This window comes from Patagioenas fasciata, chromosome 1 (assembly GCF_037038585.1).
Source record: "Patagioenas fasciata isolate bPatFas1 chromosome 1, bPatFas1.hap1, whole genome shotgun sequence".
NCBI lineage: Eukaryota > Metazoa > Chordata > Aves > Columbiformes > Columbidae > Patagioenas > Patagioenas fasciata.
The window spans coordinates 143,734,135-143,977,927 of record NC_092520.1 but is presented as its reverse complement, the minus strand read 5'-3'; the positions used below and the strand labels follow the sequence as shown (position 1 = coordinate 143,977,927).

The 243,793-nt window shown below is 40.3% G+C and overlaps 5 protein-coding genes across 23 annotated transcripts; 3 read left to right on the top strand and 2 right to left on the bottom strand.

Moving 5' to 3' along the window:
• The first annotated feature begins 967 nt into the window (after positions 1-967).
• On the top strand, positions 968-29,411 carry LOC136104403 (protein mono-ADP-ribosyltransferase PARP12-like). Of its 2 annotated transcripts, XM_065843349.2 has the most exons (12): positions 968-1,356; positions 4,668-4,797; positions 10,199-10,451; positions 11,296-11,397; positions 13,754-13,877; positions 15,594-15,759; positions 17,971-18,091; positions 18,631-18,727; positions 19,469-19,547; positions 25,122-25,252; positions 26,661-26,812; positions 27,433-29,411. In XM_065843349.2, the coding sequence occupies exons 1-12, from the start codon at positions 1,067-1,069 to the stop codon at positions 27,714-27,716; spliced, it is 1,929 nt and encodes a 642-aa protein (XP_065699421.1). In that variant the 5' UTR covers positions 968-1,066; the 3' UTR covers positions 27,717-29,411. The 2 variants fall into 2 exon arrangements, with proteins under 2 accessions (XP_065699421.1, XP_071672915.1); XM_071816814.1 differs by lacking the exons at positions 25,122-25,252; positions 26,661-26,812; positions 27,433-29,411 and adding an exon at positions 23,023-25,105.
• Positions 29,412-31,693: 2,282 nt separating this feature from the next.
• On the bottom strand, positions 31,694-52,424 carry TTC38 (tetratricopeptide repeat domain 38). Its single transcript, XM_065843361.2, has 14 exons — positions 52,331-52,424; positions 49,113-49,190; positions 48,578-48,659; positions 48,030-48,201; positions 46,874-47,047; positions 44,879-44,954; positions 43,252-43,371; positions 40,310-40,369; positions 39,152-39,190; positions 38,297-38,378; positions 36,877-37,042; positions 33,982-34,141; positions 33,617-33,690; positions 31,694-32,928 (listed from the first exon to the last, which is right to left on the bottom strand). Exons 1-14 carry the CDS (start codon positions 52,352-52,354, stop codon positions 32,835-32,837), a joined length of 1,401 nt encoding a protein of 466 aa, XP_065699433.2. The 5' UTR covers positions 52,355-52,424; the 3' UTR covers positions 31,694-32,834.
• Positions 52,425-52,478: 54 nt separating this feature from the next.
• PKDREJ (polycystin family receptor for egg jelly) lies at positions 52,479-60,660 on the top strand. Its single transcript, XM_065829406.2, has one exon. The coding sequence runs from the start codon at positions 52,727-52,729 to the stop codon at positions 60,635-60,637; it is 7,911 nt and encodes a 2,636-aa protein (XP_065685478.2). The 5' UTR covers positions 52,479-52,726; the 3' UTR covers positions 60,638-60,660.
• A 1,360-nt stretch (positions 60,661-62,020) lies between these two features.
• On the top strand, positions 62,021-82,893 carry CDPF1 (cysteine rich DPF motif domain containing 1). 4 transcript variants are annotated; one of them, XM_065829355.2, is made up of 4 exons: positions 62,021-62,221; positions 72,918-73,041; positions 75,222-75,333; positions 81,256-82,893. In XM_065829355.2, exons 2-4 carry the CDS (start codon positions 72,929-72,931, stop codon positions 81,403-81,405), a joined length of 375 nt encoding a protein of 124 aa, XP_065685427.1. In that variant the 5' UTR covers positions 62,021-62,221; positions 72,918-72,928; the 3' UTR covers positions 81,406-82,893. The 4 variants fall into 4 exon arrangements, with proteins under 4 accessions (XP_065685427.1, XP_065685424.1, XP_065685426.1 ...); XM_065829352.2 differs by having other exon boundaries at positions 62,037-62,167; XM_065829354.2 differs by having other exon boundaries at positions 62,045-62,167; positions 72,922-73,041.
• Positions 82,894-85,504: 2,611 nt separating this feature from the next.
• On the bottom strand, positions 85,505-129,786 carry PPARA (peroxisome proliferator activated receptor alpha). Of its 15 annotated transcripts, none has more exons than XM_071816726.1 (12): positions 129,721-129,786; positions 129,013-129,227; positions 126,508-126,634; positions 110,790-110,944; positions 110,091-110,296; positions 109,372-109,473; positions 105,213-105,457; positions 103,189-103,349; positions 101,734-101,872; positions 99,028-99,230; positions 95,538-95,985; positions 85,505-93,138 (listed from the first exon to the last, which is right to left on the bottom strand). In XM_071816726.1, exons 7-12 carry the CDS (start codon positions 105,418-105,420, stop codon positions 92,891-92,893), a joined length of 1,407 nt encoding a protein of 468 aa, XP_071672827.1. In that variant the 5' UTR covers positions 105,421-105,457; positions 109,372-109,473; positions 110,091-110,296; positions 110,790-110,944; positions 126,508-126,634; positions 129,013-129,227; positions 129,721-129,786; the 3' UTR covers positions 85,505-92,890. The 15 variants fall into 15 exon arrangements, with proteins under 15 accessions (XP_071672827.1, XP_071672831.1, XP_071672835.1 ...); XM_071816730.1 differs by having other exon boundaries at positions 109,372-109,469; XM_071816734.1 differs by lacking the exon at positions 110,091-110,296.
• Positions 129,787-243,793: the final 114,007 nt, after the last annotated feature.

Sequence of the window (243,793 nt, the reverse complement as noted above, 5' to 3'; positions counted from 1 at the left end):
AGGGTGTGGCAGAAACAACTTTACAACCTATAAAGTCATAAAACTTTACAACTCACAAGGTTATAAAGCAGATATGTTTATTTCAACGTCAGGCACAAGGGGGATCGTTCCACCATTCATGCACAACTTCTAACAATGTGAGGTGTGTTTAAGGTGTTTAAGTACAGTAAGGTGTTACATATTCATAATGACCCCAGGAACGCCTATACATATTCATAACCTTTCCCGCTTCTTATTAAAATGAGTCTCAGATAATCATTTCCATAGTCTCCTCCTTGACCCCTCCCTGTTACACCTGCGCAGTGCTATCTGGTGGTCTTGAGGAGGGGTCTTTGGATGAAGGCTCCTTCAGCTTTGTCACAGTGAACTTCTTACCTTTGGCTCATTATGTTGAATTGACTGGAACCCAAGCTGCCAAGTCGATCGAAACCAGACTGGTTCTCCCCTTTTGCTGTAAATCTTCGGTATCTCGTCTTCTCAAGTTTACAGCTAGGTGCTGTAAAACTTCTTATCTTGGCATTCGACGAGGTTCTGTTTTTTCTTAACATAATTGGTTACATAAAGCTCTAAACTAGGCACCCTTAAAGTGTTAATTAGTTAGTTCCCTCTATCAGGTGGAGAGACACTGGAACAGGCTGCCCAGGGAATTTGTTGTTGCCCCATCCCTGGAATATTCAAGGCCAGGCTGGATGGGGCTTTGAGCAACCTGGTGTAGTGGAAGGTGTCCCTGCCCATGGCAGGGGGGTTGGAACTAGACGATCCTTAAGGTCCCTTCCAACCCAAACCATCCCATGATCCTGTGATTTGTCTCCTGGGTGGCTTCCAGCCGAGGAAGCCTCCGGGCTTCCCTCGCCGCTTTGGGAACCCGTGGCCGGGCTCGGCTGCAGTTTCGCGCCTCAGCGCTCAGGGCTCCCGCACCCGCAGCCCCGCCCGCCGTCCAGCCCGCCCCGCGCTTTCGGTTTCGATTCCTCCACTGCAGGGCCGGGCGGAGCCGCGGAGTCTCGTCCTCCGTCTCAATCTCGTCCCACCTAGTCCCGCCGCGACCAGCCGAGGCGAAGGGGGCACGATGGCGGACCCGGCAGTGTGCTGCTTCATTACCAAGACCTTGTGCTCCCAGGGCGGGCGGCTGGGGCTGCCGGAGCTCCAGCAGCACGTCGGCCTTTCGGCGCAGCAGCTGGAGGAGACGCTGTCGACGGCGGGTCCCCAGCGGTTCCTGGTGGTGCAGGGCAGAGGTGGCGGCCGGGAGGTCCTGGCCGTGTCGGCCCTGCAAGTCTGCGTCCGCAGGGAGTGCGGAGGCTGCGAGCGGCTGCACCTCTGCAAGCTCCAGCTCATGGGCAAGTGCAACCTGGGGCCCAGGTGAGCGAGGGGCGGCGGGGGGCGCGGCAGGGAAGGACAGGGAGGAAAGGGAAGAGAAGCGAAGGGGGCGCCCCCGGGCTTCTCCCTCGGGGATCCCCCCGGGCTTCTCCCTCGGGGTTCCCCCCGGACTCAGCCGCCGTGGGGACCGGCCCGGGGCGGCTCGGCGGTAGCCTGTGGCCGCTCCCGTCCCTCGGTGAGGCGGCCGGGCTGCTCCGCCGCGGGTGCCGCTCCGGCCCCGGCCCCTTCTGCTGCCGCTCCGTGCGGGAGGAGCGGCCTGGATGCCTCCTCTGGTACAGTCTCGCACCGGGAGTTTCTTGCTGGCGAAGACCTCTCTAATCTCGCAGGTTTGGTAAAAGACCTAAGTGACCGCGGTAGGTTGCAATTTTCTGAAGCCTGGTTTTCTTTGTCAGTGTTACTGGAGTCCTGCGTCCAGCTCTGAAGCCCTCAGTACAGGAAAGTCGTGGACCTGTTGATCTCCAACAGGACCAGAGGAGGCCACCAAGATGATCAGAGGGCTGGAACAGCTCTGCTGTGAGGGCAGGCTGAGAGAGATGGGGTTGTTCAGCCTGGAGAAGAGAAGGTTTCAGGGATACCTTGTTGCGGTCTTTCAGTACTTAAAAGGGGCCTATAAGAAAGATGGGGACAAATTTTAGCAGGATCTGTTATGACAGGAAAAGGGGCAATAGTTTTAAACTGAAGGGGGAGCGATTTGGGCTAAACATGAGGAAATTGTTTACAATGAGGGTGGTGAAACTCTGGCCCAGGTTGCCCAGAGAGGTGGTAAATGCCCCATCCCTGGAGACATTCCAGGCCAGGCTGGACAGGGCTCTGAGCAACCTGATCTAGTTCAAGATGTCCCTGTGCTCATTGCAGGGGGATTGGACTAGATGACCCTTCCAACCCAAAGTATTCTATGATTATGATTTTTTTTTGCATAAGCTTGCCACACCTGTCCCTCAGCCCTCTGGCATCTGGATAAAACATTTTACAAATATTTCTTAAGTAATAAAAAACCAAAAGTGCTAGTACGTTCTCTGGTTTTAATCTAGAAAGTTATGAACACTTAATTTCGTAGTAAGTCACTGCTCTGCTTACAGCTGTTTCTCTGAGAGGTGGTGTTTAATTTCCCCCATACATGAGTCCCATTTTCTGGGCGTACTCTCAGGAAGGGTAGGTCCAGCAGACTCTAAGCACAGGTTGGCAAATTGTCTTACCTAGTTTAAAAAAATAGTGGTAAAGGAAACCAAAACCAAATGCAGAAGTGAAACTCAGAAGCTTTTCAGTGACAATCAGTGGCAGAAGTGAGCTCTGATGGAAGAATTTGCTGTTTAGGCCCCAGGTTGCAGTGCCACAGTGCTGCTGTTGCAGTGTCAGTCATATGCGCATGTGGCACCAGATTTTTCCTCTCCTGCCCCACCGAAACAGCTCATTGTGCGCTTGGATCTGAAGGGGATGGAGAGAAAAGGCCATAACTACCTCAGAATGGTACTAGCAAAGTATTACGATGCTAAGATTTTCTTACTGTTTCTTGCTTTACTTGGCAGTACAATACACTTTCGTGTGATTTGCTGTGAGAAATACTTTCAAGTGTGTGTGGGCATTTGGGCTGGACGACTCTGTGTGAACTAAAATGTGCAATGAGGTGATTCTCCTTTTAATGATAAACCATTCCATCTTCTCAATAGCACTAAGTGTTTAAAGACACCTTTGTGTGTTAATAAAACAAATAATATACCTTTTGTGGGAGGGAAGTTGATTAAAATGAGAGGGCAGAAATACTGCTAAGTGGACGACATGGCACAAGACAGAGGATATTTTTTAACTGAGAAGATAAAATCTAGCCTTGTTTCCAGATCTTTCACCCTTTTTGTTTTAGAATCTCTGTCCAAGTTACTGGTGTCTTCCTACTTAGTGGAATCAGGACTTTAGTACAGTTAAACCTGTTTTTGTGTCGGGGAAGTAACTCCACTGCTTTTTTTCTGCTGTTATTAAACTTATCTCATTAGTTATTGCTGTATTTGTAGGTTGTTTCAACCTTTCACTTAGAAATATGTATTCAAGTGATGTAGATCACCATGTGACTGTCGGTGGAATCTGAAGTCAACTGTGGAGGAATGCTATTGACAGCTCCCACCTTGAATACTCTGTAGCTTTTCTACCCTCATAGCCATGAATCATGTGTCTACAGAATCTAGTATCCTTAGAAGATAATTTCTCAGGACCAAAGATGACACACTTCTGCCCTTCAGACTTCATATTCTTGTTTATTTGCTTACAAAGCAATGTGTCCAGCAGGTAGCAGTGGTCAGGGGCAAAATGTCTACACAAGGGTCTGTACAGAAGGGTTGGATCAGGCACAGCACGAGGTAAAAAAGCTTTCATGAGGAGAGTTTCAGGAGTTAACTATAGGCTAAAAGGGTGAAGAGGAGAGAGATTTGAGTCTGATAGATTAACAGGTATTTTATCAGTTGAGTATGTCTAGTTTTAGGGCTGTATCAAATCATGCTTTTGAAGAACAAGACATAAGGAAGCTTTATTTTACTGCATTGAACTAATGCACAGCTTAACCATGTTTTTCCTCTTATCGACTTGCACCATCTTTTCAAATAGATGCAAAAAGGTTGCAATCTCTCTAATTCAGATTCACTTCAGACATTTCTCTGGGGTTAGTAAATAGCACCAATGTCTTCATTATTGTCATTTAATTGCATCTTTATCCGAAACTCAGAAGTTAATGAACTTTCTTGTTCTTTTTTTTTTTTTTTTTTTTTTTTTAATTTTTTTAAACTTTCCACCTAGGAGAGATAACAGATTGTGCTGTTTTCAGCTTCATTATCTCTTTGTTTTGCACTCTCAGACTCTCGCATCTTCTTTACATACCATCCCTGGGACGACAACCTTTTACATTCACAAAAATATGTTGCAACTTCCACTGTTGTTGATATATTCTTCTAAAATTAGCTTTCATTCCGGCTATTCAGACCATGTGACTTGACTTGTCTCTTAGTGGAGGGGAAGAGAGTGTGGGGTAGACAGAGTCGGCTTCAAATCTGTGTTGCTAGCTTTCTTAAAAGTGGTCTGGCGACATCAATGTTTAAAATGCGGGTAATAACTCTACTGAATTTCACAGAGTTATTTTGCTGTGTGGTCCATTCTCTAGCTAATTACAGAGACCATCTAAATGTTCACAGAGACTTTTGCCAAACTACCTTTCTCTCTGTGGCTTTTCCCAAGTCACACAATATCTGAGGTTCTTCTTTAAATCAATTGGACTGAAGTGAACATTAATATTTCTGTCTGTTTTCTTGCAGATGTAAATACTCACATGACATTGTCAATGGTGAGAACAAAAGAGTTCTAAAGACCCATGGGTTGGCTGGCCTCGATGAGAATGAGCTGCGAGTTCTGCTTCTCCAGAACGACCCTTTCCTCCTCCCTGATGTGAGTTGTACTGATTTCTTAAGAGAAGCTTTTGTTAATTAGGAACAGGAGAGGATGAAGGAGAATGTGGAGTTCTGATCTCGGTTTCAAGCTGTTGAGATGTGTAACAGTAATATTAAGATTAGTCTCAAAGAAGTTTGAATAGGAATGGCTGTGTGTGGAAGCACCAGAAGAAATAACGTAGAGCCAGGGTTGTGAAAGTGCCATGTACTTATAACAAAAAAAAAAATAATAGCAATAAAACTGTTAAACACTGAGGAGTGTGTCGCTTACATAAATACCAGAAGGCTTGCACCTAGGTAAGGTCATGTCATCTATGACTCGTCAGCAAAAGACCTCCCATCTGCCAGCAGGTCTGTGACAACAAGGCCAAAAAGGTAGTCAAACAAGCAAACAAAAAAAAGCAGCTTCACTAGAGATTTACAGACGGAGGTGAAAGATTGCATTAATTGTACACACTTACAGGATAAAAGCCCTGAGCAAGAACTGGTTTGTTGGCTCTTCTCCAAGAGATGATGTAGACCAGGAAGTGAGGGCCCCTTTCCTTTTCTAGCCTGGGTAGGCCTGCACAACTTGGTGCCTGAGGGTATAGGGGATGAAAAAAAAAGTATGAAAAAATGACCAAGTGACTACAGTCACTTTTGTGTAAAATCTGCCCCTTCCAACGTGCACTGAGTGTCTCTACACTAATTTTCTATGAAGTAACCTTTGTCTGGTTTGTATGCAAGTAGTTGATATTGTTAAATTGGGCAGAACAATCAATTCTGATCCTGCATGTGTGTATAAGGGCAATGCTATCCTCAAGGTATGGCAGTTTCAAAGCCAAGAATATCCTGTTCTCGCTACAGCTGTTCCAGGTTAAGAAATCATCAGAGTACTGCCTGTTACCCTTGTCTTTCGGAGGTTATAGTCTCCGCAGATCTGTTGGCATAACAGTTCTATTGTTTTCTTATTCCCTGCTGTGACAGTGCTGGGCTTTGACGAAATAGATTTTTGTGTTGTTGTTGGCTTTAGTGTTTCAAAGTATGTTGTGCTGGCAGATTCAAAGAGCATGGTGATGATGAACAAGGAGGATTAGTAATATCTTTGTCCTGCTCAGTTGCATCTGAAACTTAAGTGTTTCTTGTTTAATTACTCCCAGTAATGAGCAGGTAGTAGCAACCATCATTGATTTATATTATTCTAAGTTTTTATCTATAGATCTGTTCAGCCCTCACTGCCAGTAGGCATCATTAATTACCCGTAATTGAGCACTTTAACTCCTATTATGGAGTAAAATAGCAGAAACAACAGAAAATGGTGATCAATACAGGCCATTAATAAACCTGAGAGCTTGAGAGGGTGGTGTGACAGCTGACTTGGCTGTTCCATGCTTAGAAATGCTGAGTGGTTCTGTGTGTGCTGGCAAATGGCATGTATTATATGAAGCTCTTAAGCAAGAGGAGACTGTAGTTTTCTGTGACCTGAACTGGGTTGCAGGGTAAGAAAAACACAACAGCACCCTAAAATCAGGGTTTTTTATACTTCCCCTCATCTTCTCTCTGGTTCTCCTGGTTTTGTTTAATGGCAAAAGCAAGGGCAGTGTGCATTCCCTACTTAGCTGAGGCTGCAGTTCATTCTGGTTTGGTAGCTTCTTGTGATGTTCCTATGTAAAAATTTTGTCTTGCATACTAACATCATCTTTCAATGCATCTTCCTCTGGATGGTTTACAAAATCACTCTCAACCAGATTTGGTGTCTTTAAATCTCTGGGAGCTTCACTTTGTGACTTAAGTAGCTGGTATCTCCACAACCCTAAAGCAATATTTTGTGTAACGGGTGCTTAATACAAAAGGTTTGTCTTTTTAGTACTCTCTCAGCTTTTACCTGATTCTGTATTTTAGTTCTTTTTTTACTTTCCCCCTACTCTCCTGAGCAGGAAGACGCAAGCACAAAAGCAATTCCTGTGCTCTGGCCCCCCAAAGCAGTGTCTGACAGAAGTCTTGTACTTTTTTGGGTATTTCTTAAACCAGCTTCAGGCTGCATGACAAACTGTGCTCCCTAATTCTGGTTTTCATGAGCAGCATTCCTGGGGGAGATTATTTCTAGAAAGGAGCAGATATTGAAGTTAAGGCAGAAAGATTGGCTGGGTTGGGGAAAGACCTAAGACCTATTAAGGAAGCAGTGATTTTAAGATTTTCTAGAGACATCCAGAGAACTATATTACTCCTTTGAACTAAGAGACTACTGTGTAAGTTTATGTTGCAGCCCTTAGTTCGTGTTTGGTTGTCTGTCTCTGGTTGTTTCCAGCTCAGTAACTTGAACAGTTATCTCCACTTGGAGCGGTGGGAAAACAAATTGCATGTTTAAAGCCTTAGCTTATTTTTATTGTTATGTAGGCACTCAGATGAGGCATATACATTTTAGATGAAGGTAACACTTTGAGTGGTATCAGGCCTTCAAAATACAGCTACATTCTTCAACTGAGGAAGACCATCCCTCGGCAGCAGTGTAAGATCTGAATTCTTTAGTGACTGAAGTTGCAAAGCATTTCTCACAAGACTATTTGGCATTACCTATTCCATATGTTCATGATACATAGATCTTGGATTCCTCTGTAGATGATAAGCTTTTCTGCATTCCCCTCAGACAAAGTTGGGGAGATGAGGGAGAGAAAAATGAAGTGACTTACCCAGAATTCTGGAAAAGGTGAATAATTGCTTTGGATTGGCAGATACTGGTGCTTTTGAACCTCACTAAGAAAGGCACACGATGGTTAAGATAAATAGTTGATTACTACTAAAGGCTGTAAGGAGAAGAAATCTTATGTTTCCCTTCTGATGTTGTGGGACCCAAGGACAATGCAGCCTCAGACAGACCTCTCTGGCAGAGCTATGGCTTGTTCTGCAGAATTCCCATCCATGGGTGAGGTTCAGCACCCTTGCTGTTTTTCACATCTTTCTAGCATTTTCTGGGAAAACAAACACCACCTCTCCTCCCTCCCCCCAAAAAAGAACAACAAACAAACAAACACACACAAAACAACAAACCAAAGCTATTGGTCTTCTGTGCATAGAAACGTGAATGTTGTAGACAGTAAATGAAGGTTCACTGAGAGCATTATGCTCTTATGCATCTCTGTAGGAACAAGCTCTTGCAAACTGAACATACAGGTTGTATTGTTAAAGGCAGTCCATGCTAATGGCACGGTATGTGCTCTCATTATGTGGCTGTCACTAATGATAATGTATGAGCCTCTGCAACCAAGGCCTACAGGTAAACTGCCTAAATTTGCCATCTCCTCATTATAATGTCTGCCATGGTGGCCTACTACGTTAGCTGAAAACAGGTCCAAAATTTATTTTCCCAGTAGAAGAGAGAGACGGAGCTACTGGAAGAGAAGTTTCAGTGAAGCGCCACTAAGGTGATGAAGGGACTGAAGCATCTCTCACATGAGGACAGGCTGAGAGAGCTGGTCTGTTTAGCTTGGAGAAGTGATCTCATCAATGTTTACAAACACCGAAAGGGGAGGGCCTAAAGAGGACAGAGACAGGTAATTTTCAGTGGTGCCCAGAACCAGAGGTGATGAGCACAAACTGAAACACAGAAGGTTCTGTCTGAACATCAGAAAATGCCTTTCTACTGTGAGGGTGGCTGGGCACTGGCACAGGTTGTCCAGAGAGGTTGTAGAGTCTCTGTCCTTGGAAATATTCAACAGCCATCTGGACATGGTCCCGGGCCACCTGATGTACGTGGCCCTGCAGGAGAATCTCTGCTCAGGCACCTGGAGCACCTCCTACCCTTCCTTCTTCTCACCTTGGTGTCTGCAGGGCTGTTTCTCACACTTTGCCCACTGCCGTCCTCACTACCATGCAGCATTTTGCCCATTCCTAAGTATGGTTTCCACCAGCTTGGCTGATGGGATCAGCTGTGTCCTGCAGTGGGTCTGTTGGAGCCGGCTGTGTCCAGCATGGGGCTTTTTCTCTCAGAGGCCACCCCTTCTTCCAGCACCTTGTGTGGACACCTAACAGATTGTGACACCACTTGTGGCATTTTGTTATACAGCTAAGCTTAAATATACAAACAATAGCCATATTTGCAAGGGAGTAAATGGGAAGTTGTGATACAGTTGCTCCAGCAGGGTGCAAGAGAACATGTAGAAGTAAAATCTGCTAGATATTGGGTAAAACTAAAATCCTGCAGAGCAGGTCGGAAGGGTGTGTGATGGAAGCAGAATAATCCAGTACAACAAGCAAAACAAGAACAAGTCCAGATTCCAAAAATAAGATGTCAAAAGCAAATGAGAGCATTCTTTAGGATGTTAGGGGTAGAAAAGCATAAAGCATCCACAATGACAGAGGGAAGATGGGAAAGAAAGAAGAAATCCTTTGGTTTCTACGTCCCTCAGAGGCTGAGAACCATCGAGGACAGTAGCCATCAGTGCTCACTGAAATCACATCAGTTCCGTGGCTTTGTGTGCTCCCACCTAATTTAGAGTAAGCTTGTGAAGGCTGATTGTTCTGTACATGGTACTGACTGATGGTGATGAGGAACGTGCCTTTGGCAATTGGGTATCGTTAAAGAGTATGAATACAGTAAAAAGTTGTTTTGCAGTTGAAACTGACCTGACTTTTCAGTCTTTTAAACACTGCCAAGCCAGCATCTCTAATTCCCTAGTTGATATATAAATATACATATATTCAGTTGCAACACAGCATTGAAACTGTTGCTTGGTGCTGGGGTTGGGAGGGGATCAGTGACAGTTCTGGTGTGATGCTGGGGCTGCCAATCAGCTCTGTGTCCTCCTCAAAGCAGCTTTCTTGTGACCGGCCCCTCTGGTGTGTGATTTGTTCTCTGGGTCCAGTTCACTGCGTATCTCTTACTTGGTGAGCAGAGGAATGAAGAAGTGCATTGCTTTCTCTGTATGTACTCTAATCTCAAAGCTTTCTTCTTATCATTTATAGACATCCAAATCTTCAATGCAGAATAAGCTTTACAAATAGGAAGTTCAAATGCTGTTTCAGGTCCATGAATTAATACTTCATTTGGCACAGTATACATCTTTTTAGGGAGACACTTGTTCTTTGTTATGGCTTTTGTTTTGTTTTTAATAGAATAACTGTAAAACAGTCAGTTATTATGCAGCTGTCTTTCTTAGGAGTGCCAAAAATGAATGCTTGTTGGATTAGCTTTTCTTTTTATTGGAGAAAAAAACCTCTGCTCAACTTCAAAACTGAGTCAGATGAAAATGCTTGCTCTTCTCTATGAGAATTCTGTCCGGATTAAAGAAGTCACAATGAACATGTGCCTTTTAGTCACCATTTTTCTGCTGCTAAAGCTGCATGCCTATAGAACAAAGAACAAAGTTACTGTTTCTAATGTGCTTTTCCATTTCATATTGTATCTATCCTCCCACTTCTAGGTCTGCCAGTTTTACAACAGAAAGAGTGATACCTGCAACCAGCAACAAAACTGCAACAAGCTTCATGTTTGTCGACACTTTCTCCGTGGGGAATGTAGATTTTTTCCATGTAAGAGGTCCCATAACCTCTTGGATACCCATACATTGAGAGTGTTGGCAGCTGGAGGCATTGGTGCGGACATAGCTTCAAACATCCAGACTATATGTAATCACAAGCACATGGAATTCAACAAGGAACTGGAAAAGGGGAGAAGTGAGTTTTAAGAAACACTGGGTTTGAGTAGGATTCTGAGTCTGACAGAGGTAGAAGCTGTTCTTGCCTTACCTCACAGCTAAACCCCATCTTCCTTTCTGTGCTTTCAGCACACAACTACAAACCAAGGGAAAATGTATTAAAAAAACCCTGAAAACAAAATATACTCAAAACTAAATAAAAATGTTAAGTTACAGTTATCCAAATATATCCATTGCAAGACAGAGTTCAATCACAATACCAATGTGATTCCCATTACAGGTTTGTGTAATATGATCACCATCACGACACTGGGTGTCCCCAGTTCCCAAAAGGGAATACATGGGTTGAAAACAGCTCAAGCCCATTGCTCTCTTCAAAATTGTTTTGTTAGTTGTTTAGTTTTTATACTCCTATGTTGGGGTGAGCCCTGTATTCACTCCCCCCATGCTGGTCTGGCAACTCGGAGTGAGACATTTATACCAGCAGTTGATCCACTCAGCTCACAGCCAGTTATCAACAACAAAAGCCACCCTCTGGTCCCCTTTGTGTTGAGACAAAGTCACCTTCTCTGCAACAGCCATGGTTAGTCACACCCTGTGTTGCTCTCTGAGCTTCGTAGGCACATCACCCTTGGCCATCTCCACCGAGACTTCTTCCACTGGAGACATTTGTTGGTCAGTCACAAAGCCCCCGACTCATGTGATGGGCTGTATGGGGTATAATCAGACCCTGAAAGTGCGTGACTTAGCTACTGCAGTCAAGTCCTTGTTATTTCTGGGATAAAATAACAAATGCAATGTCTTTCTCTTAAGAGTTGTATTTTGATAGGGGCAAATAAGGACTGATGCATTCTTTCCTGTAGAGAAAAAAGAAAATCCCACTGCTAAAGCTCCGAAGGACAACAAAGAAGATAAGTGTGATGAGATATGTGTGTTCTATGTCTCAAGATACTGCAAAAATAAAGGTAAGCTTTATAAACAGCAATGTCATCTTTGGAGAGTAGCGTCTGCAGGGTCACCCCATGCTCAGTGGCTTGGACCAATGGTGGCCTATGGAGTGGCAGCAGCAATTGTGCCTCCTCACTCATCTGCTTTGTTTCCAAGTCATTAATAAACAATGACAGAACTACAAACATAATCAGAGGAAAGTGCAGTGGGTACCCTTAAACTCTTTCTCCTCTAGATGATCCATCTAAGGCCTATTTTGGTCCTGTTGATTGGGGCAGGCTTTGGGTATGGTTTCTGTAGCAAAAACCCTTGAAGTGTTAAATGTTACACTTTCTGTAACTATTAGATCAATCTAAGAACTGGCCTTATGCTCTCATCACTGACAACTGGTAACAGTATCTTGTCCTATATTCCTGTTGTATCCTGTGTACATCAGATAATAGCCATATTTTCCCCTTTAAAAAGTGATGGGAGGTGTTAAAATGTCTTAAGAAATCACAGTAGTTGTACGAGCTAAGCTGAAGATAAATCTAGTCTATCATCTATCTAGCAGTGGCAAATAACAGAGATCTGGGGAATAAATATAAGCATAAACAGTTTTATTTGGTGCCTGTCGCTTAACTGCCAAGTTAGGCTCTTCCCTGGTTATGAGGAGGTACCATGAGATTTTTCTTTTGGTGAACTTTTCCTGTTACTTTCTAAAGGACTAACAACTTTTCTGACCACTTGGTCTTGGTGAAAGATCCACTTAAATTAGATCAGACTGTGTTTCCTTTCGCTTAAGATATGGACAATAAGTTTCTATTTGATCTGAGATGTTTGTGTGTCTTTAGCGTTTCTCTAGTGGGTTTGTGGTCTGGTAAAGATGCAGTTCTCCCATCAGAAGCGCTTTTCATAGAGGCAGATAAGTTAGCTTAGGGCTTGATAATACTTCTTTTTCACTGCTGCTTTGAAGACAGACAGTACTCTTTTATGAGTATTCTATGGACCATAGAAATGAAATCTGGCCAAGAGAGACCAAGTGTGTTTTTTGTTGGCAGCTTTTCAAATGAATTTAAGCACAGGACTTTCAAGGTAAGTGCATTCCAGCCCTGTTAACAAAAAGAAGAAAGAAAGGAGTGAATGACACTGTCTTCGTAACTGGGGTTAGTTTCCATGTGTTTTGTGGTCAGATACATCAAGGGTCAGGAATGGTGAAGCTCCTTTAGGCTCTGTCTGTGCAGCAGCTACTCCAGCCTTGTCTCACATTTCTCAGACTCTCTGCTTCTTTAGGACCAGACTTGAGGCTTGAGTTTATGAACTTTTGGACCCACATAATGTGAACTGTGTATCCGTGTGCTAGCTGTGAAGGTCAGGATCAAATGAGCTGTACTGCAACCACCAAATAGCTAAAATCAAACAATGGTTGGAGAGTTTGTGTGCTTTGCCGGGCCACATTTGGCTTAAAAGTTGTCAATAAGAGGTTTGGTCCATACTCACATGTGGAGCGTACACCAGCTTGCCCCAGCAGGAGGCTGGGAGGTTCAGCCTCTGCCTGTGTCCAGCATCATGCACTCATGCAGGGGTGTTAAGCAAGTCTGAACTCAAACTTGCAGATATGTATGCATTGAAACCACAGATGATTAAAAAACAAAACAAAACAAAACCAGAAACACCAAAAAAACCCAACAAACAAAACCAAAGTCTCGCTCTTCCTGTGTGAAGGGCGAGCATTGCTGCAGGTCTTGCATGCGAGGCAGTTAAAAGTTGCTGCTTCCCATTTTCCAAGAAGCGAAGCAGCAATTCTGGCAGTGCCTCGCAGCCCTGTTAGTAGGGCAGTGAGCTACCTGTTCAGGGGTGAGCACGGGATCTCTGTTGGGGAGCGTTCTGTGGAGTATTGCAGTTCTTGATGCTGTTTCATTTCTTGGGCTCGGCCTAAAAAAACATTCAGGCCTTGGTAATCACCCCATAAACTCCAAGGGACTAAGGGAAAGAGAACCAAATATATCAAAGTGCTTATGCAATGTGTAGACTAAGCTTTTTACAGCTGAGAAACATGGTGGTGCAACATACACATATTTCCTACTTGTAGCGCTGTTCTCCCACCTGCCGATGTCCTGTCTCAGCAAAGGGAAGGTTGTGGTTTCTTTGAAATATATTTGGGAGGATGAGAGCTTATGTTGTTTTTCTAGATAAGACTGGAGAAACAGATACCCCTGTTGTTGAAACATATTTCTGTTTTTAGCATTCTGTCTTTATTGCTCATACCGAAACCCGGGAGATAAATCCAGAGTGTAAAAAAATGCTTGTTCCTTTTTTTTCCTTTTTTTTCCCCTTGTCTTGCTCTCTCTGTTATGATTGCAGAGCTCTTGACTATGTCTGATCTCGTTACAGATAGATGCAGACAGGTTCATTACCATCTGCCATATCGATGGCAGGTATATAATGGGATCAACTGGAATGACGTTTCCACGATGGAGGAAGTTGAAAAGGCCTATTGTGACCCAAAAAACAGCTGGTAAAGTGATGCTGGACTGCTTGTTTAGCATACTGTTGGCCCAACACTGGGTTACTTCACCCAGTGTGCAAGGAACCAAATAACAAACAGTCAAGATAACTGTTTATTCCATGTCTGTGCAGAGATGGGTGCTGGGTGGTAACTCCCCAAAGCTGGCAGACCTTAATTAACACGCGGTAAACTTTTCATGCAGTAACTATCAGTACTTTCTACAGTTATCCCTCTACTTAAAGTTACAGCTTTCTCTCTTTTTACTTCCTATTCAGTGGGGAAGGGGCTTTTGTTGGTAGGGAGCTTTCCCTACCCAAGCCCAGGTTTTTTACTGTGTTAATTAGGATAGTTCACCCACAGTTCAAGTGACTCTAACTTTGGGTTTATCAGCGGCCATGTTCTCTTCCTGCTTATCTTGGTGTTTTCTTGCCTAGCTAATTTATGGTGTCATCCCGTTCCTCCTTTCAGATTCGTGTCTTGTTAACTATTCTAAAAAGGTTGATTAATGTCCTCTGTCTTTATTTCTCTTATACTTCCAACACTTTGGTTGACCCCCTGAGGAAAAACTCTTGTTTTATTCCTAAAGATATCTGAATTCCTTAACTTCTGATTACTGAGCTTATCAGAATCTGGGAGGATATACAAATGAGAATTATTCTTTTTAAAAAGAAAAGTAAAAGTGATTGCATGGAAATATTACCCCATTTTTATATTCCAGAAATAACATAACAATATCTTGAGTTTAAAATCATATACGGGGTAAAAAAATGGGTGGAAGTTGATGCTTAGAATATTAGTATTTCAGATAATTAATCATAATTTATTTATAATAATTAAATTGAGTCTTTTAACAGCGTTTCAGAGCTGGTCCTTCTCAATGGCTATTCCTTTCCTAATACATCTAGTATCTGTAACACTAATAGAATATCTGTAGTGTGCCTAGAGAAATTGTATTAGATACCCTTTGTGTAAACAGCCCATCTTTTTTTTTTAAAGAGAATTATTTTCCCATTATCTTCTTTCTGAAAGCCCCACTGTAAGCCACCTGGCTTCATGAGGGACCCAAAGTTTGGCCTCAGTAAAATGGTACTGTCCTTTTGGCCCATGCCTCTTTGGACAGTAGATGATTTTGATTTGCAGTTTGACCAGGCTGCTGGATGGTGCAAATCACAAGCAAGATTCCCAAGAGGAGGCTACTTTCAAACTCTTTCTGCCTGAGACTTGATTTTTTAAGGCTCCCAGGAGCAAGAGCCCAGGCGGCTCCAGTGACGAATGCCATTTACAGAACTCAAAGCTGTGATTGCATCCGCTGTAGCCACAGGAAAAGAACAAAGTTGATACGCTGTAGGTGTTTGCTCTCAAACTCCATCACGTACTTACCAACTTCCATTTTTGTACTGAGAAAAAACTATAAACATGTTTGTTTCTTGCAGAAATACCTTTTGACGCATTGTGCACGTAGCCCCAGACTGTCTGTAAAGCTGGCAGTGCAACATCTGGCTAGCAACAGAGATGGCATTCAGTGTCTCACAGGTTATTGTTCTCTTCTGAAGATTAGAAGCAGTTTTCAGAGGTGCCATACATGCTGTGGGAGATACTCTATTTCAGGGCTAATTACGTTCAGGCAGTCACATTATACTAAAGAAAATTGCCCCAGCTTAAACTGGGGGTTAGAGGATAAAATATATACTGCTAACTGTAATAAACCTGGATTTGTCCTTACAGCATACTAGATAAGAACATTGATTTCCAGACAATGACCTGCAGTTCTTCTAAGCTGCGACGCCTCTCTACCGTGTCATCAGTCGTAAAACCCACATATGTATTGACCACGCAGTGGATTTGGTACTGGAAGAATGACCAGGGCAAGTGGATTGAATACGGACAACAGGTGAGTCCACATCCTGTGCTTTAAATCACTTCTAATGAAATGTGTGGAGCCTCTTCCTCTGACTCCCCTTTACTCAGCAAGGTTAATTAAGTAAATACTTGTGCTTGACTTTTACATGATAAAATGATGACAGGCTTGAGGGGGAGGGAACCTGCTTTATCTCCTAGCAGTGAGGTTCAGTACAAACAATTGCCTTTCTTTGTATCTGGATGATATGTTATAACTAGCTTCCTGACAAAGACCTTTGTTGGCAAATGCGGGATAGCAAAATTCCTTTTTTTCAGCTGGTGTTGATCAGACTGTTTTGATGATACACGCTTGCTTCTCTAGTCAGATTCCCTTTTGGAGCTTTATATGGCTTCTACAGATTTAACATGTATACGCTGTCCTTGCGATATAGTGCTTTTTGAATTATTCAGGAAGCAGTCTTGCCTTTCTCCTAAACATCCTGCTTCCTTGGACATGCAAGGATTGCTATACTCTCTTAGATCAAATGTTACCTTTTTCCTTGGGTGGCCAAATGCTCTGAGAGAGTGATCTATCTGAAAAATGCAGGAAAACAAATAAATAAGGAATTTCTCCTTGCCCCAAAACAGATTAACTTTCCCCACCTGGTTTACAGTATAGCTGCACAAACAGCAGAACACCAAGGTGACGTGGAAAAGTACGCAGGGAAAGATGATGGATAGAGTGGCTTTGGACAATTGTGGGCCTTGATTTCAGACAGCTGAAATGCAAAGTGCCTCCATCAGCATATCCTCATATTTCACATTGTTTTGTACATTAGAGAATTATACTTGTTAACCCTCGTGTCACAGAGCAGATTTAGCATCTGCCGATTATGTCAGTTTGTCACAGGGGAGATTTTAGACCATTTAAAGACCCACCACCAAAGCAGTTTTATTGAAGCAGAGTGTTGCAAAAGTGAGACTTAACCAAGTTCGATTGTAAGGTTCACTCTACTACTTATTGCACAGTGACAATTGAGAGGAGTCCTGGTTCAAGGGGAGATTATCACTGTGCAGCCCATTGCTTAGCAGGGAGAGCTCATAAAAGGTCAATCAGGCTGTCAGATTTATGGAGTAAAGTGATTGGCTGGTAGTCAAATTACATCCACTGGAAAAGGTAAGCATGAGACTCCTTGTACCAACAACTAACTTTGTTTCTTGACAAAGCAGTCTTGGAAGAACCACCAGCTATTCATGTGTTAATCGCATGATCAGTTTTCCAGTTTCAAAGCTCATATGCGTTGGTGCTCACCATGTCAACCTGTTCCTGTGTGAGTTTTCAGAGAGCAGGTGGAAAGTAGAGAAGTTCATGGCCTGGTCATGGCCTAGACCTTTACTTCCTTTGGAACCTGAACCAAACTACCACCTAGGTTGGTCAAGGAGTCAAGTGCATCCATCACACCCAGCTGGCAACAGCCTCTCACAGCTGCTCGCTCAGTCCCCACAGTGGGTTGGGGGAGAGAATCAGAAGGGTAAAAGTGAAAAAACTTGTGCGTTGACATAAAGACAGTTTAATAGGTAAAGCAAAAGCTGCACTCACAAGAAAGGCAAAGCAAGGAATTAATTCACTACTTCCCATGGGCAAGTGAATGTTCAGCCACCTCCAGGAAAGCTGAGCTCCAACAGTTACTTAGGAAAACAAAGGCCATCGCTCTGAATGTCCCCCAGGTTCTTTCTTCCCCCAGTTTTATATGCTGAGCATGATGTCATATGGGATGGAATATCCCTTTGGTAGTTGGGGTCAGCTGTCCCAGCTCTGTCCCCTCCCAACTTCTCATGTACCTCCAGCTCACCCGCTGGTGGGGTGGAGTGAGGAGCAGAAAAGGCCTTGATGCTGTGTAAGCACCGCTCAGCAGTAACGAAAACATCCCTGTGCTACCAACACTGTTCTCAGCACAAATCCAAAGCATAGCCCCACACCACCTACTAAGAAGAAATTGAACTCTATCCCAACTAAACCCACTACAACTTGTTGCAGAAATTTAAATAGGATGCATGCGTCTGTTATTACTAATTATGTATTTGTTTGTATGTCATGAATGTTTGTCAATCACACTTTGGGCCATGATAGTTCTGGGTAGCTTCCTCTTCATCTTACTCTTTGCCTCTTCTTTCCCTCTACCCAGACTAGTTATCCAGGGTTTAGTCCTGACTGTGTTTACTTATTAATCTTCTCTCTTTTTTTTTCTTTCCTTCCACAAAGGGAGAAGGGAGTAGCGTGAACTCACCATCTTCTGCTATTATAGAGAATTTGTATCTAGCTGATCCAAATGCCACCATATCTTTCCAGGCTGGCTTGCATCATTACGAGCTCAATTTTAAAGGTACTCATTTTAAGGTTGTACCTTAAAACTGTGCAGTGCTTTTAACTTTGAAGCTATCTTAGCTTTTAGAAACTATGATTTCTTTTACTAACATTACCTGATTTACTCATTGGAAGGAAAAGTGAGGTAGCAATGACCCAGAAAAAATTCCTTACAAAAGTAACCTTCCCCCTTGCTCCTTGACACTATCCAGATTCACACAGGAGCAGAAATAAAAATATATGTAGTCTTCAGAAAAAGTCATGGTAAAACTTATGTGAGTTAACCCTGCAGATGGTAAAAATGAAAAATCAAGCATCTTGCCGTGCTGTTGAAGCAACGTTTAAAAAGTATGCATGACTTAAAGGAGCAAGCAAGATAGGCACAGGTTAAATAACAGTGTTATGGGAAGAACAAGCAGCTTACATAGGCTTTGTGCAACTATTCCTCAGCAGATAAAATTGACAATGAATATGCCACTTTTCATTAATGATTGTCATTCATTAACGATACCACCTAGTAGACTTATAATGATTTTTTCCTTCTCTTTTCTCCTCAAGAAATGATCCAGACAAACATCTCTTTTAAAACTAAAAGGCGAGTCTGCAGGCGACCAAAGTTTGTGTCTTCTGAAGATGTGCAGAAGATAAAGAAAGGGTAAATGATGCTCTTTAAGTTGTTGTTTTTTCGTATTTCAGAAGTAATTATAAGTCAAAATGGCTGCCAGTGCTGGCAGTAATTGTGCAGGGAACGCAGCTGTTGCTGGAAGAAAACATATCCATTCGACTGAACAGAAGCTGCATCACAAACTACTGCCTTGGTGCATCACCTGGTTTCTGAAACAGATGTCACTCCAGGTACCGCATCTACAGGACTGGTGATGGACAGTTGTTTCTTAAAGAATCAACTGAAAGAGGACTGTGACAATTGAATCATAGAATCATTTTGGTTGGAGGAGACCCTCAAGATCATCAAGTCCAACTGTTAACCTCACACTGTCATCAAACCATGTCCTTAAGTACCTAATCTTTGTGTCTTTTAAATACCTCCTGAGATGGTGACTCCTCCACTTCCCTGGGCAGCCTGTTCCAATGCCTGACAACCCTTTCTGTAAAGAATTTTTTCCTAATATCCAATCTAAACCTCCCCTGGAGCAACTTGAGGCCATTTCCTTTCTTCCTGTTGCTCGTTATTTAGGTGAAGAGACCGACCCCCACCTTGCTACAAATGTCAGCATGCAAAGCCCAGCTCACGGTATAAGGCAGTTTCCCAGTTTCTTTGTGGTTTATTTTGTTTATTTTTAAATATAGGAATTGGCTAAAAGGGATGCTGCCAGTTTGAATGTTCAGAGCAGAACTAGAATTACTAACACCTTATTTTCTGTCTGTCTGCAAACAGCCCGAGGGATTCTTCTATTCAAAATCAAACCTATCCTAGCCACTGGGATCCATCTGCACTGCCTGACGTGGGATACAAGGTATTTTTTTTCCTCTTGTAATTCTGATGGAAAGGCACAATTCAAAGGAGGATGCTGCTTAACTGAGGCAATTGTAAGTGGGTTGTTGCTGAAAGGGCAGGAGTGATTTCTTGCATGGGTTTGCTAAATATCTAGGTGATCTCCCAAGAGTTCCTGAAAGAGGTACCAAATCCCATGAACTTCATCTGCATTTTAGGCATCTATATACATGCAAAACCAAAACTCAACAAATTCAAGATAAAAAGATTCACCATTAAAAATGTACTAATGGCTTACCTTGGTGACTTGGTGGACCAGTTAAGTGAGGGGCTTCTATGAAGTGTGTATTTCTTCACTAGAAGCTGGGCTGAGACCAAACCTTTTCTGTGTAAGCCAGTAAAAAGCCATCCAATAATAATACAGGGTGTTTCAAAAAGACGGACCCAATTTCAAAGCACTATGTTTCACGATGGCAACATGTTACAATTACACAAAAATTTACAAACAAAAGTTTAATGAGTTACCAAGTTTAAGTAACCTTTTAGAAATGCTCTATGTTCCCTCCACATGCTGTACAGACAATATCAAGACAATAGTTGAATTTGTCCCGAATGCCTCTCAAAGTGTCTTCTTCCACTGAGGTCACCACTGCCGTGATTCTGGTTTTGAGGTCATCGAGATTAGTCGCTAATGGTGGCACAAAAACATGGTCTTTGACACGCCCCCACAAGAAAATTTGCAGGGTGTAATGTCTGGGGATCTCGGGGGCCAAGAGTGTAGCACCAAGTCTTGGGGTCCCATGAGACCTATCTAATATTGAGGCAGTGTTTCAAATTTGGTTCACCCTTTTGAAATACCCTGTACAATATTTGGTGGTGGTACATAAAGTCTGGATTGGAGACTTAGGAGAGGAAACCTCTGTGTGCTCTTCCAAGTCACCCAGTGCTGTCACATACATCAGAGATCTGAGCGCAGACCACAGCCCGAAGGAATGGCAGAAATCAAGAGTTACAGCCAATAGTATCTAAAAACATTTGCTGTGATCTCTTCAACAAAATAAAAATAAACAAAGCCCTGCCAGCCCAGACTCTGTGTTCTTTTTATGTCTACCAAGACCAAAAATGTACAGGTATTTTTAAAATCACTAGTTCTAATGGTATTAAGAAATTGTCATTCAGGAAGAGCAGCACAGATAGTGGAAGTACTACAGTGTGCTAGAGAAAAAAAGACTTTTCAGTGTTACACTTGTCCTTTTTTTTGTAGCGGTTTTGACTCTGAGTATGGAATGGTATAAAACACAGAGCATAAGAGGTTTTCCGTGTTGACTGTGTCACAAAATCTTTTATGATGCTGAGCATGTTGTATAGGCACAGATACTTTGATGGCCAGGGAGAGAACAGAAGGAATATTGCCAGAATTCTTTCTGGCTCTTTCCGTTTGACAGAGAGCTCCATTGCTGGCCTCAGTCTTTGTATTTTATTTTCCCTTGTGTTCTTACATTGGCAGTGGCATGAGAACCAGAAATATCATGTCTCTCAGCTTCCGTGGGCTGGTTTCTGTTATTCTGCTTTGTGCTGAATGTTTCATTTTACCCTGACTGACCTCTTGCGTTGTATTATGTGTTCCTCAATGTAATACATGTATCTGGCTATGGGCGTATATAGAAAATTAATCTAAATACAGTTCTGATGAAAATCAGTGGGTAAAATTTAAGTCAACTGCTCTGTACGTTAGTTCCTTTCAAACAGTAGTTTTTCACAATTAACAACCCCCCCGCCCTGATTTTTCAAGATTGTAAAACTGTCAGGTGTCCAGCACCTGCTGAATGAAGTAATAATAATTTTGTGTGGGAATCTGGCAGCCAGACCTTTTCAAGATTTGAGCCTGTGATATTTTGAGCTTTTGTCAAAATAATAAAGGATGTAGGTAAGCAGCTCTTCCCTTGGCTTATCAGCAGCTTAACTTGAATTTTTCAAAAGAATGCCAGGAAGACATGTAGCTCAGTTCCTTTTAGGTCTCTGAGTTGTGTTTACTTAACTGCTTCCCTTACTTACTTTGCAAATGTCGGTCTGAATTTTAGCTGAGTCTATTTGTTGGGATGTTTCTGGAGACACTGAAGTGAGTGTGAGAGGCTTTGGAAGGGGTTGTGGAGAGATCTGTGGTATCGCTAGCTGTACTCGTGGGGATGCGTGAAACAGGAGGATCAACTTGTTTCCCAGAGCTCAGTGCACTTGCCGAGTTGGCACCTCAGAAAACCATCTCCTAACTTGTAAACTGAGCACCTGTCTTAGGGAAGGAAAAGTTAATTCTGTACCCAAAAAGTGAAAAAGCCCACAGTACCTGTTTACACTAAAAATGAAAGCCTGGCTTAGATGCAATATTCCTGTGGAACCCTGAGCTTGGGTTTTTTTACAGTAGGTAATATTGGGAATGGCTGGGATTCTGTGTGCAGGGGGTAACTATCGCAGGATCTGACAGTTGTGATGTGCTGAATTCCCTTCTCTTCAGACAGTGACAAATAATCCTGGCAAAATATGCTGCGCTGGAAGTGATCCATGTCAAAAAGGAACACTGATATGAGATAGGGAGAAAGTCACCTTTGCTTAAAAAGAGCAGTTCTATTATGGTGACATCATTGCCTTAATTTTTGAGTGTTGCAGTGACTAAATCTGTAAGTCACTTAGAATCATAGTTATATAGAAAGTGAAGAGTATGAAATGCATGTTTGAAAGTTGGTGTGAACTACCTCTGTCTTTGTTTAACAGATAAAATGGAATTAGTAGTTGGTAAACCTTTTAAAGGCAAAAAAAGAAAAAAATCAATATTGTCTTGGAACTTCATGGTGGGTTTTAAATGCAATCTTTAATTTATAGCTGAGAAACCTGTGCAGTGAACGTGTGGGTTTATGTCAGAGGATTAGTCTTTGTGAGGCTGTATGTTGCTGAATCCTGACATGCGTGCCAAAGGTTGCTGTGCCGTAGCAGGAAGTGGGAGCTGATGCAATGCGAGGAGTCTGTCCTGTGTACTTCATAGACATCAGTTCTAGTTGGGTCACTGTTGCTATTACAAACCCTGCTGCTTCCAAAACATAAGTTAACCAGAGATGACAGTTTGATACCACAGAGTTACTGTTCTTGTACAGTCCATATGCCAAGGGAAATTATAGTCAGGGCAGCGATTCTTTCTCTGTCTCAGAAACGCCACTCCTTGATAGTGGGTTTATTTATTTATTTTATTATTATTTATTATTATTTAGTAAACGTTTATGCTTTCTAGGATTTTCCTTTTTAGGTCTGAAGATGATGAAAATAGCTGAAGAAGTTGTGTTGTTATGAAGTACCAACCTGCAGTAGCAATGTGGTATTACCCTTTACTAGCAAGGGAGGCATCCTTGGAGGGAAATAAGGCGAATCCCACCAAGTTTTCATGCAGAAAAACTGGCTTTGTTGCTTGGAGGCCATCAAATGATAAAATAATTGAAGTACCTTTCTTACAGGATTAGGCCTTGGACCATGCGACTGACCCTGTGTTTTACCCAGCAAGGTTACGGTTCCTCAGTAAAAGATGCAACCTAGCTGCTAGGGGACAGATTGCCTCAGCTTATCGAATTATACTGCTGCTTAGAGAACTTGGTTAGAAATGGCTTATAAAGAATTTGATTAGCCTAAATAAGTTTACTTAGCTTAAATTCTGCAGCTGCGAACCTTCAAACTCTTTACTTCATTAATTAAGAAAGGCCTCAGAGTCTTCAAGCTAGAAGGGGATTTGCATCCCTGGAGATAATGAAAGGGACGGAAGGGCCTCCAACAGAAGACAAAACAGAAGAATGTTTTGGTTCGCCAAGAAGTTATTTTTCTCCAGCTGTGGGTGCAAAATAACAGCTGAAGGTCAGGACTTTGACAGCCTGCCTGACGAAAATGAAAAGATCCAATGAAGAATGGGAGACCCCAGACTCTGATTTTACAACGGGGCGTTGGGCCTTGGATCATGGGGGTATAATTGTTAAGGCTTTTCCTGCTGAGGTTCCTTTTTCAGGAGACACCAGCTTGAGCTGCTCTGTGCTGTAACTTGTGAATCATTTACTTAAGAAGAATTCCTGGAATCCATGCCTGAGTCTCTGCTATGGGAAACCTAAAGAAAAGAAATTTCCTTAACAATCGCAAAAGCATATTTGTAGTCTAAATAGAATTATTTATTTATAAATAAAAGATGTAGTCCTGAACTATAGCGACATAATTTTCATCTTGTAGGTAATAGTGAGCGACTTGAGATGTGGTGTTGCAGACCATGCAGATAATAAATACTTGCCCATCAAAATTGTTTTACGTGTTGTGTTGTAAAGCAACTTTGGAAAATACTCTTGGATTAAGACATGGAAAATTTCATTTAACCTTGTAAAAGCTTTTTAATAAATTCAAAAAATAATTATTCCTTGTGCAGCTGGCTTTATTCTTAATCCTTAGAAGACTTTCCTATGATAGACCTCTTTGTCAGTAAGTATTTAATGCACAAGCTGGACATGGCGTCCAGAAAAACTCTATTTATGTGCAGCTGTGAAATATAAGTCCTATTTAAGCCTTCTAAAACATGGAGCTTTTGCCTGACAGGTTGATTTCCTGTTACCTCCTAGGTTGACTGCAGCTTTCCTGCTTAAAACACAACTTTGATACGTGGGATGTTGTGCATTTCGCTGTAGGTCATCTTGAGTCCCCACTGGGCTTAGGCAGCAGTAAAGTGGAAAGTGTTACCAAGTGACATCAGTCTGCCAGCATTATGCATTTTCAGTCAAATTTATGGAGGATAAGTGTTTATTTGAGAAGAGTAAAAACACAGATTACTTTGGAGAAAAAATTGAAAATTTATGCAGGACATAAGCAAGCAGAAGAGCTCAAATCATGTTTTGATTATTGTTTACATTAGCTTTTCATTGGGAAAAATGTGCATTTCTCAATGGCTTTTTAAACATGGAAAGTGTGGATAAATAGACTTCATTTCCTTTAGCAAAGAAGGAGTTGTATTTGCTTAAGCAGGTACTTAATGTTAACATTCCTATTAGAATCTTAATTGTTCTCTTATGTTTAGAAAGGTAGCTTTTTTCCTTAAGTATATATTTAAATGCAGCTTTCCAAGTTTTAACTTTGAAAAGTTAGGGAGCTATGATGCTTGTTTCAATAGCTGAAGCTCCCTGAAATGCCTGGTTACAAATGGTGCTGTTATCTAACATCTTTTGTTCTTAATCAGCTTTATATGTAAAAATGGAATTATCAGTGGAGTTTTGTTTTGTTTTTTTAAAATGTCTTTTTCATTGAGATTTAAAGTGTCCGCTCTTACTTGGAGATGATAGATGTTTAATTGATCTTTTTGCTGTCAGCATCCTTCCTGAAGAGAGGTGAGATGCCCTTGTGAAGCAGGAGGGACACACTGATTTACATATTGTTTGTCCTAATTATTGACATACTCACAATCTAAAGCATTAAAATAACCTTCACAAGTATAGTTTGGGGAGCATTCTGAAAGTGTATCTGTTGTAATTGGGCTTCTGCATGTTACGAGCGAAGCCTCATGTCTTCTTTTGCTTTGGTTTATGTTTTATAGGCAGTGGAGATCAGCAAAACGACCTCTGAATACCACAAAATAAAGCATATGTTTCAGCAGACCATGGGAAGCTACAGTGTCATCAAAATACAGAGGATTCAGAATCCATCCCTCTGGAAGGTGTTTCAGTGGTTAGTTATTTGTTTCCTCATCCTTACAGGAAGGGAGTCTCCAAGAGCTGCTGTCCTCTGTCTGTTTCCTGGGAAAGAAAAGACGTGAAATCTCTGCTTTCACCTGGCTGGTATTTCCTTCTTAGAGGCAGTTTCAGGAGTGAAATTAAGTGTCTAGGGCCTTCCAGAGAAAGCCGTGCTCTCCAGGGGAGGTTTCCTTCTTGTGGCTTCTTGGAAGATGCAGGGAGGAGTAGGGAAAGGAGGACATGAATGACACAAAATTGGGATGATGATACCCACAGTGATATGGAATTGCGTGTTGTCTCAGGGATTGATCAGTACCTGCCTGCTGCACACGCGTCCTGTCTGTTACAAATCTTTATCCATGAAAGTCTAGGAAATACTTGCTAAAAAAGAAGAAGGTAAAGGGTGCTTGGCTCTGTCTTTTCCCCGTCAGATTTATTTAAGGCTTTTTCAAGAGTTTGATTACTTTGGCTGAATGAAGTCAGTCTTCACTGAGAAAGAATCCTTCTGCTTTAACGTAATGATCTCTTGAGTTCCAGAGCTCCTTTCTGATTTTCAACATCTGCATCGGCAATACTGAATGGCAGGTCCTTATGCCAAGCTAGAAACCAACAGATTTGAGCTGGTGCTAGTGACAATAAATGACCACATTCGAGTTGTTTTGGTAGCAAATTAAACTGTTACATAGAGTGGTTGTCTAGTTTAAGACAAAAGCACAGGTACTTAAAAGAAGCATTCAAGGACTGTATGAAATGGCAATGGAGAAGAAAAATACTGCTCAAATAAGTACTGCAAAGTGACTGAATCCAGGAAGTTACCAGCTAAAACCTTTTCCTCAAGCAAAACTTAAGACACTTCAAAACACGTAATAGTTCAAACTTTTGCTTTTTATCCTCGTCCAATGAGATAACTAAGCAAACCAGGCAGTTTAACATTGCCAGGCTCTCAATGAAAACATTTCTGTCCATTGCTCTTAACTTTTCATTTATACAGTCTACAAGTGGGAAGAATTCTCCCCTCTCCCTGGCTCTGTTTACTTTGCAGCTGATCACCTCTGAAGAATATTACTGTCCTGTTAGCTTCAACAGCTTCTGAAAACCTGTGGGATGTCCAGATGCTGTGAAATACGGATGGAAAATACTGGCTGAGCCTTCTTTTTGATACTGGTCATGGCTCAGTCTGACTCTGGCCTAAATCGGGAAGCTCTTCAGTGGTGAAAGAGGACTCAGTTTTTTTCCTCCTGGCTCCATGTCCTCAGCTGCACTGATCTCGCTGTGGGGCAGGAGCTCAGCCCGCAAGGCAGCTGATATTTACATGTACATTATAGTCTTTTTTTTGATTTTTTAACCTCTTTCTCCCTTTTTTCCCATGGCTCATACTCTCCTCATCTGCGTTTTTCTGTTAGGCAAAAGGAGCAGATGAAAAGGGAGAATGGAGGGAAGGAAGTAGATGAGAAGCTCCTTTTCCACGGAACCAAGAGCTCCCATATGGATGCCATCTGCTTTCACAACTTTGACTGGAGAATTTGTGGAACCAATGGAACTAACTATGGAAAGGGTACGTAGGAAGCAACTCTGTTTGATGTCTACGTAAGACTCCTGTGATACTAGAGCAGTCGAAGTTTTGAAGTCTTCAATTTTAGAGAGTGAAAAAAGAGGTAGGAATTGGTATTATGATCTTCCCTCTGGAGAGGACAAGGACTTGCTTGGCGTGGTGGGAAGCCTTTTCACAAGGTTTGAAGAGAATTAAAGTAGGGATTTGAAAAAGCCTCTGTTGCTGTAGGTGGGATCTTCTGAAGGCTCCAGGTCATAATCTGAATTTGCCAGAGAAATGGCCTCTAGTCTTCATGGCAGAGAGCAAGAAGGGTGTGTGTTCCCTCAGTATGATTGTGGAAGGTCCTCAGGTTTTCCTGTCTGTCCCTCTCAACATACACACATACCTTGTTCTTATATGTTTTGGGAGTTTCTTTTAAATTATTCAAAAAATAGCAAATTCTGAACGGAAATTCTGTGGTGGAATCCTTTCCCTTGTGAAAATTTCTATGGTGTTATGTAAATTGAGAAAGAAGAGACCTGAAAGTTGGGTCAAATACCTCCTAAAAAAAACAAGGCAATCCTCAGTTTTTGCTGTCACTTTATATATATTCCTTATAACCATGTTTTCATATCATTTTCTAGGAAGTTACTTTGCTAGAGATGCTTCCTACTCACATGCGTACTGTCTGCCTGGGTTGAAAACAAACATCATGTTCGTGGCTCGTGTGTTGGTTGGAGATTTTGTTAAAGGCAACGCAACCTACGTTCGTCCCCCGGCAAAGTCGAGCAACGGGCTTCGGTTTTACGACAGCTGTGTGGACGATGAGTTTAATCCCTCCATTTTCGTTGTCTTTGAAAAATACCAGATTTACCCAGAGTATTTAATAGAGTATAAGGAGGAACAAAAAAACTGTGTTGTGTCTTAGAGAATCAGAGCTGTTTGTATCATTCATCTTATTTTCTGTACTGTGAGTCTTGTCATACTTCATGACTTCCTTCTTTTTAAAACAATCCCTTGGAATGTTAATCCAAATAATTTCTGTATTGAGGAGGGCTGGAAACACAAATGTTACATTTGTTCAGACTAATTGCCTTGTTTTCTCCTCTTCCTCTCTTAAATGAAGCATAGACACTTGGATAACCATAGCAGAAAAATCAGAATCGTGGGACGGGAAATTGAATGTTATGATTTCTGTGGGCAAATAATTGTAAAAGCATTTTCTTAGGAACAGAGTATAGACGTTTTATCTTTGCAAACAGTTAAGAGCAAAATTAGCAGTACAGTAGGTTTTAAGCAAACTCTCAGTTTTTTAGTAGTCAAATAATCTTTTCAGTGTAGAATATGGCTGTTCTTGATCCTCTTGTTTATTACAATTTGAAACTAATCAGTGTACGTAAGAATGGTTTAGTTTTCAAAGTCCTGCTTGCTAATGCTGATAATAATTTCAAGTTTAAAATGGTAAAAACAAACAAAAAAAAAGCCTATTATAAATCCATGTCATAAGTTCTCAAGTGGAGAAGTTTCAGCTGTAAGACAGCAGCTGCCGTTGTGATCAGAAAATTGTCGGATCAGATTATTTTTGCAGATCTGTGGTAATGTGCTCTGTGACCTACGCAAAAATAGAGCTCAAGCGGAACTGTGGAAGTCACAGCTTATGAATAAGCAGGTAGTAAAATTTGATGGTTTGCCTGCAACTAATGGCCATAAGTATATAAAGGCTGTGTCACAATGAACCAGGCTTTCAAGTGAACGCGGCCACGTGCTTTCGCAATGTGAACATTTGCTTTGCAAATGCTATAGGACAGGAGAAACATCTTCAGAAGCGTTGATATTTTCTGTCCCATTTGTGTACGTCAGTTTTCGTATTTGCAGAAATATGACATGACTGGAAAAGGCCAGTTTGTTCTTTCGAGGCCAGTAGTAGAACTGCTGTCCTAAGGTGTTTCGTATACGTGTTTTGTTGCCCACATTTCGTTGGGCAACTCTCTGAGAACTCACTGACAAGTGTAGTTCCTCTTTGTGTTTATAGGTCGCTGTGGCTGATCCTGGATACTGCTGCCCTGGGTCTGCTTTTCGATACGCTTGCTTTGTCTTTGTCAGTGATGGACAACTCTACTAATGGTGGTTAATCCCATTTTATTAAATTACATGCTTTTTATTGTCCCAAAAAGAAAATATAGCAACTCCATGAGTTTTTAGTGAATTTTAATACCGAGTTTGTTAGTTAGTCGAGCGGAAGACCTTCTGTACAGAGATATCTTATTTAGGCAGTCTCCTGTTAAGAGGGAAACTGTTGCTGAGGTCTAAGGAGCAGTAATTTTTGCTTTCGGATAAGATTTATAGTAATACAAACAGCAGACCGGTTGTTTCCATCTCCGATACAAATCTGTCAACCACGTGTATTACTCAAAGTTTGCAAGTTACCAAGAGGAAGGGGAAATATATAAACCAAGTAAAACTTTTAAATTACTGCCTTAGAACTAAATGAAAATGTACATCACTAATGCCTTAAAGGGGAAGACTTGACCACTTTTTCAGATCTCTCTCACTTTCGTTTGCCTGTAGAGTTCCTGAATCATTGAGTTTTGCCATGGTTGCAAATAAACTGGGTTTCCACTCATTTTTGCTTGTTAGTGTGTAGTTTGTCTTCATACGTAAACTTATGGCACTAGTAAAAAGACTTGCTGAACAAGCCATTTCATCCATGTGCTCACTGTCTTCCTTTCCCCAGTGTTTCTAAACCAGGGAACTGCGCAGATGTAGTTTTGCATTTTAGTGTTGATGCTTAGCTAAGTGCAAAGGATAAACTACAGTCTGATCCATGGGGAATATTTCTATAAATGAACTTCCTCAGATACCCTTAAGTACTGTGGTAGTTTGGTTGGTTTCCATGGAATTAAACAGCTGCCCCGAGCAGTTGTTGAAGTCCTAAAAAAGGGGGAAAGAATAAGGCGAAGTAATAGCGAAACTACTGTTTTCAATATGTAGTAGTCAGGTATTGGCCTATTCTAAGTATGTGTTTAAAAAAAAAAAGAATACCTAGATGAGCAACTTTGAAAGAATCTTTTTGGATGAGGAAAAAACATACCCTGAGTGCAGGAGGATGGAGCATAAAGCAAAAATGGTTCTCCCTCCTCAGAGAATCATAGAATGTCCTGAGTTGGAAGGGGACCCACTGTGGTTCCAGTGGCTGCTGCAACAAGCCAGCCTGAAGGTAAGACCAAACCAAACTGTTTTCATGATAACCGACAGAATTTTTCAAGTAATTTTATTTCATTCCTGGTGTCTGAGTAGAATTATTATTGCCTTTTTTTTTTTTTTTCAATCCTAGCAATACCTATTGAGACTGCCACTAGTGGGCCCTATTTTTGTCTGAAATACCCTATGTGTGATAATAGCGCTTGGTCACTGCAGATTCTTTTCTTGGATTTCTGGATTGGTCAAATGGAGGTGATGGACCACCCTGGCTTATTTGCCTCATTCACTGCCTCATAATTTGATTAATGGCTTTCTGGGAGTACAGTAGATGCTTGTTCAGAAAGGCTAAAAATGCATTTGCTAAGGGCATGTTCTGTGTTTAATCCAGTAACTTCAACTTCTTTTAGGCACAGCATTATATTCTTGAGCACAGATACTGCTGCTCATGCCTTCTGGAAGCCTTTGTTTCCTTCATGTCTTTACACTGAGGGAATAACTACTTCTCATGTTTCAAGACATAGGAAGAATTTAGAGAATAGCACCATAGAATGTGTTATGAGCAGCACCACTGTAATTTTTTTATTAAAAAAAGGCAAGTTTGCATTTTACCTCTGAATATAATTTTTCCCAGCCTACCCCTGTGAGCTGGGTGCCAACCAGAAAGTTTGCTTACAGTGAAGCACAGACCAGATGCAACCCTGGCAGCTCTGTCAGTTGTGTCTCCTCCCTCCACCCCACCCAAACCCCTTCAGGTATTAAGATGGTGAGTGTTGTGAGGCATCTGTGAAATTGAATGATGCAAGCACATAGTTTCCCAGCCCCTGCAAGGCTCTGGAACTTTGTTTTGCTTCAAGTCTCTGCAAAACTAGATGCTATGCTGGTGTCAGCTCTGAAGCAGCACAGGCTGTGACTGTACAGCCCTCTGGCACAGCTGCTGTTTGGGTTCTTAGATCTCAAGGCAGCTGCAAGTGGGAGTCTGGAGGAAAAATGCAATACCATTTTCCAGCAAAAAGCCTTGGATCAAGGCTGTTCACCAAGGCCAAGTGATGTCGCAGCCTGTGAGACTACGTGGTGGCTGCACACACGTAGGCACAATATCTTCTCAAAAGGTCTTGGTCAGTAGCAGTGCAAAGAAGTTACTGTTTGCTGAGGGTCCTGCAGCTGACTGAAGCCTCTATTTTGTATCCGCAAAGATCTATATGTAGGCCTTTATCAGGAAAACATGGGTTGAAAACTTGTTTTAAAAAAAAAGTACTTCATCCTGGGTTAATAAATCTAGCCTTCACTTGCCTGCTAACTTTATCAGGTATGGTAAAGGCAGAACAAAAGCAAGAATGGGGCTGTGTTTGTATTTACAAAACCTGTGCACAACTAGTATCTATTTTGTAAGATATATAAAGTTTGTATCAACTGCTTTTCAGTTGCTCTGCTCAGATATACAAAAGTGAACTTTTAGGAGTATCTGTGGTCCTTGCTCCAGTTCTGCATGTTCTTCCTTTCTGCTTGTTCTTCCTTTCCTCTTGTTCTTCTGACTCAGACACCTGCTTGTCAATTATTTTCCATAATAATAATAATTGAAAACAATTCAGCATAGGGTGGTGAAGCAAGACAGAATGGTTACAGGATGCACACTCCTACAGGTTCCTGAAATTAAGCTGAATAACCCATCCATACATGCAAAAAAGTCATATGCACACTCTCAACTGAGCAAATCTTCAAATTTATCGATGTAAAGCAGACAAAATTCTAAATCATATTATATCAAAAGTACTACAAATGTCAACCTTACATTTGTTTAGCAATGGGTCACATAAGCTACATAACCATAAACAGCCAGCAGATTTCTCAGGCTTTTGTTCCCTCATAAGATTTATTATTTTGCTTGAGGAAAAAGGTATTTGTCCAGCCATTGCCTGAAATGCATTGATTAAAAACAACAGCAGATACCTAGTATAACTTTAGCACAGAGTAAGCCAATCACAGCCATGTGGCTAGACAGATGAAGCAGTGATGAACCTGAAGAACAGGCAACTCTAGCTGTCTGCAGGCTTCAAAAGGCAGCAAGCAAGGACTGAAATGCCCTTACCTCATTTCACAAATTATCACTGATTCAAAAATGAAATATTTTTTCCTCAAGTGAGCGCTGGGGTAAGAAAAGTGTCAGAAAGGAACCTCCACAGGAACTCCCAGGGCAGCACACAGCCAGCTATGCATGACTGAAGTCCAGGCACAGTTACTGTACTATAATCAGGCCCAGAGGGAACTTTCAGGAAAATACACCAGAAAAGGAGTCTCCCAGAATGCTTCAGAAAGCTGTGCAGTATCAGCAGGTTATCTTCTTCTTTCCTTGTGGCATCATTTAAGATATGCAGCTGCTGCATTTCAGGAGGTTGTATTTTTTTTCAAGGAAATCATTGTCAGATCTCTGATTCATAGGGTACCCTTACCTACCATGACCAGATTCTCTTCAGTGGTGCCCAACAATAGGATAAGAGGCAACAGGCACAGACTGAAGCACAGGAGGTTCCATCTGAATATGAGGAGAAACTTCTTTACTCTGAGGGTGCCAGAGCACTGGAACAGGCTGCCCAGAGAGGTTGTGGAGTCTCCTTCTCTGGAGACATTCAAAACCCACCTGGACACATTCCTGTGTGATCTGCTCTGGGTGAACCTGCTTTAGCAGGTGGGTTGGACTAGGTGATCTCCAGAGGTCCCTTCTAACCCCAATCAGTCTGCGATTCTGTGAATCTCTAGCATGGCTTACAGCACATGACCCTCCACTCCCCAGACCCAGATTTTGATTGGTGACCTTATTGCTATTTCAGCTGAAGCACTCAGGGAAGACTTATGCCACTGAATGGACAGCTGCTGCCTTCCTAATGAGCCGCTCTGTCATTGGTGAATTTGGTCTCATCTCGTCACGTTCTCTTAGGAGGCACCTGAGAAAGGAGGAGAGGAAGGAGAAAACAGGAGGAAGGCCATAAGTACAACATCAGTTTTCCCCTAAGATCACCAGCAGTATCCTTGTAAGAGGAGGAAAACGGTACCTACAGACATGTTCATGTCTGCAGGCTTCCCTTATTTGGCCTTGGCAGTAAGTTTAGGCAGAACAGCGCTCTTTTGAGAGACTGAAAATGAGCACCCAGAGTGCACAGAAGAATAATTCTGGTATTTTATCTAATTTTTATATATTTCAAAGACACTTCAGGAAGGGAACAGGCAAGGCTTCATACTGTCCTGAGGATCCATTCTTTTAAGTGCACAGGAAGACCTAGTCAATACATTTCAATGGAACTCAATATGGGTAAATAATCAACAACTATAATTTCTACCAAACAAGGCTCTTGTGATCTGTACTAAGGCAAGCTCACATATCAGGCTCTGTAAATGTTTTTTCCCCAATATAGCAGATGTCATCATTAGGACAAATTTGATTTTCAGCAGTCCATTAAGTACACCGATCAACAGGCAGGAGGCCAAATTTCAGGACAGAACCATTTGCAAATCAACTGCCCTTGAACACAAATGCATAATTTTAGCCTTAATTTAGTGGACTGAGTATGCTTGCTACTTCTTTCTTTAGTAAAAGTACTACTACTGCAAATACTTATCTGGAAAAATGCTCACCTTGCAAGGTTTCGTTTGGCTTGTGATTTAGAATTTAAAGCAGCATGAATCAACAGTTGGCTGAAAACATCTCTCTGGAAAAAGAAGTCAGCAAGAACAGAAAGTAATAAGTAACTTATAAATTACTGCTGGTCACAATGTCTTGTTTAGCAAATTATTAAACCCACCGAGGAAGAAAATATCGCAACATGAAAAATTAAATGGCTAAGGCTGCTAATACGTGTTTGCAAACAGGATTCAGTCACAAGCACAGTTCAGCTTTTCACTTTCTAAGAATGAAGTGTGGTTAATAATCCAAGTGCCTAATGGAGGCCGCTGAAAGAGAATTAAGTCCCACCAATAAGTCTTTTATTGATCTCCTTTACCTGAGCATTACTGCCTCCTATTTGGATCAATTGATAACGGATTGGGTACAGCAGGTCCACAGCTTTATCACAGTTTCCATTTTCAAACTCCACAAGAGCTTGGCAGAGTGGTAACCCCAACTTAGGAGCCATAGAAAGCTCATGGTCTTCACCAGGTTCTCTGTAGAACGAGAAAGTGGTTAACTCCCATAAATGAAATTATAAACGTGCATATTTCACTGCCTGCAGACAGGATTTTTTTTTTTCTATACATAAGCCTGATGTTTCAGGTACTTTGAGATAGTATCTTTTTATGTGCTTACATTACTTTCACCTTTTTGTTACGCATCAGTCAGTTTTCATTCTGAATAGATGTACAAAAGGTACAAGCCCAACCCCTCCTGCCTTTGCAATAAACAGTTTTAGCTGGAAGAAGTGAGATAAAGGTGCAAGATTCTCTTCTGATGATCTCACCACAACATCCTAATGCCAGTTCTTAAACTGTCCTCATCTCTGCCAAAACTAGGAATCAGTCCCTAGCAAACAGCTCCAAATAATCAGGCAAAATCTTGCAAAACAGCTCGCCAGACAGCACAGTGCTTCACTCTCTTTGTAATATCAACTGTATTCCCAATGACAGCTCTCAAAGTCTGCTGTCTTATCTTAACCATCACAGACTGGTTTTAGGCCCACAAACAAGGGGTTTTAGTTAGCTCCTAAGTTCCTTTTTTTTAATTCTTGCTTTTTCAGTACTTGTATCCTAACCCATTGAAGAGTGGAAGAGGAATACAGCATGCCAATACGCCAACAGAAGAATACATTCTAGCAGACATCCTTGCCAATATTAAAAAATAATTAAAAATACAAGTAAATGGGCTGTAGCTCTTTGGTCTGTAGGCAATACCTGCATGGGACAACGTGGAATTGTGTTTTCCCTCTGCTACAGAAGCAGCTGACAGCAATCAGGTCTTGGATGTAGTGCCATTTCTGTGCCGAAAAGCTGGTTGGCAATACCAGGGGAGGAGGCCTTTCTAGGCCACGCAATATAAATTATTCCTGATCATATAGTGTGCAGTTCAATGCTATAAATGCCATCAGTTCTTTAGAATGCATTTTTCTGTAAATTTTCCAGTTAAATCTTTAATATTGAGGAACCTGAGTCACTGGCTTCTGTTCTGAATGCTTGCAACACAGTTTGGAGTCACAGTCCAGACTGAACCAAACAAAGAGCATGCTCTGCACTCTCCTTCTTGAGTCAGTATTGCAAAATTCCCATTTCTTCCACTAGACCAATGTTGATTTTTCAGTATGCAGCGGTGCCCTATGCGTTTACCATTCCTTAAACAAAATATGGCATCCTGGAAAGTTAGCAGGGCACATCTGTTGTGCCCTTCTAAGTAAGTAGTTTGAGATAGTTAATAATGAAAATGATTAAACAATTCTTTATTTCAACATTTGTTCCAGTTCTCTGACAAAACGCACAGAGATGGAAGACTCATTTGAAGTATTTCCAGCTGATCTGAAGTATTGATTTGTGAAGAACAACACAACCCCTGCATTAACTAACATTTCCATCCAGGAAAATAAGCACGTGACAACCACCAGAGAGCGCCACAGAATATTTTAAAAAAAGTTCTTGTCAACTTTAAATTGCAAAGACTGAGGAAAAATATTAATGATAAGCCAAGAATGACTGTTGTTTGTGCTAAAGTTTTATGACTGCTTTTTTAACACGTGCAAAAGGTATCTTAGGTATCACTTAGCTATTACATATTTGTGATATACGCAAATGAATCCATTAATCCAATCATTAATATAATCCATTCATCTCACTGCTTTTTCAAATAATAAAATTAAGCTTTATAATACTTCAAACTACAGCTAGAAAAGTACAGTCGTATTACTACAAAAGGCAAAAGGAAGCACTGGGTGAAAGGAAAAGCAGCATGTGTTTTTTAAAGCTTCCCTGAAGTGGTGTGCATGTGCTGCTTTCTATACTTTATACGTACTTACATACATTTATATATAAGATATTCAGCATTTCCTACTTTAGTCAAATCAGACTTGATTTAGGTTTGATGTGACAGTTTTTTGGTTTTGTAAGTATTCTTAAAAATTACATTTATTTTTTATTATCTTTGATTAATGGGTATTATTGTCAGGAACAAATAGTGACAGCTTCAGGTTCTCCTTTTTTAAGGCAAGGGAAGCAATCAATGCTGAAACAGAGGAAAAACTCGGGGGGGGCGGGGCGGGGAGGCAGAAATTGCATTTAAAGCATCTATATATCAATTCCACCAAAAAATAAAGGCAATTTGCAGTTATTTAATAGATAAGGGAACACGAAAAAATATTTAGATTAAATACTTAAACATTCAAGTCTTTCAAATAATAATAGGTAACATTTTGCCTTCAAATTAAATTACTTTAGTAGCACTTGAAATCCAGTTTCCTGTAAAACTGCTTCACAATACATCAAACAGTATCTATTAGAATCTATCATAGATCTAATGCTTTATTATTAAAGAACCATTTAAACCAGAGCAAAAAAGAACCACTACAGATAGCTGACAGGTATTGTAGAATGCCCTTACTAATATACAGGTAAAATACTTGATTCATTTTATGTAACACAGGTCAGTGTGAACCCATTGAAAGCAAATACACAGCAACTGTTCAGTCAGTGTCCGTGACCTCAAACATAAGAGATTTCTGCTTAACAAGATTAGAAACTCCTCTAGACATTAACTCAATGAATAAATAATTATAGGGATCTCCTAACTGGAGATTGGCCTGCTTAAACCAGACACATCCCAGAGCAGAGTACATTGTAGTACTTCAGCAAGCCAGAGACATTATCACCCTGAAGTTCAGAGGACAAAATATTTATTGAATCCAACACTTTAACTTGCTTACTTGGCAAGTTCCTGAAGAGTTGTCAAAAGCTCATCAGTAGTTTTGTGGTCTTTGGCTCCAAGTGAGGACATCAAGATGTGTACATCATTGAACAGAAGAATGTGATCTTTGGTGTGCTGCTTTGTAAGCCTGAGAACACTGTTCCACCTGTCTCCAAGCTTTACACCTAAGAGTAAAAAATATTTTTTTCAATATACCTGGAGCACAAGTCTTTGAGGAGCAGTTGAGGGAACTGGGGCTGTTTAGCCTGGAGAAAAGGAGGCTGAGGGGAGACCTTACCGCTGTCTACAACTACTGAAAGGAGGTTGTAGCGTGGAGGGTGTTGGTGTCTTCTCCCAAGTAGCAAGTGATAGGACAAGAGGAAGTGGTCTCAAGTTGCTCCAGGGGAGGTTTAGATTGGATATTAGGAAAAAATTCTTTACAGAAAGGGTTGTCAGGCATTGGAACAGGCTGCCCAGGGAAGTGGTGGAGTGTTTAAAAGATGAGTAGATGAGGTTCTTAGGGACATGGTTTAGTGCCAGAGTTCGGTTAATGGTTGGACTTGATGATCCTGAGGGTCTCTTCCAACTGAAACTATTCTATTCTATTCACTTTCAGTCACACAGCATAAACAGCATTCCTGCTGAACTCAAGAAAACTGTCCCTGAATTGGCAAACTTTACAAAGCGATGCTCAGCTGCAGCCTTCTGTATTTGGGCAAAGAGTTATTGACTGTCAGTAATTTATCATCAATATTCCGGATTGCATTATGTGAGGTTCTGGCTTTATTATGAGATTGCTCATGTCTTCTTGGAGATGATGTTCATAATGAACCGTCTGTAGCAATCAAATTATACAAAGTGATAACATGGATTTCATAAACAAACCAAATGTATCATTAGTGTTTTAGCAGAATACTGTGAAAATAATGTTCATCTGTTGGCGTGTCCCCCTCCATGAACTCCAGTGATAAGCACTAGCTTCAAAAAGTTAAGGAGAGTACAGAAAAGCCAGAGGCTAATATACATGTACTAGCTATTTAAATAGAAAGTTAACTATCTAACTTGTAATTTACTTCAAGGAAGCTCTACAGCTTTTTAGAGGCTCATGTACTTGATTGTTCAGCCTCAAATCTCCAGGTATAAAATAAGTCAATTTGTCAAAAAATAAATACGTGACTCACGATAGCCTAAGCTGAACGAAATACCATACCAGCATGCAAAAAACAAAAGCTCTTGGGAAGAATAAAGGGTATGAACATTATTATGAATTTCCTATTGAGGCTTTTCTCAAGAGCAGAATTTTCTTCTGTAGCACTGACCAAGCTTGCTCTGTAAGTATATTTAAATATTTCTCCAACATGCAATGCAGGGGAAGTGGGGAGGGACAAAGAAAACTGTTCCCCTTAATTTAAAAAAAGAATGCCAGGTGTATATCCTACCTTCCAGATGAAGCCTATACAGCATCGAAGAGTTATCGACTATATCCAGCATGCTTCCACTTGACAGACACCGGGGAGCAATCTGCAATCACAGGTATTCAAAAGCTGCCCAACTGATCTGCTAGTGGGAACTTAAACTTATTTTCACATAAATTAATTTTATCTTTTTATTCATTAAAAAATACCTCATTTGCAATAGCCCTTATTGCATCGTTCCTGAATACAGAAATTTGCAATGACAAACACTTGTATTGCTTAATTTGTGTTGGTTTTCCTGTTATGAAGTTAAACTCAGTAAGGATGGAGAGTCACCAAGGCATTTTATTTTTTCCAAAATAGTGCCATAAATAATACTTCACTTTGCCAAAGTTAGTACGTAGAAGCCTGCCCAGCAGCTTTCTTAATGCCTACGTTATTTTTGTAAGCCTTACAAATATATGTTATTCTATCTGATTTGATATTGTTTATTTACAAAGATTGTTTTGAAATCCAGACAGTAAAGAACTGCAATGAATTAACTAGGAATGACAAGACATGCTTCTGTTGACTTAGCTCCCAACACGAAAAGTCAGTTATTTGTAAAGGTAACTTGACATTATAGGAAAATTATTTTACATCCTTTTAAAAAGCATGAGTAAGAAACATGGACTTGAACCATGTAACACATGAGACTTCTGGGCTTTTTACCCCAAATTGTTGAGAAACAGTTTCCCTAAAAAACTGTAACAACAGACATAAATAAAATATATATATTTATGGCACACTGTGATAGGTTTCAATCTCATACAAAAAGAAGAAAGCACATCTCATGGCCTTAAGAACGTTCTTGGTAAAGAAAAAAAGGCCCATACTCACATGATTGTCATAAATTGTCAAAGCGGCCTCATAGTCACCCTGTAAAAGCAAACAAGGACTGCATGATCAACACTCATTTACAGTAACCGAAAGTGATTGGTAATAACCAAAGACGTACATAAAATTTACAGATGTCATGATATTATTACTTCACAACTGCCTCATGACTTGATCAAAACAAAGCAAGTCAAAGAAACCTTGGGGTATCGAAAGAAAAAATGGAGTTTAAGATAAACCAGGATTCACTAGGTAAATAATCAGCATGTTTAGGTTTCATTTAATAACAGGTACCAGCACTGATATAAGTTACACACGAAGGAGAAAGACAAGGTATTACCTCTCATTCTAATGTTCCTTTCAGGGATTTTTGCAAAAATTAGTGCATCCCATGATGTATGCAAAAGGGTAGGAAGAAAAATAATTTTAAGCAGGCTACAAAGAAGTTGAATAGCTGGAAGGTGGCACAATAAATAAGCTATCAAGAATTACACTACTTCTATGTTAATAATACTGACCACAAGCAAGTTACCCTGTTTCCTGACCGAAGTACACTGCCTTCTCAAGGATATCACATTTGCCTCCCTGTTTAACTGAACCCTGCGAGTGCTAAACAGTATTAAAGCCAAGGAAATTCCACATGGCAATCTGACAGGTTGGGTAAAATTGCAACCATTTTTAAAGGGTTTCAATAATAACAATTAGGAATGTTAATAATGAATAACATTGGCAACAAAAGTTAGAGGTTACTGCCCCTTTCTTATAGTCAGCAAATTTTCAGGCCATCAAATTAGTATTGAATTCAAAAAGAGTGTTGTTTATTTTTTGTCTGAAAATTAGAGATCCAAGTTCATCTTCCTATCAAATAACTATGCCAAGTTTAATTAGTGAGACTACTCAATCTTCAAAGTTTCAATAATCTCCCAGCAATTTTTCAACACTCTAACAAAGATCCTGGAACTTTGACCAATGTAATTAAAACTTCTCAAAAGAACTGTAATAAAGGGCTAGCTCGTAAAAATGGCATTGTGCTATTTTATAAAAACATCCCTTTCAATAGCTGAAAAAAAACCCCTACAAATGTTAGGTCTCCTTTTTAAAATAGCATTAGATGAATGACCTATCTGGACCATAAAACACCTATATGAAGGTATCCCATACCTTTTCAATGAAGTATAAAGCCCAGTGCCAGTAATTGTGGCAAGCAAGCATATCACTGTCCTGGAAAAAAAAAAAAAAAAAGAGAAAGAAAATGTTATTTGCAAAATAACTTCCCATTTAAATGTATCTACTCAGATTTCTGTTTTGTTCTTCAGCAAAACTGAGTATTTCATGAAACAGAAGAGACAAGAAATTTAAATCAGCTGGCCAGGATAACTTTGATACATCTGTCCTTGCAGCTATTCATAGAGAACCTCAAAAACAGGGTTTCCCCCACATCATTTTCCAGAGAAGAATTTCACTTGGATGCCTCAGAATTCATTCCTTTGCAGCACTTTGTTTTTCTTAGGAAACAACTCCACATCTATAACAAGAATAAGATTTGTCGCATCTAAAATGTAGGTGTCTTGTCCAAAGTAACCTGGATAGGTGGTAGAGAGAGATGCCCACCTTGTGAGCACCAGTCATCCCACCCATCCAGACACCCATCTTGGACAGGGAAGAATCACTTCTTAAACATCTGTTTTACTACAGACTACAGAAGCTGCACCAGATACTAAACACATTGTAAGTTCACCAGATGAGATGAATATTGGCTGGACTGTGCCAGCTTTGCACTGTCCTTTTCAGCTGCCACCAGAACTTCAAATACTGTTCCCTAGCCTGCTCTTCAAGGCAATGTCGTTGCAGTCCATTTTTGTGAGTGCACTGTGAATAGACAAGCAGGAATATAATTCCACAATCCTGTGGTGGAAATTATAATAGCAGAAAGGTTCGTCTCTTTCCTCCCCTTCTCTCTGAGTGCTGTAGTTAAACTTAATGTTCTCAAAAATGGAAAAGAGCATCATCATTTTCGTGGTGGCAACTGAAACACCCACTTTCAGGAAGCACAAAGGTTCCCAGTGAATGACGGAGCTTTATGGTGCTAAGGTAAACATTCCGGTAATCTTTCCTTGTTTAGTATTAAACCAAACCTGAGCACAAACCTGATAATATCAAGTTTGATATCATACTACCATTCCAAAAGTCATACAAACAAGAACATGGGATTAAATGAGATTAAATTGTAGGTAACTAAGAAAGAAATAAAAGCGGGCCATGGAATCTCACCACAACATCTCAAGAGGAAAACCATTGCCATTTAGTAATAAATGGCACTGCAGAGGGGTTCCCCTCTGGTAAGGTAATTTGCTCCTTTTGATTTTATGCTGAAATATACATAAAAACAAATGGCATCTGGTGTTTTTTGGAGTAGAGAACAAACAAAGAACTTTAAAGAAAACCTGTACAAAATCTTTGCCTCTTTCATTGGGAAGGAGGAAGATGAATTAAAGGCAACAGAAGGAGCCTGAATACTGTGGCAGTACTGATAGATGATCCTTGTCATTAAAGGAAAATAAATAAAAATTTCAAATCACCAAACCAAATACAAGCAACTTTGTTAAAGCCCATATAAAGACTTGCTTTTTTCATGTGCTTACAGTTTAATGTTCAGTATTCATGATGTTTAAGATGAAAAATACTGCACAAAAGAAGTGATTATACACATTATCATTATGACAATGCCAGCTGTTACAATCTTAACTATACTGGGTCAGGCACGAAGGTACATTAGACAATTCTGCTTACTGATCGTGTACTTTTTTTTTTGTTTTTGTTAAAGAGTATAAATGACAGAGGCATGCACTATTTTAAGAAACAGTGTTCAAAATCAAATCAGAAGTCACTGATTAGGGTTTGTTAAGGTGTTACTCAAACGGTCAGTCCCCTACATCACTGTTTCATTAAAACTAATATATTAAAGGACAAAATGCTTTCAGAATCTTGAGCAAGGGTTTTCTGCCTGCACTTCTAAGCTCAGTATCTGAATGCTTAACTTTAAAAAAACCAAAACAAACCAACAAACAAAACAAAACAAAAAAAAAAAACAAGTGCAAAATAAATGGTCCTTCTAGTCTCATTATTCCACCCTGCTCCTTGGGTGAGCCGGAATGGTCAGCTCAGATGACTCTAAAATAGACTCTTGCTGGCTCAACAAATTCAAACCTCAGAGCCTTATGGTCTGAATATAACATACTTAATCATTGTGAAAACACATGCTGTCCAACACAAATAAAATTAAGCTTCACTTACAGCAGAGGACCACATGACAGACAAATTAACCTGATCAGTACTCTGAGAGATACTCAAATATGCTGGATATATAAAGTAACTTTGGTATATTACAAAAGAGACAAAAGCATCATTTCTCTTCACAGTTGACTTTTAAAAATCCTTCCCCATCCAGAAGCAAACAAATATTTTATGATTTGATTTGATTGTGTCATTTCACACCTCATCTTAGATCCTTGTGAAGAGATTTAGCCAGGTTCCTCAGCTGACTCTCAGGGCTCATCTCAGTTTAAGCAAAAAGCTTGTGAAAACATCAACGGTCACTTTACTTTTATAAACCACAATAAATCACAATTTTCACATCTGACGTTTCGCTTGTCCACAGCGGCCATGTCTTCAAGAGCTGTGAAATATCTAGTCAGGTCCGCCAGGAAAAAGAAACTACATGTGCATGTACAAACCACACACTTGCTGAAAAGCAGTATTTGTTACAACATTCCTAGCTAAAGTAAGGCAGCGTGCGAGGACAGACTGTGTGAACCCTGGCCTACTGACATGTTTGCTATTTTTGTAATCTCAGCAGTCATAGTAATGACGACTTAAAGTGGTCCACAGTACATGTCCCTAATAATATGTCATTTTTTCCTGCCACTTGCTTCAAAAGTAGCATGGATAGTGACAGCACATGTTTATTTCCTAATATGTAAACTCTGTATTGCTTGTATCTACAGATAGGAAGGAACTGCACGCATAGGAATCAAGAACTTGGCTGAAATAGATAAGGACGACCTAGAAGGAGTTTTTTTCAGAGATGCTACAAGAATGTTTACCTTCCAGTTGTTTTCTGTTTCCTTCATAAAATCTAAGCCTTTCTTCACCTCTGCTTTCATTTCATTTATGTGAGCTATGGTGTGAACAGACCATGCATCTGTCTGATTTATAGCCAAAGCCTAAGAGTGAAAAAAAGAAAAAACATGATTAAGCTTACAAACTTGCAAATAACAACAGAATCAGAATCATTTCAGTTGTAAGAGACCCTCAGGATGATCAAGTCCAGTCATATCCAAACCTAACTCTAACAGTAAACCATGTCCCTAAGAAACTCGTCTAAACGCCTTTTAAACAACTCCAGGGATGGTGATTCCACCACTTCCCTGGGCAGCCTGTTCCAATGCCTGACAACCCTTTCCGGGAAGATTTTTTTCCAATCTAAACCTCCACGAAGCAACTTGAGGCCATTTCCTCCTGTGCTATCACTTGCTACTTGGGAGAAGAGACCAACCCCCTCCATGCTACAACCTCCTTTCAGGTAGTTGTAGACAGCGATAAGGTCTCCCCTCAGCCTCCTTTTCTCCAGACTAAATACTTATCACTGCTGACAAAGCAGCAAGAGACTTTTTACTTGCTGCATGTTAAGTACATCCCTGTACCATTCCAATTAACTACAGCCAGGAAGTTTAATTTGGACAGAAAAGCAATAAAATGTTTGTTGGCTGACTTCTACTGCATAGAGACGAACACCTGCAAAGCACTTTAAAATGCAGGTTTTGGTGAAGATTATCAAATGACATTTTATTTCACAGACATGCATCAATATCAGCCATGAAAGAATTGCATCCACAGGCACAATATATTCCATGACGTGCTGCCTTGCAGGTAATAATTTCTCCTTCAAGAACTTGGTCAGCTCTGAGTATTCAGCAAATTCCTCTTCTTTGCTCCAACAAGTCCCACTAGGTTTTAGGCATTTTGCAAGGTTAGTCATTAACCTAGTAAATATTAAATGTTACCAGTTAGTCTTTATTGTCACTTTCAGCAACTTGATGTAACAGAAGTTGGGGAAAAACACCTATGAGAGATTAAATGTATCTGAGACTCCTAGAGGACAGGGATAACCTTAAGGACTGGAGAAATTCAGGTATAATTACTATCTTCATCAAAAGGAAATAGGTCAGCTAATATTGATCCCCAGGAACATTGTTTGGTTAATTGTTCAATAATCCAGGAACAAGGGTTTGGGGAAAAAAGGGAGGAGGAACCCAAACAGGATGGATTGTCAAGAGCAGATTACATCAAACTGATCCAACATTCTTTAATAGGAGTAAACAGCCAATTATACATAGGGGAAACAGAAGATGGGATAATATATGGATTTTATAGGGGTGTTCTGACACCATCTGACAAGGCATGCCCATAAGCTAGTGAAGGGAATACAGTCTAGATGAAACTGCCATGGTACGGCATAGATGTGGGAATCTTTCTAAGGAATACTTAGCAATACTCTGTTATGAAACTCTGTGAGCGTTTTCATGCCGAACTTCGTCTCTTTCCTACTTATACCAACAACTGGGATGACGGAGAGAGTCAGTTCATGGCATTCGCACAAACCACCACCCAGAGATGGTGACCATGTTTAAGAATTCTAAAACCTTTTAGCACCTATAGCAGGCAGTTTACCTCATGGGCAAGCTTCTCAGCACGATCGAAAAGGTTTGTTTCCATGAGTCCAAACGAGTAGATGCCCTTCACATAGCTAAGCAAAAGAGGAAAAACCAGCACATCATCCATTTAAGACTAGATTTAATCTAGGACTGAAAAACATAACTAAAAATCAGTCCTTACAATGCAAGTTACAAAGAAGGTTCAAGCTTGCAGAATACAGAATAACTAGCTAGTTCTCAGAGGAAATGAGAGGCCCAGAGACACCAGCATGGGAAACAGAAAAAAGGTGCATATCACCAGGGTTTTGAGAACTGATATTTACATCTTTGAATAAGCTGGAATTAAGAGTTGCACAGAACAATCCGCTGATCCGCATAACAGCTGCAAGATGCAGAAACAGAAGGCTGGAAGCAAGACAGTGCTGTCACCAAATATACCTGAGTGTCTCAAAGGCAACAGACAAGTGCAGCCTTCTGCACTTTATCCAGTGCCCACAAAACTACAGGAGAGTACTTTCATGTGAAGTGCCCCTTTAAAACTGGCTGTAAAGCATCCCCATTACACCATAAAGGCCCAATGTAAAGGAAAATTAGGGATGTTATATGTTCTTACACACTACTTGATGCAGTCGTTTCAAGAAAAAATTAACTCCTATTGTATTTGCAGATGTGTAGATTGCAAAATACCACAGAACACATTTCTGCTTTTCAAAATATCTGCTGGGGTTTGGTTTTAAATTCCTAAGGCAAATGAGCTACTAAAATCTGTGGGGTATGTTCCAACTGATGTATTTCATACATCAAGATTAATGCAATTGGTTTGGTTTTTTGCCAGGGTACCAATTCACATGTAACTCTACCTGTCGGTAAGTCTGAGGAGAAGGGGTACTTGCGAGGTTTTTATAATTCAATAAATGCTCGGCATGAGTGTTTCCTGTGGCTTTACAATTAAGTGGACAACAACCTGCACTTTTGTAGCATTGTGGCTAGAGAAGTTTATAAGAAAGCAATCAGAACTGCTAAGTTGTCCTACTTCCCCAACAAATGAAACCAGCATATTGTAGTTAAAAAGAACTAAGGGGTTTAGATTTTTCTGAGTTGAGGTAACACAGCTCGAAAAATGAGACTCCTGACACTGCCCTCTGTGCCACGAGATTGTGGGGTCGCTCAGTTAGCATCACTATTATGTTAACATTCAGTCTGTGTTTCCCACACTGATTGTGAAAGGAAAAAAGGAGACAAGATCGTGCTGAATGTGGAGGTACAATGTATTGGTGTACAGCAGCATGCATAGAATGTTCAGAAAGTTATGGTTGCCTGTGGATCATCTATTCATCTATCTCTAAATGTTCAATGTATGTCTTGACTTATAATTTAATGTTAATTTTTACATAAAGTTAAAAGCTTTCAAATAATTTAACAGGTCTTCAAAAGACTTTTTTAAAATTTCCCAAGTTAGTTTTTATTAACTTGTCAATAGACACTTTGGGAAATCAGAACTTTCAGGACTGAACTAAAAAAAAATTTAAAATTCTACCTTCCTGTCAGTCTTTGGGATATAACAGCTGGTGCAGCAAAGTTTTATTTCAGAATGACACTTTGGTAGACCAAGTTACAACTCCTTCCTTCCTTCTACTGATGTGCTCTATCACCCAGAACATGAGCTTCAAGTTAAAAACTGGACCCATAAAAGCCCAAAGGAGCTTTGCCACTGTACTCAATGAGGACATGATTTTATCCTGTGTGTTACCTGCCATATGCTATAATTGACAGCAAATTTACTAACTGAGCACCAGCTCACTTAAGAAAAAAAACCCTCAACAACAGTGTCAACAGGGATATGAAAGAGATGTTCTAGCTGTGGTCAAGTTTGATTCATTTCTAAGCCCTTGATTTTGTCCACGTTTGTTTCCAACAGATCCTGTTATAATTCAGATGTGTCTGAACTTAAAAACCGCAAAGTACGTGCACACCAGATAAAGAGCGATTTTCAAACTGAAGCATGACCCACCTGCTTAGAGGAATATCAGGCGTCCAGAAAGGATAAACCCGGGCAACAGAATCTCGCATCTGTGTCTGATATCCCAGGTAGAAGAAAGTGTCATGGGAAAACTTGAGGGCTAGCAGGTCAGTTGGGTGGCTCTGCAGAATCTGTTCCCACAGATCACAAGCTTTTGGAAGCTGCCTAGAAAGAAAAAATTACTTGGATTGCTGAGAGAAGGCACACACACCTGCTTCTGCTGCTAGTTCTAAACATGCTATTCTGAAAAGAGACAATTCAACATCAAATTACTTTTTTTTTTCCTTTGAAGGAATTTCTTAGTCTTTTTAAAAGTAATAATGGCATTATCTTCACTGAGCACCATCTGGGAAATCTTTTGAAAGAAATGTCCTTGGGTTACAACAAGTCACTGTAATACACAAGGAAAATCAAACAAGCTTAAACCAGAAAGATTTTCCTACAGGGTTGAAGAGTTTTTACAGAGACCTACCATAATTAATCTAACTTCACATGCACAAAGACACCCTCTCTCTCCTCTAGTGGGAATTAAACACATAGTAACACGGCATCAGCAGCTTCCTCTTCACCTTCGCTAAGAATTACCTGAGGTAAATCCGTGCTCACCTGTTCATTTGACAAACAAATAGTGAAAGTGAAGCATTAGCCCATACTTCCTGCAGTGCACATAAATTGATCATATGAATGGAACAGCAAGCCTCCAATAGCACTTCCAACATCCTGCTGTCTCCTTGTTTTACAGGGGAAATAGTTTTTGACACAGGGAGACAACAGAGAGAAGAGAAGTCTGTTTGTAGCTTTGCTTCTGTGGATCCAAGTCTGTGTTATATCGGACATTACTGTAGTTATATATTTAATTTCCTAATTCTAAACCATATATTCCACTGATGGATCTATGACAGGTCTAAAACACAGAGTGCTTAATGATTTGAAGTGGTGGCAAGAAAGCATTTCCTCTCCTACACTGCTGCTCACTAGCTAGTCATGGTGCCTACAGTTTGGAGAGAAATTCAGGAAAAACCACTGACATCTCACCCTGATCCTTTGCTACATGTCACCTCCTGTCAGGCAACACTAATATCGTCTCTTCCACTTGTGGTGGCTAAAATTCTCCACGGTCTTGTAAATGGGATGACAGCGGACTTACCCACTGGCAAACATGTTCAGCGCTGATACATGAAGCTTCTCCCGCTCAGTCAGTGGCTGTGATTTTGAAAGCATCATCATAGTTCTCATTGCGCTGTCCAGCTCTTTGTTGAGCCGCACTGAACTTCCAGTGCCAATCAGCTCCAAGCCATTAGCAATGACATGTCCCATTGCTACAAAAAATAGCACATTACAACTTGAGCTGTACAGCATTGCAGGTAATTTGTCTCTACATAAACAAGAGGGGGAGCTGTTTGTTTGTTTGTTTTAAACCAGACTGACTTGTACTCACAGGGGTCTGGGAAGTCTTATAAGTCTAAAGTTTTTGTAGGCTTTTCATGATAGCTATTTACAAAGACTTGGAAAACAAAACAAAACAAAAAACAACAAACAGAACACACAAAACCTTCCCAGCCTACTCTAGACTCTGAAGAACTGTTAGAGAATTCTATAATCCACCACTTCCCACTTGCCTAAACAAGCTAAGTTAAACACGAAGACACCATGTAACATCCAGCACTTCCCATACTAATTAAAGGTTACACTTACTAAAATTTGGATCAGCAGCTTTTAACTTTGAGAGACATCCTTCAATACCTCCAAGGCTCTCATTATTGGTCCAGGTTGCATACTGTAAGAGAGACAGAGAGTCAAGGAAACCCTGATAATACTGGGCTTCTTTTCATTCTCCTAGGCTTTACAGTTCAAAAGGAAGCAAGGCAAATGATTAAAAGATAAACTTTGCATTCAGATAGGGTTAGTGCAGTAGGAAAACAGAAAAACTGCTTTCTTTAAGGCAGTTTGGCCACCAGCAGAACTAATAACTGTGGTTTTCAATGTGGTGTTTGGCAATTGGCTGATTCTTCGGTGTCAATTAGGATGAGCACACTGGCTGAGGTTTTCCCCACAGCTGCAGCATCTGGCATAGCCCTCTGCTTCAAGAGCTTTCAGCTGCCTGCTTATGGCTGAACTCCTGACTGTGAGGCTGTCCCAGCTGATAAGAAATTTAAATATCAACCGCAGCAGAGATTGCTTCATGCATGAGTCACTTCAAATCACATTTTTTTACACTCTATGGACATACCTGGGTCAGCACAGCATCAAATAGTTTACAGGCTTCATTGCTAGTTGTCGACAGGACAAGTCCAGCATCCTGCCAGGCCTGCACAAAAAATACAAACCCACTCATTTTACACACACATTTTCCAGACTATGCCAACAGATTTTCAAATTCACGGTGCTCTGATATTTTCATTAACTATGTTAACAAAAAATTATAAAGTGTAATAGAAGATTTTGATGGCTTACACATCTCATAATGAGAGACCCGTTTTTAATTCATTACAGCTCAACTTTTGCCTAGAATCTGCTGCAGACATACCTCATGTGAAGTAAGACATAGTAAAATAAAGCCTTTTTTTTTTTTTTAATAAGTGAAATCAACACCTTAAGTAACTTGCACGCCCAACAGCCTGGCAGAACAAATCCACCAAGCTGCTGGAGTTAAGCCAACAAAGAATCTGGACTGCAGGCTTGTAGGCAAGCCTTAGAAAAAGGAAGAACAAGAGCATTTGATAAAGCTAAAATGCAAAACAGAATCAGGCTGCCATAGTTTCTTAACAAGCTATGTAATGCTGACTGATGTGCTACTGCCTAGCTGCTGGAGAATGTAAAAAAATGTGCAGTTTACTCAGTAGTGGAATTAAACTCCAGCAGCTACAGCACCCTGTTTCGTGGTTGTCTCCATGACTGCTCTCTTAAGTAACTCAGGCAACAAAATGAAAAATCCAATGCCTGTTTCATAATGCTTTACTTACTCATGTGGGTGTCTACAGCAAACAGGCATGTAATCTCTAGTTGCTTGCAGGCCTTTTCCCCCAAACAGGATGGCCACAGAACCACAAAGCCTGCACCTCATAAGCTGGGGACCTTCCCTTGGCAATCTATTCAGATACCTTTGATAAAGTTTAGGTTTGTTTCTACTAATCACTTTCCATTCAGCATTGTATACTGCACCCATCATTGCCTCTAAGACTGTAAGCTTCTCAAGCACAGACTTGCATTCAGCACATCATATACATTCCTGTTTAAGCTCACGCATATTTGAGGAGCTGCCCCACTCACTTCAGCATCACCTTATTCCAGTACACAGAACATATGGGATAGACATGAAAAAAAAAAAAAGACCTGGGGCAAACCATTTCAGACTCCTCCTAATGGGGGATTAGTCCTTGTAGATGCTGCAAGAGTTCAGCTCATCTCATTTTACACTTTAATGTATAGCCTGGTTCTAATGACCCAACTGTCAAATTTTTAAATAACCTGGCAAAGACATCTTTTTTAATATATCCTAAATCTTTCCCACTGTGATTGGATTAAAAGCTTACATTCCAGCAGCTCAAGCACTTGAGTGTTCAAATTACAAGCCTGAAAGGCTAGACCTGAATATAAAACTACAAACTTTCTTTGCAATCTATGCTATATCCAGTGCAAAGAGAAAATTCAAGAGGGTAGCAAGGTTAGGCTTGCTACTTACAGGTTACCTTTCAAGGTGCCCTTCAAAATAGGCCAGGAACCACTTCTATTACCAGACATCAAAACCAGGCTCCATTTGAAGCAGCTCTCTTTGCCACTGTCCTTTTTGCACAACAAACGTAGAAAACATCAGCCCATTTTGAGAAGATTTGTTAATGCTAAGATTCATAGGAATGAAAACATCGGTGCATAAGCATCAGAAAAAACCAGCAGAACTAGGATTAGTCAAAAAAGGCCTGCATCCATCACTAAGGACTCTGCTGCTCTAGGTGAAGGACATGCAATTTCTATCCACTCTAACAAGCCTCTACTCTGCTAAGGCTACAGCCCATGTAATTCACTCCTCACGGGAAGACCCCTGGCAACATCAGGATGATAGCAAGGCTGCAGCACATCACCCATGCCACTACTCTTCCCGTTAGTGCATCAGGACAATGGGCTGCAGGGAAGAACCACCCCATAACAGCTGCTGACTCCTAAGGGACACAAAAGATCTGCTCCAAACAGATTCTGTTGTTGTAAACCAAGAATCAAAGGGTCTCTGGGAGCACAGAACAGCCAGCAAGCACCCCTTGCCCTCTGGGTCATACACAACTGGTCCTGCCCAGACTGTTTGGGACACTCATGTCCTGGTGCTTGTCTGTGCTCAGGTATCAGACTGTGACTGAAAAAATCCACGCGAGTAGGTAAAAATCAGCCTGGAGAGTCTGCAAAAGAATTATAACCTCCCCTTCCCATAGAGGCTGCCTTTGAGTTCTGTTACAGTAATTTCGCACAACCTTGCTCTCTAACTCTAGAAGAAGCTATTCTCTATGATGCCTCTTGGAGAACACCATGGCCTTGGCTCTTCTAACTGCTTCTGGATGACACCAAAGCCTTGTCCCTTCTCCTGCTTTAAGATGAGAGTTTAGTCATGGAATCTGGTGACTTAACTATTTATATTTTTGTTCCTCCTAGAATCCCAGCTGGCTCTGAGGAATCTCTGCTCTTAGCTGTTAGCACATGCTCTATTACTCAAGAGGCAGCTCTCCAGAGCTCTGGCACTCCTAAACCTATGACACACTCAGAAGTTCTTTAAGACTTCATTTTTAACCTCTCTCCACTTAATTAAACAAAAAACAAGAAAATGAGTGACAGTGAGAGTTAACTTTATCAGGAAGAAAAAGCACACAAAATACTTATCAGTAGCTAACTTCTGCAGACAGAATTTGAACCCTTGGACTTAAAGCTGGTTTAGAGTTTAGGCCTGGCCCACAGAAAGGGCAGGTGAGCACCTGTGGGGCCATCCTGTGCTGTGAGCAACACCCAGAGAAGTTCAGACATTAGTTTGCTTGGCAGGGAAGGGTTCAGCAACTCGACCCCATTTTCAGATTCCAACAGCAGCCTCACCCCACCTGAAACCCACCTTCAGTGTAAGGTCACTGGGGGACTAAGGGAGACGAGCTCCCACACAGGCCTCACCACCTCAGGGTTGGCTTTCCGTGCCCAGCGGTCACTGTCCGCCTCGGCCGGCTCGGCTCGGCTCAGCTCAGCTTCCCTCCCGCCACAGACCCACCGCCCGCCAAAGCCCCGCTCCCAGCCCGGTTCTGGAGCGGGCCCGGGACCCCCGAGGGGAGGACACCGGCGCCCCCGCCGCCGACAGGAACAAGGGCCCCGGACAGAGCGGCCGCAGCCCCCCGCGCCCTCGGTGGCTGCGGCAGGGCCAGGCTGGCAGGCGGGAGAGCCTCGCCGTCCCGCTCCGCCCCACACCTTCCTTCCCTCCCTCACCTTGCAATCCCTCAGCGGCACCATGATCCCCTCGCACCACGTCCACTGCCACCAACCGACAGCCCCGCGCCTGCCGTCCCCTCAGGAGGAGGAGCCGGGGCGGGGCCAGCGGGGGGCGGGGCCGGCTGGACCCGGCGGCAGCGGTTCGTTCCCAACGGCTCGTTGCCGTGTCGCCGGAGGTGTTTCGCGTAGCTTATTGGCCCCGAAATACTCGGTTCTCGTGGCATCGGATATATCCGTGCAGGATCTGCTGTTCCTAAGGCAAATTCCTTTCTCACCAGCAGGCTCTGGTCTCCCTGGAGCCCTTCTGCAGCAGTTGGGGTCTCCCATCTGTCACCCTCGGCCAGGTCGTGCTGCAGCGGCTCCGCTCCCTCCTGTCCTTTGCCTCACGCCACCATGAAAGTGCTCCTTCTTCTCCTCATTCAGCTACTCGGCTGCTGCCTCCGAAGCTTTTGGACCTCCTCTCCCCGTCTCCAGCCAGCACCGCTGCTGGTCACCTGCTGGGGCCCTCATGGGCAAGTCTCCCAACGGCAGGACAACGAGCACCGGGTCTCATGCCTGTGGGACAGCACTGTGATCCTGCGCTACCAGCCCACCCCAGGAGCAAGGCGAGAGGCGGTAAGGAAAAAGGGGTGGCCACCACCCCCGCCACGCTGCTTCTGGTACCTGAACTCGGCCTGGGTGAAGAACACCTCACACTGGTCAGGCCAAGTCACGCTGCAGATGAGTGCTCCTCCACCTGTTTCCTCCAGCCTCCTTACAGTGCAGTGCTCATCTGCTTGGTGTGCTGTGCCCCAGTGCCTTCACCGCAACGTGAGTATTGAGGTGTCTGAGCAGGACATGCGGCTGTTCGTGCTTTGGCCAGGGACAAGCCTGATCCACGTGTGGCAGCCAGTAGAGCTGGGCTGGTGTGCACGCCTCAGGAGTGCCAGCTGGCAGTATCGCTTCAGCAGCCGGAGAGGCAGTCCCTCTACCCTTCTCCTTCCCAGCAGTGAGCACCAAGACACACCACCACCTGCTGTCTACCCAACAGCCGAGCTGCAACAGACCTGTGCCACCTACTACAACTACCGCTTGACTGTGCGCTACAGGCATCACGGGCTTCACATTGCTTCAGTCAGCATCGAGCAGATACCTCAGATAAGCCTCAGACTGTCTCTCAAGGTAGAGCCTGACTTGCTGCATGTCCTCAGTGTCAGCTCCAAGCTCCTTAGTGTTCCTCAACAGCCCCTCAGCCTCTCCTGGAAGCTTCAGCCCCTTACCCCAAGGACACTGGCCTACAGACTGGTGGACACACAGGCTATAGGAGGTTGGCTCCATTCCTACAGTTCTTTTACTCTGCAGAGCAACTTCTGTGCTGTTCCCACACCTCAGAGCCCACGTGAGATGGTGGTGGCCAGCATTTATTTTCATGTTGATGGAAAGAAGTTTGAGGAATTGATGGGAGAACTATATCTATTCAATGGTACCTTGAGCCTAACGGCAGGCAGAGGAACTTCCACCTATGTCAACCTTCACCCAGGGAAGACCAACAGGAGCACTTATGTTTTGAGGTACAACCATGGAACATTTCACACAACCAAAAAAACCAGCAGCCCTATTTCCACAGATGGCCCTAACACACGCACTGTGTTCTACCAACACAAGGAGCTCTTGTACCTGTTCTCCATAGAGTTTGTGGCCTTCCAGTGGTATAAGTTCAATATGTACCTCTATTTGAATCAGAACAGGGCTTTGTTGAGGTCTCTGACAGAAAGAGACCATGAAGTCCACATTTTCAGCAGCAACCATCCTTTTCTGCAGAGATTTACTTACTTAGTGTGGTTTATCCCTGCACAACACCCGATGCTTCAGTGTGAGTGGACCTTCCATCTGCAGCTTTTTGGAACACAAAAAGATCGCCTTCTCCAGAACAGCACGTACACATACAGTGATCACGTAAGAAATGCTACACGTTTTGTCCGTCGCTCTGCTTTACCCTTTGATCCAGAGAAATACACAGGGTTTGTGGCAAAAGTGGATTGTAGCAGAAGTGCACTTACACCAGCTCTTTTAAGAGTCAGAGTCAACAACTACGCTGCAAAAACCATAGAAGCACCAGTGGCTTGCCTGCAAGCACCCTGTTACATACAAGATGCACGCATTCGGAGACCTGTTTTTCACAGCAATGTCTTGCACCAGAAAAGGGGGACACCTCTTAATCTCTATGCCAGGGTGGTAATAGACTGCATAGTTCCTGTACAAGTCAGGCCCAGTTGGCGAATCTATCGTGTTAATGACACAGAAACTATGCCAAACTGGTCAAACCCAATGAACTTTTCTTCACTGCATAGTATACATATGGTAGCCATAACTATTCCGAGTTATACTTTAGACTATGGGTTGTATCTCTTTCATTTCACTGTTGTGATGAACCCGTTGCAGACTGACATATTTGTCAACAGCACAGATAAAATTTATGTTCAGATTGAGAGTGGCGATCTAGTGGCAAATATTGCAGGAGGCACATTCCGCACAGTGGGTTTTTCTGATAATTGGACTCTTGATGGCTCCGCATCCTATGATCCTGATTCTCAAGAACAACTAAAGGGAATCACATTTACTTGGTACTGCACTAAAGAGCTGTCAGACTATAAAACCATGACAATCAGCCCAGGAAAGAAATGCCATCCGAACCAGAGAAATTTGAGATGGTTAACATCCTCAGGTCCAGTTCAAGCAATGCGACCAGAATCCCTCCCAGGAAATACCATATACTACTTTCGTCTAGTGATTCAAAAGGATAAAAGGACGAGTTACGCTGACCAAACTGTAGTTGTGCAGCCCAGCTCCACGCTCTCTGTGCATGTGACATGCCTTGAAAACTGTGGTAGCATTCTAATTCCAACAGAGAGATTTAGCTTGTCTGGAAAATGCGAAAACTGTAGAACAGACAGACAGCCAACCTACTACTGGTCCCTTTTTTCAGAAAACTCTACAGAAATTAACTTTGACTGGTCTTCCAGAACCTCAACAGGGAGGTTTGGGCCTTACCTGTCTATACATGCTCTGACTTTTACAAAGACTAAACTTCAATCCTACATACTTGTGTTGAAAATAACTACCTGGGATGGTAAGAGCTCAGTCCACAGCCACGCATTTAAGGTAAATCCTCCTCCTAGAACTGGCAAATGTATCATCAACCCACACAAAGGTACAGCTTTTCTGACAAGATTTGTTGTTCAATGCAGGGGGTTTTTTGACAGCCATTCGCCTCTGACATATAAAGTGATTGTAGCTTCCGATGTATCCAAAACTACCAAAATAACTTCTGTGGAGGAAAATACATTTGGTACAATTCTCTACTTTGGTTATCAGCCTAAAACTCCTCCATCTTTTCTCCCAGTTGGAGTGCCCTCTCAGAAATACACCTTGACACTTTACGTTCAAGTCCACAATTCCATTGGGGCATTTACCCAAGTGAGTTTATCTGTCCGTGTAGAGAACCCAATTAACAGTCGACCGCTACCTGTTGTGTTTCATGAACTGCTGGCCTCAGTGAGTGGCTTAAGTGCACCCATGACATCTTATCTCCAGACTGGAGATTATTTTAGTATTGGTTATTTGTCTTATCTGGCAGCCTCAGTCTTAAACTATATTAAAGCCACACCAACTCTCCAGGTCTCCAAGGTTCAGTTTCGGGAAAGCCTGATTAAAGCAGCCCTTAATATTTCACTTGACAATGAAATGGAAATCAACCAAGTAGTTGCTTCGCTTTCTCAAGTGACAGAAGAAGCTGATGAAATTAACATTAGATCACAAGACCTTGCCATTAAGAAACTGGTAGAAGTTACGGGAGTGCTGAAGACACAAAGGAATAAGACCCATTGGTCTGAAGATGCAGAAATTCAGACCAGTGGAATAGCAAGATGCTTGTCCAACATCCTGAAAGCTGCTCTTCTGCATCGCAAGAATGTCAATGTAAATGGAGTTAAACAAGTCATCTCCATCCTGGAAAATCTAACAGAGATAGTCTTCCAGGGCAAGGTCCCTGGAGAAACAGAAACGCTAATAGAAACAAAACACTGGAATATCACTTTGACAAAAGAAGAAACCTGGAACATTGCAAATGCTTCCTTTGCCAGAAACACCTGCAGGAATTGCTTTCATCCATTACTGAAAAAGGGGAATTATTCAGGATCAACCCAAGATGTCATGTCCACTGCTGTTTTTGAGTTTGAGGAGAACCCCTTCCCTTGGTTAGGTTACACATCAGAAATCACAACAATGGTCTTGGGGTTCAAAATGGCAGAGACCAAGGCTAATGGGGAACTACTAACGTTCATGCCTGAAGGAGCAGAAATTACTGTTGCTAGGAAAGATCAGGAATCTTCAACTTTTCAATTAGCAATGGGACCTGATAAAACACATTCTTACACAACTGGAGGATTTACTCTCGAAGTCAACAAGAATACCAAGACCGTGTACATGCAGATCTTGACAAAATTAAAAGTTACTTTCAAGGCGCTAGTATTTACAGGCACCAACATCACTCATGCTCACCCCATAGCCTCATTTGATGCTTTTCACAACAAGTCAACAGTTGCAAGCGAAAATGAGACATATAGTGCTGACTGTGAGATTAAGACTCCCTATATTATCTGTCTCCCAGAGTCACTGGTGACAGCCACAGCTCAAGGAAACGGTACAGACACTCAGAACTTCTCCATTGTCTTGCAGATACCCTATGTCGTGAGGTATCAAACCCAGAGACTGGTGAGCATACATGTATTTAGTGATCAGTGCTTATTTCTGGATGGGTTTCGAAGTCTGTGGAGAGAAGACACGTGCAAGCTTGGTTCCTTGACTGACTTTCACAGAGTACAGTGTATCTGCAATCTAAAGCGCAAAGGCAGAAGCCAGCTAGTCCACACTGAGTTAGATGAACCCATGTACGACGTAAGGTTCCTGGCAGCCAAAGTAATAGTTACTCCCAACACAGTAGATCTGGGGAAAACCCTGATAGCAGACATACCTAAAAACCCAGTGACCCTCTTAACAGTGCTCTTTATTTTTCTGGTCTACATTATTTTGTCCCTCTGGGCCATGAGAAAAGACAGGACTGACAGGGACAGTAAAGACAAGATTATAGTCCTGCCAGACAATGATCCCTTTGATAAAGTGGCCTTTTTGGTCACTTTATACACAGGCAGTCGCTGGGGAGCTGGAACCAGAGCAGATGTCTTTCTTCAGCTCATTGGCAAGAATGGTACAAGTGATGTCCATCGTTTACGGCACCCACAGTTTCTGTGTTTCCAACAAGGAAGCACTGACTGCTTTCTGTTAACTACCAAGAAAGAGTTGGGAGACCTTTGTTCACTCAGGGTCTGGCACAATAACAAGGGCCCAAACCCAGGCTGGTTCTTAAGCAGAGCCAAAGTTGAGAATGTGTCAACCAGGAAGACCTGGTTCTTTTTGTGCAGGAAATGGCTTTCTCTTGACAAGAGCGATCACGTAATAGAAAGAACATTTTCTGTCACAAACCCCAAGACACCTCTGTCCAGAATCGACTATTTTTGCATTAATTTTGCCAACAGCCTGGCAGAGGGCCATCTGTGGTACTCGGTTTTTGCTTATGTTCTCAGTGGCACTTTCACCAGGCTCCAAAGGTTGTCGTCTTGTTTAGCAATATTATTATTAAACTTGCTTGTTAACATTATGTTCTTTAATGCTGACAAGGATGAAGAATCTCCAGTACACTTGAGGTATCTGAGATCAATAACAGTAGGAATTCAATGTGCTTTGCTTACCGTACCTGTGGAAATGATGATAATTGCCTTATTTAAGAATTCTCCTCGTTCTCTGGCTCAGACAGACCCAAAGGCAACTTCACCCCTCCTGTCTGGGAATCTTAGGAACTGGAAGGAACGTTTGCAAAAATTGTACCTTTCAGAAACTTCAGCACAATCAAGGAATATGAGTCCCTTGGAGAACCTTCCTTGTCCCACCATCTCAAAGAATCCGCCAGGTTCCGGGGAGACAAGAAGCAAGGGAGGTCCCCAAAACTGCACAGTTTCTGAAAGAGATGCAAGTGTTATTGGAACAGAGGAGCAGAAGATAACTGCGAATTCCCCCGCAATGGATAAGGCCTGCCAGAAAAGGCCATCATCAAATTCCACTGTTAGTGATTACACAGAAGAAGGGGGGAACTTTCAGAAGGAAAGAAACCCATTAAGCATGCTCCTTCACAAGACTCAGCACATAGTTTTTTGTTGGTGGTGTGTCTATCTCTCGTGGGCACTAATTATAGCTGTAACTGGGGTGTCATCATTTTTCATTGTGTTATATGGTTTGTCTTATGGCTATCAGACTTCAATGGAGTGGCTTTTAGCATCTCTAATCTCCTTTATTGAGAATGTGTTTTTCATTTCAATTATAAAAATCAGTTTTTTCTCAGCTTTGAGTACAATTCGCCCCAAAACCTGTGAAAACATCACATGGTTAACTCAGGAAAAGTATCTTGAGATTAAGTTGGCTAGACACCTTATGAGTGCTGATGAGATGAGACAAATGCACTTGAAACTTGATAAAGTCAGAGCCTCCAAGCATTATAAGCCTTTACAAGCTGATGAAATTGCAAACATGCTGAAAAAGGCAAAAATTAAAATCAAGGCATTTATTTTCACAAAAGATTTCATCAATCACCTTCTCTTTTTAACACTGCTATTAATTTTTGCCTATCCTATTGACAACACCAACTGTTTCCACTACACCCAATTCATCCGTAGCCAATTCTCTCCACAACTCTCCACTGTAGATAAGCTAGAACAGATCTACGTGTGGGTGAAAGACTCGTTCTTGCCTTTGATCCACAATGACATTCAGCCAACCTTTCTTCCCGAGAGCTGGTCCAAAATCATTGGTTTGCCCAGGATGAGGCAAGTGCGGGCTAAAGGTACTAAGAAAAAATGTTTCCATCCTCACAGCTTTGTAAATAACTTCGTGATCAGTAAAAGCCACTGTCTTCACAAATATGGTTGGGACATCCCAGACAAAAGTAACTATGCTGGCACTTGGACAAAGGTTACCAACCAGACTTTTTCCAAGAATGCCAGCGGTTACGATGGGTTCATTTATCAGGAGAGCAAGACTATATGGACGTATTATTCCTATGGACATTTGCACACATATGGACCAACAGGATACACATTTTACTTTTTTCCTGAAGAAGGAAGAGCTAATTCAACGACCAGGCTGGATGCCCTACAACAGAGCAACTGGCTTGATGAAAAGACATGGGCTGTGATTGTTGAACTAACTACATTTAACCCAGATGTAGATCTCTTTTGCACCATCTCAGTCATATTTGAAATGTCTCATTTGGGGATCATAAAACCAAGTTTGTCAGTACACTCTTTTGCGATCCCCATTTATCATCAGCTAACTGTAGGTCCAAAGTTTGTGTTTGCAATTTTGCTTACCTTTCTGATCGTTTACGTTGCAGATGAGCTTTACACGATAGGCCGAGAAAAAAAACATTATATTAAAACCATTTCCAATGTAATCAACTTTGGCTTAAAATCAGCATTCTTGCTCTTTATTTTATTAAAGATCATAAAGTTTAAGGCGGGAGCAGATGTCGTCAGGTTTTACTTAGCTCATCCATATGATTTCGCTCATTTCCATTCAATTTCTCTTTTAGATCAGATTTTAAGGATTACTATGGGCTTTTTAACGTTTTTTGCCGTTTTGAGAACGCTAAAATATTCTCGGGTCTTTTACGACGTGCGCCTGGCAGAAAGATCAATCTTGGCAGCCCTTCCTGGAATCTCCTCAATGGCCCTCGTGGTGGCAGTGTTCTTCTTTATATTTATGGCTTTTGGCTACCTTGTGTTTGGGCAGCATGAAAGGAATTACAGTAACATGATTCACTCAGCTCAGACTGTAGTCTCTTACTGTGTTTCAGCATTCCAAGAGACCTCATTTTCATCCAACAGGTTGCTGGGGGCTTTCTTCCTAGCCACTTTCATGTTGGTGATGATCTGTCTCTTGATCAATCTCTTCCAAGCTCTTATTATATCTGCCTATGGAGATATGAAACAACCTGTATATGAAGAACCATCTCATGAAGCACAAGCGGTTACTTTTATATTGCAAAAGCTCAGAAAGATACTTTATCTTTTGATCTGTAAAACATCCAAATCCCGTGAACCCGATTTTTTTCACAGTGTACTACTCTATGGGCAGCCTCGCAGAAAACATCAGCGACATTTAGGGCTCAAGAACAGAGAAATAAATGGGAAAAAAATGGTTTATCTTGTAATTTAAGCGCAGAAAGATTTTGTATTCAAGACTGTCTTTACTCTTTAATACTTGCATTTCAAATAAATGTTCATAAATAAACTATTTACTTTTAAGATTCAACTAGTGATTGTGCTCAGATTTTCTCCAGACTATTTTGCATCAATTTCTGTGGTACTTGGCTGTCTTGGTGTGGTGGGTTGACCCTGGCTGGCAAGTAAGCCACCGCCTGACTGCTCGTTCACTCCCCTCCCAGCAGCATGGGGAGATAATTGAAAGGCAAAAGCGAGAAAAAAGTTTGTGGGGTGAGATAAGGACAGTTTAACAAGTGAAGGGGAAGAAAACCCAAACCCACCAGTGACACAAAAGCAGTCACACACCACCTGTAGACGGATGCCCAGCCAGACTCTGAGTAAAAGTTACTTTTCGAAAAAAAACTTTCCTTGCTCCATTTATTTCGCCGAGCATGACCTTGTGTCTCATGGTGTTACTAACCACGTCAACCAGAGCCGTCACATGTGGGAACTGGTGCCCTTTTCGCAGAGGTGACGTACAAGGAGTTTGCTCAAGGAGTCTGAGCTGGACTCTTGCCTCTCACCAAGCACAGGCTAACCCAAGAGCAAAAATGGCCTGAGATCTTAGAATGCTGATAAATCCCTACTACTCAGAGTGTAAGGAACAAAAGAAATACAGGATGAGTTATCAGGGTGTGACCTGGTAATTAATAGTAAACCTTCGCAACACTGCATTGCATTTATATGCAGAAGACTTTGTTACAGTGTCATGTTGGAAGTGCTTCACCCTGAACTTTAAAATCCCATTTTATAGCTGGGGAGTATGGGGGTGGGGTAGACTTTTGTACCATAACACCGTACCTGCTCACTGGTCACTCTGTGACCTCCTGTTTAGGGCAGACTGTCCAAGGCAACTGGGAAGACTAATCAGCTCGGCTGAAACCCCCGTTTCTTATTCATAAAGCTGGGGGCATCCTCCAGGCAGTTTGCTTTGAATACAGACCACAGAATACATATATATATATGCATATATATATATATGTATGTGTGTATCTATCTCTTTTTTGTTGTGTGTTTTTTTTTTTTTTTACATTCTGCATGCGTTTCACGGCACAATGAGGGTGCCGGTAGCACCAGTGCTGCTGAGCCGGTGCCGCCCATCGGCCCTCAGTCACTCTTCGCTGCACCGGACACGACCTGCCGTTTCCAAACCCAAACCCCCTTCCTCCTCCTTGGACTCCTGGGGGGCTTTCGCGATCGGCCCTGTCCCGCACCGCGATACGTGCCCGTGGGGACCGGCAACCGACAGCCGCCCGAAGCAGCCACAGCACCTCCCGTCCCCAGGAAGGGGCCGAGGCGCTCAAGGGAGGCGGTGCGCGGAGCCCCACGCAGGCGCACAGCGCCACCTGCCCCCGGCGCCCTGCGGCGCTGGGCCTTTCAGCAGGAGCCGTGCTGGGCCCTGACGTCTCAGCGGCGGCGCGGGAAGCAGGAAGCGGCCTGGTGGCTCCGCCGCCTGTCGCCGCGGGTGGCGGCGCCGGTCCCGGTGGGTGCCGCGGAGTTCGGGTGGGGAGAAACGGCGGTCTTGGCTCCGCGACTGGTGAGAGGCCTGGAGCACAAGTCTGATGAGGAGCAGCCGAGGGAACTGGGGCTGTTCAGCCTGGAGAAAAGGAGGTTGAGGGGAGACCTTACCGCTGTCTGCTACTACCTGAAAGGAGGTTGTAGCATGGAGGGGGTTGGTCTCTTTTCCCAAGTAGCAAGGGATAGGACAAGAGGAAATGGCCTTAAGTTGCACCAGGGGACGTTTAGGAAAAAATGCTTCACGGAAGGGGTTGTCAGGCATTGGAACAGGCTGCCCACGAAAGTGGTGGAGTCACCATCCCTGGAGGTGTTTAAAAGGTGTGTAAATTAAGTTCTTAGGGACATGGTTTAGTGCTAGACTTAGGTTATGGTTGGACTCAATGATCCTGAGGGACTTTACCAACCAAAATGATTCTATGCTGTGGCTGAACCCAGGCTGCGGCCTTGCTACTCCGCGGGGGAAGAGGCTGGGGAACCAGGCACTTTTGGGAGCCAGGCCCCAGCATAGAGGCTGCGCAGGAAACCCGAGTTGTCGTTAATACTATTATAAAAATAAAATTAATCAGTCTTGAACCTCTTTTCAGCAGGCTGTGTGTCTGGAGTCTGAAAAAGATTTTTTTTCTTTTCTTCTTACAAGCCAGGATCCCCCTCTGGAAGCATGGTGGCCACAACCCTTGCTGTAGAGGAGGCCTTGCGGCAGAGGTGGGAGAGCCGTGTCCAAACCCCCGCTTTGCCCAGACCATGGAAGGTTTCAGATCCTCAGTTGCCACCTCCAGAATGCCCAAGTCACTAGAGCATAAGTTACACTGAGAGGTGGTACCTTCCCTTTCAAACTGCAGGAGCAAATGTGAGGAGAGTCTAAGTCAAGAGATCCTGACCCACCAAAAAGCAGCCTGGTGACTGATGTGGCTGTTTAACAGGGGAGACACTGATTCTGGATACAGATCCAAAGCTTGATTTCTAATATAGATAGATAGATAGATAGATAATTTTTTTTTTTTTTACACAGTTTTTATATAAAGCATATTCTTTGCTTAGTAGAATGTAGTGGCCACAGATTGCTTTTCATGAGGAACTTTGGGAGTTGGAGCTACAGGATGAGGCAGTCTTTAAGGGAACTGTGGAGAGGCTTCCAGTGAAGCTCAGAGCTGTGTGAGGGCACTGGTTTTGGACATACACAAAGAAGGAGCTTTAAGGAGCCTGGGGAACTAAGAGGAAATCCTAATTTCCTGTGATATGTAGGCATTTCCAGTATGAGGTTGCACCTAAGCAAGGTGGTTTGGGATCATAGCTTTGGACTTATAGGACCATAGAACTGTTGAAACAATCAGGTACTTAACTTGCTTGAAAAATGAAGGGGAGGTAGGAAGTTTGCAAGATGAATGAGAGATGGGGAACCACAGTTTCTTTCTATATCTGCCCTGAGAACGCCGATAAATATATCTCAGGGATGCTAGAAATGGTCTCTCTGCTTAAGGAGGGAGCTTAATCATGTGTCTGTCCTTCACACATATTCCAGACTTGCTCGCTGACCTGTTACTTGTCTCTAAGACACTGGGGCTAGTAGGAGAATCTTAATAAACACTGTAAAATGCAGCCAGTTGTGCCTTGGGCATGATGGACTTAATAATCTTTTGAGCTGGCTTCCATCTCTAGGCATCTATGAGTCAAAGAATTTGATATATGTACTAGTAGTTATACCAATACTTGGGGGTTTGTATGTCAGTTGAAGTGTTTTTTTCAGTTAGAACTTTTCCCCTTCTGTGATAATACTGATATACCTCCTTGGAAGGAACAGTAGAAGTACACAAGTGCAAAGATATCTTATGCTGATTTATTCCCCATAATTGGTATAGTCATAAGTTGCATTGATATTAGCCCTTTTTTGTCAGTATAATTAATTCTACACAAAAATGTTACACTACTTTAACTATATCCTTACCATTAAAATGGTATGTTTTATATAGACAAAATCTAAGACCTTCATGCTCCAGGAGTCCCTGTCAGAAATGTTGTTTTCTTTGTGCCTTAATTTATGATGTAAAGGGAGAAGTTTGCCAGGCAAAGTAGTGGTTATAATGAGAGCATTGCTTCATATTTTGCCTCACTTTATGTTTCGCCTCAAATGGAGTCAAGATATACATCTACAAATACAACAAAGTTACATCAAGAACAGTGGGGGATCCCTGAAAGTATTATTCCTCACAGATGCAGGTTGCTTGGATGTGTTCTGACCAAAGAGGGGTTTTATTTGAGATAATGGTAGGAAAAGATTTGGATTCTGCTGTTAGCCTCTCTTGGAATGGGGTTTTGCTCCCCAGGCTTGTTGACATGCTACACTTTCTAGCCTGTACGTTGCCTTTGCACTGGCCTATTGGCTAAAGCAGTGCTTTTACTGGCACAAAAATCAATAAAACACAGAATCACAGCATATTAAGGATTGGAAGTGACCTCAAAAGACCATCTAGTCCAATCCTTGATCAAATCAAACAAGCTGTGAAGAGTTAGTTATCTATGCGATTGCAATGGTTTGCGGGTTTTTTTGCTCTAGGCCAGGATGAAGCAAGAGACAATGAGTGTTTTTTTAAGTTCCTATTCTCAGTGCCTGCTGAGAGCATTTTTCACCTGCTCTTTCTGATTTCGTTTTTTTACTGGCCAGTTAACACATGAACCATGCTGCTTTTAACTGCATATCATAATTTCCACTAAGTCTTCTTCCCCACCTGTTTGTTTATTTTGTTATAACTTTCCTAACACCGAGTAAAGTTACTACGAATTCCCCGCACTTAGAGGTATGCATATGTGCAAAAATGAAACATACATTTAAATATTTAACAATCACAGCATTCTTAAGCCTTATCTATCTATGGCTATAGCCAGTACTTTTAAAAACTTAACATCAACATGGCATATAAATTTTCTATCATGACCATAAATTCTGCTGCTTAATTAGCTCCATTCTGCAGTACACTTTCCTCTTGGACCTCAGTGAAATCTTAGTCAGCCTGATCTATGCATGCTGAACAGACAAGAGATCTGAAGCCAAAGGACAGTTACCTAAATATCTATGACACATTGAGGATGCTGCTAATTCTCACTGGATTTTGAGCTTCTTGGACAAAAAGCCAGAACTGCAAAGATGTTGCATGTCTACCCTCCTAGCATATGACCCAGTAGGAGCAGTCCAATCTGGTTATAGTGATGTCTGAGATAACACTATCCAGGATTAAATTTGCCACATGTGAAAAACCCACCTTCCTCCAGTTTTACCTGTGATGAACAGAGCAGTAAAGTTGTCCAAAAGAGCTTGTGGAAGGAAAGAGCATAAGTGCACATGCTGTGGAGAACAGCCTGTGCAGACTATAAGCATGCACAAAAGAAGTGGCCTGGCTGTCTATGGTAAAATATGTCTTCAGCTGTCTAAGAACAAGAATAATTTCTCTGTGTCCTATAGAAAATTTTGGAAGTGGTTCTTGTATATGTGCTTTGATACCTATTTGATGAGAATATCAGGTATTGAAAGAAGTAGATGCAGCCTTAGTAGCTGCCTGACTTTTAGGCAAAGTAATCCAAGCACTAGCTGGGAAGCAAAGTCTTCCTGAGAGGAGCAACCAGGCTAACCCAAAACCATGCTAGAAATTCATGGTGTTTGTGCCTGGCTGAATTAACATTATTTTGTATTGCTACATGGCTACTAACCAGGAATTTACCCTATGCGTAAGTCAGGAGGTCTTGAAGCCACTAGCACCTGACTGAAGAACTAATTCCCACTGTAAACTGTAATAAAAGGGGCAAGACCAAAATGAACTTCGTGTGAACGTGTGAAACACGGCACCTATTTGTAAACCCTTGTGATGAAACTCAAAGCAAGTGCCCTGGAAAAGAAAGCTTGCTCAGGGTTGAGTGACAGTGGGTATCTTTACCCCATACCACCCCTCCCACCCCCAGTAGTTTTGTGCTTTGTTTTCTTAATGAAGGTTTTTCTTTAGCTTGTTACACAGTCCTCAACTTGAGCTCAGTCCTAACAGAGAGCCTCAGTCACATTTTACTGGAAAGAATTATCTTCCCCAAGTATATTAACGCTGAACATCTTGCTAGTTACAGGGGAAAGTGGACTCTGGCTGTCACAGCAAGCACATTGTAACATGTGACCCCACGTAGTGGGAGCTGAGTGTTTCCTTACAGTACCAACTTTTCTTTCTGTTGGGAGATAAATCACTGAAACGATATTTATTTCTTTCAGGATTCCGTCAGGTTGCAGTGTCTTATTTCCTGCAACAACTGTGTTAGCCTCTCCTTGTGTATTTCCACAAAATCTTGGTGTTCCTATTTTTAGGCTCTGTTGGAAAGTGTTGCACTAAGTTTAGGTTGTGCTTAACCAAGCTGATACTTTCAATGGTACATATGTGGCCTTCCATAACTTTTCTTAAAGGACAACTTAAAAGGAATCATCATCACATATATTAATAGAGCTTAACCGCCTTATTCTTCCCCACTATGGATATTAATTTAAAGCTATGATAGGGAGCTACAGTTTGGAAGGAAGACAAAATCAGTTCAGGGCAGGGGGTAACCCTGTGGCCATAGCATGTTTATTTATTGTGGCTATACTGGAAGGGAAAATTAATTAAATCAGACCTCAGGTCTGTTTTCTCTGCTTTGGGAAGGAATAACTGTAATCCCAACCTCATGTTCACTTCAGTGTTTGGATCTCCTGTGTTATCTCCAGTAAGTCCCTATAACTGTGCTGTAAGAAAAGCAAAAAGCTCATTTTGGCTTCCTTTAATTTGTAGGCCATTTTATGCATAGAATGTTAGAAGGGCATCATGGATGATGATGTGATAAGCTTTTTACTCTGCTTAGGAAAGCCTGCTGAAGGAGAAGAAAGAGGAATGAGGGGCATTGAAGAGAAAACCAGATAAGACCATAGATTAGTTCTGGGGGGAATGTAAGGAAAGGAAGAGTTAATGATACTGTAATTCTCCCTCCTTTGTCAGGATTGTTTGTTCTGTTACATGGCAGAGATCCACCATTCACTGTGCCTCTGTAACCAGACATGAAGATGGCCTCTACCGGGCATGCTTGGGCAGCTTACTTCTATTTTATTCTATCATTCACTCTTACTGTGTGGTGCACTTCGCTGAGTTTTACAAGCAAGTCACTCTAAACAGCTGAGGTGCTGAAACGAGAATTCCCCGCAGCTGGTGGCAGTGATACTGCCAGTCACCAAGGCTGTAAAGGTCCGGTGTGTCCACCAGAGGACACTGGTATGTACCAGTTACTCAGGGCCTTGCTGCAGCATTCCTGTGTGAAGCTGTTAAATTATCACCTAATCTAAGATTCGTCTGTATTAAATGCTGTCTAATTCAGAGCTGGCTACCTGCCATGTTCAAGTAAGGAGTACTCGGGCTAGATTTTTTTAAGAGTTTGTTTCTCGGCTTCATTAAATAATGCATATTATCAATAGATGCCTTTCTGAGAATCATCTTGTTTTCATACAGTTCTCTTACCTAAGGAAGAGATTTGATTTGCTTGTCTGTGCTACTCCTCTCTTCTGACACACTCAGTTCAAACATTCCCTACAACTGTTGAGAAAACATGCTCGCTTTCAGGCCTCTGACCACCTAGGCTGTTTATCCTGCTGCCACGGGGAATCCACATAAGCTGTGGTTAAAAAGCAGGGCTTTGGGCCTGCTGTATGACCCTTACCTAGAGGAACGCCTGTGTGCTGCGATCATCTCGGGTCCTTCAGAGCAGAGAAAGTGTAGTGATACCAGCACAGAATCCCTGGCCTGAAGGGAGAAGTTGCTGCAACAAGTCAAGGTTTAAATCAATCAAATGATCTCTGAGAGAGGTAACACGGGTAAAAGTTCCAAATGGCCACGCTTGGTGGCATTTCATCCCTGGGCTAATTTGTCACAACCCAGTGTAAGTCACCTCAAAGGAAGCCAGCAGGTGACCTAAACGTGCCTTCAGGGCAATAACATGAAGGAGCCAGAGGGAAAGAGTTGTTCACCTGGGGATTAACTTGCAAGTAAGAAGGTTGTGCTGTTTCATCTGTTACCTGAGCAATTAGGCAACAGATCATTTTTCTGAAGGAGATGAGTGCATTCCTGGTGCTGAAGGAATAAATCTATATCACATCAAACACTGCGAAATAACTTGGCATTTTGCAGGCTGTGAACTCTGTAGCTCCCACCCTTCTATTAGAGAGCACTCCTTCCCATAAGGAATGAAGCTGTGAATATTTCAATAGGTCATTGTCATCACCAGTGGATACTGCAGGAAAATCTTGGCAGGTAAAAGAAACAAGGGTTTAATTGGAGAGGATTAAAGGTGTGTCAGTGTTGGTTTTATCTGACAGCCTTTCAAATCAAAGTCTACGTCTGTTAATAGGCAGTTTGTTTCCTTTATAGTTTCTCTAGTTTATCAGTGACTCAGGAATACATGAGTCTCCTGTGGAGTATTAAGAGGGGCTTAACCTATGCATTGTAAAGACTTGTGCTAATGAGGTTTGAAGCAAAGAAAATCAGATTACTTATCTGTGCTGCTACTTTGCCACTGACCCTGACAATTTAATGGTGATTTATTATTTCTGGCATGCCTTCCAGGCCTGTTAGCAGAATGCTCTGAGTAGAACTGCCCTGAAGTTTTTAGAAGTCCCTAGAGAACTGCACTGAGAGCCATTTCCCCCACATCCATATCATGTATCAGTCACAGACAGCATGGAGAAACACTCTTACAGCACTATCTTACCCGTGCCTTTCTTTTACTGCAATTATTTCCGTAGTACGGCATTCAAATCTGTGTGCTTTGCCTTTCGCCATGACACGTGGGCCAGCCTCACACATGTCCTGCAGCATTCTGGGCTTGACTTGGCAATTTTCTGCTGAGCATGTTCGTTCAGTGTTTGCTTTGTAATCAAGCATGTGTGGGTAGCCGTGTTCTTTTCAGAAGGGCTATGCATGTGCTTAAAGTGAGTTTAAGTACCTTGCGGCTTCCAGCCAAAATGGCAGATGCTTGGGCAGAATTCAGGTCTAAACAAGCTGTTCTAAAAGACTTCTTCAGTATATACCTGCCAACCTGATACATGAAATGTTACTGGGATGTAGTGCTGCTTCAGAAATTTTATAGGAAAAGAGAAAAAGCTGGTGGTAAGACTGGTGATGATTTGAGTCATTTGAAGTCACAAATTTTCTTGTCATTATTATGAAGGGATTAGTGCCCTAGACCTTTATCTCCTCAAGAGATCCTTCATCCTGTTGTTGGTATGCTAGAGAAACAAGTTCTCACTTACGCTTTATAGGTCTGCTTGAAGGGGCAGCGGACACCTTGTCATAGTTATCACATCAGGCATCTTGCCCAGATGGTGTACAGGGCCAAAGGAATGAGCTAACTTTGTGATAAACCAATGTCTGCCCCAGCTGTGGTTTTATCCCAGAATTGTGTCTGTGCATTTGCTATCTGACATACAGATACAGCTCTTTCAATTGCATATGAGCTTTTTGGAAGTACTAGAAGCTTGTGAGAGGGCATCTTAGGACTTGTCTGCTTGGTGGTTTAGACTAAAGGTGTGGAGCACATGCATGAGCTAAAAGCTTATTACATTTGCCATTAAATTCCTTTCTTCAGAAGGAAAATGGCTTGATGTTGTTATATAGCAAACTTTACAATGGGAGCATTCACTCTGAAATCTGTACATTCATTAACTTCACAGCTTGAGTTAGTGACCTTAACCTTCCCCAGTCCTGCTGTGTAGACAGGCTCTCAGGACAAATGATGTTCCCAGTGAAATTAAACTTGGTACAGCTGCTACCAGTGACTTGTAAGCTGGGAGTAAAATGGAAAGCCTCATAAATTCATGTGTGCCTTGCATGCAGGATCATATGCTTTTCAACTGGCATAGCCAAAAATCTGTTTGTACATAGTTATCATTCCTTCCCAGTAGTAGTCACTGAACAGATTCTGTTCTACATGCCAGTGGTCTATAAGAGAGCAGGTGTTTCTATATCTAACGTACTTCAGCTCTGAACACAGGACTGTTATTTTAACTTGGAATCAGGACACATTCATTCCAAAGTCTATGATCCTCACTACCATAAATACTCTTTTTTTGTTGTTGTTCTTAGCATTTTGCATTATTTTAAAGAAAGTATTACCATGATAGTCACGTAACTTTCCATACTCTGCCTCTATGGGGTTAATTATTTCTCCTTTTTAAAAATAATATTTTTCACAAAAATTGTATACAATGTCCTGGACTGCATCTTGTTCAGACGACTAGGTGTCTTGGTATTGCTACTGACTACCTGCAGAAAAGGTACATTTATGTTTGCGTGACTTGTCTGGTAATCCTAAAATGCAGGGTTCAAAAAGCAGGCTTCTTAGTTGAGTTCGTGTATAGTTTGAAGAATCCCAGTTTTAATACACATGGAGAAATAGGTAGCATGGACATGTCTTATATCTAACTGAAAATCTGAAAGCACTTCAGTTAAGGAAATTCTCTTAAGCATCCCTGTGAGGTGTGGAAAATGCATGATATTCAAGGGTTACATCACTTTTGAAAAAATGCAGTTGCCTAAGGTATTCAGGAATTGGATTTATTGAACCACTATCCAGCCCCATTCCCAGCTGGTGCTGAAGGAGTGATGGGGTAAGAGAGATTATTCCCAAAATTAAGTTTCAGGATTTAACAGGCTAGGGCTTTCTGAACTGTCTGTTATGAATCCTCTGTAACCTCTGAGGATCTTGGGGCTCCCCGTTCTTATGGAACATTAGCTGACAAGTAGTCCCAGCTCTGCTTAACCTTGCCCCTAATTCACCTTACTGGCATATGTCTCCAAGGATTCAGTTTCACCACACAGGGTGAGCAGAAATAGCAGCTTACTGTCACTGAAAGAGGGAAATACAGGTCCCTCATCTCAGCTCACCCTTTCTCCAGGCTGTGCGCTTTTGCCTCTTGCTTCATAGTCCTGTTAGCAGTTGTTGGATTCCTCTGCAAGCCAATTTAGTTCAGATTTTCTCTAGCCCTAGCCTGTAGCCTGCAAGGCCATTCGCTGGTCACTCAGGCTGGAGTGTATAAGGTGTGCTTCTGGAGCACATCTTTCAGTTTAATTTCATCTGAAACTGTTTGGTTTGTGTGCTTTAAGACTGCTCCGCGATTCAAACCAAGTGTGGTAAGCAGGCAGTTTGTTCCCAAAGAAAACCCCTGAGCTGAGCTACAACATAAAAAGAGACAGGGCCTTAGTGAACGGAATCAGGTCTGCAGGGGAAGGGTACGGCTGCAGAGCCGGAAGAGTGGGGGTGACCTGTGGTCCCTCAGCAGACTGGATGTCTCCTCAGCTGTTGGCACAGGCAACTGAACTGCTGAGATGTTCCTGAGATGTTGCCCACATCTGAGTTCCTAGGGCTCACCTGCCTAACAGCTTGATTCCAGTTCTACCTCACTTTAAAAAGCTGACAGGTTTGCAGCAGAAAACTGCATGCCATGAAACGGATGTGGGCTTTTACCTAGAAGCCTGAGTTTTCTTGCTACCTGTGATGTGAATGTGTCTGTTCAAGAAAAAGGTGCAGGTGAATGAAGACATCTGATTTGCAAACAAGCGATCACATTTCGTTCACGGATTGGTGCAGTTTTGGGGCGTGCACATGGTTAGCTGTGTTTGATCTGATTGTGCATACATACCAAAATCAGTTCTAAAAGCTACTTGCCACACCATGGCTTTTGAGAAACTCAGGGTGTGACTCCTGGCTAGAGTGATACCAGTGAAAGATAAGCTCCCAAATGTAAATCAATGGCCGAGATTTTAACCAAGTCATCCTGTAAGCACCAAAGCTGATGAAGCGCCACTTCCTACGTTTTGTATCTCATGACTGATAACTACACCTTTGCAATGGGGGTCTGAAGTCTTTCGGCCAGATGGATAATATCCTATGTGCAGATTCTCTGATCTATAGAAATATATGGGTATCCTCCATGAGTTAAAAACAGTCTCTCTCTTCTGCCTACTTTCATAAAAGATACAGGACCTAAACTTTTTTGAGAGTACCTCCTCCTCTGTCCTGCATGATTTGAATGGGCCCACACTCTATCTAGGCACAGGGTGATGACATCAGCCTCATTTCCATAGGAAGCCAGATAAGAGCAAGGAGCCAGGGCTTAGCTCCCAATACTCTGCTAAACGTGAACCAGAAGCAAAGAAAAAGACACAGTAAATCATTGCAACACCCACCTTTCTGGTACCTGCCTCCTGAGCAGGGTCCCAAGCCCTTTCGCTGTTCCATTTGAAGTCTGTGGAAGGAGCCAGGCATTGCAGAACCGGGTTGGGATTCCACACAGCAGACAGGGAGTCATTTCCTGGGAAGCACTTGACTTCCCAGGAAGCGTAGGCCTTGATTGAGCAAAGGGTTTTCCAGTGACAGCCATATACTTTGTGACCTAAATTATTTTATGGATCAAGTTCTCAATAGGTGAACTTTTATATCTAGGTTCCTACGCTGCAATTTCTAAACTTATCTAAGGAATTTGGAAATTTAACTGGGACACTGGGAAACCACCTTGGTTTGGGAGAAAAGATTTCCTAATCAAAGTTTGCAATAGTTAATTTTCCATTGGATTTCAAGTTGCATAGCCAGACATCACACATCAGTTTAATCTTGCAGGTGTGTTCCCAGTACTGCATTTTGGAGCTAAAAGATTTTTGTGTTTCTTGTAGGTAGCTTAAAGATGGATGCACCCAAAGCAGCTCAGCCTACAGGAGGCTTCACATGTCAGCTGTGTGACTTGACAGCTCCATACACGTACTACGGGCAGAAGCCACCCAACACACGCTCTATTGTGTAAGTACAGTCTCTCATTTTACAGACTTCATTAATGCTACAAGCATTAGAAGCCTTGTACTTCTGTGGAACAATGTGCGTTGCATGAACGCAATAACGTTGTGCCATATTGCCCATGAATATGAGCCTTGGTACTTAAAGCGACCTTTTTCTGAAGGGAAGAAATGTCAAAAATTGTCAGAATTGATACCAAAGATGAAAATCAGCTTTCCTGTCCTGCTTCAATACCTTGCAAAGATTGGCATGTAAACTTATTTCCTAACCCAAATAGCCAGCCTACTATTTACCTATACCACAATTTTTTTTCTAGAATATTGTTGACTCTCAGCCTAGCATTTCTGGAAGTAGCCCTTTCCTCACAGCTGTGTCAGCTGGGCAACATGTAAACACAGCATGAATTGAATACATATGGTAAAAACATGACATGGAGTTTTGAACAGCAATGCTTTTTTGCATGAATTAGACAATTCTTTGGCAGATTGGATGACGTTAAAGTGTGTGGAAATTTAGTACATACTTATATTTTGGGAGACTGAAGTCTTTTTCATCGCTGCCAAGTAGGGATATTTTGACCAGAAACTATGCAGTTACAACTTTGTCTGCAGACATGAAACTCCCCATACAATGAAGCACTTAGCTGTAAATGTACAAGCAGCTCTGTTGAGGCCATCCCAGTCAATGAACCCATCAGGCAAACGTGGTCAGGAAATTGCCGGAACTGAAAGTCAAGCATGTACTCAGCATTTCACCCCACTACTCAGTTTCTTATAAAATGGAAACAGATGTTGATTACCACCAGCTTCCTTGGTCAGCTGTGTTTTTATCATCCCAAATCCCATGGTGCTACTGGTGTTCCCTCTTCTACTCAGCAGAGCAATGGCACACTTTTGATCAGGTCTGTTTGTAAGGAGTCCGAATCAAAGCTGAACATGAATCTTTACGTTAACTGAGATCAATGTTAACATCTCAGCATTATTTGGATTGCTGAGGTTCAAAGAGCAAAAGAATAAGCTGAAGCTTAGAACTTCTGTACATGCATGTAAAAAATAGCTTTACACATTATCTTAATTGGCTTGCTTACTTACTATTCATGTGTCCTAAATGCAGTGCTGTAGGAAACATATGCCAGGTATAAAAGTTTGTACAATGGCCAGGTCTCTGCACTGTTGATGACAACATTGATTGTGAATCTTGCAAGGGGAGCTTTGCAGAGGTTATCCAGTCTTTGTACACTAGGAGACTTGTTGACAAGGTGATCTGCTGTGTTAAGGTGCCTGATCTTTCCTAACAGTGGAAGGCTTGAGCCAGACCATTTGTTTGAGTAGAGGGGAAAGGGAAAAAAGAATACATTCACAGGCACAGACATATGTGTGTGTATTTAGACAAGGAGGATGCAGTATGAGTTAACAGAATATTTTAAAAATATTTATTGTACTCCATATTGCTAAAGAATCGAAGTTTCATTTAAGTCCAAGAATAAACCAGCCCTGTGCAGACAGACACCCAACTGACTTCTGTAATATTTTGCCTGGAGCTACCAAGAAGAATAAGAACTTAGTCTTTCCCAAGCAGGTTGCCAAATTATTAATAAATGCACTTCCTTAACACTCCGAAGCAAACAGTGCAGTCTCTGACGTCAAGTAAGCGTGTTTCAGGTCATTGTAATGTTCTGTGCCAGCAGCTCTTGCTTGCAAGAGGTGAGAACTTGACAGCAGTGATGTAACTAAGAACAGTACAACTTTTTTGGTTTATACTCACATGAGCACATCTTTGGAAGAGAACTTCTAATTAAAGGCTGTGCAGTTGAAATAACTTGAGAAGGTATGGAAATAAGTATGGTAGCAAGTACAGTAAGGAGTGCCTATCATAAAAATGCAAGATAAAAAATACTTTTAGGTAGAGCACTGAGAAAAACCTAATAAGAGAATGTTGAGATGATCACCAGTTACCCTAATTTTGGAAGACAGGTAGAAAGTGCAGTATAGGACTGAAGGAAGTCTCGGTGCTGATTTTTGAAGGGGAAGGAAACTGCATAGCTGCTGCATTGCCTCATATACACCACCAGGCTGAGAAAATGGAGTAGAACGGGTTGAGACTTTTTCAGCTTCCACAGTTTCTCCATTTCACCTCTCCCCTACTGTGAAATCTACCATTGAAAGTCTAAAATTACTCTCTTACAGGCTTTTGGAAGAATGCTATGTCATGAAGGATCCTTTCACTCCCGACAAGGACAAATTCCTCATCCTTGGGTCTCATTGCAGTTTGTGTAACAGATCAGTGTGCGTTGGTACAGTAAGTAACAAACTTCTTCTATAATTTCGTTTTTTTCCACTCCTGGTGACCTATTAGAGAAAGACCGAACAGCAAGAAACTGAACAGTGTGTTTTTAAGGCAAGATGCATATTCTTGTTGATTCCCACAGATAAAGCTTTTTGTATTAAATGAAAATGATCACCAACTTTAAGGCTTGTATTAACAGGTGAGCATAGTCCACAAACACAAGTGCTCTTTTGCACTTTCTCAGCACAAGAAAATCCAAACAAGAATCACTTCAAGACCCTTAAGATTCAGTAGGTCGTACTATACCAACAGAAGATTTTTTTTTTTGCCATAAGGAGAATGTAAATGTCCATGGATTGTTAGGTTTGCATCCACAGCACAGGGCTGCCATCCTGTTTGTAAAAGCTAAATGTAGAATGTGGGCAGGGAGGGGAGTTGTGCAATGCTATGATCACTCTCTGCAGAAGAATGAATTTGAGTAGCAGCTGGTAGGCAACCTTAAAGCTATGAAATCTGAGTGCGGTCCAGAAAGGTGGTATAAAATTACAGTTGTCTTAATTCCTTCTCCTCAGTGCAGAACTGGTCTCTTTGTTTCCTGTGAGTTCAAAGCAAAAATGAAACCTGGTTATTATCAGTGTCTGGAGGCTGTACTGTGCTTCTCTGAGGCAGTGCAGGGAATTGGGAAAAATTGGGTTCCACTCCTTTCCCTCGGCAAGCCGGTTTTGTGGTTGAAACAGACTTGGGACTCATGCGGTAGTCAGGGCTCACGCGTGACTCAGCTCGTGAGGAGATATCACCTGATTGTTTACAGGGACAACAGCACGTGTTTGTTCTACCAGACACTGTTGCCCTAATAGCAGCCAGATCCCAGCCTTCTCTCTCAAAGTGGTCATTTGCTCTCCTAGAGTGACATGCTTAAATCCAGGGTGCAGCTTATAGCATATGTGAGAGCACACCTTGATCATAAGTGTCATCTTTAGCAGTTTCCAAATTCAACGTTTTCACGTTGCCAGTGGTCTGGGGCCAGCTCCAGTGACATGATCCTTACTGAAAGCAGCTAGTGGCAGGAGTTTTAAAACAAACAGACCTGTTAAAGACACAGTGAAGATGTAGAGGTTTTTTTCATGTTTGGTGGCTAGTTATAGTTCTGGTGGGACAAAGAAACACCTGTGGCCTCCTCAGAGCATCAGGTGAGATAATCTGGGCAACTGAGACAGTTTATATGCTAATGCCAGACAGTTGCTATGTGGGGACTTGAGGAAATTCTCTTGAGCAAAACAAAGGGTCAAATTGCACTGACAAAATTTAGAAGGTTGGACAGACTTGGCCAAAAGGAAATTGGCACACTTGGACAAGTTTAGCTGCTATTCTGACTTGCAAGGAGTTAACACCAAGGATGGATTTGGTCCACTGTCCTAAGAGGAGCATGTGATAACACCTGTCACCTGATTAGGTTTGTTTCCTGTTTCTGAAGTCTTTTCTGTCATTTGAATAATCAAGAAGTTTGGGTTGGAAGGGACCTTCAAAGGTCATCTAGTCCAAACTCCTGCAATGAGCAGGGGCATCTTCAGCTAGATCAGGTTGCTCAGAGCCCCGTCCAATGAATGAAAATCACTGAAAAGTCACACTAGAGATTGCAACTGAGATTTCTTTTCCTTTCTGAACTACCTGAGGACTACACGGGAGTCAGGTGAAGTCCCAGTGCTCAGTGGTTGTGTCTTTGATAGCTGGGCTCAAATTTCCTGAGCCAAGTAGCTCAAAGCAGTTGTGTGGAGGCAAAGCTCACATGTGAGAAAGATCTTCCTAGTGACGATGTCCCTGTCTTGGCTGGTAGGTGACTCACTCCTGTGCACAGCCACAGGAAGAGCCAAGTGGAACTCGTCAGATAGCTTGGGCTCCTGAGCTTGATCCCTGCCCTGACACGTCAGGTTTATCCCTCCTTTTTAACAGCAGAGGACTAGCAAATCAGACACATTTTGGGCAAATTTAGCTATTTTCATGCCCAAATGAAGTGCCTTCCATTTATGAAGGATTCAATGGATATTTCCAAGTCTGGCAGTTATGTCTGTCAGAAATACAGTTTCAGCGTCTCAGTATCTTTCCACATGGTGTGGGTTCCTGAATGAAGGAGGGGCTTTTTCTTTTAAAAGATTTAATAATTGTTTCGGTTAATCTAGGGCATAACAATGTAAGAGGCTATTAGCAGTGAGCTAATAGAAGCCTCTTCTAATCTTTTTGACATTCCTGCCTATTTTGGCTATTGTGGAAACATGTCAATCGTTTACTTGTTGTTATCTGAGTCTTTGAGATTCCCCTGATGGTATCACTCAAAGCAAAACCTTGATTGTAAATAATTGAGAATAAATTTCTTACCAAACTGGCCAGGCCAGATAATGAATCACACATCTGACTATGGTTTCAAAATGCATTTAGCAATACTGCTTAGGTAACAGTTCTGCAAAAATTATAATTAGCGCTTTAAACACCCACACCACAAAGCTGGTAAACACATACTAGTCCTCTTTCATGTAGGGAAAATTGAAAGTTCAGAGAAGTAAAAACTTACCCAACTCAGCAGAGAGAGCTGGAGTTAGGATAATATCTCTGTGGATTGGTTTTGGTTCCTGCTTGTGCTTGACCCAGGTAGATCAACTCAGCGCTATGCTGGGTGTTTCCATAATGTTGTAACATAAGAATTGAAGCTGAAGAAAATCATGCTTGCTTGAGCTTCTTTGGCAAAGAAGCTGGACCAATTTGATGGAAAGTTTTCAGTGACAGGTTACTTTCATTTTTATGTTAATTCAGAATAGTACTAGACTAACCTGTGGCAAAATTAAGACTTCTCTAACCTTAGATTTGGTAAAAGGATTGGATTTATTTTGCTAGCTTTTGTATCTAAGAAGGCTTAGATACTGATCAGATTTTAGGCTTTTCATGAGACAACTCATGCTAGCTGAAGTGTCTTTCCTTACAGTTGGAAAAAAAAGTCCAGACATAGCAACTGTTCCATATAGTGCTCAAAAACTCACTTCTTCAGATATTCTCCTAAGAAGTCTCACTCAATTTACTCCAGTCACCCTACTGAACCAGTATATTGTTAAGTGCCATTTTTTCTGGTCTAACCAGAAATAATTCTAATGATTATCTGTAACATCTTACAACATGTCAAAACCCCACAAAAAGGAAGGTAATCAAAATGCTTTTAAAAGTCCTTAGGAAGGCTGAGTGCCATTTTTCATGTTTCCCTTTCAGAAGAGGGCGGAGACAATGATACAATCTGAACCGTACTAGTAATTTAAAACAGTTATTTCTTTTTTATTGCAACACTTACTTAACATAGGTAAAGAAAAGAGGTGGCTATTGAAGCAGAAGGGAGCAAAGAGAGCGAGTTTCGTCCCTTGTTGCTCACCACAGCAGAAGCTGACTAAACACTGACCTTGGGCATGACTGTAGGTATTAAGTGATACTTTCCACTCAACTTCAGTCATGCGGGGTCAATCCTGGACACGGTTAGGCAGAACCTTTCCTTTACATAGAGTTTCCTTTGCAAGTGTGGTAAATACACTGTCCCTGTATATATTACTTTCAGACATGACCCATGTGAAAACAAATAAACTCTGGCAGTATGCTTTGGGAGCTGAGTTTTGCCTTAATTGGACTGTTAAGTTTGAAATGAAAATATCCCCCTCCTGCCTTGGTCATGGAAGTGGTAAAACATATTAAAGAATTATCCGACACAGAACTCTATCAGGATAATGATCAAAGAAAGGCTGTACATGAGTACTATACATAGTAAGTGTAATTTGGAAGGCTTTAGAACAACTGCTAGGCTGAATAATCCCACGACTGGGAGAGGTGGACTAAGGGTGTGTGGACGCTGCGCCCAGATGTGCAATGATTCATATTCATGATTTGCGTAGGTCTCATCGGCAGAAATCAGAAAAAGTTGGCAACTCAGAATGCAAGTTGAGTGCCTGCGTGTCCGTGAGGAGCTGCCTCTTGAACTTCGGGGCTCCCCAGCTGCAGGACAGGGGTGAAGTCTCTCCCCTCTTCTGCCATCACTGTGCAGCCATGAGCTTCACCTGGAGGCGGGGGGAGCTGCTGCTGTTTTGCAACACAAACAAGAACAGCAGGGCCAACTTAAACTCTAATCTTCCCATTTTTAATTGGCAGCTTAAAGTATTAAGGATACCAAGAGACAAAAAACAATGGGCTCTGGAGGTTGTGCAACTGAAATCCAGTTTCAGGGCTTTCCAGACACCAAGGCCTCACACTGATGCGTAACGTGAACGGGCCTGGCAGTCAGTGCAGAGAAGGACAATAGATGGAGAGAAGTTGTTCCTCGGCCTTGAAAGTTGCACAGAGGCAGGCTGTTTGTGATTTTGATGTAATTTTGATGTAATCATCATCTGCTGAATCTGCTGCTGAAGTCCAGGTAGTGACATGGGAAACAAAAGCAAGAGCAGAAACAGAAATATCCAAGCCCTCAGGGAGACGCCGGCCGCAAATGGCTATGGCAAGAGGAAAACTTTTCTATTTAGGTAAAACGCATGGAATCCATTACTGCCCAAAAAGACGTCCTGAACCATCTGAACTGATGTCTTTATTCATGCTTAAATCCCCAAGAATAATCCATCGGCAACACCAGCTCCAGCTTACCCATTAAATCCTGTTTGGAATTTAGTGATCAGCACATCAGGAGAACCATGGACTTCAGTCTCGCTACAGGGCAAAGTAATAACACATTAACAAGCTTCTCTTTCAATTGTCCAAACTCTGTACTGCAAGTAGATTAAAATATTCCCTCAGTTTTGCTTCTTCCTAGTCAATAACTAACATCTGGTTAGAGCTACCTGGGTGAAAAAGAAATCCTGAGTCTGTAACACTTGCTAACCAAATCAAATGTGAAGGAAACAAGGGCAAGGAAAATACTTTCTTTGTGCGCAACAGTTTTTATACTTTGCCATCAGGAATTCAGATAAGACACATTGGCTCAATTTTAGTACCATGGATGGTTTTTTCGTTTTCAATTTATTCAGGGTAAAGGTGGTTGATGGGTGAAATCTCAGTTGAATTGTCTCAGCTGAATTAAGTTCATTTAGCTGTTCTGGTTATTGGAGACCTCTATATTATTGATATATTTATACTTTTTAGTATTGTTCTAAGGGTAATATGAGCACACCTATTAATGGAAAGAAGAGTAGTTTTGGGGGGAGTTGTGGAAAAAGGTGCAGCTAAAGTCTGAGAGAGCCTACAGCCCTTGCCTACGTTCTTTGTGTTTGTGTTGGCCTTCAGGCCATTTTTGTGGACATTGGTGAGGAGGAGCTTTCTGAAACTTCAAGTCTCGTGTGCCAGTGCAGGAAGTCGGCAGTTCCTTCCAGGAAGGAGAAATCTTTGTAAGCCAAATGGAGATTTAGCTTTCAAGGAAAACTTTGCTGTTTAGGTAAAACCTGTGGAATCCATTACACCCAGAAAGATGTCCTGATCCATCTATACTGATGCCTTTATTCATGTTTAACCCTCCAAGAGTAATCCATCAGCAACACCAGCTCCAGCCTACCAATTAAATCCTGTTTGGAATTTAGTGATCGTACCAGGAGAACCATGAATGATGCTTGAAGGACAAGCAGGCTGTAAGGACATGCACGACTGTTCTCTGTAGCAGTGAGCTGGTGAAGGTCACTTCTTTAAAAGGAGCAACACGATAGTTGATTTGGTTAGCGGTTGTTACACACCCAGTTTTTATTTTTCACACAGTTAGCTCTAACCAGATGTTAAAATTATTCATTAGGGAGAAGCAAAATTGCTGGAATATTTCAACCTAGAAGAATAATTTAATTTAGAGGTATTGTAAATATAAATGTGGTTTAGTGAGACTAGAACTTCAGCAGTTCCATTTTGTATATCCTGCTAATAATGTTATTTTCTTTGCAGGAATGTAGTCTGTTCTACTCCAAAAGGTTCTGTCTCCCCTGCGTGAATGAAAACATAAAGGCCTTTCCTTTGGAAATACAAGAAGATATTGATAAAAGGAAGCCCCAGCAAAAATCCTTCCGCTGTAAAAAAACAGATACAAGAACATAAATACTGTAGGACCAAGAGAGGCATTTCTTTGGCTGCCGTTTCTCCTCTCTCCTTTTGTAGACTATCGTGTTGCTCCCCTTAAAGGAGTGACCTTCATCAGCTCACTACTACAGGACACTGGAACACGTTTCCTCACAAACGCTTGGCTTCAGACGTCAGCACGCAGCGGCTGCGGTGCCAGCAGCACGGCCTGGAGGTGTTGAAGAGACAGAAAGAAAGGCAGACGAGCCTGTTGTCACCACATAAATGCATGTAGTGAAAAACTAAACAGTGTAAAGCATAGGAACCAGTCCAAATGTTCCCATTTGTTATTTTAGTGTTTTGTGTTGTTCTTGATACTCCTACAGTGTTATCTGGCTTAATTCAGTATGCATCCAAGAAAGTCAGTATACACAAATTGTTAACCTGGCAGTGCTGTCCTGCTAAGATTTTTTTAAGTCTAAAATAAAAATGTGATGAAAAAATGTCACAGGTACCCGAAGAAAATCTAGATTCTTTAACATTATAATCTCAACACTATCACAGCATTTAGGCTTCTGAAAGTAGATGCTCTTAGAATAGAATACTAATATAATTAAAAAAAAAAAAGATACTGCAAGTGCCTTGTAAGTAACTTTCCACTCAATCTTCCAGTCCATGTCAATACAGCAACAGGAGATGTTAAGGACCCTTAGTATGTCTAGTTTATGCTTTACAAGTAGAGAAGACTTCCTTTTCACTTTCACATAAGATAATCTGGAAATAAAAAAGTTGAGTTAATAAGATCAATTATTTCCTGAACTGGGCAATTAAACTACAGCTAGAATAGGGATTTCACAAACATAGTTTACGTCAAAAAAAGGGTAAAAATTGTTAGGGAAATAGCCGTGTATTTAGCTCAAAAAATAGCTTCACAATTATCTGTGTTGACTTTGTCTTAATTACAAGGAAGACTTAGGTGGCATTTATATAAAACCACTTAGTCACACACCTTAAGGATATGTCTAGAATACTCCCTAATCACTAAATCACGTTATTTACTCAAGCTTTTCTTGGTCATTGGTTCAGAACCTGTTAATGCTTTGGTTACTATTTCCCCATTTTCTCAGTTCTTCCATCCATGTCATTAGTCGTACATCACCATCTAAACTTGATCATTTTAGTAGAATAAATGAGCCATGCATCTTTTGAAATAAATCAACATGATTTCAACTAGTTATTTTAAGTTCTTTAGGACTTTCTAACATCCTAAAAGTATTGTTTAATGTTTTTGCTGAACTTAGTATATTGGTGTCTTCTGTTGGGGGCTGGAATTTCTTGCAGTTACTAGAGGAGCAATAATGGAGCTGTTAGTACCCCTGTCAAGCTCTAGGTGCTTTAAGATGTAAACTAAATATACATCTTTAATTGCTGGGGAGAAAAAAAAAAAGAATGTTGGAAGTCAAAATTTTGGATTGTTCTTTGCAGTAAAAAGAGACTACACTTTCAAATAAATTGATACTAATCTTATTTAGAATGGCTGGTATTCAATTTCAGTTTCATGTATTTCAGTTTCTCTGTATTCCTCCTAGGTTACTTGTCCTGGCTGGCACTCCCTGTGGGCTTCCTTTTGGGGTCTGGGTTTCTCCAGGAGCTCCTTGTTCATCCACACAGGCCTCCTGGTGTTTGTGCCTGACTTTGTTGGGATGTGTCACTCCTGAGCTTGGAGGAAGTGATACATATTTTATACCAGCAAATATCTTTCTATCTTTTTATTTCACAATGTTTGCAACAGGTTGTATCTTAGGTCTTAGCTTGAAAGTAGGTTTTCAAAGCCTGGCTAGTGCAGTTCCGTCTAAATGAGAATGTGCCTTTGGTTTGTATGACACTCACAGAATCACAGAATGGTTGGGGTTGGAGGGGACCTCTGGAGATCACCTAGTCCAACCCACCTGCTAAAGCAGGTTCACCCAGAGCAGATCGCACAGGAATGGGTCCAGGTGGGTTTTGAATGTCTCCAGAGAAGGAGACTCCACAGCCTCTCTGGGCAGCCTGTTCCAGGGCTCTGGCACCCTCAGAGTAAAGAAGTTTCTCCTCATATTCAGATGGAACCTCTTGTGCTTCAGTCTGTGCCTGTTGCCCCTCATCCTATCATTGGGCACCACTGAACGGAGTCTGGTCCCATCCTCTTGACACCCACCCTCGAGATATTTATAAACATTGATGAGATCCCCTCTCAGCCTTCTCTTCTCCAGGCTGAGCAGACCCTGCTCTCTCAGTCTCTCCTCATAAGGAAGACGCTCAGACCTGTCTTGGGACTGGGAGATGCACCCAGTAATGTGTTGGAAAGGATCAAGTGTCTGAGCTGTTTTCCCTTCTGTTCAACCTCCTCTGCGCCCTTTAAGAAAAATGCAGTTCACCCATTTAGTCATAATTGTTACCTTTGTCATCATGATATGACAGAAGAATCATTTAAAGCCCTCAGAAATGACCCTGCCTTTAAGTACTTGTTAAGTAAGTTGAACTTGAGGGGAAGTAGACTCAGTATTAAGAGGGAGCAGAATCTGTAACTACAGGATTTTTAATTTGGCCCAGTACAGCCATTTACTTGAGTACAACAGAAAAAGCCAAGTTAAGGATATCCGTGCTTCACGGTTACCTGGTTACACATACCTTCTAGCTGAAGCAAAGCATACATCCAGCAAGTCCCACAAAGTGGTTCAGTAGCCCAGGGTCATCAGATGAGTGCTGTCATCTCTGCTTTAGGGAGAGAGGGCTGATCTACCTGCCATTTGGTATCTGTTGGAATGCCAAAGGATTATTATCCGTGTCTAGCTGTTAAAACTTAGGTATTCCACATTCTCATATTCCCATCAAACATGGGCATTGTGGTCTCTGTATCATCATGTTTGGGTATATGTGTGATTTTGTCATTATGCCCAAACTTACCAGCCATGAGCACCTGCTCTTCAAGATAGACAGAGCCTATGCAGTTTGCTTTCATCAGCTTCTCCAAGTAATTTCTGCTGCTCAAAATCTGGCCTTCAATGCTCCTGAGCACAGCTGACAAAAAAAACCCATGGTTCTTTACCCTCCGCTATAATTTTTACTTCAGCACTCTTTTACCAGCTTAATAAATCCCTGGATCCTTGAAGGAAAACAATAATCTGTGACTTATCATCCTGACTGATTTAATTGGAGCAATGCTCATCAAATTAGTGTGCTACAGCTCACATAGAAGCACATTCAGTGCTGGTTGAATTCAGCAAATGTCTCAAGCTGCTCATAGAGTCAATGAGAGTGGATGGATGAAGCAGGACAGCAGGTCACCACAGAAATGGATTAAATATACATATATATATATATATATATACACACACACACATATATATATATATAGTATGTGCAATATAGATACATATGTTACATACACATTCCTAATCTAAAAGACGTGTCTAACAGTTGATCTATAAGCATTAGCACTTAAAAGATGCTTTAGATGTCATTCTGCCTTTAAAAGATCCTTGCAATACACAGATCTTATTATGTAGCACACATACCTCATACAACTTGTTAACAGGTATTTGATAATAACACCCAAAAATCTGGGCACCGATCCCACCAAGGTTGCTCATCCACTCTTGTCCACTACTGAAAATAAGTATGATTACTCCCTGGCATAAAGTTAAGCAGCCCAGTGTTTTCTGAAGCAGGGCCTTGTATCCCAAAGTAAGGCAGATCAGGTTAAGGCAAAAATAATTCAAGTTCTTAATAGTGGTAGAGCGGCACCAAACACACGTTCCTGCCGCTGGTACTATCGCAGAAGGCGCAACAGGCGTCACTGTTCCCAGGTGCACCACCACCCTGCGCTCCCCACGTCCCCATTCTGCAAACATTTACACAAGCTATCAATCAGCCGAGACCCTAAGTGGTTGTACAAGAGCGCAGAACAGAACGACTTTCGCGTACATAAAAGTTACTCGTGTGTGCACGGTTATTGAATGAGGGACTCGGTTCAGACTTGGCAGCTGCTTTTCTGCTTTGACAAACATACAAGAGGCAGCCAGCAGAGGGAAACAAGTACGTTTGTCTCAAAACATTACAGTGAATTACTTTCCTGGAAATGAAACATCAGCACAAGTTGTTAAATTCACATTTAAAAATACTTTATTTTTTTTTTTTAATCATTAAGGCAAAACCATATTTCAAATTAACCGTGTTTACATTCAGTCTTAAAGGATGACTTTGTTTTTTTTTTTAAAGCACATAGGTTCCTACCAGTCTCTATACAAACACTATGAATTCAACCTCTTATTTTTAAAGGAGACAGAAAAAAATCAGAATGTAAAAAAAAAAAAGAAGAAAAATGTTTAGTTCAAGTTTTTTCATCCTAGATCAGTAGGCTGGTGACATTTGAGAATGCATCATTATATTTAGCTATACATAATTTTTACATTCACAAGTGCAAGAGAGTTTGTCTTTCCAATAAATCCCTGCGAGACCAGGGCTTCCATTCTTTCTTGAAAATGTCATTTCATTGTTCTGACAGAAAGAAACTTGGGAACTTGGCTTGAACTAGTGGTATTTTACTGGGAAACAAGAATTCCATGAGCATTAGGTTTGACTACTCCCTGCAAGAAATGTCTATTCTTTCTAAGTTCCGTGTTCACTATAAGAAAACGTACCAAAACCTCCTAAAAACATAGGTGACTGGAAACAATGATTTTTTTTCTTTAGTATTTATATCTTGATTTAATTAAACACTTCTTAGCTCTAGTGATTAGGGTTTGGCAATGTTAACAAAAATGTGCTTTTTCGTGTCATATCAGATAACAGACAATTTAAGGCATGATAAAGGGTTTTAACATCACGATGTAATTAAACTGTTGTGTTACATTCCTGAAGAAAATTCAGAGCCATTGTTCGCAAAAGCTGTGAAATAGCAGGAGCAATACGAAATGCAGCTCGCCTGAGAAGCTGATGGAACAGACTTTGTCAAACAGTTAAAGAGGGCTGTTCTTGTTAAAATCCATCCTATTAAAACTTTGATTAGTGTTGTTATTACTACAGAAGTGACTAAAGCCATCAATGTTCTTCCACTTCTGAACCCAGAGGGAAGTGTTTGTGGCTACTGAGGTGGAGCTGGGGCAGGGTCCGTGTCCCAGGAGAAGGGAACGGATGATTTGATCAGGAGCAGATTTCTCCCACTGCAGCACCAAGACCACGGGCAGCAGAAGAGCAGCAGCCGCTCAGGAACCCTCTGGGTACCCACACGGCACCACCAGCAACCCCGTTACTAACAGGAGGGCGAAGGTGCCCTCGTTCTCCGTGGGGCAGCCAAATGCAGCTGGAGGGTCTGAAGGTGGCCAGAGGTAACCAAGCGCGCAGTGGCGCGGCACTCTGCAGGGTTATCTGCGCGTCAATCATGCACCAGGAGATTTGCAACCACCTCAGTTCCTCTTGCCCATGACAAACAGCTTTTGCGTCATTACACCGCACTCCCACACAGCAGGAGTAGGACGCGGTACCTGCGCGCTGCCGGTATTTCGGTTAGTTACTATTTTCCAATGCCGCCAATTGTATTTTTCTTTCAAGTGTAAAGAATGCCGTGAAAACTTCTTGCATTGATCAGAAGGCTGGTGACTTTTACACAATAAGGAATTACCGTACCTGCATATCCAACCTGAGAAAAATATACCAAAATATTTAAAACCAACTTTAAGTACCTCATGCCTGATCTTGCAGTCCTTACTTAAGGCCCAGCCTGCAACCAGACTGATCTCTTTTGTGCGTGCAGCCCATCCCCTGGGCAGAGGCAACTCATGTGAAATTGAGGTCCTTGTAACAGGAATTCTGTTTTGAAACAGCCTTGCAGTGGAATCTGACAACACGGACTAACACAATAAAGGAAAACAAACAAACAACCACGGAAAAAAAACAGCTTCAGAAGCCAAAAAACACTTAAGAAACCTGTAGGCACGTCTGAGAAAGTAAAAGAGGAAACAGCTCTGCCCTAGGATGGGTTTGGTTAACAATGAATTTGTATCACGTTGACAGTGTAAAGTGACACATCTGTTAGTACTTGGTACAGCTGTGGTTTTTGCTAGTTTTTTCATTGCTGCCTATGAAATGGAGAAAAGGAGTAGCTGTAGGTTACCACAAAAATGTCCAGTAGAAATTCTACAAATGACACAAACATCTTAGTAGATAATATACCTGTATGGCAACACTGATTGCGTGAAAATTTCAAATTGCAGCAATTTGGGGAAATAGAATTCAATCTATTACAAATGAAATGCAGTCAGTATAAATCATTGCTGGAACACTTGCAATATACTGTGCTTGTACTAGATGCTATGTTTTGACTACAGCAAAACATGAGGTATGCCTTAAAAAGGTCACTGTTCCTATATGGGGAATCATTAGCAGGAATGCTGTAGGCACAGATTGTCACACGTGAATCCCAGGACACAAAATCCCTATGGACAGATCCTGAATTCATCTCCACTGAAAAAGGGAAAACTACAAAAAAGCCAATAGTGGCGTTTCAATGCTTTGTTTTGCACTGCTAAAGTACACATTTAAAAATACATCTATAAAAACTGCAGATCAACTTCAGTGCAAGTAGCAGGAAATAATCCTGAATACACACTTATTTCTCATAAGCCACAAATCAATTCCTCAGAAAATACCAGTAATGGAATAATAACAGAGTCTGGATCTTTTTAGCTTCCTTTTCAGACTTTTAAGGAAAATGAACTACTGTGCTGTAAAGCAAAGATGAACTTAGTTCTATAAAGTATCTTTCACGTTGGCGAACTTCAGTTAAAACATTAAAAACATATTAACTCAATTTTGGGAATACAGCTCTTCCTCACCTACGCTTAATTCTATTAAAATGAAATAAAAGGAAGTCTATGCTCTGTGTGAAAATATATTTTAAGATTTGGTTACAGTTGCCAATACGACACACTGGTAAGTTGCAGAATTTGTGATGCTTCTTCACAAATGATACAGTAATAAACACCAGACAGGAATAAATAGCAGTTTGACTTTGACTTCAGGCCCATCATCCACACTCATACAATTAAATCTTTCCTCACTGTACAAAAGGGTTCACAAGATAAAGTATGAAACAAATATTTAAATTAAATAATTTACATATTTTTCTTAAAGCACCTCTAATATAATTTAGTCAAAGTTTATATCTTGCAATAATATTCTCGTATTTTACAAATTGAAACATGACAAAATGGTATCATATTAAATTAAAAAAAATCCCACAATACACAACAATATCAATAACCTTCGATCAAACCCACGTATAATTTAAATCTCTAGTAAAAGAAGGATAATAAAGCTGATTAAACCTAGATTTAAAAAATCATATGCAACTGCTTATCAAGAAAGCACTCAAGATATAAGCAAGCATCAGATACTATACTGCACCTCACATTTCAACACTTATTAAAGGATTAGGGTTCTCAGGGAAGGACCATTATTTGTAAGACCTTATGCTTAAGCAATATCAGAACAGCTGCAAATGCCTCTGTTAAATGTAGTTGCAGAGTTTCAGCTCAGTCACAGACACAGGGTGGGCAGCTACAGCGCAACCTTCAACTGCGCTGGCTGAGAGAGCGCGCAAGTCGCCCGGGGTTTCCATCAGAAATAAGGAGGAAATTGAAATTTAACAGCACGTGACCCAGCTCTCGTGACGAATAAATCTCCCAGGCTTCAGCAGTTTGAATAAACAAACAAATGTTTAGATGCTTATTATAAGCTCTTTGATTGGCAAACTTGTGCTGACCCTCTCATGAGAACGGACTTAGTGCAACTGCTGGTATTTCCTAAATCTGCGCGGGCCAGACATAATGCAAGAATATGCTCTTTGGCAACACTTCAGCTTTCTAGCGGCTGGCTAGAACCAAAGCACAAAGGCACAGGGAAATGGCAATTAAAACAAAAATTCAATGCAAAGAAAGATTAGGATTCTGTGGTCTGTTAATTTGTATTTAAAATAAAAGTGGGATTCTGACATTTAAAAAGGTACAATGTAACAGGTGATTTTTAAATGGTATTCGAATGCTGTTACACTGAAGACAGTATAAGCTCATAGAAAATATTTAAGAAAGACACAAAAATGAACATCAGATTTCCCTAACAATTCACACAAAACCTTCCTTTGTTTTTTCTCTCTTCCCCTTTGTCAAAGTACCGAGGGCATCGCAATAAATAAATAAAGACACCCCACACAACCCTCAAAAATGAGTAAGCTGTGGGTTTGTTGAACACCCAGGTTGTCCCATTGTTTCTCTACCTATCTGTTGTCTCTTGTCTTAAGGTGTTTGTGGGTACCTGGTTGCTAACGGGAGTTCTTCAGTGCTATGATAATAATTTATGTTGATAAGAATCAAATCAAAACTCTACCTAACAAGCCAGTAAATCTTTAATAAATTATTAATCCTAAAACCTGATCACTTTATTTCCCTCCATTGAATGGGTATTTTAAAATATTAGATGATCTGTACAAGGTGGACGTGCCGAAGGCTCCTCAGTAATGTATCTCAAACTAGTTCAGATTCCAAACTTCAAAAAGCCAAATGCAAATTGAGTCATTTTGATATCTGATTGGCAAAAGCCTGCTGCAGTCACCTACTGAAGTAGCAAATGTACTTCGTTAAATATGTCATGCAGAAATTAAGAACTTCTTTTGCCCCTTAACGCTTGGGAAGTGACTTGAATGCCGTACTGTTCTTGGAAGAGACTGTGGGTGTGTGCACGATGCAGCCGTGTGTGCACTGGAATCGATCCTGAATTTCAGGCTACGTTGACTTCTTGTTCATATTTCTATAATTCACAGATGTGCTCTTTCATTTTTGTTTTTAATAAAAGGTCTGCAGCTTAATTTAAAACAGAAATCAAACTTAAGGGAACCAGTCAAAAAATGCTTGCTGGTTTTCAAATAACAAAACAAAATGGATCTGGAATAGGAAAAGTGCAAATTACGCACCTTCCTAATGCTGATAATAGGAACCTGTTACAAACAGCTGCTAACACAGCTAAACATCCTGCCTTCCACAGAATGATGCTGGTTTCAATTCTTGATAGTTTCACTTGCAATTTAAGTATTTATTATTAAATCTTCCATGTTTTTCAAAAGTTTAGTGGTGTGTTTTAGCCACTTTCGAGAATATGAGCAGGGAAAACAGGTTTTATCCACACTGACTGCGTCTGATTTTCCTGAGAAACTTCAGTACACCCAAACTATGCAACACAACTTTGAAATTTGCCCTTTACAAAAAACTGAATCTTAGGGGGGAAAAAGATTCAGCTTATACTTTGTTTTTTAGAAGATGAACTTAAACCAGTTGGCTATTAGAGCTTCAGTATGGCATCACAGAGTGGCTGATATTTTGTCAGTTTTTTGAGTCAGCAATATTGCACATCAATTCTTTCAGTGGTCAATGTCTTATGCCTAAAGCCCACAGGTTGTTAGTGAGACATCACTGACTGGAAGAATAAAGCAGCATCATTCCTAAAATCTTGTTATTTCTGAGGGCACACTACGTACTGCCGTAAGACACAAAAGACAACCCATTTCTCATCTGCTATTTCTTGCTAAAACCAACTATCTCCTCTTCATGAAGCCTTAGAAGCAGCTGAACCGTAAGGCCTTATTCCAACTGGCCCCAGGGAAGGGGTGAAATTTTTGGGCACTTGTGTTTTTTGTTTCCATCCTGCCCCAGATGGACACCAAATTTGAGGCCTACGTTTCAATGTTTTGCACTGAGTATATCTGACACTAAAACCTCTGCTAATGACCGTCTCCTGGATAAACACCAAATCGCTTTTAAATGCGTCATTTATCCAGTGTCTATCCATGTCAGCGGGCCTGGAAATAAACAAACGATGTAACTAAAGTAAGAACCATAGTGTGATGGTCTCACTCTATCGATTTTACTTAATTCATGCAGTGAAGGTTTAAGATTCTGAAGGCTTCAAACGTGCTACAATAAAACAAGGACAAAGTGTCCTCCTGTGCTACTGAAAACTATTGTGAAAATGCTAAGACTGGCTCCTGAGATCTGTGTTATTAAACAAACAGTAAAACAAGGAAATAATAATGTGAAATTACCATATTAAAAAAAAATAAATAGCACAGTGTCTTGCATTGCAACCAGCACTTTTGTGTAGTACTCTCTGACAAAAAATCCTGTAAAATGGCAGAATCAAGCAGATTCCTTATGGCTTATTTTGCATCAGCAGTAAGTACTGTTGTAAAATCTAAGTTTTCTCTCAGGGACATGACAAACTTGCTCTCAGCTGTGCTCTCTCTTTCATAATATACAATTGACACCTACAACCACTGTTCTTGGCAATATTGTCACCTTATCCACAATGGCTGTATGGACAAGGACAAAATTTCGTGAAATAATCTAGATAATACTTCTATCAACAATGTGTTAGAAGGAATAAAAAGAAATAAGTCCGAGTGGATAACTGGAAAAAAATGAAACAGCGTACTCATCAGAAGAGTAAACAGGTCCAAACAACTCTGTACCATCAAGATACTTTTCAAGAAAGAAGGTGCCTTTCCTATACAATCATTCCTTCAGAGTAAGCTGAAGCTGGGCTAGGATCAGATTTTGCAGCCTCTCCAAGACTGAACAATTCAAAATAGTATTTTTAAGTCAAAACTGCATTTTGAGCTACTACAGGTTCTCCAAAATTCACATAGTATTATATGTTTTTCCTCAGGGACATTTTCATATTTACTTAAGACACTTTTGGAAAACAGGTTCCATCGCTTTATCACATTTACTCTTAAAGAACCACCTGAATAAAGCATCTCTGCTGTATTTTAGAGAATTCTCCAGATTTTATTTTATCTCCTTTCATAAAATTCCTGTCTTTTCAACGTGCTAATCCTGAGGTATACAAATGTAATACTATATGAAGTTGTACTGCATTTCATGGAATTAAAGCAGCAGTGGATAAAAGGCCTTTCAAATGTTTCGTACTAATGTCTGTACAGGAATATCCAACCATTTGATACACTTAGACTGACTGCTGTAAGAAAAAGTGTCAGTTGGTTCTCAGTAATCACCATTAGCCAAAAGTGCATAATCTTTATGATTGTGTATATACCTGGAGAGAATTTGCTGTATTTGTTAAATTAATTCTAAAAGGACTAAGCCAAGAGGAAATACAATTTTGTTCATTTCTGTTACTTAACATTCTGATTTATTATACAAATACGTATTCCTTACCAATCTTCAAATTCCAAAATAGAAGAACCATTGTAAGACACTTTATGAGCACTGTTATCAGGATTTTTCTGCAGAACTCTTTCCATAGAAGAAGATCCCAAACCAAAAGAAGTGTAACACTCCAGCTACCCATATTTTAGATTTTTCACGCTCTGGACTGAGTGAACAGCAGATAACTGCGCAAGTAGTTTTGCTCCCATCTGTTATTAGTATTGCTCTTGTCTTTAAATATTGTGGAAAAAAAAATATTAAAAATCTTAATACATATCCCTGTAGATTTCCTGTAGTAAAGGGTGTAAATGTGCATCAGATTCAGTCTTCTTAATTATCTGCACAAGCTGAGCGTGCTCTGTGACGAGTTGTCGGAGGTCAGCCATTTTTTGGAGAAGTTTCGGGAAGAGGAAGATGTCGTCAGGATGGTTGGTTTGCAAGTGAAGTTTCAGTACATGCACGATGCTCTCCTGCATTTTTTCAATGTGTCCTACATTTACGAGACCGGGACGATCTGTTCTCAGAACAAACAAAAGAATCCATGTCAGAATTTTGTGATTATTCTTTAAAGTAGGCTACTTTACAGATTCTATATTGCAGGCTACAGTGTATATTTACACTACACGCTGAAGGCAATGAGCCTTAAAACAAATACTTTTTTAAAATAAAACAATAAACAAAAAACTTTAGTCAACTTTTTTTTTATGTCCACAGTTATTTGAGGAGTGATTTCATACCGCTAAATAGAACCCGTGCTACAAAAGGAAAAAACCCAGCCCACCCTCTCACCCTCCAAACCAGCAGAAGTATCCAGCCTAGGAATCCAGTTCTATATTCTGTGTGTCCTGATAGCAGAATTGAAACAGTAAGGATGGAGAAAAAAAGCACATGGCTATTTCCAGAGGGTTCTTGAATTTTGGTAGCAATACAGCAAGATATAAATAACAGGCTTACTCTTGGTTCCCATATGTATATTGCCAGAGCACAAGTTATTGACAAGACATACAGAAGCATCTATTAAAGATGTTTCACACTTTCTAGTATGTGATCTCATTTTCATTTACTTACAGTCACTCTCCAGATTAAATTTCTCTATCAGAAGTCTGGGACAAGAGATTAAATATGTTTTTTGAAAGCCTAAGCTAATTCCAGGGAGTAGAATAAAGAAGAAAACAAAACAAAACAAAAACAACCAAACCGAAACACAAACCCAACACCCACATTTTGCCTGCAAAGAACTCTCTTGACTTTTGAAAACATCAAAATACCCATGTGCAAAAGTAATTCAAGACTTGTTGGGAACTTGCTGTCTAAACTGGCACACAAAGCTTTTGAAAGTCTATAGATTGTATCTTTCTGCTTGTAATTGCTGAGGATGCAACTGGGGCAGTGAAACATTCTATGAGTTTAGCAGAAAGCCAAAAAGGAAGGTGGGAGCAGTTGTTGGAACATTCTTGATCTTTTATTTCCCTTTCTCAAAATGCTTGTGGATTGTTTTGAATTTAACCTTAAGAAAAGAAGAAAGGATTACATTTGTGTTCCTTCACTCACAAAGAGCTCAAACAAACAGGCATTAAAAAACAAAACAAAACAAAACAAAACAAAAACACAAACAAAACAACAAAAAGACCAAGAAAATATCCTTAGGTACTATGAAATAATTCCTTAGGTACTACGAAAAAAATTTTAAAATAACATCATGTCCTGGTCTTGTTAATAAACAAGTTTCTCTTTTAGTGAATTTGCCTGTCAGCTAAAGCCTTCATATTAGCTGCATTTCCCTGGAGAACCAGATACATGTTTTGGTAAACCTAGCAATGGAATGCAAACTTATTGATAAGCACGGATGGACATCTTGGGAGAGGGGCTAGGAGAAACAGGCGGCCAAGAAACTGACCAACTGTGTATAACATTCCATTACGTGAATACTTCATATAAAAGTGGGAGATCATGAGGATCTCATGCCTTTTCCTTAAGGTCGACATTAGGAGAGGATCTTGCGAGTTGTCCCTGTGAACTGAGGCCTAGTGAGAGACTGAATCCAGCTCCGGTTGGCTGCAGAGTGCAATCCAGGACTTCGGGTGCCGGTTCTGCAGTTGCTGAGACTTTCAAGATTGGTTTTGTATATTTTGTGTTATTTTCTCTATTCTTATTAGTAGCATTAGTAAAACATTTTTAACTTTTCCAACTCTCTTATCTCTGCCCTTCTTTCCCTCCCAATCGCCTGTCCTGAGTGGGAAGTGGGGAGAGGGAGAGGCTAAAGGGGGAAGAGGGTGAGTAGAGGAGGTTAACAATACATCTGCCAGGGTTTGATTGTCACCCCGCAATCAAAACCCTCGACACATCAGCTGATTTTTTAAATTATCTAAGTAAGCTGTTGTTTGTTTGTTTGTTTTTAAACAGCCTGTGATATTAAAATCAGACTACAGGAAGTGCATCAGAGCTGCGCATTTGTGCATGATGCAATCAGCAAGTGTCAAAGATGAGTAAAGCTATAATCAGCTCCTGCCTCCATTCTCATTACATAATATTGTTCCACTCATCTGGCAGATACAAATAGTGTTTCCAACCCAACCCTAAACATTAAAAAAAATCCTCCTCCAAAGGAGGACAAATAAATAAACACCAACACTCTTCACATCCCACTTTTAAAAACAGAGAGTAACTACACCTCTCTAAGTGAGGCTGAACAGAAATTCCAAGCGCGTGTACAATTCTGCAAAGCAAAATACAGGATCAAGAGTGTTAACAGTTACACAGCATCTTCCAAGAAACACACTAAAAGGGAAAATGACATTGCTACTGGTAGAATTGAATCTTCAAGAAATATGTAAGCTTTTCCATTAAAATTATTAATTCACATGAAGAAATGTTAACATTTACTAGCCTAAAGAACAAATATGTAGTGCTTACCTCCGCAGCAAATGATGGCAGCAACAAAAAGGGATATATCGCTATCATCCAGTTCCAGTGCATTGAATTTCATTGCAAAATCAAATTTTGGCTCCATTATATCACAGAATGGCTTTCTCAGGCTTTTCAGGAACTCCCGGGTGATAAAGCCGTTTCCATAGGCTACCAGCATCCCGTCCTTGTTCATCACAGATGCTAACATGGCAAATATGGCTTCATAAACTCCGTATTTTAACAATGTCACTTGATCGTTCAAGTCAAGACTGGAGAAGCCAGGGATAGATTTGGCAAATTCAGTGACTTCTGTGACGGTCTCTACAGATGTACACTGGCAACAGTGGAAGATTCGAACTTCTGCTTCCTTGTTCTGAATTCCATTTGCTACCAGTTTTGCCACCAGTGTCTTCTCTGCCATACACAAGGTATCCATATCATGTATAACAAATGGCTACAGAGAAAAAAACATTGATTCAGTTACAAAGCAATGGTTATTAATCATCAGTTTCCTAAAGAACAGGAATTTTTATAAACTTTAACTTTCATGCTAATCAGTCTTCTACTATAAATAAACCTCAAGATCTTTCATATTTCTCCGTAGAGAGGTACCATGTATTACAGAAGTACAAACTGCAATATCTAAGTTTGCTCTGCAAACGACAATGCAAATAGTAAAAGGTAAGCACGTATGACGTATCTTTAATCTAGTTTTATGTAGTAGTTATAGTGAAGATCCAGAAGTACTGTGCTTAGTATGTACATATGCATCTCAGAGCAAGTCCCAGAAGGTTCACAAAAGACGTGTATTACCTTCTCCAGAAGTCCAGGTAATTCTGCCTACACTCCTATCGATTCCTAAACTAACTACACTCGATGCACATCATGATGCTTTCCTGAAGTATCCTAGGGGGAATACAGACAGTCATTTAAATATAGGACAGCATATTTGCACAAGAATGTGATCCCTGTACTACTCTTGTGTTTTACTATCAGATTTATACAGACCATGTCCCAGCTGAGCTCATCTTTCTGGCTACAGTTAGCACCAAGTCATCTCTTAACCCAGAAACCCACTAGAATGTCAGGCAACACAAAATTTGTCTTGATCACGGTCTTTTCCATGATGCGCTTAATATAAAAAGGTATGTGCATTACAAACTGATGAGCCAGTCTCTTAAAACATCATAATAAAAAAAGTATTCAGACTTTCTTAAGAACAATCGGAACTCAAAAATATTTTGATACATAGCTGAAGAGCAGCAATCACAACAGAGGAGCTATCACTACAACAACAAAACTCAATGCTTCCCAGCCTACCAAAGTCATACCAGTTGACCTTGAACACAAATCTAATTTCATAAACACTAAGCAAAGCACGTTCCCTGTGCTGTTTCACTTGTCTCAGTTTAAATATCATGAAGAACACCTGGTGTTTTGTTAGAGGCTCATAGAATACACTTATTTCACTTAGAAAACTGCCAAACATGCCAGTTTCCCACAGTTGTCCACTTTTTAAATGTTTGTAGCAAGTACATATTCCATCTCACTTCGGTACTTAAGAGCTATACAGAACAGAACTTTCTATGTGCATGTGGATGTAAGTGGAAAGTGGCAAATCAACAAGTCCACCACATTTCTAAGCCCTTTAAATGATGTAGGCTATCCCATAAATCTTTTTTGGAATTTATCATCATTTCACCATGCAGAAAACAGGTATGGCCAAGGACCATTTAAACTTAAAAATGATACCTTGAGTGGTGCCAAGAATTAGGATTTACTGAAATCAGCCATTAATGCATTGTTGAGAAACAGGGGGATTACTAACAACAAGCCCCTCTTCTTTTTTTTTTTGTGTGTGTGTGTTAAAAAGTCAAGAGAAAATTAAAATGTCTGTTTTCCCAAGAGATGATGAAATAGCTTAAAAAACCCTTTCCTCTTCCCTGCATATTGAAGAATGAGGAAGCAGCCTGATTATAATACACTAGGTCTGCTCATCATTAATTTCTGCTTGTAAATTCACCAAGACACGTGCAAGCCACTATTAGCTACTCAATCGGAAGCCTTTGTTGCATAAATGCAAACACAAAACTGAGGATGCAGTGATCTAGAATCCCTGCATGTATGATACATACACATCTGATTCTGACGTGGCAACAAGCTTGAGAAGGACTTTATGCAAGTACCTACTTGGTAAGGTGTTGAAACATGGTATTTACTGTAGGCATATGTCAGCTTGTAGCCTCAAAAAAGTTTAAGCCTGTGCTTAATTTTAAGCATCTCTTTAATCCAGTGAAAAAGACTTGGATTATGCATATGTCTTTCTTTTAATGTAGAAGCCTGTACGCTTGGCTAAACTAGACTATAATATTCCAAATTCTACAATTTAGAAAACAGCTTGCTTACAATTTTTATAAAGCTTATCCCCATGGTTTCATGGGTTTTATTACAGCATATGTAAAGCCTCTTTCTTGCAAATTTTGACTAATATTAAGTATCTTATTTTACCAACAATTTTATCTTCTATGTATAATTAACATAAATCACAATGGAATTTAAAAAAATATGCGTGAAGTGAAACAAGTCCATCCTTACAATGGTTATACTGTCTCACATGCTACAAAACAAAAAGCAGTTGACATCCTTAGATAGCCCAAACTCTTCATTGTGTAATGATGATTTTCTTACCATACTCAATCATTTTTAGATAAATTAGGCCCAATTATCAAAACACTATGGCTCAGAGTTAAACCTCAAAGATGTGTACCTAGTAAATATTACACAATACACATTAATGACCAAAGTACCATAAGTAAAAATTCTTAGAGAACATTCATTATTTGGTATGAGACCTTGGCTAAATTATCCTGAAAGCAAAAGAACCTCTACAGCATACATGTCTTCACAACCCCACTTGCTTCTCCTTTTCAAAGTAACCATACAGTAAAGACCAGGAAGGCTGGGTGAGGAAATGGCCACAACTGTAAACAAAGAATTACAAACTCAAGTTTCCTTTCCCCTCCTGCCATTAATATTGTTGTGACTAAAACAAAAGTCATACAGAGCTCCTGTACACCCTAAACTATAACAGTGTTTATCCCGGCATTTGTGGCAGAAAAACATGTTATTTTTTTTTCCACTTTCATAATAGGAAATTAATTTTGAACCATTTACCCCACCCATAGCAAGAGGTATTCACATTCAGTCGTCACTGTTTTTTTGACTACTAACTGATTTTCTTTCCCTTGTGTCTATACCATAATTTAAGGTTAGGAGCTTCCATTTACAAGTTAATCACCTGATTTACCTAAAGATTCCTATTACTCTGATAGTGGCTAAAAGCAATCATATTTACGACAGGTATTATTTTTGCATGTTTCACATCTGTACGAGCACGGTTTAGTTTCTCAAAGATTTGCTTAAGAGTTTAAGAAATTATTATAATCACATTATGTACTTGCCAGCTTTACTATAAAGTTACAGTAAAAGTACTTACTGGATTGTTATTAGTTTTCCCTGCAAGGATGATTCTGGCTTTAACCTTGTTCATATTGAAGTTTTTCAGGTAAGCAACATGAATTCTTTTAGCAAGGGATTTAAGATCTGCCATTTCTGAATCTTCTACATAATTTTCACCTGTTAGAATTTCTGCTTTCAACTTGGCCTTCTCAGACCTTGGCATTCGTCCAAAACGTATTGCTGATGGGAAGACACAATTATAAAACAAATGTTAAGTTATACAAAAACCTGTGCCTTTTAGCATTGCTGATTAGAGCAGTAAGACCTCCTATCTAGAAAAATTGAGGTAGAGGTAGTATCTTTATTATGATAAATTCACAAGTGAAAAAACACTCATCCTTTCCAACATGGACTAATTATCAAGTCAATACGCTAAACTGAAGGCAACAGACTTTTCAAAACACAAACTGGTATCTGCAATGAGCTAGAACACATGCCTTGTTCCTTCTACATTACTTAAGTAGTTGTATTTTGCTCTCTCCTTGTTATGCTCTACAACTCCCAACGCAAAACTCAAAGTTCATCTTGGGCATTCTAAAAATCTGTGCAAACTCATGTCAGGAGCTTGGCAAAGAGCACACACGGCAGCTGGAGAGCTGCCTGGGGAGTCACCTGCAGGGAGTGCTGCAGTAGAGTTGGGCCCAAACCCCACTGCTGATCTCTGAACCTGCTGGGACAATTCAGGTCTTCATGCCCTGGATGTTCAGTTCAACACATCTGTACTATCTAGTGAGAACAAAACAGACCAGCGACCTGGATTTATGCTTAAAGGCTACAGTCAACCCAGCACTTAATACTTATCTTTTTCAATAGATTAGCCCTTCAGGACTGGAAAGGATGAGAACAGAGCTTGAGTATCCTATCTAGTAATTAGGATATTGTCTGGAAAGGCAGGAGATGTGAGTTTGAAACACCACTGGGTCTGGAGGTCTCCCGGTCTTGGACAAGTGGCCTTGCCATTTAGCAATAACACAGGCATGTCCACAGCTTTCTTCAGTTTCAGTTTAAAATAAAATAGCTCCATTTCAAAAGGGGCCTTACCCTGCTGATAGCCTGCAAGGTTTTGAGGGTGCTACAGTTGGTTGCTCTTACCGCATTTCAGCATCTAACAAGTGAGAGGACAACCTTACTGCTTAGACTGAGCAATTCAGAGCATGTGCAGAATTAGCCCTTCAACATGCCCAAGGAATTTTCTCGTGACATAAGGAGGTGTCTCATGACATAAGGAGGTGTCTCTAGGTGTAATCTGAAATACAGTTTTGAATGTCAATGGAAGCCCAACATGGAAGGCCTGTTTGGAGCCTCATCATGGGTCTTTGGAAAAGCGGAAGAATATGGAAGAATATCTGCTCTGAACTGAAACTTAGAGTTTTAAGATCATGTCAGTACGTCTAGTTCTAGCTCTTTTCCTGAGAAGTATCACCTGCAAGTTAGCAGTCATGTCCTCCCTTCATTGCCTCCTGTGTGTTTGCTGCAGTAAAACTGCTACTACTCCCTTCAGCTGGAGCACAAGTGCCCACAGCTTCTTAGCAGTACCAAACACCTTCAACTGACCGCTAATTTCTGCCAACCAGCACAGCTCCCTGCTCAAATCCTGCCCCTGACATGCTACTTTGTTGGCTGGCACACTCTTCCCAAGTCTGCTATTGGGAAGGTTACCAGCAGTCGTGCAGAGGCTATCAACCCTCTGCCAATGAACCTTAACCTCAGTCAAAGCTCACCACAAGAGAGCCTGACTTCCCCAGAACCAGAAAGGCAACTCTCCTAATGTCTCTTGCCAGGACTCCAGACTGCACTGCCACAAGCAGCTTCCCCAACCACGTCCCCACCCCAGCTATCTTGACTGCATAGTTTCCTTAAGAAGTTCGTCTCCTAACCCACAGGTTTTCACCTACTCCCAAGTTCACTTGGACACTATCAGACCTATGTAGGGAAAGCAAACTACTGTAACCTGGCCAACCAAAATGTGCTTTTCATGGCTTGACCTCTCCCTCTTTACCAAAGTTGCTTAGCAAGCTAATACTGTGCATAAAACTGGCTCGTGGGTTGAAATGGGCCCACAAACCACAGGCTTACTAGCCTTATCTTAAATCATTAACACAAACAACAATATAATTTTTAAACTGGATATCTAACCTCTGAATTTTTACCATTCCACTTAGCAAGCAACCTAGCAGATTCCTGCTCCACAGTCAGCATAGATCTTCACCCTCCCCCCACACTCCATGAACCATCTGCCCAAGAGCTGTTGCGCTGTAATCTGAAGAATAATGAAGTCTAGTTTCCTACAGACTTCTATCCTACGTCATTCCCTTCTACAATGAGCGAGTTGTTCTCCTCCCACTCCTCTACAATGCCCTTGATCAGAATTCTTCCCGTATTGAAGTTTGTTTCAGTGAGACTAACGGTGCCAAAGTTCTGGGTGAAATAAAGCAACTAAATGAACATTCATATGGACAAACAGACATCCAGCACAATTGTGTAAAGCTCATAAAAGTACATTTGGCAGTTGTGTATCAATTACATTAACTACTCATTAGGGAAACTGGCATCCCCCATCACAATCTACACTGTAAAAAAAATCTGAAGTTCAACTCATAAGAAAAAAAGCTGTCCAAGCACCTGCTTCCAGAAGCAGATCCTGGGCAGGAACAAGCAAATTATTAACAGGACTCTTACCTACCATTATGTGACATTCCAACTGAAAGGCACTTTTGAAAACGACAGTATTGGCACTTATTACGATTTTTTTTCTGAATTTTGCAGTTGCGATCACATTTGACATAGATGAGTTTTAATCGAATTGTTCTTCTAAAAAAACCCTATAAAAAGTTTGAAAAAAACAATATGTAATGTTAAAGAATGTTGAGTACTAAACTTCAATCATAGAGGTGGGGTTTTTTCTTTTATTTCTTTTTTCTTTTACTTTTTATAGATGTCACTAAGAAAACAATGTGCAAAGGAGTAGCTCTCAGTCCTCTTTCTTGGGAGAGGACCAAGAGCTCAGAGTACCCGAGCAGGTTTGCTCTCAAGGATTAATCAAAACAGTCACATATTGTTTTTGTAGGCATTCTCTCAGCATCCTCTGTAGAAACAAACTTTCATCTTTCACACATGTAAGTCACACAAACACGAAGATTTAACACCTTTTCTTCATCCAGCAAATGTGAAGGCTATTACAACACAGCACAGTTTATAGAAAAAGCCAAAGACACAAGAATAAGCATTACAGAAGAGCCTGTAACTCAATAGATCTTTCTGTGATGTCTTGATACTACAATGTAATGCTAGTCTCATGTTATGAAATCATAGGGTTAGCGAAGGTTTTTAAAGACACCGCAACATTTTGCTCCATATGACATAATAACATATCATTGAGACTGTGGGACACACCTGACTGTGAACTGACTCTCCATCTCTAAAAGAGATTCTAGCATTTTTCTGTAAGATTCATATTTGAATTAGCATCTTCTGACATGAAGTATGAGAGAAAAATGTACACATATGCAATTATTTTTCTCACCTTAGACTATAATTTAGAAAAAAAAAAAAGTAAAACTAAAACATTAGAAGGAAAAATAAAAGAATCTATAATTTCTGGGCTATATCATCCCAAAAATTATACATTAATGATAAAATTAATTTGCCCCAGAGACATGCACTGGCCCCAAAACTATAAGAGGTATAATTCTAAGTGATTCAGGCAGAATGTGGTGGAGATGAGAAATTCAGGATTTGTTACTGTTATAATGGAAATGTAGCAAACACAAATGCTTCTCACAGCCGTGCTCCCAACACAAATAAAACACTAGTGGAGCAAGTAGGCTTTGACTTCTAGTCATAGTTTAGTGTTTTTAAGTTGTTTTAGTGTTTAAATATAGCCAGAAAAGCAAAATTAAAATGATCATTATGAATTGCCCCTGCTTGATGAAGGTCTGGTATGGAGTTACGGTATCCACTCCTGGTATCTGAACAATTTATTTCAGCAAAAAAGATCACAGATCTGTTTATTATTTAAACAATTGTAATGGCTAGAATTATATTAATTAACCATTAATGTAATAAATGTTTATCTCCATATAACCCTGTAAATAAAGCAACATGATGTAGGTTCTTAAAAAGAAAATTATGACTGTACCTTACAACCTTCACAAGCATGTACTCCGTAATGGTAGCCTGAGGCTTTATCCCCACAAATTCTACATTCAATGTTTAATGCTCCACTGGGTGATTCATCTATGCTACCTGGAGCTGTGGCAAAATTAATGGATGAAGGACTGGATGCTGGTGAAAGGGTGTCTAAAAGAAAAAGGAACACTTCATAAATACTATACTATCATAGTTTTAAATGATGATCTAAACTGAGGCCTAAAAAGCAATTACACAGCTTCTCTTTCTAAAGAAGAGGTTTTCTCTAAGTGAAAGCATACTACTTCACATCAGTGGGAAGGTAGAACAGGTATTACAAGGAAGGCAACACGAATGTCTCCTTCTAACATAGTCTGCTTCTAAAATAACTCAGCAACAGAAGCCTTGCTCAGATATTTTACCTGTTGAGTATAACGGGAAAAACATCTCTGAACTGTTGTACAATGAAATAAGCTCTCCAGACATTTTACTACTAAATGATCGTGTTACAAAACTAACACATTCCAACCTTAATTACTTCAATTAATATTTCCACCTTGTTTGAGGAAAATATTTTCTGAGGCCAGAATTTCTTTTATCTTTCATCTTGGAACTTGCACCACAAGACTTTAGCAAATTAACGGGTGTGTTACTTTAACAGAAAGATTAAGAAACACTCATGAATGTAGGTCAGCAAGTATTATGTTGGAAAAAACCTTGGCACAGACCTCGGAGTCTTCATTGCCAGCACTGCCAAGCCCACAGGCAGAGTCACCAAGAACACCCTAAAATTCAGGATCTTTTTCAAAACATGATTTTAATTCCTTTTTACTTGCCTTATGGAATTTGAGCCTTAGAAGTTTACATTTTCCATCTTCTCTAACAGCAAACCTAGAACTTTTTATAATGAATGCTGAATACTCAAATTAGAAGGTGACAGTAGAAGCTGATCTAAATTATTGTAGGGCTTGTACACTCATATACACAAATAATTAAAAAAACCTCACGTCTCAGAAGGACTGTGTTACAAACCCAGCACATACTACCTTCTCCTGTGGAAGGCATCTCTCTATTGTGACGGTCTGCAAGCAAAAGGCACCCAAATCATATTTCTACAAGCAGTCCTTTGGGCAATAGTGCCAAGAGGCAGCTCTCCCTTCAAACCTCACAGTATTCATTTCAACCCCTTCAGCACAGAGGCACACCTCAGTTCTATCAGTGCAATTTTTGGAAGGTAAGATAGTGATCACAGTCTGGGAATCGATTTGAAGTAAGAAACCTCCAAAACAAAACATAAGCCAAGCAGAAAGCTAATCATAAACTGCTTAAAATGGCTCTACTGCTAAAAGATTTGTAAAACCATAGTTTCAAAAGGAATACCTTACTGACGCTATTGCAGTGTGCTGTACCACTTCAATGATTTTCATTTTGATCTCTCAAACAAAGTATCTTAAAAAGCTTGTTTGACTAAAGACTTTGTATTGTCTTAGCACTCTCAGACTGTTACCTGAACCGGGGTAGTGGTCATTAGCTGAGCAACGTTACTCTTGCGTCAAGGGGGAGAAAACAGGATCTTCAAAACATCAGAGCACTAAAATATACTGGAATTCTATGTGAGCTTTTAAGGTTTAGATTATGAATTTTTGGCAAACGTTTCATGATACTTTTCAAATGTACATGATTTGAAGAAGTTTTTTTAAAATGGCGAATTCCTCCGGTGCAATATTGTGATTTCTTATATGACTACAACACATAATAACTTCTTTGCTAGTAATCTGGATTTTTAAAAGTTATTTTGAAAAAGGTGTTGATATTAATGATCATTTAAAACAGAAATTTTATGTTACAGTAATTTTTCAGTGACATTTGTCTAATAAATGAACTTTACCCTTAAATATTTTAAGACCATGCTATAATCAGCTTATATATTTCTAGTATCACTTAGTCGTAAACAACAATTATTGCATTTAAAAAAAAAATCTACCACTATGTATTTATAAAATAAAGTTTTATGGTAAACCAAAACTCTCTTACCTGTTACAACTGATCCATCAGATCCTGGACCATTTCCCAGTGACTGGAACTCTGTTAAACTTAAAGCTCCAGAGCTATCATCACCTAGAGACTGTGAAAGGTCTTGAATGTTCTCCATATCTCGCAGAAACTCCCCAGGTAATGGGCTGCCTATATCATCCTCCTCCAAGGGAGTAAGGGGATAGAGCTGGTTTTCAGTGTCCATCATTTTGATCAGGTAGAACAGTCACTTTGACTTCTTTGCACTGGTGAAAGAATAATAAAAAAATGCAAACCCTGTACTTACAACATTAGAATACTTGTTTAAAATATTTGAATCAGTTACAGCACGCTTGATACATGAATTCTAATCCAATAGTGAAAAGTTATCCAACATTCTGTTGCTGCAGAAGCTTCATTCAACATGAATCATCGACAGGACAGGGAAAAAGAATCCACAAAATACTTCAACATGAATTACAGTTATGACAAGATTAATCTGTAGATAGTTGTTTTCTCAGCTTGGCTGATAGAAGTTACATATTGTGTTTCTATAGCAGGCATTAGGTAGCACCAAAATTTGTAGAAAAATAACAAGTATTAATATGCATATACATTACGTTTGAGCAGTCTTTTCTCACCTTATCTAACAGGTTTAGATATGCTGATTTGGTTCTCTGTTCTCATCTCTCTTAAATTTGATCGACAGGTCTTATGACACTGCAGAGAACAAAATCCTGCCTTATACACAAGACCTATGGGGAGAGGCTGAGGGAGCTGGGGTTGTTCAGTCTGGAGAAGAGGAGGCTTAGAGGTGACCTCATCACTCTCTATAACTACCTGAAGGGAAGTTATAGCCAGGTGGGGATTGGTCTCTTCTCCCAGGCAGTCAGCAATAGGACAAGGGGGCATGGGCTTAAACTCTGCCAGGGGAAATTTAGGGTGGATATTAGAAAGAAATTATTTACAGAGAGAGTGGTCAGGCATTGGAATGGCTGCCCGGGGAGGTGGTGGACTCACCATCCCTGGAGGTTTTTAAACTGAGATTGGACATGGCATTTAGTGCCATGATCTAGTAAATGGACTGGAGTTGGACCAAGGGTTGGACTTGATGATCTCTGAGGTCTTTTCCAATCCAGTCGATTCTGTGATTCTGTGATACTAGAATCTTCAAAGAATTGGGCCAAACTAATACTATTTGACCTACTTCAGTCAAAGAACACCTTCAGCAAGAGTACTCTAGCATATACAGTCCAATATATCTGTAATTCCTAGAGTTAGTTTTATCTCCTACAGTGAAATAAGCTTTTAAAGTTGCTTTCAAAACTAGCCACCAGTGTCACCTACTACTACATGAAAAAAATCTATCCTTGTCTTCGATAATCTGTGACAGATTCATTGTATGAAAATCAGGCATTTATTTTGAAGAAAAAATTTATTTCTTTGGCTATTTAACTGACCAAAAGGGTACAGTTAAAAAGTAATACAAAGTACTGACTAGTACTTTACATACTAATAACAAAAGACAGTCATCATGTGTATTCAGTTATATAAAAAAATCCTTCAAAATATTTTGAAGTAAGATGTCTACAATCAAGCCTTTTATCCCCAGGCTATCTTCAGTTATATTTCCATATGTTTACAAGATATTAGACAGATGTAACTGAGGGCAGAATGACCTAATCTAAAGAAGACTAAAAGTTATGCTTGTAACATCCTGCAACATGCACAGTTTTTAAATGATTTATTTTTCAGGTGCACTTATTAGTGCACATTGCTACTGCTTTCTGCTATTTCACAGAGAGTCAATGGTGTATATATATCACTCCTTCAGTGTTTGCCAATATGTGAATTACACAGCTATAAGGCAAAACAAACCATTAAAAAAAAAAATCTGTATTGCATAAGGCGTTCTATTCCAGAATTTGCATCCTTCCAGATAATCAATGTCATTTAAAGTGTATACATTAGACTTAGCAAAACTTTCTTTGGATTCTGAGTACCCAATTTTTAATTATGATACTAAAAGACTGTAGTGGTACATTCAATGTACCCATTATTAGTTTTTAGCTAAGTGAATAGACATAAAAATATTAACCTCTCAGGTACCACGGGAGGTTGAAATTGTAGTGTAATCATAAACTCTGATGATTAAAAAAATATATATCTTACCATGTACCTGGAAGGACAGAACTAAAGGAGTAGCAGACGCAAACACATAGCAAAATGCAGAGCTTCTACTCTGTTCAGACAGTGAAATGCAGTTCTTTAAGAAAGTAAACACTGAAGATTTCACCATCTGTCCAGCATAACTGAGTAGAGAAAGTTTTCAGAAGGTTCATTGTATTTTGACTATTAAAACTAAGCCAAATACAATAGACAGGCCAAAGACTGAAAGGACTCACAAATTATAAGAATCAGATCTCTGAATATCTGATTTTATTAACCAAACAAGACAGAATTCCACTATTCTTTGAGGAGGAAAAATCCCAGATGCTGACACTATTACTAACTTGCCACTGCATAGTATAATACAAGAACCCTTAGTGAAGATCTATTTGCCCAATTTATTTGAAACAGGATAGTTACTAAATAGAAAAAGGAAAATACGGTCTATCACTTGGTGTAGCAAATAAGAACACCTAGAAGATTAAGAATGAGAATTTATCCATGATTTCTAACACCAGTTACAGACAACAGATACGTTACTGTTGATTTTACTTGGATGTGTCACATTGTTACTCTATCGCTATGCACAGCTTGGCTGTATTTAAAAATAACAGTCAAATTAAGTTTTCCAGTTCAATTACACTAAATACTCATTAGGACATTGTGCCAGCACTGTAATAGAATATTTATAAGCAATACAAGAATTCTCATGCACATCTCAACTTCTTTCTGAAGGGATCAGTTGAAAGGCTTTTCTTTTAAGACCATTCAAACAATACTGGCTGTGATGCCTAATTATTTTACAACCTAACAGAACATCATATTGGAAAACTGAAACAAAATAACTTCTCTCACATAGAGGACTGAAGTGTAAGTGCTATCAGTTTGAGTTCTGAGAGAATTTCTATTTGCTGAAACTATTTAGTAAAATAAATTCCAATTGTCACTTTCTTTTAAAGCTCAACAGCTGTCCTCTCTCCAAATAACCTTCATTTCTCTTATGAATCCTACCAGCTTGTAACCTGCCAAAATATTAAGAAATGTCTACTTTTGATACTCATAAGCCTGTCAGAAGACACAATAAAGAAATTTAAATTATTGTAACACACATGACCACAGTTACTGAAGAAAAAAAATTTCTGAAATTATATGAATGTGGACTCTAAATAAAAGACTACTTATAAATCAAATAGTTAGCCTAATGCTTTAGGAATATATATGGTCACACACCAAAGGAAAACAGCACAGGTTATTGTAGATTATCTGACAAAGATTTTATCACCAAAACATCTGTGTTTATTCAGAGCAACACTTCCAATCTCGTGCAGACTCAAGATGCAGAGTAATTTTGCAGATGCAGAGTGCATTTACAAAACATTACTTTCACACAGTAAGAAAAAGAACCAGCCGCAAACATTTCTGGTTAACATCTTCTGTTATTCTCTGCCAATACTTTCAGTCTTGAATATCTGTACAATTTCTCTGCTGAGGTGACACAAACCAGCTCAGTAACACCTGGAACCCACCACTGTTTGTTGTCAGTTATCTAACAGAGTCCAAAAGATTACATTATGCACCTGATGTAACTGTAAGATCATATCCTCCAGCTGAGAAATGAGGAATCACTTCTATGCATTTTATTCGTGAAAACAAAATTAAATTGCTATCTCTGTGACACGGCTATTTTGTGGTGAGGGAAGAGAGTAAAGAAACCTTGAGGCAAGTTGTTTTTTGTAATGACAGACGAGAATAATAACAACTGTTCTCTGGCAATCCAAAGGAGACTACCAAATTTGTCCCCCCAAGGAGCCATCAATAAAAAAGGAATAAAGGAATGGCAGAGCATATGATCAGCACTACTCCTCCAGCGTGCTTTTCATGAAGTCCTCCAAAGCTGAAACAGTTGTTTACAGCACAGAAACATTATATTCCACTGCAGATACGTGGCAAGAGTGCTCTGCCTCAGGATCGCTGGGGAGGTTCCAGGAGGCACTGGGCTCCTTGTACCCACCGTTCCTTCCAGTTCCCTGCTGAATCACATACATCTCTCCAAGTATCACTTCTTCGTCCAGCACAAGGATTTTTAAAAGATTAAGTGAACACCGAAGTCTACCTTGAAACAAAATAGGCAATATTTGACAGGAAAACAAGGGAAAGGCTTGGTAGCTGAACTCTGAACATGGCAACATCTCTTTCAGCTGCACGTCTGGTATGGCCTAAAGTGCACCACGCTTTTCTACATTTACAGTAAATGTTTAAAATTCAGCAGTCTTTTTAGCTAAATTTAGATAAGAACAACCTAACAGCTAGTGAAACATAAATGAAGTGCTTATTGTTTTAACTGTTAAATTACATACCCTTTTGTACTTTCAAACACTACTAGTAAATTACAGCTGCTTAATCATTACAGCTCTTGTCAATAATTAACTAGCTACCTTAGCAAGCATAGCCATTACATAACCATTTCTGAACACGGTCATAATATACTAATATTGTCATTACTGAAAACGTTACAATTATTTTTTTTTCCCATAAGCACAGCAAACCTTTAAATAAAATGTCTAGTATTCATGCAATAAACCATTTGCCTTCTGTCTTTGTATTTTGTGCATGTTTCAACATGCGTATGTTTTCAGGTTTCACTTAAGATACATTGATCCTTCCTTGTATGAAGAAAGCTTCTAAAATAAAAAAGGTAATGAGTATGAAGTTCATTTAAGTCGTACTCACAGAGAGTATTTTGCTGTATAAAAAAAAGCTGTACAAGTTGAACCAGTAGAAGTGGTAGCTGCAGTGTGCTGATTCCACTCAAGCATCTCTATAACTCAACCTTTCTTCTTAATCTTAAGACTTTAGAAAAATTCTGTGCCTCAAAGACATTGGTAGAGCATTTTCTCAGTTTCCCATACAATACTTTAGTCTCCATAGCCCCTTTCCTACACCCACATACAAACACAAAAACAAGAGAGCATGACATGAAAAACAAGAACACAATTTCATGGAATTATGGTTCAAAGGATAAACAGATTTTACTGGTGCTCTCACCGCCTGTTGTCTCTGAAATACGTCTATTTTCAGAAGTCTTCCTCCTTTCCCACCACCACACTGCAAATACCCAATGAGTAACTTACCTATAAACTTGAAAGAGGTCTTAGAGAAATCATGGTCAGATTATCAAAGAAAAACACCTGATCGTGCAGCAACCAGTTATTTGCGTCATTTTCCGAAAGGGATGGTGGGAGGCTAAACCCCTGGCCCTTCCACATTTACTACTTGCAACACTAGGGATAATCCCTGTAAGGAAGCAGGTCTCTCAGATGCAAAGGTCTCTGAGAAGCAGTAACAAAGTCTGGATTTACTGCATAAACAAATTGATCGTGTAAAGGGCTTGCTTGCAAATATCAAGGTTAAAGTTGAAAGAACTATTACCTTTAGGTCACTTGGAGAATGTCAGGGCTGAACACAGCACATTTAAAACTAGTGCCTGCAGTAGATACTTTTAGGAAACTTCGTTGAATAGGAGGAGCCTAAAACATGTAAGTTATGGGATATTTCCAACATCCAATTCAACACATCAAAAACATCTGAAAATAAAAATAACTAAAAATAAAATCTGGCACGTAAAATATGAAGTCCAGTCTCCTATCTGGAAAAGGATGCATGTTTTCTCCTCTATCCTGTGACATTTGATTCAGTTTTCACACTTTGTAATCTTACATACTAGGAATACTTTAAAATTGACAAAGGATTAAGAACCTAAGACAAGGAGAATTTACTACACACTAGATGAAAAATTTTCACAAGCCACATCTTTGTTAGGACTGCCAGTTGCATCCCCTGAAAAAAAAAACCAAAACAAAACGAGAACAAAAAGAACTTTGCATTTTTTCTCTCTACACAGTTATATTCGAAGATATCATAAACAACTCATAAGCGTCCTTGCCTTTAAAACAAATCAAAATTCACATACCATAATTTTGAAAAATTATAACAAAATTACAAAGTTAAGCTCTTAAAAGTTACATAATGAAAAATTCCATGCAACCTCGATTATGCTACCTTATTTTTTATGCACTATGGTAGAATGTATATGTATACTGTGTAATATTCTTTCCCAAAATCACTCCCCTTATAATTGTGCAGTGCATTGAACAGAAGTGGAATTATACAGCTTGTAAGGCAACCTTGTATATATTAGTCTGCAGCAGGGAAAAAACTGTTACTTTATTGGTTAATTAAAAAGGAAGAACATACTTTGCCTAAAAAAAAGGGAGAAAAGATGATCCTCTTTCTCTGGTCCATAAGTACTTGCAGAACTAGAGGAAAACTAGAGAATTTCTTGAAGGAAGAATATAGGCCACAGAGGCAAGACTACTGGCTTTAGAAAGTGAGGACCACAATGAGTTTTACCTTCCTCCTCTGAACACATTTCTCTAATTGCATCAGAAGATGAAGAGGTAACACACTCTAATTTCATATGGGAAGAGTTGGTAAAGCTTTGAAACACTGCAAATATTTTGCTGATTGATATCAAAAGTGGTAAAAACAATATGGGAAATTTTTTTTGTTTTATTTTACTCAGCCAAACCCAAGCAGAACTTACTGAGCCAGGCAGCAGCATTTCTGTCCTGCTGGATTTTAAAAGACATGATCCAAAAAGAGAGACGAAAGGCCAGATTTTCTTATAGAAAATTAACCATTTTTATCAAATTTTCCAAACAAGTAAGTAGCCAACACCGTAAGAAAGTACTTTTAGAGACAGGACTACAACAGATGAATTAATACGCTGCACAAGTAATTCAGCAAGAAGAAGAGGCACACATGAACAGTGCTGACTAATGACAGGTCAGAGGTGAACAGTATCACATGAACAACTGTCTTTGTACATTGCACTGAGGAGTATTCTTCAATCAGATGTAATTTGGTAGACTGTCAGGAGTATAAACTATTCTTCTGTGTTGCAGCACCAGCTCCTATTAGCCCAGTATGAGTAAAAATGCAATGATGAGGTCAACGTGGCTTACGTAGGCAAAGTGTTAAGATTTTAAAATTAAGTTTATTTTGTAGCATATGCAGAACAGATGTTTTTCAGGAAGGTATAATGATGTTGCCAGAAACTCTCGTATCGTACAATATATATTCAGTCAATCTAACCTTGGTGCTAGAGAAGGTCATGCAGCAGATCATCCTCAGCAACATCACATGGCACACACAAGAAAACCAAGTGATCAGGTCCAGTCAACATGGGTTTATGAAAGGCAGGTCCTGTTTGACCAACCTGATCTCCTTCTACAGCAAGGTGATTCACCTAGTGTATGAGGGAAAGGCTGTGGATGTTGTGTACTTTGACTTCAGTAAGGCCTTTCACACTGTATCCCACAGCATTCTCCTGGAGAAGCTGGCAGCTTGTGGCCTGGGTGGGTGTACTCCATGATGGATAAAGAACTGTCTGGATGGCCGGGCCCAAAGAGTTGTGGTGAACGGAACCAAATCCAGTTGGTGGCCAGTCACAAGTGGTGTTCCCTAGAGCTCAGTATTGGGACCAGTTCTGTTTAATCTCTTTATCAATTATTTGGATGAGGGCATTGAGTGCACACTTAGTTTCCAGATGACACCAAATCCGGTGGAGTGTTGATCTGCTGGAGGGTAGCAAGGCCATACAGAGGGATCTGGACCAGTTGGATCGATGGGCTGAGGCCAGTTGTATGAGGTTTAACAAGGCCAAGTGCTGAGTCCTGCACTTGGCTCATAACAACCTCAAACAACACTACAGGCTCAGGTAAGAGTGGCTGGAAACCTGCCTGGCGGAAAAGGATCTGGGGATGTTGACTGACAGCCGGCTGAATACAAGCCAGCAGTGTGGCCAGGTGGTCAAAAAGGCCAACAGCATCCTGGTGTGTCTCAGTGTGGCCAGCAGGACTAGAGAAGTGATCTTGTGACTGCACTCAGCACTGGTGAGGCCCCACCTTGAATCCTGTGTTCAATTTTGGGCCCTTCATCATAAGAAGGAACTTGAGGTGCTGCAGAGAGTTCAGAGAAGGAAAACGAAGCTGGTGAGAGGCCTGGAGCACAAGTCTGATGAGGAGCAGCTGAGGGAACTGGCGCTGTTTAGCCTGGAGAAAAGGAGGCTGAGGGGAGAACTTCTCACTGTCTACAACAACCTGAAAGGAGACTGTAGCATGGAGGGGGTTGGTTTCTTCTCCAAAGTAGCAAGTGACAGGACAAGAGGAAATGGCCTCAAGTTGCACCAGTGGAGGTTCAGATTGGATATTTGGAAAAAATTCTTCCTGGAAAGGGTTGTCAGGCATTGGAACAGGCTGCCCAGGGAAGTGGTGGAGGCACCATCCGTGGAGGTGTTTAAAAGACACACAGACAAGGTTCTTAGGGACATGGTTTAGTGCTAGAGTTAGGTTATGGTTGGACTCAATGATCCTGAGGGCGTCTTTCAACCGAAATGATTCTATGATTCTATGTATTTGGCATGAAGGCTGCTACTATCATAAAGAAAATCTCAGTTCTCAGGATGTCACTGTTTTGTTAGTTGTTCAGTTATTTTTACTTTGAAAAAATAACGAAATTACTTAATAGAATTATAAAATGTACCTTATAAGCCAGTACTTCAAATCCACATTTTTGCTGGAGCAAACCACTTTTAAAAGTATGAACATATGTAAGGTGATACTAACACAAGCAACACCTGTCATGGGGCAAGAAAAGTACCACCCACAGTAAAACGTAACATCAGAATACTAATTTGTACAGAAAACAAACAAGGGTTGTCAAAGAGCAGGTAGCCATCCTAAATATGAAAGATTCCCTACAAAACATTCAAGTGCAAAGCAGCTATAATGCAGAATCTGTATTAATAGAAATTTAAAGCTCTAGGAGCATCTGTTTAACATTTATGTCTCTCCCAAGCAAAAATCTAAAACCTCCATCTATGTGATTATAAAAATACTCAGAGACAAGACATACAATGTCATCTTGGATTGCTAGACAAAATGCTACTGCATCTCCTTACAAAAGACAACCTTGAATTGCTTGTAATTGCAGTATACACAAAGACACAGTTAAAAATTTAGCATTTGCACCTACAAATTTAGCATCACAACCTACAAAGACCAAAAAGCCCCAAATACTTATTGAAATGCTTGACACTGCTCACTACAAAAATTTGGGCAACAGCAACAGACATAAAAAGACAGGAAAAAAAACCAACTAATAAGCCAAGAAAGGTGGGGAAAGCACAGACTGGAAAAAATACAGAGAACAATGACATAATCACTAACAGCTGCTATTCAGCTACTTCGTAGTTACTCAGTCAACATCAATCCCTGTTGGCATCTCCCTGTAGCTTCTTTCCAAGATTTAGTGGCCCAGGGTAGAAGCTACTTCATGGGTCCTGGCTCTCTCACGTACAGTCTCATTGCCCACGATGTATTAAAGAAAAATAAGTTTCTGAACAGGGTCACTCATCCCCTTTTATATGCAACATTTCTGCTTTAAAATTCTTCAGCTATTTTCTATACCTTCATGATTATAGACACACAACTTCCTCCAATGTTTTCTTTCAACTATGTAACACAGTCATTATGCTCTAAATAGCTCTAAAAATTGTTTGTTTTGCCAGGATTGCTGTCTAAGAAGTAACTAATAACAGGACAGCAACAAAACTATTCAGGAGGTAATTAGATGGTTTATCTCAAATATCATATCATCTCACCTTCACACAACAGACACAATTACTAACAGAGGAAAAAAAAATTACAAAGCAGAAACTAATTTTCAGCAAACAGATATAAGAGGGGTATTCATCTCACCTAATGTCAAGCACTTCACTTACATGTTTGGGTCGAGCAGAACTCCGAGGACTTTCCAGAGCCAGAACTGATCTTTGAGGCCACGATTACAAATTAACGTGTCTATGCAGCCTGAATCCCCTCTGAAGAATCCAACAATTGTATCAACAGGCCAGACTTGTAAACCAGGCGCTTGCATTGCCTGAAGTAAAACAGCCTCTTCGGTCTCAGATAACAGCTGAAAACTGCTCTACAGATCAGTCAGTGTCTCTATTAGATTAAGCAGTATCATTTTCTGACAGAGCCACGGAACTGTCATATAGGCTGAGAAGATCATGCACATCATCCTTCCAGGAGTAAAACTCCCACAGAAATCCAGGAAATGGAAGATACAGATATTTACTACGAGTTGAAACAACATGCTCCAGTAAATAAATACTTAAAATAAAATAGAAATTCCAATTCTGAAAAGTCAAGCTGAGAGTAAAATGTAGCTCAAAGACTTCAGCTGCTTGTAAAGAATAAAACAACATCCTAGCATAAAATGGCTTTCTAATGGGAAATTCTAAATTCAACAAGCCTCTCAAGAACTTAGTAACTAGGAATTCAGTTGAGAACACTTTACATTTACATATATAACTTTTATACCGGCTTTATATTAGGCCAGAGAATATATTTCATCGTACTTGATCCACAACATTAGACTAGTCAACCTCTAGCAGACAGAGCTCAAATTAAGATGTAAATACCACAGTTCCAGGTTATCAGTACAGAGATCTGAAGCCCGTCTTTAAATTAGCCACTGCTAATGCCTTGAACAACAGGAGCCAGATTTGACTTCATCAGCAGTGGGACATAAAGGTTTTGCAACCTTTGCCTTTAGGCTCCAGAGACAAGACTTGCAGGTCTATCACCTCAAGTTTCTATCAATATTTGTTGTTGTTGATGTTGTTTTTTCTCCTCTAAACGTGATTTTTCATATCCAAAAAGAGAACACTTGGCTGGTTTCTGTAATTGGGAATAGGAAGACCTGACTTTTCTTTGTAGTGAAAGCTGAACTGAAACTAAAATCCAAAGTATCTATACATCAAAGTACAGCTTTCAAATCTCTCTTTTAAATCTGTGTCTACTGAATCCTTTAAATTCTTATAAGAGTTGACTAGTCAGGACTTCTGTATCAGTCAATAGTGTATACTAGTTAACAAACTTTATAGTGTTATATTTGGGTTACTGGTAACCTATAACTTTTTACTTTGTTTTACTAATTTTTTTTCAATAAGTGTTTTTGGTGGGGTCTTTGTTAGTTTTTTTGGTTGGTTGGCTGGTGGGTTTTTTTTTGTTTGTGGTCGGTTTTTTTGGGTGGTGGGGTGTCTGTGGTTGTTTGGATTTGGGGGGGTTGTTTGTTTCTGTTTGTTGATTTTGGTTTTTTGTGCGTGTTTGTTGTTTTAACTACATTACAATCCAGGCTTAAGACTTAAAGTCAAAAGAGACTCAGAGTCAAAGACTTAAGTGGAAAACTTTGTGTTTAAGTTTTTAGTCTTGCTTAAACTTCTATTGTCAAGACGCCTAGAAATCCTGATAAACTGGCAATAGGTAATTTTTTTTCTTCCTCTATTTATCCTGCCTCTGTTTCCACTTTTACAGTAAATAAAGAGCTCTGACACATGGTTGAGAATTGACTACAAGCTTAATCTAAGAATAAACATTCCGTTATTAACATGACATTTAAAGAAAATATAGCCTGGACAACAGTATGAGGGAAGTTTACTCAATTTATTACATTAGTTATTAATGCATGTAAAGCAAATATTCAAAATGGAGTTAATAGTACCCAGTATTTTTGTCACATGGCCATTGAAGAAAGTATATTTTAATAACAGATTCAAAAGAACAATAAGGGTTTTTTTCCTGTAAAAAACTAAGCCATGGCAACATCTTAGTAACCACTGTTATAGAGTACCCTGTGTTCTCCAATATGTGCTCTCTTTCAAGTTCATATACAGTTCCACAAGTACTACCTACAGCTCCACACAGTTTCTAATAAAAACCCCACTTCACTGTTTTATACACCTTTACGCTTGCAACACACTCTTCATTTTTCTTTTCCTCTCTCCAGAGAATCTCCAGGTTTTGCTCTTTATCCAATGTGTTTCAAGGTCAATATCTCTCAAGTCGCTCTTATAGTCCACTCAAATTATTCCATACTTGAGTAAGATTCAAATGATTACACGTTAATCATAGCAACTTGTGCTTCAAACTTCTACAGATTCTAAGTAATTCATGATGACATGTTGTAGGTGATGAGGCTAAATTAATACATAAAATAATACGCTCCGTGTGTTTACTGAACACATACTTGTGAAGACCACAACCACTGAGAAATAAAGATTTGATGCATCATTTAAGAGGCTCTTTTCTTTACATGCACATTAAAAGCTGGGATTTGATTTACGATTGACATTCGAACCAATCCAAGGTCACATTCGGACAAACATGACATTTATGTATTTGCTATTTGATCCAAGATCCAAGGTCACGTTCACACAAATGTGTCATCTGAGTATTTGCAATATTTTTTTTACCATGTTAATGAACTCAAAGCTCTTTCCTCACGTGTCCCAAAACTCCTTACCCATTTTTTTGTAAGTAATCTGTTTTTGTTAAGATTTACAATACTGTATGAATGTCTTACAAGCTAATTACACAAGCAAAGATTTTGAATTGATTAACAGTTAGAAATACCTTACTTCAGAAATTAGTGCTCAGATTGAGGCTAAATCTGGTTGTGTGGTATGCCCAGAATTAAGAGAGTTTGAAAGAAAAGGAGCAGACCAAAAATCACACAAAAACTATGTCTGCATGCACAGATTAGATGTCCTAAACCATCATCCTTTCTTCTTCTTTTCTCCCTAAAAGTAATATGGAGAAAGAACTTTGGGTGACGTCAAAGTTGATTCTGATGTGTACGGCATTTACAAACAGCCTGCACATCTGTCCTAACATGCTGCTCACTGGAAGCTACATCCTCGAGACTCAATTGGAATGTTGCAATTGTTTCCTTACGCATGTGATCACGGCTTCTCAGATCATCCAAAGTAGCTTCTCAACAATTTTCTAACTATACCCCTATATTCTACAGAGACTTTATTTGTTGAAGGACAAAGGTATCTGAGGGCAAAGGCAAACACAAATTGCATTTTAGTGTGGTGACTAAACTATTCTCTCCAATATAATCAATTTCTGAAGTAAATAAAATGTAAGCCCTTGCTAAGTCTCCTGTAGAGTATGTTTTCACCACATATGGTAAAAATAAACTTCAGAGGTTAACAAACTAAGGACATCTGTGCAACTAAAATTGTCAATTAAAATTATAACCTAATACATACAAAGGCAGTGCCAGGCAAAATTTTTGGCCATTTTCGATTAAACATATTACATAAACCTCTGTAACTCAGAAGTTTTACTTGCTCACGTGCTTGATACAAAAACAAACAAGCAAAACCCCAACTTCCACAACATACATCATGACTGTTCCATCCAGAAAGACATCATAACTTTCACAAGCAAAGCTGTATAGTAATTCTTACTAACAAATGTGAAATTTCAGACATACTATCTTTATGAAAAGAAATAAAACACAATTACCACTAACTTACAGAGTCAAGCAAAGACTTAGATGCATTTTCTAAAACTCTGGTAGTATTTCAGCAATCTTTAGGGCTCATGTGTACGTGTGGATACCTTAAAATGTGTTCTTATAAACTAGAATAGAAGAATCTCTTTTGTTTTATATCTACAGACCTTTATGTGTGATAGCAATTGGTATATACTGTTGCTAATTCCTTATTGGCAGGACTGGTAGTAACATACTCTTTAGAACTTAGAATCCCTGCTGTGTCATAAATAAAAGTACCTGCCTTAAGTTTAAATTTACCATACAATTTTAGGACAAGAAATAATTAACCAGTCATTTGTTCTGTGAGCATATTTATTATTCCTGTATGATTTCAACCTTGCTTACACAGGAATGTTCCTGTGACATAAAAACTTCAACTGAATACAACCTAATTCAAAGCCACATATTCTATATAATAATATGTTATTATTCTGCTACATGATCTAATATCTCATGCATACCAAGTAGTTTTGAGTTTGTTGACTAGCAGTGGAATTTTTGAAGTAGTATATAAGTTTGTGAGTTTAAACAACATGATTAAAGCTTGAGACCGTCAAGCTGTGACAGCACACAAATTTGAAAGATAGAATTCCTATCGGTTTTTACTGTTACCAGCATTAAAACACTGAGAAAGGGGCAACTTTGGGGAGAAAGCAATAAAAAAGCTTTCATTTCTATTGATCTGCTCCCAAAGACATGAAATATTCATGCTGTTGTCACCCCACATTGTCCTACGGTGTCTCCCTGCTCTTTCCCCTTCTCACTACACTTCCAGTTCCCCCTCCCCACACGACATCCCTGAACTACTAACTATGCAAACAGCAAACATGCTGGAGCTGGTTGAGAGCTCCATGTTGCAACTGGCTCAGCTCATGCTCCTGTGCTGATTGGCAACTGACAGGCCAAACAGACCAGATAATTGTTGAATTCATATTGCACCATTTCCTCAGTAGGGTCAATAACATGTTTTCCTTTCTTCTTTCCAGTTACCAACTTTGGTAAAAATCACGGAACTTTAATGCCTTTGCAACTAATACTCCTCTGTCAAATTTGACAAGGCTTGCAGGTTCAAAGTTATTGGGTGAGAGGAGAAGACAGGAGACCATAGTCAATACACCTGACTTCCTGAGGTAACTAGACTAAAAGAGATGGGAAAACAATCCTGAAAACAGTTTTCAGTATAGCAGGTTTGGAGCATAACTCTCTTCAAAGATAGATCTGAACTTCTGCTCCCCACTTCTTGTTTTTCAGTTTGTTTTCAGTTTTTTATTTACTTCTTTTTCATTTTACTAAGGTTTGTAGAACACACAAACAGTACAATGGCTGCCTGAAGTTATGCCAGCAGTTGGAGTATTCTACAATTTTCCAGAGTCACTCACTTTGATTCCTAATCACGTACTTTATTAAGAAAAAGATAATTGTCTGTCCTTGAAATAGTGGTTAAATATTCACTTTAGCTGAGGATCTCCAACCTGTGGGTAAAAACTCTAGTTCTTACAGATATCTTAATGTCAACATTCTTCCTGAATAAACAGCTATTGTTTTGGAACAATACTTTTAATCTAAAAAGACAGAGAAGGAAAAACAAAAACAAAAACAAAAGAGATCTTAAACTAAAATTACTTGAGGCTAAATGTTGAAAGATGGTTTGGGCTTTCTGGAATATTGGTTTAAGATTGTGAAAAGCTTCACTTGAATCTTACCTGCCCTTCAACCACAACCTAAGCCTTGCAATCCCCTTGTTCAGAATACCTGGTCAGATACAACTTCTCCACCTGGCAAACTCTCAAATTTTGTCTCTCCAACCTCATTATACAGGTCCTGCTGAGAAGAATCAAAATAAAACCCACACAATTTTGCATCTCTATCTGTTACTACCCTAGGCCTCCTGCTTACAACCAGCATACCTTTAAAAGGAACATGAAGACTCTAAATTTCTTTTTTTCATTTACAGCTTTAACTTCCACACCAAAGCCTGGTCTCCTTGTTTCTGCTTGGGACAAAAGTCCAGTTACTTTGGCATCTGACGTTGCAACTTTTGCTTCAAAAATCAACAAAAATATCTTTCTGCCTCAAGTATACAATCTTCTCAGTCTCCAGCACTCTCCCCATCCCCAAATCTCAGGTTTCAGTTTCAGCTTTACCCTGGCACATCCAGCTTCAATACTCTTTCAGCTGTCTCACCCTTCTCTTTCACAACCCAAGTCAGCCCACCCTCAAATCACCTCCTTCATCCCCTCGGATCCTCTAGTCTTCTTTCTCCACTCCTCTAGTATCTGCACAGTTGCACTTTTCTTACCATCTGCAACCCCTTGCATCATTCATCACCAAACATAACAGACCATGATTATTCACTATTTGAAAAGCTACAGTGGAATTTACATCTGTTTCTGGAAGAGATTCAAGAAGCCTGAATTCGCCTCCTTAGCAGAGAACACCACCACTGTGTATTTTCAGTGGTTTTATTTCACTGATAAACTTTATTCCCTTGCCCAGACATAATAACAAGACATATTTCAGAAACTAAATTCACCTTAACAGAAGGATTTATATCCTGTAAAAGAGAATGGCACTCAGACAAGATATTGGAGATTTAGGCCCCTTCTGCTTGCAAGTGTCTTGTTGAAAATTAACTGAGTAATCCCAATGGGCTAGCTTTCAGACTCTTCTACCAGTAAACAAAATCAAAATGTCTTCTATAAACAGCACCTGGAGTTGTGTAGTTTACTTATTCTTCAATGTACAACAATTTTACTCATTCATTCAAAGGATTTTTACAGGCTCTTCTTGCTCAGCTACTACATTTAAATACATAAATAGACAAATAGATAAATAAATAAATAAAAACACGCTAAAAATAAACTAAGTTTGATTTAATGGCATACAGCAACTCCGAGTACCCCGAGTGGAATGTGAGACAGAATTCTTTTACTTTTTGTTGTTGTTTTTTTGTTCAGAAAAAGGCCTTCAGTTTTGTTCTGGTAATTTAGAAATTCCTACCTTAAAAAGCTTTTCTTTGCAATAAATGTGTCACACAAAGCCAAAGTTTACATTGAATTAGCACTGTTCTACAAGAGCCTTGGCAACAGGTATGAATGCAATGAATGTACATTTTTTGGCAAATGTACATCAAGTACTTGTACTTCCAAGCTACTGACACACCAGATAGAGGATATACTTGGGACACATGACTTCACAGTTCTAAATCAGGTCACTTGCTACAGTATGGAGATAAAAAGCCTCACACTCCTGATCAAAAAATATCAAAATATAAGCAACTATTTTCCTGACATCTAAGCCTTCTGCTCATCCTTCATATGACGTGAAGTGTTCATTTACTGGTTTAACGGCCCTGTATTAACAACAGTACCACCGCTGGTGCCTGCCTGACTCCCACCCCCTTTCTCCTCACCACTTTTTTAACTAAGGAAGCACCTGAATTACATGAAGGTAGAAGAAAATTAACAGTCCAATGAAAGAGACAGGATAAGAAAACCCGTTTAAAAGCCATATATGTATGTTCATATACCAGTTTTAATTAACTTTGTAAGGCATTTTAGCCGACTGAATCAGACTTCAAAAAAACAGGTATAGGGACACAGCACTCGCAAGCCCCTGCAGAGCCAGACTGAAGTTGATGGTTGCAAAATAAAGTTATGTTAAGGGCACAGTTAGACAAGCCAGCTTAAGTAACGTAATAGCTCCCTGAGATCAAAAGGATCTCCCTTCCCTCACTCCCTGACATTGTCAGCCCTGCACCTTCCCTCTCCCTTCTTCCTTTCCAGCCACAGAGCTCCATCTCGCCACTGCTGGCTCTTGCACTTGCTTGACCCCCTGGCACATCTATAATAGTAAATATAACACGGCAGAGCAGAGGCTCACGCCATGCTGTTAGTGTCCTCCCTGACATCACGTTGGCCCGTATCACCTTGGCGTTCTCCCAGACAAATGCCCAGGTTAAGGGGACAGCAAATGCAGAGCAACAAACTGCTCAGCACTGTCAGTCTGGGTGTGACCACCCCCTTTTGGGAGGAAGACTGTTTGGTGCCTGCAATCTTGTCACTTTGTTTCGGGTCGAGAGAACAGTCCCTGGCATATTTTATTCTCTAGTGTGTAGACACCGCATGAGCAAACCAGTTCAGCTCATTAAGCTAGTAGAAACATAACACAGGGAAAACACAAATAGCTAGAGAGAGCTGAACAGACTCACTAAGGGGAAGCAAAAAGGTAGGATAGAAACACATGGATGGTAGCAAAGAAGCACAAAGAGGGAGCCTGACTGATCTTTAACAACAGTTGCTAGATCACATCAGGCCATGCTGTGTAACCCCACCTCTCACTTTAAGCCTCATATTTGCAGGGCTATCAGAAACAACACAATGCAGGGACATCTTACTCTTCTTTTGTTGTGGTTTTACTCATATGTGTGAGGTCATCCATATATATACAAACACACGCAGGGATACACATGCATGCCAAGTAGAAGAGAAATAAAATGAATGATAGCTGCAAACCGAACAATTCTATATTCTTAAAGGATAATCACTATTACAGTTCCATAGGAGTTATTACAGGATTTACAGTCTTAGGAAAATTTAACTCCTTGTAAATTTGGTTAGAATTATGGCAGCTCAGTATGCTGAGAATAAGGTGTCCAAGACATACATTCAAGTTGAACATTTGACAGCTGTTTGAAAATACTGGCCTACTTATGTAGTTACATCTCTATGGAAGCACAGTACACAAAACGTACAGCTGCTGCTTTTTTCCAAAAGCAGTATCCTGTGCTGCTTGTCTCTTAGTTACTTATATACTAAAGCTGCTACCTGATGTACTTCTGTTCAGACTGGCCTGCTTAACTGCACAGAACTGTTTTTTGTCCTGAGGTGCATAAGAATAAATAATTTTTTATATATTTGTCCATATATCTATATATATAAAAGAACTTCAGAGGTAAAAAACAGTTCCAATTTCTTAGGTACTCTTCTCTGTGGCCAGTTATGTGGAATATGAATAAATACATTAGACCATTTTTAAATTTCACATATATTCAACATAACAACATAAGTCTACCTTATGCTCATAGAGCAAAATCTCCAAACACAAACTAGTCAAAAATGACCACAGACAGAACAGCTTCCTGTTTATATAGCTCTCTCTTATAGTGAAACTGCATCCATACAGCATCTTACACGCATAAAACCCCCCACCCCAAGCCCCCTTGCAATGCAGCACACTTGTTCCAAACCAAGTATTTACCTACAGGCTAAGAAAAAACATTTAAAAACCCACACTTAACCATTTTCAACTTTGATGAGTAAACTTAAGTGTCCAATACTCTGTGCATACCTGCATTGGCTAGTTCTAAAAATTATTCTTACTCTTATGACCTTCATCAAGAGTGTAGTTCTAGCCTCCATTAGAAACATAAATTTTATGCTACTGATGCATAGTTCTTGTATCTTCCCCTGAAAATTGCCAAACAACCTAACAATATTCACTATGACTTGCTGGCTGCAACTGATTCTATTTATTTTATTTATTTTTTTATTTTATTTTAACATCAGCACAGGTGAATTCATTGACCATTGTAACAGAGCATTCATCAGCCCTGTTGTAAAGAATGCCATCAAGCACTGCCTGCTAATAAACCCAGGAGTCTCCAAAGCAGCCTCTTAACACAATACCCACCTTCTCCCTTCCCCACCCCTCAAATCCAAATGGTTCTATATTATATTTTTTCAGCCTTACTACTCCAGGGAACATTTTCCATACATGCTGAATAAAGATGCGAGAAGGTTGTTTTGTTTAACATGAGCCTGCAGCATGACTCTAATGCCATGCACTTTTTAACATTCTTGCTGAAGCAGTAACACTAACAGGAGGCTAAGAAATGTCAACAGTAATTCAAGTCTTCACTTTCAAGTAGATTTTGCAAATAGACAAAAGTTCTTCTTCCCATCTGAACACTCACAGTCTGTTTTAAATTCAGTGTTTTCTTCTGTGAATTGTTACATCAGCCATTTCCAGTAAATAATTATTTAAAAACAAAACAAAACAGGCATGTAGCACTCTTATTTGCACAACAAAAAATGACTGGCAATAGAAGCCTATGTGCAGATCACAGAACTTACTCAGACGGCAAAACTGTGCTGTATGCATGGATACATATAATACAACCAGACAGTACGCCCTGCCTTCAAACCTTAATCACAGGCTGTAGAATAGTTTGAAATGATGCATTTTTTGGTTAAATTTAAAAAACATTAGGACAGATTGTGGTGTTATTTTTCCACACAAAATACATCACATTCTGAACTACTCACAACAACAAACGCTCTCAGCTCCAGGATATTATACAGTCATAGATGAGTAAGAAGTTACTCAACCAGCAGTTAATTTGCACACCAAACAGCAGCTCTGGTTTCTTTCTACATACTTATCAACAAACTGAAAATAGACTAAAGAAATACTAAAATATTGGATCACCTCGTTTTCACTTGTATTTCAGCTGCCTGGAAAAATGCCAAAGAACCTTACAACTTCAGCAGCTGCTAAACACTCTGAGCTCCTCAAGGCAGATGCATTTTTTAACGTGTTTCTTCTACTATTTGGAAACATTAAGTGAATAATCTCTTAGTTTACAACTTTTTTCAAAACCACGATAGTATGTCAGCATTTCTAAAAAGGGATGAGTAATTTGCCAAATGCTTGCAATTCTACCTCACACTGTTAGTGTTTCCATAAGCATGAGAAAACATGAACTTAAAACAATAAATGTAGATGAATATAGCAGCACACAACAAACTGTTTGGCAGTTCTCTTTCAATCTGCAAAGTAAAAACCCCTTTCTACAAGTTATGCCTACAGCATTTTAAAACACAGAAACCAAGGACAAAAAAAAAAAAACAAAAAACAACTTAAACCTGAATCAGAATTAGAATACCAATGAATTGTATTTTACAACTTGGATCAATCTGTGCACATGAAACCCTTCACTGGACACAGAGATTATACTCCCTAGATACTTAAAAGACACATGCAATGCACTTATAAATAAATATTGTTTCATAAGCAGAAACTATTAGAACTGGTATGAGGAAGTGGAATCAGATTTGGCAACATCTCAACTCCATATGTAATCTGGTCACACAACAATCTGCTCATACCAATTTAATGTTTTTAAAGCATGTCAAATATCACATTTTTTAAGACTGAGAGATTTTAATTTTATTTTGAGGATAGTGATGATCTAGAGCCTAACCTTACCAGATAAGTACTTTTTCATTCAGTGAATATTCAGTATTCTACTTCATAAAAATGTGTTCAATATCTAATTTTATAGACCTGGTCTTGTGAAATGCTGAGCTCTCTACTTCTAAAATATTAAGAATTCAGAATTCTACTGGATAATGCCTTTATATAACTTTTACACAGAAGTCTAATACAGCAGTTGATATCAGAACATAGGGAAATTTTACTTACCCTGTTCTTCTGATTGCGCTACTACTTTCCATTTATCAACTGATTATTTGCACTACTTGCTCTGATTTCTTTCCTTGTCAGTTAATTATACATTAACACTCTACAGAAATTCCACCTCAAATGTTTTTTATTCTCCAGTTGCTAAAAAACAATGCCAAGATAGCTCCCAGTCCACATATGTACTCACCACTTCATGCAGCATCTTGAAAAGTTGAAACAGAAGTTGTTTTCCAGAATCTGTTCCCTTTCCATTTCATGTCCATACTGGTGATAACGAATGGCTCTTCATCAACAAAAGACTGCCAACATTCTTTCTTTATATATATTAAAAAAAAAAAAAAAAAGTCAACAAAATTTTCCAAAGCTTACTATTTTAATTTTACATATTGATATAATGTAATATAATTTCTCTATGCTTCTTCAGAAAAACAAACAAACTTGGGCTAAAATTCATTTTTAAATGACTGAGGCTTTTAATAAAATACGTAGTTTTACAGCAGGACGGTACTGACATCTAGCTAACTAGGGTATATGACTGGTATATCCCAGTATCTTTCTGATGAATGAACTCAAAAGCACTGGACTGAGACTAGTGCAGTGAAAGCCTTGTGCCATTTTAATTATAAAGCAATCATAAAGCAAAATACTTTTACTTGGAAGGAGCATCCTCACAAATGTCCAAGTCTTTATGTGGACATACTGCTAGAGGAGTTATGGTTTCCAAGGTACTCACACACATCCCACAAGTTGCCTTTGCAATTGGCCTTTTAAGTAACATTTACTCCCCTAAGGTAGAGATTTTACTATTATAGACAAAGCCTATTAATAAAATAAAATTCCTATGCAGCTATAAAATTAAATAATAGTTTCACAAAATCAGTTCCCCTGTGCACTCAAATAAAAAGCAAATTAAAGATTCAGGTAGATATTTCAAAAGCAATCAGATTAAATTAAAAATGTTAAAATTCAAAAGTGCTGGAAGAAAATATGTTTGTACTCATAATAAATGCGAATACAACTTCATTTATTTTCCAAGACAAGTATGGTTTTCTTCTTTTTCCCCTTGTGACAAATATGCCATGTGCAAGAGAAACAGAACTCAGAATTCAAATCTCAGCAGGTAAGCTAAAGCAAAGAGAAAAGAAGTGCCATTTGCAATTTTGAAGTAAATCTGTTTCTAAAACATACTAAGAAAAATTACATTGTCTTCCCTGACCACTTTGGGTCAACAGTGAGCACTATAATCTATTTCCTAGAACAAGATTAATATCCTAGGCTGCATATCGCTCTCCTGTAGCACATTATCTTCTCTAATATTTTTATAACACTCACCACATAAAATATTAGAAGCATACTGATACAAAATCACAACTAAAATGCAACCCTTTCTCCATGGTTTAAAATTCATAATACTCTTTAAGAGAAATACGGAATTGAAGGGTATGAATAGAAAACTAATACATTAAAGACCTACTGAAAAGCAAGTAGAAAAACCGCAACGTTTTCAGGGTGTAGGGGTTATACTAGGTAGCCAAAACTCTCCATGCCACCTGATTGCAGAGGATGAGAGTGAACATAAGGCATCAGCAGATTGATAAGAACTTTTTTTTTGGACTATGCCAAGCGTTCCTTCCAAACATGGGGAAGGAAAGAGAGTGTGCTGGCTACACCATTCTACAAACCTCTGATAAGGTCTGCGCACATTCTCATCCTTCTGAAACACTACATTGCGCTACTTAAAATCCAAAAAAGTTGCCAATGAACGTAACTAAGAGCCAATAGCAGCTTACTAGATCATGCCAAATAACAAAGGTTATGATACTGGTTTAGCTTTGAGTAGACTTGTGACCACATCACATGAACCACAACTGCCGTCAGTTTCAGCATGAGACCAGGTAGACTCAATATTAAGTCAGTGATTCCTAAAGATTTCTAAAGGAAACAATTTTTAAAGCTTATCAGTTTTGCTACCTGCAAAGATCACGCAATTTTCAACCCAGTAACCAGTGTTAGATGCTGATAAGAAAGTCTGTGCATGTTCTACAATACAAGTACAGTTTGATTAAAACTTTCCTTCCCAACAAAACCTATGTAACATCTTTATTTGTGCGCTCTATTAAGACATCCAATGTCACCAAAGTGCCAATCATCATTACTCCAGATAATCTTGTCTGAGGAGTCCTGTACTCCTTCTATCAAAGCTTAGGAACTTGTATCAGTGAGGTTGTGCTAAGCTTAATATGAATACAAAGCAATAACTTTTAGCACTCCCTTCTATTACTTTTTGAATGTTCTCTTTTTCACTGCCATTCAGAAAGCAAGTGGACAGCCTCACAGTGACAATCAAGAACATGTTTTTCTCACAAAAGCAAATATGGGGGGGAGCTCCAAGTGACCCACACTCCTCACTCCAAGAATATGGGACTCTCCTCTGACCAATCAGCTGGTAAAAGCACAGCCTGCCTGACCAAGCCAAGCCAATAAAAGTAACCTTCAAGCATGTATTTTCCACTTAGTGCCCAAATTCATTTCTCAAACCACGTTAAGGACAATTCAAATGTGCTGCATTTAAGAGATATGACAGTTGCAAACCAGCACCTTCTGTGACAGCACATTGTCTTCTCATCTATTGCCCAGCCCCCCAGCACCCTGAAGCCTCCCCACAAAGTTTCAGAGACCGCTCTTTACCTACCTCCAAAAGTCAGGGCCGGCTCTCGCTTGTCCTTTAGCCCCTCTGACCCCGGGCAGCCGCCCCCCGCGTTCCCTGCCCGGCGTGCAGCTGGCACGAAGCGGCAGGAGCAGCTACAGCATCTCCCCGGGCCGGCTAACTCCTTTTCCTCGCCTTTGCCACCGCCGGAGTTCCGCAGAGGGCTTCAAAACGCGCCGACGCGGCAGATATAGAAACAACTAAACCAGACAGAAAAAAAAAAAAACAGAGAGGGAGGAGAAGAGTAAGGACAGCTCGTTAGCGAAACCGCCACCGTGTCAGCGAGGCGGGGGCGTCACCCAGCCGGACTCCTGCCGCCTCCGCCCCCTCCCCGTGTCCCCCTCGGTCGCCGGAACCCCCGCCGGGACACGGGCAGCCGCTGCACGGCGGGGGGCTCCGGAGGGGGGCTCCCTGAGGCAGTACCGTGCATGGCTGCCGGGCCGCGGGCAGCCGCAGCGGGCCAGGCAGGGTCGGGTCAGGTCGGGCAGTCACCGCCGCGTCCCCGGCCGCGAGCCGCTGCCGCGGGGCAACCCAACGCCTGCCAAGCGCCGCTGCCGGCATGCGAGCACCCCCTCGCCGCCAGGCTGGGGCTGGAGCAGGGGCAGCGGCCGGCCGGCCGGCGCTGTCAGCCCGGCGGGCCGGGGTCGGTGCGGATGGGGCAGGGGGGAGGAAGAAGGAGGAGGGCAGCAATACCCCAGTCCTGCGCCTGACTGACTCTGGGCGGCGGGGTGACAGGTACCGGAAGTGAGGTCATGGCACACACCTCCCGCAACAGCCCCGCACGATTGGCTGGGAGGAGGAGAGACAGCCCCACCCTCCAACCCCGCCCCTCGCCTCCGCCGTCCGTCCGCGCGCTTCCGCAGCTGCCCGGCGCCGTGCGCGCAGGGAGGTCGGCGTCGGTGGCGGGAGAGGGGGCGAGCTCGGGGCCCCCGTACTACCCGTCAGCGGCGAACGCGGCCCCGCTGGGCGGAGGGGCGGCCCGACTGCTGGGGGACGAAGGCTGCGCTCGCCTCACGGGCCGTGCCCCGGCCCTGAGGGGTGTGCGGAGGGGCCCGAGTGCGGCCGGCTGAGGGAATGTCGCGCGCGTTCAAAAGAGTTACCGCGGGTCACGTCTACAGAGCAAAGCCCGAAATCCTTGAATAAAATCCGGCAAACCCCTGAACGAGGCTTTGTAACGGGCTTTGGCCCCCTGAAGCTCTTAAATCTGGGAAAGGTAACCAGAGGCGTAAATACAGAGGTTTTAAAAGGGGGTCAGCGCCTCCTCATCCCCCGCTCCCCTATTTCTACTCTTTGGCTGCTTCATGTATATTACATTTATCGACGATCCTCATGATTGTGGTCATCACTGTACAAGAAATATCACTAGGGGTTTGTTTTTTGGTTGTTTTGTTTGAGGTATTTTTGGTTGGTTGTTGTGGGTTTTTTTTTAAACATATAATTGCATTTTCACTTTCATGTTGTCCTTAGGGGGAAAGAAAAGGAAAAAGAAAAGGAAAAAAAAAAAGACCAAACCACTTTGTTACTGACTAGAGTAGTCAATAATGTGGGTGCCAAGAAAAGAAACGACCATGACCTATTTCAAAGGTACCAAGGTACCAGGTACCAAGGACAAACACCTGTGCAGCTGCTACTAATTTTTTCTCAATGGAAACAGTTTGTGACAGCTCAAAAAATGGAAACACAAGCCCAGAAGGGAGGGAAAGAGAGCACTGCCCTGGAGGTTTGGCCCATGCTGTGGTGAGCACCGTATTTAATTCAAAACATTTCTTATAAATTTGGGTTAAGCACCTGGACAGCAGAGCGCTCCATACAGGAGCAACAGTAATGGTAGAGACTGAAAAACCACCAGAAATCATGCCTCAAGATGAACCAATAAAAGGCAATATTAACAGCAGAAAACAAGCTAGCAAAAACCCTCACGTTTACAGTAAGTTAAGGCTTTTTCAGGCTATTTTAAGCTGCTTCTGGTCACAGCCCAACTTCTTAGTTGGTAGTGCTGCTCCAAAGTCTGTCCCAAGCTGGGCCAACACCCAGTGTCACAAGAATCAATTCATTTATAAAGCTGATTTTCATTTTTAACACCTACACATTTCCTCACAGCCTGTGGGTAACAGAGCTCGGCTGATAACAAGGATAAGGGACTATTTCCATAAAAGATGATATCTGAGCAGATGAGCTCGTCCGTCCGTCCTTCCTTCCTTCCTTCCTTCTTTCCTTCCTTCCTTTTTCCTTCTCTTCCCTCCCCTTTCCTTCTCTTCCCTTTCCTCTTTCCTTTTCCTCTTTCTTGTCTTTTCTTCTTTCTTTTTTCTTCCCCCCTTGAAATACACACAAACAGAACAAGGTTACGTGCAGTTACAAATATGTATTTGTTTTCTTTGAGGGTGTGATCAGCTCTTAAAACTGTTTCCCCTCTTGCTTGTCAAGCAAGCTGTGGAGAATCAGAACACTTGTATTTGAGTTTCCATATTGAACTTTCCGGCTGGATTTAGGAGGTCTGTTTGCGTGTGTACTTGTACTGCTGGTCCCTGAGGTGACACTGTACAAGCACTGCAGGACAGGTCTCACAAGTAAGATCTTGGTATGGTTGCAGGTTTTTGCCTTGGGAATACATACACATTTTGAGGGATTCACCATATCAGGGCTTTGCTGTTGCCAGGGAGAGGCATGCCAGGCTGTCCAGGCTTCGTCCTGGCTGTTGAGCTCAGCTCGCTTTACTGAGAGGCAAATAGACATTTCATGCATCTTGTCCTGGCTCACACACTAACGCTGTCCCAAAGGCAGTAAAACCACAAAATATTTATTGGAATTTAAAATGGGTTGTGGGCTGTTTCCTGTTTATGAGCTGTGGGTTCCCCATCCTACACTCACTAATAACCAACCTCGTAGCAACCTCTGTCTACAGTGCGGTCAGCGAAGTGGACTGTGTTTTCCCAAACATGGAGAAAAGCTCTCTTAATCCCTGTCTTGGAAGTGTTTTCTTCTAAAGAAGTTGCATATATTTTGTCCATAAAACCGGCTGGTGTTGCAGAAAACAGTGAGGGAGTAGAATGTATCCCACATCTAAAATATTTACCCAGGAGATCGTACTGATTCCTTTTGTACCCAAAGTGCTTTTTAAGTGTGTATTACTGACTGGATTGTTTAAATTTGCATCACAGTTCAAATCTTAGTAATAAACTAAATATCATAAACATCCATTAGCTATTTATATGTGCAAGGTTTCAGAAATCAGAAATCATTTACTAGGCTTTTAGGTGAAATAAACTTTAATTAGTGTTATATTCTATTAGTATGCAATAACCATATTACTATTGCCTAACAGCTTGGCAGTTGTGAAACAAGCAGCCAGACGTGTGCAGTCCTTGATTTTCCGTCTTTCCAGTAGCCAGCTGGCTTTGTCAGGGGTCTCCACGGTCATGCGCAGTATTTCTGTCACAAAACGTTTTCATTCACAAAACAAAAATGCCTTTCCGCTTATTTAAAGGCCAGATACAGAGTCTCTCATAACAACTCCATGGAAGAAGATGAGCAGATCCAAGTCAGCACAGGCTCATTCAGAAGTCTGGGAAATGGACTAGACTAGCAAAAATTGGCAGTGCCTTTGCCACCTCCTCCAGCTATGGGTAAAACGCAGGAAGTGGGCTGACCCTGTGCTCAAATATTTGCTGTGGTTTCTCTTGCTGATCTGATGGCAGAGATTTTAACAGACAATGTGCCTCGTTTTTACTGGGTCATCATGAAAGACTTTCCTGACAAAGTTGATGTAATAAGTAAAATAGAGCCTTTCCATTTCGGTATTTATTTGAACAGGACTGCAGAGACCAAGCATTGCAGGCAGCATTTTATAAGCTGAAATAGCATATGCATGGTTCTGTTGCTCTTTGCATGACTACTGAAGTTTTACTGAACTAACATGTACTAAATGAAAATTATTTTAATATCATTGAATTACTCTTCTTAAAAGAATAGAAGTGGCAGGACCATCACAAGACAACAAGTTTCATAAACAGAGGTCACTAACAGAATAAAGAGAACTATTCGAGTGTGATTTAAGCCTTTTTGTGTGTAATTTTGTGCATGCTGAATCCTGCCCATCTGTGCCTGGCCAAAGTAAGTTGAAGCCAAATATCCCATGTGATAATGAACAGGAAATTATTACATATGATTTATTTAAGTTAATACATGGGTTACGTGCATGCATGGTGTGCAAATTATCGTTAAAAGACCAGTTCTCTCTCACCCTATCAACCGCCTTTGAAAAATGACAACAACCAAGCAAGGTGAAACAGCAGAGACCTGTCAGATTTATGTCTTGACCTTTCATGATGAAGCTTTGTCCCAGCACAGCAGAAACATCTGTGTTACTTCACGTTGTTGGTGGTTTTACTGCAGGTTGGTTTTAAATGCACATCTCACTGCTGGATTAGAACAAAGCTCTAAGACTAAAGGTGATGAATTTTGAGATAAATCATATAAGGCTCATCTACTTCATTTTAATATGACAGGCTTTGAACGGAAACAGGATGCAATTTACAGGTTTACACAAGTCTAATATACCACAAAACTGTTTAGACATTGGATACATATATATACTTTTTTTTTTTTTTTAAATCCAAGATGATATTATATTTCCCAGCAAAAGAAGTGATTAGGTTATCACTTACATTCAGTTTATTCAGTTTTCGTTAGAGAGGTTTACCATGCCATCCCATCGATTTAAGGTATGGACCCAGCCCTTCAGATAATTTCTATCCATATTTGAAAGTTACTTTGCTCATTGCTCTTTACTAGTGAAATAAGTCATTACTTATCAGAATGTCAAGATCAAACATTCCAGATGTCCATATGCCTCTTCCTGCCTCAAAAAGACTAAGAACAGTTTCATGTAAAATGGTGGTGCTTTAAACTGATCCACTAACCCTTCTTAGCCCAAAATATTTAGAATTTCTGTAATAACCGATATTATTTTTTGTGCTGGTGCTGTCATCATCACTATAGATAGCTATATTATTGGAAGCAATGTTGAGAATTGATGGAGCAACATTTTTTTAATGTGACACTTCTCTTCCCCCCCTCATTAGTGTCAGTCTGTTTCGTTTCTCCATTTTAATAAAGTTATTCTTTAAAGAAAAACTTTTAGCAGTGAGCAAGCACCTTCCCTTAATGCAGGATGCAGACATTAAGGGTGAACTGACAGAGAGGGGGAAAACAGCCCCCTCCCCATTTTTTCTGAGGGGAAGCCAACACTTGAGCCTTCTGCAGGATGCGAAAGAACCACAGGGGAAATTATCAACTTGAAAACAATTTATGGGGAAAAGTAATTACTCTTCAAACTCAACTGTGCTGTTCTTTTCCAAATCCCCCCCTACCTTCTCACCTGAATAATTTCTTCCTCCAGTGTAAGAATCCTTTTCTAGAAATTTCTTTTTGTACTGGACACAGTATTATCGGACTCAGCAGGATTTAGCAGATTTACTTACGGTTTTATTGTCTCTGAGAACTGCTAAAAAATCAGTTACACTTAGTATAATAAAATTATACTATTTTAGAAAAGATATCATTGCTCAGTATCTTGAACGAGGGAGAAGTTTTGTTATTCTGCTACTGGGATTTTTTTTCTCATTCCTTGGATGCCCATGGTACTTGCCATGATATGTGACAGTTTTATCTGTCTCACTGAGATTCTTGGGTGACATCTTTAAAATCTCTGCCTGTCACTGCCATCATAGCTGTGATTTGTATCTTATTCATTAGCTGCCTCTTGTACCATCTTTTCTGGCCTCCATTCTTCCCCCTCTCCAGCTAAAACTATCTTTTACTGTCCCTCTCATGTCTCTTTACTATTTGCATCAATTCTATGTCACTGAAGTCTGCTTCCAGTTCCCAACCCTTCTTTCCTCTAATACCCTGTGCTTTCTCTACTGTCCTTTATTAACCATGCAAAAAATCTGCCTTTCCCTGAATAGCCTGTATACTAGCACAACATATTTGAACACAGAAGCAAGAGGGTAGGGTGAATCATGTTTCTTAATACAATTATCTGCAACTTCTGCTTGGTTTTCTTCTAAATTTGTCTTCTATACCTCTGCAGCATGTATATATTCCCTTGCATGCTTAGACTAGCTTACACTGTAGCTGATAAATTCCCCCAGTATACTTCAATCAATACTTATTTATTCTTGTCTGGCTTTAGTTGTAGCCTTAATCTAAGGTTCAGTAGTTTGTACACGTTTGCTCATGTTTTATGCGGGTTTCAAGAAGGAATTGCCATGTAAGTGTCAACTTCCTGTGATCTCATATCTTTGTAAATAATTCAGTCCAAGTGCAGAAATTAAAACTGATGTTGGAACTTAGGTTTGCCTCCATACTAAGTATGTACCCTTCAGAGCAGTTCTTCATGCACCAAATGTGTAAGCACGTTTACTTAGCAAGCAGCTGCAGTGATTTTAAAAGTTGTGTTATTGCCAGAGCACCCAAGGAGAGTCAGTGTGTGAATCATGTGCACATAGTTTTGTTTTGGTGCAGAGTCCCGTGGCTTTTGAAGGTGAGTTTAAAGCTAAGCTCTTGAGTTTTTTTTGTTGTTTTTGGTTGGCTGGTTGTTTTTGTTTGCTGGTTTGTTTGGGTTTTTTTTGGGGGGGAGGGGGCAATTAAAAGGAAAGTAGAGGTTGGGTGCTGCTTTCAGAGCCATGGCATATGGTGGTAAACAGGTAGGATAGGCACCACACAGAATACTTTGTATTCACTCCAGTGCATTTTCCTGAGCTCATCTAATCACAGCCTTGCAGCCCCCCAAGACCCTTAATGCAAGGATTTTTTTTTTTTCTTTCTGTTCTCTTATACTACCACAAATGCAGTTTTAGAAAGCCTCTAGTATTCCCCCCCCCCACTTGGAGAAATGCCAAGTATTTGTCTCGTACTATCAAGTAAAAATTTTGAGTTTGGGTTCTAGGGTGTGTAAATCCGAGACTTACTCAATGCAATTAGCTGAGTAACTATTCAGCCTAAATTGTTTTCCTACCCCGTTTCCAGGCCATGACTAACACTCACTGTGCTACACCCAGTCTTTTCCAGCGTTCACAACTGATATATGTAGCATATGCTAGAACTGCCTTTTATAAGGAACAATCATATGTTTCATTTCTGGGCTCTTTGCTCAACCACTGTGTATCTACAAGTCAGATTTTTAAACAAAGGCAGCACATATAAACTTGGGCTGATGCTTTTCAGGTACCAGTTTTTCCTTCGCATTTTGATCATCCATATTCTCATTCAAGTACATCTCCCCATTCTTTACACTGGTCAGCTTAGTTGTGTGAAAATGAACTGTTCATAACTAAGTCCTAGCTAGATTTTTTTAAAGCAAGACTGAACTTCTAGAATTGTTTAAAGTGTTTGATAAAACAATTCGCAAACAAGACATTAAATCACACAGAAAGTAAACAGAAGAAGGAGGTCAGATGAGACTTGAAAACACATGCAGATTTACTGGCTCATCTCAGGCCAGTACCAGAAAGGCCACAGTTTTCTGATCACGTGGCCTCAGAAACACCCCAACACCCATTACCACCTTTTTTTTGTTCTCGTGCGATACTGCACCACCCCTCAGTTTTCCCAATTCCAACGCTTTGCAGAGCTGTGCTGTGAAGCAGATCAGGAGACCTGTTCAGCTGAAAGCTAATTAAAGAGAGCAGCAGGAAATAAAAATGATTTCCTGATCTAATTCCTGGCACACCCCTCATGTCCTGGAGAGGTGGCGTGCTGCAATGGAGGAGCGCTGGCTGAATTCCTTCCATCTGCGTTACCTCTGAAATCAGCCTGGCATCCAACCACAGCTGAGCCTGACCAAAGAAACGACTGTAGCAAGTGACCTGAGGGATAACGAAAGAGAGTAAAGGGCTAATTTTAGTTAGAAGATAGCTACGGGGTATCCTGGAAAAGAAGGTGATTTCAACAGAATCATGAGGAGCTAAGCCAGAAGATGTCTTTAGGACTGAAGTGCTGGCAAGTCCCAGTTGTTTGGACATGAGGAATGTAAGCAGCGGCAGGAGCCGTAACACGGAAAGCCTTCTGAGGTTGGAGAACTGAGAAAGGATGTCATTTCAGCAACAGGAAAGCATCAACTACTAACAGTGTCTCTATCCAAACTGTAAAGAACAATTTTCAATAACAAGAAGTTACGGAGCTGTGTTTAGCTGGAAGATCTGTGTGGGAGAGGGGTGGATACCTTTGGACTTTGTTAATAATTAAGTGAAGGAGCGTGTTAAAGCCTATGGAATGGATAGCATGCTACTAAAAATACCGTGACTCACTGAAGTTGGAGGTTAGCAAATAGGCAGTGGTAAACAAAATTGCATGTGACAGATCCCTGTGCAGCTAGTCTTCTGTCTCTTTAGTGAAACTGTGCCTGAAATGCTTCATGTGCTTCTGGAAACCTCATGGAAATCATTTGATACTGAAGCTGCAAGAAATAAAACTTGTTGCATTCAGAGCTGGATGCAAATCCAGATTGCTTTCCAAAGCTTTCACACAGTCTTGCCAGAGGAAAGGAAAAAAAAGAAAAGGAAAAAGAAAAGGAAAAAGAAACCTTCTTTTCTCAGCTCATTTCACTCCAAATGCAGTGAGAGACAGAATAAAGATCTGGATATATGGTTTTAAAAAGGCAACAGCAAGGACTTCTGTAAGCAGCAGGCATTCATTTGAAGTCTGCTTTTCTGTCACCAGATATTTATTTAGTTTTTAACTGGGTTATTTTAAAGGGTGTCCCCCATATTTTAAAATTATTATCAGTTTTGCATCTTTTAAATCCCTTCCTTTCTCACTTTTTACCTCCTGTTCATGGCATGAGGTAGCATTCAGCCAGCTGCTACATTTGGCCCGAGAAACTGGCAGACAAAATTCATAATGTTTAAAAGTAAAGCAGCAAATCCTCAAAAGCTGCCTCCTCTCCTGCCAGCTGCCTATCTCTCTGGGTTTGCATACACTTGTTGCATGGGTTACCTGGTTTGACAGCCATAGCTGGAGGTCCCAAAGCTTCCCAGGCCACTGGCAAATGCTGCTGACAGGACAGGTGGATCACTGATGCCATTCCGCAAGAGGCTAAGTACAAGAAGCATTGTACAAGAATAATTAGAGCTATATCACAGAGTTTTGCATCCATTTTGAGTCACACTGTTTCCAGTTTCTTTGATTACCTAATTCATCTGTGTGCAACTCTGCAAATATTTGCTGAAAGAAAACAAAATATTTGCTGTTTATCCTGGGGCTCAGCATTACAAATGTTTGTTTAATATCCAGACTAGGTTTTTCTGATGTATCAGATAGTTCAGTATACCTCCAATTTATTTCCATTTAATCTGGACAGAAAAAAATATATTATCTGTATACCTATCCTGTATGTCTCATCTGGAAATGTTTACCTTCTGGGAGATTACTTGTTGAAGCTATGTAAAAGATAACATGCCCTGTCACTCTCCCACATGTCAGCAGGTTTGTCATCACACACACACTACCTGTGCTACTAAAAAATGGGCTGAAAGCAAGGCACTGTTATGTTATTATAGGGTAAACGAGGCTGGATTAACCAAGGGTGTGAGTGTGCTGACATCACCTAATTATGTGGTAGTAGAATTACAAGTGCTGTCTCTCCACTTCAGATTTTACAGTTAGATTAACTATTACATATGACTGTGCTCTAAGAGGAGTGCTTTGGTGTAAGTAAAAACAAACCCAAGGCTCCCTTTTTTTGAGCTAGTAAAGCTCTAATTACAATACAAATTAAAAATGTATCTTTTTTTTTTTTTTCTCATAGAGTATAATGTCATAGTTTAATTTTAGGACTGGAAACTGAGTCAGGAAGAAATTCTCCAAACGAGGTGTTGCAGAGGCTACAGAACTGTATTTTGTGTTGTTCTGGCAGCAGACCAGTCTTCTGGGATAATATCAATGTAGCCTCTTAGTGAGTCAAGATTTGACTCACTAACCTGCCGAAAAGACTGCATAGTTTTCTGTGGGTTGGTGAGTTGAGTCTGTTGGGAGCCACCAAACACCAGAGCAGGCCCAAGGGTGAGATGAGGACCTCAGAAGAGGGCAGGAGGAAGTGAGACCTTCCCCCTTGCAGCTGTGAGGTGTTACATCAGTGCCGCTGTTTGTTAAACCGCACCTGGGAAGAAGGTGGTAAAGGCCACTCGCTTTGGATATTTAGAAGTAGATCAAGGAGTGGTTGGAATCACTGTTGGGTCGTTTGTTTTCCCATAGCACCAATATTAGTTTTATTCCTCTTTTCTTCCTCCGTATCTTCAAACCCCTTGACTGAGGCAATGTCCCTTTTAGCAAGCAACCCTGCTGTCCTTTGCTGTTGTCTTTATATCAGTCCTTAAAGGCCGATTTCTTTTGCAAACCTTTTTTTTAAAAATTAATATTATTATTTAGTCAAGTTGATGGCTATCGACATAATTATACTAGAATTCTTGCTCTTTTTTTACCTGAGTATTCAGTTCTTTGGGGCAAAATCTTATAATTTCACTTAATTTTGTGGAGTGCTCTTTGCCTGTGCATAGCTAAACATCCTAAGACAGTTTAACAGTTTTCATTTGCTCTTAGAGAAAAGACAAAGACTCGAATCAGTCATTATCCCACTATTGATCCCATGAACTATATACAGCAAAATATGTATTAAGTAAATGATGGTGAACTACACATTTTAAAAAAATCAAGTGTAATACTGGAATCAAAATGTACTTAATCCAAACCCAATTAATCTCTGATTTAAAATAAAATATTAATAAAATACTTTAGAAGAAAAACATAACTCTGAAGAGCCCTGTTGGAACAACTAACCCTTTTTTCATTAGTTTTCCTGTTTCTAGTTTTTACATTATTATTTTCACTACAGAAACTTTACAGCTGGTATATATATTACTGCAATGATGCTTTGATTTAGAAACACACCTACAGATGTTAAATTAATCTAGTCAGATTAGAGACCTAGCAACACTGTTTTCTTCTGGAAGGTATTCACATTTAATTTGTCCCCATGGTTCGCAAAAGTCAGTCTGTCTCTGGATAATTTATGCGTGATTTAATATTTTTCTCAGATTTCCACTCATGCCCATTGATTTGGAAAGTGTGTATTGTACTGCCGGAGAATGTACTTTGAAATCGGTTTTGGATTTGGTTGCTAATCTGGTGGCCCTGCCTTTCTCATCTGTAAACAATATTAAACGGTGTCCAATGGGTCTGAGTCCAGCAAGGCTGTTCACTAAACAGTCTCCAGGTAGAGTTACTTCATTGTGAAGGGACAAACCCTACATTAAAAGAGAAGTTTGATAATACAAATGTATTAAAATCTATACTGAATGTTTCTTGCTGCAATCTCCCTGCAGCTTTCTGAGCCTGGATAGCTGAACTGGATACTGTTCTGGTGAGAAACAGCAGGCTGTACACAGAGCAGCCTGTACCTGACACAAGGTTTCTGATAAGCTCCTGGATACCAAAAAGATTATTGAGCAAATACGTTTGATACAGTAGTCTATTATTTTATATTGCTTTTCCATTCCTGATCACAAGTCATCATAGGGATCATAAAAATGAGGTAATTCAATTCTGAGGCTTTGTTGCTCCAGCAGAATTAACACTTACTTAAAAAAAAAAAATTCATGTGCCTTAGGGAAAAAAAAAAAACAACAAAACACTTTTATTTGCTGGATTAATTGCTTGGAGCAATGTGCTAAATACACTGAGCTGTTCTTTTTGTGGAACGCGAGGATCAAGCCTTCGTTCTTGGCAGCCATGTCCTTCATGCCGTGCATACTGTAACCCACCATTGTTATTTTTTATTCATCACAGGAAATGTGAGTGCTTTACAGCAAATAAAGGGATAGCTCCTCCTGGAGGAGTTTATGCTACAGCAGGAGATAACACCAGGAAGAGCAGGGGAACACAGAGGTCACAATAAAGGCCATGATGAAAGCCTGACATGACACCTATGTTTTGCTAATGCCGCTTTGGACTTAGCATGCTTCATCGGTTTTTATGGGTGGTATTCAGGCTCAGGAGTGGGAAGCTGATATGCAAAGAGGAAAAATAATGCACTGCTAAGATGTACCAGATGCAGAGACATCATGGAGGAAAGAAACAGAGACCTTGAGACTGTACTTTGTTGGCAGTGAAGGACTCTGAGCGGAGCCTGCAGTCAGGGTGGCTATTGACACCTCTGTCCCTTAGTCTCTACTAGTACCATTGAACCTGTCTGGCCCATACCCTGTGAGCACATGGGCATTATGGGCATTATGGTTTCTGTGAAATGAAAGTGTTGTGGTTATTTTTTCCAGATTCACCAGTGTAGAAGAGAGACAAAACCAGGAAGTTATTTTAAACAATCCTATCAAACAGCAAAATTAAATTCTCCTCTTCCTCTCATATCATTACCAAAAAGTATCAGTGATTGACATGGCAAAACTGCAGCCTATAAGACAGTTGATGGGAGGTCAGTTCTCATGCAGACCGCAAAACAAAGACAAAAGCATAATGCCTGTCTCAGGGGTAACATATAAGGATGCATATATTTCTTGTATATATTTACCTTTTACTGACATGCCTCAAAAATACTGTGCCAGAACCTATAGTGACGTGAAGGCAGAAGGAGACAACACATTGCTTTATACTAATCTTTCTAGCATTAAATGGATTTTAAAAGCATTGCTTTTCAGAAAAAAAGGAACCAAACCAAAATCAAACCAACCAAACAACAACACTAAAAACTCTGCCAACTACAACAACGAACCTATCTGCAGTGGCTTGGCTTTAGGAAGTGCAACCGTCTAGTGTTAACAAAGTTATTCTTCCTATTTGCCAGCATGCACAGAATGCTTGCATTGCTCACACTCAGAAGTCTGTAGTCATCATCATAAAATGATTTGTAAGAATTAAGCAGACAGCAGCAGAGCTCACCGAGATCACTGGCAGGTTGTACTCAGGAGTTGTTCAAGCCATTCCTCTAAATATTAGTCACACTGAATTTAGCTACTGCAGCTTTATAAGGCCTCTATGTATGGAATAACAACACCTTTTGTTTTTACCTCAGGCGAAGCACATAGCACATCTTCACAAGAGATGGTGCACGCTGAAGCCTGAAGGGATCTGTAAGGACATCTTTTTGGGCCCTGCAGCACTGATGGACATTACGTCTGTAGTGCACCAAAAGGAACTGTATTGTAACACACTGCTGTGAGCACACTGCTGTACTCTCCACAGCATCTACCAGCTGCACGAAACAGGAATTAGGAATGCTTTATTAGTTGGGATATATTGCTTCTCTTTACCTAATATTCACTGGGCTTTACCTTATGCCGCTTTTCGGAAACTCATAACTTTGCCTCTTCGTAGTTGAATTTGTTGTGCGTATCTATCGCACGGACTAGGTTTAACTGCGGTTCTTTCATATTTTTCTCTGTATTATTACTGTTTTCCTTGTTCTGGCAGCATAAATGAAGTGGCTTTTTGCCAAGTTCACAGTAGAGAAAGAAAAGTAGCTTTCTCCTCATAACTGCTTTTACGCTTGGATACAGAGAAGATGTTGGTATTGTTAAGAAATTAATTGAAAAGTTGTCCACGAGGATAAACATCTCTTGCTATAAAAGTTCAGGATATACCAAGATGCTTCTGAAGCTGGAAAAAAATTACTATTAAAAAAACTCAAAACAGTAAAAACCATGCACAATATGTTTTAGAGATTTCAGGCCTGATGACAAAGTAGCGGGAGTTTGATATAAGAGCTGTTATTTTAGAATGACTTTTTGAATTGCAACATATTTACATGACATTTCAAACAAAATGTTGCAGGCTGTCTTCTGAGGACGTTCTCAGATGCACATAATGCTTTATGGCACAGATAGCAGAATCTGAGCAACTTAGTCATCAAAACCACTAAACCCTAAATCCAGTTCTAGCAAACCATAAAGTAGTATCCTACAGTACTCTGTGAATACTTTTCAATTACCAGCAGCTGGTTTAAAATAGTAACAGGAGAATTGTGCCATCCTCTAAAATAATGATTATCTCATAACAAAAACATTCGCATGAAGTAAACGAACATTGAGTAACTGCGGACTTTTGTACTGGTGATTACGCTGCATCAAGCCATGTTAAAAACAAGACGAAGAGACTAGAAAAAACCTGGACATAAAACAACTTGCACTTTTTTTCTGTTCTGCTGCTTATAAGAATATCCAGACTTCTACTTCCAAAAATCTCAACCACCAAAACCCAGCCACTCAAAACCCAAAAGAAACTTGTAGCACCACAGCTATTCCTTATTCCTAATCGATTTGACTGATATTCAAGGCTTTGTGATTTTTATTCTCTCTCCTGAAATTATCAAAAATACTTTTGTAGCAGAAAAAGCAAAAATTGTCTAATATTGTCTGCAGTTTCTTAATTTGGGCCAGATCCTGAAAGATGTTCTGAACCTACAATGCGTTTCCCTGAGTCATATCCCTTATAAGAAAAACTGAGCAAATCTGTCTGTTGAAGAGAGTGGGGCCTAACATGCCCCAAGACAAAATAAAGCGAGGATACAGTCTCCCCATGTTAAGACTGTAAAGTTGGACCCACATGAATTTAATGTATTGATTCAGTTTCTGCAATTTAAAAACCACTCTTGCATTCCTTTCTTTCCCTCTGCTCTCTTGGGAACTGTAACTCCAGGGAATTATCTTCAGGTGGCTTCTGCTTTTTTTTTTGTTTGTTTGTTTTTTGGTTTTATTTTAATTTGTTTTTAAATGAAAAAGGCTTAAAATTTCTAACAAAATTCACACTTTCCCTGTGAATACCGTTAATTTTACAGCTGTCTCAAGTCCACAGATTGCAGAGATTGAGTGAATATCAAGGTTCTCTGAATATTCACTATTCTGTCTTTTAAATGTGTAGTTTCAGGTAAAGTTCAAAAAGAAAAGCCAGATGTTTTAATAGATGCAGTATTGAATCAAGGAAGTGTGGTGGACCTTATCTTCTTGCAGAGCCAGGAATCCTTTTACCGAGCAAAAAATAAGTTTCAAAATACAATCAGATAACTTAGAAGAGATTTGCGCCACCAAGGGAAATGGACTGCTGCTTCTGTATGTTCCCTTGTGTCACGATGGCTAATAGCATGATTACAGTATTGCAGAGCTCCCCTGAGCTCCAGAGCAGCCCTGAAGTTAAGCAGGTGCTATGATGAAAATTTACATATATATATATATATATATGTATGTATATATAATGGGTTTACAAAGAGATTCTGAAGTGGCCTGCATTTCTTAGAAGAAAAGTGCAATTTTTGAAATTATGGTCTTGAAAATGATAAAGGTTTGTTTTCAATTCTGGCCTATGGCTTTTCACAATAATTTCAATATGTCTTTCACTGCTCTGGAACTTGAATCTCTATTAACCAAAATGGACATAAATCAGGAGAAAGAGAGGAGGGTAACTGCACTGAGAAGAAAGTAAGGCCCGTTAAAAGCTGGCTGTTTAATCAATTATAGTGTTTATCTAATTGATCATAAAGTTGAATCTCCCAGAAATTCAGAATCAGTGTGCTTTGAGTTTTTCAGTGATTAAATTTATACTACCCTTCTACCTGTCAGGATTATAAAACACTGTACCAAAGCTCCCTTGCAATTTTTCATGGAGGTAAAAGGTTGAATCGCAAATTCAAATTATGTATTTCAAACACACCTGGAAAAAGTTTTAAAAACATAGTTATGACAATGAATAAAAGGCTGTGGTCCAGGACACATATAGTGATTGCTGTTCCTGTCACAGAAATCTTTGTAAGAGAATTTACTGCATTCTCAAAGAGGTAGTGAACGCAAGAGTAAGCTTTGAAGATCATCTCTGTGCAGTTTACATGAGATATTCTGCATATCAGGAAGAATACATTTTAAAGAGAAGCTGGATGCTCTCCAGGTTTTCTTGGGGAAGTGTGCCTCCAGTGAAAAGCTAGTAAAATCAGAAGTTTAAATGGCTGGAAGAGCAGCAATACTCAGGGCTGATTAGCACACAGCCAAAGGGCTGCATCCAGATAGCCTAGAGCTCTCTTTTTACTACTGAGTGGTTTCTGACAAAATGTTGAACCCAACTGTTTTATTTAACAAAGAAAAGATAGCAAAGTTGATGTTGCATGCATCTCTTCTATAAAAAGCAAAAAAAAAAACCCCGCTCTTGCTTAGATCTGTGGAAATGGAGCATGTCACAAGAATAGTGTCATGAAAGAGAACACTAAGTAGGGAGCTCCTTTCCTTTTGCTGTTTTGAGCCTTTAAGAAACACCAGATTAACCAGCTGGATTTAGTCTGCATGGGTTTTTGACTGACCGTAAAGCTGCTTGCTAAATACCTGTTGCACAGGTTACCGCATACCTTGGCCTATAGATGGCATCACGAGAAGATAATTTAATGAGTATTCCTATGGAGACTTGGTGCTGGGAGTGCAGCCACATAGGTGGAGGTCGGCAGAGCTAGGTACAATATCAGCAATGTCACCGCCTTGTACTGTTATTAATTGATTTAAATAACATCAAATTTTAACAAATTAAGTTCTTGATTTTTCTTAGGCATTTCTGAGCCTTGCTCAGCAAATCATTATGTTATGATTCTGCATAAAAATATAGAAGTATTCATGATCTGTGGAAAGATTATATATTTGGATCTGGAAGGATTGTTCTGTTCACATCAGTTTGTATGACTATTCACTGGGAAAGACCCAACCCACTAAACTTTCTACATTCTTCATATTTTTATATGAGGTAGTATAACCTATTGTCTAGTTAATGAAGTTCTTGGGAGTGAGCTGGAAAAATTAAAGACTTATGCTAGCAGAACTATTTCTAAACATACACACATTGTACATGTGCTGGAAAATGAACAAAGCCTTATTTCCCATGCACTTTGTGTGACGGGAACATCAGCTGGCCATGTCTTCTCCTGTAGTTCCTTTAGCTTCATGTCCATTGTTTTCAGCCCCATACTGAATGGTACTTCTCCAGTTCCCCTCATCTGGGGCTGAAGTAGCTGTTTTATTCCTATGCTCATGCTGCCCATGCAGCTGTCTGCTCACTTTTGCACACTACACATCACTAGGCAAAGAAAAATCTGTGTTGCTGTTGTAGTTTAGCCCCAGCCGGCAGCTAAGACCACATGCCACTCACTCACCCCTCCCCTGTGCCCAGTGGGATGGGGAGGAGAATCAGAAAACAAAGGCAGAACTCATGGGTTGGGATAAGAAGAGTTTAACGGAACAGTGAAGGAAAGAAAACAAAACCGAACAAACAGTAACAACGGTAATGGAAGAACCTACAAAAGCAATGGGCACACAGTGCAACCTGATCCACACAGGGATCCCACCGCAAGGCAGTCCCACTGCAGCCCCTTCCCCACTCCAAAGGGGTTTTTTCGCAGTTCCCACCGAAAAACTCTCCCATTGCCTCGGTCACAGCTTGCACCAAGAAACCACCTTTGCCCCGAGCTGCGACTCATTGCCCGAAATCCAAAAGCACCAAACCACGTGGTAGAGAAGGAGCCAACCCAGACCACTCCAGCAATGCCAGCCAGAGCCAGAGATACCATCTGCCCAGCTCTTCCCCTATGTAAATGAGCATGAGCTTATATGATCGAATATCCCCTTTGGTTACTTCTGGGTCAGTCATCCTGGCAGCGTAGAAATTAATCCCATCTCAACTGACCCAGCACATTCCACCTCTTACTCTATACTATTTATGTCATGCTCAGGTCCTACACTTACCAATATGTTTCAGCTAACTACAACCACCTTAAATATACGTGTATACACACATCTTTTTTTTTCCTTAGTTCATGGCATAATCTCACTCCTTTGAAATGTTCATTGAGTCCATGACTTTGGATTTTATCTATCAGGACAGTCTCCTGGGGCAGGAAAGCCGGCAGGTCATGTTGAACTGTTACATTGCTCCATGCTCTATTTGGAATGGGTAGTTTGTGCTCGTGGTTTGCAGGTCAAAGGCATCAAGCTCAAGGAGGCAGCTGGATGCCAGTTGTTGGAGCCAGCTCTGGTTCCATTATTGCCACATTTTGTTGAAGTTCATTCTTTATTAACTTGAAAGATATTTACTGAATATTGTTAGTCTGGTGTATGGTATTATTCAGCAACTACCATCACACAGTTCACCTCATGGGAATATTCTCACCCAGAATCAGATCCCCCTGAGGTACGCACCGGACTCCTCCATCCTTCAGCATTACCCACCACATGCACCCAGGTCCCTGAGCAAAAGCAATCCCACGGGCGGGTTTGCCTTTGCTTAAGGCAGGAGTAACCCAGACTGTTTTGCCCAACACATTCTTCATGAGCACCACAGGGGCTTTATCCCCTCCTACAGTGTGTGGAAGTTTCAATTGAGCAAGGCCAGCTCGACTGGTAGATCCCCTGGTGTTAACTGACCAGGTGGCCTTTGCTAAATGTGAATCCCAATTTCTAAAAGTTCCACCACCCATTGCTCTTAGTGTAGCCTTTAACAGTCCATTGTACTGTTCTGTTTTCCCAGAGGCTGGCACATGATAGGGGATGTGGTATACTTAATGCCATGCTCTTTGGCCCAAGTGTCTATGGGGTTGTTCTGGAAATGAGTCTGGAACTGTCTGACTCAGTTCTCTCTGGGGTGCCATGTCACCACAGGACTTGCTTTTCGAGGCCCAGGACAGTGTTTTGGGCAGTGTCATGCGGCACAGCGTGTGTTTCCAGTCATCCTCTGGCTGCTTCTACCCTGGTGAGCACCTTGTGCTAGCCATGTTGGGTTTGCGGGAGTATAATACAGTCAGTCCACCAGGCCTCCCCATGTTTACACTTCAGCCATCACCTCCCATACCACACAGGATTTAACCACTTGGCTTGTTTGATTGTAGCACATTTCACAATCATGAATAACCCGTGCAACAGTGTCCATGGTCAAGTCTACCCCTCCATCACGAGCCCATCTCTATGTTGCATCCTTTCCTTGATGACCTGAGGCATCACGGGCTCACTGAGCTACAAATAACTCACCTTTGTGTTGCCAGTCCAAATCTACCTGAGCCACTTTAATCTTGGCAGCTTGATCCACCTCATCATTGTCTTGATGTTCTTCAGTGGACCGACTTTTAGGCACATGGGCATCTGTGGTGCACTTTTACAGGCAGGTTCTCTAGCCAGGCAGCAATATCTTGCCACAGTTCAGCAGCCCAGATGGGTTTGCCTCTGTGCTGCCAGCTGCTCTGCTTCCACTGCTGTAACCACCACCATAGGGCATTTGCCAGCACCCATGAGGCAGTACAGAGATATAGCATAGCCATTTTTCTTGTTCAGCAATGTCCAAAGACAGCTGGATTGCTTCTACCTCTGCAAACTGACTCAATTCACCTTGTCCTTCAACGGCTTCTGCGACTCATCATGTGGGACTTCACACAGCAGCTTTCCACCTCCAGTGCTTTCCCACAATACAAGAAGATCCTTCAGTGAACAGGGCATATCGCTTCTCATTCTCTGGTAGCTTATTACACAGTGGGGCCTCTTCAGCACATCTCACCTCCTTTTCTGGCAATACTCTGAAATCTTTACCCTCTGGCCACTCTGCAATCACTTCTAAGATCCCTGGGTGATCAAGGTTCCCCATTCAAGCCCGTTGCATGACCAATGCAACCCACTTACCCCACATGGCATCAGTTGCGTGATGGCTACAGGAGACCTTCCCTTTGAACATCCAGCCCAACCCTGGCAGTTGAGGTGCCTGGAGAGCTGTGCTTCAGTACCAACCACTTCAGAAGCAGCTTGAATGCCTTAATATCCTGCCAATATCTCCTTTTCAGTTGGAGTGTAGCAGGACTTAGGTCCTCTGTATGCCTGACTCCAAAACCCCAGGGGTCAACCTTTCTGCCAAAGCTGCAGTTTAGAGCACATTTTTAACATTTGTTCTGCCTGGGCTGGCCCAAGAGCTACAGCATGGACTGTCTCCCGCTTAATCTGTTCAAAGGCTTGCTGTTACTCAGGGCCCCAGTCAAAATCATTCTTCTTCTGGGTCACTTGATAGAGAGGGCTCACAATATGACTGTAGCTTGGAAAGTGCGTTCTCCAAAAAACTGCAACACCCAAGGAAGCCTGAGTTTTCTTTTTGTCAACTGGTGCAGACATAGCTGCTATTTTGTTGACCACATCCATCGGAATCTGACAGCATCCGTCCTGTCATCTTCAGCTAGCATGTCCAGCAGTTTCTTCACAGCTAAGACACAGGTCCGCATGGAAGAAGACAGACTTCCCTCGTATCACTGGAGCTGGCCAGCCAATTCATTCACCTTTTGTTCCTCTGCTTCTTTTCAGGACATTACTGCCAGTGAGCTGCCACAGGACAATGGTGCACTTCGTAGGAACTTCCACCACATGAGTTGTGCACATTGGACTTCATTGGGATCTGTGGGTAAATCCTCATTGTTTGGGTCATTATAAATCACCTTCAGAACAGCTAATTCCCTCAAGTACTGGATACCTTTTTCCATGGTAGTCCCCTTGCCTGGGTGACAGGTAACATCTGCCTTGAAAGTGTACCTTTCCTTCACACCTGACAGAAGTTGCCTCCAAAGGCTGAGAGTTTGTGTCTTTTACCCAGTCGCCTTGTCAATGCCTCCTTCCCTAGACAGGGATCCTAGTTGCTTGGCTTCCCTGCCCTCTAATTCCAAGCTACTGGCCACATTATCCCAGCATCAGAGTAGCCAAGCAACAATGTGCTCATCATCCCAGGGGCTGAAATCCTTTTGCATATCCTGCAGCTCACCTGGGGACAGAGATCTTCGGTTCTGCCTCCTCCTCGTGTTCTTGTGGTAGGGCCGGGTCATCCTCTTCCCTCACTAAGCAAACTGCTTTCTTTGCATATTTCTTTTTATGGACAGGGGCAACTGATACAGACTCAGGTTGGTTCTCTGATTCAGCTGCAGCACATACTGCCTGGGTCTGGGTAGCCACAGTGCCTGTCATGGGGGTTTGAGCAGCTGCAGCATTTGGTGCAAGCGTAGGAGCAGCCCTAATGCCTGTTGGTTTGTTATTCCTCTCTTTGCCCTGAGTGTGCTGTATGGTGTTGAGTAGCATTTGGGAGATACTGGCTAGGGCCCAGCACAGTGCAGTAAGTTGTGCTTTGGAATAGCCAGAGCATTTTCCTTTGAAATAATCTATTGCCTCACCAGGGTCCTGCAGTTGTCCAGGAGTGAAACTCCAAACCATCAGAGATGAGAAATTCTCTAGATACCTGCCCATGCTTCCCTACATGCCATTCCACCCATGACCATCCAACCTTGGGGCAAATTTATGGGTGATATTCTTAACACACCCTTTTGTAACCCTGTATGTGACCTGACACACATTCAGAAGACATAGCAACAAGGGCATGCTAGCTTGAATATCACCAGGGTGTTCAAAATCCTCAAAAACTGTTGCACCTAAGCCAGAGGTGAAGAAACGGGGAAAAATTCTGCCCCACCCCATCCAGCCCATCTTCTCCATAGACTGGGTGCAATTATTAATCAATTCATAGACATGGTGCCCAAGGTATGGAATTACCAACTATCTCTTATACCAATAGACGTGTAAGAAATGAAATCATGATCTCATAGGTTGATGGTATACAGGACAGCAACATGATAAACCTAATCCTTTTCCCAGATGTAATAAACAGCACAGCAGGGAACACACAGGGCATGTAAGAATTCAGGTGACACAGCCATATAGACAAACGAAGAAACATAGTGATCACTTAATAATATAGTAAATGTTTATTTTAAAACACCCCGGTCATTAGCCCTTATATGGTATGGAATACCAGTTTTGGTTACTTCTGGGTCAGCCGTCCTGGCAGTGTAGAAATTGACCCCATCTCAGCTGTCCCAGCAAAGTCACTTTTGACTATTCTGTTGCCAAATTTTCTGTAATTTGTGAGAACCTGATTTCTTTGAAATCAACATCCCTCTGGCAATTTCAGTTTAAGTCAGACTGTGGAGTCTAAGTTGCTGGGCCCACTATTCACCTACCAGAACCCAGTCTAAATGCGAGGGACAGGAGTATCCATCACCAAATAAGAAGCATATTCTACTTTGGGTTGGTACAAATTACTGTAAAAAACTGCTGTACATCACTCAAAACGTGCAAGTACTGTGTCTAGCAAGTATTTTCATCACCATTACTTCTGTGCAAACTATTGCTTCTGTATTATTGTTGCTAGAGCAGTAACTCAAATCAATGAATGTTTCTTTGTGTGTTGGGAAATTCCATGTTTGTACATAGCATACTAAAAACTACAAATTTCTTACATGAAATTCCAACTAAATTTTGTGTTTTGATTTCTAAATAACTCGTGAGCTCAGTGTAAATGCACAATTCCTCTTTGCATGGTTTTCTAATTTGTATTTATATCTACATATAAATAAATAAGAGAATAATTTTAGGTAGTTTGCCATGGCGTTATATTCAAACTGTACAGCACTAACAGTTATTAATGACACTAAAGAGAATGATAAACATCTGACCTCTAGTGGCAGCTGTCTCACAAATAAGTGTACAGCATACTTGATGTGGAAGAAGTGAGGGAGTTAGAAAGTGAGAAAAAAAGCTGGAATTGTGGAGTGGAGCTTGAACTTTCAGTAGCTGCTTTGTTAGTTTTTGATTAATTATCTTTTCTGTTGAGGTTCTAATTGAGAATCCAGGATATTTTTGTTTCTGAAACTCTCATTCTTGAATATTCAGAGTTTGTTACTATGTCTTAAGTGTGTGTGTGTGGTCTTTCAAAAAGATGTTTTCCAAAAGAAATACAGCAATATTCTAACAGGTTTTATATCTTCATATAGGAAGGTTTTGGTAAATTCGTCGCATTGGTTGTTTTCCATTCATGCACACACGGTGATTCAACAAACACATTTGGATCCGCATTAGACTTCATTCTTTCTCCTCAACTGACACATAACATTTTCCCAGTGAAAAATACATGCTTCACTATCAGCACTCTGTACATCAAAGCTTTCATTCCTATTGGGCTAAAAATACAGAAGCTATTCCATAAACAAAGGTCATAACCTTTCTAATCAAGTGGTTAATCCAAATATTAAATCCCCTCCATGAGGAACAACAGCCTTGTTTTTAACCTGCCGTAAGATTAAATTTCAAAGCGCTAGTTTACACAAACTTTCTCCTAAGCCGAAGACATTATCTGCAAGTTAGGGTTAAACCTACTTTTCATTACAGCTTTGAGAAGACTTTAGACCACTGATACGCTCTTTTTAACATGATGGTGACAAATCTGCAGGAGGGCTGGAGCAATATCGGTTTCAAAGGGTCATTATATTTTGAGTTGGAGTTAGAATAACTTATGCTTATTTCCTGAAGCCAGAATGAAAATGAAATTACGTATGACGCAAAACATTTTGTACACTAAAAACAAGTTGGTACAGCTATATAAAAATATGATATCTGTAAAAACAGACATGATAGCAAATATTTTAGTCCAATTAAGTAATTAGATTAATTAGAACATAATTGCTGACAAAAACCCGTTTGAGAAGGGCATAGACCAAGTACTGTATAATTTCTTTTAAATATTTTTCATAAATATGTTAAATTACAATAGTTATATTTAAACATCCCTTTATGTTTGAGCCATTTATATGCTTTCTGTTTATTAGAAAAAAATCTGTAGTATTTTTCATCTAGAAGCCTCTGAGAATCAGATTTCTCTTCCGTCTGTTGAGACTAGTTCAAAATCTCCTTCCTGATCTTCAAGGTGCTTTGGCACAAGCCCAAGATACCCAATGGCTTGTCCTACAGAAGATGTCAAAGTGAATTTGCAAAAAAAGATGTAAATTTAAAGTGAATATAACTTGAGGATATATAATTTCTCTACAGACACTCAATTAGGAGTCAGCTGGCCACAATTACCTTAACTTAATTCACGCTCAAAGTGAATTAAACTGAAGTAAACTAATGCTTTCTCAACATGGGAGAGACACTGTACAATAAGCTCAGTGTAAATTCACAATTCATCAGCTATTTTGCTCTGCCTTCCCTTGTGGAAATACAGCATGACTTCAAGGTACCTTTGTATGAGGTAACTTAATTTTGGGGTTTTTTTTTAGGGGAAAAAAAAAGCTATCCATGGAAGTGTTGGCTGACTGATAGCAGGTGCATAAGTGATTGTATTTCAATGGTGCTACGTGTAGAAAGAAGGTCAGCATGTATCATCTGTGTAGTCTAGGGTTCTCTGCTGTTTTGTGACCATAATGGGACTTTCTATGCTATAGGGGTGATTTTGAACTGGAGAAAGCCAAGTAGCATTTTTGGTGTTTCTGTAGCAGGGGAACAGGCAGCAGATTAGTACAGGGTACCAATTCACATTTTTATTCACCATTCAGCTGAGTAACTTCACCATGTAGGAGTGTAGAGATGCCTTAACCATTTCTGAATGAAAACATCCGAATGCAGTTCCATGCTTTAAATTCACATGGTTAGCCAGCTTGGTTTAACTTTACTGAGTACCTCAGTATGAATTTTCCCTTAAATTATTTTCCACATTTCTTTATTCATTAGATTTAACAGCATTTACTGTTAGGATAACAAAGCAAAGCAATAAGGAATATGGAGAAATATCCCTACTTGCAGTACCCCCTTTAAATTTAATCAGCATCGTTAGGCAGTCTCTGACATTATTATCCAGTTACGAAAACATCCCTGGCCCTATTCATTCAGCCATTTCTGCTCGTTTTTCCAGGCACAGAAAGTTTGTGCCATAGCAGGCCTTGTCAGATTTGGAGCCCTTCCAGTACCTGATGAGCATATTAACAGTGCTCCCATTCATACAGGGGAGCCTGCCAGTTCTATCTAATTTTAGTTAAGTTGCTATTTATAGTTAGATCGCTGTGTTTTCTCTTGTGAAAGCTTTGCAACTGCTAGGCGTGGAGGGGATATATTTTTGTGCTGTTTTATTTGGCCTACAAAAAGTTCACAGTTGTAATTTACCTAAGTCTAAAATACCCTGCAGTCCTCCCGAAGTAACAGTGATGCTCCACGTAGCAATTTACACCAAAAATATTGTGACACTGTTGGCTATTTCTCAGCCCACCGAGATCCTTACTGTGGAAATAGTATAGGTGACCCAAAGTCAGATGATTGTACAAAATCATGGTCTTTGCTAAATATTACTATATGCAGAAAAGGTTTCAAAGTCCAAAGGATGCAGAAAAGAGGGCAAAAGGAGATTTTTGGGCCAGACTTCTCTTTGCTGTAACACCTGTAATACAGTTTAATTGAACTGAATTCTTGCTGCCTCGTGTCACTGTATAAGAAAGAGCATATTAATAACAGTAGTAATAATACCTACCTCTTCACCCCTGTATTTTGTGATAATTTATTCACTAGATTTGCAATTAGTGTTAAATGCCAAGTAATGTTATTGGGAAGGAGATTCTCTGCTTTAGACTTGGTGACCCAATTTATATATCATAGGTTGTTATAACTTGGGCCTTTCATTGATGTCCCAAGAATTTATGCTCCACTGTGAACAAATATTCATATAAACATATATACATGCCTGTGTATATATGGACATATGTATATACATGTATGGTAAATTGGGAGACAGATGAGAGGAAATAAACGCTAGAGTTCATTTTATCTTACAGCAAAACACGCATATGAAAAGGGAGCACTTCACAACTACTTCATTTAGGAATACAGTGTTCAAATAATGTATAATCTAGTGCTGCAAAGTTGTATAATGATCCTTGGGCAAACACAGCTTGGCCTCTTCTAATTAAAAAGACATATCATTACATATTTCAGTAATTGATAATTTGTTCGCTGTTTTGTTGACATGACAGGGTGGTGGTTGCAAAACTAAATTTATTTTTGGAAGTTGAAACTGGGGTTCATCTCATCTTGGAATTTCAAAATTAATTCTGTCCTCAACAGAGGGAGGTTTGGGTCACAGAGTTTCAGTCCAGATTGGAGTGGTTTGGCTTCAAAACAACCTAAGCTGATAGTGTCTACTCTTGTTTTGTCTCTATACAAGCCTCTGATATAGGTAATATGTCTCCCTTATTTGTAAATGGTGCTTGCAGGGGATGTTTAGTGTCTCTCTGATGTCATATATGCTTACATAGAATACATATTTTGATCATCCCCCATTCTTGCTCCAATAGCCATGGATGCTGCAACAGATATAACTATGAGAACCACAGAAAGTCAGAAAATAATCTTCATACTCATGAATCTTAATTGCATTCTGATTCCTAGATAATATGTGTATCACAACAAGAAAGAGGCATTGAACCAGCAGAGATTTTGTTTCTGCTGAAATCCATATTCAGTCCTGCCTGGGATCATGCCAAGGCAGAGTAAAACTGAAACAGAACGAGAAAAGTAGTTTAATAAAGAAATAATGGTGTAAGTCTGTGGACAGCATGGTTCACAGGACAAAGAATTTTTTTTCCTCTATTAATTTGTAGCTGACTGCTCCACATGATAAAGTCCATACGCACCAATCCAGAGGTCACGGGCTGGCAGAGGACTGTCATTTCTCTAACTTTGTAAGGCAGAAACATGTTTTAGCTGGATCGTTACATCAGTTAGACTATACGTCCTCCCCCCCCGCCTCCTCCAGCTGAGCACAGATGTTCCAGAAAAATGACTGGTTTAGATGCTATTGCAGATACAAGCTGCAGTGTTGCCTAATGAGAATTACAGGTAAAGCTGCCACATAGCTTTAAAAGGGCCCTAGATTAACAAATATTTACATTAGTTTGAGGATGATTTATAGTGGATGAGGATGTTCCTTGGGTGTTACCAGCAGGATAGAATTGAGAAACCCTTGCAGCTGCAGGCATATTTGCTGCTTCTTTTTTTTTAAGGGGATGTAAAAACAAAGGTGACGCAGCATATAGAGGTGACAGCATTGGCTGAGAATTGTGAGTCCAGAGGGTTTTGAGCTCTCGCGTCACTGCCAGACCCAAACATCTGCATGATGGGTAAAGCACATAGAATTGTTTAGGTTGGAAGGGACCTTTAAAGGTCATCTAGTCCAACCCCCCTGCCATGAGCAGGGACATCTTCAACTAGATCAGGTTGCTCAGAACCCTGTCCAGCCTGGCCTGGAATGTGTCCAGGGATGGGGCATCTACCACCTCTCTGGGTAACCTGAGCCAGTGTTTCACCACCTTCACTGTAAAAAACTTCTTCCTCGTATCTAACCTGAATCTCCCCTCTTTTAGTTTAAAACTATTACACGTTGTCCTATTGCAACAGGCCCTGCAACATCCATGTGTGCTCAGCCAGCCTGTGGCTGGCATCGTACATGTCTCACTGAAGTCCTCAAAATCTTAAATGGGACCAAGAGGTCAGTAGCCCTTCTGCCAGATCTCTGCACCACATGTCATTAAAATCTTTAGATTTTCATAGTAATAACTTTCCACTCTCTAATGGCACTCCTTTTTGGGTCTATAAACACTAACATCTGTATCCAAAGTAAAGGAAAATTTGGTGGCTCTATGTGCCATGTGCCATCTGGCAAAGTTGCCAGCCCCTCACTCCTTGCTCAGACCATGGCTCCATCCCCTCTGGCAGAAGCCCACCCCTCCTCGCAGCCCCTGCACTCTTCTGGAGGCTGATTCCTGAGCACATACGCTGCTTTCCCCCCTGCTGCCCTGATAGCTCATTGCAATAATTATGAAACCTGTTCTATAATCACAAATCAAGATTTCTTTTTAACAGACTTATTTCCTAATGCTTCAAATTAGTCACTTCTGAGAGCCTCCTTCAAGTATAGCTGTTCAAAAAAGAAACACCACCACAATTCAACAGACTCATTCTTACCTCACAGGCTGTCAAATCTCCCTTCTTGCACCACATTAAGCTCTCTTGTTTGCTTATCTTGCTTTGCTTTGTGGTGTCTATTAAGCAATTTAATTGTACTCTCCTTCTTGTTTGCATTACTGTATTTTACATGTCTTTGCAGGCCTCCTAGAAAAAGCTGACACATTATTGTTCCTTCCATAAATCGTACTTTCTTCTATGTTTCCTTGTGACCCATGGAGACGCTATGCAATTTTTCGTTGTTAGATTCAGGCCCAATGTGACTTATGAAACCTAATGCATCATCATCTGTTGCTCTACACACTGGAGGAGAGAGTAAAAAACTTCTACATGGTGACCAGCCTCAGAAGCTTCTCCTGCCACCACCTGGTGGGTCAAGGCTGGGTTTTGCAAGCATAGAAACGCAACGTCTCCATCCTCCTTCTTGGATTTTATCTGATGTTGGTACTCCTAGTTATCCCAGGGATTTAGAGCATTGAGGAGCTGAATTACAGCGGCTTTATGGAAGGATTTTGAAATAGTCACCCAGTATAACATTGGTGATGTTTTTCATACACGTGTGGTGAATTTTCCTTTATGGAGAAGACCCAGCTGATATTGAAGCAGGCTTAGAACTTCGGGGCAGATTTTTGCCTATGTGCTGAAGTAACACAGCTACAGCTAATATTTTCCTTTTCTAGTTATCATAAGGCAAAGCTTTCATCTTTGCTACTCCCACCCCAGCTCCTTATGGTTTAGGTCTATTTGAATTTATTGTTCCCAAACCAAGAACAGTGGAATAATTCTGCAGCATCACTAAAATCTTTAGACTTTCATAGTAATAACCTTCCACTCTCTAATGGCACTCCTTTTTGGGTCTATAAACACTAACATCTGTATCCAAAGTAAAGGAAAATTTGGTGGCTCTATCTATCCATCTTGTCTTCCTGAGCTGGCAGCATTGCAGCTGGGCTTCCTAATTTGCCCAGACATTGTGTAGCTGCCCTGAAGGTTTTATCTTCTCAATTCTACATCACTTATAAGCTCATCTCAGGAAGCTCCCTGCTGTTACTTTAAATCTTTTTAGAAAACATCCAGCTCTAAACTAAGAGCTTCTAATTTGGAAGAGACCAACAGTTTATTCTTTAGCCCCAGCAGTTAATCAGCTTTCCATATCTTGCATATTTTTTTCCATTGGGAAGACTAACTGATGATGGTACAACCTCTATGTAATTTCTTACATATAATCATGTTTATTTACAAAGAATGTACTCAAACTACTGTTTTCCCCAAAACACCTCTCTGCCTGCATTTCTGGTTCTGGCTTTTATCTTGAACACACCCACCTCCACCAAAACAGCACCTGGGTCCCACATCTGCTTTCAGAGTCAGGAGATCTCTTTTTGAGGCTTCAGCTCACAACCTACCCAGCATTGCCATGCTGGTTTGCAGCTGTCATAGTAGCATCTACTATTGCAGCTTTCATGAGCGAAAGGAGCTGTAACGTCTACAAGTTTCAGTGAGGTTTGTGGCTTCCTAAGGATCAAAGACACACGGCTTGTGGGAGCTGCCCAGCCTCAAGCATGACAATTTATTATTGCTCTAAAATACGATGCACACTGTTGGGACTAGACGAATGACCACAGAGACTTAGATGATATGGCCAAAATTAACTGTAATGCTTACAAGGCAGAGCATTGCTAAGCATCCCAAAAGCAAGGTGGCCAGTTCAGCAGACCACGTTCTGGACGTGTTATTTGGAAATTGGGAATCTGTGTTCTCCCTGTGAAACAGGTCTTGTTCCAGTGCGCACACGCAGTTCACCCAACAGGCACATCAAATGTCACTCTGCAGCCCTTTCCTTGTTGACGTCAAAGCATGCCTTTTCCATCGTGCCCGTCCTCTCTTCATGAAAACGCATTGTCCTTTTAGTCGAGAACATCAGTTCTGTAACATTTTCCCCAACCAAACTCATTATGCGTTTTTTCCATGAGCATCTAACTGCAGCTTTTAAGATTTCATGCTGTGTAATTCATTTGTGAATAAACTCTTCCCCTGAAAAGTTAAAATTAAACCAAGCAGCTTACTGCTTACATCAAAGCCAATACAAATAGGCCTCCACTGGGGACTGAAGGAAGCAGCTCTGCAACTCAGATCTCAGGGGGAAAGGAGCACAAATTTGAAACAGAAATATTTAGAAGTGCCAAAAGGGAAAGTAACTCTTCTTTCAAAGAGCAGCTTTATATTAAGTCAGTAACACTTGCTGTAGAAGAGTTGAAACTTCGCATAAAGGCACTATTGTACACGGAAAATATGTTAAATAAGTACGAAGCAAGGAAGGAAGATGTTAAGACAGATTCGTATCGGGGGTTTTATAAGCCATAACTAAAGTTACAACGCTTTTCTTTTATAATTTCTACTGGTTCTTTACAGATTTTCTTAAATAACCTTTCCTGATATTTTCAGTGTCTCATTTTATGTCTTTTGCCAAGGGGCTTCATGTGCATCTCCCAGAATCTCAGGTGAGTCTGGCAACTGAAGCTCTAACCCAGATTCCCAGTGTCTGGAAGCTGAAGTCCTCATTTTATATTTCTAATGCATCTGTAGATATAATACTTCCACTACCCTGCTGTGATCTCTGATGCCCTAGTCTGATCTTTCTCCAGCCTCCCTTCAGTTTCTTTCAACTTGATGTGTTATTAACCCAGCATTTCATTTTTCATCTTGCCATCTTTAATACACACACTGACAATTTTGACAGTGTTGAAACATCATCTCTCTCAGCAGCTTCTGTGTTTCTCTGCAAGCCCTCCCTGCCATTTCCCCCATATTTATGCCAGTCTTCAGTGGACGTTTACACCTGCAAGTCAGCGACAGTGCTTCTAAAATCTCTTATTCCCCTGACTCTTTTTTCCATTACTCCCTCTTGCACATTAGGAACTTAAAAGCTTCAACAGCTGCTGAATATTGAATTGCAGGAGATCCTTCTGGCTCTCGCTTGGCTTGCAGAATCTCACACACTCGAGAGTTCAGATATTGTTTGAGACAAACTCAGTTTGAAGACCAATTCAAATGGAGTTATTTTAAGCTAATGTACACTGCGTTCACTGGATGATGTCCTGTTGAGCAGGAGGAATCTGCATTTTGAAAAACTCAAATCAGACTGATCAGGCTCAGCTTCAGACTCTCCCCAGCGTCAGATTTCTATCTCCTGACTATGCCGACTTCTACTACAGGTTCGTTTTGCCTCCCAGCTCATCTGATTATTTTTCCAACCTGATCATGTTACACATACGCAACCTCACTTGCATTTTTGTCTCCTGTTGAGTAACTCCCTACATACGCCCTTTCTCCTGCTTCTAATTTTCCATTTTTCAGGATTCCTTCCTCCTTTAGGACAAAATGGACAAGCGTCATCATAATGGATTTCAACCTTATCTTGGCTTGCAGTACTTTTAGCCAACTAAACATTTGATTTAGCATCAGGCTGGACACAATTCAGGGCATTAATTACAAACACCAATCCATTAGTACATATCCAGACCTTATTCTGCTTTTCAGGAACTCCTGTTATGTGGTTAGTCTATGTTAGAACATGCAAACATAAAAATAAATAAACAAAACAAGTAGACTCTAGTACATTGACTCTATTATTCATGCAGAAGGCATGTAAAAAGAGACAGGTAGAATTTTCCCCAAAATATGCCTATTAAAATTTGTATTTTGCAGCATATTACTGTGCTTTGAATATTTGGATTCCTTATGATGTGGTTTGAACTCATTTCCCCCTACTTTACTCTCCGTGTCACACTACTCATGGCGGGACAACTGCCATGAATAAGATAAACCAGGCAAAATAAGTAAGAGGTAAAAGGCAAAATTTGCTTTAAGGCCTATGTTTTTGATTAAATAACTGCTATTTATTTTTCAGGTGTCATCTTTGTATTAGCATATTGCAACAGGAGTGAGTTAATCTATGGTTCTGAACTTGTTTTGGTACAGAAAGAAATTAATTCTGTATTTCAAAGCTCAGTTTTAGATGTTTTAAAATGAAGTCTTCTATTCTTTTAATCCACACATTTGGAATTTTACTATCCCATATGATAACAAACTTGAAGCGCATTTAAAGACAGATCTCTAGGCTGTATCTTTTGTTGCTTTGATTTATGTTATCACTACCACAGTAAACAGATCTTCAGTCAATGAACAGAAATTCTAGGGGTTTTGGTTTGTGTTTTATTGTTGTTGTTCTAAGAACCTCCCCTTTCAAAATGCAGTTGTCTCGTTAGGTTTAACAATAGCTGCTTAGGATAATCCTAATCCAATAATCTTCTGGAAGTTTCCTAATACATCCAAGAATGCAAGATTTATTTTTATTGATCTAACCGAGTACAGATTTGTACCAGACACATTACGGTGTCTCCTCAAGAACTCAAGAAAAGTTTTGGCTATGATGACTTCATAGTTCACTTTCATTTAGCAATGCCAGCCAAAACAACACATGGATGTAAGTCAAAGACCACTATAAATAAAATTACATTAGTAGATTAATTTTTGCTCAAAGATATAAGGCATTGTGATTTGATCCCCACTATACATGACCTCTAATTTTTGAAAGCTAGTTAGAACTGTTTATTTCATATTGTGTCAGAAAGCTGTTTTGCCTCTGGATTATTGTTTTAATGTATTTCTGCCAGAAAGCATTAGTGTCACATTGACTTTTAACATATTTTTATTTTCCAAAGAAAAAGTATTTTTATTTTCTGAGAAAGCAAAAACAACTAAGCCTTGTATTATTCCCAAGTCCCACAACAGTGGTCATCCTCCTGCTTCTTTGCCAGGTTCAGAAAAATCAGCATCAAAATATTGTTTGTCCAAAGTCACACAAACCACCAGCGTCTGTATGAAGATATTAATTAGGCCTGGCAATGTATATGTAACTCTGGTCAGGACTTGTTAGGCGATACCTGGAATTTGATGTTGACTTTTGGCTCCCCAGCTCAAGACACTGAAAAACAGGAGGGGTTCCAGCAGATGGCCACCAAGAGGATTAGAGTGTTGGAGAACTTGGCATACGAAAAAAGGCTAAAGGAAGTGGATTTGTTCAGCCTGGAGCAGAAAACAGTCAGGACAGACCTAGTCAGTGTCTCTAACACCCAAAGAAGGCAGTTGTAGAGAAGATGGAGATACTTTCTTCAAAACGACTGCCAGTGGCAGGACAAGAGGCCATGGGCACAAGTTGCTTTAGGGGAAATTCCGTCTGGATATAAGAAAAATTCTTCAGCCAGAGAACAACTAAGCATTGCAATAGGCTTCCCAGAGAAGTACTGAGACCTTCCTTGATGGAAATATTCAAGACTTGGCTTGACAATGCTCTGGATAACCTAATCCAAGGCACTGCCTTAAGCAGCAGTTTGGACCAGATGATCTCCAGAGGTCTCATCTAACACAGACTTTTCTGTGCATCAACTACAAGACATGCAGCATCATGTCCAGCAAACAGCTGCAGGGCACTGGGGTATGGAGGGAGAAGGGGTGAGTTTAGGCTGAAGTATGTAGTGCTAGGAGAGACTTAGGATACAAATCAACACGAAACTGCATGTCATTAAATGTTTATAGAACAGCTTGTCAAACGTTGCCAACATAAGCAGAGCTTGTCTGGTGCTAAAGCATCAGCAAGACATTTCCTCAAAGGTGCCAAGTGTACTTATAACCAAAATATAATCTATTGCATGAGTCCTGTCGTACCCATTAACTTCCAAATGTAGTTCCTCCTAGAAGTTTAGAGATGCTTGGATATTTAGAGCACAGGAAAACACTGCTGAGTCTCTTAAATTAGGCAAATAACTCAACAGCTGATACAGGAGGCACGTAAAGCAATGGGAGATCAATGCATTTAGCTAACAGAAAGTCTTTATGTAGTGTGTGCACAGACACTAGCTAGATAGTATTAGTTGAGAGGCTTCTTAAGTGAAATTGAAGTCTAAATCATCCAGTGTCTCCAGGAAGAGGCCTGTATGTATTTCAGATTCAAGAGTGAGAGATCACATCAGCAGATTTATATATATCAGTTTGCTTTTAATTAAACTTTTTGCTTGGCTCTGGTTTCTGCAGCATTTATTGCAGCTAGGGAATTGTGGTTTACTACAGCCCCTGGTTGAGATTAAGGACGCTATAGAGCCAGAAGAGTGTTTACAGGCCTTCGTTATTGATTCATGTGTATTTTCTGCTTGTAGCTATGAAGTAGAAAACTAAAGCCATATTTAGGAGTTTTTGGTTCTTTCCACATATAGAAGCTGGATCTAAATTTGCCACCAAAAGAAGAACAAACTTTTTCAAAGTTTAGAACTGATCAGTGATTTCTGTCATTACTTCATCAGCAGTAAGGTCTATATTTGAACTTCAGGTTGTGTGGGAAACAAGAGGCTGCATTCATCTTAAACTGTTAAATGTAAAGCGACACCGAGTGGAAAAGGTTCAGTCCCTTCAGCTGCTGTTTGAGAGTTAACCAGTATCTGTCAGTCATTACAACATATCCCAGCAAAGCTAAATAAAAACTTCAGGTTTTGTGCCCTTAAACTTACAGTATGTCTTGGTATATAAGCACACAGTATTATCCCTATTCTACAGATTAAGACATCATGTGCCCCTTTCTGTGGTGGTGCAGTATTTTGATCTTTATTTAAATATGCATAGCACAGCCCAACAAGAAGTGCAAAGCAGTTTAAGCTATGACTTTATACTTCCATTCTATCATAAAATCTGAGTTATATGTCCCACTGGAATGGTTATAATTGAACACACAAATCAAGTGCAAGGGCAAAAGGCTCCTGACAGGAAGAACGGTATCTGAGGAACATCTTCATGATTCTTGTATGAGCCAAGTACATTACATCATAAAGGTACCGAAACACAACGCAAAACTAACTAACTTTCACCCTTAGTAAAGCCTGCTATCAACCTGAGGCTGCTTTCACCTGGAAGTCTACCTGCTGGCCAAAGTGGGGGACCCACACAAATACAGCAGCTTTGAGATTTATCTTCACCATATTTATCTCTACAATCTTCTTTTCAAGCCAAGTCACCATTGCAAAACAAGCATATCAAAGGGAAAAACCACCCAAAAGAAAGCAAGCTTAGTACTGTGGCAGCTTCTTGTCAACAACCTTTTGAGCACATGCTCCTACCATAAGAAAAGCCTTTCACAACTTTCAAAATTAAGTGAAAAAGGCCCTTCATAAAATTAGACTCTGTCCTTCCAAGGATCCATCCTTAACTGAGACAGGAGTGGTCTGCTGTGGTCGTCCACATATGCCTCTCAGTCTCACTACTCTTTGAGCTGCCAAGGGCCCCATGGTACTCCCAACAGAAAAGTTCTTCACTGTTTAACCAAAACAGCTTGGGAAAAAGCATCTCTTTCCAGCAAAGTTACATCACTCACCCTTGTTTGGATGCCATTTTGGATCTGCCATTCCCTAGGCCTCTACTGCATGAGGCAGGACACAGTTGTTCCCTGCTCACCTTCTCTGCACCATCAATAATCAAAGACTAAGCTGAGGACAGCTCTACTGAACAAATACATAGGATCTTCTGATGAGGTGAGTCACAAAAAAGATTGGGGAAAAAATAAAGGAAGTAGCATGTTCACATTGCACGAGGTCTTGCCATATGTCATTATTGATAAAACAGATTCAAAATACACAAGGATTGATGTAGATATTACACTTAAGTATACACTGTAGTGTTAATGTTTCAAAAAGAGATTAGTTTTGATGTCATCATAAACAGCACAGTAATCAGCTGGAAAACAGAGAGCTGGGGAACACAAGGGTCCCAGGATTAGTGGGAAGGCACACATCTCCCCTTCCAGCAAAGTTACATCGCTCACCCTTGTTTGGATGCCATTTTGGAGGAAACAATCTTCTCTGAGAAGCTGCCGCCCTCTAGGGCAAGCCCCAGGCTTTGGGGCACTACGTCTGGGGAAAAAATGGCAGCAGTAGCAGGTCAGTGAGCAGTGTAGCAAACCACCTGCAAGTTATTTCTGACAGCTGGTTTACGTGTTTTTAAAGATATTCTGTGCTGAAAACAAAAGGGGTGCTGCTAACTTTATAAACCTGAGGCACCTCTGGATTCAAGCAAACCTAATTTGCCTCCAGAAGACCCCAGGCAGGTAGTTTTGTGTTGACTGCCAGTTTTGATGTCTATATGAGAGTCCAGACTTTCAAACCTAAGGTGCTTCAGATGTGAAGTGGTGGCCAGTTAAATTCCTATAGAGCACCTAAGGCCTGGCCGGTTCTAACTTCCCTTGCTTTAGAAAGGGCTTACAGTGAGATCAGCATTGAGCAGCTGCTTACGTCTGAGGGTTGGAGACACCATTGCTCTGGAAGCTTAGAAAAACAGGTGGGCTATTATTTGGACTCTTGGGTGCCTTTTAGAAAACAAACAAACAAAAACCCAAAACCCACACAAACAAATCAACAAAAAAGCTACAAAAAAAACCCCTGCCACCAAAAAGCACATGGCATGGGATCCTTGCTAGGCTCTGGACTGCAACCAGAAGGGAGACAAATCTCTTTCCTGAGACAGAGAAATAATGACAATAAATCTATGTGAAAGGGAGCACACCAGAGCTTGTCTTATTAATGGAGAGAATGATATTGTAGCTGGAAGGGATCACAGCACTCACCTAGGAGGAAAAAAAGCTCCTGTTCCTGGCTTCTGTTTCAAGACCAGAGCCTCAGCAGTAGGTGTTGGCTCAGGAGTTGTTTGTTGGCTGTAATTACAGCTTTCTTCCCTCCTGCCAGCTGTTCTGCTTTTGCATCTTGACATGTTTAATGCAGGCGCTGGTCCCACAGGTGACTCCATGCAGCTCTGCCCTTCTGCTCGTGTCACCCTGCCTGTGCTGCAAGGTCTCACCTTATCCATCTGCAGAGTAAGGGCGCTGCCTGTAGTTTTCCTACATGCTACAGCTTTGGAATAATTGATGAATACATGTAAATGATGGTATAAGGCAGAATTACTTACAGCATTGTTTTCCTTGTCACATCACCATATCAATGAAATCACTTATCTATGAAAGACTATCACAAATTGTTCTCCTTCAGTATCAGAAGCAGAGGAGCTCTGCAGAACATCATTACCCCAGAAAAGCATGCGTCAGTGCCACAGTAAGAGATGGCACGAGATAGAAAGCCTATTCAGATGAATATGGGACTCCTACCTACCCCAATGCAATGCCTCTTTCTGGCACTCTGTGTCTAAAGTTCGCTTAATTCACCAACGATATTTTGGGATTTCCTACATGTGCTAAATCATAATAAAAGATATCCACTGATGGTGAAGTGTCTCAGTTCGATGGATTACAGCCTCCTCCCCAGCCATTGGGTAGGGCTGCCTGAGACAGCCGAAATCCACTTGAGATTGAAAAGGTGTGAGCAGTAAATAAAAGGAAATCCTGGATCACCGTATAGTGTTCAGCTCCCACACTTTGACCTCCTTTGGTCCCTTCTATATTTTGTTAAGATCATATTTCTTTACGTCCTGCCTGGCTTAAAAGCAGTCATAAATCTGTGGCGTGCAGCAAGAATAACAGAGAAGGCACCGTGTAATACAAGGGGCTATAACTCCATCCCAGGCACTCAGAGGGAGTTGTAAATCAGCACAGGGAAGCTTCAGCCAGCAGAAGCGGAGGCTGAGGCTGGGAAGGTAGCAGCTGCCTGGCCCCTGCCTGCTGCACAGCAGACACCAGACCCCGGCTCCCTTGGGCTGAGATGGGCCCACCTGCCTTGGTGCTCCCTTGCCGGGGGGAAAAAAAAGCCTTTCTCTCCCCTGCAGCAGCCACGCTGCCCAGGAGGGGATCGCCCCTGCCCTCTCCCCATTAGCGGAGGGCTGTGCCCAAAGCCCCAGGCCCACTGCCAGCAGGTATCTCCCTGGGCTGCCGTGACCTCTCCTGGCCTTCTGGTCCTCTCATAGAATAGTTTGGGTTGGAAAGGACCTTCAAAGGTCATCTAGTCCAGCTCCCCTGCAATGAGCAGGGACGTCTTCAACTAGATCAGGTTGCTTGGAGCCCCGTCCAGCCTGGCCTGGAATGTCTCCAAGGATGGGGCATCTACCACCTCTCTGAGCAACCTGGGCCAGTGTTTTACCACACTCATTGTAAAATATTTCTTCCTCATGTCTAGCCTGAATCTCCCCTCCTTAGTTTAAACCCATCATCACTTGTCCTGTCACAACAGGCCCTGCTAAAAACTCCATTCCCATCTTCTAGGCCTCTCCCCCTTTCAGCCATCAGGCTACCTAAATTCAGGTAGAAACTATAAGTATCTAATGAGTACCACGTCTGCCGTGTTTCTGATGATTAAAAGCATGGTCTGCAATCAACCCAGAGCACAAAAATCCCACCGAATCCCAGGGTTCTTCACGCTTGGACAGTGATAAAAATGCTCTAAATATTTTTTGGGGAAAAAGTGCCCCTTACTACCTTTGGGGGAGACAACCCGCTGAACAGTATGTAAAGCTGCAGGCTTGTGTATCAGCAAGTTGAAGCAAACCCTGGCACTGCTCACGTCATGTGTGCTGAGGTGTTTACCTCCACCCTGGCATCATGTCTAAAAATGAAGTCACCACGTTTTGGTTCACACATGGGCAAACCAAATCTTGTCTTCCAGCTGCAGATGCTGAGCGTGGTTCAGGTAGCTGTAGGCAGGAATACGCCATCATCAGCTGAGTTTTCCTTTTGTAGCTTTTTTAGTTTTACATGAACAATGACCATTTCTTATTGTGTGTTCGCTTACCCAGACTAACATAGGTGTAGCTTCTCCATTAGAAATTTGGAAAGAGCTTGAGCTAGAGATATGCTACCATATACTGGATAATGCAATATCTTTCTTTGCTTTGGTGTGGAAAATCTTCTTTCAAGTATGAAAGCTTTCTGAGGGAGATTTTCCTAGTTCTGGTTTTGCTCAAATTTTGATAAAATTTGGGAATTATAACTTTTTTCTTTTTTTTTTTTTCCATTGTCACCTAGTAAAATACCATGAATATCTGAAATGTAATGTAATACAACCCAAGTCTTAGACATGTTGAAAATTTAGAGGAAAAAAGTTTTTATATTCTTACCATAGGTATCAAATGCCTAACCTCAGTGGAGGTCACTGGAATGAGCCAGCAAGACAAGCTTAAATAAAAAGAGGACCTATGGGATTCCCTGTCTGATTTTCAAATAGTCACTGCTGCAGCACCATTTGTCAAGCTCGCAGGGCAGCTTTTTAACAGATGTAGGAGAGACAGTACCAAATTCAGGCTAAATCCAGAGAGAAGAGCCTGTAGGCCCACGTGGGAATAATCTGCTCAGGAAGGACAGTAAAGCTCAAGATTATGTTGAAACCACCTAGTCCCTCGACTGCTGCAAACTGTGTTTTACTCTTAACAGTTCCACAAAAAGTGAGGTGTTTTCATCACCAAAAGCGAGATGTTCAAGAGACCCGTCTTGCTTTGTAAAAAAAAGGATTAGGCTGTTGTTTTTCACAGAAGGTAAATTCCAATTTACCTTATCAGCAATTATTTTATTTTCAGTTTAGATGTTTACATAGAGAAACATGTAAGTAAGGTACCTCTATTTGTGTTAGTTCTAAGTGCATCAAGTGTTTGTCGCTCTCTTCCAAGTGTTAATTAAAAACATACATTAATATGTAAACTCCTGCATGCTTTCAGCTGCTTGACAGACCTTTTTAACACACTAATGCCTTTGTTTGCATTATAAAATCTCACTTGGGCTTCTCAAGGATGGAAATATTATTGTTTACATTTGAATATGCAAGCTGGACAGGGAAAATCTCGAGTAAGAGCCTCAGGCCCTGGCTGGGATACAAACATAAGCCACATCAGGGAACTTGGTTGTCTCTTAACCTGGTTACTCATATGGTTTTGATTTGCGTTGGAGACTAGGCACAGGCTCTATTCCGCAACCAGACAAAAGCCTTTATAGCATGAAATGCTTCGCATGGCTGGTAATCATTACTGTTAATTGTAAAACAATTAGAAGTGCCAAAGTGACTTAGGAACACAGATCTATTTGAAAATCAGTGGGTCTTTTGGCCTAGGTTTTTTGATGTCTTTGTCTTGGTCTTTTAAGTAGTGCTGACAGATTTTTTTTTGGGGGGGGTGGGATCTGGGCATGCAAGTCACTGAATCCCAGATCCTCACAGACATCTTCAAAGGCTCCCATCTCCCACAGTTTTTGTAATGGAAGTTACTACATGGATACCTTCATGGATTGTTTTGAGCCACACAGATCAGGGCCATGCCAATATGGCTTTAAAATGCTTTGTTAATACTCCCACCATTCAAGTTTGGTGTGCTGCTCTTTGGGCTGGGCAAAGTTTTACTTGTCTCCAGCGATTCCACTTCTTGCATCTGCACTGCAGCAACAAAGCTGTCTGCAGCTCAGCTGCTCACCACTCTCCCAGTTCTGCGAAGCCCACGGTGCTGGAGGCTTTTTAGCAGGAGCCCAGAGTTGTTTCCTTGATGTTGCTTGGTGAAACTCCAGCAATACACAAAGAGAATAAGCCAGGCAGACACAACTGGGCGCTTCGGTGTCGCTGCAGGCAGGTGTATCTGTGAGTCTGGAATAAAGGAGCTGGGCTGTCCTATAGCCCAAATGTGGACACAACTTTGGGTTCAAGCACTATGGGAGACAGCTGAGCTTGTGTTTAATGAGGGCTAGAGGCTGTTCTTGAAGGCCCTGGAGCATGTCCTGGGGGGAGTCCTCTCTGCCAAGAGGAGCTGACTTACACGTAGTTGAACAGCCTTTGTCTGCATGGGCTACATCCCCACTCGGTTGCATCCATGTAACATCTATGGCATCAGCAGGATTTCCTGCGTGCAACCAGAGAGGGTGCTGCCTTCTTAGAGCCAACGTCCTTGGGCAGTCTCTGTATCTCAAGAGCACATTGTCTGGATTATTTCCTAGAAAATGGTTTTAAAGTTTATGCCATTCTTTTTGCTTCAAAAACCTTCCAAACGTCAGCAAGTGGGGCACATGCTGGCACATCTTCTTACTGACTGGCCCCTGTAGGTGCCTCAAAGGCCTTCAGCTCTTGCACTTCCATTAAGTGTATTAATTAATGTAGTAATTCACACCAACACACAGAGCTACAGGGGAGAGGCCCTGCAGAGCAAACACCTCTCATGCAGAGACTTGAAGATACAAACACATCTCGGTGTCCGTATCTCTTGCCGCACTTTGACATCACTCCGCTCCGCCTGCAGCGACACGGCACCAGCACGGAGCTGCTTCCCGCACTCCCGCCACACAAAAGCACTTGGTGGACTCGCAGCTGGATCGCTTCTTCCCACCTGTTGCTCGGTGGAAAAATGAGTTAAAGTGAATTCAGTGCAAGAAGTGGCATCTTCCTGCTCGGACGATAATTTGTTGGTGTTCCTGTTTGTTTGCTTGTTTTTCCTTCTTCAAGCATACGTAGTTTAACCTTGCAGTCCTGGTAAAATTCCATTTTGGATGACCACCATCCTCCTTTTATCTGTCCCTTTTGCAGTTTTAATCCAATTCTATGCCCTCCCTCCCTTTCCATCTTTGATTTGCGGTTGTATTTCATGCCTTTATTTCATCAGTAATCCTGATAACGATTATTCCCATAACTGGTATGAGAACTGCATAGTGTTGGTTACAAACACCCCTCCAAGCCCAAGCAGGCTTCAGCTATGCCATTTCTAGGTAACTGCTGTGCACAATCACATCAGCAATGTACTCAGACCTCTGATTCTCTGAACGGTGCATGCTGTTTCACTACAGATGCTAACATTTTGTTTTGTTCTCATTTAACATCCCCCAGTATGAGCACAATCCTGGGACCAGGTCCTCTGTGGAGAACCTCTCCAAGCACAAGGCAGGCATTTTTTCTTCCCCGCTGTGCGCCGACTCTCCCTCTGCAACCACAAGCTCCGCTCCTGTTTAGCAGTACGTGGTGTGTCACGTTGAATCTGCACCAGCATGGGCTGGCATGCCAGCTATGGTGTCACTGTGCTTTTGGATTCTCTCCCAGTATAAATCCCCCTTTGTAATTTGCCCTTTAAGCGGAGTGCCCAGGAGCCATGTCTGCATTCAAGGTCTTTGCCCTCTCAAGAGCAGTCACAGAGGAGCAGCCCCAGCAACTGGCACGTCCTGGTACCTACCACAGTTGCAATGACAGATTTTCACAAGCGGGGCTGGTAGTGCAGCCTGTTGTTAGGGTTACCTGGATTGTCTAAAAACATTTACTTTTGCTTTAGTGCAGGGGTATCAAACTCATTTTCACCGGGGGCCACATCAGCCACTGTGTAAGTGTCGTGGTAGTTACATTTTACACAGTCCTAAAATTACATTTGGCCCTTTGAAGGCAACCACAAGGCTGATGTGGCTCCTGGTGAAAATGAGTTTGACACCCCTGCTTCAGTGCTTTGCCAAATTGAGTCAACATTTTCATGCTGGGCATCTGTTTTTGGAGAATATGGAGGTTTTATCACATTAAAAATACCCAACACAAACATAACAGCCTTGAACAGAACCACAGAAGAAGAGGTATAAAGCTCCACACATCCATTCAGCAGCGATCTAAAATTCACCAACAGTGGTTTTAATGTCAGGGATCTGCTTGATGCCTTTTTTGTGCCTTGTCTCAAAGCACCACGTATTTTCTCCAAGGCACAGAAGAGGAACTAACAACTGAAATCCTGGCCTCACAGAAAATCACATGCCTACCAATTTTTACCTGGTCTTTTATAAGCACATGTATGGGCTTTCTTCCAGCAAAGATGTATTAAGCTTCTACTCATCGATTAATGCTGTTGTTACACTAAGAAAAAAAAAAAGTTTAAGCAGACACAGATTATAAAAGTGTATGTTATAATATACTTTTATCACGTTATATTATGCGTACTCATGATTATGCTTTTTCCTTGCACCTACTGAGTACAACACAACAGTGCACGACCTCAAGAAGTAATGCTGACTTGAGTTTAAAAAAACCCAACAACTTGTTTTTTATCATATTTCCTGCAGCCCAAGCTACTGCTTAAGCTTTTGATACAAACATTTTCAGTATACAGTTCTGGAAAGTATTTGGTACAACAGAGTTATGCTTTAAAGTTTCTATTGGAGTTCCCCTTAGCTGTAATGACACCAACTGCTAAGGACAGACCTGATTAACTGCAGGCTTGCACGCTGCTAAACATAGGCACATGTTTTTGCATTTACTGTAGATATCCTAGTGAAGAGAACACTACGGATTTTTTTTGGCCCTTTGTTTAATGGGATTGCCAGAATGATGAGAATCTGAAAACTCACAGCTCATTACCAAGAACAAAATGCTGACCCAGGCAGAGTCGGAAGATTTTAAAACAACTTCAGAGACGAGGTCTAACAGGCTGTTGTAGAATGTGGAGAGCGTTTTCCCTCTTTTCACCCCTTTCTCCCACACAGAACATTTCCTACATGTTTACTGAATGTAAGGCTAAGCTTGAAATTTCCAGCTAATTTTGTATCCTGGAGAGGAGCAGGATGTTTTAAGCTGCATACAACGCAATCACTACTCAGCTCATCGGAGATGTTTACACTGCAGCTGTGAGTCTGCATTTTCAGCAGAAGAAAGAGAGTTCAGAATCTGCAACGCATGTCCCGCAGCCCTTGAACATGGCCAGCATGGTAAGTATCCTTACAGCAGTTTTAAATTAAGAGAGCGTCTTCAGACAGCACGAAGGAAAGAGAAGTCTAAAAACAGCCACAGTATCGCCTATTCTTTTACGTTTTTCACATACGCAGCAATTTTTCCTCTTCTATCAACTGCCTTCATCCCTCTCTATGAACACAACTCAAATAACATTCCCAACCTTTCATTAAAGGTATTCACAAAAGGTCCTGCTTGGAGTTGTTGGATGACCTCAAATACCATCTGAGTCCAGATATGTGATATTTTTGGATCCGAGGAAAAATAAATACCCAGTTTTTGCTGTTGAATGTAACATCATTTTTTTCGTGTGCTCTCACCGTGGACATCTCAGCTTGTCTCTCTACTGATACCAGGGTAATGTTTTTTACGTGAGCAAGGCTTTCACTTGTGTAGCATGTGAGACAGGAGTAGAGGATTATGACTAACCCAGACTTCTACTCCAATCTACAGTAATGAGATGCTGTGTAATCAAAATATATTAAAATTGTTATACATAACCACTTTGGCACCTCTGATCTTAATGTAAACTTAAGTTTTACATGATTCCTATTTCCTGGTATATTTTGCATATGGAAGAGTGATTCCTGTGTACACAATCAAAACCAGCATCTTGCTGATATATTCCCTTTCTTTCCACATTTTTTTGGTGTAAGACTCTGTAGTCTGTATTCTCAAAATGTCTTTAATGGATCTAATGGTTTTCCAGGTGCAATTTTGTGTCTTTTAGATAGCATATAATTCTCTTTTGGGGGCGTTTAAATGTCATGAAATGAGCCTGCTCACAGGAAACTGAGGGTACAAATCAATGTCTTCTTTTAAAAATCTGGCCCTTGATTTTCATTGCTACAGCTTTTTTTTTTTTTTTTCGTAATATAAAGCTGAACTGCTGGAAGATGTTGTGTGACTTCATCTGGTATTATTTGTAAAACACTGGAAGACTCTCGAGGGGGATATAAGGTTGAGCAAGTGTAGTACATTGCTAGTTAAATTTGTTGCATTCAAACTAAGATGTCAAGGAAATATGAACACCTCAAATGCAAGTTCACAGCATTTTTTGAATCATTTCTCACCATATCTTCATTCCACTGAAATGAACCAGAAATCAAACAGATCAAGAGCAGACAAGCTTTGAAAAAAGCAAAACTTCTTTAATTCAATTTTTCATAATAAAGACTTGTAAGAAAGTAATTATTCTGTAGGCAGTTTTTAAAAATAATGTGACACTAAATTTAGAGCTATTAGAGACAGGGTAACAACAACTGTGTGTAGACTTACTTTGCTGGTCACAGAAGTATGTTCTAGCCCTTGTTTTTCTATGAATTAAGACACTGATGTTGTTATGCTGCTTATCAGGGAAGGCAGTAGGTTGTATAGTTATCTCCTGACTGGGGCAAAATCACTACCCTGAAACCACACAACCTACTACCTCATCCTGTTAGAGCATCAAGCGCATCTTCTGAAGGAAACTAACATATCACCAATTGCAAGTCAGACTCTCTCAGCACCTTCTAGCTCACACATTTATAACCTTAAAAAGATCATCATTACCTCCTGTTGGTCCTTCCTCACAGTTCCACCTGCAAGTCAGTCAGAATTCATGGGCTGACTCCAGAGACACAAGAACTGCAGTGGCAAGCACTGTCCTTCCCAAATTAGCATTATGTAATAAAAAAGCAAGTTAAATCAGAGTACAAAAACTGATTAAAGAAACATTTTTACTTAGGGGTCCAGCATTTACCAGTTCCAGGGCAGAACACAAGCAACTGGAAGACATCCTCTTTGGTTTTTGTGGAACTCACCACTTCATACTTTCTCAAACAGCCTATGCAAAGCGGATTTAAGTAGCTGCTGAATCAAAGGTGGCATTTTCCATTGAATATCAACACAAATGCCACAGAGTAATGGAGAAACAGGTCAAATGTTTCCAAATGGCCACTCTTGCGTCAGTCTGAGAAAGCTGAGCACAAACAAGCTCATGGTAGACTGTGTGGTGCTTCTGTGCCCTATCACTTACACTCCACCTTCTCTGAGAAAACAGCAAAAAGGGAATTGCTTTTGAACCTGAAGGAGAAATGCAGGAATCTAAACACTATAAGGACACGTGTGCTCTTTCATAACACTGCTACAAGAACCAAATCCAACAAGTAGACAGAGACAGATAATGTTACAGCTGAAAAATGTTTGCTTTGTCTTTTGAAGACATGTCCAGCGATGATATCACAGCCACTTCAGGAAAGACAGTAGATTGTATAGTTATGTGACAGGCAGGGCAGAGCCCTAAAACTATACAACCTACTACCTCACCCCAAAGGACAGTCAGACTCCGATCAGATGAAACACGAGCTGTATTCCCAGACAAAAGGACTGCTTGGTGACAACCTAGAAGACAAAAAGCTCTAGAGACAAATATTAACAGTCTTGAGTCTGAAACAGTTTGCTATATACCAGTCGACATTTTGCTTAATGAGCTCTAGTTTCATGTTTGAAACGTTTAATAGATTTGCAACTTGTGAAGTCATGTCAGTGACAAGATACACGAGGGGAAAGAAGGATACAGCATTCATTTTTAATAAATGTACTTTTGTACTTCCAGCTCCGACATGACTGCATCTTATCAAACCAGTTCTGTCACTTCAAGAAAGGCATCGCTATGACTTAGAGAATGGATGCTGACTTAGACAGATTGTTCAACATGCTTCTAGATATCCCTCTATTATCCTAACACGGACCAGCTGAGTTTCTCTAACTGAATTTCCCAAGTCCTGCAGGGGTAAATCTGTAAGACTGAACAAAGAATCTGTCAAGACTGTGAGGTAATGTTATGGCCTACTTAAACAATATGCCACTTCTCAGTGAACTGTAACCCAGCTCTGAAACAATGGCCAAACAAAACACACCCTACCATACTACACAGACTTTGGTTAATACAACTAGCAAAATTGCCACTATATTATAATCTACTCTAACCTCACACTTACGCTAGAGTATGAGGAGGTTGTTATTCCCCCACCACCTGGTTTGATGGACCACAGCACTTCTCACTCAGGCCAGATCTGAAGAAGTAGAAATAACTTAGATACCAGCCCATGGTGTAATATAAACACTGCTTTAATAAATAAGCAAACTTTAAAGCAAATAGCCTAACTTATTCAGCTAACTTAACTTTTTGTTAACAGTTAACTAAAGAAAATGACAAATGATACACGCATCAGCCACCCACAGATCAACTAAAGTGATGTCCTGCCATAAAGCAGATCTCACCCCAAAGGTGTAGGTCACATTTCAGGGTAACTGAAGTGATCTGCCACTGCTTTCAGCATAATTGATATGGGGACCTAAAAAGAGAGGAGCAAGAGAAAACACATATGTATCTATTTCATTTCACTGCATACTGAAACAATTAGAAGGTGAGTGAGAGCACGTTCAAAAGCAGAGAGCAGCTTTTCTGTGAATTTTCTCAAGGAAAACCATACACAGCACCAGCTTTTTCACTCAGTTGTTGCTACCAAAATTATACCATGGCTTGTGGGGACTCCCCGTTTGAAAGAGACAGGCAAGAGACCAAGGATAGTGAAAAAAAGGGTGTTTTTTTAGATTGACTTAAATCTTAAGGGCACTGCAGAGACAGGCAAAGAGAGGTATCACCTACTTCCCCTCCAAGGAACAAACACGCTTTTAAACGAAGCAGAGAAGAAAGGAGAATGCAGATGTTTAACCAAATTAGACAGCAACACGGCCATCTATAAAAGTCAATGTTACATCATCAACTGCAAAGATCATTTCACTGCAGTGGACTTGGGCCACACATAGAAAGGGGTTACAGGTTATGGTGATCTGTACACAGTGCACATTTGTTGCGCAAAACAGGAATGGTGCCACTCTGTCCATTCTGAGACCGTAGTATCGGAGGAAATACTGTAAAGCCCCAGACTTCATGTCTGGTAACATCAATGCCCTTGCAGGCCAAAAAGGACAAATATTAAAACACTCTCTGTATACTATACATAAAGAGCAGCACGAGAGATTTCAACATCTCATTGATGTACATGGTAAAAACTGGTAGCAGAAGCTGCTCTGTATCCACTAGCAAAGAAACCCATTTGGAAAGCTCTGCAGCAGAAAGCACGATAATTTTCTCTATGTACTTAAGGGTTTTAAATGCTTTCATTTTCTGAGTGCCAGCTTTTTGGCAAGGTCAATTACTCTCTGAATAATCCTCTGAGAAAAAACCTACGTGGTACCTCTGTTTTTTTAGACAAAATATTTAAAACCAAACATCTTCTTCATGTGTGTGGTGAGAGATGTCAGTATTTTTCTAAAAGCCTAGAACTTGTATTGGAGCTTTCGCTAAAATTCTTTTCAGAAGTTGGTGAATTTTAGCAGTGCTGTGTGGGCACCTTTATATTGTTCAGTCACATCACAGAACGTGCTCGCAGTGTAAAATAAATCCTATCCTTATACAAATATAACAGTATTACATAATCTAATTGGAGGAAACCTGTGTATTGTGTGATTTACTTCAAAGTGAGACTTTTGTATAAGCATTTGCTTTGTAGTGGAAGAATAAAAACAATGTAGCCTTTCAGTGTAGCAGCTCTTTATGTTGGATGGTCCAGTGAAAACAGTTCAAAAGACCAATCTAGAATTAAAAGGATGGGTCACAGAATCACGGAATGGCTGGGGTTGGAAGGGACCTCTGGAGCTCACCTAGTCCAACCCACCTGCTAAAGCAGGTTCACCCAGAGCAGATCGCACAGGAATGCGTCCAGGCGGGTTTTGAATGTCTCCAGAGAAGGAGACTCTACAACCTCTCTGGGCAGCCTGTTCCAGTGCTCTGGCACCCTCAGAGTAAGAAGTTTCTCCTCATGTTCACATAAAACCTCCTGTGCTTCAGTCTGTGCCCATTGCCCCTTATCCTGTTGTTGGGCAGCACTGAAAGGAGTCTGGTCCCATCCTCTTGACACCCACCCTTGAGATATTTATAAACATTGATGAGATCCCCTCTCAGCCTTCTCTTCTCCAGGCTGAGCAGACCCAGCTCTCTCAGTCTATCCTCATAAGAAACAGTAGTGAAAAGCCTGAAATACCCCACAGACCCAAACACCTCCAGCCACTCGAAATTTCAGATGAAGATCTTACCCTTACAGTTGATTCCAGTGACTCTAAGGGACAGAAGTGAAAGTATATATCCAAACAATGGTAGCATTTTGGAAAGCCTGAATGTTTTAGGGATTTATGCTGCCTGCTTATCTCTAATATATCTTGACTTTCACTTTTAGGTGCAATACTAGGTGGAAGATTGGAAAATGTTCACCCTTGGTGAGCTTTTATGAACCATTTCAAAAGGATTCTCTTATTCTCTCCAATTATAATAATGATAAAGGTTATTTTATCTATGTGCCGTTCTGGTATCATGTTGCCTTAATGTGTATTTTCCCACAAAAATAGGAGTAGTCTGTTAATTCACAAAGATATTGAGATAGTTATTTGTAAAGTACCATAAACTTTGTGTAATACTATTTCCTGTAAGATCTGTTATTATGGGTATTAGTAGTACTCATCAGCTCACAAAAGTGGAAAAGAATGTGCTTTATCCAACACCTAAAATTAATTAGTCTTCTGCTTTCACAAGCTGCTCATAAACTTATTTTAATTGACTAGATCACCAAACAAGGATGAACTTTAAAATACTTAATGAAAAGAAAATGCATGTTCATTTTCTTTCTCTGAAGATGACATGCATACAAAATAACTATCTGGCAAGAGTTATGTTTCTAGTTTAACAACTGTTTAATACTAAGAAAAATATGACATTTCCGTATTCCAACTCTCCCTTACTCACTGAAAAATGTCTTGGAACCGATGTTAATAAATATCTCAGCAGTCACTTTTGAAAAGGCAGAGGGCCAAGTCTGCAATGTCTATGATGTAATAGGAAAGAGGACAGGTTTAAAGTAGGGTCATTATATAATTAAAAGCCTCACTAATTTACAGACTCTGGGACAACACCGACCACGCACTTCGCAATTTTCACAACAACTTCTACCCAAAAACCTCAGAATGATTTGCACATGTAAAACCTCACCACTGGGCTCCTAGGAGGAAGGTAAATGTCCCACGTGCAGGCTGGAGGTGGAACACGGTGACTGCTGCAGGGCAGGAGGCGACTCAGAGGCTTTGTGACAAAGGAAGGACTTTCCCACAGGTCTGGATGCAGGCCACATCAGCCGTTTCCAGCATGTCTCCATATAATGATTATCTTCTGGCTTCCAAAGCGACACCGCTCTTGCTCCTACAGCCTATTTATTCACTATCAAAAATCTCACAAACATTTGCCGGCAAGAGTTATTGTTGGGTTAAATGGCTGAGCTTCTGCTGCAATGGATGCTGAGGCCAAGGGAAGCTTTCTCACTGAATTCAACAGGTCCTGGGTAGGAATGTGAACTGCAACATCATCCTTCCAGAACAGGGTTGTGACAGGGCAGTGCCATGGCAGGAAACTTTTCCCAAGGATTTCAGACAGAAATTACTTGGTGAAGGGAAGGATTCAGTTTCCTGTGATCTATGTATGACAAAATTGACACACAATATTTTCAAATATATTTTAAAATAAACATAACAAAAGTGACACACTGCCTTCATTTAGCTTGCATCCTTAAAGAAGTAAAAAGTATTCTACAAACACAGACTCTATGACTCCTGTGAAGTCTGATGTATATCATGGTCTTACCTACTACTGAAATACAGCTGCTTCTAAAATGGCAAATGACAGCTGTTTCCCCAGTTGTGAAACTTTGCTGTAAGTTAGTATTTAATGACACAGGACAGATTCTGCTGGAACTTCAGGCAGGCACAATGGGAAATACTCACAGGACCAAACCTTCACAGCCTCCTCCTACATTCAGTGGACAGGCGCAGGTTTTTCTAAAATTAGATTCCGATAGGCTCCTGCTCTAGGCAGTTCTCTGTACAAGAGTTTCTCTTTCTCAGCTGGCTATAGAAGAACATTAGCCTGTGTATACTAATTTTATAGTATCTTTAACTAGACATTAGTATAGCCAGACTGTAACTAGGAGATCAAATTTATCATTCTCTACCTTTCTGGTAACATCCAAATGGGTGATCAACTTTGGTTGTGATGTTTGCTCATTGATGAGGTTACTTGGTGCCAGAAGGTTCAGGTGTGCTGTTCTGGTTTCTACAAACCCTACTGACAGTTTTGTGTGCAAACATTTTCCCCAAAGTAAACAGGAGACTTCTTTTAAGAAGCGGAGCAATTAGCATGCTATTTAAATCAATGGTACGCCTTCACTTGGCCTCAGTACTTTTGAAGTAAGTCCTTGCAATCCAATAGAGCACAAATTATGGTGCACAGAAGTCGAAGTCAACAATTTCAGATCCTCAGAAATCTTACAAATCGGAAAAGAATGTAGAAGCCAATGATTATGTGCATTGAGTAGTAATTCTATTAAAATCAGTTATATAATTTTTGTTCACCTGTGTCTACTTTTTATTACATCATAGGGCCTGTAATGTGATTCTATTTAATAAATAATTGTACATATTCACTGAAAGCACTGTCTTTATCTAACTGTTCGCAAATATTTGGGGCAAAGAAGCAGCTGTGAAAAAAAAAAAAAAGGCAAAAAAAAGGCAACAGAACCTAAAACCATACAAATACATTAGCTTAAATAATTTCATGTCACATACTGTAGCCTGACTACCAGCCCAGACCTGCACAGGAGCTTCCTTACTCTTGTGTGGCTCCATGCAAATGTCAAGGAAATCCCTCCACAGAAATGACCACTCCTGTACCACGTTTCAGAAAAGGTTTACAATAGTGTAAAAAATAGGATGTGCTTAATGATAGGTGCTTTAACCTACTGAAAATGGGTGTGCAGAGATCTGACTAGTAGTAAAGACAAGGAGCTAAGGCTGGGTATACATCAAAGGCATTCTGCACCTTTGGACCTGTTCTGTACGTATATGTTAGGCATTTCATAGCCTTACTGCTGTAAAATGCCTTGAATGTCAAGCAGATACTTCAAAACAGAATACATTAGGAAAAAGTTTTCCATCGAAACAACACCTCATTTTTCTTGGATGTGGGATCACGTCTTCTGCTTCTGCAAACTGCAGTACCTACACTGACAACATTTTTATTTTTCCATTGCATTTATTTCTGAGTTTTCTTACGTAATACTCTGAATGCTAAAAAGCCATAAAACCTAGTATTCAAGAGAATGATGAAAACACTCAGAATCTCTCAAAGCTTCCACAAAACCAAGAAGTTAAACCGGGGCTAATCACCAGCTGCTCTGTATGTTCGAAATAAATATTTGAGGAGATACATTAAAAAAACCACAACCAACTCCAAAAGGAGCGCAGAACCGTTCAGTGTATTACGAGCTATTTGTTTTGTAGGACTTAAATATTTATCTTCCGTGTTTTCCTAGCATAATCTTTCCGTCTACTTACTCTCCAGCCGAGGTGGCGTGTTCACCCCGATGGGCCTCCTGCCCAGGCCTAAGATGGCTGCCAGGTGCGACACGGGAGCGGCAGCAGCAGGAGGGGGAAATCACGCCAGGCTGCGTTTCTGAGCTCCCTGTGGCAGAAATGACGATTACCACGTCCTAATGCCCAGAAATCGGGGTGAGGCCGACGTCCAGGGGAGATGAAACCTGTGTGCATATGGCAAATCTGCCCGGGGGCAAGTGAGGTACATCTTACATGAAAACAACTGCTACAGGTACTCTCGATATCTTATCACACGTAAAAGCCAAAATGAAAGGGCTGGATTATCTGGGAGATGAGTGTCTGCACTAAGAGGAGATGAAGCTGTGACAAATTAGAGATTGTTTCTTGTCAAGAAAAGAGCTAAGAAAATGTCTCAGCTTTACTTCCTCTTGTCAGAGATAGCAACAGAACATGTATATAAAACCCATCTTACAGTAAGCATTTCCTAAACATTCACAATTTATCTCCACATCGTAATGCAAACACACACAAAAAAATATTAATCACACCCTCTCGCAAATATTCACTAATTTTAGGATGCTGATCTTCACTTTTTTTGGAAGAGCTGAACTCACGTAACTCAGCTGGCATCACCTGGATCTGCTTAACATCTCTGAACAAAATATCGGACACTTAAATTGAGCACCTGTGTTCTTGATTTGATATGTGATGTCCAACTCTTCCAAATCATGCCTTTCTCACTTCTCCTCGAGCCCTGTGAAAATAAATGCAACTTGGCACAATCAATGATGCAGAGAACAGTCAGGATCACAGTCTTCCAGTCTCCTTGGCTAACTACTTGGCCATCCCAAATGCAACTGAGTAATATTTTTAAGCCTTTTTTTGATAGGAAAAAGCCCTACTACATAGAGAATCTTAAATAAGCTATCTGACTTTTAAGTCAACCAGATTTGACGTTTTTAATACATGCAATTCATAGAGTATCACACTTAACCTATGTGACAGCATAGTGTGATAGCACTGATAGGAAGTGTTCCTATATAAGCTAGGAAAATGACACCAACCACTGTCACAAGAGCGTGAAAACAATATCAATCTGACATCTTAAAAACCGCCATCCCCAATCTGAACCCACAAATTCCTTTTGGGAAAACTGAATTTTCCCTCTGAAATGGATTTAAACCCTTGGACATTGATTTTTTTTTTTTTTAAAGACGTGCAATAAACCAGTATGTGCAAGTACTAATTTAATGAAGCACCAAGAGGGAATGTCTGTTAGGGTATGTTCTAAGCCTCAACAAGAAATCAAAATTCATTCTGTGGAAATGCAGCTGCACCAATAATTCTAGTTGGTAGAAAAATGTCTTCTGCCCTTTGCCCCATCAGGCTTTCGTTTAAAATTTTATCCCTCAGTGAGATGAAGCAGCTGACAAGGAGTGAGGAAATTAGTAGTCTGGGACCCAGGATTAGACTAAGGGTCTGAATAGCCTGGCATTACATGGATTTAGCCTAAAATTCTGTATTTATATCAATGCACACTTAAATTTACCATCACCTCAAACAGGATAAAGTTACTTGAGTGCTAATGAAGAATAAGCTTTCTATTATGCAGACATGCAAAATCCATCCTTTACAAACTGTTTCATTTGTCATGATCACTTTAGACCCGTAGCATTTGAAATCGTGGATAGCATTGAAAAGCTGGCATAAAATCACCAATCCACATAGGATTGTTTACCTTAAAATATTATTCAAAGCTTAAAATTCGTTTCCATTTCAGAATTATGTTCTGGGGTCTGAACTGCAATTTGGCTCAAGCCACTGGGCTTGCTTCAACCTGACAGTCAAGCAGCAGAACCCTGGAAGTTCACATAATTAACACAGGGAAAATGCCTGTACAGGCCTTGCAAACCAGACCTGCAGTCGGCTGTTTATTTCTGGTAGCTTTTGTTTGTTTGTTTGTGTTTTTGCTTATTTGTTTTGTTTTGTTTTTTGGCAGGGGGGAGGACGGGAGGCCATAGACCTGACCCAAAAAGCCCATTTGCAATAGGAGGTGTTTCTATTGACCCTGTCAGACATTTTCAGGTGCCTGTTGGGACACAGAGCAGCTGACAGTGAGAGTCCTCAGCCAAGGGACACCCTGCAGCACAGGCCTCCACTGACCACAGCTGGGATGGCCTGCCTGCCTCTGGGGGTGCAGGACCTCCCCAATTCATGTCCCCTTCCCCTGCCCTCCTTTCGGAGCCTGCGCCAGGCTCTGCTTTAACTCCCAGGGACCTCTGTCAACTTGCCGCTAACAACAGTGCTAGTTATTGAGATCCCTTGTTCCTTTTAGTTATTGTTCTTCTTTGGTTACCAGCAGATGATTTCTGCGCACAGTGACAGCTTTGTTACCACCCCTTGATATTGTCTCAAGTTGTGTTACGATTAAAAAAAAATTACGCACATGTGCTTTTGTCACGATTACTTTGCCCTGATCGGTTATTTTCTATTCGGAGTACTCCACGCTGTGGGCACAACAAAGACACCGAAAAGAAGGCTTACACATACACCCAGTGCACAGCTAATGAGATTACCAGCCTCATTAGCCAGCCCATGCGAAGCCCAGTCTAAGACCCACACCAGGTTTACATGACACAAGCCTTAAAAAAGCAAGGGGGGAACCACTGAAAATAATTGTGGCCATTTGCACCGAGAGTGTGAAGGCTTTTGGAGTGCTGGGGATGAGCGGGGCAGTGACACTGACATGGCGCTCGCTGTCTCAACGAGCACTCATGAATTACGGGTGAGGAACTGCCTGTTTCGGCTCCCTCTGCACCACCTTCTGTTTTCTAAGCTGGCTGAGGCTCTCCATAGACCTCCTGTGGTGTTAAGTCTCTTTACCTGAGACTAAAGCTTTCACTGGTTAAACATTCATTAATGGACTTAATGCAGGGCTTCAGGTGGTAGAGAGTGAGCAGGTCTGTGCCAGAGCTCAGCGGTGTATTAGACGCTTTGTGTCCATTATTCATGATGCTGCTGCTACAGGCCCTAATTCTACATAAATGAAAGTCACAAGAGAACTGTTAGGATGAGCAACTTGGAAGAGCACAGGCAAAGAGCACCTTGTCGGTTGGTATTAAAGACGTATTACATTTTCTGATTTTGAAGCCTCTTGGGAGTGGAAATATGCAACACATTTTCTCTGAGGAGTGAAAAGCTGAAACCTAAAATCTTGAAGACGGTCTTTAAAATCTATTTCTTCATGTCCTCTGCACAACTTCATTCCAATTCCCCATATACAAAAAATACATAACCTTTTGCCTCCCAATCCATGTGCCTTACAGTTCCTTTTAGCTCCTGCTTGAAAACTACTAAAATCTTATCTTAGCTATGACTTAAGTTGTTGTTCTATGCCTGCTCTGGGATACTGGAAGATTTCAGAATTTAAAATCTGTTTGGCAAGGAGCATATTATACCTTCTCTGAAGACAGAAATGTGCACGCTAATAGTATAAACCCAGCACTACAGCAAGCAGGCTCAGGTCAACTGAAATAATTAATTCCCCTCCCCTTAACATAAAAAAAAGAGTCACATAAAAACACCTATTTTTCTATCTCGCAGCATTTATAGCAAACATACTGGACAGTATTTCAACATTTTCATGTAAGAGAAATGACTTTGAAATAAGCTTCAGGCACAGAATCCATGACATGTAAATTAAGATATACTTCATAAGATATATCTAAGTTGTGAAAGTAGGTCATGCATTTAAGGCATTTCTAGACTCTGTTTCTTGATGTAAATATTCTGAAAACATTCTTGTGTGTATAGAATAATATTTTAATTATTTATCAGACTTCATTCTCTACGAGCAGTAGAGGAATGGGTATTTCTAAAAGTCCTCATAGGGTAATAAGTACTCCTTTGTAACCTTTTACAACTTTATGCAGTGTATAATCAATCCCTAAGGGAACTGCATGTTTGAAGCACACCACAGAAAAGCTAATACAGTAGAAAAAGTTGATGTGTAAGGTCACACACTGCACATGTAGCAATCCTAACTATACCATGAAATTTTCAAATGTTTCCTACCTTGCATTATTTTGGGACTCCTGGCATTTCCTCAAGACTGGTTCTGGGTGTTTGTTCACCTGGCTACGAGCAGGTTATTCCACAAGCAAAGTTCTAAAAAAAAAAAAGCGAGAGAGAAAGTAAGATAGACTGCATGTTTGTAATGAGAATTGAGTTTCCAGGCCAGAATGTCTATCAAGACTATCTAAAAAAACCCAAACAACCAACAAAATGAAGAATTTCAAATCGGCACTACTATCAATTTATCCACTAGGTGTCACAAAACAATCATACAACCAGATGAAAGCAATTATACGTAAAATGCGTGAGTGTACTACATCAATGAAATGCTGCTTTGAAATGAAATCTGTTATAAGAGCAGATGCAGGAAAATGTCATGAATCTCATGAATATACATACTGTCAGGAGTGTATGGGAACCTGAGCCATGATACACAAAAGCTGTTGCTAACCACGGTGTATGTCATGTAATGGATTCACACACAAGCATATAAATGTTCCATTAAAAAAAAAAAAGTCTTCCTCAATCCTAAAAGCAGTATTACCAGTTCTCAGAATCACAAATCTTATGTTTCTTGCTTTTTAATACTCCAGCTACAGGACTAATGTATGTCAGATTCTCTACAAATATGTAAAAATCCCTCATGACTACAGGGAAAACACTGCAAAGAAAACAAGTTATGAAGGCTTAGATGTATGAGGGAAAGAAACAAAAATACGTTATTAATATTACTATAAAATCACAACAAATGCCAAACATTGGAACTGGTAATAACAGGCTGATAGACACTCCCTAGATCCAGACTGTTCTTATGGAAGGGTATATTGTGAAAGTTAGGGTGGAAAAATACCACATCATTACGTAGCCATTATTCATAAGAAATGAACCACTATACTGGAGGTATTTTTGTTCTTAAATATTCCTGGATCGTTCTAAATTCATAATTAAGCGTAGACCTGCACTCATCCAAAACACCGACCGCATTAAAGGATCAAGTCTGGGCTGTTAAAACAAGCGCTTTGGTTTCCAGAATGGTTCTTTAAACAGTAACTTTCCCTCAGAGTTGCATAAAATTTTTAAGGGCCAAGTAGACTCCAGCGTGAATTTATCATCTGTTCTCACATATAATTTACACAATTATAAATATTGTAGTCAATAGTACATGCAACATTATAAAGTAGAATAGGTTGGTTAGATAAAAGGAGGAAACATACCCTTGGCATTTTTTTATTGTATAAACGTAACAGTTATAGGGCTATATACACTCTGCTGGTAAGTCCCATTTCATAAAGACAGCCTAAGCAATGTTAAAAACTCATCCCCTTCTTCAGAAATGCCGTGAATGAGCATTTGCCTTCATATTGCACTGTATGTTAATACTGCATTTTATGTTTTATCACAGTTGGTTGTAAAAAGCAAGCATTTTCAGGGTGTAATTAAGCTCACATGATAGGGTTTGGACTTTCTACATAGTCTTTCTTTGTAAGATGTACTTTGTAAATGTCAGAACAGGCCAATAGTTTTCAAAGCTTTGAAATACTTTCTAACTTGGGATTGTGGGAAGGATGCTTTTCTTCCTTCCAATTTCCCCTCCTTTTTTAGAGTAACTCAATTAAATACTTGTGCTTACAGGAACACAGATACAAAGCTGAGAGAGAAATAGTCTTTTTCCTTCCAACACCAGTATAACTTTATCCATATATGCTAAAAGAATCTGGTGGTTGTGAAATACAATTTCAGCAAAACTGAAAAATGTTCTCTAAAGTTCTCTCCACATTAAAACTATTATTTGACTTTAAAGAATCTTCCTATGATCTCCATTTAAGCTGACAGCATTCAGAGCCTCGTGAAGTCAATTAGAATTTTCTTATCTGAATTCAATGAAGCTGTGGTTTCACTTTAGGCAGAACCATACAGAAGAAACGCTGAAGTAACTATTCATTCCATAAATCCCTGACTCTTTTGATGCCAGAAGGTGAATTGATCAGATGTACAATATTATTAATTGCACTCTGATTTTCAATAAGTCGTTCCTCTTTGATCTTCCAGTGGTCCAAGTCTGCAATATTGTTCTTGTTTTAGTCCTTATTATGATAGAGTCAAAGAACCACAGAATAATTCAGGTTGGAAGGGAACTCTACAAACATCTAGTCCAATCTCCTGCTCAAAGCACATCTAATTAGATCAGGTTGCTCAGGCACATATCCAATTGAATTCTGGACATCTCCAAGGATGGAGAACCTATAGCCTCTCTGGGCACCTGTTCCCATGTTTGACCACTCTTTGGTACAAAATTTTTCCTTGTGTCTGACTGGACTTTCTCATGTTCCAACTTGTGGCTGTTTGTCCTCACTCTGTTGCTGTGTGTCTCCAAGAAGAGTCACAGAATCACAGACTGGCTGGTGTTGGAAGGGACCTCTGGAGATCACCTAGTCCAACCCACCTGCTAAAGCAGGTTTATCCAGAGCAGATCACACAGGAATGTGTCCAGGTGGGTTTTGAATGTCTCCAGAGAAGGAGACTCCACAGCCTCTCTGCGCAGCCTGTCCCAGTGCTCTGGCACCCTCAGAGTAAAGAAGTTTCTCCTCATATTCATATGGAACCTCCTGTGCTTCACTCTGTGCCCGTTGCCCCTCATCCTATTGTTGAGCACCACTGAGTTGGGCTCCATCTTCTCCTTACCCTGCAATCAGGTCATTGCAGACAACAATAAGGTCTTCCCTTTCAATTTTTTTTTTTTTTTTTCTTTTTTCCCCAGCCTGGACAGATCCAGCTCTCTCAGTTTCTCCTTGGTTACCGTGTGCTCCAGCCCTGGCCAGATTGGTGGCCTTCCACTGGGCTCAAGCCAGTACGGTGGTATCCTTTATGTATTAGGACACCCAAGACTGGACACAGTACTCTGAAAAGCAGTCTCCCAAGCACTAGAAAGAAGGGAGGATCACTTCTCTAGAGCTGCTGGCTGTAGTTCTGCTAACGCAGCCCTGGATGCAGCCGGCTCTTTGCTGGAAGGGCACGCGGCTGGCTGACGTCAACTTGTGCACCAGGACGTCCAGATCCTTTTATACAGAGCTGCTTCCTACACAGTTGGCCTCCAGCCTGTTTCATTAATATCTCACTGAAGGCAGTATATATACACCATTTCTCAAATTACCAATATTAAAAACTTTTTTTTTTTTCTTAATTTGAAAGCTTATCTATCCTAGGCCTCACTTGGTTTTGAAGTGCCATGAGTAAAATAGCTTAGGAACGTGAATATACAGCAAATGTGCTTCCCATTAGCTCTTAATGCCATAAATCTAAAATCCTTGATATTACTGCTAGAGCAGTGCTTCTACTCAAATCTTAAAGAAGCTTTAGACAAGATAGTAAGTCTCAACAGCAGCATACAAGGCACTTACTTTTGCGTAAGACAGGCTTGTAAATGCATGTGGTTCAGAGGTCCTGGCCTTCTGCATCAGTATTTCACTTAAAATGGAATAATTTTAAATTACATTAAGAACTATAATCATATTCAACTATCATTTACTTTTTCATATTCTCTGCCACTAGAAATAAGCTTGAAGAAAGACATTCAGCCCCAAATGCCCTATTCTGGGAAAGTTTAGATTTAGATAAGAACATTCATGGTCATAACTACATTATTTTTTTTAAGCTTAATTCAATATGAATAACTGGTTCAACTTGGTTTCTGCTTATTAGTGTGTAGTTGGAAGGAACTGGTTAATCATTGTTTGCCATCTGCTTTGGAGAATCAGTACTATACAGAATCTTTTCTGCAGTCAGTGTAAAACCACAACACACAAAGAGAGCTAAAGGAAAATCCTGTTTTCAGCTATGTTTTCTTTTTCCAGTGCACACTAAAATGGTAAATATTTTGTGGTTAACCCCCTCTCGCTCTTTGACAGTACTTTCCCCTGGACAGTGGTCTCTGTGGTACACACCACATCATTTAGCAGTCCCTATAAAGGTACAGCAGTAGTGCTGTGGAGAAGCATTAGCGGTCTGCTCAATAACAACTTGCTCGTGGAGAGCCAACCTACCAAACCACAAGGTCACCTTTCACAAGGAGGTCAGAAGGCTGCAGGCCACATACAAGATGCCACTTGTGGACTTTAGTGTAATTTACAAAACACAAACCTAGAGAAACAGTAGCAACATCACTTGTTTCAGCTTCCTCCCCGCCCCACTTCTTTCTTAACATCTGAACAGTAAACTGCTCTTGCGGATTCACCTTCGGATTTCCCAGCCAAAATTGAAGGCAGCCCCTTTGATATTTACAGTTCTCTCAGACAGGCTCTGAATTCACTAAACATCTCCAGGCTGGTTTATTACAGAATCACAGAATGTCAGGGATTGGAAAGGACCTTGAAAGCTCATCTAGTCCAATCCCTCTGCTGGAGCAGGAACACCTGGATGAGGTTACACAGGAAGGTGTCCAGACGGGTTTTGAATGTCTCCAGAGAAGGAGACTCCACAACCTCTCTGTGCAGCCTGTTCCAGTGCTCTGGCACCCTCACTGAGAAGTTGTTTCTTCTCAAATTTAAATGGAACCTCTTGTGTTCCAGTTTGCACCCATTACACCTTGTCCTACCACTGGTTGTCACTGAGAAAAGCCTCGCTCCATCCTCCTGACACTCACCCTTTATATATTTATAAACATTAATAAGGTCACTCTCAGTCTCCTCCAAGCTGAAGAGACCCAGCTCCCTCAGCCTTTCCTCATACTGGAGATGCTCCACTCCCTTAATCATCTTTGTTGCCCTGGGCTGGACTCTCTCCAGCAGTTCCCTGGCCTTCTTGAACTGAGGGGCCCAGAACTGGACACAATATTCCAGGTGCAGTCTCACCAGGACAGAGCAGAGGAGAAGGAGAACCTCTCTGGACCTACTAACCACCCCCCTTCTAATACACCCCAGGATGCCATTGGCCTTCTTGGCCACAAGGGCACAGTGCCAACTCTAAAGTTCTTCTAAACACACAGGCCTTTTAGGCCATATTGAGTCAAAAAAAGCATTTGCCTCCTCACAGCAAAAAGTTAAAATGAAATAATAAAATTGGTGGGCTATCCATGGTAATCTCTGGCTCATCTTCCCCATCTTGTGGGACTGACAAGAGCTGTGTCATAATTAGAGAGGGAAGGAAGTTTCCATTTTTACACTGGTTTTGGAACCCAAAATCTTTGTCAAAAAAGGCATTTGCTTCAAAATGAGGAAAAATGTATGTGAATGATGTAAAAATGTTTCACTTTAACATGTAAAGACTGATGGGAAAAGGTATTTCAGAAACCAAGGTTTTATTAAAATATACATTGCTAACAAGGGGCAAAAATATCAGAAGGAATGCTGAGCAGAAGAAAATCAATACTGCTAGGCTCACTCTCCTACCAAAGATCTAGCACTGGGGGCCATAATTTAGGTTATTAAAGTCTGTTTTCAAGATTGATTAAAGTTCATTTTAGTAACATCAGTAGGGAACTCTGGCTCCAATGATCTTAATAGTGAGAGCACTAAAGACTGCAGTCTTTCAGCATAAAACGAGAGTGTGCTCCTCTAGGCCCTCTTGCAAATACAGAGCTCAGTGTATTCCATCATTAGGAAGGCCTGTCAGTGAAAAAACATTTTTTTCTTTAAAAAACCTCATAAAAAGAACACTGGGAAATGTTCCTTCTGACTTCTGCTTGCTCAGGCCATAAACTTTAATCATCCTCCTTTTCTTTGCAGATCTCCTGGGAAATATAATAACTGGAGAGACCAACTCTTGCAAATTTCTGAGACCTACTGATGGTTTGCAATTTGAGACAAATGGTACCAACAGAGGTCTTAAAAGGAGATCATCCAGTAAGTCTTCAGAGACTTCAGGGTTCAGGACCCAGCATTGTCTAATGTGCACTACGGGACTCCCTGAGAGTACTGTTGGGGAGTTCCCCTCTATTGCAGCTTGTAGCAAGAGAAAGAAAGATTTAATGAGAACAGTTCACAGAGGAGCTGCATTGTCTTCCAAACACTCATCAAAATAAGTCTTTGGAACAAAGACAGTAAACTGGGAGGCAGGAAGGTGCTTTGGGTATGCAGAAATTGGAGAGAGATGGATTTGTTTCACAACTGTACCAGACATTTCCTTTACGATCTTGGGTAAATACTGGGGTTGGGTTTTCAGATAAGTAAGTTGAGTTCTACTGCCTTCTTTAGACTCCAAAATAACTAGTCAGATTTTCAAAGGCGAACTGCAATCCAGCTGTTGGTCTCCCTGAAAATGTTACAAGATAAACCAACCCACGCTGAATGCTTTTAAATATCTGGCCTCAACTGTTGTGGCTATACATCTTAAAATAGTCACATCTGTGCTTCACTTCCACACCTGTAAAATATTATGTTCCTACATCATGAGCTGAGAAGAACAAATTTGTAATGTCCATGAACCAGCTTTGAGAATCTCCAGCAAAAAGATCACATCAGTATGCAGACTGATACAGGGAATCTGTTTCCTGGAGACCCAGCTCCTACTTCTGGCTTTGACAAGAAGGCAACTGTGATTCTACAAACCCCAAACTCAGAATCACATGATGGCACAGCAGGTTGCTCTAAACTCTGCTTTCAGGCCCGTCATGGGAATGAGGAAGTCACTTTTCACTCCTTTCCTGCCCCTCTAATGTGTCTGTGTTGAGTTCAACTGTTCACTGTGTAAATTATTATTATACAGTGTCCTATTATAAAGCAGAGATACTTAGATCAAGATCCATCTTCCCTTCATAAACTCAGCATTGTTCTTCGACAGCAACAGGATACTTAACCAAACAAATAAGATCCTGGTTTTGAGAGATTAAGACTATGTCAATACGGACATCTTAATCTGTCTTCAAACTCCTAAAGGTGTCTTAAAATACCCTGCATCTACCACACAGGTCTCTAGCTTGCTTAAAATTTAACATTCGCACTTGGATGCATTACGATTAAAGGATCCGCTCTCAATACCAAACTCCTGACATTCCAGATCACCCTTGTGGCACTACCTTAGAAGGAACACAGTGTTTCTTGAACTTACTCTTCCAGAACAACTTGGGAACACTTTAATTCACTGCACATTAGGGTGAGATTGGTACAGGTAATGACCTGAAATACCTGCTGAAGTTCTCTCTTTCATCCCTCAGCTGGGTCCAGTAGAAGCTTCAACTTGAAGGCCTTGCCAGCAGGAATTTCACACCAACTGACTCCACATTCTGCAGTCATTTCTTGTAAGAAATTGTTATACTTGTTAAGTTTGATCTAGAAGACCCATCAGGAAGATGTATCAGTAGTTTTCTGTAGACATGTAAGAGTAGAAGGAAAGCAGATTATTAACGCTAGAGTATCACCCCTAAGCTGGGCAGGAATCAGGCACGATAAAACATGGGGTGCAGGTAAGTATTTTCAGTCTTTATCTATGCCAAGACACAGCTATATAGGACTATACTCTTGTAGACATAACTCAAGAGAGCCATAAGAAGTCTATAACCTGATATGTTCCTATGGATATATCCACATGAATGTCTTTGGTTGAGGATCATGTATTTTTTATATACATTTTCCATAAAAATCAACAGCCTGTCTCTAGCATTCAACTCATTAGCCACGCTCCCTCCATCACCACATCAACATTTTATTTGAAGTATCAGCGACAGCATCCCATCAAAATTTAATAGCCACTTTCTACAACTGAAGCATATTAACTCTTGGTTTCACCTATTAACTCTTGGTTTCGCCTATGTTTCACCTAGTTTATCCTTCTTTTAAAATTCTAATGATATTAAAAATAAAATCCTTTTCCACAGCATGACTCAGAAATGCAAAATATTCCTTTCTTCAACTCATGGTAAAGGAAATAGATACAAGCAAAGACAAAAGAATTCTCTGTTCCAGCCTATAGCTTTATACTGAATCTTGAGTGTCAAATGAACAGGGCTTTTAAGGAAAATGTCAACAACTGTAACAGTTACATAAGATATAGCTAGAAAAATATTTTCCAAGGAAAAATGACAGTTTCTGTCACTTGAGAAGATGATTTATACTTCTGTTTTAGAATGCAAGCAACCGACATGTGACCTGACATTTACTAAAGGAAATCAAAGAGACGTTCAGCAAGATTACAAAAGGAAAGGAAAAGCATTAATCGTCCTATACCAGCAGTTCCTCTCTGTACTACCGAAACATCTGCACAGTCTTCCCTCTCAACGTAATGCAAAAAAATAGAAAAAGAGGTCACAATAACAGATCACCCTTTTGGCATTTTGTGCTTACTTGCTCAATTTACGAAGGCCATCTGGTGCTGTTTATGCTGACCTTTTTGCATTGTGTCTCATGTTGTTCTTTATGGACAAGTGTGGTTCACGGTTCACGTTGACTGTGTCTTTTAAGCTTCTTTGCATAAGAATTTGACAGTAAAACTGTGCATAAAGAATGCATAGTTGTTGATGTACACATTCCACACATGACAGAACATAGTGAAGAGGATACCAAATTCAGGGATATCCAAGTAGGAAAGATGGCAGGTCAGGTGAGATCTGGCTTTCATTGCTGGGTCTATTATATAGTTCCTGTATGACTTGAAATGATTACACAAGCCCTTTGGGGCTCAGTTTTATCACTTGTTAAATGGAGATCATAATTCCCTATCTCGCAGTGATACTGTGAGGCTTATTCATTAATGGGTTAAACTCAGTGCTGGGTAGATGGTCAGTACAAATTTTATGCATCACTGAAGTAACGTTTCACCTCAGAACTTCAGTGGTGTATAGCCCTGTGCGAGTCAGGAATGATCATTGATAGTGCCTGGAGGGATTTTCACATTACCGATAATATTTGAGAGACATGGGTTGCTAGTAGTGTCTATTTAGCATTCCTCAAGTTACAGATCTATGGGACGACAACTGTAAAAGAACATATTCTTAAAACGCAGTGCAGAACAGGTACTAGTAATGGTTATAAATGTAATGGTTATAAATGACAAAAATTTAAAAAAAGGAGAAAATAGTAGAACTCCTGCAGTGAGAGTACAATGGTTTAAACAAATCCATGAAATTATTATTTTAAAGTTTCAGGAATGATCACTTATAGTGTCTGGAGGGATTTCTGTTTGGTGTTCGGAGAAGGGTTGTTTTTGCTGGCCTCTGCCAAAAAAACAGTTCATTAATGTGACTGCCCTTTACCTGTAGAAATGCAGCTACAATTCAGCATAGTGAAGTGTTTAAAGATGTATCTTAAAGATATTTATAAATATACGAATACTTACTTTGCTTACTCTGCAATCAAACTGAAGAAAAAGGTTTTTTTCAAAACATCTTTTTCAAGGTTTCTGAGGACCATTTTTAAAATCTATTGCCAGAAGTAATCTACCATGAAGACCTAAGCAGCAGCAAGAAATGAATCTCCAGTGTGACTGCTAGGCATACCTTGTCATTTCCTCTGCATAGGTGACCCATCTCCACTTTCATCCGCTAACTTGGTTCCCCAGTAAGTCATTCTTTCTGTTTCAAAAAAAAAGAAAGAAGAAAAAATAATAAAAATCATGTTATCATTATGAGGGGAAAAAAAAAAAGTGAGAAACAGACACACAGATATTAAATGCAGGCCTTCCAAAGGCTTTTCTGCAGGTGAAGAATGCATCCCCAGCATCCCACTTCAAACTTAGTTTGAAAGCCTTGATCAAGGGTAAGTGGGGCATGAATGGCACTTTGCAGAGGGATGCCTTTACCCTCATAGAAGATTTTTGAGACTACTCACTTTAGCTGCCACAAGCCTTGAAAGCTTGAAGTAAAGAAGTCTCCTCTACTTTGACAGCTAAGCAATTTTAAAGAAAAGTTACCAGATAAATATATTTCAACCTTTACTCCTGAATATCAGCCTTGCTTTTAGTCCTTTAAAATTACTCTATCGATTCATAGTAGAAAGATTAACTGTGCTCAGACTAATCAACCAAGCATGGACATCAATACATCAGGTATAAATTATTCATAAAAGGTAGTATTTGGCAGTTTAGTCTCAGTAGCCAGTGATACTAACATTTTTTGATAACGCATCTGTGTCAGCAATACCGTTGCATATGCTTTGTAATTATAGTCAAATACAGAAATAATTATGTATACAAATATACATATACACAAATATACATATACATATAAAATATACATATAAAAATATACATGGTGAAATAACAATTTTTGTTTTCTTGTACAGTAATAGTGATAGAACTACAGAGGAGGAGAAACAATACTTTAGATAATTATTTGGGGTGATCCCAAAAAAGTGATGCTATGACTGTTCTCTGCCTGTTTGCCAGACCGCACGCTAAATCTATTAACTTCTTATTGCTTCTAGCATTATTCAGCCTATTCCACTGCTGATTTTGAAGAAAGGTTACTTTTCTCCACATTGTCCTTCAAATTTGTATATATGCAACAGCCCACCAAATCTCCTTAGAAAAAGGAGATTTTTTTTTTCCTCAAAAAAAAAAGAGACACCTTCTATTTTGGCGTTTCTCATAATATGCAAGTGCTTCACAACTCCTGTTGAATGCTACCCTCACAACCGCACAGCAGAAAAATTACTGTCTTCATCTATAGAACAGGAAGATAGACACAAAGAGGATATAGCTCACTTCCTTCCCCCACCTGTTTCAGTATTGCTCTATCACGCCACAGTATACCTTTATACTTCTCCCACATTTTTCCTTTGGTAAGATTTTTCTCTCGTTTGTTGTGGCTTCCATAGTTCACCTAAGTACTAGAACAGTCTGGGCTTATTTTTCTGAAAGCCGCTGTCTTAGCACTGCTTTATTTTGCTTTAGTGGTCAGAGACCAGCTCCTCTTCTTCCGCTCCTTTAGTGACACAATACTTCACTCTCTATTTGACTTACTCTGAAACGTGCCAGTACATCTGTGTACCATTCACAACAGCTGAAAGAATTTATTTTAAATTGTCACTCAGTTTATTAATAAAGAAGAAAAATGCATGTGTATATTTTTCCTTAAAATAGAATACAGGTACTGTACAAAAATGTACACAAAAATAATCTTTAGCCTGTCAGACATGTGGCCAATGGGAACCCACAGGCAGAAAAAAGTCCAGACACAAGATGGGACAGAAATGCTACAGATAAAGAAACTCTTCAAAACTTGACTGCCTTAAAGCTGTGTAAAGAAGATGTGTTGATACAGTGCCATATTCAAATTTTATAGACATGGTTTTCAGACTATTCCATTATTACACTAGGCTACAATCCTACATATGTTTAGACATGAAGAACTTTACTCAGTCATGTCAGTGTTTTCATGACTGGGTCTTAAATTCCTTCTCCAGAGAGTCAGTAAGAAATTTCTCCCTCTTAGATTTATCACAGAAGAGCAGGAGTTGCCAGATGAAACATGAGAATGTACAACAAGGAAAAGCATATTAAACTTGCATCCGTTTTCTGAAATGCGCTATGCCTGTGCTTCAAGTGTTTCAAGGCCTTACTTCAATATGGAATTCAAATTAAAGATGTGTTTGTGTATTGTTCTGAATCAGGACATTACTGAACATTAGATCTGTTATTCCCCAAGCAACAAATATGACATTCTTCAGCAAGAGCTGTATTTTAACATTGTGAGTAAAAGCAAAAAGAGAAGGCACACAGCAGGAGTGTGTTAACTACAGTATTTGAGACAGCAAAGTGATACAGCCTGAAAGTCAAAGAACTAACAATAATGCATCTCTAGAATTGAGAGTAAAATTGTCCTTTGTACTTCGTGTCTACACATGGAGATAGTTAAGCACATCTACATCTAGTTTTAGCCAAAGTCACAGAGATGGTGGTTCCTCACAAATCCAACGCACCAAAAAAGGGTGCTAAAGATAACCTGGAGGATTAATGGCTGACAGTGGGAATCAATGTACCTGCTTCAGCTTAACCTAAGTATGTGTTTTTGAAGGCCAGTGGCATAAGCCACTCTTTTACCACAGCAGATTTCAGTACAACAGGATTGCTGTTTTAACTCATTATTTTTGAAATACGATTTTTACACATAATGACAGTAGTGCAATGCAAAGTATCAAACGATGTATAACTGATATGTTAAGTCCACTAAAATGGAAAAGCCACAGTTCACTGTATAGCAATGCAAAATGTTTACTTCATGGGAGAAAAAAAAGGAGAAATTATCCTTCTTAACTGATTAAAGCCTCTCAAAACAACATGACTGATTAGAACCCCATTGCTGTGGTTTTGTTTTGTTTCGTTTTGACCACTTGAAATAGAATGCAAGTATTTTTTTTTTGAGGACTTGCCAACAAGAGCAGTAAGTTTGAACCTACGTTACCTCTTAGCTGTCTTCTAGAAGTGGAACTCCATTGTCCCACTTGTATGTGAATTATTTCCTCCACGCAGCAAAACATTAGTGAACTGTAATTTACACTGAGCCTTAACTAGACTATTGTGCTAATTTTTACAACTTTTACTGGTTCTCCTTTCCTCCTCCTCCTCCCTGTACTGGTCAGACTGCTGCCTACTCTTTCTTAAGGAGTTTTAACATTCTTCCTCTTCAGTATTCAAAGATCTGTGTGTATGCCACCTGATTCATGGATTGAAAACATTTGCGTTTCTTGACTGGAAAACCCAAGATTTGAAACTAGCAGTAAATTCCTATGAAGAATTAAAAGTACTTGCTTTGAGCAGTTCTCTTCAGGGAACTCTTTCCTTTCAGAAACATACAATGCTAACACTTCTTATATCAACAAGGTTTCAATAATCTAATACACATCTATCAGAGGAATAATCTAATATACATATATCACACCAAACTTTCAAAGAGTCACTTCCTTGTTGATTGTCTTCCCATAGGAAAAGACTCAACTCCAACTACTACTAAGAATACTAAAAGAAAAATCCTGAACTTACCCAACTAATAGCACTCGTGTAAAAGAATCAAATGCTCACTTCTGTTTCACGTGGGCTAAAGCATTTGTTCACTGAGACATGCTGTTAAAAAGCAACCTAACCACAACTGGCAGTACGGGCCTATGCTGCCCATTTCACCTCTACCATCATGACTAGACTAGAGTTTTAGTTCTTTAAAATGGTTGACTAACACATGCTATCTTGAAATAGGTATCTGATTTAATAAAAACTTATTTGGGCTCTAAATTATCCTTGAACAATCTGGTGTTCTCAGTGTTTGCTTGTTGGGTCTGATGCTTTTATTTTTCAACTTTATGGGACTTTATTCAACTTTCAAGAAAAGATGTCAGAATCTCATAAATGTATCTTAGAAAACTATAACTAATTTCTGCTTCACCTGTTCAAGATAATCTTGGTGGAAGTAAGAGAACATAAGAAAACCATAAAATAGCATTTGTGCTCAAATTCAGTTACATGAATGACACTTCAGCGGTGAACTCCACTAAAATGCAATGGACAAGGCTGAAGTACAATCTCCATGAAGTGTAACCACTAATCCCATTTTAGTGAAGTGTTGGCTACCAATATTTTTTTTGGAATAATTTCATATTTGAAAAGACATCCTAGGTGCAGTAAGTACAGCTATTGCCTATGCCCATAGGATCCACAGCCTGACTGTGCAACTTTACTTCTATGCAAAATGCTTTTTTTTGGTGACATGATGCCACATTAACCAACAACAGAAAATTGCTTGTACAGTCTAAGTCCTCAAAACAACTGCAAAGACTAAAAGAATAGGGTTTATGCTGAAATAAGATGGAAACAATCAAGGTAAATCAAAACGGAAGACAAATGCTGAATACATTCATAATACAATACAATAGATAAATGCTAATACAATTAGATCGTTTGCAAATGGCCAGAATACATGGACTTAACCCCAAGACTTGTCTGCTGTTTGACAAGATGTACTGTGCAGGCCCATATGCTAAAATATGTTATTGTGAATCCAATCACTCTGGCCTATGGCAACTATAGTCCAGGGTGATTTTCCACATGTAATGTCACTAACTTGAGTAGCCACAGCACTTCTGCCTGTTTACTCCATACACATACCACTTGTATTTTTTCCATAACTACTAATCAGTGACGGAAACAAGACAGCAGGCCAGACAGACCCTTGGTCTGGTCCAGGTTGGTCATTCTCAAGTTTTAACTGAGGACACTGTATTTATCAAAGTTTTGTTTTAATATATGTGCATATTGAAATTGTCATGTACTTCTCAGGCTATAATAACTCACAGCTATATGTGGCAACACAGTATGACAACACAGTATGAGCAGGAAGAACATCACTGCAGATGGACAAGACCTGAAACTGAAGTATAACTAATTCAGATCTTCCTGTGTCTCTCTGATCCACTGTAGAGCATTTCACAGCGAAACTGCTGGCTACCGTATGCCATCAATACGTAGTGCTGGGACTCCACTTCCCTGGGCAGCCTGTTCCAATGCCTGACAACCCCTTCCGTGAAGCATTTTTTCCTAATATCCAATCTAAACCTCCTCTGGTGCAACTCGAGGCCATTTCCTCTTGTCCTATCACCTGCTACTTGGGAGAAGAGACCAACACCCTCCATGCTACAACCTCCTTTCAGGGAGTTGTAGAAAGTGATAAGGTCTCCCCTGAGCCTCCTTTTCTCCAGGCTATACAGCCCCAGTTCCCTCAGCTGCTCCTCATCAGACTTGTGCTCCAGGCCCCTCACCAGCTTCCTCAGCTTCCTCTGCACTCCCTCTATTACCTCAATGCCTTTCCTGTCCCTGGAGGTGTTTAAAAGGTGTGTAGATGAGGTTCTTAGGGACATGGTTAAGTGCTAGAGTTTGGTTATGGTTGGACTCAATGATCCTGAGGGTCTTTTCCAACTCAAATGATTCTATGATTCGTACCTTCCCAAAAATTTCCATGGAAAAAGCTTTGGCAACAAGAAGAAAACACAGACATTATCAGCTGTGCATTTGTGAAAACAATTATGAAAACTGTGAATGCAGCAGCAGATGTGCCTGCTTACAGAAATTTCTACCAGAAGGGTTTCCTCCAGGACTGACCCGCGAGCAGCCGAGAGCGCATTGCCAGTGTCTGGGCGAGAGCCTCAGAACATCACCGCTTTATAGCGTCTTTGGACCTGCTTGGGGGAACAATACACTTTGCTTGAGAGGCATGTGAAGCAAACTTACTGCTCTTTTATGCAAAATACGGCAAGGGCCTAGAAGGAATGCTGACACAGGATTCCCCGTGCGTTGGTCAAGAAAGCCAGGCTAGGTAGCCAGAAAGTACAGGGCTCAGCAGCTTATGCTAAAGTTTTGTTCCTGTGTTGAATCACCAGTTGTATCTGATACTGTTTTGATCCTTTATTTCATCTTCAACAAAGAAGATACGTAACCTTTGAGGTAAACCCATGTTCTGCAATGTGCTGAACAAATATTTCATAAAAGGGGAAAAGTTTATCTCAGTCATTTTGCTGTCAAACGGTTTATTAGAATTTAGAGCCAACACAGGTAAAAGCCCTAAGGAAGTGCTGAATCTTCCAAAGAATTCAACTCTAAGAGGAGTTAAACTCTACACAAACAGGAGGGTTGGGGTTTGGGAAGAAGGTGAAGAGCAGAGTTTTGCCACTCAGAGATTTCCCACACATATATCAACGCAATTCTCTGCATCAATACCTGAAAAAGGAGCAGGCACTAAAGACATGCAGACTTAATGAGCCTACTAATGAGTTTACTTCTGTATCACAAAGTCTGGATGAGCCAATGAACCTTTCAAACTATCTAACTTGAAAAATAGCGCTTGGCGAAGTCCACTGACATCTGCCAGAACTTTATTTAGCCTTCTGCATTCCCTGGAGGTGCCGCGTTCGAGTTGCTCTGCAGCACCGCGCTAGCAACTGCAGACAGAAGGGAATGTAGACAGACACGCAAAGTGTTTAAAATAGGAAACACAGGCTCTGCGCTGGGGGCTACTCTAACAGGTGTATATATACTGGGAGCTGATATTAATGAGGCTTCTGTTACACATGTACAAGGCTGCCGGCAGCCTTTTCAGAAGTAGATGGGTATTTTGGTTAAAGTCAGACAGAGTAACCTCGTAGTAACCTCTAGTCTGGCTCACAGCCACTAGGGAGGACTCTGAGAGACTGTCCCTTGGTGCTGCATTGATTAGATTTCTTCCCATAATACATCCAGTGTTTCTGTTCAGCAAACCTTACTGACAATTGAATCAAGAATAAAGAGTGAGAGGGGAAATAAAAGCTGATCTCCATGTGAAAATGGGCCATAAAATTATCAAGGTTCTCAACATCAAGTAATTCTGCCTGCTCTACCGTGGCCAGAAAATCAGAGCCTGTAAAACACATAAGCAAGTAGGAAGAAAAAATAAAATTAAAAAAATTAAACCAAAACAACAACCAAAAAAATTTCCAGAATTAATCCAAAGTTGAATATTTAAACACACAGTACCTAATAACTTTCCCTACTAACGTTTAAATATTTCCTTGCCCATATATTGTACACACATCATTTGTGGATACTAGTTATGTTGGCAAATGCACATTTTCCACAATCTTTTATGGTGCTGTGAAAATGTTAATATACAAGTTTCCTAATTTCCAAGTCTTTCAGCAGCAGCAGTGCACAGAAAACACCTTTACGAACACAAACAAAAAAGCCACACACTCTCAAATAAAATGTGCATGATAAACTGTGACATAACAAGTCTACAGTGGAGTAACTTTTCTTCTAGGAACATTAGCATCAATGTATTGGGCTACTATGATCCTCCCATCACCCAGAACACACTCTTGTCTAGTTGCTGGATACTGGAAATGCAGCATTGTCAGCTCAACTGTGTGGCTGATCTGTTTCAGTGAAGGCAGACGGAGCCTGTCCAGCTGGAGATGTTTTGAATGCACAACACTTCGATTAAAATAGTAAATAAACTTTCACAGAAAATTTTCACGTGAATGAGAATTTGCAAGTGCCAAGATTCTGCACAGAAGTCTCTCAGATCTCTCAGACTCGCTGAATTCTTGAATGACATTTCAGTCTTCTGCCTTTAGCAGGGTACTAATCTGCCTCCTCTAAAGACAGCTGATATTGTCTATACAACAGGTTGGGCTGGTAGAAAACCAGGAAGCTGCAAAGTTTGGTGGTGGATTAGCAATGTTTTTTGCTAGAATGATCCTTAGTTGTTAAAAAAGAAATCAAATCCCAAATCACCATCATTGGAAAGACAATGGTAACAGTGAACATTCCAAACAAACAGCCCATTCATTTACGAAAGAAACAGCACTTTCTATCACTAATGAATCATCTAAGCTCTGAATAACAATTATAACACTCACCTACTTAGTAATTCATGTAAGAAAAACTATGATCTTTCTAACATAAACATAACCTACTACCAAGTATTAAAGTAGAAATGATAGATAGGATTGTCATGACTTCAACTATCCACACTGCATGACAAATGATGAAGTAAGTAACCTAAGTATTTCACAATATCTACAGTAAGATGGGAACATAATACACAGGATTGCTTTAATAAGGCATATGAGAATACACAAATAATTCATTTATATCTTCTCTAATAACACCAGTGCTCTCAAAATGCTCAGTTATCCAAAAATGGTCAATATAGATAGAAAGACTGGTATAACATGTAATGTAATTTTTAAAGGTTTATAGCTGTCTCTGGATACCAGAACAGATCTTAAGTATATCTACTCATGCTACACGTAAAAATAACTGGGACCTGACAAACTAGAAGCAAAAAAAGCTTTTTTGCTACATGAAAACATGTGTCTAATATCAAAGGGAAATGATGGTAATGACCTTTAAATACTGGCATTTGATTGAGGTGTTCTCCGGGAGATCTTTTTTTAAAATGAATGATGCTGGTAAAACAATGTCAAGAAGCAATAATCAGATAAAAAGTACCCAAGTAAAAACTCATGACCACAAGAAGTCTAACATAGGTGATGCTGAATGTTGGCAATCACACTATCAACACATGGAACTGTGGGATGAATTTCAAAGCATATACTAACAACACACCCTACTAAGAGACCTGTTAAGACTTCCATTTACACCACAGGTATTTAGGTATGATGAACTAAAAACATATGCACTTCTAAATTCATCTGACATGCAGATGTTCAATAACTTGCAAAAGCATGATGAGCACCAACATCACTAAAATCAAGCTGCTGTTGCAAACCTCTGAGAAAGGCAGTTTTGCACAGAAACAGACTGCAAAATTTTGCAGGGAATCCACAGAGTTTTTCATCCTCTCCACTGCCCCAGCATTTATGGAAACTCTAGGCTTTTCTCTTGCTTTGGGCAGAACAACAGTCAACAGCTTTTCTTAGAATTATTGGAAAGATGCAGAACTCTGCCAGGGGATCCAAAAAGAGAGTTATTCATCTATTCAGCTATAGGATGCATTACTGGTGGTGTGGAGCACCCCATGTCTGCTGGTTTAGAACTGAAGTATTCTGGCCAGTGTTGTCCTCAGAAGTTTATTAGATGCTCCCGTGTGCCATGAGGATAAGAGAAAGGACAGTGCCAGTCCCACTTTCCTTTTGGTTTCTTTGTCCACTCTGAATACAGTTTGTGACATTGTGCTAATGAGATGGAGGCAGGTCACGGAAGGTACGTGCAGATAACACCTCCATGCACTTCAGCTACCACACAGAGAAGTCTTCCCTGCTTCTTGGGAGTTTCTGTCTATAAACCACACTCCCAAGGCTCACACACAGTAATGTGATGTGCGAGAGTTCAACTAAAAATAGATGGCAATAAAGTTCTGCCAAAAGAGGTGTCTGTTCTGGATCGTTCCACCAGCAAATGGGGTTTCCAAAAACTATGCGTGGAACCCCATATGGCTGCTTTCCAGATGTTAGCAATGCAGACGCATCTCAAGGAAGCAGCGGAACATGCTTGCTGTTTGTTAAAATGAAACATGCAATGGGAAGGGGCCTAGCAGACTGGACAAGCATAAAATATAGGCCTTCATTATTGCTACTTTAAAACCCAACACTTTGTGATGCTGCCTAAGATATGGCTTATCCAAGTGGTAAACATTTTAAAGAAGTCTGGGCATGAACGTTCATGTTCTGCTTATTGAGGTAGCTGTCCCTAGGAAGGATGTATTTACACATAAAATTCAGAAAAATACGCTGTTAAACTCATGAATGCATAAGGCTAGGAAGTACAATCATAAGCTGCCTTGTAGTTCCAGGGGAGTTACTTTGAATTAATGGAAAAACACTTATTAAAACCCCAAGGAATCTAGATTTCAGAAACTGAGTAAAAAATGCTCTTCTGTGAGAGGAAAACAAACCTTCCCAGTTCCTAGTTACACCTTCAGAGAAGTGACTGGAAATCCAGATGTCTTATCTCTGTAACCTATGATCTGAGCCCACATCATTTGCACCATTGTCTCCAATTTCACCTCAGCTAAACTTGCTCTTCATTGAGCTATTTTTTGTTACATAAATACCTATTTGTGGAAGTTACCATTCGACTGAAATTGAAAATCTCTTTTAGAATTTCCCCTTTTATTTATTGTTGAGGCAACAAGAATGTGTGAAATTAATTCATGATTCACTTGAGATGATTTTCAGCATTTTTGATCCAATGCCATGGTCCTACCAGTCTCATGACTGAAAACATCACTGTTTCTTGCTGATTCTTTAAAAAAATGAAAGCCTTTGATCAATACAATGGGTGAGGGTCAGTCTCAGAAAATGAGTCACCCAAGAAAAAGCTCACTCATGAGCAAATCCACATGGAAGTGAAAATATAGGTAATATACTTACAGAGATATCCTCTCACTGTAGTTGTTTTTTTGCTGGAACATGGTGTTGATACTTTTATATTCAAGTTATGTTAAAAATCCTCCCAGTTAACTCACCATTAGCATGACTGAGTCACGCAGTTCACATTTTTATCACTAGCAACAGTGATAGGTACATTTGCAGCATATTGGAAGAACTTCAAAGTAATTTACAAGCACTAATGGTAAGGAAGCATGAATCCTTATTTTGCAGGTGAAGAACACATGTACAAGACATTTCTGTGCTTTTGTGTGAATCACTGCAGCAGAGGCAAAAACCAAACTTGAATTAACTACAACCTTTGTCACATCTATATGAACAGCTCTCTGAAAGAGCATGGTAAACACAGGAAGCTGTCCTGAGAAGAAAACAGAAAGAAGCAATTTCCAGTGTAAACCTCTTAACAGAAAGCCTAGCATCTGTGTGCAACTCCCACCTCAAAAGCTAAAACGAAAACCCAAGAAAATCCAAGAACAAACCAGCGCATGCTGTATTTCTAGAGAGAACTTTAGTCAGGTGGGGTAACTTCTCTGTCCCTTCTTGGCTCAGTCCATGACAGCAATCCCTACCTGGCAATCAGTCTTGCTTGGAAGACTTACTTCCTGTTATGTAATTCTAGATTTTTCTTGCAGCTTTGAGATTTTACTTTACATGTATGGGTGAGAAAGAAAGGAAGAACAACTCCACAGAAGAAGTTTCAGATGCTTTATTTTTACTGCCGTACACACCGTTTTCTGAGGTGTTTGGCACTAAGGGTGCAATGTATTAAAATGATTGATTGATTGCATTTTAAAAATAGAAGCACTGTTCTGATACTGGGATGAACTATTATCATTAAGATATGGCAGAATTTTAAACAGCTTTGAAGCTGCACCCTACCGTGAATGTAAAGCACCCTTCCCCATCCCCCTTGCCCACGTTATACACACAAAACAGTCCTTCATAAAGGAAGCAAGTAAATGCCACTACCTTCACTCCTCACACAGTCAATGCCACGTCCACAGGACCACAGTAACAACTCCGTAGTGTCCTTTCAATTCCTTTTGTGCGTTTTTCATTTGCTTCCAGTGAACTTGTAGCCCCCCACACCTCGTTTTATGAACAACATTCTGTGTTGCTCCATAGGAGAAGCTTAATCATAGCTATTTTGAAGGTTCTTATGTTTAAATATCCTATATATTCTAGATCAAATCTTGGTTATTGAAGGGGCTGTGAACAATATTGGGAATAAACAGCGTGATCTGGTGGCCTAGTACCGTGTAAGCACGTTCTGATTCAGAGCTGGGTGAACGGCTCAGCTACAGGGAGACCCTGCCAGCAGCACGTTCGTGCCAATAGAAAAGAACAGTTGATGGCATCTACCCAAGGTCAGCTCCTCGAATTCGGGAGCTGGTTTTCTTCCAGGCACTGTAAAGTTGCTTGTTTAAATGCAGCCAGTCGGCAACAATTAAGCGTCTAAATAAAACATGCAGATTTTGTACTCCTTTTGAAATCTCCTCCATGCCACGCTGTTTATTTTCTGTTTCTCACAGTCTTCATTATCCAACAATCAGGCTACAAAATGGCGGTCAGAGGCAGGCAGACATTTTGTAACTGTCTCATTAAAAGCCTAACAGAACAATGAAAATGCGCCGAATGAAAAGAAGCAACCCGAGGAGCCAAAAGGAGCATGTAGCACTATGACGACCGAGCTTTTAAGCAAACCCTTTATCTTATTTTGTAGCAAAGTTAAAGCGAAGCCGCGCCGAGAAGCAACCTGACAGTATTCTACATCCGTGCAGGCAAAATACAGTCTAGGGCAGCCCTTTTCAAACACTTTCACTTCGGCGAGTGCAGCTCGTCGCCCATCAGAGCAAAGACTCTTCTGTGCCTCTGTCTACTGCGTGCCATATGGACTCAAGACCACCCATTGACAGTGACTCAGTCACTATAATCTTAACCACATTCTTCCCTTGAAAGTCCAGACACTAATGTTTTCTATTACAGCTACAGGAACTTTACGGTCTTCGGCAAAGCTTTTAAAGCACTTGCAACAAAATCAGCGAACGAACCTTTAAAGCATGGAGCCTCCATCTCTGCAGATAACTTTTAATTCAAATTTGACTACCTAATGTGTCATAGGCTAAGCACAGCAAAAGTAGAACAAAGTAATACCCTAGCTGATAAAAGCAAAAAGCCCCAAGAACAAAGAAGCATGTTCCTTTATGTTATTTTGTTTAAATTGTGTGCCCACCAGACTGCTCATAGAAGAATTAGCAACTGATGTATCCTAAGACGCAAATACGCAAATCTTTCGGAAAAACTGCAAAGCACATGCTACTCATTAAAGATTTAGGCACCTGCCAAATTTCTGGTTTAGAGATTCAGACATTTTTACACTGTTTGCTGTGGAAAACAAACAAAAAACCCCAAAGTAACCAACCACACACACAAAAACCCAAACAACAACAAAAACAAGAAACAAACAAAACCCCCACAAACCTACAACAACTTTTAACTATGTTTTTGTCAACTTCCTAAAAATAAAAAATGGCTGAGGGGATTTTGCTTACATTTTCAACGATACAAAATGAGTGAAGTGGTTGGGCTAATGCATTTGAAAAGAGGGATATAGGTTTAAAAAAAAATGCCCTGGAATTACATAAAGAAAAAACCCATCATTATTAATTTTAATGTAGCTTTGTTTTTCAAAGACTTCTAATACAGAACTTAAAAAAGGCCAGGTAAGGAATAATTACATAGGCCTGCTGAAAACACAGGCATTATATAGCTACATTGACACTAGAAGGGATTAGGTTAAAGCAATGCATCTCTGTTCCTGCTTCTCTTTTCTCACAAATACTCGCACTCCAGGGCGATGCTGCTGCTTGATAATCAATGAACCAGGTGATGAAATGGGCAACTGAATGGGCAGAAATGACTGGCCCCCAAAAGCCAAAGTCAGGGAACCCTTCCCAGAGCGTAGGTGGCAAAGTGAGCAAACATGGTCTGGAGAAGCTTATTGTGAAATTTTATCTCTTGGTATGAAATGGAAGAACGCTGGTGTGCCTGACTGCATTGAAATAAAACTACTTCAAGCCCCCAGAGAGAGCAGGGTAAAACGTTCTCAGGAAAGCGAAGAATTTACGTATGACTGTGGCACATTTGCCAGTAATGCTGTATCTTTCTGTGCCTTTACATGTGAGAAATGCCCAAGCTACACACCGAACCTTCCCTTCCAAGCCAGTACGAAATACATCAAGCAAAAGGCATTTTGTTTGGGCCACCTAAACCTGTAGTATGTGTATATATATAAAGGTACAGGAGGAGAATTATTACCACAGCCGGTACTTTCGGCGGAACCAGAGCTGCCCGGGACAGGCACATGTGTGATGCTGCTAACATATGGTGGAGGTCCCGCTCCAGACCGTGCTGCAGCAAGCCCTGGGAGACGCATCTGAAGGGTCCAGCTGCTCCGCGACCCCCTCCGGCGCTGGCCCGGAGGCTGCGTCCGCCAGCACAATGCAGCTCTCTGTGTTTGACGGGAGATGTTATTTCTTCCGAGCCATATTTCGCAGCGTCCCGTGTCTTTGTGGCGGGGCAAGCAATCTGCTGCGCTGCTGCGACAACAGGTGGGACAGCTCTTTCAAAACTTGAACAAACCTGCCAAAATGCGGATGCCTGCCAAGCTCGCTACACAGGCGTTACGTTCAAAGGTTACGACCCGTCTCTAAACCAACTGATTTAAAAGCAATGTTGATTACAGTCGTCCTTCTCTTTCCTTACAAAACCCCAAAATCGTGGAAACAATTCTGAATTTTATTACAAACTTGAAAACGGGCCAAAGCTCATGAAGAAGTTCCCTAAGGGTCATGATCCTTCAGAGTTAAGCTAACTTCAGTCCAAGCTGGGAACTAAAAGCTCTGAGTTAACACAAGGTTTCGCATGGGAAGTGTGGGAAACCCGTGGTTTGACAAGATTTCCTTGCAAAGCCAGGTGAAGTTCTGTGGTTTCTGTGATATTTCACAAAGAGTGTCTGGGTGCCTTTGAACTTGAAACTCAAAGCAGAATCCAGCAGCTGCAAACTTAAACACAGCAAGACAAAGATTAAGAAAAAAATGCTCGCGTGAGCTCTTGGGAAGAATACACTGAGTTTCACCTGCTGACACTTGAAAAAGCAAAAGTCTACGCACCCTACTGTTCAACTTTAATCTAAATAAAAACATATAGGAAGGCATGTTAGTGGCACAGTTGCATTACACTTTTGACTTACCTAAGTGAAGAACCTGTGGGTGGACTGCAGAGTCCCTGTTAATGTTGCTGCCCACTGCTGCTCTTGCAAACACTCACACTGATTTCTAGAAATTATGCTCCGCCATCACAGAATCACAGAATGTCAGGGATTGGAAGGGACCTGGAAAGATCATCCAGTCCAATCCCCCTGCTGGAGCAGGAACACCTGGATGAGGTTACACAGGAATGTGTCCACGTGCGTTTTGAATGTCTCCAGAGAAGGAGACTCCACAACCCCCCTGGGCAGCCTGTTCCATGGGCTGGATCACAGACCCTTTCCCAGAACCACCAAAGCTACCAAGGCTTACTTTCAACAATCAGGAGGGAATGAAAGAGAGCTTGGTTCTAGCCTTTATATTTGGAGAACTGGAATTAAAAAGAGAAAACAATCACAGGGTTTTAAGGTTTGAAGTGGCATTTTTCTTCAAATAGCTCTTTCCAGTCATCTCTTCTACAACTGCAAGCTTTCACGGCTGATGAAGCAAATGGCTTGGAGTCAGTTCCATGAGGGGTATTGTATTAGTTCATGACAGGGTAAATCTCTGTGCTATTTGGCATTTGTTAGGTAGCTGATATAGTCTTCTGGTCACAATAAAGAGCATCGTGTAAGCACGACAGGGAAACCAGTGTGGTAGAATACCATTTGCATGAGCACCGGTGGTCTACACCCATATATTAATAACTTAACAGCTTTGGTCTGCTGTATGTTAGAATAGAAATGATTGTATCCCGTAGGGAATTTATAATATTGTATATTTTGAAAGGGCTTTTCTTAATAGCACAGAAAACAGGAGAATCTACATGCACCACAATCAGTTGTAAGGGAAAAACTGAAAATTAATTTAGGCATGCAGGAAACAAAGAAGAGTAAAGGACTGTAATCAGAGAAAAGAAAAAGGTTAAATAGGAAAGGAAAAATGAGATGACTACAGACAGATGGGAATAAAGATTAAAAAAATAACTTGCAAAAATTGGGAGAAAGGTTTAGAAATAATACTGAAAATAAGGTAACAGGGATAAAAAGACCAAGTATATTAATTATGGCACAGTTCTTTGACACATTTTTTTTTGACGTGTAGTAAACCTTTTGAGCAGTGGAGAAATACTAGTACTAGTTAATTTTTATTCCACTGTTTAATCACTAGAGAAAGAGAAAAAAAAATTCTACATTTTCTCAGCACAAATGTGGTCTTTGGGGTTCTAGTTCTTTGGTGAACTATTCCTTAATCACCTGTAAATGCTGGAAATTATATATGCTGATCCTGGAATAACACCCCCCATCTCCCATCTCCAATTATCCTTTAACACAGCAAAGTTTTAAGAAAATTACCCATTTGTACAGAAAGTTCACCTCAGAGTCACTGGAGCATCTTCCCTGAGACTGTACTTGCTGTCTATCTGAGTGAGAGAAGTTTTGGAAAAGAAGGTCAGAAAAATATCTTGTGGAGAATCACAAAGTATCACGTCTGGCTTTTTAGTGATGTTCTATATAGTTCTGTGTCAAACAGTTTGACAAATCTATTTCCTAATGGAGGAGCTTAATAGTTGTATAGACAAGAGAGAGTCAAATTGATACAGTTGTGAGCATAGAAGTGCTGTGGTTTTTGATTATGAACCTGGATAATACCGAAGTTGTAAAAAATCATCTGGAATAACATGAACTACAGCAACAACAGACCCAAGAGTGCTTTCTTGTTAGTTTAAAAAGTACTGGATTTACCATTATGACCTAATGTATCCCTTTATATACATTCCTTTTCTCTTCATCATTTATGTAAGACCAGTTGCCATGACAACTAAAAGAATTGTTTTAATAAGGCCATGTCCTCCTATACTTTAAATACTGCAGGTTCCCAAGACAAAGAAATCCATTCCCCAACTCCAAAGATACAAAATAGTACAACATAAAAAGAAGCCATGAAAAAAGGAAAGCAGGACCCTGCACACCAAACAATTTTTGCATGGAAGTAGCCTTTCTGGTCCACAACTCCAAGCACAAGCTTACTGCTTATTATAAGAATTATTACCCATACCTCCTACATCCATAACTTCCCTCTGTGTCCCCATGGCAAACCGATCAAAATCTGTCTCTCTTAATTGGACTCCAATAAAATAAGCATAACACAATGCAAGTATTAGAAGGATACAGTCTTAAATGCTAGAGCTCTATACCTACTGAGACCAAGGCATCAGTTAAAATCTGATGTGAGGTAGAGATGAAAGGCTCGTGAAGTGCCAAGGGAGAGCAGATCCTGTACATCTGAGCAAAGTCTTCAAACAAGACTACACAGATGGCTCAAAGGAGGCATGTCTTTGAAGGATCAGGTCCTTGTAGTGTAAGTAGCAATCCTAAAGTTTACTCTTAATTACAGAGGCACGGAGGTGTACCGGTCAGCACAAATAACCAAAGCCTGGCGGGAAATGCTGGCAAGGAAAATGTGAACGTCTTGGTTCACTGGAGTGAAATGATAACCCTGCGAATTCTCCATGTATGTTGGCACTCTTCAGACAGGGACTTCTCTGTGCTTTGTGCTGGCCTGGCATGACTTCTACCTATTCTGCACAGTTATCCCGACCACTAATAGTTAACAGAAAACGTACAGAAGAGAACAATCACACATTGTCAAGGGAGATGAAATTAAATATCCCAGCAGACATTCCTGTTCATACGACATTCTGGCCAACAGGCTTCCTCAGATACTTCGGTGATAACAATAAAATTAGTTTAATTATTAATGCTAATTCAATGAGAATTTAATGGAATAAATAGTTCAGATTAGCAATTTCTTTTAGGAATTCTGGGCTGGTGACACCAACGTCTATCTCCCTGCAAAGCAACAACAGACAACTTAAACTTCAGATTTGCCTCCTCTGCAACATTAGGCATCACATTACTAACCCAGAGCGAGGTAATCATTCTCCTGCCAACCTTAATGAGCTTTCAGCTACCTAAGTGGTCCTCAAACTAACAGGCATGGCTAGTATTAGCAGCAGCACAGCCACTGCAGCGTGGTGTTCGCAAGGGACTGCCTTAGAAGCTGATCTCTTGTACCGTCACATCTAGACAGTGTCTGGGACCCAGACCAGCCAGCCAGCAGCTGGTTTGGGTACGTTCTGCTAAGATACAGTTCTAGCTTCAACGTAGTTCTTACTTATATGACAGTGACTACAGCGAATAACAGCACTCGGACTAGCAGGATGATTTGATTAGCGGCACAGCATGACTGGATTAGCAGCTGATGCACTGTGTTAACTCAAGTTTGAAGTCTCTCGCCACTTCTCTATTGCATTACCAATTTAAACATCAGTAGCACTTGTTCTTCAAAAAAAGGCTCCCAAAGGACTGGCTGACTCAAGTGAAAAGCACCGCTCCACAAAAACAGAGGTTTTTGTGGGTGAATAAAGTTAAGGCCCCAGTAACGCTTCAGTTGGGTCTGTAGTTAACACTTCAGTGAAGACAGATCTTTATTTTACACACGCACACTCAAAGTTTATAAGATTTTTATGCTCTTTTTTTCCCCATAAAGTATTTATTTTTCTGAAATACTTTTAGAACTGTGTAATTAACACCATGTTTCTGATTTTACATGGGGGTTGCTTTTTAAAGATGTTTTGAAGCATAAATTCTGCACAAACTATTCCATAGATTTTTTTTTTTTACTTTTAAAAGCTTCCCTCTGACACATTACATATTTCTGAATCACATACAGATTACCTGGTTTAAAATCATTGTTTGCAGGAGTTTTACGTTCAAATTTTCCATCTTTTATTCCTTCACAACTGTGAAAGAGTTAATCTCGCATCTTAATGGGAGTTTGCCCTTAATAAGAAAGCATTAAAGCAAGCCAACAATAACAACCTAAATGAAGGCCATTCTTTTGCCTTTTGTCAATATTTTCATAGCGGCAAACAGATCAAACACAAGATATTTTTTAAGGCTTTTATTTTTTCCCTCTTTGTAAATCATAAATGCTTTGGTATATTTAATTTCAAAATGAGTTCCCCACGGATTAGGCTAACATGACAGACTAAAAAAACCCTCCCAAACCCTGCAATATCTTACATGGAAAATTACACAAAATGTTCTTCTGCTGTTTCCCGCTGCTCATTTTCTAACTGTTCCTCTTTTCCCTACACCTAAAGACCAAACTGTCTGCGTTAATAAAAAAAGTTCCATATCCTATTCTGCAAAAAATACTGTAACACATACTTTCTAAATAAATTAAGGACTTCAGATGATATTCAGAGGCAAATACTCAAGTGCCTAAATATTTGCTGCACCACGCAAATATACATGGCATATTCATATGGGGGGAGGTAGAAAATTCCTCCCTGCAATATGAACTCAGCCTTTGAAAAGCAGAGGGAATAACCACATTTTGAGACAGTCTGCATAGGTGCTACTTGGTGTCTCTTTTGGAGAGAAGGGTTTGAAATGCCTTTGAAGATGCAATGAGTTGTTACTCTTGAATCTGCACCAGTTTTAAACCTTCCTAAGCAAGGTCAGAAGACATTTCTGCCCAGCAAGAGGTATTTGCAAGACTAACTTTTCCACGCAAGGCTCCTGGTCAAACTCTGAAAATATTCCCTGCAATACCTGCTTGTCTGAGGACTTGAATGTCCCTCCTCCTGTCCTTTTGTCCTTACTGGTTATATACGACCAAGGGCTCCTCAATGAAACACATTTGTTTGGTGATAAGTCCTTTTCCTGGAAACAGCTTTTGTATAAACTGTGAACTCTGGTCCAGTTGTGGACGGGAGCGACGAAACAGCTTATGGAGGGGTTTACTCCATGGCCTCAAGCCAGAGGGGAGGTCCAGGCTGGACCGCCTTCCCCTTCATGCAGCTCAATCAGAGAATGGGGTCTTAAAACTAGAAGCAAAAGTGACAGAACAAGCTTTCTGTTCGATAAATCATCAGCTCCTCCAGCTGGCCCCAGGCAGCTGTCATGTCTACCAGCACAAAAAGAGCCCATCAGGAGAGCGCCATGAAAGCACCTGGGACCGCCACGTCCTCAGGTGCTCGGTGCCCCACCTGGCCCTCGGCCAAAGCGAAAGCATCCCCTCTAGAAATTTTGCAAGACTGGTAAAAGTAGTGACAAATTACTTACAAATGGCATCTTAAGTTTTAACAAATTTATTTGGAGCGAGAGGCGGGCACGCAGCGTGAACACATAATAATGAACGCTGACTCGCAGAGAACAAAAGTCCCAGTTGCAGCTTCAAAAGATTATGAATCTCAGCTTTAGCACGGACGCAGTTTTGGTTACTTACCACGAATTTGAAACAATTGAAGTGGGTTTTTTTCTGTGTTTATTTTGGAGCTGGCTATTTTTAAGGTCACAGTCCCTGCTAAGGGAGGAAACTCTGTCTCTAGGGTATTAAGAATTAAACAGAGGAAAGAAAAAGGCACAGAGAAAGTAGCTGCCTTACAGCGAGAACTCAAATGTTTTGTTTCCTTCCTTGTTCAGTCTGGAGTCAAAAAAGAACTTTACAGTAAACATTAACTCATTGGGTTTTTTTTTAAAAAAACAAATGTAATTCTGAATTTCACAGGAATTATTTTTTAACTTTTTTCCTCACGGAGAATCTTTTGATAAACTGCAACATAAAGGGACATTATCATTTGTCAGGTTTTTTTTTAGAGCTTCAGAGGTTAGGTTCACCATTCTCCTGTCTGTGGTGGCTTATCTAAGGGCACCTATGTCAAGCCAAGTATTTTATGCAGGTAGTGTTCTGACTTGAAGATACAAATGAGGAGGTGTGGGGAAGGCAGCAAATGTTCTGAGAGCCTTGGAAAAGCCAATTGAGACAGAAATCAGCTACTGCAGAGGGCACATATTGTGCTGAGACCACAGACTTTTGTGCCAGGAACCAGAGGAAACCAGTGCTGAAGGAACGGTGTGGGAAATGACGGGAGTGAGTGAAGAGAGAGACAACCAAGGAAATTCCACTGCAGGGAAATGCAGCACCTACTTCTATCAGCCTTCAAGTCTGCTCTGTCCCTTCTTGATTCATGCAAGATGTTATCACAGCAAAGCTGCACCCCATAACTAACAAAAGGAATTCAGTCCGGGGTCTTAGGTGTTAAATAATGCAAAGAAGGATCAAAGACAGCAGCTATATGAAAAGAAGCTTCTTTCAGAACTTAATTGCTCATTTGCAAAATATCAATGTTATTTATTTAACCAACTATGACCTTTCTTGATGTGCTGGTCATGTAAATGCTTATGTGTGGGTATCAGAAGAACCTCATGATAATAAAATACTAATGCCTTAGATCATGAGTTTGCCAATTTATTTTGCTTTCCCTAAAGAAATAGAGCTGTATTGTACCCCACTGAGGCAGGGATTACAACTGGTTCCAGTTCTGTCTCAGGCTCTGCATTTGCAGAAGAGAAATACTTTTGGATGCATTCTTCATGTGTCTTTTTCTCATGTGTATACCATGAGAACTACACCTGAGATTTTCAAAATTCCTCCTTTTAGCTAGCCTCTGCTCTTCTTGTCTCATCTCAGATTGTGGTAGATGTCAGGTATGTTCCTCCAACTGCAGCACCAAGAAGCAGTATTTTGAGGGGCACAAGATGTCTTCCATGGCCCTAATTAAGCAGATAAATCATGTTAAGGCAGGGAACTGCATGTGTGCACCCCTCCAGATGATATGTAATGTCACTGGTTAGGGAACAATTACATTGGTAATGTAATTGGTTAGGGAACACTGTCACATCAAGAAGGCTAGAAAGCGACGGAAGGCACTCCCATGCCTTAACAGTGGTGCAACGCCAGCCATAATCTGTTCCTGACTTAGAAAGATGTCAGTAGTAAGATATAATGATTAAGGGAAAGACTCTAGTCTCTACTTATAACTTGGGCCCAAGTGGGATAAGGAACACAAGGAAGTGCAGCAGTTCCTGAAACAGCAGATCATAAGAAACTCTGGATTAAAAAAAGAGGGGTGAGGGAGTAGATACAAGAGTTCTACAGAGTGAAAAAATACGGAAGAATTTATCCCAGTGATTCTTAAACAGTGTTATTTTGCTTCAGAAAGGGCGCTCTCTGTCTCACGCCCAAGCATTATAATAACAACCTATCTTCTGTTTCAGTTAGGATTCTCAAATTTGGGACTTTAATAAAAATAGGACAGGAACCCAGACAACATAAAATAATTTTCTCTTCAGAAATTGCCTTGTAGATGTATACACAATCTTTCTTTAGGTGATATCTATGTGTTCATATGCAGCCTGACCTGAGTAAGGTACATACCTGTACCCTACTTTCCAGGGACACAGAAGAGCTACACAGCTTTTTCTTTTAAACACCTGCATAGACATTCTGCAACGTATGTTAATGTAAGCATGCAAAAATACAGCTAAGAAATGACTGCTACTGGTGTGAAGGGAAACTGTGTGACCTCTCAATTCCATTTAAACACATTAGTAGGCTTTAATAAAGTCAAGCAATATTGATAGCTATATTAATACAACTAAACAGTCCTTGAGGTGTAAGAGAACTCTGCATACTAGAATGAGAATATCAGTAAATTTAAGAACTACTATTATTAAAGCCATATGGTTATCAAATTAAAAAACACGCTTTTAAGAGTTTGGGAAGGAGACTAAAAGCCTGTAAAGCGTATTTAGACAGCAACTACACAAGAATTAGGTGTGTGTTTCGGGACTTGCTTTATTTAAATTGTGCTGTAATCAGTACATATTTTCAAAGGCGATGAGAAACTCTTCAAGCAGATGATATTATTCAGTGGAATTTGAATATGAGAATATTCCTTCTGACATGCTGAGGGAATGTAGGTTTACCAAGAAAGATGTTATAACTGAAACATGTGAATAATTAACTCTGAAAGAATGTGGAAGCTGCACAGATAAGAAGAGCCCTGTGCTACACTTGAGCAAAACCAGAATGCAACACTGAGGGACTGCAAGGTTTTCAAGAAGTTTAGGCTGTGGCAGGATGTTCTCATTAAGCATAACTTGCGGAAGGTACTGCTTTTGATTTGCTAGCCTTCTGAAAGAATAAACACTTCCCAAAATTTGAACAGCCTACTATGTTTTTAGCGATGTTTCTTTAAAGCATCCTGTAACTACAAAGGAGCAGAAAAAAAAAAAATCTGTTCAAGTGAAAGACCACTTTCTCAACTTCTTAACGCACATTAGATGACTTACCAAAATGCTGCTTTTTTTTTTTTGAGTCACGCTACTTCTAAGTCTCCCTTGTTTGCTTTGACATCGTATCTGGAACACACAATGATAAGCAGCCATTGTTTTGCGTGTTATCAGTGAATCTGGAATAAAGGAAATAATTTTGTTCAGAATTACTTTTATTCTCCACACCTCATGGAACACAAGCACTATCAAACTTCGGCACTGACACACCTGAAAATCGCACCGAGCTGTCAAAGACAACATCCCAACTCGTCAGAAGCCAGAACCAAATGATTACATACAAGATGGATCTAAGTGAAGGCAATTTTAAAATAAAGTCTTCATCCACAAAAGCTTCTTACCCATAACACTTATTGTTCAGCTGATGCCCAGGAAGACCACTTAGTTTTTCCATGTTAGGCCTGTTTTCATTGACATGCTGTTCAAAATATGACCATTGCTTAAACAAACTGGAACATACTCCGAGTCTCAGATTTTCACTGCGACCATTTCCAAAACTCTCCCTTTCGAAAGAATGCCACATTTGTATTTATGAACAGCATGGCTCATGCACTTTCATACTGACAGGAATACTTTAATAAAAGCAAAAAGCTCTAGCTTTTTGTAGCTGAATCTGGTGAGCATGCAAGGCAGCAACCCAAAGTATCAATCTAATTAATCTCCGTGGTCTTGATTTTATACGTTAAAAATCTGATAGCTATTTTTATGAAAATCAAGAAAGAGCTAATATGACTTGGTAATGGAATAATGAATCTCCATCGCTGCACAGCAGCTTCACAGCAGCATCACACTGTATAGAAAGAATACAGTATTCTGATGATCTCTGCAACAATTGCATAACTTGTACCTTCTGGTTTTTATCATCAACTGTTTCTCAGTTGCCATAAGATCCAGTAAAAGTGTGTGAAGCAATGAAATCCTGTTGCATGAAATGCAAGAAACTAACTGGGGGAAAAAAATCATCTACCTTTTACGCCATGCTTTTTTACCTCAGGCTGATCAACCTTTTGGATTGTTGAAAGGTTCCACCACAACTGTTCAGTGCATTTAACATCACACCACTGAGCTGAAAAATCCAATCACAGAGATCATGTTTGCTATGTTTGTAATTACTCCAAGCATTCTGGTACCAAAAGCAAAAAGGCACCATTTTCCTCTGTTATAAAGTTGTCGAGAAGGTAGTTTTAGCTTCAGGAAACAAGGACTACTCTTATCAAGTAGCATGCATTGTAATAATGGTCTTTTGTCTCATTCTCAGGTCTGTAAACTTGTTAGGAAAAAAAACTTCACAAACATTGCTTTAAGGAAGATCTGGTGCCAAACCTACACTGAAAAATTCTAACCATCTTTTTTACTGATTAAGTTATACTCAGGATATGATACCTTCCTTTTTAAGTGGCTGAACTCTCACTTTATACCTCTTCAGAATGTTATGCAGAAATAAGTTTCCTCTTTCTTCCAGCGCAAGGGCCGTGCAAAAATCTACTGCTGACACAAGCAGCAGCATATCCAACAGTGAAAAAGCCTGTAAATGTCACTGGCAAAATATATTTTAATTAAGAAGCAAAGCACACCCATGGTGGAATCTGATTTGTGTTTTACTGCTTTTAAAACTTCACGACTTTCTAATTCCAAGTAACAATTTGCCTACCATTCTGGTACAGAAGCGCAGCTTTGTAACACATCACAAGCTTTAGTTGCTTTATTATTCACGTATTCTTTCACTTTTCCCCAAATACGGCTCATAAAAAAAAAAAGGACTTTTGATGGGGCTTGCTATCTTGAAGAAAAAGGTTTAAATAACACTACAGCAACAAAATATAACTTGTCTCCTATTTCTGTTTCTCAGATTTCTGCCTTTCTAAAGACATAAAGCAGTATTAATAAAATACTCCAAATAGCAGCTGCTGTAATAATTATCCAACAGAAGAAAAAATGTTCTGATACAGCTTAGAGTATATTAAATCCACTCACAATTAGCCCGATTGTGTCCTTCAAGTTAAAGCGAGTAAAGCAGGAAGCTGAGCTCTAAAGTATAGTTCATGGTACAGTTTTCATTAGGTACCTGCTGCCACAGGTACTGAATAGGCCCCAAATCTGTTATTCCTCAAAGGGCTGCACCGAAAATGCAGTCATGAATTAAAGAATTATGCCAAGATGTGTCTGTGCCTAACTCGGGTTGCCCTCATGCAGAGACAAGTATGTTCTTCGCCTGGGCTCTGACAGTTGCCTGTGCACACTTACGGTTTGGCTACAAAGAGCGAAACTCTCTGCAGGGTGCTTTACTGTAATTTGATTTTCAAGGGAGGAGCAGTATTTAGTCTTGCAGATGACATTTTCCAGAAACTGGATTCATTCTTTCCCTCCCCAAAATTATTTTGATGATCATCGGTACAAATTAGGTTCCCAAGAATAGACTGTTTTGTTACACATACAACGTCAAACTGAACAGATCAACATCTAATCTATTTTATCTTCTTCACAGATTTTTTTCCTAGAATGAATACACATGTATTTGTGTATATCTGTACTGCAAATGCTACCCTATTATTTGAAATAATGTTGTTAAAACATGGCGTAAAATAAAACAAATAACAATATCTTTCTAAATTATAAATAATAAATTAAAAAGGAAACCAATGCTGAGCTTTCACCATCAAACCTATCACTTCAAACTACTCTGCTTCTGGAAGGAAATTAAAATTTTATGCCGCCAATACTGAGAATCCAATATGAGCCTGATCCTTTGCACACGAAATGCCTTGCTTTTGCTCCAAGCTCTCCAATCCAGCTAAATTCTGGTTATCTCATTCACACGCCATGTGTCCTACAGCACATTAAGCACCACCACTTCGTGCCTCCCCTGGAAAAGACAGTGGCAGCGCTTACACCATGTTTTGCATGTCTCCAAACAGCAAGTCCTAATTTCACAGATTAAACAGGTTTCCTCTAACCGTAAGCACAATCTATGTATTGCAATGCGACTAGGGATTACTTTCTGCTTTACTCGATCCAGAGCTTTACTATATCACTATCCATTATAACTGATGTGTATTTACCTATTCATATACATATCCATACAATAAGATTATATCTTCTATATTTTTAACTTCTGAAATATGAATTTAAGAATTGTCTTTGGTGACAGTCTGCTCTTTTGTCTGTGTGTTACCAGCAAAAGAATAACAATGCTCAATGGATTTCCATCAAGAATTAACATGAGGAATGACAAATATTTTATGTAGTTCCCTTTCTTCATATGCACAACTGAATCAGGTGTGTCTTCTCAGTATTCATGCAGATAGGCACTGTTTTCATAGTTATAAATAATCACTGAGATTATCCCCACAGAAAGTAGGGAACGAACACACACAAAAACTTCCTGTTTGGTTTATTTATACACGGTATTTCACAGCACTTTTTCCTATCAGAAGTCAACCAGTTACACATTGCTGAAAAAACCTTGTCCAACAACAGCAGGCAAAGAAAAGAAGGCTTGGAATTATTGTCTCAGAGAAACTAAAAGCAAACCAAACCAGGACGCAATATTCAAACGACGTAATATTAGAAATGATATATCAAATTTTACCAGCTGAGGAAAAAATGGCAAGCTAGGCATATCCCTTTAGCTCTCCTATTTTGTTAATTCTTCACTAGTGCAAATGCCTACAAAACACTTCAGCTGAATTCCAGTTTAATCTCTCCCTAGACTATCCTGGAGACATTCCATTTAAATATGTTCTCATTTTCTCCATGTCATGTTATGTGTTTCTTCTCTGGAAGTGCAGAGTGTTGTCCTGAGAGGGTAATACAGGTAACATTTAATATATAATTGTAGAATAATAGTAGCATTTATCAACTCTGAATTCCACCAGCTCTATTAATTCTCACAGAATAGACCCACATAACTGAGGTCTCCAGCTCTGGGACTCCAAAATGCTGTAAACCATTTTTAGCTCTAGCAGCAGGGAAGGAGGGAAGACAAGAGAAGTCAATTTGTATGAAGATCAGTGACTAAAGCAAGTCTCCCGTCCTGTTTTGGAGGCTTGCCCTTAGAATTTTATCTTACTTTCCCCAAAATACAGTGTTTGTGCAATCACAAGGAAGTAAGGAAAACTAACTATCCATAAAATGTATTTGAGTTTCCCTTTCAATGGTATGTAAGTTTTCAGCTGCAGTTCTGCACCGAGCATACTTCAGTTCGACAGCAAAACAATGGAAGAATTGCAAAGTCTAAGCCAGGGGTGTCAAACTCATTTTCACTGGGGGCCAGTAACTACTACATTTATACAGTCCTGAAATTACATTCATCCCTTTGAAGGTGACCGTGAGGCTGATGTGGCCCCCAGTGAAAATGAGTTGGACACCCCTGGTCTAAGAGGAAGTCTTTAATTTCAATTTTCTTGTCTAACTGTTGATAAAAATATCCTCAGAGTAGACACTAGACACTATCAGACCCATATCTAGCTCCAAGGATGTAGATGGAATACGTAAACTAAATGATGTAGCAACCAATACGTATCGCTAAGGCAGATAAAACCTTGAAAAACACAAATTCACACCTATAAATCTATACACATGTATAATCCAGGAATAGACAGTTTACAAAAATCACTACCTTTGCTTTTTATTAGCTAATGGTATATGCTGGTTTCACCTCCAATATTGTTGTATTTTCCAGAAACCTACATTGAATTAAATGGCTGCTTTACCACGTGCACTTTAACTATTATTTCAGCGTCACTGGAGTAGCGCAATGTGAACAGAACTTGTATTCTTATCTCTACTTCTAAATTGTACTCCTGCCCTGAAAAAGTAGAATGCGTGTGACAAATTCAGTGCACTTTGTACTTTTCATCAGTAACACAATGCATGTGAGTGGTTCTCCTCATCTCAGAGAAGCCTACGGTGAACACCAAAAAAACCACTTGGAGAGCAAGTTCATACATGCTGGATAGAAACCGAACCTTTCTAAAGACTTAAGAGGATCTAAATATCCACTCCTCTGTTCTGGAATTTGTTTAGCAGCCACAAGCCTGAACAAAAGCTAATCCACCAGCACATGAGAGAGGATGCTCACTTCATACTCACAGGCTAAACAGCCTACTTGAGTCCTGGCACCCAACAAAAGGATTTAACAAAGCCTTCATATAGCTTGATGCATATTTCCTTCCAATATTAATATGTTAATCCAGACCAATGCAACATGGATGAACATCTGAAAACAGCACGGCTATGTGAAAACGGTATGCCTGCATTTTACCCATTTTTATTAATTATGAAAGCAGAAAGAAGTTTAAGTATCAAAGGTTATGTTTAAATTCATTAAACTTATTGTAAGTTTATCTAAACACAGAAAAATGAGCACACTGAAAAATAACTGAAAAATAGTTTCAGGAATCAAAGTGAACTAACATTAAGTAGGGAAGGGAAATTTGTATTTTGTTTTAATACGCAATTTTAGTGTAACACCTACTTAGGATGGTATTTGAGAGTTCACATAAATATTTTAACATTCTAAATTGCATCTTTACTGAACTGTACATAATCACCCTCATTATTATCATTTTCACTGAAACAGAAACCTAGTAAACATACATTTAATTTCAGTACCTTAAAGCAATAACAGAGCTGTACCTTTGTGTTCACTCTATGCCCATCTTTGCTGTTCTCAGGACTATTTTCAACTGCAAATGATTCCTTAAGCTATAAATGCGCAGTAAGATACATAACTGGCTGTATGACTGAACCGGCCTCCGGAAGGAGGATGCAAAATCTGAACTATCACCTCCAACTCTGTTTCTCAGTGACACGGAGGCAGAGTTCCACAAATAGCCGGGAAGTTATATTAAGAGGTTGTGTGATGTCCTGCCAGGGGCTTTACTAGGCTTCTAGAGTACAAAGGTCATATATTATTTATTTATAGACAAGGGGGATACTGTACAAATTGTATGAGGTTTTAAGAAGCTTCTACTTCTAACGTAAATGATTCTGTGAAATTATGCAGCGTGCAGCACATTTTGAGAAATGGCATTAAAGTACACCTATAACTGAAAGGTGTCCTCTTTAACTATCACATGGTCTTGATTCAAGAAGAAAATCAAGACGTGCTTTAATCTTGCTCAGCTGCGAAAGAGCTTACCTTGTTTTATGGTTTAAAAGAAATTTACAGGAGACTTCTGTCTCTTTTAGATAGTTAGACTGAGTAGTGCCGAGATGAGGATTTCTCTTATGGTTTGTAGAGCATTTAGCACAGCTGTATCTTTTTTTCCTCTACACATAAAATTACTTTCTCCTGTGCATTTGTGTAGCATGCTGCACGACATGCTGTAAATATAACCACTAGGAGTCCATCCTCCTCAGCCATAACATACATCACTTTATGATAAAGGGGGTGGTTAAGATTCGATTCTCACCCCAGTTCTGCCATCTAGTAAGTGCAGTCACTTGGCCAAATCGCTCCTGCGTTGCCTCTGCTCCCCTGGGAACAGGTAGTGGAGCACTAATGTTTGCCAGACAGCTGCTGTGCAGCTTAATTATCCCCACAAAGGAAAACAGAATCGCTGCAAACTGTTGTACAGCGACTTGAAATGCATGCCATGTCTGTCAATAGGATCAGCAAATCCATCAGTATTTTGAGTACATACAAATACAGGCTGCTCTCTAAAAGAAAGACAGACCTTTTCCCCCTTTTCAGTTAAAGAAGGGACTAAAGTAGCCTTCAGTTCTGTGGTGAACGCTGCCTTGCCTCCCACTCTTCACTTATTATCAGGCTGGAAAACTAAAGCATATTGTGCCTCCCTCTCTAGACACTGTTTTTATTTTAACATTACTGATTTTCAAACTTGACAGAGCCTTTAATAAGACATAATAGGAAAGCTGAATGTCAGTCCCAAGAGTCAGAAAAACACTCCATTTTAACCTGTCTGAAATGCAGCAAACAGCTTCAAGAAAGAAAATGAACAGACAGAATTACTTAAGTATTCTGTCTTAAGATACTTCTATTGTATCAGTATGAACCTTGAGTATGCACAAGACATATATGCCCTCTGGAAGATGTATGAAGTCATTGTTTTTAAAAGTTTATATTTGAGATTTTTTTGCTTAGGATGCATTTATTTTGCCAATATTATTCTGCCAATTCAATTTAGAAATAAACTGAATTCCTACCCTGTCTGAAAAATACAGCTATTAGTGATCTTAATACAACAAATGTGGCCCACATGAATCCCATAATGCTGGGGTTTATGGTGTCATTTTACAACGTCTTGATAGGCAGTACCATTTTCTGAATGCATCGATCCTCCCAGTTTTCTTCCAACTTCTGCTCAACAGGAACACATGGCAGGAACAATAATTCCCATTTTTTACCTCTTCTGGCATCTCAAGCTACTTCTGACATTTCTTTCGAGGGGCTCCGTCTTTCACTGCCAGCAATATACTGTCCATGGCATTTTCTTACATCTTCTCACCTGTTGTCTTTATTCCTCTCCATTGTTATGAAGGCTTTTTATTTTTTCTGTTTCCTTCCCCATTACTGTCTGACTCTTAAAAAAAAACAACTACCAAACCCCAGAAACTTGTTTTATTTAAAACACTGGATTAAATTTGAGCATCCAGGTTTATTTCCTGCACTAGAAGATTTTCAGAACAGTTTACTCTCCAGTGCTAAAAGCCCACCACTGATGTCAGATTTTCAAGTGAGCTCAGCATAAACTAACTCAGGGCCAACAGAGCTGAACATTCTTGAAAGTCCAGCCCTTCTGTTCTTCTGCCTAAATGGGACCTCACAATTTTTTGACATTCTGGCCCCAATTTTTCTGTGCCCCAGTATGTCATATGAAAAAGAAAAGGTATTTGCCTTATCCCAAGCTTTATCTTTGCATAAAAGGCATTTAGGATGTACATGATCGAATATTGTACTATACACAGCTTGTATTGAATTTTAACCTGGAACTCTACTGTAAGACTCATTTAAGAACTCTACGGTTATATAATGTAATGTCATACATTATATTTACCATAATAATTTCCTAAGAAGATGATTTGACATTTAAACCAGCTCAGTTTCAGTGGACTAAAACGTGCAGTCTGTTTGCATTAAGAAACATTATAAAAATGACATCTAGTAAGGAAAAACTCCCACAGGCAGAAAGACTTTATGGTGACTTAGTTAAAATCAGTCTCTCAATATCATGATTTTGCATGTTTGTTTGGCTGGTTGTTTGGTTTTGCAGGAATAATCTTAGCAGTCTGCAAAACTTAGTGAGTAAATAGTAATGTTAATACTTTGGGTTTTTTTCCATTGCTTTCCATTTGAAGCTCTTAATGGGTTTTACATACACAGGAAAGAAAATGCTGCAAAGGGGCGACTGCATCTGAGGACAAAGAGCAGCTCGGGCAGTTGCAACTTGCTCCTTTCCAGCTCTGCCCACTGTGCCCATTCAGAAGGACAGATAAATCTGCTCACTATTTACATCCCATAACCTGGGGGTTCGGTGATGGGCAGAGGCTACGTGGAACCTGTTGTACATTACATGTGTTCGACTGTTATGCCTGAAAGAGCTTAAAATCAGTCTAACCTTAAATGCACCTTGTGACTTCTGGCAATGTTGAACTCATTAACTGTTGGTGCGTTTATAAAACACTGGTTCTACCAGCAAAGAAATGGTACTATCAAACTCTTACAGGGTGGAAAATCTGACAATTTAACTCCTCAAGTCTTTCTGATCTCCTTTGTCTTTCTAGGTAGTATTTAAGCATTTATTAGCCCATTCCAAGGAGATCTTGTGTCTTAATACATAACAGGGTGATGATTCCTGTTCTTCCTGTCTTCTTTAAATGGTAGAGTTCATCATGCACCTTTCCCCTCCCCACTTCACTCTACCATTCACCTCTCTTATCACTGGAAAGCTGAATATCACTACCATTCACGTCTCTTATCACTGGAAAGCTGGGTATCACTACCATTCACCTCTCTTATCACTGGAAAGCTGGTATCACTGAACATGTTGATCTCAATGAGATCCCAATTAGGATCAGTGCTCTACACAAAATGAAGGATGTCCAACACACATAAAATGATAGCAAAGCCAAAAGCATATGGGTATTATCAAGCAAATATTAAAGATATATATAGATATATAGATATAGATATAGATATAGATACATGTTTCAGCAGCATTAAATTTTAGAAACAGCCGTGTGTCTTAAGAAGAACACCCAGACTCAGTAAAGTACCCTAGCATATACTTAGTCTGAAACATGGTAGTGGATCTAAACATATGCTTAAATGCTTCCTTTACCTGGAACCTATCATGAGTTTTTCTGCTGTTGCGAAATACGCCAATGCTTATAACTGATATGGCTGCTAAGATGTAATTTCTCTTGAAGTACAGACCTTTCAGGTTAGTAGTTATGTCATTTACAAGCCTAGCCTGCCCTGGATTGTTTAACTGTGTTCTATCTACCACTATAACTTCAAAAAATGAATCACATTTCAAAAATATAATCTCCGTAATCCTCTACCAGCTTTGCTGTCAGATTCCATAAAGTAGCCTTCCATCATGAACTAGCAGGAGGTGGTTTCAAAACAAACAAAAAAGTGGCTCTTCATAACACACATGTTAAGCTGCGGGACTCCTTGTTACAGAATAACGTGGCTGCTCGGAGGTTGCAGGGCTCAAAGGGAGATGGCACAAGTTCACAGAACAGAAATCCACTGTGGTTACTAAACAGAAAGAAACTATGCCTGGCTGTGTATATCTCTGGGACGACTGAACACCAAGGGATTACTTAGTAGAAATACGATATACAATTTCCTTGTTCTTACACACTTCCTTAGGCATTTGGTTTTGGCCAGTGCTGAGGACAGGTGACAGTCCTGGGACTAAGCTCATGTGCTCATTCCTAAGCTCAGACGTTCCAGCCCATCCTAAAGGGAACTCCTACTCCTTGGACACTGCTCTTAAGTGAATGATCAGCAATAGTTAAACAAAACGTAAAACATGACAGACTGAGGCTTAACCAAATCCTGTTTCGGCCTACTGGCCGAAATAGAGCAGAGGTGGCTCAGCATTTGTAAATTTTCTTATTTTAAGGAAAAAAACTATCCAGCTTATTCCACCCAAAACCAAATAGCTCCAGATACAGTTTTAGAATAATAGCGGTTTCATGATTTTTTAATGTAGTCCACTTTTATATTCAAAATTAAATTTCAAACAAAAAGGTAATGACATTCAGCAAAATCAAAACTGCTTTATCAATTACCTGAAGTTCTACCCATCAGTTACCAAGTTTAATGACTTTTCATTCTATCTGACCAGCAGCACAGCTGTCCTCGGTATTCTTACCTGAGACACAGTGCAATAATGATTGAATCTGTGAGAAACACTCTTTTGCCTCTTCCCAGTTGCTATCTATTCCTAGAAGAATCAGGCGTAAGAAGAAATTCTACCAGAAAAGTTTTACTCGTGAGATTGCCAACTGATTCTGCAGATTCAGTTGAATAACAGACTTCTGTGCACTTCTCTGAACAGATCCTCCTAATCACTCTTTACAGGATATGAGAACAAAATTAGAAAAGGGTCAGGGGATGCAACTGAAGTAGCACAGAAACTTCACAGATCTGTATGTGCCATTTAATACTTTGGGAGCAGCCACGTATTTATTTTCACCTTTTAGGTGGAAATTTTAAGATGCGGAATCTTGAAATGGGTTATAATTGTGCCAACTGAAATTTCATTCAAATAGACTTGGCAATCAATTCCACCACTTATAATCCATCAGAAATGCTTTGGCTGCAGTGTAGCACAATGGATGTAGTTACTTGGAAACATGCTTTCAGTTTCAGGAATGAAAGGCAAATTTTAAGGTTTTACGAAAACTACTGCATTGTTTAGATTGAAGGTGAGAATTTTGCTTCCTGTCTTTACTCAAAGCAATCCAGCAATTTCCTTGAAATGCTGAAAATTGACTTGAATTACCAGAATTGAAAGCATGTCAATGTGACTTTAGCTAGGTGGAGTCACCATCAAGGTGCATGGTCTCCACATACTGTTGGAGACTTGGGATCATCCTAGTTTTCATTTCTTTGTTTTTTGAAGTGTAGTGAGAGAAAAATCAAGCCCTTCTGAGGTTCGGGATATAACCCATCTTTATATAATTTTTAAGGCTAATTTTCTTGTGGCTTAAATCAATCCTACCACTACCTGCAAGAGGCTACTGGGATCTGTCCTGTGAATCCCCTCCTTTTCCCCTAGCACACTCTCCATGATGATCTCATCCTCCACTCATGTATCTTCACATTCCATCTGGAGGCCGATAACTCATAAATCTGCCACTTCTTTCATGGCTTGTCTCATTCCAACTCATCTTGTCTCATGTCTCCTCTTGGGTGTTCTGTTGTCAGCTATGAGTCATTATAAGTCAGGCTTAATTCACATCTAAAACGCTTTTCCCTCCCCACATTACTGTTTAATATATACAATATATACTAAATAAAATCAATTAATGTTTTTGAACATTATCAAGGAAACTAAACTTTTAATCCACTAGTTCAGGAACTGCCAACATGAAGGCTGTCAACTAAATCATCATTACATCTTACTTATTTATTTTCTTCCTCCCCAGTGTCTCCATTGCATTTAGATTTTACAGCTGATGTTCAACTAACCACTGCTATCTAGTCTTCATTTTGCAGTAGGAGCTGCTCAAGCCTGGGCTGCGTAACAGGCACAAACATCACCATCAACGTACCAGCACCCAGACATCACTCAACGCAGAATCGATGTTCAAAAAAGTGATCGATACTCCTGCACTTTCTGAAATAATTGCCTTGGTTACAAGATGCAGCAAACAGGAATGAAAGAAGTAGTTAACACAATTAACTGGAGTAATCCTGCGTCACATCTTCTGTTAGTATTTTGACACTAATTTTTCCTATACTCTGTGTAGAGTGTTTTGGGATGAGAAGGGTAAGGGCTATAAGAGCAAAGTTCTCCAGTTAGGAGAAGTTCCTTTTGAAATGCTATCATCTTCTAGAAATAATGTGATCATATACTGATTTCAAGTTTTTCAGGTCCCAAAATTACAGAAATTTGTGAAACAGAATTTCTCCTTCTATGAAAATCCGCATCTCTCGAATACAGCAGCACTTGTAAGTAGCTTTTTCACATTATAATTTATTTAGAAAATAGTGTATCATGTTACTGTTAGAAATATGAAAGGTTTCCAATGAGTATTAAGTGTAATTTTTTCCCCAAAGAAGAAAAAAAAAAGTCTTCCTTTCTAAAGTAGCTTATTACTCATACTTATTCAAATTATATCTAGTATGAGATTTCTAAGAGGAAAATCTGACTTTTAGATTTTTCTTATTTTGAGGAAATTAGCAGTACTGAATTATCACAACATGAAATCTGAAGTTAAGTTTATTTTACCCATAACTATCAGGTTTTAGAATGCTAAGTAAAGTCAGTAATTCACATCTAAAATATTGGTGTTTTTTATTTGACCATCACCTTTGGGTACAGAATTAGTGCTTAATTTCATGTTCCAGAATGTTCTCAGGCACTACTCTTCCTATCTGTTGTCAATAAAATTTGTATAAGGCTCATTTCTCCGGTCTTAAGAGCGTTAATTCTTCTGAAGGAAATGCATGACTGAGTAGTTAAACACTTTTTAATCTCCAGTGTACTTATTTTCAAAAGGTTTAGAAGTTAAAATGATTTAGATACAATTAACCTTCTTACAGGAAAACAGCATCACTCTTCAAAGTTGAAGAGAAACCTTTCCTAAAGATTCCTCTTGTTAGGAGATTCTGACAGCAGTTTCCTGTTCTTACAGTGAAAACTGTAGCTCCAAGGAGAGAACCAGGAAGTTTCTGAAGGCAAATGATCTGACTCAAGGTTCAAAAACACCTGGAAGAAAACCGAGAGTTTCCACCACGGACTTCACATTTTGTGATGCTGCTGCTACCAACTACTTGCATCGAAGGATCAATGTTACAAAAAATCATCTGATGAAGACAAAACAGTGCAATGAAAAGTACTATTAATGCCACACCATCATTCACTGGTCCCATGTGTGACGTCCGTATTATGTGTAGAAAAACCTGGTGCTCTGGGATTTAATATCAATTTAGTGTATGAGTTTTCTGAGACTCACTTAGATGAAGCAAATGGCACAAAGTCAAAGAAGCAGTTTAGTAGCAATATCTGAAAAAGTACATCAATACTGTCTAAGGACACATTCCCAAAACCACAGGAACGCACACGTAATAAAACACGAACTTGAATAAATATCTGGAAGATGATACAGTGTAGTTCAGGAATTAAAAAATATTGAGTGACTTTGCTGTTTACTCCTATTTGCTCTTCAGACAGTCGCACGTGGTGTAACAGCTAACAAGAGTGATTTTTCACATATTAGTGACATAACCGTTAAATATATACCCTTAGGAGGTACCTCTGCTTTTATGCTTTTGTTTAAAATATTTAATTACGAACAACAGTTCACAGCATTAATTATAACAATTTAATGACTGTAACAAGATACCCTAAGATTGTAGTGACTACACAAGTGAAATGTTTTTTCTGAATGCACTTTGTATTAATGCATTCTGCACACACCGCTCTTACCTTGATGCCTCTTAGCAATCTCATTTGCTTCACTGAATTAATCAGCTATAAAGTGATCTAGCTGTGTACAGTCAATATTTCTACACTACTACCATAATACAAAAATGTACATAATTACTTGTTGCTATTAAGTTATCAGTTTGCACATCTATAGTGTGTCTGTCATCACCTGCTCACGAGGAGCTTTCAGAAGTCATCACACAACTGTTCTCCTTGCTTCAGAGACACGTAAGATAGACTAAAAAGACCTCTACTACTTTTTCCCTGTATGTAGTCATAAAACACAAATCTCTTTTCTTATAATCTGGAAATTCACGATGTTCCTCTAGATTGCCCTTGCTCTCCAACTAGAAAGTCCCATTTGTGCGCTGGGAAGAACTGCAAACGCCGTATTTCCTTTCAGCTGTATATAGGACATACAAACTATTTAAATCTCACTAAAATCCTCAAGGTCTGGCAAGAGGACCTTCCACAGGACCTTCTGCCATCTCTGGGAACCAAAACAAATTTCACCCTCACTGTAGGCCTAACCCAGGGTTTACGTAGTTCCCAGGATCTAATTCTAGAGGTCCCAGAGAGTTTTATAGTGCTTTACCCCATTATTAGAGTCCATTTGCTTTGCTCCAGTGAATATCAGAAAAGAATCTGCTTTCTCCACTGTTCCTCAGATGGCCATCAGTGCTCTGGGTAATAATAGATGGTAAAATCTGACTTGGCTAACAGATGGGATGGAACATCCAGAAGCACCAACGCGTGTTGAACCTGGAGCTGCAACTCTGACACACGACCTTGTCAACCCTAGCTTCATCTTCAAGCCGCGTGGTGGCATTCTTTAATATTTCTTGTAACTTTTTAGTTTATGTCATTTTATCACCACCTTGTGTGAGTTGACAAGAATGTTTTCCTTCAAGTGCATAAACTGCAGAGTACCCCACATCATGCACCAATTACTGGTATATGTAACAAAAGTGCAAATACCTGAACACTTTGCAGATTAGTCTCCAATGTCTTCCCTTCTGTGCATCTTGAGTTCATTTTACCAGATTACTACTTCGTCTTTTTAGGAGCAGCCTGAGACAGATATGCTGTAAAGGCAAAAGAAAAAGCTATCTGAGTATGAATTCAGTCAGAAAACACAGAATAAACACAGCAAAAGCCAAAACATCATAAAATAAACATTTAAGTAGTGTTACCCCCTACAGTATGTTTTACCAATAAACGTGACATACGGTGTAGAGCAGATAAACAAGAAACAGTAAACAAACCATGTCATTTCATAGAAAAGAACGGTAAATATTTGCACTGTCCCTTTAAGCAGTGGTTTTCAACTTTCAGAACTGAGCTGTGCTCAAGACTATTGGCAATGCTTGATGCTTTGTTGGATTTAGTGGCTTCTTTGACAATCCCCCTCCTCCTCCCCTTCTTAAGATGAACCAGAAAAGCATATTAGCTGGAGTACATCATCTCCTTTATGATACACAGACACCTCACTGGCTTGGGAGTACTCACCCAGAGTATACACATTATGGCAAGACTACACTAAAACCTAATGAAAACTTTCCCTCTATTGGTTACTCAGTTACTGGGAAAAAGAGAAACTATTTGTTGTACACTGAGGCCAAATCAGTTGTCACGTAAACTGGCATAAGCTTGCATTGAGTAGAGTGATGCTGTGCCAGTTCATACGAGCAGAGAATTTGGTCACTGCATGTGTGAAAATCTCTGTGAAGTATCTTTAAATTCATCAGAACAAACACCAGAAAAGCCTTTTCTCTCTAGGCCAGTAAGAAAATGTTTCTTCTATTTTTGTTAAAGTCAGGTCATTGACATTAATGTAAAGATAAATCAACACACACACACACAAATATTGCAACTTCACGTAGATCTAGAAGAGAATGAAAATGTTACAGAATGTCCAAAGTATACCTCAGTTCTTCTATATTTTCCTCATCTTTCAAAAACCCAAACACAAGCCTGTCTTCTCCTCTAACATCCTCAGATCGCAGGCCGCTGTAAGCCTTTCCCTGGCTCAAGCAACTTGGATACCGCCTTCTGAAAACAAAATTTCGAACATCTAATAAAATGCATTCTTCTTCTCACTGCTTCTTCCAAATCCTGCTAGCCTGTGGCACGGACTACACAGCAGACGCAGCTGGTGCAGGCCTGGAACACTCTCTCACTGAAGGCCACCTGGCTAGGCCAGTCACCACCTATGCATCATAACTGCTTCTAGACGGCTCATGTTAATTTACCTACACCAGCTGTCATTGCTTATGTGCTGTCTCAATTTAAGGTTCACATTTACCTTAAAAAATAGCAATTGGTATAATCTGAGTTTTAACACTCCCTACTCTCCTATCTACTGCAAGTGAATGCATGATTAAAAACACATTCTAAATTACAATTAGTAGTTGTGTAGTAGTAGTATTTGGGTCTCTTTAGTCTGGAGAAGAAGAGACTGAGGGGTGACGTTATTAATGTTTACAAATACATAAAGGGTGAATGACATGAGGACGGAGCCAGGCTCTTCTCAGTGACAACCAACGGTAGGACAAGGGGTAATGGGTTCAGACTGGAACACAGGAGGTTCCACTTAAATTTGAGAGGAAACTTCTTCTCAGTGAGGGTGCCAGAGCACTGGAACAGGCTGCCCAGGGGGGGTTGTGGAGTCTCCTTCTCTGGAGACATTCAAAACCCGTCTGGACACCTTCCTGTGTAACCTCATCCAGGTGTTCCTGCTCCAGCAGGGGGATTGGACTAGATGAGCTTTCGAGGTCCCTTCCAACCCCTAACATGTTGTGATTATTTGTACAATACTTAGCTGCTTCTGCTTTCAACAACCAGCTGGATGAAAGTCAGTGGTCATCAAATATAAGCAGCTTAACCAGCTACACACTATCATGGGCCCATAACAGTCACAAGTCCAAATCTCCACTACCCCCTTCTTCTTCAGGTCTCTACCTCTCCTTACCATTAGATACTGGTGACAGGACATGGCAGACTGATGTGTTACGTGGCCAAAGGTCACACAGCAGCATATAGGTCTAATTCCAATCCAGTTCCAGTACCAGAAGACTGATACATTAGTTTCCAGTTTTCAATGTTTCTGTTTGCTGAGTTCTGCCTTTTCTGCCACAGGTAAATTTCAAGTGGGTTCTAAAAGGCATCTACCTTGCATGTGAAGTGCGTTCCACAAAGGCAGTCTTTCATTAAATATCACTGAGATCAGATCTCTCATGAAGATCGATGCAAGCCTCAAATTTTCAAAACTTTGGGGAATGTGATTTTAGAAGATGCAATCTTCCCTAACAGCAATTTCTGAAGATTTTGGGTCCCTATGAAGATTCCTGAAGTTGACCACCCAAAATCACTTATTATTTTCCAATCTTAAGGCAAGGCATATTGTGAAAAGTGACGGAGTGACCACTATACAGAAAAGAACAGGAAGATTTACACATCATTAACATCCCAAGAAGTTCAAAACCACATCCCTTCCTGGTAGCCAAATTCTGTCATTAGCACCAAGTATATATTCTCACTAAACGTAAGCCTAGAGTGGAAAAGCATAGATAAAGATGAATCTGTGCACTGAGTAACTGCAGGGAGTCTAAAGCTGAGGATCTAATAATTAGTCTTATCTCTATCAAGGTGCACCAGAATAAGCTGAGAAGTGCAAGAATGCCTGACAAGGCCCTGGGGCTCTTCACAGCTGCAGAGAAGCCTCATTGTTCTGGAGAATTTTAAGGCCGATCTCACATGGTGAGAACATGAGAAATTTCTTTTTCCTGCCATGCTGCGGATGTGGGTATCTGGAAGGCACATTCATCTACACACTTTTCCCTTCACACAAGCCACAGCAATGCTGAAGGTTCGCTGTTGGGCTCCCCTTTACAGAGCTGCTCATGCACAGTGAGGTGCACAAAGAACAGCCGCTGGGGCAGCCCAACATCTGCCAAGGGAAAAATCACTTTAAAGAGAGAGCTGTTCTCCTTGACGTTTGTATGTTTCAATCTCTGCTTTGCATAAGACTTATTCAGAATACTTTGGTTCATTAATGCAAATATTTAGAGATCTATTGATGATTATTACACATTCAGTCAGCAGCTGACACTTCACATTCCAAATTGAAGGAAGCATCTAGGAAAAGAAGGTGGACCTTCCTTCCCTGTGCTCTAACACAAACTCAAAACACTGACAGGTAGGAATGCAGTCACACATTTCATGTCTTTCTTTGGATGACACGAAGGTGCCAGAGTAACAGGTTTATAGGACTCCTGCAAAACCAGAGCAGTATCTCCCTGAAATGTGCAAAATTATACGGCACCAAGTTGATAGGGATCGTATATCTCTACCTGTAAAATTTAAGTTTCATTGTCCTTCTATTTTAAGACATGGTGGTAACTAGAATAGACACAATGTGATCGCTTCTTCCTAACGTTCGCAGTTGCTCTCCTTTTGCATGAATGTCTTGCCGAACAGGCAGTGCAATGTTTCAACGCTGAGTCCTGACTGCAATGTCCTATGCAGACATCAGGCTACTTTTCTACAGACAGCAAATTCTTGTTTCATGGGCCATCCTTTCAACTGTCTGGAGGAATAGGGGTGTTTCAGCAATCCTTGTTACAGCTGTTTTCTGTGATCAACCACTTCTCTGTCCTCTGAAGAAACTAATCAAATAATTAGTTATACTAAAACCAAAAGGGAATGTATGCATTTTACATTTGCATGGTACTAGGGACTCACAGCTTTCTTCTGCTCTGACAGAAATTGCATCATGGGTGTTCTGCAAATTCCCACTGAAAGCAAATGGAATTTTGCCACTGGCTTCAAGGAGAGTTGGAATGGCTTTTGTACTATTTTAAAGTGCAGCAAACAATATCCTTTTCCTTGGGCAACATAAAATACTGCACTCAGGATATAAAAATTTGTTTGACTGTGAAAAAGGGCCCAAAGCTTCTATTTTTAATGCCCAAGCCCTTTCAATGTCTACAGCCTGCCAGCCAGCTGCACCACTTTAACAGAACAGCGGTGGAAGAGCAACTGGAAAAAACACCGTAACTGAAATATAAGCAAATGACCTAATCTACAACATGGATCTGTAGCGAGCCTGACTCCACTGCTAGTGAAGTCCAAGACAAGTTCCACCTTCAAAGAAAGCAGCAGAAGGTCTTTACTCGGTATAATAAAGTGCGAGCAGTTTGCCATTTCATATAGTTAAAACATGTTGACCGTAGTTGGGTCAAGCAAGTGTTTATGTCACACGATTTTTTTCCAAGTTTCCTGGTGCTCTCACAGGGTACAGAGCCTTCTTTTTGCATTTTCTGAGAGAGACAAAGAAGAAAGGAGTTCAGAGGGGAAGTGAATGGGAGGTCTGGGTTACCCTATACCATCAAGCAGATGACAAATTTTATCATTCTTAGTTCATTATGAAATTTTATTACCTGAGATATTGTTGAAGCTTTCAAGTCTAGCTTAATTCACTCCAACATCAACTGACAAAGCAAAATCAGACCTTTATTTACATAGCTTGCAAAACAGTATTACTAGCAGGCTGAGGCACACAGGCAAAAGCGAATACCTTTATTTGTTCCATGAATTGTTCAAACACACCCTTTGCAGCCTCTAGTGCACACCTAGCAATTCTGAAAATCTAACAGCTGCACAGTGCCACTGATATTTATACTAGCCTGGGGGATGAAATCCACAAGGAATGCCACATAAACAGAAATTCTGACCCATAAAGTGACAATATCATACTCCATAGATCGGTCCTCTGCCAAACGCAACTAGTTCAAGTCTGCCATCATGTGTCCCATCTGCCTTTCCAGTCATTCTCTACCGGCAACCTCACGCAGATAAATCACCTGAGGAGCTTGTTCCAGGAAGGGCCTCCCACGCTGCACGCAGAGAGGGCAGATGGGATTTGCAGCAAGCCACAGCTTGATCATCCTGAGAAAACATCACCCCTTACCATTTGTCTCCAGTCCATAAAGTGGAATAATTGCGCTGCTCTACCTCACAGGTGCTTTCAGTGGTTGAAACAAGTAAGGCTTCAAAGGCTGCGAAAAACTCAAACGCTACAGGAATAACATCCAAGAGCCACAGGCACAGTCTTTATTAATCCTGACTGCAATGATGATGATGATTTGAAAAAGCCAAACTTCTTAACATTTACAATCTGACCAAAGGGATTTGAACCTGACTGGAGAGTTTAAGTCAGAAGATGTAGCTTATAATAACCCAATCTAGTTCAATGAGACTGCTGATATCAAATCCCTATTGCTATTTTTATTTCCACAGTGGAAGTGTGCTACCAAAAACACTGACTTGAGATGGCCACAAAGAAAACAGGCTAGCAAAAATTACTCAGAAATAATTTTCGCCACATAAAGTGCCTATACTGCTCTGGCATGTTCCAATCAAGAAATAGTTGACACGATTTTGCCTTGAAGGTTCCACTTATTACGCACATGTATAGAAAACAGGACTTAGGACAAACCACCTGTATTTTAAACACAGGGGACGGAGACATGGAAGAAGAAGAATGCTCATTCTCTCCTAAGAAATAGTGCAAAAGACTAAGCAAACTAAATAAAGATATTGTGAACTATTACACATAGTATATTTTTTTTCAGGTAAACATTTCTCTCCTAATCCTTTTAGGACTAGAATATCATTATTCTAATTCAAGACTATGCACCTTATTTCCTCCTTCCCCCTTCAAATGAGGCCATACCAATCAGTGTGTGTTAATCTTGCAAATCAGTTTCTGGGAACAGCTTGCTTTCCTCAGCAGCTGGATTCTGGCTTCATCCTGAAGTCAGCTGCTTTGGTACTTGCCACTAAAACGCACAATGTCAATCACACTACTCAAGAGAATTAGCACAACGCAAGTCTAATTAGAAACTAAACACTGTGTTATCTGCAGCGATTCAGAGATGGAGTAAGTTGATGCATGTTTTAGGAACCTTTCTTGCTGCACAGTAGTTCATGATAACACCCACCTCACAGCTCATTAGCAAATCAAAATATTATACTGTATAAATACTACTTTTGCTCTTTCACATTTTACAGAAGCCCCAGGTCTCAGAAGCCTCCATTACGGAGCCTATGTGATTTAGTTATATTGGAACATTGTAGGAAATGGAAAGCAGTCCTAACTGTCCAAAACCAGCAAAATGGAAGCCAATATGCTGTATACTTTGGTCCTCTCTCTATAGAAATAGTCCTAACCAGCCTCAAGACGTTTTAAACTGAAATACATGCTGGCAGAACACAAAGAAACTATATACTGTATGACGCTGTACGTGAATTCTCAGTACTGCTGCGTTGGATTTATTTCTTTCTCTCACTCTCTTCTGCAGAAAACAATGTAACCCTCTATAAATCTAGACAGCACCACTGCAAGCTTCAACCAGAAATCCAAATGCAAGGAGGAAGAAACCTGGCAAAGAACTAAAATCAAAGATGTAAATGTTTAACAGCAGAGAAGGACATGAAAGGATACGCAGCTGTTTTGCTGCACAGTTTCTCAAAATGGGAATCGGAAAGCACAAATGTAGACCACGTTCTCACTTCTAGTTGAGATAAACATTTACAAGCTATTCATTTTAAACAGGAAGACATAACATTCGGACACGACCCTTAATTTTACTGAGTCTGTGAAGGCAAACCACCACAGCCCTGCTGCAATGCAGTCAAACATCCAGGAAGAGATGCAATACTATTCCAGTGCTTTGTTTTTACAGGTGTACTTGATTTTATATTCAGCGAGGAAGGTGCAATTTTATGGCTGTGTGGAAAAATCTTTAAAATGCTTGCGGGTGGATGTCTAATGATGCCAGACTGGTGTGGCAAAATGTAATACGAAGATAAAGCATCAAAGAAATTGTCTATGCGCCAATGAATGAGCATTTAGGTAAATAATACTAAACCATACATGCACAGATTTGGTGTCATTACACTGTTATTACCGATGTGTACCCTGCTTTTGTTCTTTTAAAAGGGTGCAATTCTGATGCCTTATCATTAGCTCTCTAGCTGGAAGCCGACAGAATTTGAAAGACACCAACAAAAGATAGTGGGAGATTAATTTACAGAGAAAATCTGCAGATTTTGAAAAAGCCATCATCTACTTGTAGCTTGAAAGACGAAGCACGTTTTTTGTTTGTATAACATTCCCCATGGTTCCCTTATAGAAATATGTGCAGACAATTTTTTACTGTGGGAAACTATTACGTAGAGAAGACATCACTTATGTATTAAGGGACAAGTATATATTTACAGTGCTTCCTTAGAAAAATTAAAGCAGGTCAAATGCTGAAATATGACAAGTTTGGACTTCTGTATCCCAACCTGCGACACGTTACAGGTGGATCTCCTGCGCAGAGCTGAATGCTTTGAAACTTTTGGAAGGGGCATCGGCAAGGTCTCCAGTTTGGTTCCTCAACGTTGACATTTCTAGAATTACCAGTAATTTTTAAACTTTGGCTCACAATCTTAAAAAAAACCAAAAAAAAACCCCAAAAAGTTGTGTAATATCCCTGCAATCCATGATAGAATCTGGTAATTCTATGAGGAAAAAAATACTGTACACATATATTAAGGGCAAAATTCTTCCCCATTGTGTAACTGGCTTTAAAGGCCTTAAATAGACCCTCTGCTTTAGCTTACTATTACTTTCTATCAAAAGAAGACTGTCCCTTCAAGAGGTTTATTTAAGGCTTAGAAAACAGTTAGTTCCAACACAGGCTGCAACAAAGAATGAAAGCTCTGGAACAGGCAATTCTGAAAGCTTGAGAAATTATTTTTAAAGAAGCACTAAACACAACCATGACTTGAAAACACGAACCAACTGCACCAAACGAGAAAAAGTATTTTCCATTATTTAATAACCTGGCTAAATGCTAATGCTATTTTATTTTTTAAAATTATAAATACCAGTTATTGAAAGGCAGATGTACTATTTTCTAGGAGACAAATAAAGATACAGCACTTTGTAAGGTTCTGTAATTTTCAGATAGGTCACTTGCACAAACATAATTTTTACTAGGAATTTTTTTTCCTATTCTAGAATACTTTTATTGCCATTTGTTTTTTTCTCAATGACAACACGTGCAAAACAAATATAGCAACTGCTTTGGGCATCCAGACCAGAACTGCAATCCACATCCACAACACACTGGACTGAAATCTCAGATCATAAAGCATATGTTAACCCAATGAAAATCAAAACTAGTGCTCCTCTCTCATTAGATAAAACGCAAACATCCACATGATTTCTCAGTGCACTGTGGGAGGCAAAGAAGACGTAGGAACGATATTTTGTATTTCTATCATCTTCCACCACCTGAAACGCTTGTGTGCTCAATGAACACGAACAAAGAGACCTTTCAGGAGGCAGCGGTGTGTTATGTGATGGTGAAAGAAAGGTACAGAGTGACTGACCAAGGCCGTCCAGTGAGGCCGTGGCCCTGCGCAAAGCTCAGCCCAAGCCCTCTGCTTTAGGCATGAGCTCAGCTTCCCCGGTTGGAGAAGCACGTAGGAGCTATGGCAAAGTCTTCTTACCCCACCTCCTAGGAAGACAACTGAGATCCGATGAAGAGAAAAACACGTCCGGCTGTTACCAGGTTTGGTTGCCAATCTCAAACCTGACGAGCCGGCTGGGAATTCAGGAATGGGTGATAATGGCACCCGATCGGAAGCAGGAGCACAGGTTTCTAACTTCAACTAAAAATGGGTTTTACGCAATTCTAAGCAGGCACAGGAATTACCTGAAAGCTTCTGCTATTTTTCAGTTGACTTCCAACTGAGAACACATAACGGCTGAAATTGCCTGGCTTGCCATATCCTACATATGAACATTTGAAGAGAGTAGGTTTCTTCCAATTGAGTCTATTAAGAGACAAAAAAGGAAAACAAGAATCCTAATTTGCAGCAACACTTAAGTGCTGGGAACCTATTCATAAGCATTATGAATATATCAGCATTAATTTGTTATTAAAAATTCGGGAAAAAGGCAAAAGGAAGGAAAAAAATGACTTTGGGAAATACATAAATGTCACCAGGTTGGCTTGCTCGAATCAAAGAATGGTCCTGGTCGGCATTTCCAGGCCCTGTAATGGCACTGACGTGTCTGACTTTGCTGTAAAATTCTGATTTTTATTTTTGTTTAATGAAATTTACTGTCCTTGGTCAAAAGTTGTTTTGTTTTGCTTTTCATAAGGGACCCACCTTCTATTTATCTGCAGATGAAAATGATATAACTTGAGACGGATTAGTCTTCTGAAGAGGGCCCAGGGACATTAAAAAAAGAGGGGCCTGTTTTGTGCAGAAAAACGAGTACAGTCCATTTGCAGTTTAACAAAACACTAGGATCTTTCTGCAAGGTGTATAAAGCTAAATGTTCTTCTTTTAGTCCTAGGACTGCTTTTAGGTTACAAACACTATGAGCTGCTTTTTCTGAAAATTAATTGCTATGGATCCAGGCCAGTGTGGTCAGCTGCAAAGCAGCACAGGGCAAGACTGAGTAATGAGAATTTCAGTTAAGCCTCGAAACAACATTAATAAAGGCAACATCTTAAAAAAGACGTACATACATATATAATGTATATATGTATGCTTTAGACAGTTCTATATTTCTGGTAATAACTGTGGTTATTGCACAGAGAACAGTAATTTGTCCAAACCAAACCATAAATAATTAAGGCCAGGATTTTGAAATCGGATCTGTGTGGGTGGATTTTTGCACCCCCGCGGATTCAATGGCAGGATCAAAGATTAGGAAAGCCAGAAATACACTCAGAATCTGAATATTGCTGAAGTGCAGCACCTGGCATTTCCAGTGCGGGGAAGGGTCTGTTTTCACTGCTACCCTCCCACCCAAACGCCTGACAAACAAACACTTCCAAAGCAGCAAACAATCATATTCTTGTCCCACCCTCCCCACAGTAGCCAATTCCCACTGCATCCGTTTCTTTGAGTTATGAGTTAGGGTTAAGGAAACAACCGAGCTGGCATTTTGAGCTCCCCTTCTCCTTACTATTCCAATTAAAATAAGTTTAGCTTAAGCCCTTCTCCCCAAGTTATATATCAAGTGCTGATTTTTTTTTTTTTTAACTTTCTAAAATATCAAAGTGTTTATTTTTATTTCAGCTGTTCTGAAAGCAAGCTTTTTTCTGAAAGAAAAACTACACCCATTACTAGCGGCAATAGTACAGAGCAGGGGCAGATCTGCTGGCTCCTGCCGAATAAGTTGTTGACAGCTGTCGCACAAGAAGTCACTTGATGCTGACAACTGGACATAACTGCCCACAAACTGAACTTCCACTTTTAGACAAAATTACTGAGAATGCTGTCAGGTTCAAGTATCCGAACAGAGCAGCTCTATTTGCCCAAGCTGATCAAAGCAGAGACGTGGGGAGATCACAGTGCTCTGTTATGATTACCCTGGTATCCTCCTGAGAACTTGTGACAGTCAGGTGTTATGTGATCTATCTATCAGCTATTATCTATCCGCTTTTACGCACTGGTCATCAGGAGACACTGCAGACACTTCCTTGTCCTCTAGCTATCTTAGAGTTGCTGACTTGCTTTTCCTCTTCTAGAAAATACATCTGCTATTCTCCTCAACAAGTCTCGGCCACATTCTGCTTTTCCTCCTTCTCAGAACGGTTGGAACATAACAAAGAAGGTTTATGTCCAGCGGGCATTTATGTAGATAACACCTAGTCCCTTTCAACTTAAGCATGTCTGTCAAATACCCTGGCAGTACCTGGAAGAGAAACAGGCTATAAATGAAGGTTATACAACTGCAACTCAACCTCACTAAAAATGAGGCAGGTTGGTTGTAGAAACTGAAAAAGTAATTGTGACAATGACTGCAGCCACCCCTGTGGGTTTTTTGAGCATATGTTGCCAGGGTGCCAAGCACATGTGTACTTGTCACACTATTCTTTTTTCCTCCCATTTTTGGTAAATTTCTCTTGATACAAGAGAATTTGTTGCAGTTACACGTGGGATTCTTGATTGAAATAATCACTGCCATACAGCTCCCATTTACGCAGGATAAAGTAGAAATTACTACGGCCAACATTATGGACAGAATCAGCCTGGATGGTGTCCCCCAATCGCCTTAATTTGTGGGAGAAATTCAAAGCTGATCAACAATGTAGCTGATTTCCATGGAAACAGGATTTCAACTCATGAATCAAAGTCGCATGAGGGCCAAAAATGACAAACGGATTATAAAAATATTTTTCCACATTGGGATATCAAAACAAAAGGCAAATAATAAGCAGAATAGGAATACAAAATTCACAGGGGACTCATTTTTCATCATCCACCCTTTGTTTTGTATAGTGCATATCTACCTTGCATCTACACACCTACATTCTTTGAAGATTTCATTAAATGCCCTAAATATCAGCACATTTTCATGGTTTTAACATCTTTAAAAACTTAAAAGTTGAAAGCACCTACATGTGGAGAAGACACATAAACATTACGTTTAGTTCAGCGCCTCACCACAGGCCACCTCAAGATCTGGACTTAAACTTTGCTGATTTAGGGGAATGGGTAACTATGTTTTAACTGTGTTTCCCAGTAGAACCATTATCAATAGCATTCCCTGCTTCAGAATTATCACTTCTCCTGAATACCCACGTGTGCTCTGGAACACATTTGGAGTATGTGATTTCTCTAAGCCAACAGGGCTCACTGTTATGCTTTCATCTCAGTAGTA

What these genes read in the sequence shown, in the direction of transcription:
- LOC136104403 (XM_065843349.2), top strand. Translation starts at nt 1,067, where the DNA reads ATGGCGGACCCGGCAGTGTGCTGCTTCATTACCAAGACCTTGTGCTCC. An exon ending in GGAACTGGAAAAGGGGAGAA is followed by an intron (nt 10,452 to 11,295) that starts GTGAGTTTTAAG and finishes TCTTTCCTGTAG; the next exon opens with AGAAAAAAGAAAATCCCACT. An exon ending in TTACGAGCTCAATTTTAAAG is followed by an intron (nt 18,092 to 18,630) that starts GTACTCATTTTA and finishes TTTCTCCTCAAG; the next exon opens with AAATGATCCAGACAAACATC.
- TTC38 (XM_065843361.2), bottom strand. Translation starts at nt 52,354, where the DNA reads ATGGTGCCGCTGAGGGATTGCAAG. An exon ending in TGCCGCTGAGGGATTGCAAG is followed by an intron (nt 49,191 to 52,330) that starts GTGAGGGAGGGA and finishes TTTTTTGTGCAG; the next exon opens with GCCTGGCAGGATGCTGGACT. An exon ending in TGACAATTTATGACAATCAT is followed by an intron (nt 38,379 to 39,151) that starts GTGAGTATGGGC and finishes CTGTGATTGCAG; the next exon opens with ATTGCTCCCCGGTGTCTGTC.
- PKDREJ (XM_065829406.2), top strand. Translation starts at nt 52,727, where the DNA reads ATGAAAGTGCTCCTTCTTCTCCTCATTCAGCTACTCGGCTGCTGCCTC.
- CDPF1 (XM_065829351.2), top strand. Translation starts at nt 62,400, where the DNA reads ATGGCCTTAAGTTGCACCAGGGGACGTTTAGGAAAAAATGCTTCACGG. An exon ending in TCCCTGGAGGTGTTTAAAAG is followed by an intron (nt 62,521 to 72,917) that starts GTGTGTAAATTA and finishes TGTTTCTTGTAG; the next exon opens with GTAGCTTAAAGATGGATGCA. An exon ending in GATCAGTGTGCGTTGGTACA is followed by an intron (nt 75,334 to 81,255) that starts GTAAGTAACAAA and finishes TTTTCTTTGCAG; the next exon opens with GAATGTAGTCTGTTCTACTC.
- PPARA (XM_071816726.1), bottom strand. Translation starts at nt 105,420, where the DNA reads ATGATGGACACTGAAAACCAGCTCTATCCCCTTACTCCCTTGGAGGAG. An exon ending in ATGCTTGTGAAGGTTGTAAG is followed by an intron (nt 101,873 to 103,188) that starts GTACAGTCATAA and finishes AACTTTTTATAG; the next exon opens with GGTTTTTTTAGAAGAACAAT. An exon ending in AGTTGGAATGTCACATAATG is followed by an intron (nt 99,231 to 101,733) that starts GTAGGTAAGAGT and finishes TCTTCCCATCAG; the next exon opens with CAATACGTTTTGGACGAATG.